Source organism: Onychomys torridus, chromosome 9, assembly GCF_903995425.1.
Source record: "Onychomys torridus chromosome 9, mOncTor1.1, whole genome shotgun sequence".
NCBI classification, from domain to species: Eukaryota; Metazoa; Chordata; class Mammalia; order Rodentia; family Cricetidae; genus Onychomys; species Onychomys torridus.
Genome location: NC_050451.1, coordinates 55313346 through 55554821, shown reverse-complemented (window position 1 = coordinate 55554821; position 241476 = coordinate 55313346). Strand labels below are relative to the sequence as shown.

At 46.7% G+C, this 241476-nt stretch overlaps 3 protein-coding genes and 1 non-coding gene across 5 annotated transcripts; 2 read left to right on the top strand and 2 right to left on the bottom strand.

Annotated features, from left to right (window-relative positions):
* The first annotated feature begins 5609 nt into the window (after positions 1–5609).
* Bnip3l (BCL2 interacting protein 3 like) lies at positions 5610–30081 on the top strand. The gene is made up of 6 exons (XM_036199520.1): positions 5610–5795; positions 15091–15274; positions 20678–20750; positions 25727–25830; positions 25961–26110; positions 27481–30081. The coding sequence occupies exons 1-6, from the start codon at positions 5699–5701 to the stop codon at positions 27527–27529; spliced, it is 657 nt and encodes a 218-aa protein (XP_036055413.1). The 5' UTR covers positions 5610–5698; the 3' UTR covers positions 27530–30081.
* A 36310-nt stretch (positions 30082–66391) lies between these two features.
* LOC118591701 lies at positions 66392–66532 on the bottom strand. The gene has a single exon (XR_004945992.1). It is a non-coding gene; the product is annotated as a U4 spliceosomal RNA (small nuclear RNA).
* A 27061-nt stretch (positions 66533–93593) lies between these two features.
* Pnma2 (PNMA family member 2) lies at positions 93594–100335 on the bottom strand. The gene is made up of 3 exons (XM_036199612.1): positions 100221–100335; positions 95889–96016; positions 93594–95614 (listed from the first exon to the last, which is right to left on the bottom strand). Exon 3 carries the CDS (start codon positions 95228–95230, stop codon positions 94136–94138), a length of 1095 nt encoding a protein of 364 aa, XP_036055505.1. The 5' UTR covers positions 95231–95614; positions 95889–96016; positions 100221–100335; the 3' UTR covers positions 93594–94135.
* A 212-nt stretch (positions 100336–100547) lies between these two features.
* Positions 100548–198037, top strand: Dpysl2 (dihydropyrimidinase like 2). Of its 2 annotated transcripts, none has more exons than XM_036198878.1 (14): positions 100548–101053; positions 141261–141349; positions 143839–144023; positions 171549–171713; positions 175378–175439; positions 175921–176001; positions 176126–176194; positions 180727–180847; positions 189740–189896; positions 190236–190377; positions 191858–192028; positions 194626–194805; positions 195503–195668; positions 197508–198037. In XM_036198878.1, exons 1-14 carry the CDS (start codon positions 100712–100714, stop codon positions 197597–197599), a joined length of 2022 nt encoding a protein of 673 aa, XP_036054771.1. In that variant the 5' UTR covers positions 100548–100711; the 3' UTR covers positions 197600–198037. The 2 variants fall into 2 exon arrangements, with proteins under 2 accessions (XP_036054771.1, XP_036054772.1); XM_036198879.1 differs by lacking the exon at positions 100548–101053 and adding an exon at positions 137833–138180.
* The last annotated feature ends 43439 nt before the right edge of the window (positions 198038–241476 follow it).

Sequence of the window (241476 nt, the reverse complement as noted above, 5' to 3'; positions counted from 1 at the left end):
GTTTCTTACATAGCACTCTTAATCAACTCTTGGCAACTGCCCTACTTAATTTTATATCAGTGTATGTGAATAGAAACATGGCATCGAGTTGTTAGGTAAAGTGTCTAGTGACTCCATAGAGCCTGTCAGTGTTCTCACATGCTTAAGATACTGGGTAATTTTAGTTGCAGTGTTTCTTTTGGTGCTATTAGGCTGTGTGAGCCACTAAACTGGCATAAAAACTGGGACCAGCAGCAAGTTATTTGGGTAATTTCCCACTAGGGGGCAGAAGTTAAATCTTGACCAGTCTTTGTGGTATATTTTCGAAACTACATAAACATAAACTACATTAAAAAAAACTACATAAAAAGAGATTTAGGTTTCTGATCTAGGCGAGCCCCATTAAAACCCAAATCAGGCCATGTGGTGGCGCATGCCTTTAATCCCAGCACTTGTGAGGTAGAGGTAGGCGAAATCTCCGTGAGTTCGAGGCCTGCCTGGGCTTACAGAGTGAGTTCCAGGAAAGGTGCAAAGCTGTACAGAGAAACCCTGTCTTGAAAAATCAAGCGTGTGTGTGTGTGTGTGTGTGTGTGTGTGTGTGTGTGTGTGTACACACAAAAACCCAAATCAGATCAAACGAAGGACAATTCTGAAAGGGGTTTGTGTCCAGGTTAGTCCCCTAGTCAGTGCCACCCTGCAGTGAGTGAAGACCAGTGGTACTCTTGAGAGACAACCTAAAGCCATCCCGTGTTTGGAATGTATCAGCCTCTCTGGGAAAGAGCTTACTGTTTGACCCTTGCGAAGGCAGATTCTATGCACCCTGTTCCAAGGCCAGAAACTTCATGTACCTTTGTACTGAGTTAATGGTCATGTGTGTAAATTTGACTCTGCACAATTAAAAAGCACTTAAGCAGAGAGGGCCTTCACTCATATGTTCTTCAGCTTGTTTTTCTATAGGGTCTGGAATCATCCAATATAATCGTAATGTCTTCCTATTTCTCCACCTGACCTCCAGAGCAGATTCGCATATTGAGGGTTTTGTTTTGAAACAGGGTGGTCTTGAGCTCATGATATTGCTGCTTTGCCCTCTAAGTGCTGGGATTACTGGTGTGTGCCATCACACCTGACTTTGAATTTTCAAGTATTTTCTGGAAACAGAATTTTCCTGTCTGCATAGCCTCACTTGTATACATTGCTCTATGGCCAGTTCCTGTTGTTTTTATTTATGTTTTGATTTATGTTTTTATTTTGCAGGTAAAAAATATTGGAATAATAAGCATGCCAGTTTCAGTGTTTAAACTATTAGGATACTGTGCTAGAAACAGAATTAGTACCTTATAGGAAACAGCCATTTAAGATCTGGGACATGTTGGCAAAAATAATTTCCAAAATGTCAAAAACTTGGGTCATAATTATTATATCACTATGTTTTCATATCCATTAACTGCACAAACACCTGTGTTTTCACTTTTATCAACTTGAGAAAATAAAATAGTGACCTAAATTGGGTGTAGTGGTACACACCTGTAATCACAGCAGCCTTGGAAAGAGGAAGGATGGTCAGGAGTTCAAAGTCTTCCTCATTTTATGTAGGCTCCAGGCCAGCCTGGATTACTTGAGACACTATCAGAAAGAGGGGTGGGGGTGAGGGCTGGAGTGATGGCTTAGCTGTTAAGAGTATTTGTTGCTCTTCCAGAGGACTTGCTCCAGCTTCTGGCCGTCTGTGATCCCAGTTCCAGAGGATCCAATGCCCTCTTCTTGCCTTGGAGGGAGCAAAGCATACACACGCTATATATACATACATATAAGCAAAACACTCATCCACACAAAATCTTTTAAAAAAAGAAAGAAAGAAAATGATGTAACTCTGTGTGTTCCCAGTGTTTGCAGTCTGGACATAAGACCTTTATAGGATGTGCTTTGTAAAGTACATTCCCTCAGTATGAGGCTTGTTTCTGTTCATTCCTAATGGGGTCTTTTGAAGAGTGGGCTTTGCCAGGCAGTGGTGGCCCATGCCTTTAATTCCAGCACTTGGGAGGCAGAGGCAGGCGGATCTCTGCGAGTTCAAGGCCAGCCTGGTCTACAACGTGAGTTCCATGACAGCCAGGACTGTTACACAGAAAAACCCTATTTCAAAGAACAAAAACAGCCAGGTGGTGGTGTCACATGTCTTTAATAATCCAAGCACTCTGGAGGCAGAGGCAGGCAGATCTCTGTGAGTTCAAGGCCAGTCTGGGCTACAGAGTGAGTTCTAGGACAAGCTCCAAAGCTACACAGAGAAACCCTGTCATGAAAAACCAAAAGGAAAAAAAAGTAGCCCTTTATGTTAATTTTATTACATTTATTTATTTGAGGGAAGCGGCATGCCTATGGAGGTCAGAAAACAAGATGAGGGTGGCTGTGGCTGTTCTGAAATATATGCTAAGTAAGTCTTAGATGCATAAACATTTTAAACAAAATGAAATTATTCCACAATGAGAAAACCCAAAGGAATGTTTTTATACCTGAATTATTTTATATATAACACTATCTAGAAAAGAGACCTTGAAGTTGATTTTTATTACATTTTATTTGTGTGTGTATGTGTATCACAGTGGACATGTGGAGGTCTAAGGACATGCTCTGGGAGTGGGTTCTCTCCATTTACTATGTGGACCCTGGGGATTGAACTTGGTAGCAAGCATCTTTACCCTCCGAGCAGGTTTGTTTGTTTGTTCTTTAAATGCATATAAGTGTTTGCCTGCAAGTATGTCTGTGCACCATGTGTGTGTCTCATGCCCTCAGAGGCCAGAAGACAGCATTGAACCCCCTCTGAGCCATCATGTGGGTATTTTAAAACAAATCTGAGTCCTCTGCAAGAGCATCCATTGTGCTTAACTCCTGAGCTATCCCTCCAGGCCCTGAAAGTAGTTTTTAAATCTCATGGTTTATATGCATTTTTTCCTTATGGACTGTGTTTTTTGCTGTCTTTTAATTAAAATTTTTGCCTAATTCAAAGTGGCAAAGACTAATTTTTAGTACTTTTCAGGTTTTACATTTAGTTCTATGACTCATTTGAGGGTTTTTTGGGTTTTTTTTTTTTTTTTTTTGAGATGTATAAAACAAAAAGTTTGATGAGGAAAGTTGTAGAGAATCATTTTCTTCAGAATGTACTTGAAATTCAATTGACTATCTGCCTGTGAGTCTATTTCTGAACTATTCCATTAACATACAGGTCTATGCTTTCCCCAGCATTATATTGTCTTGATTACTATAGTAAATAAATCTGGAAATAAAATAGTATATTAGAATAATTTTTTCAAGTTGTTTTGCTAGTTTAGGCTCCCCTTTTTTTCTTTGCAGAGTTGGGGTTATTCATAGATTTTTTTTTTTTTCTCATGGAGGCTAGAGAGATGGTTCAGGAGTTAAGCATACTGGTTGCTCTTGTAGAGGACCCACGTTCAGTTCTCATCACCCAGGAGGGATGGCTTGCAACTGCCTGTAATTCCAGATCCAAAGGCACCTGCTGCCTTCTTGCTTCCATGGGGACTGCCCTCACATGCATAAACCCGTACTCAGACATGCATATATATTCATAATTTTTAAAAATAGTTTTCAGTAGATTTAGGCATAGACACCAAAGAGAGGCACTCAGAAAAGTATATATCCAACTGTGTAAGTTTCTTTATATACCTTTATATAGTTTTTGAAAATATATTAGCATTATTTTGAATTCTTTTCCACAATGCTGAGGAACAAACCTGGGGTTGTATGTTTGCCTTCATGCAAACATTTTTGTTTGCTTGTTTTGAGACAGGGTGTCCCTATGTATCTCTCAATTTCCTGGAACTCACTGTATTGATCAGGATGGCCTCAAACTCACAGACATCTACCCGCCTCTGCCTCCTGAGTTCTGCGTTTAAAGGCATGTGCCACCACACCTGGTGATATTTTGCTTTCTTATCTAGATTGAATTATTGTACACTAATTTACTTGGTAATGGAGTTATCTCAAATAGTGAGGAACTGAGTGAGTGGTTAGGGTAAGCTGGAATGTCTTATTTAGTTTTGTGTATCTAAGAGAGAGAAAAAATTCACACATAGGAGGCTGAGGGAAAGTTGCCCAGGCTGGCGATCAGACTGGACTTTGTGGTGCATTCCAGACCAGAGTGGGTTACAAAGTGAGACTCTGTCTCAAAAAGGCCAGTAAATAAAACAGATCAGTAGATACAGATCATTGGGTTGGTACAAAGTTGGAAAGAATCAAAGACAGTTTACAACATGAAAGTGAATTTCAGGAGAATTAAGGGAGCATCTAATGTGAAACTAAGCCTAAGAGAGAATTAGAGTTTTACAATAAATTAATAATCTTTAAAAAGTTATTATTAGTGGGCAGGAGAGATGGTTGAGCAGTTTAGAGCATGTGCTGCTCTTGCTAAGGACCTGAATTCGATTTGCACCCATTTCGGGTGCCTAACAACTTCCAGAAAGTCCAGCGCTAGCGCAATCTGATACCTCTGGCCTGTAAAGGCACCTTGGCCCTAACACACACACACACACACACACACACACACACACACACACACACCACATGCACGCTTAATTAAAAATAAATCTTTGTGTGTGTGTGTGTGTGTGTGTGTGTGAGAGAGAGAGAGATCTATAAGGGGAGGACGCATGCCACAGTGCATATGTGGACAACTTTGTGGTGTTAACTTTTCATCGACCCTGAGCTCTGGGAACGAACTCAGTCACCAGGGTGCACAGCGAGCACTCTTACCAGCTGAGTCAGCCATCTCACTGGCTGGTCCTAGAATAATGGCTCTGTGTGTGGACACTCCCAGACCACATGAAAGAAAAAGGACAATTACATGAACATTTTCAGCTTCTGCAGACTGAAACAAAAGACAAGTACCGTATTGAGAGAAACTTTTCTTATACAAAACCAGGTTAAGGAAACTTGGCAAAGATACGATGTAGGAGTATTTAGGAACATTAAGTAACAGTCAGAAGCACACAAGAGGTAGGTCATTTCAAGAGAAAGATAAGTGTCAAGGTTTGGGTAAATCATTTTTTTTTGTTTTGTTTTGTTTTAAAATTTGTCTTTGAAGGCAAAGGCTTGCTCTATAGCCTAGGATGCTGGGAACTCATTATCCTCCTGCGGGAGAGCTGGGATGACAGGTGTGCGCCACACCCAGCCATTTCTGATTCTTCTTCGCTGGGATTGCATGCCACCTTTGCAATCAAAATTTCAGAAATTCCGACAAGGTGATTAGCTCCAAGGTACCTCACACGGTGTCCTCACACGGATGGATGTTTCACCAAGGGGAGGAACTGGAGTTTTCTGCTTCTTTAAGGCCAGGGTTTAGTTCTTACGTGTACGCTGCAGGCGTGGGAGGGGCTCCATTCACGCCCCGCGCTTCAGGGCTGCACTCTGGCTAGTGCGATCGACTCTCAGGAATTCGTTCCTGGCGCCCGAGTCAGGGCTACTCTGACACCCGCACATCCGGACCAGCCCTCGAATGCCCCGCCCCAGCTCAGCCTGGGCACGCCCCCTCCCCGTACAGACCCCACCCCCTGCCGCCTGTGTTGTCATCACGTGGTTCGGGAGGGCCCTGATGTCACGCGGGGAGGGACTGCGCAGGCGCAGAAAAGGGGGCGGGGGGACTCGACTTGTTGTGTTGCTGCCCGAGAGCCGGATACTGTCGTGCCGCGGCCGCGCCGCTCCCAGTCTCCCGACCATGTCTCACTTAGTTGAGCCGCCGCCACCCCTGCACAACAACAACAACAACTGCGAGGAAGGAGAGCAGTCCCTGCCGCCGCCCGCCGGCCTCAACAGTGAGCGCGGGGCCGCCGGGCTCGGCGGAGGGATGGGGGGAGGAGGAGCCGTTCGGTCGCCGCCGCCGCCACCGTGCGGGGGGCGGGAGCAGACGGCTGCCCATTGGTCGGAGCCGAGGCTGCGCGTGTGACTGACAGCGGCGCGCTCCGGTCAGGAGCAGGCGCTCGGCGCTGGCTCGCGGCCTGCGCTCTGGGCGCTGAGGCTTAGGGTCGCGGCGGGCGTCGGAAGCCGGCGGCGCGCGCAGCTGGGGGCGGCGGGCTGGAGCTGGCGGGCGGAGCGGGGCAGGGGACGTGCGGCGGGGACGCCGGCAGATGGACGCGGCCGGCCGGGCGTGGCGGGTGGACGTGCGGCAGCGCAGGTGTGCGGGGCTCGCCTGCTACCGCACGCCAGTGCCAGTCCAGGGTCACTGGAGTTTTGTGCTGGGTGCTTGTTCCGCTCCTGGCATTTACCTATTTTTCTGAAAAATTCCCAAGTTCCTTAAGCGAGTTTTTTTTTTTTTTTTAATTGTTGGTGTTAACCTCGAATTATTTTATTGTGCTACTTTTTCCGTTTTGAGACAGTCTCGTGTAGCCCCCGCTGGCCTCGAACTTAGCTGATGATGCTCTGAACTCCTGATCCTCCTACCTTCCACCTCCCAAGTTCTGGGATGACAGGCCACCATACCCGGGGCTTTTCAAGTGCTGTTTCTTGTGTTAAATGGATGGAGTGCCCAGCACATCCCTCACGTCACACCCACCATCCAGTCTAGGCAGTAAACAACACAGCAGATCCAGGGCACAGGCACTGGAAGTTGGAAGTTGATGGTCAGGTTAGAGTTGCAGTCAAATGTAGAGTGCGCTTCTAAGAGACATCGTGTCCCCACAGTTTCCCCTGTTGTGAGATCGACCGACCTTCTTGCCCAACCTTTCTCTATGTACTTCGTGTCTTATGAAAGAGAGGTAGTGGGAGCAGTTGGCATATGGCGAGTCGAAGTTCTTTGAAGGCCATTTGGATGCTTTCAGGTCAGGCGGTGTCTTTCAGAACGGGGGTGGGGGGTTTGGTGCTTCAAGCGTGGCCAGAACAGTTTGGTGAAGCGCTGTTGCCGAGCCTCCAGGATGGGAAGGGCATTTGGGTATTTTAGCCCGTTGTGGTGGCACATACCTGTCATTTCCCAGCACTGTCGAAGTAGAGGCCAGCCTGGGCCGACACCTGTCATCCCAGAACTTGGGAGGTGGAAGGTAGGAAGATCAGGAGTTCAGAGCATCATCAGCTAAGTTCGAGGCCAGCATGGGCTACACAAGACTGACTCAGAAAACAACAAAACCAAAAAACAAGTAAAGAAAAAGAATTCAGATATTTTAAGATGCTCTGCCTCTGCCCTATCTTTTGATAAGCCACGTTTCTAGATGCTGGCTTTTAAAAAGATTTGGTCAATATGTCCTTAAATGTTACTCATATCACATAATATGGGATTAAGTTTTTTTTTACTCATCTTTAGCATACACTTTTAGAAATGATTAGACTAAAGAGATGCCTGTTCTGTGTTATTTCTAGAAGCAGTGGTTCTGCTTCGAGTCCCCATGGTGCTTTCAGGAGCCTTCTCTTGTAGTGGGCATGCTTATTTATGTGTGTACTTTCTGCCTGGTCCCTTCTGAGTCAATTGTGTTCAGAGCCTTCTTAATACTTAAATGTCTGATCAGTGTGGGTATGTGGTTTCACAGAATACAAAGGGATTTTCACATTCCTTGGACTCTGTCCCAAAGTCTGACAGATCTTTGAGGTGTTTGTCATGGGCCAATCAACTTCTGCTTCATTTTTAGTGGCTCTTACAGAAGCAGACAAACCTTGGGCCTACATGTGATACCAGATGTTGCTTTGGGACGTCTGCTAGATAGAAAGCATTGTGCTTGGCCTAGGCTGCACTGTGAAAAGTCACCAAAAAGCTGTTAGGTGATGATGCCAGGTTTAACTACTGAGCTTGCCTCTTACTTTGTTTGCTTTCTAAAGCTCTTCACACAGCCCTGAGTTGAACAAAACAAGCCTTATTGATTGCTCCAAGTGATTTTTTTTTCTTTGCACTGAGCAAAACAACTTACTCAGGCATCTAATACTATCCGAATTCCTGATAAGTCCAAGTACTTTGCTGGCTGCAGTTCCACTGACTGGAAAACAGAAGCTGAAAATGAATGCGTATTATCTTGGGCTTGAGATTTTTGTCTTTAGTTCAAGGATCATGGCAGAGGGGTTTTTGTAGGTGTGTGCCTGCATGTGTGTATATGCACTGTGTTCTTGCCTAGTGCCCACCGGGGCCAGTTCCGTTTGGAACTGGAGTTGTAGGTGATTGTGAGCATCTGTGTCATGGTGGAATCAAACCCAGGGCCTCTGGAAGAGCAGACTCTGTGCTTAACTGTTGAGCCATCTCTCCAGCCCCACACCAGAGTTTTAATAGCAAATTTCTTAAAGATTATTAAATTACATATCTGTGTATCAGAATGTCCACTTGAGTGCAGATACCCATAGAGGCCAGAAGAGGGCATTAGGTCCTTGAGAGCTGGAATACAAGCAGATAAGGGGGCTGGGAATCGAACTCTTGTCCTCTGTAAGAGCAGTGCATGCTCTTAACAGCTGAACCATCTTTCCAGCCCAAATTATTGATATATTGGAAACTGTGAAGCCTTTTTCTGATTCCGTGGTTTACCACTGTAGAGGGACTGTTCAGTTCTATTACAAATTGGAGGACAAATACTCAAACTTTTCCCCAAGTTAAAAGGATGTTTCCAGTTGTTACTTTTATAAGTAAGGAAACTGTCAAATTTCTTAGGAGATGAGTAAGAAACATAGGAGACTGCAGAAATGGCATAAGGAGAGTATCGTAATTCTTGTGTAATTGGAGTTACTGCCTTTCCTTTTGACAACTCTTCACAGACTGGTCTGTCCCTATTGTTAAGCGGTTCTGGCTGTGGCACATGAACTACCACTGTCTCAGAATCACTAGTGTGTTGTGACCACTGTGCAGAAGAGTTCGAAGGTCTGTTGCAGGGTGGCCTGGGGTCCCAGCATCACCCACAACTACATCCAGTACCTGAAACAAGCAGACAGAAAGGCTCTGAGGATGAGGTGGGAGGAAATAAGAAATGTTTCCTGTGATCTGTAAGAGGATTTCATTGTCGGTGGAAGCTTAGGGTCTGAAAGCTGCAGACAGAAGTTTGATCAGTTACGGGCCAGAACTTGGATGCCCATTCCTGCCATTCCAGAAGACTACAACCAGAAGATAAGTCACCGTGGCTTTGTACAAACCAGCACAAAGGAACAACTTCCCACATGTAAACAGTCCTGACAGCAATAGCTTCTGCTCATTCTTTAAAGCTTGCTTGTTAGGAAGAGAACGGACTTGGAGGTGGTTCTCCATGTATTTCTGGTATGACATGAAATCTTTGCCTAGTTTCCTTTCCAAGTCAGAGGGGACTTTGTGAGGACGGCAGAGTTAGCACATTAAGAGGACCCGAGACTGCAAATGAGTGATTTAGGTGAAGCATTTGTTAAGTCATAATTCTAGCACTGGGAAGGCTGAGGCAAGATGGTGGCCTAAGGTAACCTCGATGGCATTATGAGTGAGCTCCAGAGCAGCCTAGGCTTGTAGTCATACTCAGAAGATAAAGTTCATGTTTTAAAAGTTTCTATTTCTCTTATCAACACCAGATTATTTAGTTTTGCTGTAAGACTTGGTGTCTTTGTGCAGCGCAGGATGACCTTGGGCTTGTAGCAGCCTTCCTGCCTCAAGATTCCCATGGCCAAGATTACAGGTGTGAGTTACCACACCTGTCTAGTGGGTTTCCTTGTAGGGATTGTGTGCCTAGCTTTCCCTGAGGCACTGCATGCTTCCCTAGAGAATATTTCTGGGGTCGGGGAGATGGCGCCATCTTTAAAGTGCCTGCAAGCATGAGGATTTGAGTTTCCTGGAGTCTAGGAAAAGCCAGGCACCATGGTCTACATTGGAATCCTGGCACTGGGGAGGCAGAGATGGGAGATCCCTAGGGCTCGCTGGCTAGTCACCATCATCTAATTACCAACTTCCAGGCCAGTGAAAGATCCTGTCTCAGAAAATGAGGATGGCTCTTGAGGAACTACCTGAGGGTGACCTCTGACCTCCATACACACAGTTACACAGATACATATGTACACATACTTAGATTATCTCTAAAAGACAGTTGCTGAGTTAAGGTTAATCTAACTTTTTTTTCCCCCAAGACAGGGTTTCTCCATGTAGTTTTGGTGCCTGTTCTGGAGCTTGCTCCGTAGCCCAGGCTGGCCTAGAACTCACAGAGATCTGCCTGTCTCTGTCTCCTGAGTGCTGGGATTAAAGACGTGGCTACCACTGCCTGGCAACAATCTAACTTTTAAAGGCTCTTGTTATATATTGCCAGATAACCTTTCAGAATGTTTACTGAAGCCCTCAGTGTAATAAAATATTGGGAATATAGTCTGGGTAATTGCTAACCATTGTCATTGGATAATGGTTAAAGTGTGCTGTGTCCTTATAGAAAGGGAGATTTCAGGTAGCTGGAGTGAGTACTCAATGATTAAGAGCATTGGCTGTTCTTAAAAGGTCTCAGGTTTTATTCCTAGCACCCACATGGTGGCTCATAACTGATAACTCCAGTTCTAGGGCTTCTGACCCTCTCTTCTGGCCTTCACAGGCATTGGGCATCCATGCACAGACATTATGTAGGCCAAACACCCATATGCATGAAATTGAAAAAAGAATTTTAAAAGTGAGATTCAGGGAATTCAAAAGAAAGCACATACCAGCATTGAAAGACAAATCAGAGTTTTAGTTGAAAATCAGTATTAGACCAGTGGTTCTCAACCTTCCTAATGTTGTGACCCTTTAACACAGTTCCTCATGGTGTGCTGACCCAGCCATAAAATTACTTCCTTGCTACTCCATAACTGTAATTTCGCTACTATTATGAATCATAATGCAAATATCTGATATGTGACCCCAATGGGGTACAACCACAGGTTGAGAATCATGACTTAAAGGAACATACACGGTTCAACTCCATTTGTTTATTTAAACATTTGTCTTTCAGCTGGGCAATAGTGGCACATTCATTTAATCCCAGCACTCAGGAAGCAGAGGCAGATGTAACACAAATTCTAAAAGACCTTTTGATTAAAAAAAAACAAAAAAACAAAAAAAAAAAACCACCAAACAAACTCAGGACCAGCTATTGGGGTAAATGCTGAAAGATCAGAGAGACAAAGGAGCAAACCACTGCCATGTCTCACCTCTCCCAACTCCTCAACTTGAAAAAGCTTCTAGTTCCTGTCTCCTCATGCCTTATATACCTTTCTTGGTGAGATTAAAGGTGTGATTCCCAAAAACTGGGGTTAAAGGTGTGTGCCACCACTGCCTGACTCTGTTTCTCTTCTAGACTGAGTCAGTCTCATATAGTCCAGGGTTGCTTTGAACTCACAGAGATCCAGATCTCTGTCCCGAGTGCTAGGATTAATGGTGTGTGCCACCACTGCCTGGCTTCTATGTTTAATCTAGTGGCTTGTTCTGTTCTCTGATCTTCAGGACAATTTTACTAGGGTACACAATATATTATTACCACAGGCAGGTGCATCTCTATGAGTTCCAGGCCAGCTTGATCTACAAATCGAGTTACAGGATAGCCAGGACTGTTACACAGAGAAATCCTGTCTCGGGAAAAAAAATTTTTTTTTTCTTTTGAGGCCAGCCTGGTCTATAGAGTGAGTTCTAGGGCAGCCAGGGGTACACAGAGAAGCCCTGTAAAAAAACAAAAAAAAACAAAAACAAAAAAAAAAACAACTAGAAGTAAATAAGTAAAATAAATATTTTTTCTTTATTTTTATTTTATGTACATTGGTGTTCTGCTTGCATGTATGTATGTGAAAGGGTGTGGATCCCCTGGAACTGGGATTACCGATGGCTATGAGCTGCCATGTGGGTGCTGGGAATTGAACCCAGATCCTCTGAAAGAGCAGCCAGTGCTCTTAACCATTCTCTAGCTCTGGAAAAAAAAAACAACAAACCTTTCATAAGAAAAACAATAAACTTGCAGAAATTTCCATGTGAAACCATTTAAAGTGATTTCCTCTGGAAGTAGAAATGGGAGCCAGGTGTAGTGGTGTGCATTCCTATAATCCTAGCACATAAAATGTTAGATTCTGAGAAATACCTGGGCTATAATGAAACAGTTCCCCGAAAATAAAAATCAAAGCTTTGGTTATATACAGAGGCAGAGCACCTGTTTACTAGGTCTGTTGTACCCGTGTTCAGTCCTCAGTACCCCCCCCCCCCAAAAAAAATAACAAAACTAGGCACTAGGAGTGGGAAGACTAACAAAGTATTAAGATTTTGTTTTTGTTTTTGTTTTGTTTGGAGCTGAGGATCGAACCCAGGGCCTTGTGCTTGCTAGGCAAGCGCTCTACCACTGAGCTAAATCCCTAACCCCTTTGTTTTTAAGATTAAAAAAGAAAATTAAATGTGTGAGTGTTTTGCTTGCATGTGCGTAGTGTCCAAGGATTTCAGAAAGGAAGTAGGGGATCCTTTGGAACTGAAGTAATAGATGGCTGTAAGCCACCATGTGGGTGCTGGGAATTAAACTCTGTCTTCTGCAAGAGCAGCCAGTGCTTTTAACTCCTGAGCCATTTCTCTAGTCCTGATTCTTAGTTTTATGTACTGACATTTCTGTATTCAAGGAACATACTTTTGCAACCCAGTGATTTTGAAGACATATAAAATATACTTATCATAGTGACTGACCTGTATATGGCATTTCTCTGTAATTTTCTGTGTGTTTTATTTTTGCCCTCCTAATAATAGATATGGCTGTTATTCCTGTTTACAGATAAGGAAACTGAGACACAGAGGTTAAGGCACCTGTCCTGGTATAAGCTGTAAGGGTATGGTTTCAGTCTGTGCTGTTAACTGTGGTGCTGGTATATGCCACACGAATACCTTCTGCCTTAAAGTGGGAATGGGGGCAGTGTGCTCCAGTCTGTTGAGGCCACAGCAGGGTTCATTTTTAAGCTTTTCTAAATGTGTCTTCTCAAGTTCCTGATGTTAGGCCGTGTATGTTTAATGCAGAAAGTAGAGTTGACTGGTGGCTTAGAAGTCCTTCAGTAAAGTGAAGAGCAGAAACCCAGGTTCTGTGGGCATTCTTTGATTAAATTCTCTAAGCACATGGTGAGCCTGCCAGAGCAGCCCCGGGCTTTGTTTAAAGCCTTTGTTTACTTTGCACATTGGGCTGTCTACAAGAACCAATCCCATTGGTCTTAATAGATGTTTGAAACCCCTACAAGCAGTGGGAATAGGGGAAGGTGTTCTCTTCGTCCTCCCTCTGGAATAGTTTGCAGAGATCTAAATTTAAACGTGCTCTGGCACATTTGTCCCCACTCCACGGCACTCTGAATAGTTAAACTAGATCTCTCGTAGTGATACTGGTTTTATTTGCTGCTCCTCCTCCTGGGTTCTCATCCATGCCCATCTTCACGGAGATGTAGAACGAGACCAGGTACTGTTCTGTTCCTGTTGTGTTCCTGTCGTGTTTGGGATTCATTGGTGATTTCAGGACTGCTGGGGGATGGGCTGCCTGTGATTGAGAGGACAGGCCAAGTCTTTAGTAATAGATGCAAACTCCTTAGTGTGGAAGTGAGTGGCTGCTGTTTGCTGGTGGTTGATGTCGCTGGTTAGTTCTGGCAGCTCTGGGAAGTAGGTCCCTCTGTCACCAGCTTTGTTGCCTGGTGAGATGGAGGACAGAAGGGGTTAGGAGTCCCATTCCTAGGCAGAGAGCTTCTCCTTCGGGGAGCTCACCCCTGCTGGGTCTGGTGGCATTACCTCATTTGGAGTGCATTTTAGGGCGATTTGGATTGATGTGCTAAAAATTCAGAGATTTGGCTCTGCTGGCCTGCTTAGTTACATTTTGGAGGTTGTGGGGTTTTAGTTTGGGGGAATTTTGTTTGTTTTTCCATTTTCTTTTGAGATAGGGCTTTACTCTATAAGGCTCAGACTCACTCTTGTTTTGTTTTGTTTTGTTTTTGTTTTTCGAGACAGGGTTTCTCTGTGTAGCTTTGCACCTTTCTTGGATCTCACTCTGTAGACCAGGCTGGCCTCGAACTCACAAAGATCCACCTGGCTCTGCCTCCCGAGTGCTGGGACTAAAGGTGTGCGCCACCACCGCCCAGCTCCGACTCACTCTTGATCATCACTCATCCTGTGATGATCCTGCCTCAGACTCAGCACTGTGTCTGGCTGTTGGTCCCATTTCCTAAGCGAAGCAGAAGGGAATGTAGAGCACTTCTTTTTTGTGAAGTTGAATGATTGTCCACTGTTATTGATTTCTATTAAAATTTAAGCACCTTAGTCATTCAGCTTATTGGGCCAATAAGAATTTTCAAGAACATGCAGATTACGAAGGCCAATCCCCTTTTCCTGTGGCCCCACCCCCTTCAACTATTTATCCCAAACTTCTCTGCCTGTAGCCCATCTGCAGTGGCTTCTCCCTCCTGCACACAATCAGGACTTAATGAAAACCCTGGAAAGTAGAGGTCTTGGGAGAGAAAAGGGAAGGAACCACCTGATAAGGTACGTTCAGTGTGGAAGAGAAAGACTTGAAAGAGTGTGGCAGGAAGGAAAGGAGACACACATCGGTGGAATGGAGCCGATGCTCCCCACAACCCCGTTTTTAATTTCATTTTGTTTATTAAGGACCAGCTGCATTAATGCATGCTCTGGGTTTGGGAACAAATTGAGAGCTTTGTGATTACATTCAGATTTCTACTCCAGGAGCTTTTCAGTTGTGTTAGTTAGCAGACAACTGTCACCCTGTTAAGATGAGCTGTGTGCTGTCGCTAAGTCCTGTGTTGGTTTAATTTGGTGCAGATCCCGTGGTACCCATGGCAAGTATGTTTGTGTGTACTGAAACGTTAAAGGTAATGGCCTGTCTAGTAGAGGAAGAGGCATACAGTTTTTGAAGAACAGCCTGAGTTTTCACCAAAGTGTTGATTGGACATCAATTAAGATTTAATCAGAAAGAAAAGTGGCTGGAAAGCATGTCTTCTTTAGTTTTAGGTTTCTACCTTCTGAGTAGATTTAATGCATGAGTTCCTTTGGGAGCAGAACACCATGGATTCTGACTGTGTGTGTTTTTTCTTCAGAATACTTTGGCTTCAGTTTGAGTCAAGTCAGAATTCTTATCTGAACTCAGCATATGGCCATCTGTATGCACAGGAGGGATTTCAGCCCCACTATGGTTCTGACTTGTTATCTGACCCGTCCAACAGGTTCCTGGGTGGAGCTCCCCATGAACAGCAGCAATGGCAATGAGAATGGCAACGGGAAGAATGGGGGGCTGGAACATGTCCCTTCCTCATCCTCCATCCACAACGGAGACATGGAGAAGATCCTTCTGGATGCACAGCATGAGTCAGGCCAGAGCAGCTCAAGAGGTAGCTCTCACTGTGACAGGTATGCGAAGGCCCTGTGTGGTGTAAGTCAGGAGTTGAATAGTTAAAGGTGACTCTCGTTAGGAGAAGGCTCGTTTGCTTAAATAGTCATTAAGAGAATAGGCCTCCAGATTTATTGTAGCATACATGTTTAAACTAGACAGCTAGGCCAGGTATGGTGATGCACTCCTTTAATCTCAGCACTTGGGAGGCAGAAACAGCCTGTGAGTTTGAGGCCAGCCTGGTCTATATCTCGAGTTCCAGGCTAGTTGTGGCTTAATGGTGAGATCGTGTCTCAAGAAAAATGAAAACTGAATAGCTAGTGGATAGGCACCAGAGTGCTCGCTGTTGCCCCTCCCATTGTCATTTTTATTCTCAGACTGAATTATTTTCAGATGTTTCAAATGAAGTAGCAGGCCAGCAAGCTGGTCAAGCTGATGAAGGCACTTGCTGCTAAGCTTTGTTGACCTGCATTTCATCCTGGGTCCCACATGGTGGAAGGAGAGAACTGATGTCCTCAAGTTGTCCTCTGGCCTCCACATGCACAGCCACACGTGTACAGGTGTCTACACACACAAACTAAATGCAGTTTTAATAGGGAAATAAAATTTAGCACCATTAATGTAAACTTAAAGAGTTAATGTGAGTTTCCCATTTTCTTTTGTTTTTTAGCCTGTTATGAGTCACAGTAACATTCTGTCTCTCTTTCTGGGCAGCCAGAGGCAGGGACTATGTGGCCTTTTTGCACCCTTCACAGTAACAGGCCAGCACACATGAGGCATTCGGTAAATGCTCTGCTCACAGCGCCTGCAAGTTGATGGAGGTTCCAGCCATGTCTGTGTGGCACTCAATAAACAGTGTGCTGAAGGCCATGGATTCTTTTTCTCAGAGGAATGGTTACTTCCATCTCACTGCTTCCTTTTGGAGAGCTGATTCCAATCATTGTGGACTGTTATGGTGAGGAGTAAATATACAGAAAGATGCAGGAAGGAGAGGAAAACATTACTTAATTTTCATCTGAGCCTTTTTTCTCCTTTCCTTCCTGAGAGAGAGGTATTAAATAACATCAACAGTTGTAAGCTGGATATAGGTAAGACGTACCTATGGTTTCGTCACTCAAGAGGCTGAGCAGGAGTATTGCCATAAGTTGAAGGTCTGCCTGGGCTACGTAACAGTGATAACCCATCTCCAAAAGTGGTGAAAAGTTCCGAGCAGGATGTTAGCCTCATAGACTACTGGATGCCTCGATGATCTGCTTCATTTGCAGCTAGCTGATGATTCACCGCATTGAAGATGCGTGTGTGCAGGAAGGAGATTGAGGGACATGTAAAAATGGAAGCAGCAGGGTAGTTATGTCTGGAGGAGGAAATTTGTCTCAAGCACATGGTTAATATTTGAGAAAAAGAGAAAGTTAAACTGCAGCTGACCTTCCTGCATGTTTTATGACCCAGTTCTGTCTCCAAGGCAGGGAGGACAGGTTCGTTGGCTGTTTGGCACAGTGAGCACCCTGCCACCTCTGTGTTATCTCTTGTCTCCTGTCACAAGCAGAAGTGAGCACATGGTTCTTTCTCAACAGTTGCCATCAGTTCTGGAAGCTGCAGAACTGTCTTTCAGTGTTTTTGTTTGTTTTTGTGACAGGGTCTCTACATATCCCTGGCTGTCCTAGAACTCTATGTAGACCAGGCTGCCCTTGAATTTACAGAGTTCTTGAGTGCTGGGATTAAAGGTGTGTGCCACCGTGCCTGGCCAGAATATAAAGTTTTATATCCAGGGACCTGCTGAAGGATTTCTAGAGCTTTCTATTTGGGTTTCTGATGGTTTTTGTACTCTGTAGCCTACTTTTTTTATATGTGCATGCATGAGCCTGATCGTTGATACCATGTGTCCGCAATCCCATTGTTCACAGGGTGTAAAGAAGTCACTAGCTTGTTGGGCATCCTGTTTAGCTTATGATGGCAGTGATGTGTGTGATGGACTGTGAACTCATCTTCCTGGGGTCCACTTAGTTCAGGATCCTGAGTGAAGAAGAACGGCAAAGGGGCTCCCTGGCCATCTAGTCTCACTGAGACAGTGGGTTCCAGGTTCAGTTAGACACTGCCTCACAGTAAGATAGAGAACCACAGAGGGCAGTAGTGAGAGTCACTTTGAGCTGCCACAGGACATACATTTGTACCTGCACACACGTGTACAGCAAACATGCACAGCACTGCACTGCAACAGAAAAGGTGCCTTCAAGGTTCCTGTCATTTGACTTGCAGTTGAAGGTATCAGGAAGTGTTTTCTTGTAGGTGGAGGGGTTCTTAGGATTGTTAAATAGTAATCTCAGCTGATGTACATTTTCCTCCTCTTCTCTTCCCTTTCTTGTCTCCCCGAACCTCTACTTTCTTGTCTTGGTACTGAGGACTGAACCCAGTGCCTCTGGCATGCTGGGCAAGAGCTGCTCTGCATCCCTAGCCCTCTTGTGACTCTGGTTTTGGAACTGTCCTGCTGAGTGGCACAGGCTGGGATTAAACTTGCTCTGTAGCCTGGGCAAGCAGACAGAGGCAGATGTATCTTTGAGTCCGAGGACAGACACTGCAGTGGTGGTTAGAAGATGTCCCAGCATGCCTGCCTTATGCTCTGTTCTGCCATCCCAGGCAGTTTCTAAAAGTCCAGTGTGGACCTGTCCCTGGAGCTCCTCCCTTGGTTATCAGTGCAGGACAAGTGCATCACAGTGGTTTACAGGCTCCCCAGCTGAGCCTGAAGGAGCTGGGCTCCCAGCTGAGTCGCCGGGTGTAGACCGTCTACTAGTGAAGGAGGGGGCATTTCTCTAACAATATTGCTGTCAGCCCACAGAGTGCAGAGGGAAAGCGGCACTCTGCGGGCTGATGGACCTGTCACTTTGACTGGCGGGCCCTTGATGCCATAGGGTTACCAGCACAAAGACAGTCAACTGATGACAGGAATTCCTGTCCTGTGAGTTTTCTCTGCTACAGCTTCTGAAGCTCGACGTGCTTGTTCAAGATAAAAATTTTCTAAGTGTATATAATGCTTATTTGATGTGAACCTTTTTCTGTCTCCACTTAAGACTCCTTTTGAAAAAAATTAATTGATTAGATATATGCATATGCTTTTTTCAAGCATACGTGCCACAGTGTATTGTGTGTAGGTCAGAGGGCAACTTCTTGAATTTGGTTCTCTCCCTATACCTTTACATAAGTTCTAGGAATCAAGCTCAGATTGCTAGGCAAGAAGTACCTTTCCCCTTGGATCCATACGTAATTCTTTCTCCCATACATAATTCTTTCGTCATGAAAAATAACTGTTTCCTATAACAAAATATTGATTTGTTTTGTTTTGGGGGTTTTTGTTTGCTTGTTTATTTGAGATGGGGTTTTCGTAATATTGGCTATCCTGGAGCATTGATGTAGACCAGGCTGGGCTCACACATACACAGATCTACCTGCCTCTGCCTCCCAGATGCTGGGATTAAAGCTGTGTGTCACCGTGCTCAGCTCCATCACCAAAAATGTTATGAATAATAGCAGTTGTTTTACAATTTTGCAGACCTCTTTAATTGCTGGCTCAACAAGACATCTATATTCTCATCTACTTTTGTGTTCAATCTGGCGATGTCACATACTGTCTTAAGGTTTCTGTGCTTTGATGAATACCATGACCCAGAACAATTTGAGGAAAGGGTTTGTTTCATCTTACAGCTTATAGTCCATCCTCTAGGAAAGTCAGGGCAAGAACTCTAGGCATGGACCGAAGCCGAGGCCAGGCGGTGCTGCTTGCTGGCTTGCTCCTCCAGGCTTGTTCAGCCTGTTTTCTTATGCACCCAGGACCAGCAGCCTAGGGATGGCCCTGCTCACAGTGAGCTGGGCCCTCCCACATTAATCATTAATCAGGGAAATTCACTATAGGCTTGTCCACAGGCTCCTCTTCCAAAATGACTCTTGCTGTGTCAGGTGACATGAAACTAGCCAACACATGTGTCTGTAGCCTTTAAAAGCTGTAGTGTAGCTCTCTGCATGTATTACCTCTGTCCTCTGCGGGGTTCCCCCCCCTCCCCCTCTCCCCCTGTCCCCCTCTCCCTTCCTCCCTTCCTCTCTTCTTCTCTCTCCTGATAAAGCTCTAGAAAGGTTTTTTTTTTTTTTTTTTTTTAAAGCTGTAGTGTATACTCACAAAAGGGTGGCAATAAAAAAGACAGATCTTGACAGGACCATGAAAGCAGGTCATGCCTTACAGAATTCTCTAATTCAGTGGTTTTCAACTTTCCTAATGCTACAACCCTTTAACACAGTTCTTTGTGTTGTGGTGACCCTCGACCATAAAATTGTTTTTATTCCACTTCATAACTGTAATTTTGCTGTTATGATTTTCAATATAAATATCTGATATGCAGGCTATTTGATATGCGACCCCTGTGAAAGGGGTTGCAACCTACCAGATGTGGACTGCTGCTCTAAAGAGATTGAGAAATGTTGCAGAGTTGTGTATGCACAACAGTGTTGAGAGAAAGTGTTGTGAGTGAGTTCCATCAGAGAACACATAAAGACACTCTTAAAGCCAAGTAGGAAGCTTGTATTGCCAGCCAGCGGCTGCACAGGGAGCTAGCCTAAATCATGCATCCCCGAGTTTCACCATTTGCCTTTTATGCACAAAGCCCACATCCTGGTTGGCACACTTCAGTTAGCAAGAAGTGAAACTGCAGGAGCCAAAAAGCAAAGTTAGTACATTTAGGGGCTTTCTTGGATCCTGGAATTATGGTTTGGGTTTTTGATGGATTGGGTCTTTGTTCCTGCTTCAGCAGGTGTTGGGGCCTGTGTGCTGGCTTTTAAGGCCAGAATGGTGCCTCCTGCATGAAGTCAGTTGTGCGAAGGTCTGGGGGCTGTTTAGATTTCGAAGGTGAATTCACCATTATTGGACAGCGGCACAACAAGAAAGCATGGTGCTTCTGCATCTTCAGGCCATGTATTGTGGCTTGTCACTGTGAAGACAGTCATTGCCCCTGACAAGGTCTGAGCTCTCTGCAAGATTACCCCAGTACATTTGCCACTTCCTCTCAACAGATGATTTGCTTCTTTGCTGTTAGATAGACTCTAAATTTGCTCCTGTTTCAAAGCTATCTTGCTGTGACTGTCATTTTCCTCTTTTTTCAGTAAAGTCTTAAGATATGACAGAACAAGAATTAAAACTCCTGAATGAGGCTAGCCAGATGGCTCAGTTGATAAAGGCAATTGTTGCCAAGCCCAATGACCTGAGTTCTAGTTCCAGGAGCCTGCATGTGGGAGGGGAGAATAGACTCCCAATCGTTGTCCACTGACTTTCATATGTGCACCAGGACATATTTACAGCCACACACAGAGACATATATGTCCAGAAAAATAAGTAAAGTGTAAAAAACAAATACAAACTAATGACTGAGTGCTCTCTCTCCTAGCCCTTCACCACAAGAAGATGGACAGATAATGTTTGATGTTGAGATGCACACCAGCAGGGACCATAGCTCTCAGGTGGGTGTGTGTTCTACTTGGATTTGGAAAGCACACAAGAGTCTCTAAAGTTTGTTGGCTGAAATATAGAACTGGGCTCCAAGCCTGATTGCATTCTGAAGCCTCTGCAGTGTTTCTCTACCAAGATTGGTGCTTCTAGCCAGAGGACAGAGGGAAACAGCCCCTCAGTGAGCTCATGGACCTGTTGCTTTGACTGTTGGGCCTGGTCCCAGTTGTATAAGGCTGGTCCCTAGTGCTACAGCAAGCATAAAGACAATAAACTGAGGAAAGGAATTCCTTATTTCTGGAATTTTCTGTTGTGCTCTGGTGGAATCTGAGGGAGGCCTGTAGATGTCTTATTTGTGGTGTTCTCTCACTGCACAAGCACAGGCCCCTGTGGTAGAGCTGTGTGCCTAGTGCCATGGTTCTAGTCTTCTGCCAGAAGACTGCATGGCTTTCCACACCTCACTGCTCTGCCTTTGGCTATTTCTGAAGCTGGAAAATCCATGCACTCAACAGTGGCTTACTTAAGCTCCCTTTAGCTGCTCACATGTGAAACTTGCAACACCAGTTTACTCTGTGATGTACTTTGTTGTGTAAAGAAGCTTGGTAGTCATTGGCTGAAATGTTTAACTCTCTTTTGGCCATATGCAGGATGCTGTAACTGGTGTGGAAAGAGCACATGAAGTTCATGGCAAACACTTGGTACTCTGCTACAGATGTTCTTCAGTCTGATAGCTTTTGCTTAGACATTTTCCAAAAAGTGTCTTCAAGAGTAGTCCTCTGTGGGGAAACTCCATAAACCCACTGGAAGTCAAATAAGTGGCAGGCCTGTGTCCTTGCCCCATGAGTTGTCCTGTGAGGCTGTGTGGAGCCCAGAGAAAGACAGACAGACACCAGCTGAAGCCAAGTCTTTCCCAAGCTCAATTTCCTCTGTCGTCACACCCCTCCACTCCCCACCCCCCACCCCCGGGCATTTCTGCTAACTCAGTGAAACACTGATGTGTACAGCCCTGACTCACATGTGGCCGCTGAGTTTAACTTCGATTTTAGAACTGAATGCAGCCATCATAAAATTGGAAAGAAATCTGTGTGTGTGTGTGTGTGTGTGTGTGTGTGTGTGTGTGTGTGTGTGAGAGAGAGAGAGAGAGAGAGAGAGAGAGAGAGAGAGAGCTTGTAAGATTCTGATAGGTTGTCAGTGAGATTGACCTTAAGCAGGGGATAAGGGGAGATAAGCCATGCTGGTGGACTGGCCAGCGAGGACAAGCATGGGTTTTGGCAAGGTAGTGTAATGCTATAAAGGCAGTGTTGGGTCTGTGGAGTAAGAATTTTAAAATAGGGGAGCTATATTAGTAGATGCTTTATATTGCATATAAAGCATTTATAGTTTTAAGATTAAAGAAATAATTGAAAAATTAGTCACCAGGGATTAGGCAAATGATATTTCATGAATGTGAAAGTTTTTTTGTTGGAGAGTTAAGAACAGTTGACTAAGGCTGTTTGTTTTCTTACGTGTGCCTGCGAGGACTAAATGAGATGTCATGTTCTAGCTTTACCCAGAGAATGAGGAAAGACACCAGTGTTCTGGGTGCTAAGATTCTCAGTCCAGTTGGGGGTTAGAGGGTAATGTTATTCTACTGGGGAAATGGGAGAGAGACATTTTGTCTTCATGTGGTTATCATCTAAGATGACAAAGCAAGTCAGTGTTAGAGCCAGGACTGAAAGCAAATCTAAGCCTGTGATCCAGTCCTTCCATTGAAACTAACCTCTGAAGGGAGTCAGTCCCAGGAGACTAGGCATACAAATGAGCTGAGGTCTGTAGGACCCCATGTGGGGATTCCTAAGCCGGTACAGCCAGGGCAAAGTGTTCCTCCTCTTACTGAAAGGATGATGGTATTCATGAGACTCCATTGTGTAGCAGGAAATCTACTCAGTCTCATGTAGACTCCCAGTCTCGTGAAGACATCGTGTTGTTTTTTAGGATGGGTCCAGCATGGGGTTGCCGTCTTTGGAAATAGCCTCCTTTTTGGTCTTGTGAGACTGGTTTATCTATACGTGGATACAGGCATGAAGTTTAATATCCTTGTTTAGAGCTCTTAAGAGAGAGCTGGAGGTGGGCCAGAGAATGCAGAACTAAATGGGTATGAAATAAGGACCAACCCTCTCACCTCCCAGGAAGGTTTGAGGGGATGAGCCAAGAGCAAAGTCCTGTGTGGTTAGATGAGGTGCCCTTTTGCCATATTCTGTAATTACAGGAAGATGATTCAAAACCTCAAAATGGACCAAACATGATGTTAAGATCTGTATTGTAGTTTCTGAATTCAGAGCTGGGAATTATGAGGTCTGAATTCCAGCCAAGGCTATAAGTAAGTTTGAGGCCAGCCTTGAGTGTGGTGTCTCACCCTCCCTCTCCCTGGACCCTGGGACTGGCAAGTTTAAGATTAATAAAGGAAATGCAGAGCTGTAGTAAACATTAAAGTAAGTTGAGAAATATGTCTATGGATTAAAACAACTGTGTGAGTCCAAAAGTAACTTTGTTTTGTTCCCCATGGAGAAAATCCCATTATCTTGAAAAATTCAGAGCATGGCTCTCACTTGTTTTCTCGGAAAATGATGAAGGACGAATGTTCAAAAACTCCTAAGCTAAACCAGCAAGCAGTTAGAATCCTGGGAGGCTGAGGAGGAGCTGAGCAGAGCAAACTGCTGTAAGGCTGGGAAGCAGTTACTGAGGTAAAGCCCTTGTAGCATGCTGGAGGCCCTAGGCTGATTCTCCAGCATTGCTGAAATCAAACCAGAATAAGAAGAGGGCCAGCGAGATGGCCTGACCCTCAGTCCCACCCTCATGTTGGAACTCCAGCCCCCACGTGGTGGAAGGAGGAAAGCAGCCTCTATAGGTGTGCTCTAGCACAGGCACCACCCTCGTAACTAAAGAGCTACATAAAAGTAAAATCAGAATAAGCCAAAGACTCAGAAATGGTGCACACAGACTGCTCAGTGTTGCAGTGTGACTGCTGATTTGTTTCTGCCTGAGATGACTTCAGGGTTACTCCAGAGAGCCAGCTCGTGATTCCGAGTAATCTCAGTGCCTGCTGGAAAAAGCTCCATCCTAAATGCTGCATTGTGTTACTCAGTGGAATTTGCCAACTTCAGCAGAACTAGATAAGGACAGAGCTGACAAAGGGGTGCGAACATCCCCTGCACTTTGGCCTGGATTTGGTGGTCAGTTGGTGTTATGTGTAGAGCCAGGCTTAAGCTCCTTTCCCAGACTGCTGAGTCACTAGGAGCTGGAGCTGTGGACAGTGAGTGTGAGTGGACCAGGTGGACAGTGAGTGTGAGTGCACCAGGTGGACAGTGAGTGTGAGTGCACCAGGTGGACAGTGTGAGTGCACCAGGTGGACAGTGAGTGTGAGTGGACCAGGTGGACTGTGGACAGTGAGTGTGAGTGGACCAGGTGGACAGTGAGTGTGAGTGCACCAGGTGGACAGTGAGTGTGAGTGCACCAGGTGGGCTGTGGACAGTGAGTGTGAGTGCACCAGGTGGGACAGTGAGTGTGAGTGCACCAGGTGGACAGTGAGTGTGAGTGCACCAGGTGGACAGTGAGTGTGAGTGCACCAGGTGGACAGTGAGTGTGAGTGCACCAGGTGGACAGTGAGTGTGAGTGCACCAGGTGGACAGTGAGTGTGAGTGCACCAGGTGGACAGTGAGTGTGAGTGGACCAGGTGGACAGTGAGTGTGAGTGCACCAGGTGGACAGTGAGTGTGAGTGGACCAGGTGGACTGTGGACAGTGAGTGTGAGTGCACCAGGTGGACAGTGAGTGTGAGTGGACCAGGTGGACAGTGAGTGTGAGTGGACCAGGTGGACAGTGAGTGTGAGTGCACCAGGTGGACAGTGAGTGTGAGTGGACCAGGTGGGCTGTGGACAGTGAGTGTGAGTGCACCAGGTGGACAGTGAGTGTGAGTGGACCAGGTGGACTGTGGACAGTGAGTGTGAGTGCACCAGGTGGACAGTGATGTGGACAGGTGGACAGTGAGTGTGAGTGCACCAGGTGGACAGTGAGTGTGAGTGCACCAGGTGGACAGTGAGTGTGAGTGCACCAGGTGGACAGTGAGTGTGAGTGCACCAGGTGCTTTCACCCGTTAGTGGAAACCAGAGTGTCGGTAGTTTTCAGACCGCACTCTGCACTCGCAGCCTCTCCTTCCTTAAACTGAGTAAACACAGCTAATGTATCATTTGTAGGAATTTCTCATCCCCTTAGTTTCTGTTAAAGGAGAGCTTTCCAGGTATGGTAGGTAGCTCAAGTCTATAATCCCAGCACTTGGGAGCTTAAAGGCCACCCTGGGCTACATAATGAATTACAGGTCAGCCTAGGCCACAGAACAAGATACTGTCTCAAAGAAATGAAAACAAGGAAAAGCTTGTGGAAATGCAAACTTTTTTTTTTTTCCACACAAGCCCTGCCCTCCTCAGTAGAATGGAGTGCACAATTTCTGTTTGGGGATTGACCAAGGTCAAGATTAGTGCATTCGAGCAGCTTAAGTAGATGTTGCTCTCTCTCAGATGTTTGGCAGCATGGTGATTTACCACATCTCTGTCAACTTTCTCGTTGATTTATTTTGTTTCCACATTTTTTTTTTTGGTGTGTTCTCTTTATTTTTTCTAGTTCTGAAAAATTTAAATGCAGTTGAAAATAAGATATAGTGAACTCTACGTGTGCATCGTTAGGTTCAACAGCACCAGCTCCAGCAGGGCGTCGTCACCTCCCTAGTGAGGGCTTTTGCAAGGTCACAGTCTGTCCTTCAGGGAAGCCTCTGTCAGGCTCTCTTGCTTTTCCTGGTATGCTGTGAGGTCAGTTTTGAGCCTTCTCTGAAAACAGGTTGTTCCTACATCACAATGATTAATGCATAACTTTTTAGTTTGTTTTTGTATTTAAAGGAATTGGTCTTCCTTTTCTGTTTTTCTCTTGTTCCTCTCCTCTCACTATGTGAATTCCTTTTAGTCAGAAGAAGAAGTTGTAGAAGGAGAGAAAGAAGTGGAGACTTTGAAGAAAAGTGCAGACTGGGTATCAGACTGGTCCAGTAGACCTGAAAACATCCCACCCAAGTAAGTCCTGCATGCGTCTTGGTGGTGTGTTTTATGTGCTTGTCTTCGGGGCTGGTGGAGTCCCCAGGATATCTGCATGCAGCCCTTGTTTGTGTTCTGAACCCAGTCTCTATCTCAACTTCTTCCCTAGAGAGTTCCATTTCAGACACCCTAAACGTGCTGTGTCTCTAAGCATGAGGAAGAGTGGAGCCATGAAGAAAGGGGGCATCTTCTCTGCCGAGTTCCTAAAGGTCTTCATCCCATCCCTCTTCCTCTCTCACGTGCTGGCTTTGGGGCTGGGGTAAGTACCCTGATGCCAATGCATTACTTAATTGTAATGGGCAGTAAAGTGCTCAGAACAGAAGAAGATCCGACTGCACTCCTTCCTTCCCTGGGTAGTACTGCCCAAGGGGGGTTCTTCCATGATGACTCTTCTTTTTTGAGTTATTTAAAATTTAGTTGATTGTGAGTAATTTATGTTATTCAATATAAATGTAGGAGTAAATGCAAAATGGTTTCCCCCCCAGATGGTAAAATACACCATTGTGGAGGATGATTCTTGAATACACTGGTAGACTGCTGTAGGTACTATCTTTTTCTTTTAACTTTGTGGCATTTATTAAAAAGTCAGCCTCATGTTTACCTTAATTCATTAACTCGTGGCATGTTTTTACAATTAATGGCTTTTTCGCTTGATTTGAATATTTAAGAAAATATACTTCTGAAGGATTTTAACTTGTAAGCATTTAGCTTAATTTTCCAAGACCTACCTGCTGCACTATGAGTAAGCATGCACAGTGAGTCATTTTCTGTATTTGATGCATGGAAAGTGGATCATCCCTGATCTTGCTGTGAGTGGCTCAGCATAGCAGAGGGAAGTGCCTGCTCTGGAGCATGGACACATGTGTATCTTTTACTGTCTCCTCGGTCGAGGATCTGCTGGCAAAGACAGGAGGTGTTTACAGACAGTGGAGTAGGAGGCACTTGTGAAGGAAGCAGGGTAGGAGCACTGTGGAGCTTGGGAGGACTCTTATTAATACCTGCTTAATACCACCTGTTCGTTTCCATAAAAAGCTGGTTTTGAGGCCTTGCAGTATTTCTGGCTTTCCTGTATCTGTAAGCTGTTTTTGTTGCTTTGATTAAGTTTTACTCTTGCTACAGGTGAATGTTTTTAAGGGTCTTAAAAATTGCTATTACTACGTTGAGGATTGTGCCGCTTGTTTTCCTTGGCACTCTGCTGTTGCTGTGGAAGAGGTCGTTTTCTTGCTTGGTGTTGGAAACTCATGTTAGGTCCCGTCTTAAAAACAGTCTCTATGACCATCTCTCTAGATCTGAAATAGCAATAGAACATTTATCCAAACAGAAACACTTGAGGGCTCGAGAAGACTGTTTCGGGGGGTCTCTCTTTTTTTCCTAGCTTGACCTGGGCCTAGCATCACTGCCCTTGTAATTTCTAGTCCTGACTTAATGAGTAGATGGAACCCTATAAAACCATCTGGGCTGAGCTAGTCAGTGGGATGTAACTCAGTGGGAGCATGCTTGATTAACAGATAGAAGGAAGAAGAGGAGTCTGGGAAGTGTTTGCTGAGGCCTACAATAGAGATGACCTATGGGCCAGGCTGGTGGAATTGTGGGAATGGACGGGCCATGATATGCTCTGCTTCCTTTCAGCATCTATATTGGAAAACGACTGAGCACACCTTCTGCCAGCACCTACTGAGGAAAACGAAAAGCCTCTGGAAATTCGCGTGGCCTGTGAAGTGGTTTATTGTAGTTTGAATTTGAGACCTATTGTAAGCATGATCCCCAACCTACAACCCCATTTTTATATACCCAATTCCAGTAACTCTCAAATCCAGTATTTTCCTCAGGCTCTGTGAGGCATTTTACTAACCTTGTTCCCTTTTTGGCCTGTAAGACACTTTAGAGATTCCTAACAGAGTTTACTGTCGTTTAGAAATTTGCAAGGGCTTTTTCCAGCAATGCCACCAGCAGATGATAACCTTGTCAACAATGCCATCGTCTCCTCTTAGTACCACCAGAGTCACACCTGCATCATCCATGCTAGAAGCTGGATTCTAGCCATGCAACTGCATCTCTTTCTAAATGAGGTCAGGTTTGCAAACAATACTATAAAAGCTTTGTTTAGTTTTTGTTTCCAGGACAAAAACAAGCTTCCCTAAAGCTTGATTTTATAGTTGTTAAAAACAAAAGAAAACAAAACCAAAAAAAAAAAAAAAAAAAAAGCAAGACACAAGGAAAAAAATCCTGGGCAATAAAAATTACTTTCAACCAGCTTTGGAGCCGCTGTTTTCCTAAGCCTCCTGTCCACCTGTAGGAGTGACAGATAGGAAGTAGAAGGCTAGAACATACTGGCAGATTCTAACATTAGTATGTTGCAATGCTATCTTTTCTATGATAGAGAATCTTTATTTTTAAGGAATGCCTCAGGCCTAGACATACATGAAATTGCTTTTGAGATTTTTGTGCGTTTGGTATTTTCATGTGTTTTCTGCATGTGAATTTCTCATGACTTTCTTGACTTGTTTTTTTAGTTTCTTTTCTCTCTCTTTCTTTCTTTTTTTTCTAAGAAGAGACTTGGAATGAGTCTGATTTGTGGTGTTACTAGAGGCTTCTTGTCTTAGGAAGCTTTGCTTACACCCTGAAGCCTTTACACTCTGGAGAATAACTTCAGAGTTACTCCAAGCACTTGTGTAACTTCAGAAAGCAACCTGGATTTTGGGAACAGCTGACAAAGTTCTGGAAAGATGCCATTCATTCTCTGTGGTCCCTTACTTCCTGTTGTTGGCTGCGGTCTTCTCACTGTGTCCCTAGGATCTCCCAGGCCCTGGTGACTTTCTCACATAGTTGTCTTTTCAGTTCTGTCAAACTCCTGATGTTCTGCAATACTCAGAAAATTCTTTGAATGGCAGACTTTCTTTTGTCTGTTTCTAAAATGTGAAGCTTTAGGACCAAATTGTTAGCCAGTATCAGGATTGCAGATGATCTCAAGTAGATGTTGTTGGATTTCAGAACATAGCATGACTCTAAAGGATTCTGTTTTATATATAATTAATTACTGTTTATGATGTAGACTTGCTATAGTTGCAGAACCATTATGAATTTCAAAGCTAGCAACCTACATGGTGCACCAGGTTGACTTGAATAAATACGGCAACCAGGTTTGCTAGCATGTAGAAACTAACTCTTCTCTCACATAAAGGGTTATAAAATTGGTGTGTTATATGGAAATGGAAAGTAACCCAGCTAGGAAGACATTTCTGTTGTTTTTCAAGGACATAGCTGTTTATCTTTAAGAAAGATAATATATCCAAAATAGTTTTTGCGAGTTATTTTCTTCCTGGCATTTAATGTCTAAATGATTGTGGGCATCTTTTGCTCTTTTCCTGTCTTGCTCTTAAACCTGGTGACGCTTGATTTGCCTTCTCGTCTATTTATTTCAAGTGTTTGTATTTGAAGTTCTTTAGGAAGAAAGTAAGTCCAATGGCCTATTTGTTTGTTTGTTTTTGAAAAGCCTGAACCAGATTGGCAAGGCTGCTGAAGCTAAACTACAGCACAGTTTGCAGTGCTTATGTGTGAGCGAGCGGAGCAGTCGCTCATTAAGTGATCTCACAGGCAGACGTCACCTTCTTCATAAATTCAGTAGCAGTTTATCAGCAGTGCCATCGAACTGCGGGGACAGTGATGATTTTGTTTCAGCATTACAGCTAAGTTTAGTTTTACCATTTGTGAAAGTATCAGTAAGATCATGGAACACGTCACAGTACAACGGTCCACCAGTGAGCTTGTGTGGTGTTGATTTGCAGCCCTGACATACAGGATGTTTATGTTCCTACACAGATTCTCATTGAGTGAAAACAGATTGTTCAGTTGCAAAGCAGAATTCAACCAGGAGTTGAAATTTAAGATAATGTTTAAAAAGCTTTATTCCTGTTTACAATTTGGAATGAAAAGCAGGCTTCGTTTTAAGTTTGATGAAAACTGGCTCAGATGTTTGTAAGTCAAGAGGAAAGCGGCCCAGAGAACAGCGCGACAGAGTCACTCGATTACAGGAAGACAGAAATGGAGACTCAGCCCGTGAGACGAATCTCACAGTGAACCAGTTGTTGGAACTCCTGGCATTAACTGAGCCAGAGTGATAAGCATCCTTCGTCTGTCTTGTCAGCACTCGCCTCATTCCTTACAGTTTACAGGACACGTGTAACTTGTAGCTATAAACATTTTGTGCCATTAAAGCTCTCACAAAACCTGCCTGTTGGTAGATCATTTTGACATTACTCTTATTACCTGAAATGCCTTTCTGTGTGAAATTTCTACATGAAACCCTTCCCATGGAGAACTCACTAGGACCAGAGTACCTGACTATGCAAGGGGTGGTGTTGTCCAAGCCTTGCAGTGAGTGGTAGCAAGCCAAATGGTAGTGGGTGATCATGGGTTTTTTGTAATCTGATTGGGGCTGGCCCGACATTAAACATGGGACTGTGGAACCGGAGATGTAGATCATTGGGAGAGCGTTTGCCTGTCCTGTAAAGTCCTGGATTCAGCCCCCAGCACTCCCTCACCCCCACATAAGCATGGGACTGTGGTTAAAACTTTAACCTACAATGTGGAGTTGCACAGAATTCAGTGTACAATCCGGGGTAGGAAGACTCAGACTTTGTGTTGGTCAGTGTCCCTGCACTGCCTTCCAAGAGAAACCTGCCTGCTGGGGAACTCTGCTCCTGAGCATTGGGGCAGCTATTAATTAGTAACAGTGATGGTGTGGCTTCACAGCTGAAGGAACTGGGCCAGGACGGGGTTCATTAACTCATGATCACCAGTGGCAGGATTGTAGAGGAGGGTCTCACTTCCTGGCGGACAGGAAGGGACTGGGGATCATGCTTCAGAGGCAGTCTCCAAGGGACCTGCTTCATCAGCCCAAGCTTCCCAGTGCAAGAGCAGTGCTGCCAGCTGGGGACCAGGCAGTCACCCCATGAGTCAAACTGTCGGACCCCTGTCCCACCCATCAGAGTTGAGATGGCAGCTGAAAGCAGAAGTGCTTGGTGGGCACCAGCCTCTTGAGAGCATTCATGCTTGGGAGACTCGCGCTCAACTGAATGTGACATCTGTAATGCATGGTCTATAAAGTACACGCTGGCAGCCCTGAGGGCGTTGGGTTCACGGGCAGAGTCTGTTGGCTGTTCATGACAACTCTTGGCAACAGGACCGCTTTCCCTGCCACCGTGCTCAGAGACTCCTGCTGTAAGCCCTGCCCCTAGAGACCTCTGGCCACCAGGTCCACCCCAGACTACTCTGGTGGCCAGGCCTGACCCCACAAGGTGAGCAGCCCTGCCCTACAGACTTCTCTGATGGTCGATCCTAGCCCCCAGTTGCCCTGAGGTGGGAGAGTGACCAGGCCCTGCCCTACAGAAAAGAAATCCCACCAATCTCTGAACTTGCCCCAAGATTAGGCCACATAATCCCTCCAATTTCAGGCCACCCTGGAAAGTACTCCCCCATTCCCAGAAACCCTATATAAACGCTGTCTTCTGCTCAGTCCTCTGCTGCTTCTCATTCAAGCAGACCCAGCCACCCTCCTGGGTTTTTTCCCAGCCACTCTCAGTACAGTAAATCTCTTAAGTGAGGTTTGCTCTGCCGGGGTGACTTTGTGGTATTCCTTGGCTCCCAGCTGCCAGGATACCTTTCCCTTTCGAGCTGCAACACTTATATTGCTGCTGTGACCTGGATGGGCTCTCCTGGTGTTTGTATGCCCCCTTGGGGTCTGAGCTGCACTGGGACCTTGTCCCTCATCTCCGGTAGCCCACTGCAACAGAATTGGCTCACCAAATCACTCACACCCCACTCACCAGTGGCAATTAGGTAAGTTTCCCCTTTGGTCAGTGTAAACATTTCGGAGTCCAAGGAGGTGACCATTGAGCATACAGTATCCCTCTGGTACTCTTGGTGGCAGATTAAGGCATTACTTGGCTGGCCCTCTTCACCTGACCCCATCCCCCACCCTTGGAGCTGCAATCCCAGTTTCCTTAGGCCTAACTGAGCTATTGTTCCCCTTCCTGCCCTTTTTTGCCTTCCCTTCAGAGCTGCCACAATCCCTCAGCTCCTCTAGACCCTTAAGGCTTTTGCGACTCCATTCCCCAACCCTTTCCTGTGAATGGTGCACACACACCCTCCTAGAGCTGGGTTTTTGCCCCGGCCTTCTGTCCTCTACAGAGCCCTGGTCCCAGGTCCCGAGTCTCCTCTGGCTTAGCCAGCCTAAGCTCCTGACCCCTGTCTAGTGTTGATGACCCATGCACAACTTGGCTCTCATTCAGTCCTGGGGAGAGCTGTGACTGACTACAGACCGCAGTGACTTTCTTTCCCCTTCTCATCCATGGGAACGGTGTTTTCCATACCCTCTCATTCCCCCTTGGGATGTCTTTAGAAAACTTTCAGCCTCTTCACGTAGCACCCGATCTGAAGGGCCCTAAATTTGCTGGTCTTTCCAATCAAACTTGGCCTCAGTAACCCTTAGACAATCAATCCAAATGGCCACCTAATGGCATGCTAGATCCTAGTATTATTTGGGACCTTTACAAATAACTGAACAATTGGGGAAATGCAAAGAGTCCCCATTCCCTGTGTTTCCAGCTTCCTCTTAACCCTGCTTCGAGTCCTCTCTCTGTTCTTCCTGTTCCCCATCTAACTTCCTAGCTTCGAAGCCCAAACCACTGTGGATCCAGCCTCCGTGCTGTTGGGGTCAACCCACAGCTCTTTCTCCTCTGGCCCCTCCCTTTTCAGACAGGCCACCCTAATAAATCTCCCTGGCTCCCACCTTCAGCCCACTGGCAGCCCTTAGTCCTCCCACCATGGGACCCCTCCCTCCTTACCCCCCCCCCAGTCTAATCTGGCCCTTTGTGGTGGTGGGATGGACGACTTGGTCAGGGTACATATTCCTTTCTTATTAAGCAATCTCTCTCCGATCACTGTTACTAAAGAATTCAAGTGTGTCTCCCAATCTGTGATTCTCACCAGTAATCTCCCGGAGGAGTGTGAGCGAGTCTGGGACCAGGCTAGGGCACACGTAGATGAGATCCACCAAACTAACGCTGCTGAGGTGGCCCTGACCCAGGATCAGGAATGGCACTACAATACCACTGAGGGCATTCAAGCTGCAGACCAATTTATAATTTGCCTCCTGGCCAGTCTCCACAAGGCCACCCTTAATGTGCGGATTATGAAAAAAATCTAAGAGGTCATCCAGGACAAACACGAAAAACCGATCCAATTCCTAGACCGCCTTATGAAGGCCCTCTTAATATGTATCAAACTGGATCTCAAGACCCCAGATGGAAAGGAACTTCTCATGACCTACTACTTCCAGCGTTTCCCTGAGATTAGGGCAAACCTAAATGTCTAAAGGAAGGATCCCTGACTCCACAGGCAGAAGTCTCAGCAGTGGCCTTTAAAGTGTACCATGAGGAAGATGAAAAAGCCCCCAAACAAAAATACCTGATGCTGGCGAAGGCCTCTCGACAGACCATAGCAACTGCCCAGGCTTCCTGGCCTCCCCAAACCTGAGAACCTCTGGGTCCCTGTTTCAAATGCAGTCAGAAGTTTCACAGATCCCAGGCCTGTCCAAAGCCCTGTAAACCACCTGAACCATGTCCACAGTGCCATCAAGACAGGCACTGGGGTGTTGACTGCCTCCATGTCCCTTCTGGTGTGAGGACATCAAGCCCAGATAGCCCTTTCGCCAACTTCCTAGGTCTGGATGACAGGGGGCCTGGGCCCAACCACAGACATCTCTGACAGGAAACTTCAGATAAATTCCACAGTATCAGAGCAACCATCTCCTTCCTTTTGGACCCTGGGGCCACCTGCTGGTCCTGACTGTTGTAGGGAGGCACCTCTCCTACTTGTTCCTCTCTCGTCAGGTTAGGGGGCAGCTTATCAACCGCACCAAATCCTACCGCTTAGTTTTGTATCTTTAGGGATCAGCACCTTAGCCGCTGCTTCCTAGTAGTGCCGACCTGCCCTGTCCCCTTGCTCGAAAGGGATCCCTTAGCCCAAATAGGAGCTTCTGTTTTCTTTTACTCCCCAATTCCACCGGACCCCAGGCTTGCTGATCCTTGCCCTCCTCTTTCTCCAAATCACACAATCCAATACACCTTTTCCCTTGCTGGTCTCCCAGGTGCATCCCTGAGTATGTGACACCCCAACCCCCCAATGTAGACAAACAAAATCCTCATCATCCAACTACAAAATCTTTTCACTCCCATCCAGTGCAAAAGCAGACGCCACCCACCCACTTGATCCTGGTTGTTCGGAAAGCTTTTTTCTGTCTGTCTGTGTGTGCAAATGAATCTGTGTTTTCTGGTGTCCGTAAGTCTTGTGACAGATATGGGAGCAGAGAGGGAAATGGGTCAGGCTCCGCTGAATGTATGAGTGATCGTGGCCACTGCATGGTTCGCTTCTGACTGGTCTCCTGTGAGTGTGCGAGCTTTCTATCTTCTGTATTTATTGTTTTGTTTTGTTTTGCTTTGCTTTCTCTGATGCTGCTAGCTGCCAGCCATCACTGCTAATGCCACTTGAGGGCAAGGGCTTAGAATTTACTTCCGGGCTTTCTGGCCACTAGATTCAGTTTCGCAGGAATTCAAATGTCTTTTGAGTGTGGACGACATTAAAATTGTTCTGCTTTATTGGAAAGCTAGCTCTGGAGTTGGGTTGTGGCTCCCTCTCCTCTAGCCCAAGCATGTTTGTGTCAAGGTTTGCTGCACAATCTCTATCCCGTGTCAGGTGGGCCACCAGACTGTGACAGAAAGAGGAGAGGAGAACAGAAGGATCTGAAGGAACTCGCTTTGCCATGACTGTTCTCGGTGATAACTACTCATGTCTGTGGTAAATGGTTGGATGGAGAATGTGAAAGCGGAAATAAACTCTGGGGGTCTAAGAAGGGGTTATAAAGGTCTGGGAATGTGAACACTGAAGTAAGCGATGGGAGACTACGCAAGTGTCTGAGGATGGGAAAACTAGTATTTTAAGGTATGTACACTGTAACGGTATAAGAAAGTGGTCTAAGTTAGTGAAAAGTGTTTCAGATTTCTTCACCCTCTATGGTATTGTTATATTAAAATTTTATAGGTTTAGGAAATCTGTATTTAATGGTTCAACCAGACCACTTGCGTGGTGGGATCTGGAGACTGCTCACCAGCAGGTTGCCCAAAGGAGATGCTTGTCCATGTAACATCGACATCAACTTCTAAAGCACCTGTCCCGTATGCTTCCTTTCTCTCTGGTCAAACTGGAGATTACTGTCACCATTGGCAGAGACTTGTGGAGGCTATTCTTACTGGTCCTGGAGGAGACATGACGCATATTCAGGAAGGTATTCTACCATTTATGCAAGTGAGGGATCTTTTATATCCTAATTAAGAACCCATGGCACCCCGGCTGGGAGATGGGGGTCATTGGTAAACTTTACTATAGCATTTATCACGGCCTCCCATCAGGCACCATCAAAATACAGATGATACACGCCCCACTCTCAACCCCTGGGTATAGACACGGTAGAAGAAGTAGTCCAAAGCTCCTCAATGGTCCTTAACTCCCTCATAGTACCCCTCTTAGACGATATTGATACTGCCTACCTATCACACCATCTCTTGTTTCAGCCCTTAACCTCCAAGCATTACCTATTGAGTAACACTCTGCCTGGTCACTTTGGAGAATGTTGGTTGTGTATCCATCCAGGTCAAACTCATGACCACCGTTTGTGGCCTTGCCCATTGTTTAGTAGACTCTCACCTCGGCACTTCATAATTGCTCTAAGCCAAGTAGCACTACCATCCCTTATCTCTCCCACACCCTCTCTTTGTTATCACAGACTGTTTTAATTCTTCAGGAACACACTTCCAGGGCACACTGGATTCTACAGACTGCAATAATACCATAACCCTTAGTGCTACCACCCAGCCCAAATTCTCTATGACACTCAATTGACCACTACCTACCCCCTGGGTGGTCTGGGACTTGTGCCCTGGTGTTCCCTTTTCCAAAACTAGGGGTGGTACCTCGGTACTAGGTGAAGAACCCTTGCTGATTCCCATCACAGAGTTTATAGCAGTGTGGTGTGACAGATGAGCTGTTCAGGTCATACCCTTTCTAGCAGTCCTGGATAGAACCGCCGGTGTCAGCACTGGAACAGCAGGATGACTAGTTCCCTAGCCATACTGTTGATTTACTTCTCAGTTCGTCCAGGTTCTCCAATGCGTTGCTCAGACCATCCTTACCTTCCAGGGCCAAGTAGACTCACTGGCCGTAGAGCTACAAAGTCGTTGAGGATTGAATTCACTAACAACAGAGAGAGGTGGTCTCTTCCTCAGGGAGGGATGTTGCTTCTGTGTTAACCAGTCAGGTATAGTAAAAGACAAGATCTGACATCTCCAGATGAATCTCCAAAAACATAAGGAACAGCTTGATGCCTCTGGCCAGTGACTTGTTGGCAGTCCAGTATGGAATTGGATAGACCCTTCTTAAACCCCCTTCTCCTTTTCTTAATCCTGCTAGTCTCACCCTGCCTCATAAACTTCCTGAAATCTAGATGTCTTCAATAGCATATCCAAAAGATTTCTCTTTTCTTTCTTTCTTTTTTGGGGGTGAGGGGTTGTTTTGTTTTAACAGCCTCGGCTGTCCTAGAAGCTTTGTAGACCAGGCTGGGCAGACTTTTAAACACTTGCTATTACAGGAGCCAGAGGCCTGCAACTCACAGTGATACCCTGATGGTGAAGATCAAGCTTGCCCCAAGGACTTCGACGCCCCCATTCAACAAGAGGTAGTCTAATGATAACATTCCCCCTTTTTCTGACCCCTGGCTGTTCATCAACAATAAACAAAAAAGGGGGGAATGTTGGCTGTTCATGGGTGGCTTTCCCTGCTGGTGGCCAGGCCTGACCCCTCAAAGCATATGAGCGGTCATCCCCACTCCCCACCCCCATGCCTGTGTTTTTGGATGCTTCCTCAAGCAGTTTCACATCTCACAGAAAGGTCTTGGGTCCAGTTTAAAGTAATATTTGTGCGCTGTGAGAGATGCAGATTTAGTTTCATTGTTTCTCGGGTGAATACCCAGCCTCCCTAGCGCCATTTGTGGAAGAGCCCCCCCCCGCCCTTTGTTTTTGACTCTTTGCTAAAGGTTAAGTAACTAAAGCTAGGTGAGGTTGTGTGCTTGCTGAAACTTACATTGTGGTCTGTTTTAGAATGTTCTGTAGGCAGTTAGAGAATAGATATCCCATATCTGTTAGATGGGACATCTTGTGGATCTGTTAGTCCATGTGACCTATGGTGACCTAATTTAACTCTGAGGTCTTTGTTGATTTTTACTTTGGATGACCTGCCCAGTAGGTGGACCTTGCTTTTCAATCCAGTCAGTGTCTGTGTCTCTTGGCAAGTTGAGCTGTTTACACTTAAGGTTATTATTGAGAAATGTTTACCAGTTGCTTTAATTTTCTTGTTTTCCTGGTTGTTTGGGTTTAGTTAGTTAGTTTGTTTTTCTTTCTCCCTGTTAGTATTACGGGTTTGCTGATTTACTGTATTAGCCGTGATGGATTCCTTATGTGGTGCTCCTCTGTGTATATTGTTCCTTTATGTATCCTCTGAAGTGAGACCTAGTGGCCATGAGCTGCCGTAGTTTGTGCTTGCCTTGACATGTCCTTATTTTTCTGTCAGATAAAAGATAATTGCCCGGGCTGGAGAGATGGCTCAGTTGTTAAGATCACTGGCCGCTCTTCCAGAGGTCTTGAGTTCAATTTCCGGCAACCACATAGTGGCTCACAACCATCTATAATGAGATCTGGTACCCTCTTCTGTTGTGTAGACAGAACACTGTATACGTAATAAATAAATAAATAAATTTTTTTTAAAGAAAACATTAAAAAGTAAAGATATTTTTAAAAGATAATTGCCCTTTGGGCACAGTAAGCAGAGCGTCAGTCTCATGTCATTATAAGCAGTAGCTTTGCTGGACAGTCAGCCATGGCTGATAGGTACTGACTTTCAGAGAGTGAACCACTGCTTTGTGCTTTCCTGATTTATATTATTGCTGATTAGAAATCTGAGGTTATATTCTCTTTTGTCAGCGACTTGGTGTTTTTCTCTTGCAGCTTTTTATATTGTTGGAGCAGGTTTCTGGACCCTTGAAAATGGAAGACTGCCAGTTAGATGCGCAGGGAGGGGCAGGAAGTTGTGTGGACTCTTGCCTTTGCAAGGTTTGTGGTGGTGCTGAGCCTGCACTGGACCAGCGTCTGATGGCTGCTAGAGCCATCTTCACTTAGGTAGCCTCCCTTCTCATCAGTCTGTAGGAAACTCTCGATCCTACCTGCTGGGTTCTTGGTGTCGCAGCTGAAGGACTCTTTCAAGTTTTTTAGAGTGGGGGAAGTAGCTAGAATGTTGTAATGTGTACACATGGAGCACCTGACTTCCTATATCCAAACCTCCTAAACCTCCTGCTGGAGGGGTCAGCTGCAGGAGCTTCCAAGTGGTCAGGCCCCACAGGTTGATCCTGTTGGCCTCTGGCTCAGGCTGTTAGACCTCAGGGCTCTTCTCAGTTGATGGAGTCTGCTCCCAGGCCCTGAGATTGAGGCCACCTTTCCCTCTTTCTGGCCTGAGCTGAACTGCCTGCCACGGGCACTTGTTGGCTTGTAGCTCAGGTTCGATTCCATCTCTCTGGCCTCTGGTGGTTCCTTGTTCCAGGCCCCGGGGTCCTCAGTTTTAAATAGTAGGCTGCCTCTCAAGGTGGCCCCAGGCTATAGAGTGGGATTCCTTTTCACTTGCGGATCCATTGGCCAGAGGAATTACCGTCTCACCAAAACTCACAATAGGCCCTGAGGTTTGTGGGGCTGGCTGTCCTGAGGGTGAACTGCCAGCCTCTTCATCTGGGCTGCCTGGCTTTCCTCCTGGATGAGGCTTCTGCTTCTCCCCTGCCAGGGAGCTGTGTCTGGAGTTGTGCTTGGCTTGCTCACTGCCCTGTGGTTCGCCCATCTTTTTCTTTGTACTTCTCAGCTGTTCAGGCACTACCTTTGTGGTTTTTCCAGACTTCCCCCTCTTTTTGGAATAGTCTGTTTTTACTCATTGTGACTTTTCGCTGGGTCCTATGGAGGCAGCTTCCAGTATGCTTCAAGTTTTTATTATTTCATCTATCTGTGGAGTGTGTGTGTGTGTGTGTGTGTGTGTGTGTGTGTGTGTGAGAGTGTGTGTGTGTGTGTGTGTGTGTGTGCGCGCGCGCGCGCGCGCTGTGCGCGCATGTGGAGGTAAGAGTCCTACCATGTGGGTTTCAGGTAGAACTCAGATTGTCAGGCTTGGCGGCAAGTGTCTGTTCCTGCTGAGCCATTGCACTGGCCCATGTGTGGGGTTTCTAGTCCAGACTGAAGATGCTCCATCAGTGAAATCCCTAAAATTCTTCCCAAATCCCAAGCACCCTTGCATATGAGACGTTCTTTGTCGCAGGCACTCTGGATGAAGGGTAATGAACACTTTATCTGGTAGGACTGCAGTGCCCTCTCAGGGGTTGCCACCCACAATGTTGCAGAGACTGGCGAGGCTGAGGTAGCTGTTTCTGAGTATCTACTCAGACACTGAGTGTCCTCTCAGGTATGGCATTCCTGGGTCCTGGCTCCTATGGTGATTCTGCTTCACTTTCTCCTTACTGTTTTCCATGGTAGGTCCACTGTTTTACTTTTCCCTAGTAGTGCCCAGTGTTCAGCTTCTGGTTATCCTCATTATCCTCACTGGTGTGTGTGTGTGTGTGTGTGTGTGTGTGTGTGTGTGTGTGTGTGTACAACTTGAGGGAGTCAGTTCGTTCCTTCTAACCACATGGGTTCTGGGAATTGAACTTGGGTCAGCAGGCCTGGTAGCAGGAACCTTTACCTGCTGAGCCATCTCACCAGCCAGGATAATAAAAAAAAAGGGGAAATGTAAATGTTTCTAGTAACTACACAGCAGGAGCCCCAAAGGGAGGTTAAATGAAATGTTGTGGTTTGATTGTTAGGTATGTTCCCAGTGTCCATAGTGTTCTTTTTCTCTGTCTCTCTCCCTGACTCCCTCCTTCCTTCCCTCATCCTGTTTCTTTTTTACCTCCTTTCCGGAGTGACCCGATGTCTTCTAGCAAGGGTGAGTATGACAGGCTAGAGATGCGGCTCAGGATAGTGCTCACCTAGCATGCTCGAGGCGAGATTTGATCCCCAATCCCACCGGGGCTGGGAGAAAAGAGCAGATTAGGATGGAAGAGAAGGATTAAAGATATTTACTGGAAGGGAAGGAATAGGAGAAAATGCGCAATGAGAGTAAATGCTGATTCCTCAGTACGAGCCTTAGAAAGATTCAGCAGGTGCATACACACACACACACACACACACACACACACACACACACACACACATGACTTGTAGGACGCAAGGGGAGTTGGGCTCTGCATGCCTCTAGGCACTTCAGGTCCTAAACTGCTCTTCACAGCTGCTGCCTGAATTCCTGCTGCTGCTGTTGCTGGAACTGAGCAGTGAAGATGGATGGATGGGGTGGTGTCCTGGGTGATGGGATGAGAAAGCCAAGTAGTCAGATGTCCGAGTCTGAGTAGGGCTTGGCCCCAGTACCTAGGGTTGAGAATCTGGCCTTTTCAGGCTGGACCTACAGTGAGACTGGAAGTTTCAACCAGGTGATACCTCAGATTTACTTTTTTCTTTTTTAAAGAGTATTCTGGATTGAAGCTAGGGCCTCCTACATGCTTGGCAAACACTCACTTGTAACTCTACAGAGCCCTGTTAGGGATGCTTCACCATAAAAAAGGTACTTAATAGTTGTAACAAAATGGACAGACTCCCTTGGTGCTGTGTCTCTCAGAGAAATAAAACCACAGAATCCACAAACTTGTGGATTAGCAAGTCCTTTGCATACAGGAGTTGTCTGTCTGTCTGTCTTTTGATCATCTATCTATCTGCCTCTATGTGTGTGTATGGGTTGCCTCTCAGTGTGTCCAGAGGATTTAACATCCCAGGCAAAATCATATCCCTTGCTTTTTTTTTGTTTGTTCATTTTAATACAGGATCTCTCTATATATCTCAGGCTAGCCTTGAACTTGATATGTAGCCCTGGCTTGCCTGAGCTCCAGATCCTCTTGCCTAAACCTGAATACTGTAATTACAGGCCTGAGCTACCACACTTAGCTAGGATTCCAGCGTTATTGACCTCATGATGCTGGGCTGCATTCCTGTAGGACCACAGCGGGAAGTGTTGGCTCTGGCTAAGCCCCATAACTGTGCACACAGTAGGGCCTGAAGGCATAAAGTTGTCTGTTGGGTTTGGTGGCATGTTGCCCTCACTGAGTCACTGGAGTGTTGAGGATGCCTTAATAAGTCAGTGCCTTGACTCAGCCTTTCCACATGTAAATAAGGACATTGGCTGTTGATCTTTCCTTGGGGCAGGTGCAGCCTGAAATAGCCCCTCAAGATTGGAAGAGTTGGCGGGTGGGAGCGTTCTTTATTTCTGTGTAGTGTAATGGGTGCACACCCCCACCATGCCCCTGGGCACTGAAATGACAGGAAGAACCAAGCAACAGCCTGTCAGGGAACGAGGCCCCCTCAAAGGAGTGGGAAAGGAGCACTGGGGAAATGTAGCTTCCCAGAAAAGTTTCTGACATGGATCTTCCCTAAGAGCAGAGTGTCTCTGTGAACTGGCAAAAACATTGGCCAAGAGACGCCTCCTGTGGGGCTGAGCATGGAGCTGTGCGCAGAAGCCGGTTCGTGGCCTGCCTGATGGAGCTGTCAGGATGGAGCCACCAGTGTGGCGGTGTTTGCTTTCTCCTAAACCAAGTATCAGCAAAGCCCTTCTAGACCAGGCCTCACCTTGATTCCTGCTCCTCCTGGGCCCTGCTCTGGTGACGGACACATTTCCCTCAAGGTCATGTGTTTCCCCTTGAGCTTTATCCAGTGCAGTGCCAAGCAGGCCTTGCTAGGGTTAGATCTGAGGGCATTGACCATCCCCAGGAATCAGGCAGCGTTAGGCGAAATAAACGGCAGTGGAGTGATCCCACCCTGTCCCCCGCTTTGTGCCAAGGCTGATGTCTTGTACTTCTTTGACCTCTCCGTGACCACACTAAGGGACTCCCCCCACCCTAACGAGTCCTTTCCATCTTCAGGGTCCTGCTCCAGGCCCACTCCCACCTCAGTCCTTCTCTAACACCCCCAGGCATATCTGTGAGCTATGGAGCATCCACTCAACCCATATATTTGCATAGGATCTTGAGTGAGCCGTCATTATTCCAGGGTTATGAAATCGTATCTGGAGACTCTGTTTCCTGGTGGCAGAGGTACCAAGCACCATCTTTCTACTCCTGAAATTCCCCGAATGATGCTAAGTAGGTCTGGCTCCCACCCAGAACTTAGGGCTATAATGATGGTGAGTGAGATTCATTTTCTTCTGTCACCTCTCCAAGGATCACAGGTCATTGTACGAGGCAGAAAGGGATTCCAGGTAGAGGATATTAATAACTCATCAGAGCTGGGTAGACAGAAGGTTAGTCTTAACAAGCATTCTTCTTATCTTCAATCTGCTAAGCTCCTCCCCCAAGTCTTGATGACTCAGCCCCCCTTTTGGTCACATATCTGGGGCCTGGGACCTTCGGCTGCTACTCTGTCAGATGGGAGCTCTGCTGGGGAAGACAAGTCCCGAAGCCGCAGCACTCATCCACAGGGCCTCCCAGTCCTCCTTAGATGCCATCAGCCACTCAGCATGGCGGCGTAAAGCCAGACACCAAGAGGCCTCTTGTTGCCAGGGATTTGGAGTCACACAAGGTTCTGACTCCTGCGGCCACTAAGTCAGTAGTTCTCAAACTCTGGGTCCCGACCCCCTTGGGGGTGTTGAAGGACCCTTTCACAGGAGTCATCTAAGACCATCAGAAAACAGATGTTTGCATTACCATTCATTACGGCAGCAAAATTACAGTCACAAAATAGCAATAAAAATCATTTTACGGTTGGGGGTCATCCCAACATGAGGAACTGTATTAAAGGGTTGCAGCGTTATCAAGGTTGAGAACCACTGCCCTAAGCTGAGCAAGCCACAGGGCCCCCCAAGACTTTATCCCGATGATGTCTAGGCGTGGCGGAAGTCTTTGTGAAAGAAGGTGTGCAGGTGGGAGGGGCTGCTGAGGTTGACGGTGAACCCAAACTACCTCATTAAGAAACATTCTGGTTAGGAATGTCCGTGTGGGGCCGAGGATGCAACATGGCGGTAGAACTTGCCTAGCGTGGAGGAAGCCATGGGCTCCATCCTCAGCACTGGGGGTGGTGGTGGTGGTGGTGATGTGGGTAATGCTGGTGATTTTTGCCCTGTTCACAGAGCCTTTGCAGAAGAGCTGTGCTTAAAGTTGTAGAGGAAATGTCCTGTTTCTCTCTGACCGGTGTCAGCTGCTGTCTGTGGTTTATTTCTGATGCCCTTTGGGGTGGTTTTCCCCACAGTGACACATTCTCCAGTGCCAGGTGGCCAACTCGTGATTGAAATCGGCTCTGTACTACCCCGACTTGACACGGATCCCAGCAGTCTACCCCTAGCTTCACGGCTGCCTCAGTTTCACCTCCTGACTGACTGGCTACAAATCAGAGGTTCCCAGAACCCCCTCAGAGAACTCAGAGAATCCTCCCTCCCTCCCTCTCTCTCTCTCTCTCTCTCTCTCTCTCTCTCTCTCTCTCTCTCTCTCTCTCTCTCTCCGCCCCCTCCCTCAGGCTCTGTGTCTGTGTCTGTCTCTCTCTCTCTGCCCCTCTGCCTCTCTTTCTCATACCCCAGGTTGGGGAGGGGCAGTGGTGAGGTGGCTTATCAGGAAAGGTACCTGCTGACCAAGCTGAGTTTGGTCCTGGGACCCATATGATTGAAGGGGAGCCCCAGCTCCCACAAGTTGTCCTCTGACTGCCACATAGTGTGCACGCAATGGAAAATCGTTTTTTTTCAGAAAGGTCTGGGAATTGCCATTTCAGCAATAAGATGATTGCTTAGCAGTTGAGGGGCATATAGCTCTTCCTCTCCTCTGGGGATCCACCCTGCCAGCACCCCATGTGTTCATCTCTGTGGAAGCTGAACCCCTCCTTTGGGGAGACGTAGTCCCTGGGCATGAGTCATGAGCTTCTTGGCCCCTGGAAGTTGACACAGACTGCCTGCCTCCACCTCCCTAGTCATGGGTGGGGCTGGACCTTCCAGTCTTCTGGTCACACTTTGTTTCCCAGGACCCAGCTCCATATCCCTAAGAGTCACCTCATTAGCATACACTGGGGTTGAAGGGGTTTATTATGAACAATTTAGAGAATTCCAAGCATCTTATGAGCGCTGTACTGGGAATGGGGTGGTGTATGTGTCATTATAAATCACAATATCACAAAGTGGTTACTCAAGGTGCTCAGGAAGAAAAGAAAATAGTAGCTGTCATTGTGAGGCTTACTCCCGGACCCTGTCACTGCTGCAGACTCAGTCCTTGCTCTGTTTGTGTTCCGATCTTGGGGATCCTCACACTGCCCCCACACTTGGCCTGGGGTCTGACTCTTTAGAGGTAGCCATGCCTTCTGTCTCCACGCAAACATACTTTTTACCCTGTTGGGGTAAGGAGCTTCTGGATTCCTACTTCTTTAGGACTTGGCAAGTGGCTTGGATAGAGACACTCAGGTCGGGACAAAGAAGACTCGCGTCACATGATGGCTCCCTGAAGGACAGTGGCTATGAGGACCGCACAAGTAATGTATGAAGTGTTTCCTCAGCGCCCCCACGGCCACCATGAGTGGCATTCATTCTTGAGATCGGGAGTATAGGAAAGACAGGGATGTGGGTCAGGGCTGCTGACAGGTCAGAGCCTCAGTCTTCTTTTTGTCTTGTTTTTTTTTTTTTTTTTGAGAAAGGTCTCATGTAGCCCAGGTAGGCCTGGAACTCATCGTCCTCTTCCCGTAGCCTCCCAAGAACTAGAATGAATTACAGTGTGTACCACACCTCTCCCCTCTCCTCCTCCTCCTCCTCCTCTTCTTCCTCCTCCTCTTCCTCCTCCTCCTCTTCCTCCTTCTCGTCCTCCTCTTCCTCCTTCTTTTTGTTCTTTTTGGGACAGAGTCTTACTATATAGCTCAGGCTAGCCTAGAATTTATGATCCTCCCGCCTCAGCTTCTGGAGTGTTGGGGTCATGTGTCCGTGAAGGCTCTTTCTTAAGGAAGCTGCCATCTGGCCTGCTGATGGTGGTGTACACCTTTAGTCCCAGCACTCAAAGCAGGCAGATCTCTGGTTTGAGGCCAGCCTGGTCTACAGAGTGAGTTCCAGGATGGCCAGGGCTGTTACGCAGAGAAACCCTGTCTCCAACAAACAAACACAGAAACCAGCCGCCTGTCACCGTACCAAGTTAGATACATAAAGATGGAGCAGCAACTGATGGGAACATTCCGTTGTTTCTGGTAGCTTGGCTCTTTTGCTGGGATTGTGTGATGTGAAAAGTTTATGCTGGGTAGGCAGGGTCACCCACTGTCATCTCAGCATCGAGGAGGCTGAAGGGGAGTCCAGAGTTTGAGTCTGTCTGGGCTACACAGTGAAACCTCCCTAAAAGCAGAAGCTCCAAAGCAGCAGCCACGTCCCAGCGCTCCTCAGGGGTCACCTGGCAGAGTCAGCAGATGGTGGCATTGCTGCAGGGCGGTCTGGCATGCAGTGAGTGGGCCTCACGTGTCCCTGAGGAAGGAATTCCTCAGCTACACCTCCCCGGGTTACTGTTTGGTTACTCACCCAAGAATGGCAGGGCCTGGCCTCCAGTGATACAGCAGGCTGAGGTAAAGGTGACACACCCAAGTAGGGGAGTGTCTGATTTCCTCAGGTCCAGACAGGTCAGGCTCTTCTTCCCTGACACATCAGCCTGACGTAGGAGCCTAGCCTCTGGAAGACAGGTGTAGAGCCGTCTAGGTCGTGCCCAGGTGTAGGTTTGTCCTTCATTCACACACTCTAGACTACCAGTTTCACATGCCTTTTTTTTTTTTTTTTTTTTAATTAAGTGCCTAATGTGCCAGGTGCTGCTGTATGCACCGGATGTAATCACTAAAAGACCATTAGTCAAAGCACTGATGCAGCAGGGTATGGCAGCCCTTCCCTGTCTTCTTACCAGACACAAGCAGAATATGATGTAATAGAATAGTGCTGGACATAGGGAAGGAGAAACCTCTGCTGTTCCAAGTTGGCATGCATGCAGCTCAAGGTGGGTGGGGTTGCTTATAGGTTGCTAGGTCAGAGTGGGGTATGTGCCTGACCGAAACCAAGGAGTCCCATGCCATTGTACTATTCTGTATGCTTTCCTGACTTCCATTCAAGCCTGATTTTCTTCTTTTAAGATTATTTTTATATGTGTGTGTGGGGGGGGGTGCGCAGGCACACATGCATGTGCACATACATATGAATGCAGTGCCAGTTGAGGCCAGGAGAGGGCGTTGTGTCCCCTAGAGTTGGAGTTGTAGGCAGTTGTGAGCTGCCCGGTGGGTCCTCTGAGCTGTGTCTCAGTCCCAAGAAGGTGAGCCTCTAAGCTACCTCTTCATGATTAGCTCCTTCGCTGGGCTCCTCCCTGTGTGCATGAGGGGTACACCTTCTTAAGCTTCTGTTTGCTTTACTCTCAGTTATTAAAAGAACTGTGAAAGGTAGAGCAAAAGCTGTTTCCCCCTCTACAGTTCTTAATGCCTCTGAATTGTAAACTTAAACATGCTTGAAATGGTAGACCGAATGCCATGCGTATCTCACTACCAGTTTCTGTTTTTTATTAGTGTACATTAAATGTACAAAATAATGAGTTCCATGTGACAGACTTGGATGGTCTGCCTCTCCTTGTCTGCCCCTCCCTTCCCATTCTTCTCCCTCCTAGGATCCATTCTGATGTGTGAAGAAAAGCATGACACTTTATTTTTCTCTTTTATCTTGAGACAGGTTCTCACTATATAATTCTGGCTGGCCTGGAATTCACTATGTAAACTATGCTGGCCTCAGATTCACAGAGATCCACCTGCCTCTGCCTTCTGAATACTGGGATGAAAAGGGTGTGTGCTGTGGATATCACTCTGTATAAATAAAATGCTGATTGGCTAGTAGCCAGGCAAGAAGTATAGGTGGGACAAACAGAGAAGAGAATTCTGGGAAGTGGAAGGCAGAAGGGAGACACTGCCAGCCGCTGCCATGACAAGCAACATGTAAAGACACCGGTAAGCCACAAGCCATGTGGCAAAGTATAGACTAACAGAAATGGGTTAATTTAAGATAGAAGAAGTAGATAACAAGAAGCTTGCCACGGCCATACAGTTTGTAAACAATGTAAGTTTCTGTGTGTTTACTTGGTTGGTTCTGAGCGTCTATGGGCCTGGCGGGTGAGAGAGATTTGTCCTGACTGTGGGCCAGGTGTGCCCCTATGCCTGGCAACACCTTTCTTTCTGAATCTGGTTAATCTTGTTTAACATGATGATTTCCAGGTCCATCCATTTTTTTCCTGCATAATACATAATTTCATTCTTTAGGGATGAATAATATTCGTGTGTGTGTGTGTGTGTGTGTGTGTGTGTGTGTGTGTGTGTGTGAGTGAGAGAGAGAGAGAGAGAGAGAGAGAGAGAGAGAGAGAGAGAGATTGATTGATTGATTGATTGGTTTTCTTTTGTTTTTTTTCGAGACAGGGTTTCTCTGTGTAGTTTTGGTGTTTTGGTGCCTGTCCTGGATCTCACGCTGTAGACCAGGCTGGCCTGGAACTCACAGAGATCTTCCTGGCTCTGCCTCCTGAGTGCTGGGATTAAAGGCGTGTGCCACCACTGGCTGGCTGTTATTTGTTTTTATCTATAAGGTTTACTGCACAGTTGTTGGGGAGGTAGAGCAAAGTCAGCAACAAATTTAATGGCAAAACTTTTGTCACTGAGATCATTCCAGGCACTAGCAGATGAGCACAGGGCCAGGCCATAGCTTCTGAGTGTGTAAGACAGCAGTGTGTAATGTTCGCTCTTTTCCTACTGTACAAAAGGCAGCTTTTTACATTTTACTATCTGAACCTTTTTCCCAAGAAGATAAATGTGAAGAACATGACATCTGGCCAAGGAAACACGTCCTGGCCTCGTGTCAGTTCAGCAGATCTTCTTTTTCCAGTTGGCTAAAACTTGTGAGCATCCTTTCCCATGTATTTACTGGTCATTTTATGTGTCTTCTGAAAAGTGGTCGGACCGTTGTCCATTTGTGGGTTATGTTAACTGTTCTTTTCCTGTCTCTTTTTTTTTTAACACTAAAAACTGATAATGGGGGTAGGAAGAGGGTTCAGTGGTTAAGAGCACTGGCTACTTTTGCAGAGCAGCCAGGTTGGATTCCGGTCACCCAAGTGGTGGTTCATGACCAGCTGTAATTCCAGTGTACATTTATCTTTTTTTTCTTTTTTTGTTCCAGTCCTGGAGATTTAACTTTAGGGTATCATGGATGTAAGGCTGGCACTCCACCAGAGAGCTGCAGCCCCAGCCTAAACTGTACATTTAATATGTAGTTTAGTGTTTGCCTATTATACACTGATAAAGCCAAAATTAAAAATAAAATCTGAAGATATGTGCACACAAACCTGCACATAACAAAGAAATGAAGACTGCTGAGTTATGTGGGGGCATAAAGGAGGGCTGTGCGTACACCTGGCATAGTCAGACAATGTTTTAAGAGGTGGCATGTAGGCATTACAGCCAGGGAAGGCTGGGTGTGGATGATTCTTATGGAGGAAGGGATGTGTGCACAAGTTAGCAGGCTGGAGAAAGCCTAGGATGGGCCCTCCTGGGGCTGGAACAGAGCGTCCAGGAAGTAGTGCCCTGGGTGGACTTTCGAAGGAGTATCCTGTCCTCTTCCTTACTGTCCCCTCTGCTTCCTGAGGTGAGCAGTTTTCCCCCACCATGATGTTTCTGTCTTGCCACAGGCCTGAATGCAGTAGAGCCAGACAGCCGTGGTTTATCCAGCTCAGAATTCTCCAATAGATTGACTCATTGATGAAGTTACAGCCCTTATAACCTAATCATCCCTCAAAAGACACCGGTTGGCAACATCCCTTAACACATGAGACTTTGGGGACAACTTTTTGTACTCAAATAGTAACAGTCCCTCTGATGGTTAATCTTGGTTGTCAACTTATTGGGATTTTGAATCACCTAGGGGAGAGATTGCTGAGTGTGTCTGTAAGAGAGTTTCTAGACTGAGTTAACTGAGGTGGGAACACCTACCCTAAGAGTAGGAGGTACAGATCCCTAGACTGCCCTCCCCCTACCTGTGAGCCAAAGCAAACCATTTATTTTTTTAAAATGTATTTATTTTTATTTTATGTGCATTGATGTTTTGCCTTGTGTATGTCTGTGTGAAGGTGTCAGGTCCCCTGAAACTGGAGTTACAGACAGCTGTGAGCTGCCATGTGGGTGCTGGGAATTGAACCCAGGTCCTCTAGAAGAGCAGTCAGTGCTCTTAACTGCTGAGCCATCTTTCCAGCCCCAGCAAACCATTTCTTAAGTTGATTTGTATCAGGTACCTTGTCCCAGCAATGAGAAAAGTAACTAATACAGCACCCCATAAACTTTATTAGCCAATGAGGTCTATTCCTTTTGCATTCTATCTAGAAAGATACTTGGATTGCAGGTTGGGAAATGAATCGGGGAAGAAGTAGAATCCACCGGAGTGTGGGTGCCTGGGAAAAACAGGGCAGAGATGATGGTGGGTGTGGCTGTAGGTGCCTGAGATGAGGGCTCTTCCTGTGCCGTTTCCTCTTCTCATTTCAACATCTTGATGGGTTAGGAAATGTGCCATCAGCTCACAGGGAAGAAAGAGCCACTCAGAGCGGTTACGTCATCTGCTTATGGGCACACAGCTGCGGAAGGGTTCTGAGTTCCAAGTCCGTGCCCACAGGCTCCCTCTAGTCCAAACAAAGTCACCTGGACATGCCACCCCTCACTGGAATGGCTCAGCCTCACTGATGTTTGTTCCTTGACTGTCTTCCCTGGGGAGGAGGCTGCCCTGGACAGTCAGGTGTGGGTGGAGCCCTGTTAGGGTACATGGAAATCTTCCCTCTTTCCTTTGAAGGTCTGCAGGGAATAATTGGGGAAGCAGTTGAGGAGGAGAAAAGACATGCATGTTTATGAATGTCCCCAGGGGAAAGCTACAAGGCCCTGGTCCACAGCACCACAGACAGAACGAAACAGACAAGGGTCATTGAGCAGAGGAAGTTCAGAGCGGTGTACTGCAACCCCTAACCCAGCAGGCTCAGAAGCTCACACCAGCCTTTTCTGTGGAAGAAGGAGAGCGCAGGTCCAGGCAATAGTCATGGTGTTAGGAGGACTCTGTATCTGGAGTCACAGTATCTGGAGAACTCACATGGTAAGTGGTTCTCTAAGGGGCCAAAACGCAGGACAGTGAGAGTAAGAAGAGATGGAGTCTGTCCTCCCTGGTTGAGATCCCAGTGAGGAAACTGAAGGCCTTGCTGTGGCAGATCTAGTCTGGGAGAAATGGAGCACAGAGGAACCACGATTTGAAGGAAGCTTTGCATGTAGTCTAGGCCAGCCTTGAACTCACTCTGTAGCTGAGGATGGCCTTGAATTCCTGATCCTCATGCCTCAGCCTCCCCTGTGCTGTGTGTACAGTGTACCACTCACCCAAAGCTCTCGGTAGTGTATAACCTGTGAGGCTTTCAAGGAATCAACCTGGGGTGTGGGGGTAGGGTGTCCACCTCAGCAACCCTGATGAATGTGAAGGAAGAGGAAGAGCTAGGAGAGGGGAGGAGGGCATGAGACCCCAGGAAGCCAGCAGGTGTGGGGCCTGAGCTTCAGAGTCACTGACCTGAGACACAGTGGCCAGAGGTTGACACCAGGGCTTCCTCGGGGAGATGGCTTAGAGAGGAGAATGTGTGGGCAGGAGATGAGGGCAGTGACTGTTGCTTTGATGATGAGGTCCTGCCTGCCAGGCATGCAGCTGCCTGTTGCGGTTACCATGGAAACATGAGACTGCAGACCCAGAAGGCCCAAGTCCATCCAAAGGCCAACACACAACCTGAAAAAAAAAAATCTTCCTTTTGTAAGGTTGTAATAGAACACATATAATAACATAATATTTCACATTTACTTTTTTATTTTGTTTTATTTTATTTTTTTGTTTTGTTTTTTGAGACAAGGTTTCTTTGTAGTTTTGGAGCCTGTCCTGGAATAGCTCTGTAGACCAGGCTGGCCTCGAACTCACAGAGATCTGCCTGCCTCTGCCTCCCTATTACAGGCGTGCGCCGCCACCACCACCCGGCTCCTTTCTTTCTTTCTTTCTTTCTTTCTTTCTTTCTTTCTTTCTTTCTTTCTTTCTTTCTTTCTTTCTCTCTCTCTCTCTCTCTCTCTCTCTCTCTCTCTCTCTCTCTCTTTTCTTTTCTTTTCTTTTCTTTTCTTTTTCTTTTTTGGTTTTTTTGAGACAGGGTTTCTCTGTGTAGCTTTGCGCCTTTCCTGGAACTCACTTTGTAACCCAGGCTGGCCTCGAACTCACAGAGACCCACCTGGCTCTGCCTCCCAAGTGCTGGGATTAAAGGCGTGCACCACTACTGCCTGGCCACACTTACTTTTTACTGTTTTTTCTTTAGTATTTTTGTTTTGTTTTTAGATAGAATCTTGTGGGCTGGCTACATAGACCAACAGGTAAAGGCACTTGCTGCCCAAACTCATGACCTGAGTTCCATCCTTGAGACCCTCCAACACATGCATTAAACAAATAAATGCAACAACAACGACAAAATCTAAAGGTGGGATGTTATTGTATACCCCAGGCTAGGATCACAGATGAGACCACACTCAGCCATTTTAACCATTTTTTCAGTCACCCTCACATTGCTGTGTGGGCATCCCTGCCATCCCTTTCCATCATTCAAAGCTGAGACTTGACACCATTAAATAACTCCCGTCCAGGTCCAGCACACCCCCACTCTACATTCTGCTTAGGAGTCTGACTCATCAGGAGCCTAGGGAGGTGGAATTCTTCAGCATCTGCCCATTTGTGGATGGCTCCTTTCATTTAGCATACGGTCTTCAAGGTTCACTTACATAGTGGCAGCAAGTGACTCCATTCCTGGCTAAGGCTGGAGAACATGGGGAACGATATTTTCCTTACCCATTCAGTGGTGTGGCTGTGAACTCGCGTGCTGGAAATGACCTCCACAGACACCATTTGTTAGTGCCTAGGGAAGGGTGAAGAGTGTTGCTGATAACCTCTAAGTTATTTATTTTTATGTCTCTACACATCTGTCTAAGTATGCGCGTGGAAGGAAGCCAGAGGACAACTGCCCCAAGTCAGTTCTCTCCTGCCCCCTTGTGGGATCCAAGGACAGGACTCAGGCTGTCAGGTCCCTGCAAGCACACTTCACCAGCTAAGTCATCTCTTGGGTGGAGGGAGAAGGATGCAGCCTTTGTGCCCAGGGCTTTCAGGACTAACCTGGTCTGGGGCCACTGTTTGGGTCCCTCTGCTGTCTTCTGAGGGGGCTGCTAAGACAGCCTGTGTTTCCAGTTGGCTTAGGCTCAGAGGGCAGAGCAGATCCATGGCTGAGTGTATCACTTTTCTTACCTGAGAGGAAGCAACTTGAGGGAGGGAGGGTTTGCTTGGCTCACGGTTTAAGAAGGGATCCCGTCCACCATGGCAGAGGAGGTGGTGGCGGAAGTGGGAGGCCGCTGGTCACAGCAGAGAGGGAACAGGAGGGTTTAAGACCTCAAGGCTTGCCCCAGCCCAGTGACCCCAAGTTCCAAAGTTTCCACAACCTGGGGACACAGCAGTGAGGCATTTGGTGCTTCTCCTGAGCTGGAACCACTGCCCAAAGGACACCCGCTCAGTTGTCCATTTATGGGAACCGGGCCCCATGATGGTTCCATGTTGCTAGGAATGTCCACCTCTGTTAAGTAGTGGGTACTGCCTGCCACCCAGAGAGAAAATAGTTAGGAACAAGGCAGCTGTTCACTGAGTAGAATGTCATGTGGCCCAAGACAGTTTTCATGCCAGGTGAAGAAGAAGCCAGCCTGAGGTAGTGAACTTCTCATCTCCTCGCTGGGCTTTCCAGGTTGCCCCAGCCCGTGCCTCTGTGACCTGACATTGTTCTCTCACTCTGTATGTGTGCCCAGCACCCTTGCCCCTTGGTCTTTGCCAGCTGCTGCCTCAAGCCTCAGCATCAGCCTCACCCCACCCTTGTTTCTGTAGACACCCTGTATACATCCTCTGCTTCCTGGCCTGCCTCAGATGCCACCTGTTCTTTCGGTACCGAACAGGACGCCGCTTACTGCGCATCCTGCTGGAGGGGGTGTTTGTTTGCATTCCTTCCTGGGATCCCCACTGGCCTGAGGGTGGAGACAGGGTGTCTTGTTTCTATTCCTGAGGCCATCCGCAGCCCAGTCCAAGAATCAGTAAGCCATGGCTGCTTTGGGATGGGGCATGGGAGCTCTGCTCTTTCCCTCTGGGACTCATCCCTCTACATCGGGTCTTGTGAGTGATCTTATTGAAGGACAAAGCCTGGGGTTTATTGTTTGTATGTCACCGGGTACCTTGCCCCATGCTGGCCATGGGCGTGGCATGCAGTGATGGTTAGAAAATGGCTCAGAACAACAGCCACTGGCTTCTCCTTGCCTCCTCTGAGTGTAACCACCTTGGCGGGAATGAAGAAATTCTAAAGAGACCCTGGTGCCCCTCCTCTTTACCTATCAGATGGTTGAACAATGGATCCCAAGAGATTAAAATTTCCCTTAAAATCTCCTGTGGGGAGGGGATGCTAGCCAGAGGGGAACTTGTCTCTTGAAAGGGGGGTCCACACAGTTCTGGCAGCTTGCCAGAGCACCTGCAGGAAGGCCTAGGGCTGCATGGTGTGATGATAGATGGAACCAAACCTTGACCAGGATTGCTTAATTGTGCACACCCATTGCCTTCTATTTAAACCTAAGCCTCATGTCAGGGTCCCAAAGATGGCCTTTCTGTGGCGAGTCCTGAACCTTTGTTCCTTTTGTTGATTTAAAAAAAAGATGTATTTTTATCCATGTATGCGTGTGTCTCTGTGAGTGTATGCTGTGTGTGTGTGTGTGTGTATGTGTGTGTGTGTGTGTGTACACTCACTTGAGGAAGCCAGAGGAGGAATTTGGGTCCACTGAGCTGGAGTTAAGGTGCTGGGAAACTGAACTCCCCTGGAAGAGCAGCAGGCACTCTTGATCACTGAGCCGTCTCTCCAGCCACCGCCTCTTGCTGACTCGGTCATGTTGAATTCTCCTCATTTCTCTGCTTTTCACTGTTAACTGTGTCTTTAATTGACCCGTTGATGACAGATGGCAGAGCCTAGCCTGTTAGAGCCACCAGGCCCAGGCTCTATCCGTCATACCTGGCAACATGACGGGAAGCCCAGAGGCATGGATGCCACCCTCCTTGTTCCCGCCCTCTGTGAGTCCCCGCCATCCCAGGCTTCAGAGTGTCTTCGCACTGCAGCAAAATACAGCTGCCCAGAGGGAGGGACGGCGCTGCCTCGGGCACTGCAGAGATGCCACTTGTTGTTTTCAGTGAGGTCAGACGCTGGCTCTCAACAGCCTTGGCTTCCTGTCACCGGGAACTCTGTTTAATGTCTCAGCTGGACTTGGCTGAGGGGGAGGCTGCAAGGGCCATGTTCTCTGCTGACCTGTGTGCGTCCCTTCTGCTGCCTGGCAGCCTCTCCTCTGCTTCTTCTGGAAGCTCTCAGCAGGGGGAGCTGGCACCATCAACCAGAATGGGAAGCAGGCGCGAGCACATGGAGGAGCAGCCCTCCTGGGCTGGGCTTTTCTGAACTAGCTCAGATCTTTTTATTTTGTTCATCAAAATGGAGATGGGCTGCTGAGTGTAACTGGTGTGTTAGAAGTTGCCTATCTTTGAGAGGTTTTCCATGTAAATTCACTAATTCAGAATACCTTTTGCAGACATTTGTCCTTGTATTACTATTACACATGACTTGGAAGCAGAGAGGCAAGGCGTTAATACTGGGGATAAAGTTCTGGACAAAAGATAGCAGAGGGCAAGTTTGGGCCTTTGTGGGCTCTTGTGTGTGAGTGATGGATCTATGTTTGTGTTAGTGCCTGTCTACATGTGTGCGCTCAGATATGGAGGCCAGAGGTCAGCCTCAGGGATCATTCCTCAGAACTTACCCATTTTGGATTTTGACAAGGTCTTTCACTGGCCTGAGGCTCACTGATTAGCCCAGGTTGGCTAGCCATTGACCCCAGGGATCCAGTTGTTTTTTCGTCTCTGGAGCTGGGATCACACACCACCACCACCTATGTTTTGTTTTCATGTGGGTTCTATGGAAACTCGGGTTCTCATGCTTGTGGGGCACATTACCAATGGAGCCGTCCCCCAGCCCTGTAGGCTGCCCTTTAATGTTGCCGGAAGATCCTTTCAGAGAATAAGCTGGTTCCCACCACAGCCAGCTTTGACGCTCCACGTCGCCTCCAGTTTACTTGCTTCTGTCTCTCAGTCACCCTGCTCACTCCGATGGGACTTTTATATTAATCGTGCCTTTTTATTTCTAGATGGTGTCACACCTGGGGTCCTGGTGACCCAGGAAGTTGTTCTGCTGAGGACCAGCAGGTCCCTAGAGACAGTCCACGACAGTTAGCTTCACGTTCAAGCCAAAGTCCTATCACCTAGTGCTCACTGGCAGTTACCTAGCTCTGCCCCCATCATCCCTAGGCCAGGTACCAGGCAACAATGGACAACCCTGGGGCCCGGAGCCCATGAAGCTACTCAGGCTTGCCAGTCCTCAGCTTGCACTGGGTTTTCTCACATGGCCATAGTAAAGCCCCCTGCCCTCATCTCCCTCTGCCTCCTGAGCCACCTGGCATTTCACCACACGGCCTTGGGTGGCATGGCTGCTGCAGATGCAGACACCTTTCTGACAGTTGTTTTCCTCTCTCCCATACTTCCCATGCCAGATTAAAACAAGCCCTGGGTACAGCTGCCAACAGCTTATGGATGGCCCATCTTCAGTTCAAATCTTGGTAATTCCTGTAGCCTCCTTCCTGGTGGTTCTTGACTCCTGGCCACCACGACCCCACTTGTTAGCCAGAAGGCAAATGCTGTGGGATGGTCTTTCTATACACTGTGAATACGTGTTGTCAACATTGGTTAATAAAGAAGCTGCTTTGGCCAATGGCAAGACAGGTTAGAGCCAGGCAGGAAATCCAAGCAAAGACACAGGGAGAAGGAAGGCGGAGTCGAAAAAGACACTGTGGGCTGCCGTGTAGAGCAAAATGTAATGGAACGCAGGTAAAGCATCAAAACACTTCATAGATTAATAGAAATGGGTCAATTTAAGATACAAGAGCTAGTTAGTAATAAGCCTGAGCCGTAGACCAAACAGTTCATATTTAATATAAGCCTGTGTGTGTTTATTTGGAACTGAGCAGCTGCAGGACACAGGAAAACTTCTGGCTACAGGCAAACCCGATCTCTCACTCCTGGGGCTTTCTTTTCTTATTTTTCCAGCTGTCAACCCAGACACAAGCAGAATCTCTGAGGTGTTGGTTACCTTTACGGAGTAATCTGAATCTTTAGAACAGTCCAAGCCCCCAGGCCTGCACTGCAACATTTGGCATCACCAAACCAGCCCTTTCTCTGAAGATGACGCTTTTCTCCTGTATTTCTGCTTTGAGCTTTCTCAGCTGTTTCCCCTCATAGTAGGAGGGTGGATCAGGCACAGCATCTAATTTTCCTCCCAGAGACAACAGAACACATCTTCGCCCAGGAGGCTCGTTTCCCTGTGGTCCACAGGCAGAGCACCCGGGAGGATGGGCTCAGTTTGACCAGCACTAGATGTTGATTTCAAAACCACACCAAACCAAAAACTTGAGCACAAAACTAGAGCCATAACACAGAATGTCCGGGTCTTTAGAAGGAAACTGTAATCTAACAAAAGTCAGAAAGTAGAGGGGAAAGTGCAGTAGATGTGAAACATACAAGGAAATTGAGAATGTGCTAACCACACCAGTAACCGTAAACAGCGGAAATGCGTTTCAGTGCTTTCCTAATGTCTCTCTGAAATCCAAGGACATGCAGCTATAGAAGGCATTTTCACTGCTATGGGAATTCTAGATAACACATGAGAAGATACTTCAGAGTGTCATGCATGAAATGTAACATGGTGCCCCGTAAGTATGTACCATACAGTTTATATTGGTCAGTTTATATTAGCTGGTGGAAGCTAAGTGTGTAGCTAAGAGGTAGAGTACTTGCCTACATATGAACAGCTTTGGGTTGAATCTCCAGCACGGCAAAAAAAAAAATTAAAATCCATGAAAAATGTATTTTAAGGAAATCTTAATAAACATGTAGATTCTCATTTATACCAGGCAGAAATGGAATTCAAGGTGAAAATTATAAGATTTTTGTTGTTGTTGTTTTTTGATTTTCACGATAGGGTTTCTCCTGTTCTAGAACTCACTTTGTAGACCAGGCTGGCCTTGAACTCACAGAGATCTGCCTGCCTCTGCCTCCTAAATGCTCGGATTAAAGATGTGTGTCACCAAGCCCGATAAAGATTTATTTTTTTTTTAGAAGTTATATAAAAAGCTACACATTTGGGACTGTAGATTGCTTAGTGGTTAGGAGCACAGGTTGCTCTTCCAGACGACCAGGATTATATTCCCAGCACCCACATGGTGGCTATCTTCTGTAACTCCAGTTCCAGGGGAGTTGATGACCTCTTCTGGCCTCAGGCACCCTGCCACATGGACGCTGTTTGTGGGGCTGTTTTGGGGAAGGCCTTTGAGTTATACTGAGACGGAAGTAAATTGATTCATCATAGAAAGTATCAAACAGACTCTGTCAGGTTAGACCTCTGTCCATGGACAAGGAGCCACACCCACAGCTCCCCTAGAGCAAGGTGTTCATAGGTGCAGTGTCCAGAATCATAGAGCACTGGAAGCCGTCTCTGTGGGAGCTGGGTAAGGGGAGGAGTCGGCCAGGGGAAGAATAAATGCTCTTCTAGCTGGGGGAGGTGCAATCTGAAGACTTGAGTTCAGGCCCCAGCACACACATACCATAGCGCACTTTCAAGATCCAAAGCAAGATGGGAAGCTGCGAAAGAGAATCCCTGGAAATGTGAAGGGCAGCTAGTCAGCAGCAAGCGAGCATTGTGTCTCATACAATGTGGAATGTGTGAACCCACCCCTGCACTGTTCTCTGACCTTCACAATGCACTGTGGCACATACATACACACCCACACATGAACATGCATGCACACACAGAGAGAAATAAAAAATTATACTCCATTCAAAGGGAGGACAAGAAAGAGCTTTGGGAATCATCGTAGGTAGTAACAGTAGCAGGGGAGTGCTGGGGGAAATATGGAAGGTGTACAAAAAAGAAGAGTGGGGTAACATGCTGAATAGAAGTGAGGCAGAGAACCTGGGGCAGGGGGCACAAAGAAGAGCTCATCAAACGGTGGTCATGGGCTGAGAAAACCGGAGTTCGACAACCCTGAGCCAGAGGTTAGCAGGTGGGTCAAGCTCTGGAGCTCCCTTGTGCAACGTAATACCGCTGACCTCGCCCCTGAGAGATTATAAACTGTGAAGACAGGATCTCTGCTTGAACACACCTCAGCACGGCCGCTGCTGTCTCACCACAGTGTACTTGGGAGACCCCCTGCACAGCTAGAACGTTAGCCACCCCGGGGGCGGCAATCCAGGGAGTCTGGGAACACAGGCGGCCTGCACAGCTCACACACTGCAAAGCTAAGTGTGGCCAGCAGAGGCCCCCAGTGTACAAAGAAGGGAAGCCATTCGGAGGAGACAGCTGGAGGAGCTGTCAGCTGCTGGAGAGAGCCTCAGTAGAAGCGTGGATTCTAGGAAGGACAGACAGACAGACACACAGTTCGGCCAATACTCCTCACTCTTTTCTTCCTGTTCTCCCATTTTATTTTTGCTCCTTGTAGTAGTAGACTCACTTTCCTGTGTTAAAAACAATTAAAGGCTTTTATGTTTTTATTCTTTATGCCCTCTTACAGCTTGATTTTGTTCATGCATTTTTCTCCTCTTTCAAATTGAAAAGATCCTTTTGATTTTATGTGTATGGGTGTTTTGCTTGTATGTCTGTCTGTGTACCACACCCATGCCTCCATGACTGTGGAGGTCAGAGAGGACGTCGGAGTCCCTGGAACTGGAGTTACAGACAGTGTGGGCTGCCATGTTGGTGCTGGGAATCAATCCCAAGTCCCCTGGAAGAGCAGCAAATGGTCTTAACTACTGAGCTGTCTATCTAGCCCTCCTGCATTTTTCTTGTTATTGGGCAATTTTTTTTCCTACCTCCTCAATTATTTCTCAAATAAACAAGTTTATTTGGCTCTCTTGCTGTGACATCTGCAGCTAGTTTCTCCCTCTTACACCGTCACCACTTCTAAGACCACGTGCATTTGGGCCCTTTGACCCCTCAGCATCTAACTAATGTATATTCTGTAGGTCATCGAGGCCTCACTACGCTCCTCTTGGACAGAACAGTCAAACCCAAGCCAACTCAAATGTGGTTCACATTTTAGACCTAGGCTGCTAGGATGAGAAGTATGGTACAGCTCAGAGCCTGGGCCTTCAAGGGAGGAAGCCTGTATGGATAGTGCAGCAGGTCAGTGGTCAGGTAACAGTAGCCATACCTGTGATACCCAAGGCCCAAGATTGTATCTGCAGCTGCCCAGACCAGCCACGGGGCACAAGCCGGCCCTTGTTCTTCCGGATCTCACTTGGGCTGTGGCTGGCCATTCGAAGGCCACACTATGAGCAGCCTCAGTCACACCTCTTCCTGATGTCTTCTCTCCTACCTCCTGGTGAGTATGTGCAGGGCTCAGCTGGGTGGTGGTGGCTTGTACCTTTAGGAGGCAGAGGAAGGTGAGTCCCCGAGTTCAAGGCCAGCCTAGTCTACAAAATATGTGCAGGCCTTCGAATGGCTTAGGCCAGCCAACAGCTACCAGGGGTGTCAAGCTACTGATCAGTCAGGTGCTCACAGGGCGGGACACTGAGGACACTGCCACCCACCATCACACAGCAGCCACACCTATAGTGCCGCTAAAGACAGTGCTTTGTTCAAACATTTTGTCCTTTGTTCTCCCCCCTACCCCCCCTTTCAAAAGTTTGCTTACCTTTGTTGTGTGGGTGTGTGTGTTGCTGCACAAGTATGGAGGTCAGAGGACTACCTTGAGAAGACAAGCTCCCCTTCTATCTGGTGGGTCCCAGGGATTGAACTGAGATCATCAGGCTTGGTGGCAAGCCCCCCTCCCTGCTGAGCCACCCAAGTGGCCCTCCCTTTTACTCTACTTTTTCTGCTGTTTTGACTTACCTTATTGGTTGTTTTTTTTGGAGCTGAGGATCGAACCCAGGGCCTTGTTCTTGCTAGGCAAGCGCTCTACCACTGAGCTAAATCCCCAACCCCCCCTTATTAGTTTTAATTAAAAAAAAAAGCCTTGGCATTTTTATTTTTTTTATTCCCCTTCTTGTATCAATGCAATTTTGTTTTTTAAACTTTCTAGTTCCTGGGAAATCTTTTGTTGGTGTTTTCTTTTTCTAATCACTTGCTCCATTTTTCTTCCTCGCCATCACATTTTTCTCTATTCCTTCCCCCCTTCCTCCTTTAACTCGACTCTCCTGTTGTCCCCACTTCCTTCCTTCTGTGTCTTCTCGTTTACTGTCTTCACATTTATTCTGAATTTCTAACTTGCTTACTTCTAAATTCCTAAGATTTCACATTCCGCATTAGTTTGGACATTTCCTGGCTTAGGTCTGTGTTAGCATGGGCGTGGCTTTAACTGATTTCCAGTCGCTTGTGTGTGTTGTAGGCGTTTGGTTGTTGTTGCTACAATAGTTTGCTTTCTTCTCTCTGAGCAGGGTTGGGGATTGAGCCCTTTAGACTAGACTGCTCACAGGAAGAGCCTCCCTTGCCAAAAAAACCTGGAGGAGAGGTCCCACTAACAAATGCATAAAGCACAGCACTGAAATGTGGCAGAGCCAGGCAGTACAACCCTTTCCAAGAGCTTCACTCACTGGACAGTGGTGGCGCAGGCCTTTAATTCCAGCACTTGGCAGAGACAGGCGGATCTCTCAATTAGAGGCCATTCTGGTCTACAGAGCAAGTTCCAGGAAAAAAAAAAAAGAGCCTAACTCCCCAGCCACTGAATTTGGAGGCACCAAGGTAGGCAAGGTACAGAAGGACTTAGAAGTTTAGTAAAACTGACCAGTGACTCCAGAGAATACAGTAACAGATGGATTTAATCGAGGACCCAGAGAAGATGGTCAGCCACACAGAGGAAAATGTCAGCCAAATGGATGAGAAAGTCACCAGCATGGGTACAAATGTCAACAGTGTGGCAGGAAAATCCAACAAGGCACTTGTGATTTTGAAAACAAAATAGAGATGTTGGAAATGAACAACCAAAAATAAAATAAAATAAAGCCAAAACTAAAACAACCAAAAAACAAGCAAGCTCACTCATGGTAGGAAACCTGTCCAACACACTGAACCAAGCAGAAGAAAAAATATCAGGAACAGAAGATGAAGTTGAAGAAATAGGGAGATCAAGTGTTGACTCAGAAAAGAACTTGAGACGTGATGAAGAGACCAAAGAAAGAAATTGGCTGGAAGGAACTGTGCCTGAGGTCAGAATCTGTTCTGGAAAGTTAGAGCAAGTAACTTTCCAAACCAGACAGAGTGGATGCCTAAACACAGGCATTTAGAACCCAGATCTCACCAGAGAGCCTCTCCAGGACACACCAGAGTCCAGATGCCAAAGTGCAAAGCAAAGACACAATGTGCAGAGCTCCAAAGGAAAATACCAACTCACCCTGTAAATGCCTGCAAGGCAGCCCCAGGAGATGCTCAACCGGCAAACCCTTGCTGGACCCAAGTTCAATCCCTAGTACCCACGGTAAGAGAGACCTGATATTGGAAAGTTATCCTCTGACCACCTTGGATGTGCCGTGGCATGGGTGTGCACACCGAACACACACACACACACACACACACACACACACACACACACACACACAAACACAATGAGAACAAATCCTCTTGTTTGCGGGTTCTAGAGATCAACTGAGGTCATCAGGCATGGTGGCAAGCACATTTACCTGCTGAGCCATCTTGCCAGACTTTATTATTGTTAACACAGCAGAATCTCACTGTGCTTCCAAGGCTGGACTTGAACTCCTGAGCACCACTGATCTTCCTGACTCCTCAGAGACTGGGAATCTGGGTGAATGTCCCTATGCCTAGCCTTTTACTAACAACTTGCATAATGTACCTTATTTTCCATTTATGGGCCAATATGAACACACTATTATTTGAAGTTCATAGTTTACATTAGATTCATGCTGTGTTATGCAAGTTCTCTGGATTTTGACAAATGTCACCATTATAGCATCATACAGACTTGTTTCACTGCCCTAAAAATCCCCCTCAGTGCACTTGGCATGTCGACCTCCCCACCTCAAGGCTCTGCCAAGCACTGGTAATTTGTTGCTCCATTATTGTGCCTTTCTGGAATGTCCTATCATAAGATGTGCACAATGTGGGGTTTATCCATCCGCTTCCCACTTTGGTGGATTACAAACCTCTGTAAAGAGCTGTGTGAAGCTTTTCGTGTGGACATAGGTTTCCAGAAAATGTATCCGAGGGCAACCCCCGAGTCATGTGGTCAGGCTCTGTTCAGCTTTGCATAGGACTGCCAAGCTGTCTTTGGCCATCCTTCATCCCTGGCCAGCAGTGAATGGGAGCTCCTGCTGCTCCCTCCTCATTTGTGACCGTCAGATTCTTGGACGTCAGCCATTCTAAGAGGTGTGCCATGGTCCCTGTGGTGGCTTCCATCTGTGGCTCCCTAGTGACACACGATGTCTCACATCTGCTCCTGCACACGTTTGCCATCTGCCACTCTTCATAAAATGTGTAGCCCAGGTGACAGCTGGGGCTTCTGGTCCCTCAAAAGTCAGATAAGATTCATTAAGTTCCTTATTCCAAGCTTGTGAACGTGCTAATGCCTCCTTGAGATAAAGGGAGGCAAGATTAGACTAGGAGAAGCTTCTAGAAGTGGAGGCATCTAGCACACTTATTTCCACATGGAACATGGGTGCCTTCCCAGGCCCTCTCGTGATCTGGGCAAGGGCCACTCTCCAGTGGGTGGGATAGGTGCTATTTACTTTTATTACTTGAGAAGTGAAAAGTGTGGAGATAAGTTGTTACAGCTTACACACTCGGAGGTGGGGGTGTGAGACATGAGCTCCGGCCACTCATAATCAGCCCCAAGGGTCTTGTGGTGGCAGAATTGGCCTGTTGCTGAAGACTGGTGAAGCTGCTAAGTGTCCTAACCACCCTTTGTTTTCTTTATTAAACATTTACTTACTTGTTCCTTTATTTTGTGTGGGGGTGGGAATTGTGAGCGCTTGTGGAGACCAGAGGACAATTTTTGGGAGTTAGTACCATCCTTTCATGTGGGTTCTGGGGCCCAAACCCAGGTGATCAGCCCCGGTGGCAGCTGCCCTTACCTGCTGACCATTTCATCCTCCCACAGATCTTGCTGTGTGGCCCAGGTTCTCCTTAAACTCCCCAGCCTCCTGCCTCAGCCTCCTGCTTGGGTCACTACCTCTGGCTTGTGTCATGAAGGCCTTTAACATGTCTATGTCCAGACAGTCAGGAAGTGGAAGCGGAGATTCACTGAATCTAAGAGCTTGGTCTCAGGTGGAGCTGGAGTCTGGGGGCTCCCCAGTCTCTCCTGGCGGGGCTCTGGAAACAGGCAGCTTGCCAGCAGTTATGGAAGGCCTGGCATCCCTTGCAAGCCATGTGAGGTTGTCAGTCACTGAACCAGTGTATAAAGCAGATTTTAAAACTTTGGATGCTTTGACAACTTGCTTGGGTCCTTGATGCCCTCTGTGTGCTGGCCAGCTGCCATCAGATGCTAAAGAACTCCCTTAGGAGAGTGCCCTTCACATGTGCACCAGCCACACCTGCCTTTTCCTTTATGTGACTCTTACACCTGAGGCTGCTATTTTCCCAGCCTGCCACCCACAAGCAAGTGCCAAGCATGCCTAGGCCAGCAGGGCACATGCCTGTCAGTCTGCTTCTCCATGTCTGTCTTCTGTCTCCTGATTTACCTCATGGCTACTTTGTATGGCTCTGCATGGCAGTGAGATGCACATTCCTGCTGGGGACTGCAAGTAGCAGCGAGATCTTGGTCACCTCTTCACTCTTCCTCCTCCTCCTCCTCCTCCTCCTCCTCCTCCTCCTCCTCCTCTTCTTCTTCTTCTTCTTCTTCTTCTTCTTCTTCTTCTTTTTTAAATCTCATGTAGCCAAGGTTAGCTTCAAACTTGTGGTGTAGCAGAGGATGACTTTGAACCTCTGATCCTTCTGCTTCCACCTCCAAGTGCTGGGATTGTGTGCATGTAATGCCATGCCTGTTTTATATGGTGCTGGGACTCAAACTCAGGGCCTTGTATGCTAGGCAGTACTCTACCACTGAGCTATATCCTAGCCCAAGTCAATGGGTTTTAAAACAGTGAGTGTAATGTATTGAACTCTTACCCAGGTGGGCAGTTCCCAGAAATATGGCAGTGTGGCCCTTCCTGGAGGCTGAAACCTGGAGCATGCCCTGACCATTGTGCTGAGAGGCAGAATGTGGGGAGAAGATGATCAGCATCCTGCAAGACCATTTTGAGTGTCTACAAGACATCCTTTTTCTGCTTCTGAAATTCCATAAGGAATTCATACCACCTTGTGTAGTCCTTGGCAGACGTATATGCAACTGACCTAAATTCTGAACCAAAACTGCCTCTGGAGCTACAGGAGAATCTAGGGAGGGGAATCAAGACCCAAAGACACCATGGTCTGCATGGTGTGAGGACTTGAGAGTGCTTAGTTCCCCTGGCCCTGAGGGAAAGCAGCAGGGCCATCCTCCAATGGCCATGGGTTGGCCATGGGGTGTGGATAGAGAATGGCTAAGTTTAGCTTGAACTCCACAGTGGAATTCATTGTTGATAATGTAACCCTCTCTCACCAAGCTTTCTTCCAACTAAGATCTCCAAGGCCAGAATGTGGTACTCTCTCTCGAGAGTGTGTGTGTGTGTGTGTGTGTGTGTGTGTGTGTGTGTGTGAGTGAGAGAGAGAGAGAGAGACAGAGACAGAGACAGAGACAGAGACAGAGAGACAGACAGAGAGAGAGACAGAGAGAGAGACAGAGAGACAGAGAGAGAAAGGAGACAGAGACAGAGTTTTCTTTAATAAATCTGTGGTCCTTCATTACCCATTCATGCTTCTCACCCTTACTGGTGCTCTTACATCTGGCCTGCTTAATGCTGCAAATGTAACTGTGTTGAGTCTCCTGGCAGTACTAATACCACAGTCCAGGTGGGTTCCCGTCTCTATAGCAACAATCCAGCTCTTCTGCTCCAGCAAACTCTACTGTGGACAACACATCTACACCAAGCAGCCCTGGTCCAATAAAACTTTATTATAAGGTGCTGGATGTCATTAGCACCACAAAATAAGCAAACAAAGCTTTGCTTATGGACATCGAAAGCCAATTTCATAAAATTTCCATAGACCACAAAATGTTATTTTAGTTATGTTTTAGCAATTCAAAAACATGGGAAGCATCCTTAGCTCATGGAATGGACAAGATGGGCAGCAAGCTGGATTGGATCCCTGAGCTGTCTTGGACTGGACATTGACCCCTGGATTTTCTGCCAACTCTGTGGTTTTTTCTTCCTTCTCCTTTGCTCCCTTCTCCCCTCCCCTGCCCTTCAAGAGCTAATCTAGCTGAGGAGAGAGATACAAGCAACTCAATAAGCCAGTGCTACCAGGTGGTGAGTGTAGCATGAATCTTAAAGAGTCTTGTTAATAAAAACAAACTTGGAGCCAGGTATTGGGGTGACTTCTGGAAGATTAGAGAAGCAGAACAAGCCACAGCTTCCTCACCTTGCCAATTCCCCAGCTGATCTTGTTTCCTCAGACTGGAAGCTTTTGAGTTATCATCCAAATGGATCTCAGCTGAACTGCTACTCAAAAGCCCAAAAGCTTAACCAGCTCTAGTTCCTGGTCCTCACGCCTTATATACCTTTCTGCTTTTTGCCATCACTTCCTGGGATTAAAGGTGTGAGTCACCATGCCTGGCTCTTTCCAGTGTGGCTTTAAACTCACAGAGATCTGGATGGATCTCTGCCTCCCAAGTGATAGGATTAAAGGTGTGTGTGCCATCATTTTCTGGCCTCTATATCTAGTGACTGTTCTGTTCTCTGACCCCAGATAAGTTTATTAGGGTCCACAATATTTTGGGGAACACAATACCACCTAAGGTGAGAGCTGCAGGTTCAACGAAGCCCAGTAGAACAAGACCTGAAATATAGGCTAGGAAGGGACAGGTCCACATCCCACAGTGGTGGTAGGTGTCCTAGGTGTTCACATGGCTGAGCTAGAGGAACCTGCAGATCTTCATTTGCTCTGTTTTCCTTCCTAGGACCAGGTCTTTACTTCCTGACTCATTTCTCTGGAAGTACTTTTTTTTTTTTTTTTAATTTTAATTCTCTATAGAGACTGTCAAAAATTGCCAATGCCAACTATATTGCAAGTCATCACGGTGGGGTATTGGGAAAAGTTTTCAATTAGCAATAATTGTGCCTCAGATAAACCTCATTGGCTATGATACTGCCACTGCGCAAAGCTGGAAGTACTTTATAATAAACCACTTAAAAAACATCCTTTGCCTCATGGTCTCTGGTTTGAATGTGCAGTATCCCCTATAGACTCCTGTGTGTGGACATTTGATCCTTGGCTGGTTTTGGAAGGTTGTGGAACCTCACTACAGGAAGTGGGGCAGTGGTGGGGGCCTGCATGTTTTATAGCTGGAGCTCACTTCCTGTCCTATTTTCTGATGATGACAAAATGTGACCAGTTGTCTCATACTCTTGCTGCCATGCCCTCCAGTGTGTCCCTGTTTAATTTTTGAGCCAAGGTGCTGGAGAAATGACTCAGTAGTCATGAGCATGTACTGCTCTTGCAGAGGACCCAAGTTGCTGTGGAATATTCCTTTTGTACATTGTGAAGATTTGTTGCTGTGATTGGTCAAATGAAGAAGCTGACTGACCAATAACTGAACAAGATAAAGTTAGGTGAGAAAGCCAAACTAAGAAAGGTTGGGAAGAAGAAGGGTAGAGTTGGGAGTCACCAACAGAGACAGAGGAAGCAAGATGGGCATGCCTTATTGAGAAAAGGTACTGAGTCATGTGGCAAAGTGTAGATAAGAAATATGAGTTAATTTAAGTTGTAAGAGCTATTTAGTAATAAGCGTGAGCTGTTGGCCAAGCATTTATAATTTATATTAAGTCTCTTGTGGTTATTTGGGAGTGACTGCCGGACATAAAAAAAGAAAAACTCCATCTACAAATGGAGCCCACCATGGGGAAACTATGTCCACATAAAACCTGAGAGAGTTTGGGAAAGGATTCTAGATACAGAGAAACAGAGCCAAGAGTGGCTTCCTACTTGTGTGTCTCTCATGCTAGCCATGGTACAGGGACACATTCCCTGGCTGCTGCCTTTGTGAGGGAGCCAACTGCAAACTGCCCTGTGCTATGGCCTGTACTAAGCTGAGCAAAGCTGGTAGCTGACATAGCAGTTTAAGACTCAGCTCAGTCTATCAAAAAACAAAACAGATGCTTGGTAAAAACAGATCCAGACAGGAAAACAAAAAACAAAAAAAACCAAAAAACTCAAAACAGGTTACAGTATGTTTAAAAATATACATAGGCTTGGGAGAGAGAAGACAAAGAGTATATACAGTCATAGATTTTAAAATGTAGTTTTAAGACAATAAAGCAAATTTCTTAAAAAGGAAGTAATGTAATATAAAAGAAACAAACTACATAAAGATGAAAATTACAGAGTCTGGATCTTGTATGTTATTGTGTTGTCTTTGAATTGTTTGGCTGCTAAGAGACACTGAATTATGAAAATTTCTAGATTCAGCCAACCTATATGTTTTAAAAATGCCTCGACTTCAAAATTTAAGTCAAAAGATGTGTTACTTTGGGGGAGAGGTTATGCTTTTATTTCTACAGGAAATGAGAAGCTGTGGATTTATTCTGGGTTAAAGAAAATCAGGTTTGATCAGGGAAGACCCCTAAAATCCTGACTACAGACATTAAAAAAATAAGCATAAAAGAACTACAAGACACATGATGTATATTTTACCTGCTCAAACACATAACAAAAAAAAAAAATCTTTGGCTGACTTGTGTACAATGCACAATCTATACTTGTGTTGATACAAATATGTATGTTACCTTCAAAAGTTTATGTATTTTCAGAGCAAGGGGACCAGACACCAATAAAAATGGATGCCCCAGGTGATCCAGCATCCAAAACAGTTTCAAGGCTACTGACTGAGATGATCCAACCTCACAGACTTAACCAATATCCTAAATTTTCTCATGGTTCCAAAGATTACAAGTGCTCCCAAACAACAGAATTTCCCAAAGGATTGGTTATGAATGTTTGTCATCATTTAAGGAAGATTGATTGCAAATAGTTATTGGTCTTATTCAGAAAAAAAGCTAAACAAAGGAGTTAAATTCAAGGATCTCTTTCTAAAGGAAAGGGGATAAGATATAGAAACAATAAGGATAAAAGGGTAGATTATTGAATCTGCTTTAATCCAAAAAACAGCTATTAATCTCAAAATATTTTACATTGATATAGATTTTAGTTTATTGATACAAATTTAAAGTTATTTCCATTATACTGTATGTATATTTCTACTCGTTTGGGATATTGTGCTCATGCAGCTCACTTACAAATGTAATGAATAATTGAGAAAGACAGTTAATAATTACTCATCTATAATAATTAAACTTATAGTCATGTTAGATATGTTTTCAAGGTCATACACAGATATATTTAGCTAGATAGATGGTCTTCAAACCCTTCAAACACCTACAGAATATGGCATTTAATATGTTGAATAACCTAAGGCTTTTCATGACAGTGAGACACATCTGCACCTGGCAGCACTGATCTACTTCAATGAAGATGATGGTCATCTTTTTGGAAAAGCTAATCATATAGGCAAAGAAACTACCCTTGCCTCAATTGCTGACAGCTACTATCCAAACTGGTCCAGCAGATACAAAAAAAAGTGACTGCTAAACTTTGCCAAGATAAGGTAGAATAGTCCTTCAAAATTTTCTGCTTCTCAAAAATGCCTGTCAGATGTTCTAGACCTGTAGGCCAGGAATGGATGCCCCAACAGTACAGAAGAACCTAGGGTGACTATCCAGGCAGCCAGATGTCCCTATTAGTTAACATTTCACCCTTCTGGGGTCTTTGATGGAGTGGAAGACTAGATAGTCATAGTTAAAGTTTTCCTTAGTTTTGATAAAAGGTAAGTGAAGTATAAAACTTTAGACTCACAATGATAAATAATAAAATATTTTCTCTAATTTTTTCAAATACAAATGGACTGGATATTATAACTATAATTCTTATTTAATAATTGTTTTGTTGTTTTTGTAATCATACTATGTTAAAGTTAAAACTTTTTTTAATTAGACAAAAAGGGGGAAATGCTATGGAATAATCTTGTACACTGTGAAGATTTGTTGTTGTTATTGGTTTAATAAAGAAGCTGACTGGCCAATAGCTGATAAGGATAAAGTTAGGCTGGAAAGCCAAACAGAATGTTGGGAGGAAGAAGGGCCGAGTCAGAGCAGTCGTTAGCAGATGCAGAGAGAAGCAAGATGGGCATATTGTATTGAGAAAAGGTACCAAGCCATGTGGCAAAGTATAGGTAAGAAATTTGGGTTGATTCAAGTTATAAAGAGCTATTTAGTAATATGCCTGAGCTATTGGCCGAGCATTTATACTTTATATTAAGTCTCTTGTGGTTATTTGGGAGGGACTTCCAGGACAAAGAAAAACTCCACCAATACCAAGTTCAGTTCCCAGCATCTACATTTAGCAGCTCACAGCTGCCTGTAGCTCTAGCTCCAGGGGGATCTGACACCTCTAGCCTTTATGCATTTGTGTGCACACATACATGAGTAAAAATAAATCTATAAAAATAGTTAAAATAAATCTTGAAATAGTAAACCAAAATACCCCTCTTTTAAAGTTTTTGTCACAGCAACAAGAAAGGGAACCAATATAGTCTCCTTGTGGGGGCATCTAACATGAAACAGATTTGTAGAAGTGAGCCTGTTTCTACAGTGTAACAGTTACAGTGTCCTGCTGGCAATGAAGCATCCCTAGTTCCTGATGGGGTGAAACACTAGGACTTCAAGTTAGGATGGTTGAGCAGTCTAAGGCACTGCATTCAGGAAGAAGATGTGGACCTGTGGAGAGAGACAGAAAGGGAGCAGCCAATGCAAAGGTGCTGGACTAGTCAGGGTCCTTCAGATCCAACAGAGTATATGCACATGACGTAAAAGGTAATTTATTAGATTGTTTTATGGCATCAGCAGTCCCTATCTGATCCTGGATTCCTTGAAGTTCCTAGAGAGCTGGTGCTATGAATGTAGCACTGTAGAAATGCCAAAGAAACAGGAGGCCAGTGTTGACTACAGCAGTCGTCCTTGTACTATGTGGACACTGCCCTCCTCCCCCTTCCTCAGGATGCCAGCCTGCTGAGGGACACCACTCACAATTGGGAAGGGGGCTTTTCTTCCAGTTACTGTCCCACGTGTCGGTTCTCTCTAGAAACACCCCTATAGTCATACAGAGGTGAATGTCCATAGTTGTAGATATTTCTTAATTCAGTCAGGTTGGCAAACAAGACTATCACAAGCCTCCAGGGAACATGAGGGACAGAGAGAGGATGGGGAAGAAGCAGTGATCCCAAAGGCTCTGTCAGCAATCCCCAGGCATTTTGGTCTCTGGGTGACGTGGGAGCCCCAGATCAGAGGAGTATGAAACTGGCTGGTGGTATGAAAGGCTTTCTTGACTATGCTAATGGGAATAAACATTGAGCAGAGGTAGAGGCAGGAAAGAAACTGTCTAGATGGATACTGCAACAATATATGTGAAAGGTGATGCTACTGAGATTGATGTGCCTCAGTAAAGGGAATGGGAGATGGCCAGATTGTGCACAGATAGAGAAGACAGGCTACTTACTGGAAGACTGGATATGGAATGTGAAGAAAGAGGAATCATGGGTGACAACTAGAAAATGTCATAGTAAATGGCATGTGTGATGATGGTTTATTTTATGTATAGATCTGACTGGGCTCTAAGACACCCAGGTAACTGGTCAGACATTGTTTCTGGGAGCATCTGTGAAGTTCCCTCTGGAAGAGGTTAGCATTTAAATCAGTAGACAAGATTTATGTTACCTGTGGAGGGCCATCATCCAACAAGCTGAGGGACCTAAGAAGACACAGAGGCAGGGGAGGGGTGGATTTACTCTGGCTGGAGCTGAAATACCCATTTCCTCTTGCCCTCTGACTTCTGGGGACTGACTTATGCCATTCCCTGAAATATTGTGCACCCCAATAAACTTCTCTGGGGTCAGAGACAGAACAACCACAATATTAAACATGAGGATAGGCAGTGGTAGCACACACCTTTAATCATAGCATTCCAGAGGCAGAAATCCATCTGTTCAAGGATACAGCCAAGCTTGGTGACTCACACCTTTAATCCCAGAAAGTGAGCCTTTAATCCCAGGGAGTGATGGTAGAAAGCAGAAAGGTATACAAGGCATGAGGACCAGAAACTACAAGATTTGGCTGGTTAAGCATTCAGGCTTTCCAGCAGCAGTTCAGCTGAGAGCCATTGGGATGAGGACACAGAAGCTTCCAGTCTGAGGAAACAAGATCAGCTGGGGAATTGGCAAAGTGAGGAGGCTGTGGCTTGTTCCAGCATTCACCCTACTACCTGGCTCCAGGTTTGATTATATTAATAAGAACTGTCGAGATTCCTGCTACAATTGGATCTTCTGGTTCTGTCTTACAGGAGTCCTTTATGCCCTTTTGGACTGTAGGGCCTTTCCTCAGAGTTGACATATTTATTACAGCTTCTATATAAAGTATCCCTAAAATAGCTCATGCTGAAGGCCTAGCTCCCCAGTGATGGTGCCACTGACAGGTGGTTGGATCATGAAGAGCTAACTTCATAAGTTAATCCATTGATAAATTCAGAGCAAAATGGGCTCTTGGAAGTTGTGGTTTGAAAGAAAATGACCCCAAAGGGAGTGGACTATTCAGAGGTGTGGCCTTGTGGAGTGGGTGTGGTCTTGTTGAAAGAAGTGTGTCTCTCTAGAAGCAGGCTTTGAGGTTTCATATATGCTCAAGATACTGCCCAATGTCTCAGACCTTTCTCTTGCCCACAAATGTAGGACTCATAGCTACTTCTCCAGCACCATATCACCCTGCACACCTCCATGTCCCACCATGATGATAATGGACTGAACCTCTGAATTATAAATGAGCCATCCCAATGAAATGTTTTCCTTTATAAGAGTTGCTGATGAATTCACAGACTTTTGTATCTGATTCAGTTACTAGTTCACTTCTGCAGCACCACTGAACCATTACAAGAGTAGGAAGCCAAAGGGAAAGACATGAAACACAAGTTTCATTCACACTGTGTTGAAAATATTTTGTTATAATTTTAGAAAATGAAATATAGTTTTAGCCTACGGTGGGACACCTTGCTCAGCCTTGAAGGCGCGGGGATGGGGTGGGGTGGGAGTGGGGGGTGTTGGCTCTGCCTCAACTAAATGTACCAGGCTTTGCTGACTTCCTATAGGAGCCCTTACCCTTTTGGAGAAGGAGATGGGGGGGTGGGCCAGGGGGTGGGGGGAAAGCTGGGGGGGGGAGTGGGAGGAGGAGTGAGGGGAATCTGTGGTTGGTATATAAAATGAATAAAAAGAATTTCTTAAATAAAAAGGAAAAAAATATATAGTTTTAGTTCCAAAAAAAGTTGTAGCCATGATGTCTCCTCACACCTTACCTTCTGTCTTAGTCAATGTTCTATTGCTGAGAAGAGATACCACGGCCATGGCCACTCTTACAAAGGAAAACATTTAACTGGGGCTGGCTTACAGTTTCAGAGGTTTAGTCCATTATCGGAAGCATGGTGGCATGCAGGCAGACACACTGTTGCAGAGGAACCTGAGAGTTCTACATCTGCATCAGTGGGCAGCAGGAAGAGAGAGTGACACTGGGCCTGGCTTGAGCATCTGAGACCTCAAAGCTGGTTCCCCGAGACACACTTCCTCCAACAAGGCCACACCTACTTCAACAAGGCCACACCTCCTACTAGTGCCCTTCCCTATGAGCCTATGGGGGCCATTGTCTTTCATTCACTGCAGTCTGTTTGGAGGGAGTGACTTACTGAGGCCATGCCTTTAAGGCTGTGTCTGGTTCCTGGAGCCTTCCCTGGCAGTCCCCTGCCCCTGGCATCGGTGACAGGAACAGCTCCACTCCACCACTCCTCCTGCCTGATGCTCCACCTCACCAAGGCCTGGAAACAAGGAAGCCAGATGACCTTGAACTGAAACCATGAGTCAAAACAATTTCTCCTTTAAATCATTTTTCCAAGGATTTTGGCAAGAGAAAACCAGGACAATGCTCCAAACCAATGCCATGCCTTTAACCCATTCCCGGTCCTCATTAACCACCAGCAGGACAAGTGAGAACCTTTGAGGCTGCCCTTCACTCTCCCGTCCCTCAGCCCTGAACCCTCCTTACCCATGTCCTGTCAGTGGCAGTTCCCAAGTATCTCCCCAGTTCGTTTGTACCTCCCTCTGGCCACCATCCACCAAGACAGCAATCATCTACGGTCCTCTGACCTGAACTACTCACAACAAGTGGAACTTCATCATGCCAATCTGTTACCTCTTTCTTTCAGCACAGATAACACCGCATCTGGTTTCCATACCACCATCACTGTGCTCCACTTACATTGACTTGTCTGGTCCCCATGCTTTTCATATCCCTTAGGTCATGTACCCCAGATCTTCCTGCTACATTCTTGTCCTTGTCTCCACTCTCAGGAAGCTCAGGCTTCATACCCAGAGCCCAACATGGCTTAGCAAGGAGGTTGGCTCTGGCTGAGAGAAAGCTCTCTAGCACAGCTCTCCCTCTTGTGGAGCACATGTCGGAATCAGAATCATAGTGTCCTATGTCTTGTGCTATTTGCTCAGTGCCCATGTCCATGTTAACCATTTACCTGCATCTGCCCAGTACACCATACACTGTCGGACTTCTCCTAGGCACTCAAATCTGTATTAGATGAGTGACTGACTACCTGAATCACTTCCTGGAAGGACTTTCACACAGGCTGACCCTCCTACTACCTTCTTAGACTGGCAAAAAGATGTGGATGATAAGCTGTGTGAAAACATAAGTAATCTTCAGTCAGATGAACCCTACTCAACCCTGTTGCAGAGGATGGCTTTTGACTATGTGGGAAAGGGTCCAGGATAATGAAAACGTGCTTGACTCTCCAGCATGCAGCTATGTCTGCAGCAAGGTGTGTATTGTACGTTTTCCGGGGAAATCCTTGGGTCTTCCATATGCCACAGCCTGGATACCTTCAGAGTTTGAATTTCATGCATCCGCATGACTGGCAGGATGCCCTGAATTTGGCTCTGCCAGCCTTTCTTCACGTGTGTCTGATGTGGGCATTTCACAGCTCAGATGGGAGTCTGGGTCTTCTAGGAACTGGCAGCTATCTCCTCCAGGACAGGGGAAGGTCTTGACCTTGGATGCTGAGTGGTCTCCCCAAAGACTTTGGAACAAGTACATTGAGGTGAATAGGGAACTAAGAAGGTAGCTTGGGTGCTCCTGGTCCATGGCCTTGTCTCTGGGAATCCCAATTGTTGAGGAAGGGTCTTGTATTGGCACCATCTCCTTCAGAGCTCACTAGCCAGGGACAACTCACTAGATATGACTACACAAGGTGATTGTCTCAGAACCGGGTTTGCCACGGAGACTATTCTAGTTCCTATTGGACATGTCAGTCTGGAGGTCAGGCGGAGCGAGGGCTGGCCCGACTGTGGCTTCTGGATGCACAGAGAGGCATAACAAGCTAACATGCCGCAGGAGACAGGCTACAGAACAGAAGACAGGAGGCCATGTAGCCCCTGTCTCCTTCCAGGAGATTCTGACGTGTCCCTAATCATGTTCCTTCTGCAGAGGCAGAGGTGGGGTGGGGAGGAGGAGTACAATGAGAGACAGTTCCAAGTGAAAAACATACATCAGGCCTCCCCACTGGCTGGAAGTCAGTGAATCGGGAGGAAGAAAGCCTGTGACTGGCTGGGTATTTATTCTTGCCCCTTGCTAGAAACTGCCTGCGAACCATCTCTTCTTCGGATGGAAAGAACCTTATCCAGCAGATTTTATCACCTTTATCCATTAGGTAGGGAAACAGGCCCAGAGAGGTACTGCATCCCTGACAGGTAGGTGCTACAGAAGTGGGTGCAGGGACAGCTGTGGGAGCACAGCTGGTGACTACGCTGCCTCCTGCCTTCACATCTACCTGCAGACAATAGGTGAGCTATGGCCATGATTGCCATTGTCTCCCTGGCCAAGAAAGCAGCAGCAGCATGTGTTCCGCCCGATCCAAGCCTGTTTACCATGTGTCCACACTGCAAAATGCATCAAGACTGTCACTCCTGTGGAAGATCCCTTCTGTGCCTTCAGTCCTGTCTAATTTCCTCCTGTGACATGACAGGGTGAAATTAACATTGTAACCTTCCAAGGTAGATGTCTATCTCACCCATCACTGAGGCCAGGGAAGTCTCTGCTCAGGGTCACAGTGGGGCTGGCACATTTCCCAGGAAGGGGATGTGGCAGGCTAATGGAGTGCAGGGAGAAGGAAGGTGTATTTTCTGGCTCTGAGGCAGCAGCTGTTCTGTGTCCCTGCCTTTTCCTTATTTGCAGGCTCCTACTTTGGGTACCACATTGTCTCAGGAGCCACGGCTGGCGGATGGTACTAGAAGCTGCCCTTCTGTATGCATAGCACACACATGGTTTCCATGGGAACATCTCAGAAGAAGGATGCTACATTCCCAGCCTTTGGTGGCCTTGGATAAACAATGGTGTTGGATGTTGCTGAGAAGTTCAGAACCTTCCTTCCTTCTGCCTCCTGCCTCCTCTAATGCTCTCTCTAAGCAACCCCTCAACCATGCAAAAATCAGCTGAAATGAAAAATTGGGTCCATTAAGCTTTTACTATGCAGGATGAAACTTCATGTTTATTTAATAAGCTCTCTCTCTCTCTCTCTCTCTCTCTCTCTCTCTCTCTGTGTGTGTGTGTGTGTGTGTGTGTGTGTGTGTGTGTGTGTGTGTGTAGACCATATCCATCAAGCTGGCGTAGAAGTACAAAGGATCTGGGGAGAACATTCTGGTGAGGGGCTGTGAGGTTTCTCTGGGTATTTGGGGGTCTCTTGCTTCTCTCTGACATGCCATCTCTGCAGGTGCTGCAGCACTGTCCTGTATTCTTGAGGCACACCTATTCTGTGCTCGGTGCTTCACCACACCTGGGTCCACAGAGGACACACGTGGACACGTTATGTCTGCCCTGTTGTTGGATGCGGTCAGCCCAGGACAGGCAGCTGAAGCATGGGTGAAGGATGTGGGGGTTGAAGCGGGAGAAGGCGAGGCTGTGAGTACAGGACGGAATAGATCCTAATGCTGGCAAACTATTTAGAGACCATGTTGATGTTTGACCCTTAGGAGCCTAAGGCCCGGGAGGGTGGCCGTGCTTCACGGAAGCAGTTCACAAAGGACATGGGGCCAGTGCATGGCTTGCTTTCCTTACTGGGGCAAAGTTTGAGGGGACATAGTCCATCATAGAGGAGACATTGTGACAGTGGGCCTGGGGCAGCTGGTCACATTGTATCCACAGAGGAAGCAGACAGATGACTGTTCAGCCTGCTTTCTCCTCTTTATTAAGTGGGGGCCCCAGCCCATGCCGCAGTGTAGCCTGTATTTAGAGAGGGTCTTCCAACCCCACTTAACTGAATTAGAGACTTTCCATGTCATGACTGTGTGGATAATAGTGCAGTGAGCACGGACCACAGTGACCTCTTTGGCATGTCACTTTCCTTTCAGTAGTGGGGCTGCTGGATGGATTGTGTGCTTATTTATTTTGATATTAGGGGTAGAACCCAGACCTTAAGCATGCTGGGCAAGTACTCAACCAGTGAGCCAGGTCCCCAGCACGGTAGTTCTATTGTTAATGGTTTGAGGCCCCTCCAGTCTGCAGACCATGATGGCCATAGAAGTTTACATTCCCACCACAGTGTTCTGTTAGAACAGGCCATGCGTTTTCTCCACGGTCTTACCCTCATTAGCTTTTGGACAATAGCTATCCTAACAGCTATAAGGCAATGGTTCATTGTGGTTTCTTTTAGATTTATTTTTATTTTTAACTATGTGCCCATGTGAGTGCAGGAGCTTTTGGAGTTTGAAGAGGTCATCAGATCCCTTGGGGCTGGAGTTACCAGTGGTTGTGAGCTGCCCAGCATGGGTGTGGGAAGTGGACAAGGGTCCTCTGGAAGAGCATCTCTCCAGCCCCTTCGTTTCCCTGATGATGAATGACCCTGGACACATTTCATCTGTTGGTTCACCATTGCCTGTTGTTTAAGGAACATCTGCTCTCACCTTTTCCCCATTCAAAATCACGTCTATTTTCCAATTTTTCTTTGCATTCTTTGTATTTTAATTAACAGTATATGACCCTTATATTTTTATTACCAACCCTGGACCAGCCCTTTCTCAAAGGGATATGGGAAGGATGAGTCCCCACATCTGCCATCCTAACCTGGTCCCAGGTAAAGTCCTAGACCCTCCCTGATGACCGTCTATTGTCTCAGAGCCTGTCCATTTAGAACACATGCACACACCAAAGCGAGCCTCTGTATGGGGCATAGCCAACACTGCACGCTGGCTTCCGTGGTCTCTCATCTCCTGAGTATTTAGCCCCACTCCCCCAGTCAGCTTGCTGGCCTTCCAAAGCTTCAGACTTCCTCTGACTTGAGCATAGCAACAGCCTAGTGTGGGGCTGAGAACGGAGGCGGGCCTTGGGAGCAGTTTCTGATTTGACTAAGGGATTTCTCTCTGCCCTCTCATCCTGTGCGCCCTGTGTCCCCCCCACAAGCCCCTGAGCGCAGCAGTTGGAAGCCACGCACTCACTCTCGGGGTGAACATCCCGCAGATGAGAGCTTGCCTCCCTTCCCCCATCACCAGTCCCTGCTCATGTCACAAACTGAAGACAAAGCCACGTTTAGCAAATCCTGCAGTCCCACTCTAGACACCTCCCGCACAGAAAAGCATCTGACAACTGGTTCCTATGGCAACGGGCTTTCTTTGAAATAATTTCTTGTTCGCCCTGCCAGCCCCCCACCTTGCTCTTCTTGAGAGTAAATGGCCAGCGTTGAAAAAGAGACAAGGAAAGAATATTCCGCCAGCAAAGCCAGTGGCAGGGGTGGGGGCGGGGGTGGGGGGGAGATTCTGACTGGCCTAGAGAGAGAGAGTTCATGCGGGCTACTGTCCTCAGAGCTATGCTGATGCTCAGCCATGGGTTAAAGTATACCGAAAGTGAAGTCTCCAGAAAGCTGACAGCAGCACTAACAGGCGCTATTTAGAGCAATGTGGAAGTGTGGTGCGCTCTAATTTTGGAAAAGAGCCATCTTCGCACATTCTGAGCAACAGTGTCCTGGAAGCTGCTGGCTCCCTCTTCCTGTTGCTTGTGAGCCTGGGCACACTGGCAAGGGTCTTTTCTTCAGAGGGGAGCTGACTTTGCCCCTCATCTTGGTCCCCCATGGTGTCAAGCAGTAGAAGACCAAGTCTTCATTCTGCTGTGGACTGAACAGAGTTAACACCAAATTCCTGTGTTCAAACCCTGGCCACAGTACAAGTGCATATGACTGTGTATGGAGACGGTGAGTTTGAAGAGGTGACTAAGGTACACTGAGACTAGGGGTGAGCCCTAGTCTAATGTGACTGGGGACCTCAGAGGAAATGATCAGAACATACAGAGACACTGGGGATATGTGTGCACAGAGAACACACAGGAAGACAGTTGTAGAGATGGTGTAACAAAGTGTTTCAGGCAGAGTTGTAGCTCAGGTGGTAGAGTGCTCTTCTAGCGTGCCCAAAGCAGGTGTGGGTGCGTGTGCCAGTAATCTCAGCACGTGGAAGATACAGGCAGGAGGACCAGGGGTTCAAGGTCATCCTAGGCTATATAGCAAGTTTGAGGCTAGCGTGGGCTGCATGAGACACTGTCTAAAAATGTTTTTGTTTTGTTTCGAGTTAGATAGTCATAAGCAAGACAGTCACAAACCACAGACATTAATTTCTCAAACTTTTACAGACTGCAAAGTCCAAGGTCAAGGTGCTGGCTGATTCAGGGCTCAGTGAAGATGCACTTTTTGGTTCACAGATGGTGTCTCCCCACTGTGTCCCCAGATGGCAGAAGAGCCACGGTGCTCTCTGGGGCTTCTTTTATAAAGGACACTAATCCGATTCGTGATGGCTTTACCTTCATGATTTTATCATCACCCAAGGTCCCCAAATTCAAACAAATGCCATCATACTGAAAGGTTGAATGAATGAATGAATGAATTGCTTCCTCCTTCTCTCCCTCCTCCACCTCTTCTTTTGAGACATGCTCTCAAGTAGCCTAGGCTAGCCTTAAACTTGCTAGATACCCGTAGGCTCGTCTTGAATTCCTTCCCGATCCTTCTTCCTCCATCTCCCATTATTGAGATTACAGGCGTGTGCCAACATACCGACCTTTAGAATTTCAACATGGGAGTCTAGGGACAGAGTCAAACATTTAGTCTGCAGTAGTACAAGGTGAGGAGAGCAGAGGCCAGCCCTGCTGACATCTTGGGCTTCCAGCCTCCGGAACTGTGGGAAATAAATGTCTGATGTAGAAGCCCCTCTGCTGCAGCATTTCGTTACATCTGTCCAAAAGAATCAATACAACTTTTCCAGGAGCTGCAGTTTCCATTTGTCAGACCAGCGCTCAGGACTGTATCATCTGTGGTCATTCTAATTTGAGTCCTTCAAGGAATAGACAGTCTCCACCAGGCACCGGAAAACCCATGGACTTTGCCTTCTGATGGGTGATGTTCTGTGGCTTGGCATACCCAGAGGTCTTGACTCACGGGTGCTCATAGTATCCAATGAAGCCATTGGCAGACACCCAGCCAGCTGCCGATTACAACCACATGATACCTCTGAGTGACATGGGACCATGTACTTGAGCTCTTTCTATCAGCTTACCTGCACCATGTTGTTAGTATTATCCCATGATGGGGTCCCCTGAGGCTGAGAGCCATCTTGGTTTTCTTTGTGTCTCAGCCACTGGCCAGATGCTGAATAAATATTTCTGACTAAATCAACGTATTTCAAGCAAGGTTCAGGGGACTTCTCCATTCAAAGAGAAGCTAGCTGGTCTTTTGTTCCTGAGGAGACAAAAGCTTGTCAAGGGTGGGTGACTTGCCCAAGGCCCAGAGAGGTAAAGCTGGGATGGGAACCAGGCTCTCCACCTGTCAGCAAATGAACACACAGGCTGGTGTGTGTGAACCCACGCTAGGAGAAAAGTGCTCGTACCCACCTCTCATTTAGGCACATTCCCTGTGGACAGAAACTAAAGGTGAGTTTTTTTTTAATTGTGTTTCAGAGGATGACACATCACACAGCTCACATGCAAGCATTTGCCCCTTCCATCCCTTTATTCTCTTGACTAGAAATTCCTGTGGGCTCCAGTGTCTGAGTTTTGAGCTCCGAGTCTACATATTATCAGCATTCAGCACATTTTTAGAAATGAATTAATGAATACATGAAAGCAGAAACCATTCTTAATTCCTATTTCTGGCACCCAAAGCCTTCCACAATCTGGTCCCTTCATCGAGAGCACTCTGAGATATAACCCTTCACTGCTCATCTCTAATGTGCTTGCAAGGAAATGCGTAGCTTGGCACTCAGCTCGGGCTCACATGGGGTTGTTCTCTCCCTATTATGTGCTGACGATGAAGCCACTGAGCTCCACTCCAGTCCATTTTCTCCCATATTGTCCATCATTTTTGAGCCCAACCAAGCCTTCCTTCCCTCTTTTGAGGCTGAGAGCAGTAGGTGACAGAAGAGAGCAGACAAGGCCTCCTGGAACAGGCTTCGAGTTAGGAAGAAAACCTGGAGGGACAGAAGAGAGGTGCAGCCTTCGCCAAGGTGGCTGTGACTTCTGACAAACCCTGTGGCTGAAATCCCTTCAGTTTTGTACTGGGGGTTAGAGTGGGTGTGAGTTGCCCTCAGACCTTATTAACACCGAACGTAGATCAGCTCAAAGTCTGCTGTCAATCTGTGTAGAGCACTCAATCCCTCTGTGTTCCTTCTGGTGCAGGGAAAAGGAGATCTTCCTGCCAAAGACGACATGTGCTCAGAACCACAGACCTCCCTTTCACACGCTCTGCTCTTGCTCACTAACGCTTCTTACCACCAGCTTTTAATGTGCTTATCTATTTATTTAGAGAGAAGGTCTCGTGTATCCCAGGCTGACCTTAAATTCACTGTGTAGCTCACGCCTTTAATCCCAGCACTCAAGGCAGAGGCAGGCTGATCTCTGCAAGTTCAAGGCCAGCCTGGTCTACAGAGCAAGTTCCAGGACAGCCAAGGCTATACAAAGAAACCCTGTCTTGAAAAAACAAAATCAAACAAACAAAAACCCCCAACCTCAAAAGGTTAAAACTGTTTCACCAATAATTGTTTTTTGGTTTTTCGAGACAAGGTTTCTCCCTGTAATTTTGGTACCTGTCCTAGATCTCACTCTGTAGACCAGGCTGGCCTCAAACTCACAGAGATCTGCCTGCCTGTGCCTCATGAGTGCTGGGACTAAAGGTGTGTGCCACCGCCGCCCGGCTTCCCCAATAATTTGATTGCCTGCTAGAACCAACTTAAACACTCTTTAAAGGAAGAAAACAAGGGGGCTAGAGAGATGGTTAAGAGCACTGGCTGTTCTTCCAGAGGTCTCTAGTTCAATTCCCAGCAACCACATGATGGTTTACACCCATCTACAATGAGATCTGGTGCCCTCTTCTGGCGTGTAGGCATACATGCCAGAATACTATTATACATAATAAATAAATCTTAAAAAGGAGGAGGGGGGGGGACAAAATCCAGACACTCAGTAACCTAACATTTACAACAACCAGTGCCACTTCCAGCCAGGCAGGGTTCAAACATACAAGTACATGTAAAACGAGAATTGGCTTTTGTAAACTCAAAAAGTTCCTTAAAGTTGAAATCTGTAGGGCAAATGGTCATGAATAGGTCATGAGTGTGCGGCATAAAGAGAAGTGAGAAGGAATTTCAGGTGTGTCTGCCCTTTGGAGTCTGAGCTCTTGAAAGGTCTGATTTCTCTTTTCTTTCTTTGTTTTTTGTTTGTTTGTTTGTTTGTTTGGTTTTTTGAGACAAGGTCTCAGTGAGTATCCCTGGCTGGCCCTGAACTCACAGATGTCCCTGCCTCCCAAGTGCCCAGATCCTCTTTTAAAGACTTTCAACTAGGGCTGAATAGTAAGCCAAACGGTTAAGGGTGTGTACTGCTCTTCTGAAGGCCCCCAGTTCAGTTCCTAGTGCCCATATTGGGCACCTCACAACAGCCTGTCACTCCAGCTCCAGAGATCTGCTGCCCTCTCCTGGCCCCTGAGGTCATTGCACTCATGTGTACATACTCATATACACCTCATTAAAAGTAAAAAAGTAAAATCTTTGGAAAGACTGCCAGCTGATTAAGTCGGGCATACTTTAAATAAACTTCATTTCAGTAACTTGAAAACTGACATGTGTGAGGTTCTGGATTTGATCCCAGCACTGCAAAAACAATCAAACTAAAATGAACTTAACTGAGAACAATGAAATATGGACTTGAATTACATTGAAAAAGCTCTCCAAATCAGCTCATCAGCTTGCATTTGTTCGGTGTTCGGAAGAATGCAGAATGGCTTCTACCTCCCTCCTGTAGCTAACTCTCAGAGAGAAACAGACTAGAAAGGCAATTCTGGGCTATGGTGGAGCTCAGTGGCACAGCAATTGCCTGAGCATGCCTGAGGTCCTGGGTCTGACCCTGAGATTGCAGGGACAACATAGAAAAGGAACACTAGGCCCACGGTTTGTACATGTGACACATCACCAAGTCAGCCCATCTCATATCCCATATAAGAACATGGTTGGACATGCAGTAGAGCTGGAAAATAGGGCCAGACTTTAGAGAGACAACTGGATTAACAGGGAGGGACTTTAAAAGGCTATCAGAGTATGTTCTAGAAATCAGAGGAAAATGTGGAGATAATGAGATGATAAATGGGAGCACAAAGAGGAACCCAAGGGGATGTTCAAACTGAAACAAAATATCTGGACCAAAAAATTCACTGAGAGGCTTAACTGCAGATTAGGTCTGACAGCATAACAACACCAACACCACAGTCGGTGAGGTTGAAGACCCAGTAATACAGCTCCCCAAGGCAACACATGGAGAAAAGGAAAGAACCTTGCCCCGAGGGAATATTAGATCAGCAGCAGCAAGCTGCAGGAAATATGCACGACTGGAGTCTCCCAAAGGCCGTGGCACCTGGCAGTTATTTGAAGAAGAAAACATTTTCCAGATTTGATTAAAACTGTCATCTTGATATTCAAGAAGCCAGTGAACACCAAGCAGGATTTTAAAAATCATGTCAACACATATCTAACATGTTGAAAACAAGTTAGAAAAAGAAATTCTAAAAAAAAATTTTTTCAACTAGACAAAGACACATGGTGTACAAAGGACAAGAATTAGAACCGTAAATATTTCTCAGAAGTAGTGCAAGCAAGAGGATAAAGCAATCTTTGATGTCCAGATTTTTTTTAATTAATTTATTTTTATTTTATGCACATTGGTGTTTTGCCATGGCTGCCGGCTTCCCTGGAACTGGAGTTACAGACAGTTGTGAGCTGCCATGTGGGTGCTGGGAATTGAACCCAGGTCCTCTGGAAGAGTAGCCAGTGCTCTTAACCACTGAGCCATCTCTCCAGCTCCGATGTCCAGAATTTTTAAAACTTTAAATTTTATTTAGTTCTTTATTTCGTTGGAAGAGGCACGTGTTTGCCTTAGTATGTGTGTGGAGGTCAGAAGATCACTTGCAGGAGTCGCTTCTGTCATGTGCATTCTGGGGACAAACTCTGGTCACCAGGCTTGGCAGCAATCGCCCTCACTTGCTGAGCCATCTCGCCAGCTCATATGCAGAACGTTCCAAAAGCCAACCTATAACTCTCTATTTAAGGGAAATAGCCTTCGACAATGCAGAGAACGTCAACGCATGTTCCACACAAGCAGGCTGTGGTCATTCCTTGCCACAGTCTGTGAAATGTTATTGAAAGAGTTTCCTGGCTGAGAGAACTAGAAAAAAGTAAGAATAAACACGAAGCACATTAGCTCTCATTTTCTAGTCTCTTGGTGGAAATAAAAAGATGAAGCCAGAGACTTCATTTCCAGCTTAAATGGAGTATGATGAATTGGGTTTGCAGACACACATATGGCTGTGCCTTAGTTAGGGTTTCTCTTGCTGAAAAGAGACACCATGACCATGGCAACTCCTATAAAGGGAAATATTTAATTGGGGTGGCTAGCTTACAGTTTCAGAGGTTCAGTCCATTGTCATCATGGTGGGGAGCATGATGACATGCAGGCAGTCATGGTGCTGGCTACATCTTGATCAGAAGGCAACAGGAAGTGTCTGTCTCGCTGGGCGTGGCTTGAGCATTTATGAACCTGCAAAGCCCACCTCCACAGTGACACACTTCCTCCAACAAAGCCACATCTCCTCATAGTGCCATTCCCTTTGGGGGCATTTTCTTTCAACCACCACAGGGCGAGTATATTACAAGTATTTTAAATAACAATTTGAAGATATTAAATAATAAGCAACAAGAGTAGGCAATTAAGTCAAGTGTCCTCCCCAATTACTCTGGATCACAGTGCAGGGGTGTTGGTGCCTGTCAGTAATCCCAGCACTTGGAAGGTTGAGACAGGATAAAAAGTAAGTGTGTAGAAGACAGAGATGATTTTCCAAAGCACATAAGGCATTTATAAAAATGAAGCACCAAAACATTAAAAATATTCCCACTTGCCAGATCCTGTCTCAAATAAATAAATGCATCCATTAATTACATTGCAATTACTTACAAATATCTTTAAAATGCTGGGTGGTGGTGGCAGCAGCAGCAGCAGCAGCAGCAGCAGCACACACCTTTAATTCCAGCACTGGGAAGGCAGAGGCAGGTGGATCTCTGTGAGTTCGAGGCCAGCCTGGTCTACAGACCAAGATCCAGGACAGGCACTAAAACTCTACAGAGAAGTACCCTCCCCCCCAAAAAAAAAAATCTTAAAGTGAAAAGATGGTGGTGCTCCTTTGTCCCTCCATTGACCAAATTCTTGAACAAAAAAGACTATAAAATATTTAGTGGGCTAGAGAGATGGCTTAGCAGTCAAGAGAGTTTGCAACTCTTGCAGAAGATTCAACTTCAGTTACCAGCACTCACATTGAGTGGCTCACAACCACCTGTAGCTCCACCTTCAGGGTATCTGATGCCCTCTTTTGGTCTCCGCAGGCACTGCACTCATGTGCCTATGCCTGTCCACATAGACACACACAAATAAAAACAAGAACTTGAAAATACATACAAGTATATATGTATATCTGATGTATACATATATATTAACAAACACATATATACAATAGAGAAGCTGGTGATGTAGCTCAGTGATACAGTGCTTGCCTAGCATGTGTGTTGTTCTAGGTTTAATCCCTAGTATTGCCAAAAAAAAGGTGAGATACAAAAACCAATACTTGGACATACATTTCTATGCTTCTATATATTTGTGAACGACACATAACAAAGTCCAGGGCTGGGAGATAGCTCAGTGATATGAAACCCTAGGTCTTACACCCAGTGTTAGAAAAAATAAAGAGACAAGGAGTCATCTTAGATGAGAGGAAAGACAGAGTAAACCTAAGGATAGAAATTAATTCAATGAAGATGGAGATGGTAAGATGGTAAGAGCTGATTCTCCACAAAATATCAACAAAATAGCTGAAGTTATGGAAAATTATGAACACACATAGACAGACCGACAGACAGATTGGTAGATAATAATTAGATAAGTGGTAGATAGATAGACTGGTGATAGATTGATTGAGAGTGGAAATGAAGCCATAACCACAAAGTATTAATAATTCAAAACAAGAAAGGGAGATCGACAAACTTGTGTCTTTCATGTGAAAACCTATAAAAACAGAAAATCAGAATGATTGCAATTGACCCCAGAGGAAATTAGAAATCCTGAATGGTTCAATAGCCATTAAGGAAACCCATTCTGCAAGCAGGCGTCCTCTCAGTGCCCAGGTCCCGCCCCTGGCAAGCACCTCCATGTCGCTCACAGCCTCAGATGACACCGAGGGCAGTTTGTCCTGAATCCTGCTGAGCTAATAGTCCTCCGTATCCAGTGGCACAACAGTGTCTTGTCTTTTGCCTGCACATTTTCTCATGTCCTATCAGCAGCTATTTCTCTCATTGCTCCCCTATGTAAATATCATTTCCTTCTAGCTGCTTCCAGGCTTCTTTATTTGCATATGTGGGTGGATGGGTGAGTGCCACAGCATGCATGTGAGGGCATCAGAGGGCAGCGTGCAGGAGAAGTAAGCTCTCTCCCTTTACCATGTGTGTTCTGGGGATCGGACTCAGGTAGTCTGGCTTGTTGGCAAGCACCCTTCCTTGCTGAACCATCTCACAATCCCATGTTTACATTTTATTCTCATCTATTTCTAAATCTGTCTTTTGTTTCTGATGTCAATAAAAAAATGACAGGGGTACTTTATGGGTTGGGGCAGGTGGTGGATGTGGTCCCTGCCTTCCTTTCTTTTAATTTTTTTTTATTTGTTATTATTGTGTGTGCATGATGTGGGGGGGGGGCACTCATGTCACAGTGCATGTATGTTCAGAGAACAACTTTGTGGAGTCAGTTCTCTTCATCATGAGATCTAGGGACCGAGCTCAGCTTGTCAGGGGTGTAAGGTAGTCACTTTATCCACTGAGACATCTCAACAGCCCTGGTCCTGGGTGCTTTTTCCACCTCAAGTTGCCCAGCCTAGGGGCTGGAGAGAGGGCTCAGAGGTTAAGAGCACCGACTGCTTTTCCAGAGGTCCTGAGTTCAATTCCCAACAACCACATGGTGGCTCACAACCATCTGTAATGAGATCTGGCACCCTCCTCTGTATACATAATAAATAAATAAGTAAGTAAGTAAATAAATAAATAAATCTTAAAAAAAAAAAAAAAAGGTGCCCAGCCTAGGTACATACAACCTACCCACTCCTGTCCTGATGTTGAGAAAGCAGCTGTGCCAACCTTCCTCCTGGAACAGAAATGTCTAAATTGAGCCAAGATATGTCCAATGGCATACATTTTCTTTTCTTTTGAAACATTTATTTGTTCCTCTTTTATGTGTATGGGAACTTTGCCTGCATGTTTGTATGAGTACCAGGTGTGTGCAGTGACTTCCAAGGCCAGAAGAGGGCATCAGATCCCCTGGAATTGACGTTATAGATGGTTGTGAGCCACCACGTGGGTGTTGGGAATCAAAACTGAGTCCTTTGTAAGTCTAGCCCGTTCTCCTAACTGCTGAGCCATGTCCCCAGACCCTGGAATACATTTTAGATCATGCCACCAGTAACTTCGAAGTATAAAGGACTTGTGGACAGGCCCAGACTCCATGGTCCATCAATTTGGTTTATATTGTCTTTTGCTCAAATAACAATATAAACTCGACTTCTGTGACAACAATTTGCTCAGGAAAGCTTTTATTTTGGTAATAAGTTTGTTGGGAAGGACCTCTGGAGACTGGGAGAGACCTGCACAGGGCAGACTGAGTGGAGGAGGGACAGGTCTGGGCAGGACAGAGTCGGGGAACATCTTCCCTTTCTGTGGAGCCTTTCACAGTGGCTCCCAGCATGGTGCACTGCACAGTTCTTAGCAACTGCCACCCCTCCCCCTTGGTAAGGGGAGGTGGGATAGCTGAGAAAGCCTCAGCTGGTGTTGAAAAAAAAAAAAAAAAAAAAAAACCCTGACAACTAATGGGCAGTCCCAGCTGGTATCTGGAAAGCAAGAGGGAAACCCTACACCTTTCCTGACAGGCACATTGATTTGGGTTTGTGCTCCTGGAGTTTCAGTCATCTTCATGAGGATGTCCATCTGGGATGTCAAGGAGCACGTGGGCATAAAGAAGAGCAGTGTCATGGAGGTCTGGTCCAGGGCAAGTTCCTGCTTTGGTCCCTTGGGAAGGCTAGGTTGATAAGTGAGATGTCTGCCTTGGCCTTAGTGTGCTCTCTCTCTCTCTCTCTCTCTCTCTCTCTCTCTCTCTCTCTCTCTCTCTCTCTCTCTGTCTCTCTGTGTGTGTGTGTGTGTGTGTGTGTGTGTGTGTGTGATGTTTGTATGTGTGCATGCTCACATGCATGTGCCTGCCATGTCATACATATGGAGGTCAGAGGACAACTTGCAGGGGTAGGGTTTTTCCTGCCACCATGTGCATTCTGGGGATTGAACTCAGGTCATCAGGCTTGTTGGCAAATGCCTTTAGCTATCTCTCCAGGCCCTTGTTCTAGGTATTTAGAGCACCAAAAACTCTGCTGGTGCAGCCCTGTTAGATCCTCTTTCTTCACTCTGTTTCTTGGACACAGATTGCAATCATTATTATTTTCTTATCTATATATTGCTTTGGATAACACCCATCTGGATCAGTGGACAATGGGTGGTGGGTCAGAGGGATGAACACACACCAGAAAGAAATGAATATCTTCTTGAGTAGAGCCTAGGTGATGCAGAGCCTGCAGGAATGCTACTACCATCTCCTAGTCTTCCTTGGGGTGGAGGGGACAGAACAGCTTTGTACTGAGGGGTTTCTAAGGGCTGCAGAACCCTGGGAGCAAGAGTAGGGTTCAGTGAAGGATATGGATGGCTGCTGTGGAACAATCTTTCTGTATGTTGTGAATCTATGTTGCTACCACTGGTTAATGAAGAAGCTGCTTTGACCTATGGCAAGACAGGAGACAGCCAGGTGGGAAATCCCAGAGAGATAGAGGGAGAAGAAAGGCAGGGTCAGGGAGATACTGTGAGCCACAAGGGTGGGGTTGGAGGGAGAGCAAGATGTAGTAGAACAGATAAATCCACAAGACATGTGGCAATACATAGATTAATATAAATGGGCTAATTTAAGATCTAATAGCTAGCTATCAATAAGCCTGAGCCATAGACCAAACAATTTGTATAATATTAAGCCTCTGAGTGATTATTTTATAAAAATGGCTGCTGCCCAGGTGAGACCAGGCAGGACCGAGAAACTTGAGTTTACAGATGACAGGCATTCAGTCAAGACTGTAGCATGGTTTTTCCTTGAGCTGCCAGCTCACAAAAACAACTTATTATGGAGACTTATTATTATGAAAGCTTGGTCTATAGCTTAGGCTTGTCCCATTAACTTTTTTTTTTTTCCGAGACAGGGCTTCTCTGTGTGGCTTTGTGCCTTTTCCTGGAACTTACTTTGTAGCCCAGGCTGGCCTCAAACTCACAGAGATCCGCCTGGCTCTGCCTCCAGAGTGCTGGGATTAAAGGCGTGCGCCACCACCGCCTGGCTTCCATTAACTTTTATAACCAAAATTAACCCATTTATGTTAATCTACGTTTGCTTTGTGGCTTTTTACCTCTCTTCCATCTTGCACATCCTGTTTCCTCTCCATGTCCTCTAGCGATTCCCTGCTTCTTCCCAGAGCTCTCTCTGTCCAGAGGTCCTGCCTATACCTACTGCCTAGCGATAGGCTGCTTAGCCTTTTATTAACCCAATCACAGTGACACATCTTCACACAGTGTAAAGGAATATTCCACAACCCAAGACTCGGCTGGTCTTGGCCATTTGTGTAGCAAACCATGGGATGTCCGGAAGATCTGCTGAACACCACGGACATTTGATAAAACTGATGACAACCTTGCATTTAGTTTGGGAAGCAGAAGGTAGCAGGATGCACAAGCCTGAGTGGACGATGCAGCTGTGGACATCAGATGACATCAATGTCCTGAAACCTGCAGGAAGCTGATGGCGTGGCCTGCAGTTTCCACCAGGGACACCCACTGAAAAGGAAAGTGATCTTCAGCAATGGTTCAGGGATCTTGGATTTTTTCCATCCTTGAGGGTTAGGAATGGAGATGGGACATGAGATGAGAGCCTTTCCTGGGAAGATTTTGTTCTCATGATGGAGATGCGGAGCAGGGCATCCCTTGGGGCACTCACTCCTAGTGGATTGGTCTCAGTGTGTAGCACAATATGAAATGCTCTTCCAATGCACTCCAGAGACATGACACAACTTCAAGGCCTCCAGAGGCAAGAAGCAATCCCTCTGTACAGATCTACACAGGAGCACTGGCTTCAGCCCTGAACGCAGAGTCTGCCTATAGGTCCTCTTACCCTTGGCACAACAAAGGCTGGAGAACCAATCTGGGCTTTTACTTTCCTGAGCAAGTGAGTTGGTTATCTGCATCTGGGCCCGTGCATTTCACAGGGAACTTAATGATGGGTGGGCCAAGCTCTGTCTTGCCCCTGGAGACACCATGCAAGTAGTTACTGTAGTCCTCTGTCACAGGATTTCTTGCCTAGAAAAGGTTCAAGGCCTTTGGCTTTAGTTTAACTTTCTTTTTCTTGAATATTTTTTTAATTACTTTTATGTGTGTGTGTGTGTGTGTGTGTGTGTGTGTGTGTGTGTGTGTGTGTTTGAATATCATGTGTGTGTTGGTACTCTCAGAGGCCAGACGAGAGTGTTAGATCCCCTGGAGCTGGAGTTACAGGTACCTATGAGCCATCAGATGTGGGTGCTGGGAACCAAACTCAGGTCCTCTGGAAGATCAGGAAGGGCTCTTAACCATTGAGCCATCTCTCCAGTCCCTTTAGTTTGATTTTGTTTTGTTTTTAGTAATGAAACACCTTCAGACGTTCACTCGGACACGTTATATAGGAAGTAGAGGATAACTCAGGATTTCACCCAGTCTAATTTATTTCATAACTGCACAGGGGTAACATTTAATTTTTCAGCCTGTTGATAAGTGACAATGGTGAGGCCATTCTCAGGAACACAAAGCCACACGAAGTCAGGGTATAATGGTCAACAATGACAATCACTGTGGTTAGGCGGTGTTGACAAATACACTTCAGAAAGAGAAATCATCGCAGATGATGATTTTTAAAAAACACTTCTCTTGCAACTTCATATTCTTCAATTAAACCAACTCACAATCCAGAAGAGCACGTTATCATTTCAAAATCAAGTCAACTAGGTCACCAACCACTTCTGGAACACTTACCACAGATGTGCAAGACAGCCAGTGCAAAAGAGCTAAACTGCTTCCCGGTGGGAGCATCACGCCTGGCAGCCTGTTACATCTTTACTTGTTACCACACAACCGGAACAGTCAGGAGAGCATGCATTGAGCTGACAACAACTATCACGAAAACACCAAGACCCTCAGTGTGCCGAGGGGTTTCTAACTTCCAAAACGTTACTTGAAGTGCTTACAGGGCATTGTGCCATTTGATCCTAATGGCAGCCCATTTTCAGATGAGGAAACTGATGTTTGGAGAAGCTATGCCACTCATTCACAGCACACAAGGACCTACCGCATGGCTGTACATGAACTGTGCCAGAGCGCTGCCTGGCATGCAAATGTTGTTTGTTCATGGTGCTCTAGTGCACTCGAACCTGGTGCCCATACACAAGACACTACAGTTTTCAAGTCTACATACAATTACAGAAGGCTTGAAACATGTTACACCAATGCCAGCAGGGGACTTGGTTTTGCCGCCAATGGGTCAGTCTGGAAACGAAAGCAAACTTGGTGAACACAGATAGGCTGAGACTTGGTCATCAGCACACTTTAAACTACCTGCTGTGTGTTTGAGATTTAAAGAGTTTAAAATACAATTTGCTTAAGATCAGTCTTCTACTGAACTAAGAAAAGCACGTGTGAGTGATACAGAGCTAGTGGAGGGTGGGTTCCCAAAGTCCCTTCCGGGCTTCTGTCCAGGTATCACTTCTGAGCATTGAACCCATTTGACTTTTGCTTATTTCTCTTTATAAAGAGCGACACAGCAGCCCCCCTCTGTGACACACACTCCACGAGCGTGTGCACCACTCTACAAAGAGTAGCTTGACGCACAAGTGAAGTGGGGTTTATGTGAAAGACATTGCACGTTGAAGCCCTCAGCAGGTGGTGAGGTCCTTTTCTCTGCTTTGCTCACTGCAGCCAGTTAAAGTCTTTGTGGTTAAACAGACCAGAGTGACAGTCACGCCACTCCGAGCATGTCCAGTTCTGTGCATGTCTCTAACGTCCATCTTTTTCTCAAAGACATCTCTCTATGGCTGTGTACCTCTTGGTAACAGACCAGGTGAACCGTCCATGGGTCGAGAGACTGACATTGCAGCTCCTTCTGGAACCATCTACATGAAGTAGAAGAAAGATGTGTGTGGAGGGGGACACTCTGTAGGTGACATTAGAAACCCAAAGGCATGATGGTCCTAATTCATCCGGTAGAGGAAGGCCTGCCTCCCAGCTCCCTAGATCCCTAGTACAAGGCCTGTGACTGCTTAGGTATAGATGACTGCTGGAGGAAGTTTCCAGAGCCTAACAGAATTTGCTGATTTGAGACAGGAAATGTCCTGACAAGCCACTCCATCTCATCTTTCAAACTTATTGCAAAAGCTGTTTATTTTTTTTTTAAATAAGGACAATTCATTCTTCTATGGTATGAGTCAACACTGGTCTTCTTGATGTGGTTTAAAACATTACATGTATTTGTGTGTGTGTGTGTGTGTGTGTGTGTGTGTGTGTGTGTGTGTGTGTGAAGACAGCTTGCAGGAGTTGGTTCTCTCCTTTCACCATGGGGACCAAACCTTCCTCCAGAGGGACATAGAGGAGGAAGAGAGAAAGCCATGCTTTATTTTGTGGTGGCTCTGTAGAGACTATAGAGATAGCAGAGATCCTGGGGAGAAAGAGTACGTGATCTCGTTAAGGGGATTAGGTGAATCTGCCTACCTAATGGGCAATCCATCAGCCAGGTGATGGACCTGCCCAACTGGATTAACTCTTTCTTATGTTTTGGTTAGTTGGGAATGGTAGGTCTCCACGTAGGCAAGTGGTAGATTCCATTCTTCTGACCAGAAGGCAATGGTTTTCTCTTAATGAGAGTCAGTAAAGCCCTGATCAAGGCCACTATAAAATTCCCTCCTCTGAAGAGGTAACCCTAAAATCATTTAGGAGATGGGCTGAAATTGGGGAATAGATATAAGCCATTTTTATCATGAAAATCTAGAGATCTACTTCTAAAACTATTTACAAAGGGATTAGTGTCTGGCTGAGGTCCCTGTCCCACCTTAAAGAGTAACTTCTATGAAGGTGACAAGAAAAAATCATAGCTCCTTTGTGGCACTCCTGGGTCAGAGAACCCACTCTTGAAATGCTCCGAAACTGCCTTCTTTTTTTCTAAAGATCTATTTAGTTTTATTTTATGTGTGTGCTCTGCATGTGTGTGTGCATACCACATGTGTGCAGTGCCCAAAGGCACCGGAAGAAGGTGTTGGATCCTCTGAAACTGGAGTTATGGATGGTTGTGAACCACCATGTGGGTGCTTGTTTCTGAACTCCTCTGGAAGAGTAGCAGTGCACTTAACCACTGAGCCATCTCTCCAGCTCCTTCCTAGCCAACTTCTATTTCCTGCTGTTCACATCATTACCCCCTCTGAAGAGGTTAGCAAGCAACATTACCAACCCAGCTGTCTGGCTGACCCTTGGTGTGCTTAAAGGAAACTAACATACAGGAGTTTTAGGTATTTTAGGAACTTGGTCTTGTATTTCCTAACAATCTACTTTAGAGTCCACCAAACCAATCTACTTAGAGCCCAGGCATTTTTTTTCCTCAGAAAGAAAAATTGAGATGGGACACTAGTGGTGGTACATTCCTCTAGTTCCAGAACTCAAATTGGGAGGCCTAATGCAGGAAGAGAAAAACTCAAGGCCAGCCTGGGTTATAAGGTGAGACCCTGTCAAAACAAAAGAAAAAAAAGGGAAAGACTTGGTCTAACGCTTGTCTTCAATCCTGTGTATTAGAGGAAAAACCCTCAGTAACAAGATCAGCCTTGTCAGGCACTATCCCTATGCCCACCAAGATGTGAAAGGAGTGGGGGTATCTCTCAGTTGCTCCTTGCATTGTCCCAGCGGCTATAACCCTCTCTTTCCCCTGACTCCTCCCTGCTCTCATGTTCAAAGTAGGCCTCTTCTTCTTCTTCCTCCCGTATCACCTTCATCAGCTCCAAAAAGGTGGGTAGTGGGCCCTGATCCTTCAGCTCCCGGAGCCGGCACCATAGAACATTGTTAAGGTTGGCCCCAGCCATGACCTGCTCCAGGCGTACCTGGTCAGCAATGTTTCGGGGAATAGCCCGTTTTTCCACAGCTCTTCGAAGCAGAGTTTCCAGCCGGAGCACGTAGGCTGAGATTTTCTCCCCGTCTTGCTGATAGGTCTTTAGGTATCTTACCTGCGAGGACCTACGGCTCTCCAGGCTCCCAAACACCTGCTTAAAGGCCTCCAGACACTCTTCCACACTGGCAGAAGGGTTGTCCGACTGGACGATGTGCATGAGGTCCAGGGCAGGGCCACGGAGGCTCTCCATCATCCACTTTTTCTTTTCTGCCTCAGGGATGGGCCACTCTTTGGCTATCTCAGTGGCCTGTTCGAACCAGACCTCAAAGGACTCCTCCTCTGGGGCAGGTACTGTGCTCCCAGAGAACACTCGCAACTTACAGTACCTCACAGGCAGCAGAGACCTGGGGGTTTGAGCCATTGCCTGCCCCACCAAGTGGGCCAGTAACTCAGAGGATGTGCAGGTCGTGGTAGCTGGGGCCATTCCCTCCTGCTTAAGAGCTCGGAACATCCCTGCAACTGTCTGCCCTTCTTTTTCTAGAAAGAGGTTCAGTCTTTGGAGAAACTCAGTGTCCTGGTTAGCGGTCTTAAAGATCACTTTCCAGACACCCCCTTTTCCCTGAACCTCACTGGGGACCACAGACATATCTGTGTCCTCCAGGAGTTCTAGTAAAACAGCATTGGTGTTGTCTTGCTTCTGGAATATCTTGCCTAGCAGTTGGTAGTTGCCCACACACTTCAGCGCCTCCTGAAGGACCTCCTGGATCTCAGGCTCACCACAGTCCGCGGGTATGCCAATCACCATCAGTGACTTCCGGTCATCCACACTCATGATCTGACACCACTCCTCCAACAGTGCCACTGCCATTGTCCCAGGATATGCCTTTGCACTTAGTCCTGGCCTGGCTCACGCCAAGCAGCTCAAAGCTTTGTGGATGGCTTTGTCCTTTTACTTAGTATCAAGAACCAGACACTTCTGGTGTGTCTTCAGACACACGGCAAAGTTGATGGATACTACAGGGTAGATGGGGTGGGCTGCAGTTATCAGCCCTGTGGCTCTGCAGTGGGTTCGATGCTGTTTCTGAGAGCCGTAGGCAGCCGGGTGGTGCTGACTCTTGTCACTGTGAGGCACCCGGAACAACTGCTTTTCCCATCATCTGCTTCCTGTCACCTCTTTCTAGTCAGTGGGGAGGCAGCGTCCACTCTAGCACCCGAAGCTCTGGGGAGTCACACAGCAAAATGGCAAGGAGTCCTAGGGAAACAGGTTCATTTTTACTATACAGACCTCTACTTCCCAGGGCACACCCACATTCCGGTTTGAAATGGGCCTAGGGGAGGACCAAGGGCCATGACTCCCACTGCACCTGTGTCTACCCCACTCTGGTGAGCTCCCTTCTTTACTTAGTGTACTTTTTGCCTAGGGGGACCAGCTTAAATCCCATCTCTCCACCCTGAAGCCCCACCAGTGGGCAGGATTCGAGACCTTCACCATTCAAAAGATGAGATTAGGAGACACGGTTAAATACCTGTTTATGTGTTCCGGAATGTTCCCAAAGAACCAAGGGGCCATGTATTCAGCTTCCAGCTCAGGAAGATGTCTCCCACCACTATACAATAGTGTGTATGCGTTTAACTTCAGCCAAATCAAGCTATCCTGTTACAAACAAGAATAATGTGTTTTCAGGCTGAAAAATCTAGTGATAAAGATTAATGCACTTATTAAAAGCATCACAGTTCAGGAAAGGATTAAAAAAAAAAGTGAGTCCTGCACAATTTAATGGGACATCCTAAACAAGATAGTTGTACACTTCTTTGAAGAAAAAGCCCACCTAGTTCTGGGGACACTCTTCAGTCTGCAGAGTGCTCGCCTGGCACACATGCAGGAAGCCTGGAGTTCAATTTCCAGCACCATATAAACTGGGCATGGTGGTCCATGCCTGTAACCCCAGCACTTGGGAAGAGAGGGCAAGTGGGTCAGGAACTGAAGACCATTCTTGACCGCATAGGGAGTTTGAGGCCAGCCTGGGCTACATGAGAACCATCTTTAAAAATAAATCCAACTGCACTGTGTGTGGTGGCACTCCCAACATTTGTGAAGATAAGGCAGGAGGATTGTAAGTTTGAAGTCAATCTGGGCTACACAGAGAAATCTTGTCTCCAAAGAAGAAAAAGATATAAACAAAACTAAACAGAATCATTCAAACATTTAAAAATTATTTCAGTGGGTATAACAGAGAAAAATGGAACCTCAGAAAAATAAGTGTGCTTTGGCGTTATGAATCAACCCTCTTTGGTTGTGTCTAGCATGGCTTCTCCAATGTTACATGTGGTAAGTTACCAACCCAACTCTTCCTGTGGTGCTTTCAATGAGAATGGGCCCCATAGCTCATGTATTCAAATGCTTGGCCCTTAGTTGGTGGAACTGTCTGGGAAGGATTCTGGGGGTGTGTCACTGGGGGTGGGCTTTGAGATTTCAAAAGCCCACACCATTCCCATTGTCAATCTCGGTGCCCTATGCTTGTGGATCAGAAAGCTCTTAGTTCCTGCTCCAGACAGTGCCTGCCTACCTGCTGCCATATTCCCAGCCATAGTGATCATGAACTCACCCTTTGAAGCTGTATAAATGCTTTCTCTTCTAAGTTGCCTTGGTCATGATCCTTTGCCACAGAGGCAGAAGCGTAACTAAGACACTTCCTGTCATTTAAATTTGACTGGGCCATTGAGAGAAAGGCAAAGAGCAGAAAACATGCCCACACCAGATTGAAGTATCCATGAAGCAGCTTGCTCTGCAGGGAAAGGGAGCCTAAGAATGTAAAAGGGAGTGGTCCTGTGACAGCGTGGTCACTTAGCCATGGGGATGCCTTCAGAGAGGCACCTTAGGTGGCTTCCTAATTGGCTGAACATCACAGAGTGCACTTAGGTAAACTAAGATATCCGTAACATCACTAGATCAAGCATTCTTATGGAGTCACTGTGGTATACCAACTGAAATGTTGATGGTGCCTTCCAGAGACCTTTGTAGAGTGTATGTTAGGATGCTACAACCATTTCTACCCTTAGCCTGAACAGTTCCCATCAGTCTGAGGGAGGCCATATGCCACAGATGCTGGCCAGAACTAAAGCAGTGGCTGCCTCAGGAGCAGCTTCCATCTTCCTGGGAAATGCTAAAGGCTGTTCCAATGTGCCAGAACCAGGGGGGCAAGATGCTGTCTCACCCTGTGCCTGGGAGCATGGGGACCTGGGACTTCAGACCAATCCAGGCCTGAAATTTCCTTGTAAAATATGGGAGTGAATTTCCTTCTCTTGGAGTATTTGGAGGAATCAGAAATGTAAAGAGCACTGGAGGGGCTAAGAATGAAGCTCAAGTTGGTGGCGTGCTTGCCACCATGCAGGAAGTCAGACCCCCAGCAATGCATAAGCCTATAGTGGCAACGCCCATTACCCCAACACTTAAGAGGTGAAGGCAGACGGATCAGACATTCAAGAGCATCCTTGGCTACATAAGGAGTTTGAGGTTAACCTGGGGTTACATACAGGACCTTGTCTCAATAACAACAAAAACAACCAAACAAAAGGCTTTGAATGCCCAGATCCACAGAAAAACTGTCATATTAAAATTGGTTGGCTTGTGAGGCCTTTCCCCTGAAGGTAATCCTGCCTACAAGGGATGGCCTTAAAAAGAAAGAAAGAAAGAAAGAAAGAAAGAAAGAAAGAAAGAAAGAAAGAAAGAAAGAAAGGAAGGAAGGAAGGAAGGAAGGAAGGAAGAAAGAAGAAAGAAAGAAAGAAAGAAAGAAGCCCAAATGTCTGGAGAGATTGCTCAGTGGTTAACAGCACTCATGTGGTGACTCATAACTATCTATAACTTCAGTTCCAAGGGATCTGACACCTTTTCAAGGGCCCCAGGCATGCATGTGGTGCTTGTACGTGCATTCAGGCAAAACACCCATATATATATACTGAAAATTAACACACACCGGGCGGTGGTGGCGCCCGCCTTTAATCCCAGCCCTCAGGAGGCAGAGCAAGGTGGTTCTCTGTGAGTTTGAGGCCAGCCTGGTCTACAGAGTGAGATCCAGGACAGGCACCAAAGCTACACAGAGAAACCTTGTCTCAAAAAAAAAAAAAAAAAAAAAATTAACACCCCCCCCCCCAATTTAAGTCCCCAAGTGAAACACCCTTGATGTACAAAAGGGTCATGAAAAAATGTTTGGATATGAGAGAACGCAAGGGTTTCGTATTTTTTTCTCACATAAAGGGGGCCCACAGGATAACCTGTAAAAGGAACCAGGCTATGAGGTCAAAGACCCCACTTGAATTACCAAACTAGAAACATGACATTCATAAACCCCTCCTAAACTCGTGTCCTAACCTGGAAGACTGGAGCGATGAAAGCCCTCATTTCACAGGGCCTTGGTGAAGCATTGGCAAGTCTAGTGGAAGCTTTTAATAAAAGGCCAAGCACATCTGATGCTGATGTCCAAAGGCCCTACTCACGTGGGGTCCTCTCAGCTCCTACATAAGCTTGGGGTGGAGTGTGTGTGTGTGTGTGTGTGTGTGTGTGTGTGTGTGTAAACTGTGACTCCATCCATCAAACTATCTCCGGCAACTGGGTATCCGCATACAATCCTTCCCTAAGCAAAGGCTGACAATGGGCCTGATTTCTTGGTCACACCGCGCTGGGAGAACACGCTGCAGTAAACTGTCTCTCATAGACCAAACCCATTCTCCTTAGTGAGCATGCTCAGATCTCCCTCGGCGGGGGGGGGGGGGGGGGGGCTAAAGGATAGGCAATGCTTCTGCAGGTTTCAGCCACTCTGGAAAAACAAGGGGGGCTTAAATCCACCAGAAGCAGAACCAGGGGTTGAGATTAAGCGAGGAAGGGCCCAAGATTAGAGTGCTGGTTGGAAAAGCCTCCAACCTGGCGACCGTGGCTGGACCGCGCGCACGCGCCCCCCAACGCACACACCCTCAAATCCTCACACACTTTGGCTGCGCATAATTCACAGCATGTCATCCTCCCCTAACCCTCGATGGCGCTCTACCCTTAGCTCAAAGCGCTGCCGCCCTAGAGAAGTGGCATCTGGTAACCGCGGGGCTCTGGCGCAGTGTGCAACAGGGCGGGGGAGCTAGGCGGGGCGCCCTGAAAACAAGATGTGCTGGAGTGAGCTTCAGTCTGCTTAGTCCTTAACCATTTTGGGTGAGAGTGGTGGTAACCAGGTGTGTGTGTGTGTGTGTGTGTGTGTGTGTGTGTGTGTGTGTGTGTGTGTAGTGGTGGTGGTGGGAGATACCAAATCCGACCCCTGGGCCTTTCCTGGGGCAGTAGCCTACCTGCAGGGCATGAGACTTTCAGATAATGTTGAGGGTCCTCAATCTATGTTGAGACGCAGTGCCTGCATTCTCCTCTACGCCCCCATGCACCACAGGCCTGCATCTTTCTTCAGGTCATTCCTCCCTTTCGCTACGCCCCTCTGCCTTTTTCCGTCCCCGCCATGTTGTGAGCCCCACCTCCCAACCACCGCAGCTGCAAGCAGCGAGATTATTCTCCTTTTTCTCTGCTCCCTGAAGTCCTCCCCCTACCCAACCCCCGGGTCGTGGGTAAACTGAAGCTTTGGTGTCGGGCACTTGGATGTCTGAGACCAGCCCTTGGCTGTTTCCAGGATCACCCCTCCCCAGCGACATAGCATCCCAACGCCTGCAGGCTTGACCCTTGGCTCCCCCAACCCTCCGCCCTCAACCGGGGACAGGGGAGCTCCAGAGCCACCTCGCCAAGCAGCGAGGCAGGTGGAGGAGAGGGGCTCAGTCAGGCCCAGGATCTGCGCCCTCGGGTCCTCGCCCAGCTGTAGCTGTCCAACACTCACCCTGGCGCCGAGAGCTGTCTGCTGGGCGGCCGCTGCGCATCCATTAGCGGGTGGAGTGGCCGCTTCACTTCCGGAGCGCGGGCTCCGGGTGCCCCCCACCCCCTTGTACCCTCCCTTCTCCGTCCCCTCCCTCTCTGTCCCTCCCTCCTGATCGCGCGTTCAGCCCGCCCCGCCCCGCCCCGCGTTGCCGGGAACTGGCATCCTCTGCCGCAGCGACCGCCCGCCCAGATCCAACTTTGCCGCTCGCTCGGAGGTGGCGCGGCGGCGCCGGGGGGCGTGGGCAGGGAGGGAGAAAGCAGGGTCAGGAGGAGGGACCGTGAGGGGTGGGTCGCCGGCTCGCCAGCCCTCCATCCTTTCTGTGCACCTTGCGGTAGGCAGGGAGCGGCAGCCGCGGCGGCAGCTAGGGGCTAGTGCACACCCAGCCAGGGAGACTTAGGGAACCACAGAAAGACGGACGGACGGAGAAAATCCTCCCCAGCGTCCCCCGAGCCATGGCCGAGAGAAAGCAATCTGGGAAGGCGGCAGAGGACGAAGAGGTCCCTGCCTTTTTTAAAAACCTGGGCTCGGGCAGTCCCAAGCCCCGGCAGAAATTCTGCGGCATGTTCTGCCCGGTGGAAGGGTCCTCGGAGAACAAGACCATCGATTTCGATTCGCTTTCGGTGGGCCGGGGCTCAGGGCAGGTGGTGGCTCAGCAGCGAGATGTCGCCCACTTGGGCCCGGACCCGCACCGGCAGAGCCGGCGTGCCAGCGGGGAGCCATCTGTTGAATCGGGCCGGAAGGTGGAGATCCGGCGGGCCTCGGGCAAGGAAGCCCTGCAGAACATCTACGATCAGGTTGGTATGGGGGGTGGGGACGGAGAGCGGGGCTGAACCCTGGCATCTCGCGGAGGACCGAGCATCCCCGCGTGGCGGCCGGCACGCGGCGCTTGGAGCTCTGCCTCCCGCATCTGCACGCGCACCGCGCCCTGCCCGCCCCTTCACCGCGCAGGGTGCGGCGAGGCACGGGTTCGACGGTGGGCGTCTGAGCGCCCACAAAGGCTGCCCTCGCCTCCTTGTGCCTGGGAGGTGGGGAACCCGCGTCAGGGACCAGCTGATCCCTGGGCTGGAGGGAGGCAACGAGTGGCGATTGGGATGGACCACTGTGCTGTTCTTAAATCCTCCCGGGCGGCATCCGATTGCAGCTGTGGCTCAGTGCCCCACCCTTTTTTGATGCAGCTCAAGGAGCGCAGTGGTGGGCTGCAGTCAAGGCCAGAGGACTTTCCTGGGGTCGAGGGGGGAAGGGGCTCACATGGCTCCTCAGAGTGGCAAGGTCCTCCGCCTTGGGAGCGCTCGGCACTACGGTCCTGAGCTCTGAGGTCAGGACCACGGCCAGCGCCCTGAGCCTGTCACCAGTGCCCAGACTCGGTTCACAACCAGTTAAGAGTCAGGGAGACCGTGATGTCACCGAGAAAAGCTAGATAGCCCATGTGGAGAACAAAGTTCTGCTAAGTGTCTCGGCAAGGGCTTCCCAGAGCGCTTCCCCAGAGCTGTTTGGGAGGCACTTTGGGAATGGGGAGAGACTACGTGGATGATATTCAAAGAGCCAAAAAGGAAAGGAAAAAAAAAGGATGGGAGGGGAAGAAGGCTTGCATTTGGAGACAAGACTCCCTGATTAGAGACAAAGAAGGCTAGCTTGGTTATCCATGGTCATAGAAAATGTTTGACATGGTCCAGTAAATCACAGCAGTGTGCATTTCAAATGGTCTTTTCACACACATGTCCCTCTGTTTTAGGGTGACGTTTATACTTGTGTATTTTTTCACAGCTTTAATGTCTCAACTGATCATTTATAGTGCACAGTGCCTTATAATGCTCGATTGCTGCTTCTCTTCCATGCCCGTGGTGAAGATAAGAAACCAATCTATGAATGACTTTATATTGCATCTCCATGTGCCTTCCCTTCTAGGGCAGGAGGAAGATTAATCCTAAAAGTGCTTCCTTTCAGACAGCCACTGGAGAAGTTGGGGGCAGTTTGCACATGCTCACTGCGGGGCTTGCCCAGAGAATGCTACAGAGAAAGCCTCAGAGAGCAGCTCTGGGGCAATGATTGGGACACCGCTTCCCTGCTTCCTAACACGGCAGAGGGATTTAGCTTTTGACTTTCTTAGGACCACTTCTAGAAAAAAAAAAATCACTTAATTTACACCCACCCACCCATCCTCTGATTTTTAAATTTATATTTCACTAAGAGGTGACTGGAATCTAAATCCAAAAAGCTTGTTTTGTTCCAAGTGAACAATTGAAGTAAAAAGTTTCTTCTTTCTTTTTTCCTTCTATCTTTCTTCTTTTCTTTCTTTCCTTTTCCTTTCTTTTTTTTCATTCTTTTTTTGAGACAGAATCTCATTCTGGACTTGAACTCATGACAATCCCAGTGCCTCCTGGGTGCTGGGATTGCAGATGTGACCCACATGACCACTAGCTCCATCTGTGTGTCTGTCTGTCTGTCTATCTATCTATCTATCTATCTATCTATCTATCTATCTATCTATCTATCTTTTTTTTCTTTTGTGGTGCTGGGGCCTGAACCCAGGGACTAGTGTGTGCTTAAACAGGCATTCTATCACTGAGTACATCCCTAACCCAGATGTTTCAATATTGTACCTTGTAGTAAAACTGGGGTAAGTATAAAATGAGTCCTCATGGGAGCACGTTGGTGAAAGTCAAGACCACATCACACCGAGGTTGACTGAGCACTCTCAGGTCAGACATGGTGTAGGGTCACTCCAACAATCTGCAGGAAACAGAACCACCCCTGGAGAATCTGTAAGAGGACACATGAAAGTGGGAGACGAGGGGACCTCTGCATGACAATGGAAGAGTCCCTGGCTGGGTGACAGGAGTGATTGTTGGAACACACCCTACATTTAACATAAACTCTAAGTTGCAAATCTAGGGAACACAGAGGGGGCAATTTGAAGACAAAAGCACCAGATCAAATCCTGAGTTTTAACCCCTGCAAATCCATCTCTGCCTCAGCTTCCTGGTCATTAGCTCTAGAGGTCAGTTCTGGTGCAACCTTTCTGAAGCCCTCTCTGGTTCATTTATCACAAAAGGGGTGTTCCTGTGGGACTTTGTCATTCATAACTAGCAGCATTTACCCAGTTTGGTGCTTACGATGTATGAATTTTTCATGTTTCGCAAGAGGGTGTGCATATATGTATAATGATGGTGACTTCAGAAAGCACCATTGGCTCACTGTTTTGACAGAATCAGTGGTCATTACTTAGATTTAGCTCATCAGCAGGGTGTCTTCAGGCTTTCAAGGAATTCTAGAAGCCCTGGCACAGAGGAGGGTAGATGGAGTGGGCCATGTTCCCTTCTCCTCCCTTGAATCTGTTGGTAAGGAGTCAGAGTTGCTAGGCATGATGGCACACACCTTTAATCCAGCACTGTGGAGGCAGAGGTAGGTGGCCTGGGTTACACAGTGAGTTCTAGGCCCACCAGAGCGACTTGGCAACATCCTGTTTAGAAAGAAAGAAAGAAAGAAAGAAAGAAAGAAAGAAAGAAAGAAAGAAGAAAGGAAGGAAGAAAAAAGGAAAAGAAAAAAAAAAGTATTTTGCTCACCTATGACACCTAGAATCCTTCTGTTGTAGAAAGGTCAAGAAAGGTCAGAGCAGGCTCCTTAGCCATGTAGCTCTTGGGGCATGAGAGGGGCTAGTGGATACATTTCCAGGGACTAGCAACACATGATGCACAGAGTCAGCAAGCCATGGCCACAAACCCCTAGGAGTGGCTTGCCCCAGGCTTCCAGGTTTGGGGGAAGGGAAAAAGCCAGTAGAGGGGTTAGGAACAAGGAGAGTGTCCATCTTCTTGCTTCTCTTTCCCTTGTGTGTGGCCAGAGGCCGGTTAGGGCTGCAATGAAACCATATTGATCCCTGAGCCTCTTGGGATAGAGAACAGATGGACAGCTGTTCCATTATATTTGTCAACCTCACATCACTATAAGAAAACACCAGGAGTGGGATACTTATGAAATAAATAAAGCTAGATCTGCTTGGGCTCATGGTTCTTGAAGTTCAGGGCCAAGATTAGGTTGCCTTATGGGATGGGAAATGAGGGCATAACATGGAGTAGGGGCAAGGAGGGAGGAAGGGAGGGAGGGACAGAGAGAGACAGAGAGAGACACACACACAGAGAGAGAGAGAGAGAGAGAGAGAGAGAGAGAGAGAGAGAGAGAGACAGAGACAGAGAGAGACAGAGAGAGACAGAGAGACAGAGAGACAGAGACAGAGAGACAGAGACAGAGAGAGAGACAGAGAGACAGAGAGACAGAGACAGAGAGACAGAGAGAAGAGAGCACATAAGCCCCTTTGAGGGTGCACCCACAATAACATTGGGAGTTCCTATCAAACCATACATCTTAAAGGTCTGTAATAGCACCTCCCTGAGGATCCAGATTTCACCTACAAACCTTTGGAGGACACTCAGTGCTTAACTATGGTAGTTGTCCTGCTTGCCAGTGAACGTGGGTCTTTGAGCCCCACCCTTTCTCCTGGGATCCTTCTCTTCTAGTGGAAATATGGTTAGGTCAGAAACTTCCTCTCATCCTGGGATACTGGATGCTGAACCCCTTTCAAAGAACTTCCAGGCCCATTTAACCATGAACAACCTGTGTAGACTACAGAGGTGGGGAAGAAACTGTCCTCTGGTCCAGGGCAAATGCCAGTGAGTGGGCCCTATAGAACTGCTGAGCTTGGCAGCCTCTTGCTGTGGCTCAAACATATCCCCAAGACCTTTGCTGGAAACTTAATTTCTTGTGTAGCGCCATGTTGGGAAGCAAGGCCAGTGGGAACACCGTGTCCTTATGCTGTCAACACTGATGATACAAGAACCTGAGACTCTGGGGTTGTGTTGCTTTTCCTCCTTGGCCAATGTGGTGCTTTCTCCCAGGTCACATGGCAATCATGAAGGCTCATGGTGTGTAACCTCAGTCTTAGATTTCCTAGCCTCTAGACTCAAGCACCATTGTAATTCTTGTCTAGGGCTGGGGAAAGGGCTCAGTCAGTAAAACACTTGCTGCCATAAGCATGAGGACCTGAGTTGATCACCAGTGCTAACATAAAAAACTGGGTGTGGGCTGGGCATGGTGGTGCACACCTCGAATCCCAGCCCTTGGGAGGCAGAGGCAGGCAAACCTCTGTGAGTTCAAGGCATCCTGGTCTATGTAATATATTCCAGATCTGCCTTGGGTACACAGTGAGATGTTGTCTCAAAATGAAGCTGTGGATTGTGGTGGTGTGTGTTTGTAATTTCAGAGCTGGGGAGACTCAGCTGGGGAAATCCCTGTGGCTCATAGTCAGCCACCCTAGTCAAAGCAGCAAGCTAGAGGGCTTAGTAGTCTCAAAATACAAAGATGGATGCCTCCTGGAAGGATACCTGAGGTCAACTTCTGGCTTCCTCACAGTGTGCATACAGGTACAGTCACAATATATGATCATGATGTGTATCTGCACACTTGCATATAAATAAATACATAATAGAATAAAATGAAGATCAAGGAAAATGTCTTTGTTATAAGTTACCCAACTTGGGTATTCCGTTACAGTAGCACATAAAATGAATCAAGACAGTCACTACACCTATACAATGCCTAAGGCCTAAGATGACTGAAAGCCTGCCAGCTAAGCAGCTGTAGGCATCGCTCCACCATAGCTCAAGAGGAAGGTAATTGTTACTCCCCCCCACCACCAGCAAGCTCTGTACAGATTCCATGCCATAGATGTTAAGGCTGGGCTGAGCCATTGCTGTGGCCCTGGCAGCAGCAGGCAGCTTTTCTCAGGCATCATTTGATACAAGAGTCCCTTTCTACTTCCTTGAGAAGGGAGAGAAAGTCCAAATTGACCATTGTTTGAACGTCACCTGTGTTGTGTCTTTACCTTGGATGTCAGAGCTCAAATGAGGCTTAGTCATTGGAGCAGTGAAGAAAGCCGTCACCCCTGGACCTCAGGGGGCAGTCCTGTGACTAGAGTGGAGGTCTCTTTGTTTCACCCTAGCCCCAGCCTTGTTACTAGCCGGATAATAGTGGCACATGCCTGCAATCTCAGTGCTTGGGAAGTGGAGGCAGGAGAATGAGGGGTTCATGGTCAGCCTTGGCCATGTCTAACCTGGAATTATGAGACCTTGTTCCCAACTGGCAAAATGTCTCACTGGGTAAAGGCACTTGCAATCAAAGCTGACAACCTGAGTTCAATCCCTAGAACCCACATGGTGGAAGGAGAGGACCAACTCCTGCCAAGTTGTCCTCTGACTTCCATGTTTGCTATGGCTTACACACCTGCTCATACACACAGTAAATGAATGTAATTAAAAAGTTTTCAAAGACATCGCTGCATTTCAAAACTAGGAATGTGCTCCAAATAGGGAAATGTATAAATTCTTAAAGAAAAATAAACAAGCAAACAAACCAAGCAAAAAATTCAACCCATCACTTACAGCCCATCACATCCTGACTCTCAACCGTGACTTTTCACACTTGTGTCTCCATCGCAGGGTGTACAGCCACATCCCTTTGAGACCTTCCATTTGATAGCTGTGCTGTCACTGTCCTGGAACTAAGGAAGGGGAGATGCACTGCTGTTTACTGCCCTGACTGCTTAGGCCTTGATAACCCTGGAAGTGTGTGGACAGGGCTTCGAAAGGAGCTGTCCTAATCTGCCCTGTGTTCCTCCCAACTTGTTCTGCAGCCGGGGTCCATGGCTTATCGTAAACTTCAAGTGTGGTTTACTTCTACTGGCCGAGTACCTTATATCCCATTGAATGTCATAGCTTTCTGGGGCAGACCTGGAAGCAATGCTTGTGTGTTCTATTATTCCTGCACTGACTTTATGAAGCATGTGCCACTGTGACCCTTATCTTGCAATGGAAGTATGCAATGTCCTAATGAAGTGCAAAGGGTGGGTCTGAACTCAGAACTAGGCACCTGAGAACTTCTTAATCACTAAGATGTACTGAGTTGTTCCCTGCCCTTGCTTATTTGACATAGGATCTCATTATGTAGCTCTGGCTGGCCTGGAACTCACTGTGTAGACTAGGATACTCTTGAACTTTTAGCAATCCTCCTGCCTCTGCATCCTAAGTGCTAGGAGGAAAGCTGTATACCTTCATGCTTGGCGCTGAATCACGTTTTAAATTTTTATTTATTAAGAAATTTTCTACTCACTCTACATACCACCCACAAATCCCACCTCCTCCCTCCTCCCACCTCCCAGCCCTCTCTCCCAAGCCACGCCACATCCCCACATCTCCCAAATCAAGGTTTCCCATGGGTAGTCAGCAGAGCCTGGCACACTGAGCCTAGGCAGGTCCAAGCCCCTTCCCACTGCACCAAGGCTGCGCAAGGCGCCACATCACAGGCACCGGTCTGAATCACTTTTTATATTCATCATTTCCTACCCATCTCCGAAAGAACAATTATTGCAAACATGTTCTGAGTGACCACACTTTTTTTTAACTATGCATTCTTCAGTGTCATTTATGAAGTGGACCATTGATTTGTCTTTATGAATGCGCTCATAACGCACGGTATTCCATCCACTTATTTTTAAACACAAGAAGTATCTTCAGCTACCCCCGGGACACAGGCCAAGTCTCAACAGTATGAATGACACCCCTTTCTAAGATTAGAGCTCTGTGATGACAGTGTACCTTTTCCAGTTGCTGTCGATCATTGTCTAAGGCAGCTGGAACTGCTGTAGCCGATTACTACAGACCAGGCTTCTGGAACGCCAGGCATTCTTTCTCACAGCTGTGCACTCTTGAAGTCCAAGATCAAGAAGCTTGCAGATCCCCTATCTGGGGAGAGAGGCTTCATACTCCTTATGTGGTGGAGCAGGCTCTCTGTTATGAGGATATTAATCTCACCGGACATTTCCACCTTTATGATCTAACATCTTCCAGAAGCCTCACTTTGTGTTGCAATCTTAGGGATTAGGGTTTAACATGTGGATAGTTGGGGGACACATACATGGAATCCTCAACAGTCATGGCCGATACATGAACAGTGAGCGAGTTCTTGTAAAAGCAGTGGCAGGTGGATTGTCAGACACCTGAGTTGTTTGCAGCAACAAGAAGCTTGGTCAACAGCCACACACAAGTGGTACCTTGCCAGGGTCAGAGCCTCCCAGTTGAAGGAGAGAACCTGGCCTCGAAGGGCCAGAGCATGGCCTTGAGGGGAGAAAGCCTCGCCTTGAAGAGCCAAAACCTGGCCTTGAGGAGAGAACTTTGCCTTGAAGGTACTTCTGGGTTTGCGTGGCATATGTGGGCTGGGATTCCTGGAGAACCGTCTAGAAGTGAGAAGGCTATGTGAGGAGATAGGAAGCCCATTGTTAATCTGGCTCTGCCACCACAGGGCTAGGTAGCCTACATGGTCTTATGACCTTGAGCTGCCTCTGAGTGGGTCTATGTCTCCACGGCTTCTTTATCCATTTCCACTAAAGGATAAAAAAGAAATCCATGCTGTTCCTAGCTGTTTTTTATAGCATAAAAGTTGCATTTTTTACAATCCAGTGCATGACACCATAACTATCTAATTCCAAACACTTTCATCACCTTCAAACTAAACCTTGTGCCCAGAAAGTAGACACTTCCATCAGACCCTCTGCCAATCATGTATCTGTTCTTATGTCTCTGTGCGTGGATTTGCCTTTACTGAACGTTTTGTGTCCACAGAGTCAAACAGTATGTGACCTTTTGTTTCTTCATTAATGAGTGCAGTACTGTTGAGGTTCACATTGTAGTGTGTGTGTGTGTGTGTGTGTGTGTGTATGTGTGTGTGTGTGTGTGTGTGTGTGTGCGCGCGCGTGCGCGCGCGCGCGTGCGCACGCACGTGCATTTGCCTTTTCTGAATATTTCATGTCCACAGAGGCAAACGATATGTGACCATTTGTTTCTTCCTTATCTTACTGAGCACAGTATTGTCGAGGTTCACATTGTAGTTTGTATGTGTGTGGTGGTGGAGGGGGAACTTTCTTCCTTTTACTGGCTGAATAATAAGCCTCATTTTTGTGCTTTTCCATCTGTCCCTTAATGGGAAGTGGGGCCATTTTCACCTTTTGGCATTTCTGAATAACTTGATGACTCACAGTCTTCTCAAAGTAGAACCATATTCTCCACTTTCTTGGACTCTACCTTAGGAGTGGAATTCCTGGGCTCTACGGTAAGTAATTCTAGGTTCATCTATTTTTGGAACAAGCCCACTCCTTTACATTTTATGTCCTCAAGAGTGTGTCTGAAGTCTTTCCAGCACTGGTCATTTCTCTTTCTGGGAGTTTGTGGGATCTCCAGGTGGTTTCGTTCTCATCCCCAGTAACACACTGTCCTGCTCTCAGGGTGTTCACGTGTCTGTCTAAAAACACCTCTGTTCTTAAGTTTGATTCCTTGTCTTGTTGAGTGATAATAATTCTTTACATATTCTGGATCCTGCCTCTTTATTGGATAGATCATGGTTGTCTAGTGCTAATTCTGGGTAGCAAACCTAGGACTTTGCACATGACAGCCAAGCTCTTTATCCTTCAGCTGTCCCTACAGCCATGGTATATGGTTTCTGATAACATGTTCTCCCTTTTCAGGTTATGTTTTACTTTTTCAAAGATTGATTTTGTTTTTGTTTTTTATTTATGAGCACATGTGTGTCTATGTCTCTCTGTGTGCGCATCTTGTGTGCAGGTGACCTCAGAGGTCAGGAGAGGGTGCCGGATCTCCTGAAATGGGAACTACAACTGGTGGTTGTGAGATGCCCTCATGGCTGCTGAGAACCAAACCTCAGTCGCCTGGAAGAGCATTGAGCTATCTTAACTTCTGAGCCATCTCTCCAGCCCTGCTTTTTTTTTTTTTTTTTTTTTTAACTTTTTACAATAGTGTTCTTGGAGGAACAAAAGTTTTTTTATTTTAATTTAGTCAACTTCTCTCTCTCTCTCTCTCTCTCTCTCTCTCTCTCTCTCTCTCTCTCTCTCTCCCCTCTCTCTTTTTGCTTCTGTTTTTGCTGCATTATCCCTTGCTGTGCTCAGAACTCCAGACATGCCTGGAATCTCTCCTGGAGCTTGGGACATCCTTCCCACAATCACTGTCACATCACTGAGTCCTCAGGGAGCCTTGAAATTCATTTACAATAGCTGGGTGTCCCCCAGAGGTTTTTTGGCTCTGAATAATGATCCTTCTATCTTCTGGTCCTGCTCCTATAAAAAGGCTTCCTTCTTTATTCCTGTGCATATGCACATCTAATTATATAACTATGATATTTAATATATACAATAGATTAATAAAATTATGTGTACATAACTGTATACTTAATAATATGGAAAAATTGCTTCCCAAGCAAACAGCTTTGGAATGCAGGGGTGGCACTGAGGAACAGTGGCCAACAAGTGGAACTTAAAACTATTAAATTTGGAAAGCTCTGTTCACTGATTTTTTTTTCCTATTGGAGTAAAACATATATAATGCAAAATTCACCATCTTAATGATTTAAGGGTACAGTTCAGTGATAAATGCAAACATATGTTTGCTCATTCATCAGAATTCTTTGCAGTGTGCAGATCTGAAGCTTTGTCCTCACTGCACCACTGTTCTTCAGCACACACACACACACACACACACACACACACACACACACACACAAGAACTTGGCAGCCCTGGTGTATTCTGGTCTCTAAACTCTCAGCACTGAAGGTATGCCCTATCTGGAAGCTGCACTGTTACATCCCTGTAACTGGCTGCTTTCACTCACCCTGACAACCTGTATATATACGTGTTGCAACGTGGACAGAACTGCCTTCTTTAGATTGAATGCTATCTCATTGCTAAGACCACATTTTTTTTTTTTCTCACTGTGCTGGGATCAAAGCCAGGACCTTGCATATGGTAGGTAAGCACCTTCCACCAAGCTACACTCCCCAGCCAAAAACCACATTCTGTTTATCCACTCACTCACCTGTGGACATGCTGAATCATTTTGTTATAAGTGTGGTGTTGAAAATGTCTCTTTGAGTTCTTGATTTCAGTTCTTCTGAGCATCTCCCCAGAGGTGGAGTTGCTGGATCATTTGATAACACTGCTTTACTTACAATTTTTATTTCTTGTCAGACAGGGTATCTTATAGTCCATAGTGAGCTTTGAACTCATTATGTCACGGAAGGTGACCTTGGACTTCGGGATCCTCCTGCCTCTGCATCCTGAGTGCTGAAATTACAGGCATGTGCCACCACATCCAATGTATGCAGCTGGAGATGGAACCCAAGACTTCCTTTGGAAGAGCAGTCAATGCTCTTCATGGCTGAACCCTCTCCAGGCCTTTCTTTTTTAAGTGTATATTTGTGTGTGTCTTTGTGTGTGTGCATGTGCATGTGAGTGCATTGCCTGAAGAGACCAGAGGCAAGGGATCCCCCTAGAACTTGAGTTTCAGGTGGAGCAGTTCAATGTGAGTGCTAGGAACAGAATTTAGGTCCTCTGCAAGAACAGTGCATGCAATTAACTACTGGGCCATCTAGCTTGCCTGTGTCTAGTTTTCTTGAGAGGCCACAAAATGTTTCCACAGTAGGTATGCTGTTTTATCAGTAGAGCAAAGGGCTCCTATTTTCCCACTTCTTAGCCTTTTAAAATCTTCTCTCTCCCTCCTCCCCTCCCTCGTCTTCTCCCTCCCTTCTCTTCCTCCTCCTCATTTGAAATGGCATCTCACTGTGTTGTCAACTCTGGTCCCCAACTCTTGGGCCCAATCAGTCCTCCTGCCTCAGCTTCCCAAGCAGCTGGGAGTACAGGTGTGTACCACTATACTTAGCTGTTGTTTTTGTTTTGATAGTAGCCACCCCAGTGGGTGTGAACTGGTATCCCATGGTGGGTGTGATCTGCATTTCCCGAATGACTTGACTACAGGTGTCATAATGCTTTCAGCTGCTTCCTGCCCATTTGCACATGTCCTCTGGAGAAATACCTGTTCACTCCCTTGACCGGTTTTTTGAGTCGGATCGAACAGTTACTGTGTTACAGAAATGTGCCCGTGTACTATTAGTAACTATTTCACAGACATACGATGTGCAAATACTTCCACCCCATCTCTATATATAGCTTTCTTTTCACTGTATTGATTATGTACAGGGACGTTTTAAGGTCAGTTTTGATTTTGGCAGCTACACAACAAGATGACCTTAGATGGCGCCGATAGATGTGATGGTTGGAGTTGAAAGTGAACTTCCCACAGCCTAGAATCTCCCGGAAAGAGTCTTCATGAAGAATCGTTTAGATGAGGTTGGCTTGTGAGCATGTCTGTGGGGGAGTGTCTTGATTTTTCACTGGTGTTAGAAGATCCAGTCCATTAGGAGGCGCCATTCCCGTCAAAGAGGGGTTCCCATCCTCCTTTGCTCTCCCTCTCCCTCCAAGGCCTCAAACAACCCAGCAGGCCTTGAACCAACCAGCTATGTAGCTGGAGATGATCCTGAACTCCTGATCTCACTACTTCCACCTCTCAGGTGCATCACCAGGCCCTGACTTGTAGTTTTCGTCTTAATGGAGTGTAAAAATCAAGATTGGTGTGATGGGTTCTATTCCCTAGTGTTTTATCTGTTTCTGTTTTAGAATAGTCTTTGTCTTATCAGTCACAGTCCATCCCTGTCCACCCCTCCTCATCTCATGCCCCATCTCCCTTCAAGGCTCCAATGAGATTTCCAGGCAGGATCTGCTTTACCTCCTGACCTTGAGCTCATCCATCAGCAGAGACCTCCACCATCATTCCACAGTCTCCACCACTGAGGATTAATTGCAGCGCATCAGCAAAGATATCTTTATAATGGCATTTCTTACAATGACCTCTAAGTGGCCTGTGGTATTTTTAGTTGTGTCCTCATTGGGTATTGTCTGAAGTTATCATGGAACATTCAATAATTAATCACTGAATGGAATTATCCAGGTTTAGATAGAATCTTCTAGAGTAATATGGAAACATTATAAAGCTTCTTATAAATAGGGTTTCTATTGCTGCGATGAAACACTATAACCAAAAAGCAAGTTGTGGAGGAAAGGGTTTATTGGGCTTACATTTCAACATTGTGATCTATCACTGAAGGAAGGCAGGGCAGGAACCTGGAGGCAGGAGCTGATGTAGGGGCCACGGAAGAGTACTGCTTACTGGCTTTCTCCACGTGGCTTGCTCAGCCTGCTTTCTTATAGAACCCAGGACCACCTGCCTAGGGGTGGCACCACACACAATGGTCTGGGCCTTCCTCCGTCAATCATTAATTAAGAAAATGCTCTGAAGGCTAGCCCACAGCCCAACCTCTTGAAGGCATTTTTTCAATCAAGGTTCCCTTCTCTCAGATAACTGTAGTGTGTGTCAAGTTTACATAAATCTAGCCAGCACACAGGCCAAATAAGTCTCTGGGCACCCCCTCCCCAATGTTTTAAACTCAGTCTTTAAGCTAGTGGGTTCCATCATGACATTGTCATTCATATGTACCATTGGACCTTGCTTATGTTTCTATTTCCTCCCCCTTTTTGGGTTTCTGGATGTTTTTAGGTTAGTTAAGATGTAAAATCAATGGTAAAACTCACAAATGTGCAAGTCCCTGATATAAATGATATATTTGGATAGAACCTGCACACAGCATCCCGTCTACCTCACATCAGCTGTAAATGACCTACAATGCCTGCTGCAATATATATTGCTATAAGGTACCACTTGGGGGGTATGAGAAGAGGGCAAGCCCATAGGTGTTCTATGCTGACTTGGCTATCTTAGCCCTAACTACGTGGTATGCATCAGTAATAATATAACATTGTTTTTTTTGTCTAAGTTGGTAGAATCCGTAGGGTGGAACCTGCAGAGTCAGAGCCATGCTCTGGGTCCCAGGATAAGGACATTCAACATTATTATAGGTATTGTCAGGTGGCTCTCACATGTGACTGTGCATTTAAAACTTTGTAAAGTTAGACTTCTATTTATTTATTCACCATGTGAGCCCACACGTGTGGTCACCTGTGCTAAGGCATATGGGTATGGAAGTCAGAAGCCAACTTGCTGGAGTTGGATATCTCCTCTCACTATGTGGGTCCTGGGGATTGAACTCGGGTGGTTAGAATTGATTTAGGTCACTTTGAGCCTGCTGAGCCATCTCACTGGCCCTGGGACTCTTTATTTTAGACTCCCATCAGCCGTTCCTGAGGAGCAGACCCATCTCCCATGATGTTACCATCACTTGATCGTAAACTACTTACCAATAATGTGGGTTATTGAACTATTGTAATTTTCTTTTCCTTTTTAAAGAAAGACCCATTTTAATGGTGTGTGTGTGTGTGTGTGTGTGTGTGTGTGTGTGTGTCCACAGAGATCCCTCGGAGCTGGAGTTACAGGTTTTTGTGAGATGGGACTGCTGGGCTCTGAACTCAGATCCTCTAATAGAGCAGCAAGCACTCTTAACTGCTGAGCCATTGCTCCAGAATCCCTTGTAATTTTTGTTTGCCTTTCCCCTGGTGCTTGTGAGCTGAGCATCTTTTCATATGGTGCCTGGTTATTCATGCATGGCCTTTCTCTCGTGAACTGAGTATTCATAATCTGTTTCCATTTTTCTGTGAAGAGGATAATTGTCTTTTTAGTTTGTGAGCATTGCATATATATTTTGGATACCACTGCTCACTCTTCAGCCCACTCCAACGCAGCTTGTGTCTCGAACCCAAACTTGTCAGGTTTGGTAAATTCAGCAGCCCTGCCCCACCATTGCCTCAGTGGATAGCCCAGTGTTGTGTAATCAGCTGTTCATGTTCTCTTTGTGGCCACAAAATCCCCGACAAAGCCACTCAAGGAAGGAGGGGCTTGTTGTGGCCTCCAGTTTGTGGGTGCAGTCCATCATGGCGACGCTGGCAGGACGGCGAGGCTGGCAGGGCGGCGCGGCAGCAGGAGCTGCGGCTGGAGCTTGTGGTAACATTGTATCCACAGTCAGTAAGCAAAAAGAGTCTCCCTTTTACTGTCAGGGATCCCAGTGCATGGAAGATGGCACTCGCATTCAGGATGGGCTTTCCTTTCCCAGCTAAACCTTCGGGGAAATGCCCCCATAGACAGAGCTCCTCTGTCTCGGGGCTAAGAAACAAAGAAATATCACCGCGACGTAACAGCAGCAATGGTGGGCTTTCTTTGGAGGGCATTTTGAGAAAATGCTTGAGACAGGAAGTTTTTCCGAGCTAGAGACCAGACAGAGAGAACGGTGGGCCATCAGCCCATAGAGGATGGGGTACCACATCTGGGGTGGGATGAGGACACATGTCCAAGTGAATTTCTGAGTCAAGTTTTTTTTGTTTTTGTTTTTGTTTTTGTTTTTCAAGACAGGGTTACGCCTTTCCTGGAACTCACTTGGTAGCCCAGGCTGTCCTCGAACTCACAGAGATCCTCCTGGCTCTGCCTCCCCAGTGCTGGGATTAAAGGTGTGTGCCACCACCGCCCAGCAAAATAAATAAATCTTTTTTTCCCCTCCCCCCGGAGATGAGGACCAAACCCAGGGTGTACTTGCTAGGCAAGCGCTCTACCACTGAGCTAAATCCCCAACCCTAACAAGTTTTGATCAATGACGGCAGCAGGGGCCTTCTATGGTGACTCAGCTCATTTTGGAAGGTGACAGCAGCAGAGGCCTTTTATGGTGGCTCTGCTCATCCATTGCTTGGCTCCAGCTGACAAATGCTGGGTGTTGGCTAACAGACGCTGGGTGTCGTTTTGTAGAGGGAGACTCAAGACTTGGGACAGTTGAAGGTGCTTATTGAGGTAATGTAAGATGATTGGGTATGTAAAGTTTTGAGTTTGGTGCTGGCAAGCTTGCCAACAGTTCCAGTCTGTGTGAAGAAGAGGACATAGGGACAGTGCTCAGGTTCATCTTCACCTATTTTATACCTTTAAGAAACATGGCCTGACTTCCACCAACCCATACACTTTGTCCTCTGCCAGCTCTCTCTCTTCGGTTGGCTTGACTGTTAGCCTCTCATACCTTCAGGTCTCAGGGTTCTGTTATGTCTTTAAAATTGCCGACAGCTTTTATCTGTGTGGGCTCATATCCACACTTCACGTTAGAAAATAAGGCTGGGAACTAAGAAAGCATACTTATTCATTCACTAAAAACAATCATAGCCCCAATAAAAAGAATAAACCCATTAAAATAAATAATAAACCCAATAATAAACTGAATTATTTAAATAACAATAATACAAACACTATTTGAAAAATGAAAATAAGCTGGGCGGTGGTGGCGCACACCTTTGATCCCAGCACTTGGGAGGCAGAGGCAGGCGGATCTCTGTGAGTTCGAGGCCAGCCTGGTCTACAAAACAAGTTCCAGGACTGCCAGAGCTACTCAGAGAAATCCTGTCTTGAAAAACAAAACAAAACAAATAAAAACAAAACAAACAAAAAGAAAAGAAACAAAACCATCCGTAATTCCTATCATCCTGCTGATTTAATCTTCTCCATCATCTTTAGATGTAGAGCATGCAGGTGTTTAAAGACAGGTTGTTGTAGTCATCACGGAAAAGAGATCGGAGGGTCCTCAGAACATTGACAATAGAACTAGCAGTGGGAATGGGGCGTGGCTTGGGAGGCTCCCTCATTGACAAGGTCTGAGCTGAATAAAGACTTGAAGAAGTTGGCTAGAAGGCTCTGGAGAGAAGTTCCAGGAAGAAGAAAGACAATCCCAAGGAAGCACTGTCTGGAACCCTTGAGCTGCAGAGGGTCTGTGTGTCTGCAGGACTGAGCCAAGGAGAATGAGCGACTGGGATTGGCATGGTGTCGGCAGGGTTTTGTCCACCATCCTGAAAATGCTGTCTTTGGAACTTCTGGAAGTGGAGAGTCAGTGCAGGGGAGTGGCATGATAGATCTGAGGTTCTCAATGGACCCCTGTGGATAACAGTGGAGCCCAGAGCTGCAGGAGGCTCTGTAAGGAGCCACATAGGAGACGGCAGTGACCTGGGCCTGTGGGAGGGAGGGGATGGGCTCCAGATTCAGGAGCTGGTGGGAGGCTGTAAGGATGAGTGGGTGTGGCAGTCTCTCTGTTCCTCTTTTGGATAAAGTGAGATTCAGAGCCACAGGGAGCAGGATGGGGCGGGGGTGGAAGAGAGCAGACGACTCTGCTATAGACATTTTGACTGGGAGGCACCTGAGGGACATTTATGTGGGTGTCGCATACTGGCTTCGAGTGAGGGAAGGTGATTTCAAAGCCAAAGATAGCTCCAGAATGTGAGCAGGCAGATATCAAATTCAATGTGTGTGTCAAGAAATGAAGAAAAAGAAGTGTCTGAGCACAGAAATTAAAATGCCAAGGCTGAGCATAAGTAAAGGGGCCTTCAGAACCGGCTTCCAGGCCTGTCTAAGTCTGTATGTTGCTATAACCAAATAACTGAGGCTGTGTAGCCTATTTTTAATTTGTCTGTTTGCTGGCTTGTTTCTTTAGTTGGCTAAGGCTGTCCTTGAATTCGCTGTGTACCAGAGGTCTGCCTTATCTTCTGAGCTCTTCCCCCACCTCCCAAGTGGTAGGATCAGAGGCATGTGCAACCACATCTGGCTTGAGGAGTCCATAAAAGAACACCTTTCTCTTAGCTTGGGAAGCTGGGCGTCCAAGAGCTAGGTGTCAGCATCCGAAGGGCACTCCTGCTCTGTCCCCACAGAATGGCAAAGCAGCAGTGACCTCTACATAGTTACCCCTGGCTAACAAAGCAGATAACAAAACGGTCTCAGTGCAATCAATCCATTCATGAATGTGGGGCTCTTGTGACCCAAACACATCCCCCACCTCCCAGTACTGCTGCATTGGGGTTAATTCACATCTACTTTGGGGGACACATTTAGGCCACAACAGTGACAGGAAGCAAAAAGGAAAAGGCAGAGGGAGTCGTGGAAGCAGGCGATGGGGACTTAGTGAGAACATAGCGATGGTCCAGTGTAGTAGAAAAGGTACTCAAGGGCTTATAGATGCTTTTGAAGGGTCCTGATGCAACTCTTTCAGGCAGTGCATGGACTGCCTTCTGATCTGCCACAACCTGCAGGAAATAATCCAAGAAGCCGTCTGGAGACTGAGGATGGAGATGGGGTGCCATTGGTATGGAGGGGCTACTAGAAGCTCTGGATAGAAAAGACCACCCAGAGATAACAAGGGCTGCATGACTAGAGCCAGCAGGACTGTGGGAAATGTGCCATCCCTAGTGGGAGGGTCAGGTAGACAGACAGTCCTGAAGACATGCAGGAGAATGGCCAGAAGACCCAAAGTACATGGAGTGATCAAATGGTTGAAAGAGCAGAGGTGCAGGGTGGATGACAGTGTCAGCGACAGCAAGATGGAGGAGGAGGAGACCACAAAAGGCCCCGCCGTCTGGGTTCCCATCTATCCACTGTTCCATGTAGGTCTTTTTTTTTACATTAATTATATTGATTTATTACATTCGTGATATTATGTCCTGATACTACTGTCAATTTGTGGGGTCTTTCCATCATACAAAACAGAGATTCTGTCCTTAGGAAATCATTGCTCTATATCCCTTTCTTCTCCATCTTGAGATAACATCTAATCTTTCTGTCTCTATGAATTTGTATATTCTATATATTTCATGTAGGTCTTAGTGTGGACTGTCTCCATAGAGCAGTGTGGGTGGTGGTAACTGTCACGTGCTCTGAGGTGGGAGGAATCAGGAGGGGAGAGTAGGGGCAGGTTGGGACTTTCAGGGGCACTCAGGAAAGGCAGGTGGGTTGTTAGGGAAGGTCCCATGCATCCATACATTCCTCTGTTTGGGAACAGATGGAATCTTTGCTCACATTGTATAGTAAGGGGAGGTCCCAGTGATGGTCAAAACAATGGAGGTTAGGATGTAGCTCTCTGACGAGGAGGAGTCTGGCTTCCAATGTGGAGGCAGGCATGGCTTGAGGATGGGGAAGGCACGGGGCTGGCATCGGAGGGCAGAACACTCAAGTTACACATTTTTGGTGCCATCTATATAGAGAGGAGGAGGGTAGGGTCTTCTCCAAGGGCAAGTTGGGGCAGAATAACTTCTGGAGATAGCTGAGTTCTGATAGAAGCATATTTTGATTGAGATATAATCCACATGTCTTAAAATTATCTTGGAGGGCTAGCTTTTTTAAGTACATGGTTATTTATTGAATATGTAATTTTCCCCTTAAAATTTATCTATCTATCTATCTATCTATCTATCTATCTATCTATCTATCTATCATCTATCTATCTATCTGTCCGTCCATCCATTTATCCATTTATCTGTCTGTTGAGACAGGGTCTCTCTATGTAGTCCTAGCTGTCCTGGATCTCTCTCTGTAGAACAGGCTGGCCTCAAACTCACAGAGATCACCTGTCTCTGCCTCTTGAGTGCTGGGATTAAAGGCGTGCACCACTATGCCTGGTCTTCCTTTTAAAAGTTTGAATTAGCACACAAGGTGTTAGTTATCATTAGGACATTTTCAAACAAAGTACATCTTAGTGATTCTGCTCCCCTGTCTCTGACCCCTGTCCTCCCACCCCCTTCATGTCCTCCCCACTCTACCTCCTCCACGTCCCACATGTTCTTTTCCACCCCCTATTCCTCCTCATTGCCTGTTTTCATCTTCTCTTCGTTTCCTTCCTCATTTTCTTAGTCTTCACCTGTGTTTACACCCTTTTGTGCATTATGCGCTAGCAATTATCTATGACATGTGATTTTGCTTTTTTTGGGTTGGATCACCTCATTTAATATTATCCTTTCAAGTTCATTCATTTTCTGTCAAGTTTTGTGACTTTATTTTCTTTCCAGCTGACTACAGTTTCATTGTGTCTGTGACTATGTTTTCAGCTCCATGCACCGGTGGATGGGCATCTAGGCAGTGTCCATTCTCTTGTGTCACAGAGCAGCAATGAACACAGATGTGCGAGTATCAGGTATGGAGTCCTTTGGATATAACACTCTCCTCTTTAGTGAGTGCAGCTCAGTAGCTTTAACTATTTTCCTAAGTTGTACACCACCGCCAAATATTTACTAAGTGTTTTCATCAGCCCCCACCCTGACCAAGAGGCCCTTTAGAAAGTCCCCATTTCCTCCACTGGTGCCTCTGCCAGTTTCTAATTTCCCCTCTGCCACTATGGATTTGTTCATTCTTGAGATTTTACTTATATGAAAAAACAAAAACAAAAACAACAAACCATAATGTAGCTTCTCTCCCTGTGCACCATATTTCAAGGGCAGCCCATGCAGCATGTGTCAGGCATCTATTCCTTCCTTCAGGGCTGAACAGTGTTACATTGTGTTGATATACACAGTTGTATACAACATGACAGAGTGCAGTCTGAAAACTATGTTGCTGAGTGGGTGGTAGTTTGAATGTGAATGGCCCCCAGAGGCTAATATAGTTGAATGCTTAGTCACCAGGAAGTGGCACCGTTTGAAAGGATTAGAAGGATTAGCAGGTGTGGCCTTGTTGGAGTAGGTGTGGTTTTGCTGGAGGAAGTGTGTCACTGGGGGTGGGCTTCGAAGTGTCAAAAGCCCTTGTCCAGCCCAGTTTCTCTCTCTGCCTGATGCCTGCAGACCAGGATGTAGCTCTCAGCTTCTGCTCCGCGGCCGTGTGTTCCACCATGCTCACCACCATGAGGATAATGGACTCAGCCTCTGGGACTGTAAGCAAGCTCCCGATTAAAGCTTTCTTTGATAAGCTTTGGCTTGCCTCTAGTGTCTCTCTACAGCAATAGAACAGTGTTCAAGATACCACGTGACTTCGTTGTTGTAGGAATATTGTAGAGCAGTATTTCTGAGAACAACTTTTCCTCATTCCTTGGGATAAGAACAGTGTGTGAGATGCCCTGATTCGGGCTGGTAGAACCAGTTACCACAGACTCATAGCTTAAACACTGAATATTTAGTTCTCAGGGCTGTGTATTCTGGATGTCTGAGACCAGATGCCATCCTGACTGGGCTCTTCCTGTTCACAAGCAGTCAACTTCTTGTATCCTGACATGACAGTTAGAGTACATGCTAGCTCTATATTGTTTTTTAAATGAGGTCACTAATTCCATTCATGAGGGCTCCATCCTCATGAAATAATGACCTACCAAACATTCCCTCTAAATATCATCACACAGGGTCAAATTTCAACAAAATAGGAATCTGAGGGATAAACATTAAGTCCATAATGTTAAGGTTGTTTTGGGGGTTAAATTATAATTGAAGTTTTTGAGTAAGGAGCTGAAATATAGTAAAAACTCCTATAGTCCCAGCATGCGGGAGGCTGAGGCAGGAGGATTATGAGTTTGAGGCCATCCTGGTTGACATTGTGAGTGCTTGTGTCAGAAAAGAAAACAACAATAAGAAAAAGTTAACGTTCACACCTTAAGGTTCTATTCATTCATTTATTATGTGTGTATATGTGTATCTGTGTATGGGTACAGGATTGCCACTGTTGTGGAGGTCAGAGGTCAGCTTGTGGGAATCAGTTTTATCCTTGATCCATATTGAATACTGGGGATCGAACTGACATCACCAGGCTTGGTGGTAAGTGCCTTTACCTGCTGACCCCTCTCATTAGCCCCTATACTATGGTTTTAGTCTGCTTATGCAAAACAGAATATGAGATTTGGATTTTCGTTATAGTGTAGAGACACACAGATCATTTTATGAATTTGGATATGCAGCATTGATACATGGTCATCGTGATTTCTCCCTCTCTGAATTACACATGCTCTATATTGTAAAAAGGTAAATTTTTAGGTGGTTGGGCACAAACGGTGGATTTAGGAAAGGGGGAAAATCATGTTTGAACAAAGAGGAATTTGAAATTGAGCCCAGTAGGAGTAGTAGGGCAGACAAACCGTGTTTACATGTAATAGAGGGAAGCCATGGCTGTGAGCCTGACGTAGGCGTGCGGATGAACAAGGTGGAAGATGAAAGCTAGAAAGATGCGGTTGCCTCTTGACCTGGGTCCCACAGGGACTGTGAGGATTGGTGGAACATGTCTGGTGAACTCGACTTCCTTCACAGGCGAATGTATGAAGGCTAGGATCGGTGATGAAGCTGGTTTTCACTGGGTCTCTTTCTTTTTCTTGTTCTCTTTCTTTCTTTTTTTCTTTTCTTCCTTCTTTTGAGACAGGGTTTCTCTGTGTAGCCCTGGCTGTCCTGGAGCTCACTGTGCGGATCAGGATGGCCTCGAATTCAGAGATCCATCTGTCTCTGACTCCTGAGTGCTGGGACTAAAGGCATGCGCCACCATGCCCAGCTGGTTCTCTTTTTCTTACAATCTTTTTGTCACAGCTATCACCAACCTTAGTGTTGAGATTACACGTATGTACCATCGTGCCTGAGATTACACATACCATAATGTCTGCTTACAAAGATTTTGTGGAGGCTGGAACTGGGGTGATACCTCAGCATGTAAAATGCTTGCCCTGTACTCATGAGGACCTAAGTTTGATTTTTTTTAAAAACCCAGGCATAGCAGATCATGCTTGTAATCCCAAGATAGGTGGATCCCCGGGCTCCCTGGATAGGCAGGCTAGCCTGTTTTGTGGGCTCAAGGCCAGTGAGAGATCCAAGATGGACAGTTCCTGAAAAATGACAGCCAAGGTTGTCTTCTGGCCTCTACACACATGTGCACACACATGCCCACGTACATACATGCATCCCTTCCTTCCTTCCTTCCTTCCTTCCTTCCTTCCTTCCTTCCTTTTTTCCTTCCTTCCTTCCTTTTGACAAGTATTATTATTGGTTTTCCCCCAGCTCTGTGGGCTAGTCTCAGGTTCTTGGTCACCCTAGCAGTGTCAGGCATGAGTTCCATCTCCTGGAATTGGCCTTCAGTCAGATCAGTTATTGGTTGGTGACTCCCCAAGCTTTGTGCCACTATTTCCCTAGCATGTCTTGCAGGTAGAACACCATTGTGAGGGCTTATGGCTGGCTTGGTGTTTACATTTCTCTTTTGATAGCGTGCTGAGTATCTTTCTGAACCAAAGATACTGGAACACAGTGGTGTAGGTTCTGTGTAGACACTGTTCGACATCTCCATGTTCAATGGGTTGTAGGTGCTGTCTTCAGCAACACAGCCTTGGTTTCAGTTTGTGGACAGCAATCTATACTTTTGGCAACAGCCTGGGTTGTTTGGGGGATTCTCACAGAGCCTGTGGAAAGCTTTCTTTAAAGTTGATTTTCTTTTCTTTCTTTTTTTTTTTTAAGATTGATTGATTGATTGATTGATTTATTATATATACAGTGTTCTGCCCACGTGCATGCTTGCAGGCCAGAAGAGGGCACCAGATCTCATTACAGATGATTGTGAGCCACCATGTGGTTGCTGGGAATTGAATTTAGGACCTCTGGAAGAACAGCCAGTACTCTTAACCGCTGAGCCATCTCTCCAACCCCTTAAGTTGATTTTCTAATTAGTGACTTAAATAATTATGTTCATAGCTAAATTAAGGGCTATAGACATCTCAGATAATTCCTCTTGGTCTCCTTATTGGTGTGTAAATATTTAGATAATTTGGGGCAAGTCTCTAGGTCTGGGGGAAGCACCTTTACCTACTCACTGACCCATCTTGATGGTCCATATACTAAGTTTTTGGTCTGTTTATACAAAAGGGAATGTGATATTTGGACTTTTGTCTTTGTGTGGAGACACATAAAATCAGTTTTATAAGTCATGGTCTTGGATCTTGACTTTCCCTTGTGGCAGAGCCAGGTCTGGGCCAGCTGCCCCAGAGGCTTCAAGGTCAAGACAAATTCAGAGTCTCAGGAAGAGGCAGCAAGGGGCCCCAATACCAGCATTTGTGAGAGTTGTTTTTTGCGGGGGGAGGATTTTTTGGTCATATTTATAAATAACTTTTTTCTTTTTTATTATTAAGAATTTTTTATTCATTTTATAGGGTGCCTCTCTCCTCCTTCTTTGCACCCTCCAGCCTTCCCCCCACCCTACATCTTCTAAGACAAGAACTCTCATGGGGAGTCAGCAGAGCCTGGTACATTCAATTGAGGCAGATCCAAGACCCTCTCCCTGAACCAGGGCTGTGTAAGATGTCCCACCATAGGCACTGGGCTCCAAAAAGCCTGCTCATACAGCAGGCATGGATTCTTGTAAATAACTTTTAATATTATTAATACAAAATTTTATAAAATGAATCTGGACTTTAACAGTGTTTTAAATAAGTTTGCCTTTTGAAGTCATGTCATGTTTAGAGAATTTTGGAGGTCATGCATGGTAATGAACAGGTGTGAGTGTTTGGGAGCAGAAGCAGAGGATTAATGCAAGTTCAAGGCCATCAGAATCTACACAGTGAGTTCCAAGTCAGCTGGGGAAACACAGTAAGGAAAACAGCGAGAAAGAGAATTTGGGTATGCTACATTTTTCACTTAGCTTCCTTAATTGCTGACATTTTACTATAGTCTCTCTCTGTGTCCTTCTGCTTTCCCTAACTATATGTTTTTCCTACATCACTTGAGAATAAGCTGTCAATTGGTTGCTCCATCATTGCTTAACACTCTAGTGTTCATTTCCTGAAAATACAAGCAAATTCTCCTCATGACCAAAGTGAATCATCAAATCAGATAGTCACAATTGACATGGTACCACTTTCTATTCCCCCAGAAAGTGTTTCCCTGCTTTTTGATTTAGGGGCAAGTTTAAGAAAGCCTCAACTCTTTGAGTTGAGATGTTCACCATGGCACGTTAGACATTAGAGTCCTTGTTATCGCCTTTCTGACAGTGTGACAAAGTCATGGTCAACAAGACCCCTTTAGGTTTAGTTAATAGCCACACTCACTACCCTGGTAATGCCAATGTCCAGGGCACAGGGACGCGCAGAGCAGCCACAAAGCTCGAGTGTGTCAGGAGGAGATAGCACCAGCTTGCTACACTTTTCCCTGCAGTTATCCTCAGCTTGTGTGTGCCTGTCAGGTTTTGGTTCCTTCGTTCATATTATACTGTTATTTATTGCTGTACTTTGGTGGCTCCACTGTCCAAAACAATGTCTGCATTTAGTTCTCATGTTTGCCTGCGATTTTCAATCTGGAATAACTAATCTTTGCCTGGCCTTTTGGCTCTAGCACCTAATGGAGATTACAGGTCACTTATTTGTAGCCTGTCCCTCAATTTAAATATATCTGTCAAGTCTTTGTAATCTGTGTGCTTTCTGCAGGCTTATCTTCAAAGTGATTCCAGGTCTCCTCCAAGACCTACCCACATCATGGGGTACAAGATGTCAGTCTGTTCCATGACTAGTCAGGTTAGCTTTGATCACTGGCTATGGTGAGACGCAGCTGTAAAATCAACTAGTAAACATACTATGCTCATTGAGGAAGTGTGTCACCAGCAACACTAGGATGTCCCAGTGATCAGCACCCCAACACAAAAACAACACGCAGACAACTGTGTACAGGAGCTCTGCGAGAGTTCTGGGCACAATGGAGGAACCAAAACCTGATAGGCACACACAAGCTGAGGAAAATTGCAGAGAAAAGTGTGGCAAGCTGGTGCTATCTCCTCCTGACACAATGGAACTTTGGGGCTGCTCTGAGTGTCCCTGTGCCCTGGACATTGGCATTACCAGGGTAGTAAGTGTGGCTATTAACTAAACCTAGAGGGGTCTTGTTGACCATGACTTTGTCACACTGGCAGAAAGGCGATCACAAGGACTCTAATGTCTCGCTGCCATGGTGAACATTTCACTCAAAGAGTTGAGGCCTTCTTAAACTTGCCCCTAAATCAAAAAGCAGGAGACACTTTCCAGTTCATGTCATGAATCAGGACAATTTGCCTGGAGTTCAAAATCAGGTGAAGACACTACTAGGAAAAAAAAAAGCCACAGGCCAGGATTCCTGATGAACACAGATACTTATAAACACTCCCAACCAAATTCAGTCTCACATGGTTGTACAGCATGACAGGGTGGGATTTGCTGGGGAATAAAGGGTTGTTTTAACACAGGCAAACTAACCTACAACATGAAGACAAGATAGAAGGAAAACCCTACAAAGCCACCTGGAGAAATGTAAAACAGCTTTTCACAGAGACTAACAGTTGTTGGTTAATAAAAGTCTCAATCAAGACTTTTATAGAAGATGCCTTAGTCACTGTTCTATCTGTTCAAAGTGACACCATGGCCAAGGCAACTCTTACAAAAGAAAGCATTTAACTGTTGCTTACGTACAGTTTCAGAGGGTTAGTCCATTATCATCATGGAGGGAAGTGGACAGGCATGGTACTGGAGCAGTAGCTGAAAGCTTTACATAATGAACCAACAGGTAGCAGGCAGAGAGGGAGGGGGGAGGGAGGGAGAGAGAGGGAGGGAGGAGAGAGAGAGAGAGAGAGAGAGAGAGAGAGAGAGAGAGAGAGAGAGAGAGAGAAACAAAGAAACAAACAAAGAAACAGAAAACTGGACCCTGGCATGGGCTTTTGAAACCTCAAAGCTTACTCCCATTGACATACTTTCTCCAATGAGGCCGCTCCTCCTAATCCTTCCCAAACAGTTCCACCAAATGGTGACTAAACATTCAAACACATAAGTCTATGGGGGCCATTCTCATTTAAACCACCACAGAAGGATCCCATGTCACCACAGTGAAGGCCATTCTTGTACACTCACAGTTGGGGCAAAGAGATGGTTGAATGGGTACAGAACACTTGCTATGAAAGCATGAGGACCTGAGTATGAACCACTAGCACCCATATTACAAAACCCAGCCAGGCATGGCCAAGTGTCTAACCCCAGCATTGTGAGGAGTAGCCACAAGAGGATTGGTGTGGTGTGCTGGCAGCCAGCCTAGCTCTAGATTCAGTGAGACTCAAGGGAATAAGATGGAAAATGATCAAGCAGGAAACCTGGCTTTCTCCTCCAGCTTTCTTCTACTTACACACATGTATGTTTATGTCACAGTGAGTGGAATCAGGGTAATCCCAAAGCTGGTCCCATAACCAATGGGGAAATTCAAAAATTCTCCTCTCAGTTTGGGGCAAAGTAAGGATGGCCATGTCTTTTGAAGAGAATTAGACAAGGAAAAGAAGGAAAAGCTGCCTGTATTAGTCACTGTTCTCTAGAGGAACAGAACCAGTGGATAAATTATCTATCTATCTATCTATCTATCTATCATCTATCTATCTATCTATCTATCTATCTATCTATCTACCTATCATCTATCTACCTACCTACCTATCAATTATGTATCTATCTATCTATCTATCTATCTATCTACCTATCAATTATGTATCTACCTACCTATCTATCTATCTATCTATCTATCTATCTATCTACATATCTGCCTATCATTCATCAATTATCTACCATCTATCTATCAATCAGTCACCTGTCTGTCTTTTTATCCATATATGTGTATATATATATATATATATATATATATATATATATATATATCTGTATAAAATCTATAGCTATATGAGTTTACCCATTGAGCCCCCTTATGGCCTCTTTCCCCTCACCTCTTGATTTCCCCCCTTACCTCATCTTGATTTTAAAAAGTTATTTGTTATTTTGAGACAAAGTCTTCCTATGTAGTCTAAGCTAGTCTCAAACTTGTGATTCTCCTGCCTCCGCCTCTCTAGTACTGGCATTACTAGCAGGGATCACATGCCTGACTTCCATCTTGCGTTGGTATACTATAAACTATCCTAAAAAGGAAATTTAGAAAACAGTTCCATTCACGTGAGCAAGAGAACAATAAAATATGTGGGAATAAATGTAACCAAGGAAGTGAAAGGCGAGTACATTGCAGTGTACTGAAAAGTATAAACTATTCATAAAGGAATTAAGGAAGGGAAAGACAAATGGAAAGAATCCCATGTTCATTTTTAGAATTAATATGTTTTTAAATAGTCACTGGCTGGGGAGATGACTTAGTGGTTCAAGTGCTTGACCCTCAGAAGTGTGAGGACTGGAGTTCAGATCCCCAGAAACCCAGATAAATGCTGGGTGAGTGTGGTGGCCATCCTGTAATTCCAGCCTCAGAAGGTAAAAATAGGATCTCCAGGGCAAGCTGGCTATCAGGACACATCAGTGAGCTCTGGGTTTGATTGAGAGACCCTGCCTCAATAAATAAAGTAGGAGAGCAAGAGAAGATGAGTCCAGCACCCTTGGGCTGTCACAAGCTCGTGCACACACGTGGACTCACACAAATGTAAAAGCATGTACACATGCATGAAAACTGGAAAAAGAAAAACAAACTGTCCCCATCACCTACATGAGTGACAGGCTTGATGTGTTTCCTTCAGAGCCTGTTGGCACTTTTTACAGAAATAGAAATCAGTCTTAACTAATTGCAGATCCACCAAGGAACATGACTAATCTGATCATTTTTGAGCAAGAACATATCTGGAAGCATCAAAGTTTCTGACTTGAAAATATATGGAAAGCTATGGTGATAAATACAGGATAGTAATGGCATAAAGACAGGCACAGACCAATGCAACCAGATAGGATGCCCAGAAGTCAAGTGACATCTCATGGAGATGAAGACCAGTGGTGGAGCCCTTGCCTGGCAGCATGAGGGGCTGTGTTCAGTCCCAGCATTGTGAACAAACAAACAGATCTCCCAAACCGACCACCAACACCAGCAACAACCTTTACTTTAAAAAAGACAATAGCTGGGAGGTGGTGGTGCACACCTTTAGTCTTAGCACTTGTGAGGAGGAGGCAGGTGGATCTCTGAGTTCCAGGACAGCCAGGGCTATACAGAGAAACCCTGTCTCAAAAACAAAACAAGCAACAACAAACTAAAACAAAGAGAAGAAAAGAAAAGAAAAGAAAAGAAAAGAAAAGAAAAGAAAGAAAGAAACAAAAAGCCCCTCCCATCCCAGGTGATCAGCCAATCCCTGATGAAGGTGCTAAGAACTCACATTGAAGGGAAGCCATATGCCAATGTGATGCAAAATAGCAGCATCTCATGTATTCTAAGGCAAGAATGAAAAGCAGAACAACCATGTTGGGAGACAGCTGAGCAATTTCTTACAAAAGGGAATATGCTCTTGCTAGGTGATCAAGTGACCCTACACTTTGATGTGATGAAGCATGTGTCCAGACAAAACTCTGTATGGAAATGTTTACAGCAGGGTGATCATAATTTGCAAAACCTTGGAGGCCACCAAGTTGTCTTTCTTTTTTAAAGATCTATTGTTTTTAAGCTTTCTTAATGTGTATGTGTTTGCTTGTACAAGTTTATTCGTATGCAGTACGCCATGTGTATGCAGTGTCTGAGTACAGAAGAGGCCATCAGATCCCCTGGAGTGAGCCACCATGTGGATGCTGGGAACTGAACCTGGGTTCTCTGCAAGAGTAGTTTAGTGCTCTTAATTGCTGAGTTCTCTCCAACCCCCAAGATGGATATTTTTCAATTAGTGAAGCAAAACAAACAAACAAACAAACAAACAAAAACCAGTTTATTCACCTGATAGAATAGTAAGTGTTAAAAATAAATAAGCTACCAATCTATGAAAAGACATATCAATAACCATGTATTGATAAATGTAAGAAGCTAATTTTGAAAGGCTACATGATATATGACTCCAACAATATGATGTTCTTGAGGAAACAAAACATCGGAGTCAGCAAGAAGACTGGTGTTTGCCAAGTGTGTGTGTGTGTGTGTGTGTGTGTGTGTGTGTGTGTGTGTGTGTGTGTGTCTGTGTGCGATAATCTGTAGAGTGCAGAGGACTTTTTAGAGCAACAAAACAATTCTGTATGTTACTGTAATGGTAGATACATGTCATTGGCTTTCATAGCCCATAGACTGTACATTCAAGAGAAAACTTGTTGGGCATGGTAGTGCATGCCTGTAATGCCTCCCAGCACTTGAGAGGTGGAAGGCAGAAGGATCAAGAGTTCAAATACATCCTCAGCTACATAATGAATTGGAGCTCAAGCTTTGCTATACAACATCCTGTCTAAATAATTTAAAAAAAAAAAAAAGCAAACCACAGCAACACAGAGTGAACTCTAATGTGATCTATGTTTTTTAATTAATAATGTGTCAAAGTTGGATATACCTGTAATCCTAGAACTTGGAGAGTGGAGGTAGGAAGATCACCATGAGTTTGAGGTCAGCTTGAGTTACAGAACAAAGCCCAGCACTCGGGAGGCAGAGGCAGGCAGAGCTCTGTGAGTTTGAGGCCATCCTGGTCTACAGAGTGAGTTCCAGGACAGCCAGGACTGTTCCACAGAGAAACCCTGTCTTGAAAAAAAATATGAAAGAGTTACAGAGTAAATTCTTGGTCACCTGGCTCTAGAATGAGACCTTTCCTCTCATATATATTATGCTCACTTGTGGCAATAAATTTATTTCAGGATGTAAGATGCTAATGTGTTTGTTTTTTTTTTGAGCCGAGGATCGAACCCAGGGCCTTGCTCTTGCTAGGCAAGTGCTCTACTACTGAGCTAAATCCCCAACCCGCTAATGTGTTAATAATAAAGAGAAACTGTATGTTTGTTGTGGAGGACATATGGAACTCTTTTTACTTTCTGCCCATTTTTTCCCTGTGAACTTAAATACTCTAAAATCAAGTTTATTGATTATTTTGAATGGGGTCATATTATATAAAATAATATACTATAACTTACTTTTATTCATTTAGTAATATGTTGTGGACACTAAACAGATAATAGTTGTTGAAAGAAAACAGGTAGAGACAACAGTTAAATGTCACAGCCAGGTCCCCTAGGATAAAGTCTACAAAGGGGTCCTGAGGTTGACCAGTTGCCAACTCTGTGTTCGATCTCTTTCAACAGCAGGGGAAGAAGCCTGTAGACGTGGCTTGAGAAGCTAATGGGAAAGGAAGCTGAGGAAGTGAAGACCATGAGAACAGACCACAGTTTGCCAGAGTGAGCTGTAGAAGAAGGATAATGGCAGGGCAGTAGCTGATGAGGACACAGAGCCCTGGGGTGAAAAGGCTGGAGCATTTCCCCAAGCTCAAGGAAGTAAAGAGTAGAGACATTGATAGCAGTCAGTCTAGAAAGAACATTGCTGCTGTAACAAACAGACCTCAGGTTGTATGACTTGAGCACAGGAGTGAGTGATCTGAAAGAGCCTCAGGTGTGTATTTACATGAAAATCAATGTAATATTGTTGAAATAAACCTAAAAAAAAATCCTTCAGTCACCCTAGCTATATGACAGGGCACCACAGCCTCATGGGGCAAGAGGTATCTTGGCTGGACACGGCAAGTACAGCATGTCTCCCTCACTGGAAGATGTTCATTAGTGGAAACATCGCTGCCTGAATAGAAGGGGTGTGAGAGACAGCCTGTATCATGCTAGGAGAGGTTTTCTCTCAGACATGGACACATTGCCACATTCTGTCAGTGTTGTGTTACGAAATGTTGCTGTGGTGAGAGTCTGGTAAGACTGGAGGTCAGAGCAGATGACTCTTGGCAGAGGCTCTATTCTCTTGCATGTGAGTATGGACCAGTCTTTCTGGGCTGTAATTCTGGTGAGTAGTCAAGATTTACCTGTGTTGGGCCAGGGGGGATTTCTCCATCCTACCCTGACTTGTCCATTTTGCTCTGACTGTGCAAACAGATACACTGTGCATCTAGATCTCCACATGCCTTTGAGGTAAACCTTATTCTTCCAGTGGGATGAACCATTAAGCATTTTCATTTAATTTTTGGTGTCTTTCTTTGCTGGTTCTCATGACAGGAAGTCCAGGGATGCTCATAGAAGCTACAGTCTCTCTCTCTCTCTCTCTCTCTCTCTCTCTCTCTCTCTCTCTCTCTCTGTCTCTGTCTCTGTCTCTCTCTCTGTGTGTGTGTGTGTGTGTGTGTGTGTGTGTGTGTGTGTGTGTGTGTATGGAGGGGGGTAAGGCAAGAAAGGGATGGATTTGGGGGATAGGTAAGAGGAAGTGCTTTAGGAATGGGGGTCAGGGATAGAAATGGGTGAAGACAGATGGTAGATCACCCATGCCTTCCTCTTGCACAAGGCAGGGCCTGGGTTCTAAATCAAGTTCTTTATTATGGAGAGAACATACCTGCTGAACTATGGGGCTCTTGGATTTGAATATTTCTCTCACTCCAGTGGGAAGCTGTGTACCTTACTCTATCTGTAAGATAGGATACAAAGATACACTTGGTAGGGCTTGGGGGGAAAGATGTGTATTGTTTTTAAAAATGTATTTAATTTGAACTTTGGCAGTGTTGGGGATCAAAGCCAGAGAAAAACTCAACCACTGAGGCATACCTGCGCCTGGAGTAGGTGTTTAAGCTCTAGTCTCATGACTGAATCAGTCTGTGCTCTGTTTCCTACCTTTCTAGCTACAGAGTAACATTGTAGCAGATTGGATTGTTAGTGGACACCAGACAAGTTGAAAGCTAGCGGGACTATTATACTATTTTGTAGAAAGAACAGGCCACATTGTGTTTTGGGAAGTAGAGGGAGCTCTGAGTAGGGGTAAAGCCTTCCTTTGAGCTCATGGTAGCTCATATATTTTTTCTTTTGTCTTTTTTTTCTTCTTCTTCCTCCTCCTCCTCCTCCTTTTTTTTTTTTTGTTTTTTGTTTTTTGTTTCCTCCTTTAGAAATAGAAGGTCTGGGTCCACGGCTCAGTTCCCAGAGGAGAATAATCTTCCTGAACCCGGCTTTGGGAGACTCTGGTCCTGAGGGTGGAGCCAGGGTCAGATGATTCTGATGGGCAGACAGGCTGAGGACACTAGGACCAGTAACCCAAAGGCTCCCTCCCAGTGTGCAGCCCACTACTCCAGGACAAAGGAGCGAGCTATATGCATACTCCTCATTGGCCACCAGAGGGAAGACCTGAGACAGGAAGGCCAGAGCTAGGTGCCTTGTGTCTCTAGCAGGGACAGAGACCCCAAGGACATCTGTATTCACACATATTGGGGTGCAAGGTGTGTAATGTGGGGTCCTTTGGGTGGTATCTGTGCTAACTGGAGACTTGAAGAGAAAGCTTGATTCTGTTCATTCCTGTGGAGGGCACGCTTCCATCTGCGCCCTAAGACTCCTCTCAGCCTCTTGTAGCCAGGGGATCTTCAGGACCTTTTCAGAGCCCAAAAGGGGCTGTTCGTACCTGCCCAGTTCTGGTAAAAGCAGCGTATGGCTGCCCTAATGGTCCTCATTGATCACTACCCAAAAGATGTACTCACTGAAGGTAGTAGTGGGCTGGCCTCACGTGTGGCTGCTTAGCTGTTCTTTGCCAATCTGTCCTTTGGGGTTCCATAAAGCAGTCATCATTGCTCGTGTCCATCACAGAAGAGCACTTTAGCCAAAGCTCTTTGATTTAGGCAATGCTCCTACCACTGTGTCATCCTAACCTCTGCAGAGCACATTGGAGGTTGCAGCCCTGGGCAGCTGGCTGCCGTGGCATAGGGGTTTGTGGCTTTTTCTTCCTGGCCACATCTGGGTTCCGCTTTTCCTGTCAGCATTTTGTTTCCAAGTGTCTCTTTTCTGTGACATTCTCAGCACTGTGCTTCCACAGTGCCCCTCGGGTGCTGCAGAAGCAGAAATGGTTACTCCAGCTTCCCACACAGATGAAACTGAGAGCCTTGGTAGGTTGGGCCTGGACAGAATTCATACTGGGTAGACTCCGAGGAACTGAGAGCAGCCAGTCACCCCAGAGCGTCAGAATGACAGTCCTCAGCTCACCACTCCATTTTCTGGTAGAAAGATCTTATAAACCTCTGGTGGGTGTTATCTCTACTCCATCCATATGCGTAGCCATCTTTCCAAAGCCTGGAGTCCTCCTGCTGCATTCTTTATAAGGGTGAGCAATCACTAAGACTTTGTAACCGGTTCTTAGCTCTGTGAGTTCAAACACAATTACCCTCTCCCAGGCTCGGTGCTGGGGTGTGCCATATGGTATAGGTGGCATGACAGGACAAATATCATACAAGCACAAGACGGAATGATGGAGTGGAGGAAGGAGCCGCTTCAGAGGACTAGGGTGTGGCTTCATAATGGGAGTGCTTGCCTAGCAAGCATAAGGCCCCGGGTTAGAACCCTTCTTCCCCAATTATCTCCAAAATACAACTTTAGAAATCAGTTATGGTGACGTTTTCCTAGGGACACCTTGTATGATTCTGAGGTTTCTTTTAAGATTAATGACGCTCTCTGACATCAGGCTTAGTCGAACTTGGCAGTTTTGTTAGAGGAAACATAGCATAAAAACATAGGCAGCTTTCCCCTCTCCCCCAAGAATGAGCTTTCCAAGCAGAATCCTGGTGTGGTTCCAGGGGAAGAGGGACCGTGTGGACAGAAAAGCAAGACCCAGCACAGTAACAGTGTCCAAAGAAAGACTGAGTTTGGGGTGGGTTTTTTAATTTTTTTTTTTTTTTGCATGGTGGTAATGTGAAGAGCCTTTTTGGTTTTACCTTAACAATTAAAGTGACAAAGCCTATTTATGTATGTACCAATCATTAATGCCCGCTCTGGGTCTGACAGCTTGCTGGACTGACTGCATCTTATATGGTATGAAAAAATAAACAAGAACCAGACGTGAAAGAAAAGAAAGCACAAAGTTTGCTTTCTCACCTCTTTTGTTTTAAGATACAGTCTTGATAAGTTGGCCAGGCTGGCACTGAACTTGTGTTCCTCCTGCCTTAGCTTCCTGAGGAGCTGCAGTTCCAAGTTGGTGCTACTGAGCCCAGCTAAACGCAACTGAGCTCTGGGCATGCCAGGCAAGCATGCTACTACTGGGTTGTAGCTCTCTCTCTCTCTCTCTCTCTCTCTCTCTCCCTCTCTCTCTCTCTCTTTCTGCAAGGAGAGGTTTGCTCTGAAGCTCCTTGTATCTGCTAAGCCTTGTGACAGGGTATGAGTGGGGGGGGGTGAGGGGGGGCGCGGCGGCGGAGGGCCCGCGACTGCAGTGGAGGCTGACGTCAGTCTCTGACTGGGCACCTCCAACTCTCCTCTCAGCTCATTGCCCCACACGGCACCAGATGCCTGGGGTAATACCATTGTAAGGGCTGTCTCAGTAGACACCGCTGCTTGCCCTCTTCTGGTGCTGGGTGAGGAACGGCAGGGAGACTGGCTCTGGAAGAGACTGGGAATTCAGAATAGACAGGTTCATCCTTGTTGCTGGGCATTTAATTTTTAAATACCCAGAAGTCAGGCTGGAGACTGATAATGATTTCCTAGGAATTTTCCATTGAGTGTCTTTAAAGAGAGCTAACAAATACAGTTCGGATTAACCCTTCTGTCAGTGTGAAGGCTTCTTCCCCAACCCCTTTTTATCTTCCTGTATTGGAGTGAGCAGTAAGTTTGCTAAGATATGCAAACTACAATTATTTTCCTTCATTAATTAAAGGTGTGTTTTCTTCAGGGCCTTCTCTATATGCCAGATATTCTCTTAAGCTCCAGTCAGAACAGATAAAATCAATTTTAACCTTATGTCTCTGGGCATTTATAGGGAGAAATGTCAATTATCATGGGTTAAGAACCTTGTGTTTATGGCTGTGAGGAGATTGGCACTAATAAGATGGATGGATGCAACAAAACAAAATATTCCATAGCAAATTGGGAAATAACAAGATGTCTTTAAACCCATTAAGATCAAGAGCAGGAAAGTGCAGCAAAAACAAACAATGTAACTAGAGGCTATTTTGTTTAAATTAATTTGAATCTCATTAGCCTTGCCTGACAAGTAGTTATTTTTTTTCCTGTGATTTAATAGGACCCTCCTTCCCCTGCAGATTTCTAGCTGAACCTTATTGTTGGCTTTCCCAAGGGGAAGCATATTTTTGCTCTATCTATCTATCTATCTATCTATCTATCTTCTATCTATCTATCTATTTTCCAGTCTATATTGCCCAGGTGGGTCTGGCTTTCCTAAAAAGGAAAGCATATGTTTTCTTTCTTTCTTTCTTCCTTCCTTCCTTCCTTGAGCTCTCTTCTTCTTCTTCTTCTTCTTCTTCTTCTTCTTCTTCTTCTTCTTCTTCTTCTTCTTTTCTCTCTCTCTCTCTCTCTCTCTCTCTCTCTCTCTCTCTCTCCTCCCTCCCGCCCTCTCTTTCTTTCCTTCCTTATTTTTCAGTCCATAATATTGCCCAGGTGGATCTTGATCCTCTTGTCTCAGCATCCTGAGTGCTGGGATTATAGGATCCACCTGCTGAGCTTTCTGAGCCTGAAGTCTGTAGCCATTACCAGCTGACACCAGTACTTAGGATCTCAAGCTCGCCCTGCTAGTGCACGTCATACAGTTGGAACAGGAAGCAGGGACTGGCTTCTGTTTTCTTCTCAAGATGTACAGCTTAAATCTAACTTGAACTTGAATGAACTGGCCAGAAGCCTCATAGTCCCTCGGGGACTGGAGATTTTAATGCAGGAATTGAAAGGGTGGATTTTACACCTCCTTTGAGTCTGGAAAGACAGAAGACCCCTACAGTGGCCAGGTGCAGAAAAACAAAACAAAACAAACCAAAACGGGGAAACAGAGCCCCCAGGATAATTCTGTCTTTATCTGGCTAATCGTTGCTGAGCAGGTGTGAGCCAATTAAACAGATACCCCCCCTCCCCGAAAGGCTGCCCAGTGACCTAGATTAAGCACTAATCACAGGCATTCTTTGATCTCAAGGTGAGAAGGTCAAAGCTGTGCCTTGGCAGAAGTTCTGTCATCTGCCCGGGGACCCTTCCCTGGGGGCCACTGCACCAGCTCTTCCCCTGGTATTGTTACAACCTCACAGCCTGGTTTGACAGTCAAAGGCGCACAGGCCTATTATTGCACCACTAGCACCATGAAGAGAGGCCAGGAATGCTCTTAGTGACTAGAGGTTGAGTTTCTCCATTACTCAGTTTCTCCTTTCTGTGGGATGTAACCTCTCCGATCTCTTGTTCTTGCTCCTTATAACCTATCACGTTGCTTCTGGCTGTGGGGGCCTAAGGACTGACTCCCTGCAGCTAGATTCGCAGCAGCTTTTCCTCCCCAGATCTGAAGGCGCCGCAACCACACAAAAGGAGTCAGTCTTGGTGTGCCAGCTCAAAGGGCGACCAGGGCGCAAGACTGGGCCCTTTTTGCCTGATAGGCGTCGGCCTCCATCTCTTGTTCTTGGTAGCCTGCAGTCACAAAAAACCGTTCTGGGGCGGGGCGTCCGGTGCCCAGCAGCCCACGACCTTCCCGGATGCTGTTCGCGTTCTTCCAGCCGTCAGTCCCCTGTCGCAGCAGCCGCTGCAGGGCGGAGGCCGCTCTGGCGAGCAGGGCGGGGGAGGCCGCGGTGCAGTCGCGCGCTCGCCGCCAGCGAGGCCATTGGCTCAGCGCAGTCACCCCACGCGGGGCTGCAGCGGCGGCCTCCGCGGATTGGCGCGCGGGCGGGCGTGTGCGTGCCGCCCGGGCCGTACTGAAGCCCCTCCGTCGTGGGTTTGCGCCCCCTCCTCACCCTCTCGGGACGACCACCCCTCCATTGTGCCCTGAATTGCAGATGCAGCATCTGGGGTCGCTGCCAGCCGCAGTGCCCGACCGCCCGCCCAGGATCAGAGAAAGGGCGCGAAAGGCGCGCTCCCTTCTCGGGCGCACGCACCGCGCCCTGCGCGCACTGCAGCAGTCGCAGCCCGGGCGCTGCGCCTTGCCCCGCCCCTCTCATTTGCATATCCCACGACCCTGGCCAATCAGTGAGCGTCTCTCGCGAAGCGGATGGCTTTAGCCTGGGAGGAAAGGGAGTGGCTGGCGGCGCATGCGCGGTGGCGGCCGACGGGAACCAAGGCTTTTATTGCTGTAGTTTATTTCCACCCCCTTCCCTCCTGTTCTCTCTCCCTCTCTTTCTTTTTTTCCGCCCTAGCTGGATCTGTGTTGGAGGAGAGGAGACGAGACAGAGGATTGCATTTGTCTAATAGTTTTGAAATCTCCTAACAGCAAGGCCAGCTAAGGGATTGTACCTTTTTCCTACAAAAAAATACATATATTTTAAACCAAATCTTTTTCCCGGCTATCTTTGCTTTAAAGCTGTCCTCTTGAAATTACCCCCCCCACCCCCAGGAGAGATGTCTTATCAGGGGAAGAAAAATATTCCACGCATCACGGTAAGTTTGGCACTCCAGAAAGGCGAACAACCTTTTGTGACATAGAATAGCTAAAGAATGTATTTTAAAGGTGGAGGAGAGGAGACTCAACTTTTCCTTCTTGTTGCCAACGGAGGCGATGGTGGCGATGGTGGTGAAGGTGGGGGTGGGAGTGGGGGTTGGGAGAGGTAATAACAGTTAGAAGGCACGCAATTTGCAAGGCATTGAAATAGGCGCAGGAGTGTATGGAGGTAGCGCGCCAGATCCTCTGTATCCTTCATTGTCAGCACGAGATGCTGCAGCGCTGCCCGCGGGGTGCAAGCAAATGGATGCCAGATTGAATATGCATGGTCGACGCTCGGATATTGTTCTCCGGCTGCGTGCCGCGAGGCTGGGCTCCGGGAGTCCGGTGGTGGGGAGCTTGGAAAACAGACCCTCCCGTGTCTCCCGCCCCCTCCAGAAAGAGCTTTCTGGAGCCTTCTTCCTGCAAGAAGGAGCGAGTTCCAGCCCGGAGGCGTTCATGACAGCGAAGAGATGCTGGAAAGGGCAGGGTGTACCGGGGTGATGCAGAGGGAAGGGAGGATCGGGACTCAATGATGAGCAGAGAAGGGCGGGAGCTTTTTGTGGATGAAGAGGACCTGGGGAGCCCTCTGGTTTGGGGCTGGGGTCTTGGCAGGGCTCCCGGCTCGCTTTCTCCGTCTTTCCTGCCCCTTCCGCCACCAGGGAGGCGGTTGTGGTGGCGCATACAAAGCGGACTGGGCGGGTGGGCGCTGGGGACAGCAGCTAGCAGGCTCGCGGAGGTAATGGCGCTGGCTGCGACTCGCGCAGATGGCCGGGCCTGCCCTAGACAATGATCACCGGGGCCGAGGTGCTGGCCTCGTTCAAGGCCTGCATCCCTGCCAAGCATCTCTGCGAAGAATTCGCGATGCAAAGGGGATGCAGAGGGTTTGCCCCCGCGCTCCCCCCCCCCCCCCCGCCCTTGAGTCTTTTACTGAAAAAAAAAAAAAAAATCACTAGTCCAGTTTTCTGCATCCTCGAAGGAAATCCCGGCAGGGAGAATCGCCAAGGAAATTGATTGTTATATAATGCTGTGTGTTTGCACTGGCCAGCGTGTGGCCGGCTAGGTAGGACCCAGGGACAAGAAGATTTGAAGGCATCTTCCAAATAGTGAAGATGGGTTTTAATGCGGGATTTGATTTGATGGTGAGCTTTTTCCCTGCCTGTCTCTGGGGCCCTGGGACCCGGGCCTTCTTTCCTTGGTGCACAAGGACACACCCATTTGCAGGAGTGGTATAAGAACAGTTGCCCAGAGGAGGGGGCGTGTGCCGGGGGTTTCTAGCTTGGCCTGGGTGGTTCTCAGATGAGAGTGGGTACTAGCCTTTTTTCAAGGCACCCCACACCCCATCCTCGGTACCAGATCCCAAAGTACTGACACACAGGATACAACATAAAATGTTCACTGTTCTGAAGGACCGCATCTGGGGAACTGGGCAGTGGGGGTGGGGAGATTTCCTGCAAACCTCTTGTGATTTGCTGTCTTCTTGCACGAATAAGACAATTTCATTTTGACAGTATGAGGAGGGGGAAAATAGGCAACCCACTAGACCACTTTTTAAAAGAGCGCCCCCTCTATCCTTTAAAAAAAATCTAGTCTTATGCCCTAGGACCTATTGGTTCTCTCCCTCTGTCTCTGTGGCCTGCCTCTTATGTAAGACTCTGACTGCTTGGGATGAAGAGCAGGACTAGTGAAGATTTTTTGTTTACCCTCTCCATGTTGACCATTCTCAAGGTTTGCTGTGCTTACGTCTGGGCAGAAGATCCTACAGTGCAAAACTGAACTGATCTTGTTTTTCAATGTAACAGAAACAATAAATATTTTCTAAGCCCAAGAGTGTTTGCATTGATGTGCAACAGTATTTTGTTTTCTTTGTTCTATAGCACCATGTGTATATTTAAGGAAATTATTCCTTTTCTTGGTAGTTGCAAAAGGCAAGTAGTACTTGCTGAGATTTTATTTTGGCCTAGACTTCTGGGTTGACTGTTACCAAGATGAATGCTGTTCTTTGAAAGGTGTAGCATAATCAAAGGGGATGGCTCTGCTTGGAAGGCTTATATCTACTCTGCAATAAATAATAAACCTGTGCATCCACCCAGACCAGGAGGATGAATGGCGTCACAGACATCCCGTCCACAGTCTTTTGGATAGCTGTGAGTCAGAACACAGCATTTCTTTTACACACTCTTGGCTCTTTCAGTTGGACTAATCTTTATTATTATTATTATTATTATTATTATTATTATTATTATTTACACTAAAGTGGGTCAACCATCTGTTGTGGTATTAGACTTAAAAATAACCCCCATGTCTCTGATTTATCATAAAGTTCTGTTTCTTACCTGCTAAATGGGTGTTATACCCCTCCCTCGGCCATGTGCTTGTTGTGATTTACCCCAAAGATATAAATGCACACAGAATGGACACACTAAGCTTCTGACATCTTGTTATGGCTGAAGTCTCTGTGTTTGTGTAGCATATGCTATGACAACAGACTTTTGGTCAGTTTTCCCGGACAAAACCTTTGCCAAGACGTGATTTTCCTACATGTGGGTGGAACTTTTTTTTTTTTTTTTTTAAAGGATGAGGTTTAGCCAAAAATCATTTCAAAAGCATTGTCTTCTTTAGCTGGAATGTCCTATAATGGCCTTTTTTGATTTCAGGTCTAAGGTGTTCTTGAAAAGATGGTTTGTTTGTCTAGGGTTAGCTTTGCCAGTGTGTTCTGACTCCTCATAAAGTCAGTGGGCTTAAGCCTGCAGGGATCCCTCCTTCTCTCCCCTGAGAGGAATGTCTGTAGTCTGGGAGGCAGTAAGTCCTGCCCTTCACTACCTCCCCTTACAGAAGTTCCTGTAGGAACCATCATTGAGAATCCTCCAGACAACGGATTAAGGCACCTTGGTTAAGGTACCTCCCCAAATTCCCTGGCTTTGAGCATCACTATCGCAAGATGAAAATGTGCTCCTAGCCCCCCCTCTCCCCTGGGGATTGATGCTTCTCTTCTCCTAGGTCAGTTATGTGTTATGACCTTGTCCCCTCTTTGTTATAGAGTGATCGCCTTCTGATCAAAGGTGGCAAGATTGTGAATGATGACCAGTCCTTTTATGCGGACATATATATGGAAGATGGATTGATCAAGTAAGTACGATTCATTGCTATGTAGAGGTATATATGTGTACACACACACACACACACACACACACACACATCCCGTGTTCCTAAGCTTTAGTTCCTTTCATGTAAATCGTCTCAGGCTTTAATGACTAAGAGTTGGTAAGCTTGGGCTGGGAATGTTGTAACATTGGTAGAATGTGCATCTGGCATTAGTCAGGCACTGCCAAAAACCAAAAGTGACCAGCTTAGCATATTCTAAGCTCATTTTTATTGGTGGTAATTAATGAGTTTGGGCATTCAGATTCAGGGAACTGGAAGTCACAGCACACACGAACACCCATGTATTATGTAATTGACTATTTTTAACAGAGGTGACACAACACCCTTTTGTCACCAGCTCACATACTTGGTTTGTGATAGGCTGCGTGTACTTCAGTTTTCCTGGACTCTCCTTGTTTGGGGTAGACTACTCAGTCATAGGATGTAAATGTGGAATGCAGCCTGGCCTATTAAGATGTGTATCTGCTTGCTTAATCAGGAAGGGCCACAGGACATTGAGTTAATTACCAGGAACTCAGATAAATGACTGCCTAGTGCTGGAGGGATTTTAGGTTTCATTCCTTTTTAAATTTTTTTTTCAGCCGGGCAGTGGTGGCACATGCCTTTAACCCCAGCACTCGGGAGGCAGAGTCAGGCGGATCTCTGTGAGTTCGAGGCCAGCCTGGTCTACACAGAGAGATCCAGGACAGGCTCCAAAGCTACACAGAGAAACCTTGTCTCAAAAAAGCAAAAAAAATTTTTTTTTTCCTTTTTTCTTTTAGATTTATTTTATGTATGTGAGTATTTTGCCTCCATGTATGTATATATACCACATCTGTACCCTTGAAAAAAGGGCATTGGATCCCCTGAAACTGGAACTATGGATGGTTGTGAGCCATCTTGTGGATGCTGGGAATTGAACCTGCATCCTCTGGAAGAGCAGCCAGTGCTCTTAACCCCTGAGCCATCTCGCCAACCCTAAGTTTCATTCTTGAACTGGTTCCTAGAATAAATAAGGCCGCTCCATGCTGCTTGTGTATTATGTTCTAGGTTTGGGTATTCTAGGACTCTGGAGGGTTAATTGAGTGGAGTGTAGCAATATCTTTATGCCTTTCCTCTGGGGATGGCCCATGGGCTCTGGAGAGAGAGAGCACATCTGTTGAAAGGCAAACATCCCAGCGAACGGCATCTTTTAAATAGGCACTGCTCATCAAACTCTAGCAGCAAGTGAGTCTGGAGAGGGGTGAGCTGGACTGGTTGTGACTGCTTGGAAGCTCTCACCCTGACTGATGAAGCCAGAATGGGTCTTAATGTTTCCACAGTTAATGCTTTCTCCATGTGTGTTTGTCTGGGACAGTCTCAGCTCTGGCAGTCACAGGCTACAACTTTCTTATTCCTTTTGCATCCCCAATCATAGGAGATCGTGATGGTTCTAGCTGAAGGTCGCTGGCCCAGAATGGAGCAGCCCAATGCTATTTTTAGTCATCTTTTATTTGTCTTACAAATTTAACTCCTCCTTGATTATTTTTTCCTTTTAAAAATTGGTAGAAAGATGTAGTAAAATTTAAAAAACAATTCACTGGATGATGAAATCTTGACTGAAAAATGAAACCCTACAGCTGTGTGTGGTGGCATACACCTTTAACCCTAGCACTTTGAGTTTGACGTCTACTTGCACTACATGGTGAGTTGCAGGATAGCTAGGGCTTTGTAGAGAGGCACTGTCTCAAACAAAACAAACAAACAAACAAACAAAAAACACTGCCACAACACACCCTCCCCCAATGAATAGGATGCATGTCCCAAACAGCATGGATATTTGTTTTTCTGCCTTTATCTGGATCCATGAGCACCTGCTTCTATGTTCTACAATTGTTGGAATTATAGTGTTTGCTTTTTACTTTCCTTCTTTCCCTTTGTTTAGCTCTCTCTGCACTTTTCCACCTCTGTTTTCCCTGCATTGAAAAGGAAAAGGGTGGGAAAAAAAAAGTTGGGTAATAGAGTCAGGTCTAGAGAGAACTGTTCTGGAAAACTAGCTGGCTGGTGTGTCAGAAGGCAGTGGAGTGAACAACATAGAAGTGTTTTGGGGCCTCGTTCGTATTCAGGCTTAGGTGTTTCTGGTAACTAGTCATTGGATGAGGAGTTCGCTGCCTTGTGTATAAGTTATGTTTGGAGTCAGGAACTCACCCTGTGGCCAAGGCTGCAGAACTTGAACTAGAGGTAATTCTTGTGTCAGCCTCCCCAAATCCTGCTGGGATTATGTGAGCTGCTATGCCTAGTTCCCTAGCTCATTCCACATCTGCTCATGTGTGGGGCTGAGGGGTGGGTGGTGCTCCCATGCAAGATTATAGCAACAACCCCAAAAGCGCTCATCAAATAGTGAGGGTCTGTTTATAGCTTCGTTAAACAGATGTCAGATCCGATTTGATTCCACATATCATTGGCATTCTCTCTCACTAACTCTGCTCTCTTAGGCAAATAGGAGAAAACCTGATTGTGCCAGGAGGAGTGAAGACCATTGAAGCCCATTCCAGAATGGTGATCCCAGGAGGCATTGACGTGCACACCCGCTTCCAGATGCCTGACCAGGGAATGACGTCAGCTGATGACTTCTTCCAGGGAACCAAGGCAGCCCTGGCTGGGGGAACCACCATGATCAGTAAGGCTTGGGCCTTAGTAGGGATCCAGGGCCAGTGGGAAGATGAGTCTGGGTTGCTAGACCCTAACGTTGGCGAGCCGAGCAGAGCTCTGAGTGAGAGAGTAAACTGTCTTATTCCCTTGGCCTCATTTTCTGCTAAGCTTTGCTCTTACAGTTGAATTCGAGGATGAGCTCCTGGGGAGTTATGTAGGATAAGAGGAGGGCTTGCTGCTCAATCTGATCCGGCGCTTTTGTCCTCCTTGACCTCCAAATGTGACTGGGTTCTGAAAGTAAGGCATTGAAGTCATCCATGTTAGATCATGAACATTCCAAGGATAGTTCTGAGAATGAAGATAGGATAAACCAAGTGTTTCCTGTTCGTTTGTTTTTCAGACAGGGTCCTCTGTCGCCCAGACTGGTCTCAGTCCCTCTGTATAGCTGAGATTAGTTACTGATCTTTGTATCCTTGCCTCCCAAATACTTGGATGATGGGCATATGCCACCACACTCGGTGCAGTTGGAGTGTTAGCCTGAAGCCTCCACTCCAACGATACGAAGCTCAGTCGAGGGAGTACTTTTCTAACCCGGGCTGGACACTGGATGACTTGACTACTATGCTTTGGAACAAGACCTACCGATAGTAGCTGTTTGTTAACTAGGAAAGCCACAGGCTCCCACAATGGTGTCCTTTCATGAATCCCCCTCAGGGATTGTGTCTTGGTTCAATTGAATCTAAAGCATATTCACTGGACCCAGCAGCTGTGTTCAGAGTTTGCTTGTGTGTGGTTTGATTCCAGCATGCCTTCTGACAAGTGGCTGGGGAGGTGGGGAAGCCGCGTAGTGGCCTATCAGAGTCCTGTGTTAGAAGAGGGATTTTATCCACGAGCAAAAGGCAGGGTACTGTGTCACGGAGGAAGAGTTAACAGTGGGGCTGGGAAGAGGGTTCGGGTCAACACCCAAAGAATCTTGGTTTGTGCTTTTTGAAGCCTGACTTCCTGGGTGTGTTTTGGTGATGACCATGGCTTTGGGGTCTGTCTAGAAGGTTCCCATCTGTCTTCCTGAAGTGAGAGGAGCAATGTCCTGTATCTCCTGCATTTTGAATCACACCTGACTCCCTGGTGTTCCCATCATCCTGGTCTTCGATCTGAAGCACTAGGGACAGCACTCTGTTCCCTTGTCACACCCGTGAGACAGCCCCTCCAGGAGTGTTTTTTGCTGCTCTGCCTTGCTCCAGCCTTGTGGGTGCCATTCTCAGAAGAGCCCTCCATGCAAACCCCACTTTAACTTACTGCTCTCTTGGCTGCTTGGGATTCCCTTGGCTGAATGGGCACTTCCTGACCCCCTTTTTTTTTTCTGAGTAGCACCTGTAGACCTCCTTCCCTAGGTGGAGGCATCTCAGTATGTCTTGTGCTGATCCAGGAGACCTCAGATGGTTACTAGAGAGCCCCAGGAGATTTCCAGGGAAGGGGAGAGGGCATGTTGGCCAGCTCTGTCTGTTGGGATGGTATGTGATGGTGTTAGTGCGGGTTCAAGATGCAGTCAGTTTGGCTCTATAGTAAGAGGGTTCAATGAAAGATCTCATAGAACAGAAGGGTGGAGCCTATCTCTCAGCAGTAGAGCTCACGTATGGGAGGTCCTGAGTTTGAACCACAGCATTGTAGAAGGTGGAAAGAGAAAGACTGTGTGGGTAAACTGTGTGCTCAGGGTTGTCACTCTCTACTTCCATTGCTTTGGTAGTTTGTGAAAAATACTAACGACTCTTGCTAAAACCATGGTTGCTGATGCGGGCAGGATTCCCAGCAACCCCACTGCCTTCCTCCTGGAGAGGGGCTCTAATGATGCAGGTGAGGAATCAGGATTTTTTTTTTTTCTGTCTTCTGCTTGCTGGGCGCACATATATTCTGCTTGGCTTAAGTGTGTGGCTGAAGCTTGCTCTGCGGGGCAAGGATATAGCTTCATGTCACTCATGCCTGCTTCCTTAAAGAGAGGCCCCTGACTTCCCGAATACATGTTGATGCCAGAAAGAAAGGCATTGGGTGTTTTCAAGTGCAAACTTGAAGGGCTTCTGGCTGTTGTAGAAATAAGCAGTTGGGTAAATTGGTACAAAGACTGCCCACATCTTCTCCTCCTGTTCCTCTCAGCTCTTCTAATCCCTGTTACCTGCACCGGGGGTGAATCTTTACCTCTTTTCTTGCTGGCTGTGGTTTCCCTGGCCCTGGAGGCTCTATTTGTGTGTGGCAAGGCTCTGCCTGCTGAAGAAAATGCCGCCGAATGTTCCAGTGTAAGGAAGGTGGCACATCACCAGCAGAACATATTATTATCACCCCGCCAAGCTGCTGTTGATCATTACACAATGGGATCTTTGTGAGGTGACCCAGTGTAGGGTGGTAGGATGCCCTTTGCCCTTTCCATCTAGGGATGGGCGGGCAGAGACACCAGACATAGAGCATCCAGACTGGTCCCGGAGTCATGGTGGTGGCTGGAGGTGGGTTGTGGGGGTGGCTGGAATTCTACATGGGGGAAATGGGGGTTAGTTCTAGGACTCCCCACAAGGATAACAAAATTTGAGTGTGCTAAAGTCTCTTATGTAAGACTAGCATAGTATTTACATGTCTTCTCCACACACCTTCCTGGAGACTTTGAATAACCTCTAGATTATTCATAACACCTAATGCAATGTAAATGTTGGCGGAAATTGTTGTCATGCTGTATTATTTCAGGGCGTGTTCTACTTTGCTTTTCTGTGGCTCTGATAAACATCACAACCAAAAGCAGTTTGTGGAGGAAAGGGTTTTTTGTCAACTTACACTTTCAGGTCCAGTCCATCATTGAGAAGTCAGGCTAGGAGCTCAAGCAGAAGCTTCAGAGGAATGCTGCATACTGTTCACTTGGCTTGTGCTTAGCTAGCTTTCTTACAAGGCCTTTTGCCTAGGGGTGGTGCTGCCCACAGTGGACCGGACCCTCTCACATCAGTCATTGGCCACAGGACAATCTGATGGAGCAGTTCTTTAGTTGAGGTTTTTTCTTCCCAGGTGACTCTAGGTTGTCAAGTTTACAGCAGAAACTAACCAGCACAGGACTTAATGATGACAAAAGTCTGCACATGTTCAGGAAGATGCCATAAAAACCAAACCCATGGATCTGGAGTTAGTTGAATTACCAGATGTAAAGTGTGTTACCACAGGGCACCGTGCATCTCTCTGAAGCATGTGCTGGCTGTACAGGCCAGATCTCCAAAGACTGAAGTTACTGCTGCTGACCTGAGTCCAAGGTTTTTCCTAGAGGTGTGGAACCTGGGCACAGTGAACCTGAGTGGCTCCTCTGCTGTGTTTCCAGTGCCCAGTTCCAAAGCATTGCCTCACAGTCCCACTGGCTTGATTCCCAGAGCCTCCCTGGATCCTCACTCATTCTTAGTGTGTTTTGCCTCTGTGTCCAGCCAGTTCCACCTTTGCTTTCTGCCCCGATAATGTGGCCTCAGCTTTCTGTGACTGCACTCTTTCTTCCCAAGCTTTGCTTATGTTGTTTCCTTCCTCCGACTCCTTCCGGGCTTCCCTCCTGCTCACAGAACGCAACCCAAGCTGTCTGCAATGTGCTGCAAACCTGCTAGCCAGCCTCGGCTCCCGTCGCCTCCTTGATTGCCCTTCCTTCTGCCTGTGAGAATCCTCACCTGCTTGAGGCTCAGCGTAGGTGCCCCCTCCTTGTGGCCCATACTTTCTCTGTACCTTGGCAAAAGATGGATTTTTTTTTTTTTTTTTTTTCTCGAGACAGGGTTTCTCTGTATAGCTTTGCACCTTTCCTGGAACTCACTCTGTAGACCAGGCTGGCCTCGAACTCACGGAGATCCGCCTGCCTCTGCCTCCTGAGTGCTGGGATTAAAGGCGTGTGCCACCACCGCCCGGCCTAAAAGGTAGATTTTTAATCTCATACTTTGTGACATGTCGTTTCATGTCACGTGTCCATTGAAGTCCTCTGTTTTGTTTTCAAGTTTCCCACCCAAGCAGTGTCAGTGCTCGGAGGGATGGATGGATGGAGGGAGGGATGGATGGATGGATGGATGATAGACGGATGGATACATAAAACTCCAAGGACACTTGATTTGAGTGATGCTGCATGACTGAGTCAGGTGGCTTTGAGAAGTCTGTGTCTTGTGCTGACTATGATGGCAGTGGCTGCTCACTCCCTTAGTGCTCCAGCCACCCCACTAACACCAATGCTGTGATCAACTCTGCCAGCAGCTGGGGAGAGCCCGGAGCCCAGACGTGTCAGCCTGTGGTTATGAACGAGGCAGGCTCTCCCCCTGAGTTGTCCTTGCGTAAATGCTGGGGCTGGAGACTCAGTGGTTTGCGGAGCATAGAGAGCTTGCTGTCTGGACAGTAGCTGTAGGAGAAGTCATGTGTCCCTGGAGACCTTGGTGGACTCAGAAGCCTTTCCCAGGACTCTTTGTACTTGTCCCAGTTCTCTCTGTGGGCGGAGGAAGATGGAGGGGACGTGGCTCAGGAGTGCCACTGTGGTACATCCATTGCTTGTCATTTGTTCATCCATGTGGTGTTTGGGTTAGCTCCCTGCCCGGGGCAGGCCTACGTGTGAACACACAGTGTGAGCTGGATGTGTCTGTAATGGATACTTTGATTATTTCCTCTGCAGTGCTCATTTGAATTTGGTTAGAAAGTGTTTACCAAATACCCGACCACATCACACTGAAGTTTCCAAGTCCAGTACCAAAGTTGTCACCACAAAATCTGCCTGTGGTGGTGCTTAGAAAGCCACGTTATCCAGTGTACTGACTGTGTGGATGTTCCCCACTGCCTTTCAGCTTCTTATCTCCCAAGCCCTATATGGATGAAGTCACATAATTTGCCTAAGGACGTGAAGGCCTTTTCTGGGCTTGCTCAGGTGTCACTGGCTAGCTGGCTGGATTGGAAGGTTTTGTCTGTGACTGGACCAATTACTTGATACCTGTTGCCAAGGAGAATAAGGAGGAGCATCCTGGAGGACAGTAGAGCACCTCCCAAAGGTTTAGCCCTTATGTCTTAATTCAGGGATTTAACAAGGCAACTCCACGTAGTTTCTCTGGTAGTTAAAAGGAGGTTTATTTTAGGGTAACTTACACCCAGTAAAGGGGTTAGTTACAGGATCTGGGAGAGGTGAGGTGCAGTCCAACATGGTTCTCTGGAGAACTCTGACTTGGTCTGTAATCTAGCATCCAGGATCATGAGGAGCCAAGTGGGTGGCATATATGGATCTTGGGTCTTAAGGGCTCCTATCTTGGCCATGCCCCAGGGCAGGTCATAGGTAGGCATAGCAGTTACCAGCTGCCTCACTGGGGCGGTGCTTCAAGGTCAAAGCTGAACAGCCACCCATTACGATGTCTCACAGAGATTTTCTCTTGAAGGAGCCTGAAGTTAGTCTTGTTCTGCCTGCTGCATACAATATTGCAGTTCATTCAGTTATAGCCTGCAGAAGGACTTAACTGTGTGCCTTGCTAGATCCATTTCAGGGGCACTGTGGGAGATATCACAACCCACCAGGGTTTCTCTCTTGTATCCTGGTTCTGAGAGTTGCCAGTCACAGCCTTAGAGATCAAACCAGCTTAGGAAGGGAGGGCCTGGAGTCTTCATCTCCTGAGACATCCCCCTCCTCCTGGATCGAAGTCTCTCCTCTGCTGGTGGGTTTTGCACATGGATCTGGGTACGTCTCAGTCCTTGGATGCTTCCAGAGCCTTGTCTCCAGTTTTCCCTAGATGTGTAGGCTGTTAGGAACTTTCCATCAGTCCGATTAGTGAGGATGATGAGTGGGGCCAGGAGGAGTGATGGGGCTGCAGGGACTATATTGGGGCTACAGCCACGTCTCCCCAACCTTCAAAGGTGAATGAGTGACAGCCTTCCTTGACTCAGTGTCCCAGTCTCAGGGTTTCTGTTGGTAGATAGGATTCCATGATCCAAAGATGCCCTGTTCTATACCCCAGCTGAGTAAAGGGCAGAGACTTCTGGAGGGCAGGGCTGGAGCTCTGGCCATGTCTGAATGCCCATGGCTTTCTGGGAGCTGGCTACGCTGGCTGCTTGGCAGTTACTTTATGGTGGCCCTGGACAGTCCTTAGCCCCCCACCTGACAGAACACTGATGAGGGCGCATCTAGTGAGGTGGTGGTTGTTGGTGGGCTGTGGAAGACATGGGTCCTTGTCCCCATTTTCTCTTGCCTGCCTCCTGCTGGTAACTGCCCCGCCCCATCAGATTTTGGAGCATCCTAGAATTTGGGGAAGGGCAGTGTGGTGATGCTGCAGCTGTCCCTGGCCAGCTTGCGTATGGAGTCATTGGGTAGAAGGGGTTTAGAAAACAGAGCCAGCATGCTCAGTCACTTCAGAAACTTCATGCTGCTTAGCGGTCAGCGAGCACCCCTCCTATGCTCACACAGGAGCTGGGGAAGGACGCCCCTGTAATCACTAAAGGGTTTCCCATGCAAGCTTGAGGATCTGAGTTCATTTCCCCCATCCCATGCACCAAAAGCTGGGTGTGGTAGGGAGGTTTGTACTTATCATCTCAGCACTGAGGAGACTGGACAATTCCTGGGGCTTCCTGGACAGTCAGCTTAACCTGCTTGGTCTGTCCTGGGCCAGTCGGAGACCCCATGTCAAACAAAATGAAACACACACACACACACACACACACACACACACACACACACACACACACGGTGGAAAGCACCGTAGAAACAACATTAGAGGTTTCCTCTGACTTCTCTATTGGTTACCTTTCTGTTGCTAAAATAAAATACCGTGACCAAGGTAACTTAAAGGAGAAAGGGCTTATTTTGTTTTATTGGTCCAGAGAGTTAAGAGTCCATCATGGCTGTGAGGCAGGGCAGCAGGCAGGCATGGTGGTTGGAATAAGGAGTTGTTCCTCAACCATCCGCACGTAGCAGAGAGAGCAAACTGGAAGTGCTTGGAGGATTTAAGTTCTGAAAGTCTGACCCCTGTGAAGTACTTCCTCCAGCAAGGTTCTGCTGCCGAAACCTACCCAAACAGCGCCACCAACAGGGGACCAAATGTTCAAATACCCACGACTGTGGGGGAACATTTCTCATTCAGATCATAGGAGCTTGTACCTGTTCATGTAGAATAAACACACACACACACACACACACACACACACACACATCTGCTCATGCAGAATACATCAGTAGGTACACAGACAATAAATGGTGTGCAATGATTAAAAACAAAACTAGTTGGCCAAGAGACAGGTTGTTGGGTTGTGGTGGATGTCGTCGATAGCTCTGGTCCTAAGTTATTCCCTTAAGGCTCTTTTTGTGCCATCCTTTTCCTCTTTCAGTGGCCATCTTTTTTTCCATTTCTTCCCAAGCAATGATCCCTTATTTCTCTGGGTTTTGAGGGCTGTGCCTCAGACTTGTGGCCATTGTTGGCTGAAGCCATTTATTCACGTTCTTTGTCGTTTGTTAGCCCTATTGCTGTGGTTAATGGTAAAGGGGGTTACACTGAGTAGAAATTAGAGTTCTTTCTGGCTAGCCCATTCGGGAGGCAGCCCCTTTAGAATGTGACTGAACGTTCCCCTAATGATAGAGCAGATACTGCTTGAAGTTGGGTCATGGTGGCTCAGGCCCCTCTCCAGTAGAGAGAATTTTGTAGTGATCTCTGGCCAACATTAAAAAGTATAACTGCACATTTGCCACCCCCTGGGGGGGGTGAGTTTTTAACAAACCCCAGGCTCAGAAACTTCTATTTCTAGATGGGTTTTGCATTGCTAGTTTGGAAGCTTCCAACATCTAAGATCTTGTTTCGACAGTTGGACTTCTGGTGAATGGAATGGAATGAATGGATGTTCATGGAGGTCTGTAGAAGCTAGAGGTGCTCTCTGGGCTGTTCCCTGCTCTGCCCTCTCCTCTTTGGGGAGTCACCTGGTTGGGGGTGTGGCTTCCAAAGCCGCTTTTCCTCAAGAATCTTAGGAAAGCAGTGGGACTGAGCCTCCTGATTCCGTTGCTGTTGCTGTCCTTGGTGTCTGGAAGGTTTCTCTTGGTTCCTTCCCCAACACTGGTTAGGACTTGGAGTGAGTAAGAGAGGCAGTGAGCAGAAGAGGCTGGAGCTGAGATGAGAGGGAGTCCGGGCAGAAGTACATCAGGCAGGGGTGGCTGCCTTCCCTGGCCCACGGGCCACCCGCTGTGCTGTGTTTCTGCCAGAAGCCTGCCTACCGTCTTAGGTTGACTCAGTAGTGTTTATGACCTAGTATCCCTCTAATGATAGGTCAGGACTGGAGTCCGTCCTTGTGGGGAGCCTGTATGCAAGGAATCAAAAGATCTTGGTAATAACATAGAATCAGGGTATTCCGGGCAACCATTCAGATCTTCTATCCCAGCTCCGCTCTTGAGGCTAGGTGAAACTCACTGGACCACTCCAGAGGATAAGCTTTGTGTGACAGGAGAGCACCAGGAATCAGACCTGAGCTGGTTTTCCCTTATAGTGCTTGCTGTTTGGAAGCCACCGTCCCAGTGGCTTCTAGGTAGCAATTTCACATCTGTGAGAATGACAAGACTGTTATTTCTTATGGTTATATACAGAATAAGGGAGATTTGTGGATATTTTTTGTACCATGATATTTGTGGAATGGTTATTCTGATATGTATGGGGCGTGTGTGAAACTCACGTAGCTTATCCGTCTTCATCTGTTAGTCTAGTTGGTATGGCTCATCTATGTATTTGTGTATGTATTTATCTGCCTACCTATCATCTGTCTATATTTATCACCTATCTTTTTCTCTATCATCTATAAGTTGTCTGTCATATATCTATATCTGCCACCTATCTCATCCATCCATCTATCTATCTATCTATCTATCTATCTATCTATCTATCTATCATCTACCTAATCTATAGATAAGATCCATCTATCTACCCACTTACCTACTTACTACCCTAGGGCTACTATGACAAAATACCATATGATGGCTGTTTATAAACCACAGAAATGTTTTTCTCACAGCTGGGAAGTCTGAGATCAAGATGCTAGCAGATTTGGTGTCTGTGAGGGCCCGCCTTATGAGTCATGGACGCATGTTTTCTCACTGTCTTTACATGGCGGAAATGATTGGGGGGTTCTCTTGGACCTCTTTAGTGAGCATAATAAGTCCATTCATGGGGTTACCGCCTCCTAAAGCCCCACCTCCTAATGCTATCTTCCTGGGGGTTGGGATTTCACTTTCCAAATTTTGGGGGGATGCTACCATTCTTTAGGACATTGCTGAATGACCCACCCATCTACATCTGTCTCTCTGTCTGTCATCCATTCATCTTTTTTATTTAATCTGTCACATGTGCATCAATCTAATGTATATATCAGCCTCTGTCTAGCTCATCTATTGCAAGATTAAATATATCTGTGCCTTTCTATAATCTATTGAGTTGCCTACCTGTGTGTTGTCTGTCACTCATGTAATCTGTCTGTCCCATCAGTCATCTGTCTGTTTCTGTCACCTACCACCTCACTGTGTGTGTTATTTCACAGTACTTGATGGAACCAGGAAGAGAGTTTAAAGTTTGCTTTATGATCAAGTCTGCGTAAAGCAGTCCTTCCTTTGACTTTTTTTTTTTTTTTTTTTAAAGAGCTGAGGATCGAATCCAGGGCCTTGTGCTTGCTAGGCAAGCGCTCTAACCACTGAGCTAAATCCCCAACCCCAGTCCTTCCTTTGAATACAGCAAGAAAAACACTGACAAACTAAAGTCAAAATTGTGACTTTTCCTTTCCTTTCCTCTGGGGTCTGGATTTTCTTGGCAGCACATCTGGTCCTGTAGATGTAAAGTTGGCCCCTAGGACACTCTTCTTATTGGATCTCCGTTCTCAGCTGTCTTTGGAATTCAAATGAGGCCAGTGCTGCGCCTCTTCAGAACTGCTGTGCACACTGAGCTCTGTGGTTTTCATGGTGGACCTGCTATCCAGTCTGTATGCTGTGTCCATTCCTCGCTGAGTTGGTACCCATATCCCCTGCTCCACAGTCTTGTCCTGTAGCTTGTTGAGGATCCCAGGCCACAACCCTGGGTCTTTCCTCTTCCAGCCTCGGTGACAAAACCTTTCCAATGGGTATTTTGGCTAAGGAACCATTTAGTCATATAGTGCCTGTGACTCAGGGAAGTGGGCTTGGGAAAGCCTGCCAGGAAGCAGAGCTCCTTCCCCTCTGGGTGGGCACTGTGAGCTCTGTATTCCTGTTTCATAGCAGCCCACCAAAGGCTCCAATATCAAAGTACTGGTCTCTGTACCATGAGTGGCTGATTCAGGAGGAGACATATGGCAGATTCCTCTCCTGCTTCCCTTTAGCTGGTAGTCGTTATTTTGTGCTCTAGTTCTTTATCAGCACAAATCATGATAGATAAAAGCCAGGCTGAAAAGAGCCACAATTAAACCCTGGAGAGAGTATAAGTAGGAGACCCTGTCCCGGAAGACCCGACAAGTATTCAGAGTTACCCTGAAGCCCACTGTGCAGGGGCAGTGGTTGTGGGCATTTAATATTTTGGAGGAAAAGAAACTTTTGCTTCAGAGTGGGAAGTGGGGAGTGACAGGAAGTCACAGCTTGAGTAGTTGTGGTTGTGTGATGGGTCATTTTGTGCAACTGTGTGGAACTTCTGAGGACAAACATTTAAGGTCCTGGCCAGTGGATGCACTTCAGTCTACATCCTATTAATGTGACTGACATTGGGACTGTCTCAACAGCCAGACTGATCCAAGCAAAGGCAGACACATGTTGCTGGACCACTAAGGCGCTCTTCTGTTTTGTTCCCTTGTCCTCCGATGAACTCTGATGAGAACTGACCTCATAGAGGCCCTCTGAACTCCTCTACAGACCAGCAGGAGTCACGGACAGGATTCTGTCCTTGTCATAAGACCTGAGAAGAAAGTTCATTTTCAAGTGCAGATAATTGATTCAGTGCACTGGGAATCGGCAAACCCTGGGCCCCCATTTCCGGTCCTCCCTTTGACCTTGAAAGTCAAGAGCCGATTATCAGGCTAGAACTGAAGGAATGGGAAAAAGCCCAGAGAAGCCATGGGACTTGCTTTGTTACTCTGAGCATAGATAAGGACCTTAGATCAGAGCCAGAGAACTTGGCTGCATGCATGTGTGCGTGCTTGTGCGTGCACATGCATGTTTACGTTATTTAGGCACCATCTAACTTTTTTTTTTGAAACCAGCTAAAGGTCTCTCACTGACCTGTAACTTGCCAAGGAAGCTGGGCCAGCCAGTTGGGGAGCTCCATTATCTCCATTTCTCCAGTATTGGGGTTATAAGCAAATACCCCCATGTTCAAGTTTTTTATGTGGACTCTGGGGATTGAACCCAAGTCTTCATGCTTGTAAGGCAAGTACCAAGCTCTTAACCAACTAAGCTGTTTCCTCAGCCCAAAGCATTCATGATTATTCACTCACTCATTCATTCATTCATTCATTCATTTATTAGAATGTCTGTGGCTGCCACTGAAATCCTGGGCACAGCCCCTACCATGAGTTTGCCTGCAGGATTAGGCTCTGTCCAATCTCCCAGCAGCAGGAAGATTCTGGTATTCAGGCTTTATCCTGCATTCCCAACCAACCATCACTTCAAAGTGCCTTTCCTTTTTCTGTAATATAGGAGGGAGAAAATGATCAGTTACTGTCCATCTCCCACTCAGAGGGCGGCTACACCCGGGAGGAGAGGCTTGCCACCATGGTGGTCTACCAAGTGTCTCTGACCTCCCCACAGAAGCCCTGCCTCCATGAGCTAGATTTCCTCTGCATCCCAGAGGGCTATTTGGACAGCAGCCCCCAGTAGTGACTGGCGCCCTGAATCCACCGGTCTAACTTAATCCCATTTGTGAGCAGCCCCAAGCCCTGTTCATTGTAGGGCTTGAGCCGATTGTCCCCAGGCAGGCTGCCCGCAAAGGCCTCTTGACGTTATCTGGGGCTCCTCTTTCTCATGTCTTTGTGAGGTTCATCAGTTCGGCCCTCCTTATTTCTGACTGCGAGACACCCCAGGAATGAGGTGTTTTCTAAAGTTGGGGGAGTCCGGGGATAGGGGGGAGCATCAGCCAAGTCTGGGGTTGGGATCCATTCTCAGCATTGTTTCCTTTGTGTAGCTATCCCAGGGATTCACTCAGGAAGCATGAGGTGCAGTGGAAAGAATGTGAGGCCTCACTTTCTCAAGGACACATCGAGGAGGGAATCCGGAGACCTTAGTTCTGGGATAGACTGCTGCTTTTTAGCTCCAGCAAGTAGCTCCGTGTCTGCCTGGCCTTCCTTGCCTGTCCGAGGCCTCTCTTGCCTCCTAGCATTTCAGGGAGCGTTCGGGGTGTTGTAGATTAGACAGAGCTGGGGTGAGTTACAGAGGTCAGGGGGAGGTGGCTCACTAGTTTCCCTTCTGACAGCCCAACTGGTTTTTTTAGGACTATCTGACTCCTGGGAGATTTGGAGGCTAGATTTGTTTTGCGAAGTGACTTCGGCATTGGCCATTGTCTTATCGTCCATCTGTCATGCTGCTGTCCTCTCCTTAAAGGGCTCTCGCTCTGAAGTGGTTTTCGCTCTGTTCCGGAGGTGTGTTCTTATTGTTACCTGATTTCTCTGTCTCTCATTGAGAGCGTTCAGCTGGGGCCGCTGGAGACTTCCTGTCTTCGGCTGCTTTCTATTCTCTACCACCACAGGTTGTGGCATTTATAAAGCACAGAGGGTTTGGGGTTCATTGATGGGAGTCTAGAAGTCCAAGAACATGGGTGGTGGCTTTGGGAGAGGGGCAGTGGGGCTGGGGCAAAGCGACAGGGCGGGGGAGGTGCTCCATGGTGAGACCTGGCCAGACGTGGCCTCTTTTCCTCTTGTAAAATCATCGGTGCCATCAGGGGGGCCCCATCCCTATGACCTCCTCCAGCCCTAATCACCTCCTAAATCCCTGCCTCTGACATAAGAACTTAGAGGTGACATTTTAAGCACATTAACTTTGGGGAACGCTGTGAACTTTGGGGACACACTCAAATCACAGCAGTTCTCCCCGTCTAGAGAAACATTTTTTCTTGCCTTCCTTTTGAAGATGAGGACTTGCTTTACTGAGCCCTGTACCTCACTCACAGGGGAGGGCGGCCCTCGGGCCACCTCCTTCACCACCTTGGTGGGACATCTCTCCTGCCGGGCACGGCCTCCAGCTCTGGAAAGAGTCAGGTATCCTAGATCATGGGAAAAAGCCCTTATAAGTCCTGGCTGTAACTACCCATGTCTGTCTGTCCTTTGAGGGAGTGGTGGAGCTGGACACCCTGGACTTAGATCTTCTTTGTTATTGTAATTTCTTGGGTGGTACACTGAAGGGGGTTTGGCCTTGGGGCAGGGTTGAGGTCACCTGTGTCTTCTCCTTTTTCCACACTCATGAAAACCGTGAGTCTATATTCTGTCTGTATGGATTTTCTTATTTTGGACAGTTCATGTAAGTAGAATCATAAGCTGTGTGCTTTTATACTTGACTTTTCTTCTTTCGGCATCTTGTTCTCAGGGTTCCCCTGAGCTGTGCCGTGTATCAGTGCCCCCGTACTCTCCCCCAACCTCCCAGTGCTAGGATTATAGACATGTACGTGCTCAGTTTTTAACCTGTTTTGCTAATCTTGATATAACAAGTTCAAGGTCATACGTAGAAAACAGGCAGATTTTGGATGTCAGGGTCACCACAGGAAAGTGGAACTCAAAACTGCTGCCTACATGGACAAAGCAAATAAAATTATTGCAATATGTTTTTTGATGAATTTTTTAACTATTCAAAGGGACTGATGGAAGAAAATATTTGCTATTTTTTTTTTTTATAGAGGAGTTCTGTTTCCAGCACCTGCATTTTGTTCTCAGCTGCACGCAGCTCCAGCTCCAGGGATCCAGCACTTTCCTTGTTCTCCTGCACTCCTGTGCATGTGAATGTGTGTGTGTGTGTGTGTGTGTGTGTGTGTGTGTGTGTGTGTGTGTCTACTTCACAACATGCACATGGAGGCTGGAGGAGAAGTTGGGGGACTTGGAACTCCCCTTCTACTGTGTAGATCTGGGGATTGAACAGCCGTTAGGCTTGGCCATCGGTACCATAACTAGTTCGTTTTTATTTTATTTTTTATTTATTTATTTTTTGCTATACGGTCTCTTTGTTGCCTAGAATGTTCTTAAACTCTTAGGCTCGAGAGATCTTCCTGTCTCACCCTCTGAATTCTGGAACAATAGGCAAATAGCATTGTTCCAGAATGGACTCCTCCTCCCCCCCTTTTTTTTTTTATTTTTTTGAGCTGAGGATAGAACCCAGGGTCTTGCGCTTGCTAGGCAAGCGCTCTACCACTGAGCTAAATCCCCAACCCTTCCCCTTTTTATTTTAAAGAGAGCATTTTAGTGATGAATAATTTATGTACTATACTATTTTAATGCTGTACTTAAAATACATCTGTGTGTATAGATAGACAGAAGAATGGTCCAGATATTCACGAAAACAAGTGACTATTGAGTATTTTCTTTGGCTGATTGGATGAATTGCATTACGGTTCGCCAGGTTTTCAGCTTTCATGCTGTTTTTGCATTTGGAGCTGTGCTGGGCCACCTGGGTTGCCCTCCCTTAGCCCTGCTGTCCCTGAGTACAGGGAGAGACTATTGTGAGCCTGTGTTATTGCGGGCACATGCTGGTGTTTATGTGTGGTGGGGTGCTGGTGGGTGTCACCTGGGTGCTAAGCACAGGTCACTTATCAGGTTTCACCAGCACTATCAGGCACTGTCCAGATTGGCTCTGTTCAGTCTTTCTAATTAACCAGGGACAAAACAGACCCTTTGAGCCATCATCCCCAGTGGAAAAGGGAGGCATGGCCAGTGTCGTGGCTGTGTCAGGCTCCAGTGAGGCCGGGATATGGTTTGTGCTATGCTTTTGAATTCAGTCCAGGTTCCTAGGAGGGAAACACCCATCACTTTTTTTTTTTTTCTTTTTTGCTTTAAATTGAACCCAGTCAACAAATGACCTCACCGAGTCTTCCTTCCCCGTGGGACTTCATTTGGAGGGGATGGAAGAGGCATTGTGCAATGTTGGAACAAACAGTGGAGGGGGCCAGTTCCTTTGTTTTTGTTTCTTAGTTTAGCTCCAAGCCGAGAAAGCTGATCTATTCCTGACTGCACAGGGAGCCGTCCTGGCAACTTTTGTACAAGGGGGGAATGTCTGTCCGTGTACGAATGGGGTCCTATAGCCTCTGTGGGTAGTATCTGAACCCGGTGCTCCTTTCGTTATGCTAATCACGTGTTATCTGTAAACTGTGTGTGAGCACTGTCGTGTTTGTTTCAATCTGTGTTTTCACAGAAGGTCATTATCATCGGGCTGTGGTATTTCTAGGTGGACATCGGGAGAAATGCAAACACGACCCCTCTCATGGATTGGCACAGCGTCCTTTCCTGTTATTGTCTGTAGCCTTTGGGCTTTTGGGAGTATACTAACATAGCTTTGCACAAGCAAATGTGTGTGTTGCTGTTAGTCCCTGCTAACGGGAAGACTAAGTCCTCAAGTGTGTCCTTGGGTTGTCTTCTGAACAAGGAACCTTCTGGAATGAAAACTAAGTTAATTGCATTTTTGCATATGGGAGCCTTGTGGTATATGGCCTTTCTTAAATTCTCTCTCTCTCTCTCTCTCTGTCTCTCTCTCTCTCTCTCTGTCTCTTTCTCTCTCTCTCCTTTTCTTTCTTTCCTTCCTTCTTTCTTTCTCTTTTGATGTTCCACCCTGCCCCAAATCTCTTATTTTTGGCAAGCTGGCACCAAATCTGTGGTCCTGTAGCCCAGGGCAACTGAAAGCTGATACAAACAGAGGAAGTGTCATGAATGACATATTTCTCCAGCCACCTCATCTGGCTAGCCTGGCCAGTGTCGAGGTGGTGCTCACAGAGCCCAGCCTGGCCAGTGTCAAGGTGGTGCTCACAGAGCCCAGCCTGGCCGGCGAGGGTTGACCTAGCCTCATGTGGAAAATCTTTAGTTTATCCTCCACGGTCCCCCAGGCTCATCACATCTCTTTATTCTTTCTGCAATTTGCTCATCGTCTGGAGTTTATTTCTGGCAGACTGTGGTGAAAATTGGGAAGTGTCTCTTCTATTTCCCTTAAATGGCCCAAAGGCCTCAAGAAGTAGGGTAGGGGAGCTTGCCTCCACCCCACCTCCTCCTTGTCACTCACACAGAGGCCTCCATGCGTGTATGACCTTCCATATGCATGCATGTACACCCACCCATGTGCACATGAACACACACACACACACACACACACACACACACACACACACACACACACGTGTGCATATATATATACACATGGGAAAGGAAAAGAGCCAGGCATCCAGCCTGGGCTTCCTGTGTCCCTAGGGTTTTGAAAGTAAGCTTTGCTCTTGCACTTTCAAAGCCTGCTGTGGATGGGCCTGATGTTTGGGGAGATCTCTAGGAACCTGTAGGATCAGGTTGCTTTGTTTTTTATTGGAATGACAGAGAGCTCTGCTAATGAGGCCAGTTTGTTATCTGCCCTGATTGGCAGCTTTCCCCACATTTGAGTCCTCTTAACATTGGGAAGCAAATTTACCTGCTCCTAACACTTTCCAGATAGGAAGATTTGTTTTGTTTTGTTTTGTATCCTGGTGTCCTGGCCTGGGGAGTGGTGGGGGTTATTGCAGGGAATTTCCCCAGGAACTGAGATGTCTCCTCAGAGGCTCTCTGCCATTTACCCACTTGTCCGGTAAATAGGACAGCTTCGCCTTGTTCCTTGGGTTTTGGTCGGTTTCTGAAGAAGCCTGTTCCTCTGCAGGGATGACTCATAGTTCCAAGCCTTTCTTGTGGTGCTGTGGCCTTGGCCTTCTCTCTGCAGAGTCTTTATCCAGTCCCCACCCCCCACCCCTGTTCTTCCTTGCTGGAACATCCTGCTTGACGCCACCCTCCATCCTCATTCCCCTTCCCCTGCTGCTGGGTCATGTGGCTGGTCTCCCCAAGAGAAGCTTCAGCCTTTAGGGACCACAGCACTGGCCGGGTATTGCAGAAACAGCTTTGACCTGTGTTACTTAGCCATTTGACACAGGCTTAATAGGATGTCTGTTGTAAGGCCTTGTCAACTGCTGTGCCACAGCAGGTGTTAGAATAATGTCCATTTTACAGATAAGAAAACTGAGGTCCAGAGAGGGTCAAGAACCTTGAAGTTCTACAAGTAGTGAGAGCGGTACCCAGGTGCAAACCCGACACTGTGGTTGCAGTTTCCCAATACTGTGGGGTAGCCATGTGGCTATACCTCTTTTGCAGCTGGGGAAAATGAGGCACTGAGGAGTTATTAACTTGCTCAGCTTCCTGGGCCTCATCAGTGGTAGTGCCTGGAGTCAAGGCCAGACCTGCAGCTTGTCATGTCCTCATTTCCTGAAAGCTTGGAGTGGACAGTTAGGGCCCTGGGGCCTGTTCTCACGTAATATGGATTTTCCTGGTGCTCTGACATGTCTTTGAATGAGCAAGTATTTCATTCTGTCTTTTCAGATGAGTGAGTCCCCCTGGTCTGCACTGAGCATGTGAGAGCTGGTGAGCTTGGGAGCTTGCAGTGTTTCCGAGGGCAGGGTACTGGCAGGGCTGGGCACCTTCCCTCTCAAGATGTCAGAGCTAGAGGAATTCCAGGCATGACACACCCATCAGAATCAGAGTGTGTTTCTCTCTCTGGTGAGGGGACATAAGCTGCTGTCAGTGAGGTGTTTGTTCAGAGCCTGACCCAGAGTGCCTGTCTAGTGACAGGAAACAGGAACCCCACCCCTCCCTCAGCCAATGACTTCAACATTTCTTGGAGAAATGCTGAGCAGCCCGGAGCCTGCAGCCTTTGGGTAGGGTGTTCACCTTTTCTTCTCCTCGCTTCCTTCCCCAGGCGACAGTGGTGTCATTCTGCTGCAGGGATGGTATTGTCTATGAATTGTCTGTGCCGGGAGATGAACACGAAGGAGGGATGGGCCATGGCTTTCTCAGTGCTAGGAACTAGGGCCTGGACTGTCCTCCTAACCCTGTCTCCATTGTGCGTGCCTAACGGGGTCAGCGTTAGCTGGGAATTGTCCTGGATGCAGGTTGATAGCTGAAGAAGGCCTGAACAAGCGTTAGAGCTAAAATGGCCCAAGTGGCCACTGGACCAGGCTCTCATGAGACTGTGAGTCACTCTGCACAGCTGGCCTACTGAATCCTTCCTGTCTTCCTCGGTCCTCCTAGATGGAGCTTGGAAAGTGGCCAGTTTTCTAAAACAAAGGCAGCCAAGAAGAGTGAAGGGGGTGTTGTGTTCGCCCTTTGAAATAGCAAACACGTAAAGCGGGCACCAGTATTATCTGGAGTGACGTCCCCATGCATTGCTTGGGGCGGAGTGAAACCATTCTACTTTGGTCACGTGAATTGAGAGCCATGGTCCACCCCAGCATCCTCTCCAGGGAAGACTTTGAAGTAGGGGACCGGTTAGGAACATGAGTGTGTTCGTAAGAACATTGTGCACCATTGGGGATGTAGGAAAAAACCATAGGTTGTTCCTCAGGGAAATGGTGAAATTGATGGACACCCCTGAGGATAACTCTTATTAGAAGATGGATCAAGAAGATGGTAACACAACATGCTCCTAAGATAAAATAAAGTTCCACACAACTAAAAGGAACATGGCCTGTGATTATACCCCATTAAATATATATATCTATATGACAGATCTGGGGAATAATATGGATGATGAATAGTTATTAATAAGGTGGTGGGATTATGGGTAACATTTTCTTCTATTATAGTGAAAAGGAAAAAAAACCCAGAGATTTAGGATTCAGACCTGAGTTAAATTCCAAAGCTGTTCCATCTGATTATGCATCTTTAAAAAAATATTTTTTAATAACTAATATATTTATTTAGTGTGTGGGGCATGTTCATGCATGGTGGGGGAGTGCATGGGGTAGAGGCTTGAGGACAACTTCCAGGAGTCAGTTCTCTTCTACAATGTGGGTTCTGGACATCAAACATCAGGTCACCAGGCCTGGCGGAAGGTACTTCCACCCACTGAGCCGGCTTGACAGCCCAGATTATGTCATGTTCAGAACTTGCCCAGAACCTGAATTCTTTGTCAGGAAAGTGGTAGGTGGTCCCAGCAAACCTTTGGCATCCTGATTTCAGTTGCAAAATCTCTCCAGGTAGAGGCTGCCCAGCTAGCTTATGTCAGTTGGCTTTGCGGCCATTTGGTAACAGCCGGTGTACAAAGCCCTCTGAGGGCTTCTGCAGATCAGTTGTTAGGTCTCAAGGTTTCTGGTGTGTGTGTGTGTGTGTGTGTGTGTGTGTGTGTGTGTGTGTGTGTGTAGGTGTGTGTGTATTTGCCTGTGTATGTACATGTCTTCCCCCATTTCTCTCTTCCTTGTTTTATGAAGTGGTCTCTCACTGAACATGGAACTCACAGTGTTCGCTAGACTAGCTGGTCAGCAAGTCCCAGGGGACATGCTTATTGCTGTCCCCTGCACTGGGGTTCCGGGTGCATGCTTGCCTTTTCTGTGGATGCTGAGATCTAAACTGCAGTCCTCATGCTTGCACAGCAAGCCTCTTGACCACTTTGCCCACTGAACCATCTCTCCAGCCATGTGACTTGTCTTAGTTCTGTTGCTGAGAAGAGAAACCATGACCAAGGCAGCTTATAAAAGGAAGCATTTAATTGAGGGCTTGCTTACAGTTTCAGAGGGTTAGTCTTTCATCATCATGGCAGGGAGCGTGGCTTCAGGCAGGCAAGCAAGCATGGCACTGGAGCAGTAGCTGAGAACTTACATCTGATCCACAACCATGAGAGAAGGGAAGGAGCGAGTGGGAGGGGGGATCTCAAGCACTAACTGGGGATGGTGTGGGCATTCCCCCCCCCCCACACCCAGTGACATACTTCCTCCAACAGGCAACACTTCCTAATCCTTCCCAAACAGTTCTACCAACTGCAGATCAGGCATTCAAATATATGAGCCTATACGGGCCATTTTTATTCAAACCACCACATGGCTCATGGTTTGATAAAACTTTCAAATAATGCCCAAACAGTGTACAACCTTTATGAATGAATGAGCTCAAACCATCAAGTCCTAGAACGCAAGTAAAGCTGTTTGTGGTGGAGAGGGTCATTCTGAGCCTTCTCTTCCTGTGCCTGACCCATGTCCAGTTGAGTCTGGTGGACCTGCTCTTGATATCTTGACCTCCTGCTGACTGCAGATGGCCTGAGGGCTCTCACCCCCTCCATGTTTTTTCTTACCCCCTCTGCATCTGCTTTTGACGAGTCAGGGAATTACTCCTCATCATCTGACTCATCACTCTCCGAGGGATTTGTATGTTATAAATGGCCCTTCATCACAACACACAGATTTCATTAGCCTGGCCTTTGATCTGGGTTGCCAGGAGTGCATGTGTGAGCTGCGTGGAGGAAAGGGTTTTATGAGGTGCTGACATGTTGACAAGCTCTTAACCCCATGCCCTGAATCTATATTCTCCCACACAGTGGGGTATTTGTCTTTTGACCCTGGGGTTCCCTTTAGAACTGCCTGCTTCAGGGGACCAGCCTGTGTTTGGAAGGCAGACAAGGGTGTGGTAATGGGTAACCACTCTAGCACAATGCCTGGAAGATGGTTGTCGCTGGAGGCTGGGGGCAAGGGCAACTGCTTCACACCCCCAGTTTGGACGCATTACTTCTCTGTTGCCGTGATAAAACCCCATGACCAAAGCAGCTTAGGGGAGAAAGGATTTATTTTGGCTTACAGTTCAGAAACAGAGTCCATAATGGCGGGAAGGCATGACAGCAGGCTGGTGGAACAAGAAGCAGAGAGAGAAATCACATCTCCACCCACATGCAGGAAGCAGGGAGGGTGAAATAGAAATGGGTCAAGGCAAAGGACTATCAAAGTGATCCACTTCCTTCAGCTAGGCCACTCCCCCTAAACCATCCAAACCTCCTTAAGCAGTGCCACCAACTGAGGACCAAGTTAACAAATACCTGAGCTTCTAGAGGGGCATTTCTCATTCAAATTACTATAGCAGATAAACCACAGGGCCTGCGTGTCCCCCAGCTGTGACTGGAGGGTCATACGCCCAGCCCACCATGTCCACCTACACCACCCACCCACATGGAGTATCAATGAAAGGAAGGTACATGACATCACTTTGGGATGATCTCAGCCAGGTTGCCCTTGTGAGTTGACAGGATTGCTGTGAAATAATACAGGCTGGGGTGTGACTCTGTAACAGCTTCATTGCCCCCTCCTCACCACTGATGATTGCTGGAGAGGAGGAGAGCTGCTGTTTCTTGAACTGGGTGCTGTGAACACGCAGGCTCCTCTGGGATAGGAGTCAAGACTGGAGATGCTGTTCAAAGGGCTTCTTGATGTGTGGAAGTGCCAGAGGTGACCCCAAAGACCCCACAGTGGACACTTCTGTTTCCTGTGAAGTGATAGGGATCAGATTAGCGGTTGCTTTGGGCTGGGGCTAGTGGGAAGGAAGGGATGAGGAGGGATGGCTGATGGGTGTCGGACTTCTCTGGGGGTTGTGTTTTAAAATTAGATGGGATGATGCTTGTATGGAAATGTGAATATACTAAAAATACAGAGTTGTGCCCTTAACTGGATGAAGTTTGTCTTATGTGCAGTCAAGCTCTTAAAAAGAGGGTAGGATCCCTTGACAGGTTTTGTAGAAATAGTACAGGCGATAATACAGGTCCAGTGTCCCTCATCTGAAGTGTCTGGGATGAGAGGAGCTTCAGATTTCAGAGTAAGACATTTGCATATACATAAAGAGTTATTTTGAGATGGGGCTCAGGTCTAAATGTGAAATTCCTAAGAAAGGTTTTTTACTGACCTTATGTAATGGCTGGGGCCTTTTTTTTTTTTTTTTTTTTTTTGAGACAGTCTCATGTATATCAGACTGACCTCCATCTTACTTTGATCTGTCAGCCTCCTCCACCTCCTGAACGCTGAGATTACAGACCTGATTTTTCTCAGTGCTGGAGACCGAGACACAGGCATGCTAGGAAAGCCTTCTTCCAACCAAGCTCCTCCCCTGACCCCTGAAAGCAATTCTGTACAACTGGGTAGCATGCCTGCAATTTGGCTGGCACTTGTCATATGAGATCAGTGTGGAACGTCCCACGGGTGTCACGATATTTCAGGTTTTGGAGCATTTTGGAATTCAGAGCTTTCCGAATTAAGACAGTTTGTAGTCAGACACTCTCTGGAAATTCTGGGATTTTTCATTGAGCGCACGTCCAGGCCGTCCTTCCAGGGCATGCCCTTGGCTCATCATACAGCAGGAGGACTGGTGTCTGTGGACTCTATGGAGATGCTCTGAGGAGGGAATGAGGGCCATCATGTGGAAGTCATTTCACAGATACTTTTCCCTGTGCCTCGTGTTACCCTCCTCTGCTGTATATGGTTATGGATGAGTCTGGGAAATCTCAGTAAACACCCACAAGGAAGGCCACCACAGGCAGCAGACCCAGGTTTGGGGGTACTTCGACCCTGTTGTTCACCTCCTTGTCATTGTTGGCTGCTGGCCGGTGGCTGTGCCTTTCTCACAGGGACCCAGGAAAGAGAAGTTTTCTGCTTTGCATCCTCATCAGGGACCCCTGCTCCCTCCGGAAATGGTTATGACCCTCTGCCCTGTTCCTGAGAAACAGCTCTTCCCAGGAGACCTTATGGGGAACGGTGGGAAAGTTCACGCAGGCGTTTCAGGGACATGTTTGCAAGTGTCATTAGCTTAGAGGAAATAGGCCTGTTTCTCTCAAGTGCTGGGTATCCCACAGCTCACTAATCAGATACTGGCTTTGGCTATGGAGGGAGGGCCTCGCCTGGTAACTAGGGAACTGGTTCTGTTTTGAAAGTGGCATTGCCATTGTGTAGTGGACAGGCCCTCAAAGGCCTAGTGGGTGGAAATGGAAGGAGAGGTGAATGGAAAAACAGTCTGTCCTCAGCCAGAATCAGAATGGCTGCTTATCAGAAACTCACTTCCTCAGGTTCCCATCTGGACCCGTGGTCCCAGAACAGAGGCAAGAGGTGAGGGCATGACCCAGGGTTTACACTCAAGACACTTCTTGTGTTCCTTGAAGATGGAGAAGCGTGGCGTCACAGTGTCTGAGTCTCTTTCTGGGTCTTGTTACTGATCTGAAGGTGTCCCTGGCCACTGTCCCTACGTAAGCTTTGTGGAAGGGTGAGCCACAGAAGGCTCCTTGCTTGAGATGTCATTGGAGCAGGCATCCTGCATGGAGCACCCTCCATGGAGCTCTCTCGGGTTCCTTAGGTGCGGAAGGAAGCAGACAGATCTTACAGAAAGAAGTGGGCTGTTGGAAGAAACTTTTTCTCTCATAAAAGTCAGAGGGCTGACAGTGTAGCTCAGTTATTCAGAAATGGCCTTGCCTGCCGTGCACAAGACACTAGGTTTGATGCCCAGCCCTGGGGGAACATGAACATGTATGCTTTTAATGGTAAGGAGCTCACATAGGATCTTAAAGGGTATCATGGAGGCTGGAGAGACGGCTCTTCCAGAGGACCCAGGTTTGGTTCCCAGCACCCACAAGGTGACACAACCACCTTGTAACTCCAGTTCCAGGGGTTTCTGGTGCCCTTTTCTGGCCTCTATAGGCACCAGGGATACACACGGTGCACAAACTTCCATGGCAGGCAAAATACCCCTACACATTAAATGAAAATATGAAATCTTAAGAGTATCTCAAAGCAATCATGATTATTACTGACAGGATAAATAGAATGAAAGAGAGCCAGTCTAGGGACAGAACTTTGAGAATTTGGTCTTTATTCTTTGGAATGGGCAAATCAAAGCATTCACCGTGTAGCTGTAAACCATTTTATCCAATCAAATATTAAGATATTTAAAATGGCCATTATACTCAGTGGGTTGAGCATTATTCCCAGACTGAGCGTGCTGTTCTCAGTGTCCTCTTGAGCAATGGTTCCCAGGAAGAGATCTGCTTGATGTCAGACTTCCTGGCCTGAGAGCCTAACTTGAAGTCTTGCAGATGTGTGAAGCTTGCAAAATGTTGTTCATCTACTGAATCGTACACACTTAGATGCAAACATGCATGCATGCATGTATGCCTCTGCATAGGTGGAAACATGCATAGGCACTAACAAAGCATTTATACAGGTCTGCACACATATATACACAAATATGCATGAATATTTTATGTACATCTTCACACACACCCATAAACATACAACATACAACTTTGTTCTTGATATCTTTTAATGTCCCCCATTTCCCCCTTCCTTCTTGTCATCTATTTTTCCTGAGTGTCTCTGGCTGACTTATTCACTGTGTAGCCCAGGCTGGCCTCAAACTTGTCAAGCTCCTCCTGCCTCAAACACCTGCATTCTGGTGTGTCAGCCAGGACTAGCTTGGGTATCTTGTTAAAGCCACTTTAAAGGGAAGGAGATAGATTAGAGATAAGGAAATAGAATAAAATACAGCATGCAGAAAAAAAGATGTAGAGAAAATGTACCAAGTTGAGTTGGTTGGTTTGACAGAAGGTGCTGGCGATCAAGTAGATGTAATATTAACTTTGCCTGAAATCACCTCTATTTTAGAAAAATCAGCTTTGAGGAAGGCCGTTTTCCTTCCATGTCTGGTAGAAGGAATATTCCTCGTCCAGCAGGGTCGGGCAGGAGGGTCTCCAGGTTTCATAGCAGCCCTATGGGGTGGATGGGAAAGCTGACCCTGTTACCAGGAGAGCACAGTTGACCCATCAGATCCAAAGATTCTGCATCTGTGGATTCAATTAATTCTGGGTTCAGCCAAACCGCAAATAAGAAACATTTGGAAAAATTTTCTGGAAAGTTACAAAATGCAAATTTGAAATTTGCCTCAGTGCAAGCACCAGGTCCACACAGTGCTATGTGGTATTACATCAGGTCCTGCAAGCAAGCAATATAGAGAGGCTATAAGGTGTATGGAGGGGGTCTGGAGTGGAGCCCAACCGTAGCATGCTGGGATCCCGGGATCAATCCTCAGCCTCCCTGCAAAAGTATACAGATGGATGTAGCAGGCTGGGTGCACATACTAATGCAAGGAATTTGGGTGTCTGTGGGGTTTTGGCACCCTAGGGGTGTCCTAGAATGTTGCTCACAGATACTCACAGGGTACAAACTTGAACCCCATTTACTTTTCAACTGACTGAAAGGCAAGATGTGCGTGCCGAGAAGTGATTACATAGGGCATTCAATGAGCTTCTCCTGTCTCTGAACATGGTCCTTGCTCTGAGGAGCTTATGCTTTGTACTGTATGTGTGTTTGTGTGTGTTTGTGTGTGTGTGTGTGTGTGTGTGTGTGTGTGTGTGTGTGTGTGTGTGTGTGTGTGTGTGTATATGTCTGTGACTGAGGATATGTATGTGTGTCTGTGTGTGTGTAAGTGTGGATATGTCTGTGACTGAGGATATGTGTGTGTGTCTTTGTGTATTTGTGAGTGAGTGTATATGCAAGTAAATTGTGTGTGTGTGTGTGTGTGTGTGTGTGTGTGTGTGTGAGTATATGTGTGTATGTGTCGCTCAGAAGCTATGGCAGGTGGTAGTGCAACTCGACATGGTGGCACTGTCGTGAGCCTGATGGGAGGTGCTGTCTGAGAAGGCACCGAGGGAGAGGATTTCAGCGAGGGCCACTGCCTGAGTGAGGAGCATGGCGTGGGCAGGACCAGGGTGAGTCAAAGGAGTAAGAGACCCACAGGATGGCCATGGATGGCGACCATGTCAGGGACAGAGGGTGTGATGGGGACTGGAGATGTCTGCTAGGCTCAGATCTAGCCGGGCTCTGAGGAGATGCTTGAGTCTGCCCTTCCTGGCAGATGTGCATGGGGATTGCAGCTGCAGATAAAGGGTATTCTGAGGTCTGCCTGGCTTCCTGGGAGCGTGGGATGGAGGAGAGGGAGGGGTGAGGCAGGCTTTAGCCACAGACAGTCCAGAAGACTTGCTGCTAGCAAAGTGGTATTTTTGTTGGTGCTGGGGGTAGTGGAGTGGAGTAGAGAACACAGATTAGGGAGAAAAATTGGAATTGTCTTGTTGGAGTTTCTAGGGTAGCATTTTGCCAAAGACCTCATCAGTTGACACTGTGTTCTAGATACTAGGTAGCTGTGGAGCTCTGTCATTACATAGACTGGTTCTTTGAGCTGGTACCTGAGAAGTCCCCAGTGAGCAAGTGTGAAAAAAGAAAAGAAAGAAGTATGACAAAAGAATTTAGAAGTGTGTTTTAAAATACATCTATTTTAATCGCCATCTAGTGATGATATTGGCTTATGAGGTTCAATGTGACATTCAGTACATGTATGCATAATGACCAGGCAGGGGTAACTGCTGTAACTGCTGGTATGTATGAAGCCAAGTTAAGCCAGTCACAATGTAGTTACATCTGAAAATTTTGGTCCTGGGCATAGGAAATCTAATATTCCGTTTTGGAAGAATAGTTCACTGCTTTAGGAGCCCAGAGTCCTGAGCCTTTTCCTTATTGTTGCATGAATTTGATTGAACCTTGGACAACTAATTTCAGTTGGAATCTTAGTGCTTTGTTGTGTGTGTGTGCACAAGATGGGCAATAATAGTTCTAGAAAACCTCATGTCATCAAGGAAGCTGGGGCAAGAGCTTCAGGGAACCTGTGAGAGATAATAGCATGTGCAAAGGCCCTGGGGTGAGAGGAAGCAGCCCGATGTAGCAAAACTGAAAGATGGCCTGTTCAGCTGGAGATAGAGGACAAGACAGAGACGTCTCAGGGTCCTGCTGTGGGGGTCAGCCAGGCTCTTGAAGGTCTTTAAACTGTATTTGCAGTGCAAAGCAAGGCACCGGAGGATTTAAATCAAGGAGCCTTGTAAGGCTGATAGACATTCTGTCTCTGTGTGATCTTCATAACAAAGTCTGCAGGTAATACAATTCCCTTTAAAAGCAGCACCGAGACTTGGGACAGCAGAGTGGTGTACCCAGGGGCACCTGCGGGCAACCAGTGGAGCCAGGGGACAAACATCAACCTGCCTTAGTAATAATATTACAGCAAGCTCAGCTTCAAAATGTTTTAAACTCTTAAGATGAAAGATTGTCCTTAAATTACAGAGTGGAATTACACTGCAGAAACCTGAGTGGCTAGGAGTGAGCGGGGCTGCTGGCCGTTTTGGAGAGGCCCATTGTACATGGCCCCGCTCCAGCTTCTCTGAGGCCTGGCTGTCTACTGGGGCGTCTCACAGCAGCTGGGAGCACAAAGAAGGGCTTGGCTCCTCTAACTGGCCCTCTGACACTACCATTGTCCATGCAGACTCATTGTCCTCGGAATGTGCCGCAGGTCTCAGGCACTCGGACTTGATAAATCGGATCTGAGTAGTTCACGCGCGGTTTCACGTGTCTGCTGTCCAATGCGAAGTTTGTCCCCATTGAGCCCTCAGCTGGCTTAAGTGCATTCCTAGACATTGTTGGAGAGATCGCTGTCTCCAGTGGGAACCCAGGAGGCTCAGTGCAGGGTTCAAGTGGGTGAATACCTGCTCATGCGTTTCCCGTGATGACGACCACTGTCTGTTCCTTCCTAGTTGACCATGTTGTTCCTGAGCCCGGGACAAGCCTCCTGGCTGCTTTTGATCAATGGAGGGAGTGGGCTGACAGCAAGTCCTGCTGTGACTATTCTCTGCACGTGGACATCACAGAGTGGCACAAGGGCATCCAGGAGGAGATGGAAGCTCTGGTGAAGGACCACGGTAGGTCTTGCGGCTCCACTGGAGATGCTTTGTTCTGACTCAAAGCCTCCCTCGAGCAAGCGGTGGGGGCTTTAGGCTGCAGCTTATGCTGACTACAGGGGCCCTACCCCAGTGTGGGAGCAGAAGCCTATTTGAGTAAGACAGTGTGGCTCTGCCCTGGGGTGTCTTCTTGTGTAACAGCTTCCGACTGATCACTGGCTTGAGGGATCTGGTCTCTAGGAGTGATTGGCCCTCCAAGGCCCAGTGAGGCACTAGGTTTGTCTTTGGAAGTTTGGGGGCAAGCATGTCATACAAACCTGTAAGAATGAGGCTCGCTGAGGAGGTTATGAGACTCTTCAAACCTGGGACAACCTGAAGGGCCTTTTCTGCTTCAGAGAATTCCAGGGATTGGGGAGGAAGGTTCTCAGGGAGGCCAGAGGTGTCTTCACTTACCTCTAGGTGCCCTAGGACTCCTGCCCACAGGAGACTTGAGGGGCTCAGGTAGTGGAGCTGAACCACATGGTTTTCCTGGGCCCCCTTCAGCTTGGCTGTGGAATAGGAGTCACTCTTTGGTATCACGGGGCCTTGATTTGTGGGGAAGTACTACTAATTTTTTTGTTCTTAGCAGTTCCAAGTCAGAAACAGTAGGTGCTGTGAGTGAAAAGGTGGAGGCAAATATCTAGGCGTTTCCCCACTGATGGTATAAAAGATACCCACAGACCCGGTATAAAAGGCTCTACACTGGGAAGCCAGCTTGTCCACAGACAAGCTGTGTGACGTGGGGCAGTTCATGAAACGCTTGAATCTCAATAATTTGAAAATCTGCCCTGTGAATATTGGACTAAGATGTTCTTTAAGTTTCTTCCTAGCATGGAGGTAACCATCCCTCTCCCCCAACCCCGCAAATGCTTACTTTTTCTTTTTTTGACACTCAAGAACCATTTTAATGGAGTTTAAAAGAAAAAAAAACAAACAAGCTAGGTGAGTTGCCTGGAGGGCGGAGGAAGCGAGAAAGAGAAGAGGTCATGCTGTTTGGGTTAAACTGGCATCATGGCAGCCACATGGCAGCCAGGCAGCCATGGAGGGATGTGGGGGGGAAGCTGAAGAAGCAGGAAATCTCAGAGTATTAGAGAGAGCACGCTTTGAAAACAGATAGAAAGAGGAAGTGGAAAAGTGAACGTTTTTCTGAGGAATTCCGAAAATCGAGCGGATATGTGAAACCTCATGGCTGTGGTCTTGAAACCTACTGCAGGAGGGAGCTGGAACTCTAGGATGGGAAGTTCATGCCCTCACCTAAAGGATAAGTATTCCTTCCATCTTCTTAGCGTGGCTTAAAGTGAACCTGCCTTCCAGGGGGCGGTGGTCCCTTAACCACGTGATTCCCTCTTAGGAGAGGAGACAGGGATTCATCTCCATCCAGAAGTACATCTCTCTCTCTCTCTCTTTTTTTTAATTAAGCTAGGAGGCAACAGCTTTCCTTAATGGCCATTCAGTGCTACTGTAACTTCTTCCCCACCTCTGGAGAGGTAACCCTAAAATCATTTTGGAACCAGACCATGGCCCAGAGCCTCCAAACACACTTCTGACATTTCTGGCTTCTACTTAGAACCACTCTCGCATCTTGAGAATATCCAGATGCTGTTGGATTTTAACTTCCAGTTCTTAGGGTCAGTCTATCCCAAATCAGTCTAGGCAGGTTACCATGGCAACTGCTGCCTGGCATGGAATGAAAAGCTGGGATGCCCAGAGGCCTTTAGCTCAGGCAGCCTCCAGCATCCCCAGGTGGCTTGAATTAAGCTCTGAGGCTCTGAGGTTGTCAAGACAATTGTTTAGAATTGTGATGGTTCTTGGACAGGGATATTTGGTCTGGTGCCTCGGGAGGCAAGAACTCCAAGATGCTAGGATGGACAGATAGCTGCTTGCCAAACTAATGGACGTTTTTCTCATTAAAAAAAAAAAAAATGCTTCTTAAAACCAGCATGGCTTGCCAAAGAAAATACCATTTTCATAGTCAGAAGTTTGTAATTCATCTTCTTGTCAAAGTCAGAATAAATACTTATTTATTTTGAGAAAGGTTTTAAAAAAAGTGATAAATGATATATATAGCATTAGAATATTTTTCTAGAAAATTATTCATTTATTTTATGTGTATGAGTGTTTTGCTTGCACATGTGTCTCTGCACTATGTGGGTGCCTGGTGCATGCAGAAGCCAGAAGAGGCTATTAGGTCCACTGGGACTGGAGTTACAGACAGCTATGAGCCGCCAGGTGGGTGCTGGGAACCAAACCTGCATCCTTTGGAAAAGCAGCCAGTGCTCTGAACCTCTGAGCTATCTCCAGCCCAAGGTGCACAATTTGAATCACTTCTAAGTGTGCAGTTGAGTGGATTTGCTCAACTTTCACCTTGGTTTGAATCCTCTGAGAAGGGGCAACAGGTGAAGGCACTTGGCGCCAAGCTTGATGACCTGAATTTGATTCCCAGTGCACACATGGTGTAAGGAGAGAACTGACTCCCACAAGTTGTCTTCTGACCTCTGTGTGCATGCTGTTGCATAAGAGTGTGCGCATGTGCGCGCGTACACACACACACACACACACACACACACACACACACACACTCAATAAAAACTTCCCAAACCATCACCACTATCCACCTCCAGAATGCGTCATCTTGCTAAAATGAAAATCTGCCTCTGTAATTCCCCTTCCCCTTCCTCTAGCCCAGGTAACCCCATTCTGCCCTCTGTGACACTGATGGCTCTGTGTCCCTCCTGCACTGGGGTGTTGCCTCTCCGTGACACTGACTGCTCTGTCCCTTCCTCCTGCACATGGGGTGTTGCAGCACCTACCTTTTGTAACTGGGGTATTTCATTCAGTAGGGTGGCTTCTGTGCTGGTCCCCATTGTCCCATGCAGCCACATTTCATTTGTAAGGCTGAATGGTGTTCCAGCTTACACAGAGACCTCATTTTGTGTGTCTGTTCATCCACTGATGTTCTCTGGGCATGGGGCGGGGTGGGGTGGTGGGGTGGGGCGGGGTGGTGGGGTGGGGTGGGGTGGGTCGTTCCACCTTCTGATTGTTGTGAGTTATGTTGCTATGGGAGTGCATTCACACCGCAGCCTTTAATTTTGCCAGACTTTCAAAGTCCCCAAACAGGAAAATCATAAGAACCCCCAAAACAATTTCTAGAAATCCTGTTCCCAGCTTCCCGTTGGCTTTGTCATTCTGTCTGTCTGTCTGTCTCTGTCGTGCTTTTCTCCTGTTTCACTCTGTGATGCTGAGGATTAAACCCAGGGCTTCATCTCTGCTAGTCCAGCCGTCTACCACCGAGCTGTATGCCCAGCCCTTTGTAGTTTTGGCTTTTTGAGACAGGGTCTCTCTAAGCTTCCAACGCTGCTTTGAACTCACTCTGAAGCTCAGGGAGGTCTTGAAAGTGTGATCCGCCTGTTTCAGCTTTCCAAGTAGCTGGGATGACACACGTGTGGCTGCACAGCTGGTTCTTGTTCCTATGGTATCTCCACCTCTTTTTCTCTTCTTCTGCTTCCTCTACACCTCCCCCCCCCCCCCCCCAGATATGCACGGGCTCATGCCCATGTGTGAACAGCACCGTCACTGCCTTCTGGATTGTTTAGTTTAGGTGTGTCTATTACAACTCATGTGTCTACTTCTCTTTGTGTGTCACTAGGTGTAAACTCCTTCCTCGTGTACATGGCTTTCAAAGATCGATTCCAGCTGACGGACTCCCAGGTAAGAAAGTCAGCCTTTCTGAGAAGGCTCCTGATGTTCTGTTTGGTCTGGTCACCACTGCCATCGGAGGAAACATTCTTTCATGTGTGTATATATAGCCCACCCATAGATTAATGGGCCATGGGACTGGCAGATTTGGTTTCTGATGGAGTTGGCCTTTGATGGGGTCATGCTCTGCCAGACTCTGGAATCCAACCCTGTCACCTCTACTCAGGATACCGTGTGGCCTGGAGGTGGTACTGAGGGCCCCTCATCACACCTGTGCAGAGCTGTCCTCCTCTGCTTCTCACACCTCACTCCTGTCCTTTTGGTTGGGCTGCCTCTGTGAGTGGCAGAGTGGCCTGACATAGTCCCCTTGAGAGTATTGCTAAGCCCGGCATACCAGAGAACAGCCTGGATGCCATTTCTCCCCCACCAAGGGGGTTTCCTTTGACCTAGAAGACTCAGGTTCTGGTTCTGAGCTTACCCTCTTCTTCCTCAGATCTATGAAGTGCTGAGCGTCATCCGGGATATTGGTGCCATAGCTCAAGTCCATGCAGAGAATGGTGACATCATTGCAGAGGTATGGGACTCTTCTTCTCACATTTTTTTTCCCTCCATCTTGCAGAAAGCAAGCCCAGGTCTCTAGCTGTCAGCCACCTGAAACCCACCTCCTCTGACCACTTGGCTTTTTCTGCACATTACAGGAACAGCAGAGAATCCTGGATCTGGGCATCACGGGCCCTGAGGGACACGTGCTGAGCCGACCAGAGGAGGTGAACATCTGGGAGTGGGATGTGTGACTTGGTGTCTCTTTGGACTCTGTGCAGAGCACAGGAATCCCCCCCCACCACCACCACCAAGTACCCATTAAAAGTGGGGCTATTTGGATGCACACTGGTCTTTCAAAGAAATATGTGCATGTGTGCACATGGGCATACCCACCAGCAATACCACCAGGCCCCCAAACATAAGATGGAATCACAGAGCCCTTTTATATCTCTGAAACACACATGAGGAGCCCTCATCCAGCACGCTCAGTGGGGCCTAGTGGTCAGAACCATTGAAAACTGTGAGCAGGATTAGCCCAGGCTATGAAGCACAGTTACCACACCAGACCATGGAGTCTGTAAGTCAGAGGCTGTAGGTATCATGTTGTGGGAGATGGAGTTTTTAATCACTAGAGTTTTAACCCTACACTACTTTACAGAGTGTCGTAGTTAGGGTCCTTATTGCTGTGAAGAGACACAATGATGAGCAAGGCAACTTCTTATAAAGAAAGCATTTGATTGGGGCTGGCTTACTTACAGTTTCACAGGTTCAGTCCATTATCATCATGACAGGGAGCATGGCAGTGTGCAGGAAGTTGACTGAAAGTCACACTGAGAAGCTTGAGCAAAGGAGACCTCAAAGCCTACCCCCCACAGTGACACACCTCCTCCAGCAAGGCCACACCTCCTAATAGTGCCACTCCCTTTGGGGGCCATTGTCTTTCAAGCCACCATTCAGAGACTGGTACTTCATTAAGGGTGAAGGTCAATCTAATAGCCATCTGACAGCGCTGAGGGAAGAGGATGATGGGAACGTTATGCAAGGAACATTCTAGACTGTAAAGATGTGTTAGAGGTTAAGAAGAGACCCTCAGGGGCCTGGAGGGATGGAGGCTCAACATTGAAGGTGTCCAGAAACAGACCAGACCAGAGGAGGATGTTTGGTAAGTGGTCTGTGAAGGAGCTGGGGCCACCAGATCCCAGAGCTTGCCAGTACAAAGCACGGAAACAGGAAGGATGCCCGTGGGTCTCCATGAAGGAGATAGCTGTCAGGGAGCCAGTGTTGCGACTGAGCCTTTAAACAGAAAACTTCAGTCCATTCCTGTGTGGCTCCGCATAGGGGGCTTCTCCTTGGCCATTGTCACACAGAATTGCAAAATACCCCGGGGCCAGTTACAGACATCCCCACCCCCGCCCTCGAGGGCCAGCTGGTCTAGGAGCATGGCATGGTGGGAGGAGGCTTTTCAGCTGATTTGGAGGTGCCCAATTTATGCCAGGCTCTGAGCCTGATGATGCCCTGAATAATTTCACCCCATGACAGCCCTGTGAGGTGAGGTCAGATGGAGGGACTTTAGAGATAGGGATGACACGGAGTGGTTGTCAGAATAGTTAGGACTCCGGGCCCTTCACTCTTGCTGTTCCTTCAATGAGTGTTCAGTTTGCCAAGCTGAGTCTGTTGTGTTAAACTCTGAGGGGGCGGCAGGGAGAATCAAACGTGGAGCCATTCTGAGTGGACTTGCAGTACCGCCCACTTAGGAAGAGACCGCCAGCAGCACACAGGCCACAACGTTAAATAACGATTTAACCTTTGTGCGGTGTCAGATCTCTTCCATGATGAGTGCCCTGAGGGCCAGCTTGCATGTGAGCTTTGCAGAACACCTTCCTGCCACCATATGCTTCTCTTTGCAGCCTACCAGGTGGCCAGCTCAGTGGGCTCTCCCCTGGTTTTTAGCTAAGAAGATGGAAAAAGGGAGACTTTTTAAGAATGCAGGACTCCAGGGATCGCAGGCAGGCAGGAAGTGTATATGTAGGCTAGAATGTGACTAGCTACCACCAAGGGACAGCTGTCAGAGCCTGGGGCCTGTGAAGAAAGTGGCCACTCAGATGTGTACAGTGAAGCATCACTTTCCCTGCTAGGCCTGAGTTGTGCAGGTTGCCAAGGTGGGAGGGGCTGTCCAGAGACGGCGGTATCTGGACTCTGCTATGGGTCCCTGGATAGGTCTTTTCCCTGTGGTGTTTGTGCTGGTCCATCTACAACATCACACAGATAACCTCCCAGATGTCTGAGATCCCTAGAATGAGAAGAGGTTTTATTTTTAAGCTGTTATATCCTTTCCACAAGATGTAAAGAGACTTCTGTCAGGGCCCAGTGCACATACAGCGAGCGGTATCTGCTGCAGCTCAGGGGCTGGAGTGTTTTGATGGGATGGTGGAGAGCGAGGTTTAAATACCCTCTTCTTCCAGAGAGCTAGCATTTTAGTTTGGCCTCTGTCCAATTTCAGGCCACTCTGTGGGGCCAGATGGAGTCTGAATTCCATTCACAGTGTGTATGCAAATCCAGACAGACCCCTGGGACCCGGATTTTTCTTCCCTAGTTTTAGTGGAAGCCGGTCCTATTTGGCCTCTTAATTAGAGACATTGCACACCCCACTTTACTGAGGGCAGGCCTGTAGACCCAGTCATTATTTATAGTGTCTGTCCCTTTGTGAAGGGTCTGTGCTGGGACATCAATAGGGCTGTTTCTGGCATCCCTGCAAAGTGCTGAGCATCTTGGAGTCCCTTTCATTCACACTTCCCACTAGAGACATCTGAGCTGGCAGCCCAGCAGGGAGGCTCCAGGGAGGGGAAGGAGGCCAGGGAGGCAGAGGGAGGCTCCCTTCAGCCATCCCCGGAATGGGAAACATTTGAGTGTTGGGTGAGTGTTTTTGAAGCCGTATGCTTTCCTGTGGATTTGTAGACTCTCTTCACATAGTTTCATGTCCAGAAGCTGAGTGTGAATGAGGCCGGGTCTCTCTCACTGGAATGAGCCCTTAGAGCTGCGACAGACCCCAGCCCTGCCATGCCCCAGTGGAAACAGGATTAGCCAAGTCAACTCAGGACTGCTGTGAGAAGTGACAGCCTGGCCTTTAAAGTTACATTAATAAGATGAAACCATTTATTTGTGCAGCAAACGAGTTTTGAGCGTCTAGTGGGTACCCGCTCTGCTTTGAGGATGTTAGGAGTGGGGCATGATGGGTAGAGAAAGAATAAGACCACTCCCACTTCTCACCTGCCAGAGTTTACACCACAATGTCTCCTTAGGATTTGGCAGTGGTCTTTTGGGATCTGCTTTGAATAGGTTTCATCGGTCACAGTGAACACACATTGTTGTGCATAACGTGTACCTCCATACAAGGCGGCTTTCCTGGTTGGCATTCAGCAGACATGACATGGGATCTGAAATTCCATTCCCTGAGGATCAGATGTAAAGAGCCAGATGGTTGACTTGGGTGGCTCTTCGTCTGTGATGAAGGTCGTACCAGGCTGTGGCTGACCAGTCACGCTCTTGGAGAGCAGGCTGCTGCCTACTTCATTCCCGAGCCCTGTGAAGCTTGTTTTGTTTTGTGGGTGATGCTGGCTGGGCTCACAAGTTATCTGGCAGGACTCGGCTCCAGAGTCACAAACATTAAATGTCCTCACTCAGGACCGGGAGAGCAGAGTGAATAGCCACATTGAGATCAGCTAGGGGCTGTGAATGTATGGTGCCTCTCCAATGTGAGCAAGTGAAATTGTTACCAGAGTTAGGGGCCGGCAGCCCTAACAAGCTTGGCTTGACCATCATCTCAGTAGGTGAGTTAGAGAAATAAGCTGTTGGTGGGAAGCAGAGAAAGGAAGCGGTTCAGTGTAGTCACACTTGGAAGAGGAACAGAGAGACCCGTAAGCTGATCTTCAGAGGCCTGACAAAATTTCAGTTTAAGCAGTAGGCTGCTGGTCATGGTGGTATACTTGGTGGGCTATGATGAAGAGATGAGGAGGCAGAATCAGGAGTTCCTGGCCAGCCTAGAACTTTAGTGGCGATACAGCTCAGCAGCTAAGAATGCACCCGCTTCTTGCAAGGGACCTGAATTTGGGTCTCAGCACCCACGTCAGGCAGCTCACGACTGCCTGTACTTTGGGTAGATCCAAAGCCTCCGGCCTCCACAGGCATCAGAACTCATGTACACAGACCTACACACAGATGGACACATAGTTAAAAAAAAATAACAGCTTTTAAGTAGAAGACAAGAAGTATGCATAGCCAGGCAGTCCAGATCGGGTCGTGGTCCCTCCCAACCATTGTTGTCTTGGCTGCCGTGTCCTGGAAGGTGTTTTGTCAAGTCAGAACTGTGTGAACTGTCTTCCCTGGGCACAAGTTCCTCTTCTGGCAGGCTCCCAGCTTCAGCTTTTTCTTTCTCCTGTCATTAAATTTCTCAGGAAATTCTAATTTCTTAGGGACCATTGTTTCAGTAGTTTGAAAACCAAAGGGAGTGACCCAAGTATCTCTTCAGAATGTCTTGTTTCCTGCCAATAATCCTGCAGGGTGGTTACAGCCCACATGGCTAGGTTCTATTCCAGGGTTACTAGTGTGAGTCTAGGTGGGCCCTGAGGATCTTGGTCCTGGGTACTACTTGGGAAAGAACCTTGGGGGACGCACCTGTCTCTGTTGGTGACTGAGGACAAAGATGGGCCTGAGGGTGGGCTGGCTGGGTTTTCATGCTTGTCTGTCTGTCCTCCCGTAGGTCGAGGCTGAAGCTGTTAACCGCTCCGTCACCATTGCCAATCAGACCAACTGCCCCCTGTATGTCACTAAAGTGATGAGCAAGAGCGCGGCTGACGTCATCGCCCAGGCACGGAAGAAGGGTGAGCGTGTGGGCCTTTCGGGCATACTGTGGACAGGTGGAAGGAAGGAACCTGCTCACTGAGGAGTCTCTTTTTTCCGACTCTCGTGCCAACTGGGGCACTTTGATCACGTCCCAACACTAACCTAATTAATTGTAGCCCAGCAGAGCGGGGAGCTCTGGTTTCCTCTCTTTGTTCCACATCCCTCGCCTTGTTTGTATCTAGTTAAAGCCGAGGCCACGTGGGCAGGGAGCCCCCTCTCCATAAGGTGATTTTTCAGCATGATGCTGTGTAAAAAGACTTGTTACACACGTTAAAGCGGCAGCTAGCGAGGCACGTAGTTTATCCAAGAGTCAGAAGAGGTTTATTTTTGGGGCATCTTACAACCAGCAAAGGGACTGGTTACAGAATCCAGGAGAGGTGAGGTGCAGTCCAAGGCAGCTCTCCGGAGAACTCTGACTTGGTCTGCGATCCAGCATCCAGGATCACGAGGTAGCCAAGAGAGCGAGCATGTACACATCTCAGGTCTTAAGGGGTCCCCGTCTCAGCCACGCCCCAGGTGGGGGCAGGTACCTAGCAGTGACCTGCTGCCTACTAGGGGCGGGCCTTCAGGGGTGAAGCACAGACAACCACCCCCACAATACATAGGTTACATCACTTTTCACTGGCTACAGATCCCCTCTGGGAAATGCTATTGTGCAAAATGTGTCTTCCCTCCATCTTGGGTGGGGGTTCTCCTGGGGACAGTCGGGAGTCTTGTGCGGGACACATATGTTTAGCTACCTCAAGTTACTCCCTGCCAGTATGCTGTGGATGCCTTCTGAGTGAAGCTGAGGCAAGCCCTGGAAACTAATCCACTAAGTGTAGCTTCTGGCACTTTCCCTCTGGGATGTTCCGTGGAGCACCTTGTGCATTATGAATAAGCAGCTCCCTTGTCAGCTGCTGAGTTTGGCTAGCTACCCACACTGCATGCTTTCTGCTTAGGCGTTAGCCCAGCGTGTAGAGCCGGCAAGCAGGGCACGGACTGATGGGGAACCTTAGCCTGATCCGAAGTGAACATTGCCGGAGGGATTCCTATCTCCCTTCTTGTGTATCTTTCCAGCTTGGTCTGTACAGCTATTCCCACTTCACTGTGTGATGCACATGCATCAGTAGGGGCTGTGGGATGTTTTCAGAGGTGGGTGACTGGGTACAAGATTCAGAAGGGCCTGCTCAATGGCTACCCAGCCTGTCCCAAAGATGGCCTGCAGACATGCCCTGTGATTTCTGGCCCCTGCTCTTCAGAGCTTTCTGGGGTTCCATTTGACCAGTTGCTAGGCTATTCATTTTTGTGAGCTTGCCCTCTTGTGGCTGTTTGGAGAAATTGCCTTTTATTTAGTAGTAGTAGTAGTAGTAGTAGTAGTAGTATTAGTAGTAGTAATATCATTTTGGTATTTTCAGACATGTAGTCCAGGCTGGCCTGGAATTCACTGTGTAGCTTTAGATGACCATGAGTTTCCGACCCTCCTGCTTCCCCATCCTGAGTGCTGGGATCATAGGTGTGCACCACTATTCCCTGTTGAAATACGCATCTAGAATTTGGTCAGCATTGGCCTTGAGTTATTTTTTGAGGAGACCCTGTAGGTGGTGACTGAACTCGTGGTCCTTTGTTACCCAGGCACACTTGTGAGGTGGCTGGGCGTTCAGCTTCAACACCGAACATCTTTCCTGGTGTCACTGCTTCCATGTAGCATGGACACAGTGGGTACAGTTCCTGGAAAGGGGGGACATGGTAGACAGCTAATTTTGTGTATTTTACTGGTCATTCTGCACCCATATGCTAATAAGGAGTCAGGTAAGGTAAACATTTACATGACTTTGTATTGTGGCCTTCCTGTCCAAAGTGGAAAACATCATAGACTCACCTTGGCAGAGGGAGGGGACAGCCTTTTGACTGACCACAGCTGGAGTGGAGTCACGAGCCAGCTCTCCCACAAGCCAGCTCTCCGACAGCACCGAAGTCTCTATTCCTTCTTAAACCTCTGGTCATCCCCGAAGGGTGAGGCCAATGCGTGCTCATGAAGTGTACAGCTTCACTCCAGCATTCTGCTTTGGGGACCAGAGCAGAATGTTGTTTTTGTTAATCTTTGAGCCTGGCCAAAAGAGGAAGCCATTCAGTTAGTTCTGTTCTAGAACCTTCTATGCATGAATCCAGCCATGCCCATACCATCCTCCTCAGGGTGGCCTTGGCATTCAAGCTGTTGCTCTGCCATCCTTCCTTCAAAAACCTTGAAGTCAGACAGACCCATGTCACTGGGGCGTTCCACTGTCTTCAGGTGCTAACAAGAAAGAGCAGCAGAAAATTAGTGCTCTAGAGGGCTGAGAAGGCTCTTGCCACCCTGTTGGAATTTCTTACCTCCTCGGGAGGCAGCCTGGGCAGCAACATCCATCTTTTCTTTTATTTGGAGCTTGGGAAGAGCAGAGCTGAGCTTGGTGATTGGGCCTCTAACTTCAGGCTCCACGTCTCCACGTTAATGTTTGGCCAACTCACCTTTCCCCTTGAGGGTTGTTTCAGTAGAGGAAATTTTTGTGGTCTGTGTGGGTTGGGGCTTAGTTCAGGCAGGAGCCGAAGATTGGCTCTCAGCACAGGCCTGGGTAATAAGAAACACATATTCTTGAACACCAAGGAAACAGTAGCAGACTGTATTAGGGTTTGTTCCTTGGGATTAATAACACTGTTCAGGATCAGACCCTACTTTATGGTGCTTTGGTCACGTGACTCATCATCTCAAGGTCTGTTTCTCACTTGCAAAGGGATGGCCGTGGTCGTGACTCTTCTCACAGAGGGATGCTTGTGTTTAAAGGAGATAATGAGAGTAGAGATGTGTCCAGTAACCAGTCATTCTTGCCATTGAGGGATGAAATGATGGTGTAATCTGGAGTGTGCTCAACAAACCAAGATGGAGTTGTTTGTGTGCTTTCCCTGTGTGATATTGTAGGCCTCAGTGCCAGGAGTAAAAAGTGATCTTGACCCCAAGCATCCCTCTGAGGGAGGGTGAGGCAGGAGCAGAAAGTCATGAGGAAATTGATCTGTGCTGTGGTGACCAGACAGGACTAGAGTATGGGATAGAGAGCCTGTGAGGTTCAGGCTGTGGGAAGGACTCAGAACAATAGTTACAATTTTAGTAAATGTTGACAGGCCCTTCTTTGTATCTGCCATAAACTTTCCTTCCATGGACTCCCTGGTCCTATGTTCAAGGTGGGAGACCTTAGGGCTAATGGGGAAATGAGATGAACATGAGACTATGGGATGAAATGCCCCCGAGGGCTATAGCTGCATGCCAGCTGGACTCAGCACAATGGCAGCCTGCCTCTTCTGAGTGACCCCGTGGCCACTATTAATCTGTGCCATGCATCAGGCCACCCCTTTACCAACCTCATTGTGCAGAGAGGGAAATTAAATACACCAGGACTGGAATACATTGCCCAGCTTTTAATTTTTTCATGTCTTTTTTACTTTCTGTTTAATTTTTATGAATTCCTGGGATTTGAATCCACAACCTTGCACGTCAGACAAGTTAGACAAGTGTTCTTTCTCTGAACTCTAGCCTGGCACCTCATCTTACTTTGTATTTTGGGGCAAGGTCTCACTATGTTGCTCAGGCTGGACTTGAACTTGTAATTCTCCTGCTTCAGCCTCCTGAGTAGCTGGGGTTATAGGCCTGTATCAAGTCCTGGCTTGGGTTTTAGTCTTAAGAAGAATTTAGAGAGTGGTTGATTTAATAAGCTCATGTCACAGGAGAGAAATTGAAATGCAGAAACTGAACATGTTGTTCCCAATCATCCAGCCAGTGAGAAGTAACAGCCATGATTCCAGATACCTGCCGTCTGTTTGTCCTGAGTGTCCAGGGTGGAGACTTCTCCCTCAGGCTGACTTTTGTTCATGTGAGGAGTCTTGGGTGGCTGTAATACCTTCCTGAGGGAGTGATAACCTGTGGGCAGTACCTGCTGATGTCACCCCATGGGCATCCTTCTTGTCCCTCCTTACTCACCCTTAGAACCAAAGAGCAGCCACATTCAAACAGTCGTGGCTGCTGACAGACACTAAACCCAAATCCAAGACAAGACTTCTCTTGACCTACAGGCCAATAGGGAGGGATGCTGGACATCATGAATTCCTGTGGTCATGTTATCAATGAAGAGTATTTCACCTTGGGGGTGAGTCCTTAGGGAGTAATCTTGAACAAGATTTGAGATTGAAGGTGGCAGCTGGGTTGCATTGTGAATGTCACAGACTCATAGCAGAGTCCCTTAGTCAGAGAAACAGCCCACTGGAGGATGGGGAGAGGACAAGAAGAAGACAGAGTGGATTTATTTCAAGGCATTGGTTCATACAGTAATGGAGCCAGAGTGTGAAATCTTCAGAGAAGGCCAGCAGGCTGGGGATGTAGGTGATAGATGGTGGTGGCGCTCACATCTGAAGGCTGTGTGGAGACTGAAGCATTCCCTAGTCAGTGCCCCATCTGAAGAGCATGTGCCCCGGAGGCTGGGAATTTGGATTGCAGTGTAATTCAGTCAGATAGGTTAAGATCCTGGGTTGGACTTTCAGCCGCCTGAGTAAGATATACGTGGGCTCTTTCAGGGCAGACAGAAGAGCGGCTCCTGACCTGGGAATTTGAATCCATAAATTCATTCTTTTCTTTCCAACCATTTTGTCCAGCACCCGTAGAGGCAACCAATCAGTGTCATTCTGTCCATTAATTTTAAAAAATGATCTATGGCATCAAATAGAACAACCACAGCTTTGCCTCATAGAATTATTTGACTCAGGGTCCCCAGGGGTGTTTGTGCATTTCATCACACCATTGTGGTGTGGACTACATGTGTTTTCTTTACTGTAAGAATAATCATTAGTGTCCCCGAATCACGTCAGATTAGAGATCAGTTATAGGGACTTCTGAAAACTTATCCTGAATATATTGTTTATTATCCAAAGCGATGGTATTTGCCTATGATCCCAGCACAGGGATAGGGACTCATATCATGAGAAGTCTGTGATCATGAAACTGTGAGGGATCATCCTTAGGACTAAGCTAAAAGAGGCGTAAGCAGGATTGCTAGTTTAAGGTCAGCCTGGGCTATATATTAGCATGATACTGTCCCAATAAACCAAAAACAGGGCTGAGGAGATAGAGTTGGCAAGCGAGCACAGGACCTGAATTTGTCTCCCAGAATCTGTATAAAGAAAATGGGTGGTGCATGTCTGTAATTTAAGTGTTGGGGAGCCAGATCTCTGGGGCTCATTGGCTAGCCTGGCTGGCTTACTTAGAGAACTCCAGGCTAATGAGATACACTATCTTCTGTATGTACAACTCCCCATCCCATCCATGTGCATCACACACACACACACACACCACACACGCACACACACAATTTGTTGCTTTAGAACTGAACCATCCTTGCTATCAACATCTCACTGCATAGTACACAGACATTTGTGGCTGTGGCCCGAGCACTCCAAGAGAAAGGTGGAGTGATGTGGGTCTGTCTGTCTCTCCACTGAGTCTGATTTCCCCGGGGCTTCTGTGGCAGTTTTCCATTGTTCTTGCTTTGGATTTATCCTGCTCCTCGTTCATGGGTAGTGACAAACTTTTGGAACCCGGAACTGTCAAACATTCTCAAAGCCCAGCTAGCAGTTGTTCTTCATGAATGTGCTCAGCCTGGGGCTGGTGTGAATAAACATCACCCGCCCGGCCGGCCGGCCCCTGCATTCCTGGCCTGACTAGAGCGTCTGCCAGAGTCTGGCTTGGGGTCACATCCTTCAGTTTAGACTTTCCCTGAAGAAGAGAATCATGAAACTACAACAGCCACCAAGAAAGAATTAGTGATGTATTTAGAGACGCATAAAAAAGGGCCAATTAAGCTGTTCGTGGTTTATTATTATTAGTGGTAATGATTGCTGGCACACAGCAGCTCACTGGTGTCTGTGGTCTGACTGAGCTCTGGAAGCCCGCCCATGGCTTCCTCCAGCACAGGCTTTATAGGGCAGGGAGAGGAGCTGATGGCAAACTTCTGGACCACTGAGATGGGGCTGTGGAGGGGGCGGGGGAGTGGGGGGGGAGGTAGAGCTCAGTGTGTGAACCACAATCCCCTGAGGGTGGAGGTCTTGGATATGATGGGTCCTATCTTAATTTGTGGAGCTAAAAACTGGGAATAAAGACTGGTAAGGACCTCAGACTCCCTCGGGAGGTTTGACTGGACAAAGCAGGATCTGGAGACATGGGCCATCAGTTAAGAATTCTTGCTTTTGCAGAAGACCACACAGTTCAGTTCCCAGCTCCCACACTGGACTCCTCACAGCCACTTGTAACTCCACCTTATGGGGGGAATCTAAGGCTCTCTTCTAGCCTCTGCTGGTGCGCGTGCGCACGCGCACACACACACACACACACACACACACACACTCGCATCTGCATATACATACACAAGCACACACACGTACACATAAATAAAAAATTAAAAAAAATTCTGTGACTCCCTCGCTCCAGGTCTCTGCATGGCTATATTTTGGGTTGGCCAGGAGTCCTCGCTTTGTGATGGTCTAAGGAAGAAATTATGTGTCCCCAGTGATCTTGGAAGCTCTGACTCATCCTGGGGTTTCCAGGGGCTGAAGGCTGAGTTCACTGTCCTATAAGGCTTATTATGCTAGAGTAACAGAGGGCAGGGGACCCAGCCCCTCATCAAGCAGCGCCACTCCCTCCCCAGTCTCGGATGAAGCCCATCTGTTCCTCGTACCTGCTTCCCCTAGTCAGATGGGGGTGCAGACTCAGTGACAGGACAGAGGATGACAAATTCCAGGGCATTCTGGGAATGTAGAGCTGCTGGTTTTTCCTCCGAGGACCATTGCTGCTCTGATGTTTTTATGGTGACCAAACCTGTATGCCCTGAGGGCTATGAGTCCTTTGTGTGGAGGTGGGCAGTGGACGGCATGGCTGGCAGACCTGGGTGGATTGGGGGTTAGATTTCATCAGATCTGTTGAAGTTTCTACAAGAACCACTGCTGCCCCTGCTCGGCCATGGTATGTCATGGGGCACTGAGGAATAGCTAACAGCTGGCCTTGGCTCTGTGAGGTCTTTTTTCATTCCGGGGTGCGGGCTCAGTGTGCTTGTACGGGCTTCTATTGGGAGAGCATCCTGTAGGTCAGGAATGCTGGGTTCCTCTCCTGGCTCTTCCAGGGGTCTCCTCCCTCAGTTCTAGAAGCCTCCCTCCTGCCTGGAGACTGTTAGGAGGGTGGCTGGGAGGCAGCGGTGCCTGTGACCTCCCGACACCCTCTCACTGAACAGGCACTTCTTTGTGACATTCCTGAGGCAGGAGGGGGCAGCTCCCTGGAGCCAGTTTTGAGTGTCTGGGCCAAGAGGGTGTTGTGGAATAGTATCCAGTGATAAGCCTCTGCAAGGACTGTGGAGAGGAAGGGAGACGCATTCCTGACTGAGAAGGGTTTGGTCCTGTGTTTGGAGAAGAGAAGTCGGGTGGGCGATGGGAGGAGAGGAAAATGGATTGGGTAACCTGAGAGTGAGTTCTGGCTTTCTGGCCTTGACTTAGGTAAACAGTAGGCCACTGAGTTGGCTGGACACACATTTGTTAGGTCCCTACTGTGTGCAGGCAGAAAAATGATCATCAGGTGTCACCGTCAAGAGTCCAAAAGTTTGAAAGTGGGTGATCATTTGAGTGTAGGATGAAGTGCTTAGTGGGTGGTGGTGCCTGAGCCATGAAAGGGGAAGCTGAAAAGCCTGGCGTGGTGGCACACCTCTATAACCTCAGCTCTCCAGAGGCCCGGCAGGAGGGTAAGAAGTTCAAGATCATCCTCTGCTACATAAGTAGTGGGTTCAAGGCCAGACTCAGCTAGGTAAAGAAGAAGAGCTTGGCTCTGAATCATGAGGGACATAGGTGAAGTTTGGGGAGAAGGTAGTTTTTTTGTTGTTTAAACAAGGGAGACATGACATAAAAGGTTCTTAGAGGGATTGTGTGGAAGAGAATAGTATTTGGAGAGTGTTCTGTGAAGATGGAGTGTCTGCACACTCCATGAGTATCACAGTGTCACAGAGCATGGATGGAGCTGAGGAAGCATGCACAAACCTAAGATCTGCTGGAATGATCTAGGAAAAGGGATGAGGCCTGGTCAAGGGAAGAAGGTATTTAAGACACACAAGGGTGGACATTAGGCAGTGTAAGTGGCCCCATTTGTCTGGCTTCCTCTGAAGGGACAGAGAAGTTACTATTTGGACATCAAGGGAGCTGACATTCTTTCTTGGACATCGTATGAAGTTAGGCTGGCCTTCTGGAGACTCTGAAACTCCAGTGGCCTAACCGTAGTCTCTGATGAAGTCAGCTGTGGCTCTGATGGCTGTCATTGGTGGTGCCCCTCTCGTGCCCACATAAGCATCCAGGCATCTCTAGAAGATTCTGGCACGATTTGCTCTTTGATCCCTCAGCCTTGTGATCTCTGCTCTATAGCTAGAACTAGACATGGTAAAGAGGGTGGGGGAGATGGCTGTTAGGTATGAGCAAGGAGGCCGGCTTCTGCATAGTAAGGTTAAATCCACTCATCTTCTGAAAAAGAACATTCTAGATGGTTCTGAGGCCTGGGTGTTGGAAACCATTTGAGTTGGAGATCAGTGGTATGTAACATGTATAAGGTTTAGGATTGCCTCAAGACAGAGGGTTGAGTCCATAGAGCAGGACATCTTGGTGTGTGCTAACTGGGTAGCCTTGGCTGCCTAGGGTCCTGGCATGGTGTCATCACCTGTGAGATGAGGTTGTATTCCTGTGGAGGGAGCACTGAGCATTCTCCAGTGTGAGCATGTAGTAACGTCTGCCGAGAGTGGTCTCTTGTTCTTGGGGTATCCAACTGAACCACCTGCTCTGTTTCTTAGGAACCGTGGTGTATGGCGAGCCCATCACGGCCAGCTTGGGGACAGATGGCTCTCATTACTGGAGTAAGAACTGGGCCAAGGCGGCTGCATTTGTCACCTCCCCCCCTTTGAGCCCCGACCCAACCACTCCAGACTTTCTCAACTCCTTGCTGTCCTGGTGAGTACTAGGGACTTGTTCACATCTGCACCCTAGATCTCCTCGGACCAAAATGACCCAGTAGGTGGCAACATGGTAGCTGGGAACGGGCTTAAAAATAGACCCTTGTTGACCAGAGTTGGGGTTCGTAAGTGAGAACAAGGAGTTACTCTGTCACCGTCTTGGGTGGGAATTCCTGATAGCAGCCTGGGTCATCCTGACAGCCAACTGAAGGTTCTGAAGGGAAGGATCAGAAGGATGCCAGCGTGGCTGGTGGGCCATCACTTACGAAATATCTCACCAGACAGACCGGGGTACCTTGCGCGGTAAGGAAGCCTCATGTCATGTGTCTCCTAACAGTGGAGATCTCCAGGTCACGGGCAGCGCCCACTGTACCTTCAACACCGCTCAGAAGGCTGTGGGCAAGGACAACTTCACCCTGATTCCTGAGGGCACCAATGGCACAGAGGAGCGGATGTCTGTTATCTGGGATAAAGCTGTGGTAAGGACTGATGACTTCCCTCACCAGTCAGGCATGCCCCTGTCTCCGAGGGTGTGGGGCTCGTGTTGGCCAGTTGAGAACATTCTAGAAACTTGAACTTGTGAGATGATATTTCTCCAAGGCAGTTCCTGATAGCTCATGTCCTTCTGAATATCACATATAAGTCTGTGTCAATGAGGAAATAGCTTCCTGGTGACCTTCCCGGTCACCAATCTTCAACTCCATTTCTCCCAGAGTTCAGTGATTGTACCCACCACAGTCTTCTGTTTGACCTGTTTGGGGCAGATACTGACCTTGGGAATTTCAAAGTTTTTTTTCACTTCAGTTTTTTAAATATAGTAACAGGTTTTCTGATTCTTAGTGAATTCTTTAGATTATGTGAGTAAAAAAAAAAAATCATCTTGTGTCAGAGGTAATCAACAGTGACCATTTTGGGGAATGTCTTCAATTTTTTTTAGCACATGTATGCACAGGATGTGTCGGTATTCAGGGAACATGAGCATCACACACACTGCCTCATAGCCCATTAAAAAGATCCATGATACCTCATGAAGCTGTCATCATTCTTAAATTCACATGAGAATCAAGACACTTTTTAATCTTCTTGTTTCCCTGAGACAAGGTCTCTCACTGTGTGACCTTGGTTGGCCTGAAACTAACTATGTAGACCAGGCTAGCTTCCACCTCACAGAGATCCACCTTCTTCTGCCTCCCCAGTGCTGAGATGAAAGGCGTGGCCACCACACCCAGTGAAAAGCTTGGCTTTTGAGAGTAGATGGTTCTCTTTTCTACTAACACTGGTCATTTTTCTATAATTCTTTCACTAAACTGTGTTTGTGTTGTTTCTATTTTTTTTTAACCTAGGTGGGTATCCATGCAGACATATCCTTGGGTACATCTTTAATTATGTTTGCATGAGAAGTTTCTAGCAGTAACATTGCTAGGTCAAAGAGAGTCTGTTAAAGACTGTACATACATATTGTTAAAATTCCTTCTGCAAAAATTATGACCCTTGACGTGGTGTATGACACACCTCAGTGGGTTTTAAAGAGCAGAAGCCCAAAACACAACTAATTTGGTAAATTTTGTCTTTCTTAGTTGATATTCACTTTCTCTGCTGGTTGGAATGAATTTTTTAATATGCCTTTTGGCCATTTAAAATTTTATCTTCCTCTTAATGCACACTCATTTTCTTGTTCTCCTGTGTTTAGAGCAGGTTTGGAAGGGGAGGACTTCAGGGAGTGATTGGCCCTTACTATGTATCTCGGAAAGCCAGGCTGGCCTTAGACTCATTGACTAGAGGCTCAGCTCTCTGCCTGCCTTTGTTGAAGGGGAAATTCCCGAGTGCATTGCATGTCAACATGTGTTCCTTTATTGCTGAACCTGTTCCACCTTCAACTTTCTGACTACTCGCCCTACCGTGTGTGTGTGTGTGTGTGTGTGTGTGTGTGTGTGTGTGTGTGTGTGCTGTGCCCCACAGGTCACTGGGAAGATGGATGAGAACCAGTTTGTGGCTGTGACCAGCACCAACGCAGCCAAAGTCTTCAACCTTTACCCTCGGAAAGGTCGCATCGCAGTGGGATCTGACGCAGACTTGGTCATCTGGGACCCTGACAGTGTGAAGACCATCTCTGCCAAGACACACAACAGTGTAAGGCTTGCCCATCTTGCATAGACACGTGTGCTACAGGCACTGAGAGACGGGGCCAATCCAGGGATTCGGGAAGGACCTCGGTTGGATAGGAGTGAAGTTTCCCAGGGATCTGCTGTAACGGTAGCCTTCCAAGGGCCAGACTGACATTCTCACTTTCTTTATTGAGGTCCACTAGACTGCAACTCTTGGCCATGTTTTAGACACAATGGCCTCTGTCCTTAGACTTTCGGAGACCCTAGAGTGACATTTGACGTCAGAACCTCAGAAGATTCTAGAAGTCAGGCACCAATCCATTGCCATGGTTTGAACAGTACCTCTTGTGGTGGGCTTATAGAAAGGGACCTAGCTAGAGCAGTCAAATGTCCACTCCTGAGGTGGCCACTGGGAACTTCCATTTTGTGTCAGCCTTCTCTCAGGCCAAAGGTCTGATTGGTAGCTAAGCTAACTGCTTAGATTTGGATAACCTGTCAGGAAGGCAGTTCCTGAAGAAAAACGACCCTCCCTCCCACAGCTGTCACTGAAAGCTCTTTGTGGGGCTTTGTGAGCCTTTCCTTCATCCAGGTTGGCCCCTCCAGTAGAGTAGTGTGGTCTTGGACAGACAACCTTATTGTTGTGAGTTCATGGCTGCAATCTTTCTGTCAGAAAATACTATCTCACAGCATCCCCCCTGGTCCTGTGGCTCTTACACTCTGTTCCCTCTTCCATGCATTCCCCGAGAACCTTGGGTGTAGGGTTGTGTCATGGCGCCCTATTTGGAGCCAGGCATGGACGTGAGCGGAGCGGATCTCTGGGTGAAGTTCTAAGTGACCTGCAGGTGCCACAAGGAGCACAGTTGCCGAGGCTCCTCTCAGTGGGCCAGAAACTCTAAGAACGCTCGGGCCCAAGTGCCACAGCTGCATAGGGCAGGTCCAGGCATTTCCGGGATGGTCTCGGGCCTTCTGCTAGTCTGAATCCTCTCTGTTGAGCAGAAGGGTTTGGGTGGGGCATGCTAGCCTCAGTGCCAGCTTCTTTGGCCCTTGTGGGTACCGAGACGGTGGGCGCCTCATGGGGAGGCTGCTGGACTCCATGTTTATGGCTGGTCTTGCCTAGCTGCTTTAGTATAGCCTAAGTGCCAAGCCCGATTAAACTTGTATCATCCATCTTGGGCTCCTCAGTGACGTCCTCATGCTGACCCTGTATGCATATGTGTATCATTTCATATTTCCACTCTTTTCATTTGACTGTCTCACCAAAAGGTCTGGTGTGATTATCCCAAGTGGGAAGATAAATAAACTCGAGGTGCAGAGAGCTTCACGACCAGTCTAACGTTACATAGTGATCTTGCGGTGCAGCCCGAGTTAGAAGCCCTAATTTTCCAGCATTCTTCCCCCACCAGCCTGCGCATGTGTGTGCAGCATCAGAGCAGGGTGGGGTGGAGAGTGCAATCCCTCTTTTGTGGAGTCCCCTCTCCAGAGGCAATACAAACTGCTGCCAGGGCCATTAAAGACATAGGTGACTGTGTGAGCTGGCACTGGGACTTCTCTGCCCAGACAGACAGAGGACAGGAAGGAGTGAAGGTTTGGGAAGACATTTGCTGCTGACTGACATTTCTATCTACACCTGTCTTGGGCAGTATCTGTGCTCTGACTGATGTTCTCAAAGAAATGTGAGCCTCTCGGACACACACCTCATTGCCTTCTGCTTTAGGGGCTGGTGTTAAGCACGCCTGTGTGGCATTGCTCATCCAGTGAAGCATAAACAAGAGACTCCAGGTCTGGCTTCAGTGTGGAAACTAACTTATCCAGAACCCTATTGTTAAGTTAATCCATTAGGATTTTCCCAGATTCCAACTTGCTCTGTAATTTTTTTTTTTTTTTTTTTTTTAGCAATCATGTGAAGTTAAAAATGTCCATGCTTAGTGGTGACACAGCCTTCTGTCTCAGAGAGGGGTAGGCAGGAGGTCTGGAATGCCAGCTTTAAGTCACAGGTTCTCAACCTGTGGGTTGTGATCCCACTGGGGGTCAAATGATCCTTTCGCACAGGGTCACCTGAGACCATTGGAAAACACAGATATTTACATTATAGTTCATAACAGTAGTAAAATTACAGTTATGAAGTAGCAATAAAAAATAATTTTATGGTTGGGATCACCACAACATGAGGAATTGTATTAAAAGGTCACAGTATTAGGAAGGCTGAAAACCATTGACTTATAGTCATGGTCCTGCTTCCCTCTGTATTTTAAAGTGGCAGATTACTTCCAAAGCCTTCGCATCAGCTCCTCCCTAGGCCACTAGCCCCAGTGTGTATGTTGTCCATGGCCTTGGGTCCCAGGGACCTGTGCTTGGGGAGACAGAGTGCAGGACTCAGCCAACAGTGGATAGGACCCTGAATGCTCGTGTATCTCTTATCCTTTCATAGGTTAGGTATGTTAGAAAGTATCTAAGGACACTTAACTGATGAGTCCATATTTAGACAGAAAGTGAGTGTCCTCGGGGTGACCAGTAGGGACAGGCTCCATCTCTGGGGTTTAACAGTAAGCTTCATTAGACTGATTCAGTCCAGTCCAGAAACAGGGGATTGCTCTGGTAGTGACTGTCCTTCCCCACCCTCAGGCTCTTGAGTACAACATCTTTGAAGGCATGGAGTGTCGTGGCTCCCCACTGGTTGTCATCAGCCAGGGCAAGATTGTCTTGGAGGATGGCACGCTTCATGTCACTGAAGGCTCAGGACGCTACATCCCCCGGAAGCCTTTCCCTGACTTTGTGTACAAGCGCATCAAGGCAAGGAGCAGGGTGAGTGATTTTGTTAACTTTTAAACATGCATGGAGTTGAATTCCACAGACATCACTTAAGTACGGTGAGTCAGAATCCTGGGACGGCGGACAGAAAGGTAAAGACAACTTGACATTGGAGGAGTCAAGGATGATCAGAGCTTTGATGATGAGTGAGGGGAAAGGACCCAGAGGAGGGAACCACTGCTGCAGAGTCATGGAGGGAGATGTTATGGAAGAATACGTTTGGGTTTTGAAGTTTAAGAATTTCTCAAGCCAAAGGAAGGAGATTGAGACACTAGGAAGACAGAATGTGTTAGGTGGAAATCATAGAGTGTGTTCAGGGCATGGTGAAGAGCCCATGGATGGTGCTCAGAAACTGAGAATTAAGAGAAGAGTGATATTAGAAAGACAGTTTGATTTTGAGAATGACACCAGACCCTTTTCACGGCATGATCAGGGCCTTCTTGGAGAGTTCAAAGATGATGTGACCTGGTGGGGGAAAATTGTAAGAAACCTGTAGAGTAACCAGTTGTTGGGGACCCAACTTGGGAGAGCTTGGGCCTGGAGCTTTGGGGGCTCTCCCTATTGTACCTGTCCATAAGGGGGGACCCTAATCCCTAGATGTCGCTGGCCTGTCTTGGCTGCTGTTCCCAGTGTGCAGGAAAGATGTCCTCTGTGAATGTGACATGGGTTACAGGGTGATTGTATGTTTCAGCTGGCCGAGCTGAGAGGGGTCCCCCGTGGCCTGTATGATGGACCCGTGTGCGAGGTGTCTGTGACACCCAAGACAGTCACTCCAGCCTCATCAGCTAAGACATCCCCTGCCAAGCAGCAGGCGCCACCGGTTCGGAACCTGCACCAGTCTGGATTCAGCTTGTCTGGTACGGTCAGGGCTGGGTGGTTCTGGGGATGTTCAGGCTCTGTAGAGCCAGCCTGAGGCTTTCGGCTCCGCTACTGCAGAAAATGAAAGATAACAATAGTCTCCTTCTTTCCCCAATGGGGAACACTCCAACCACCAGACGTGAATCTGTCTGATGATAAACATGGTGAACTGGGTTTCAGAATCTGCAGATCAGTTTTTGTGCCATGTGATGCTGAGACGCCCACCCTGTGAGGGACGCCTTATATATAGACTGAGGGAACATTTTCTGATCTGTCACGTCCATTGTTAAAGAGGGACTGTGGCAGATGAGTAGGGAGCCTGGGCTCTCAGCAGCCTCACCTTGCTCAGGCCTTCTGCACTTTAGTTCTGAGCTGTGGCTCCCTGTGGGGTTGTGGTGACATTCAGAGTTATCTTTCATGTTCGTTGCCTAAGACAAAGCCACTGGACACCTATGAGCCATCTGCAGGGGTAAAACCTATGACCTCCTCTCGGTGACAGAAAAGTAGACTTTCTGTCTTGGAAATTTCCTTTTCCTCTTCTTTCTGGCCCACAAGAGGGCCCTTCCATTCTCCCAGCTTCCTAAGGTTAGACAGACATCCAAAGTCCTGTGGCCTGTCACCAGCACAATGCATGATACAGACTTCGTTTTCTTGTCATGTCTGCTTGCTGGGTTTTAGAAAGTACCTTTTGTGCCCATGATGGATCAGGACACCTCAAGGTGTTTTGGTGTGGGAGACAGTTGTTTTGTTTTGTTTTGTTTTTTTGTTTTTTTGGTTTTTCAAGATAGAGTTTCTCTGTGTAGCTTTGCAGCTTTCCTGGAACTCACTTTATAGACCAGGCTGGCCTCGAACTCACAGAGATCCGCCTGCCTCTGCCTCCTGAGTGCTGGGATTAAAGGCGTGTACCACTAACGCCTGGCTGAGACAGGTTCTTAAACCCTAGTTCTCTCCCTACAGAATGAGATCAGTCACAATGTGTCTCCCCATATTATTCATGTAGATGGATGGCACAGGTTGCCAGTCCCTTTTGTGAAAGAGATGCTTGGGACTGGAAGCTAGTTTGTGTTTTTAAAATAGGAAAAATATCATGTAGATAAAGAAATATTTTGTGACTAAGACCCAAGTCCAAACAGGACAGGTGGCTCAGCAGTTAGGAGTGAACGCTGGTCTTGTGAGGGACCCAAGTTTGTTCCTAGCGACCATGTCAGGTGGCTTGCAAGCACTTGTAACTCCAGCTCCAGGAGATCCAGTGCCCTCTTCTGGCCTCCTCAGGCACTGCACTTATGTGCACGACTCCCACCCCCTTCACATACATATATATATATATACACATACACACACACACATACATACACACACACATACACATAAATACATATATATTAAATAAAAACAAAATCTTAAAAAGCAAACACACAATGCATCTGTGTTTCATACACATGTGACATGAAGTCTTGAAGGGGATTTCATACAGTATTTTTAGTATGCCAAGTTTGACCACAGTTAGTCATAGCAGGTCAGGTGTGGAATTTACCACGTGCCAACTCTCAAGTAGCTTTAGAGTTTAGAGCATTTTGGGTTTGGGAGCTTCAGGTCCAGGAGGCTATACCTGGACCGTCGACCTCCTCTTGAGTGAGAGGTGGGTCCTCAGAAGAGCCCGCTGTGGCATGCAGGGAGGTCCACAGTACTAACGGCAGTGTGAGCCTTTAGTGAGGTTTGGGGAAGGGGAAGGGCTGTGTTTATTTGGTCCAGCCTCTCCCCAAGAGTGTACCAGAGCATACTGTAGGAGTCTGATTTTATTTCCCAAGAGTCTCACCCTTGTTTTATCTTTTCTCTAGGAGCTCAGATCGACGACAACATTCCCCGCCGCACCACCCAGCGCATTGTGGCGCCCCCTGGTGGCCGTGCCAACATCACCAGCCTGGGCTAAAGCCCCTAGGCCTGTAGGCCACATGGGGATGGGGGATGGGACACCTGAGGACATTCTGAGACTTCCTTCCATTTTTTTTTTTTTTTTTTTTTTTTTTTTAAAGAGCCTGTGATAGTTGCTGTGGGCAGCCAGTTCCTGGGGCTTCCTCTTGGGCTCCCCCCCACACTTGGTTTCCCCTTGGAGTTTCTGAATTTGCTCACCCAAGTCCCTACACAGTTTGAAAACCACACCCAAGCCTAGCCACCCACCACCCCACACGGAGCTGCATCTAACACGCAGACATACGCCACCAAGCAGATCCCAGCGAGGGTGCCCCATCACACCCTCGGCTGCGCAGTCAGCGCCTTCCTGTCCCAGGGAAGATATAGTGAATTGCCCTGAGCTGCCTTCTTTGCTTTTTAAAAATTTTTAAAAAGGGGTTTTCTTTGTGGGGCTGGGGAGGGGTGGGGGTGGGGTAGGAGAGGTTTGTTTTTTGTTTTTGTTTAAATACTAAATTGAAAGCCTGATTCAATATTAATCCACGGGTCTTGAACTGGACATCCTAATGATGCAATTATGTAACCATTAAGCTGATCTGAGGCTGGCAGGCTGCTGCTGCCCCTCTGGAGAGGCTCCCCGCATTTACACCGCTCTCCCTTATTCTTCCGGGTCAGCTGTTGAGAAGAGGCAGGTTTTCTTCATTGGCCTAGATTTTGCAGCAGATTAGACCTTTTGAAGGTTCTCTTCACCATTTCCCCGAATCTTCTGTCTGTTCTGGCTTTTTCTCCTGCACTCATGGAGAGAGATTTTTTTTTTTTTTTTTTTAATTGGTTTCTTGCTTCGTGTTTCCTGGACAATGTTCTTTTTTCCTCATCCAGTAGTTTGCTCTTAAAGCCAGGCATCTTGATTTGGCCTCCGGCTGTGCCTGAGAGGACTCTAGTTTTGCACCCACGAACATAGTTTTGTGCTATCCTGGTTTTTGTTGATATTGGTGCTATCCGATGCCCATGACTAGATATCTGAGTTTGAGGCTTGCCGGACACAGGGATGGCCCGGATTATGTCACCAATATTGTCACTTGTGGGCCTAGAATAGAGTCACGTGTGCTGGAAGGACGGGGAAGAATTAGGCTGTGGAAGTGACAGAGTTTCTGGTCAAATGTGTAAAGTCCCCAAGCTCACATGAGCCCACCAAGATGGGACCAGTCTCCCTGTGCAGAGCCAACCAAGATGGGGCCAGTGTCTCTGTGGAGAAGCCCTTCTGGAACACTGTGACTTCTCAGTGTGTGTGGAGGGGGAAACATTTTTTTTTTTTCCTGTCCAGTTATTTCAAAAGGTCTAACACGATGTGGGAAGTCCTCATAAGGGTAGAGATCTTGGGGCTCATTAGACTTCAAGCCAGTTTTACAAGAGGAAAAACCCCATCTTAGGAAACAATATCTCATGGAAAGAAAACTGTATAAATTGAATGCATGGCCCACTTAGAGATCATGTCACCTCTTAGAGACCATGTCACCTCATATCTGTCACCTTTCCTCTGCCTGTCGTAGTGACAGTTTTTTTTACTAGGTGGCTTCTTTCTGTATTTGTTTCTTTCCTGTTTCTTTCCAGATGTGTTTACAGGTTCATGTAAGCAGTGTTAGGTTAACAGGCCCTTTTGAATCCAATCTGCTTGTGTAAAGCAGGGCCTCAAAAAAAAAATACAGTGATACTTTTAGTGTCCATGCATTTTGCCTTTGGGGTTAATGGTTGGGGTTTTGGTTTGTTGTTACTTTTTGTTATTTTAAAGGTAAATTGCACTTTTAAAAAATTGGTTGACTTAATATATTTGCTTTTTTTTTTCCTTACCTGCACTTAGAGAGGAAATTTGAACAAGTTGGAAAACACATTTTTCGTTGGTTTGTTTGGATTCTGAGAAACACTCGCAGCTCTCCAGTGGTTACTTGTCTCCCTCCTGTGTCTTGTACAGGGCCCTGGGCCTTTGGTTGTTTTAGATCATTTTCTTAAAAACCAAACCAAACCAAACAGTTTCAAAACCTGAAGATTTCTGCAGTCCGTGTAAGCATGTTTACCTGTCGGCTCGCTCTCTGTCTGTTAAATGAATGTCATATGTAAATGCTAAAATAAGTCAACAGTGTCTCAGAACTGATTAACTGCAGTGACTTGATGCTCTAAATCAACGTAGGATTTACTGCTAGATGGTTTTAACCCTTGAACTTGTGATTGTGACCCATGACCGGGGGACCTTTCAGTGCTAAAGCTGATCATGTGTGTAGCCAGGAAGGTACTTTTGTTGTTGTTGTTTTTTTTTTTTTTTTTAAACTTTTTGTTTTATTTTTCGTAACCACTGTCTTAATGGCAAAATAATTATGGTAAAATACAAGTCTCGTGTTTATTATTCCTTAAGAAGAAGTCTGTGTTATATTACCACTGAACACCCAATAAAGCAGAATGTGGTTGTTTCAGAGCCGTTGTCTATATTGAGATCCTCTCAGTGCATCGGTTTCCCCTCTGGAGTTAGTCATGGGGAAGCCCTGGGCTTGGCTTAGATTCAGGCTGTGGACCAGCTCAGGAGTGCTTGCCCCCCTCCCCCGCCACAGGTTGCTATGGATACCCTGGCTACAGGATGAGTTGTCAGCCCCTACACCTGGGGGATGAGAGCCATGGAGGCTGAGGCTCAGTGTCTAAAACCCCATCCTGGAGAGGCAGTAAGCCTCCAGGACTGCCAAGCCAAATGGACTGCCAAATCCCCCTGGGGTCCGAGCGGGACCACACGAGGTGAGGTGGGTCTTCATTGTAGGTGCTAGAGTTCCTTCTAATGCATTTACCCTGGGAAATCTTCCAATTACTTGAGCGCAGGAGAGAAAAGAGACTGCCTAGAGGGTCCTGACACCTCATCAGAGGTGCTGTCAAAACCAAACGCAAGGCCCAGGCTCAGCGAGAGCCATGCTGGGCTTCACAGTTCCCTGCTTAAGGTGATATTGGCCCTGACTGAAGAAGGTATGTGCTTTGGGCACCCTGAGGCTATCATCTGGTAGGCCTTGTTTACCCTCACCCCTACTCCATATCATCATCATCATCATCATCATCATCTGGATATGAGGAAAAATGCAGAATTATACAAGCCTGGTGGTTCACAGGGGTAAATGTCAATCACTGAGGATGTTGAGGCAGGACTGGGTGACATCATGAGGTCCTCCCTTAGAAAAATATCAATGAGAAGAAAAAGACAATGTCATCATTATAAGCAAAGAGATGGGAGAGTAAGGCCCCAAGTGACTGAGAACAAGATGCCCGCTTGGATCCTTTAAACGCTGGCACTGACCTGCTACGACCACTCACAACCCTGGCTGTGGTTAAGGGCGTGAAGAATTTGGTCTTTAAAAGAGACGCTGGATCCAGAGTGAAAGGCCTGGGTTCTCCTGGGAGCCACAGTGAGGAGTGCGTGGGGCTGGCTCTGTGACCAAGGGAGTCAAACAAATGTGGGGAAGGGGAGCATGGGGTCTTCAGACAATGAGGATCCTGTGTGGGGATAATGAAGACCCCAAATCCATCCCATCGTCTCCCAGACTCCACCCACACCAAGAAGGGCCTGTGGACTAGCTCACAAGTCCACACACTGCTCAACTCCTCAGAAGACTGCTCTTTGCAGGATAGACCCCACAGAGGCCCCTCCAGGCACTAGGAGGTGTGGGTCTACTTGCACAGGGACTCAGGGTGACCCAGGTACCCGAGCTTGAAGTCCAGGGTGGGGGTGGTAGCGTCTCATCAACTGTCACCCACTCCTCTTGCATGGCAAGGGCTGGGCTGGAGGAGGCAGAGTCTAAAGATGGACAGGGTAGCTAGTGGCATGGTCAAGTCCAGCCGCCTGTGTTGCTGTTGGTATATTTTATTCTAGACCAGTGGTTCTCAACTTCTCTGATGCTGCAGCCCTTTAACACAGTTCTTCATGTTGTGCTGACCCCCAGCCATACAGTTATTTTGTCACTACATCTTGATACTGTTACAAAATGTACTGTAAATATCTGATATGCAACCCCCATGGGGTTGTGACCCACGGGTTGAGAACCACTGTTCTAGACACATGCATAAAAGCTGAAGGAGGCCAGGAGAAAGTATGAGGCACAAGCTAGGAAGTCTGTAGCATGCCTATCCCTGAGCATGTGCTTAAGCCTCAGACTGTTCTGAGCAGAAGGTCCCATCCTTAGACAAGGTCCTGTAGCATGTGTTCTGTTAGGAGAGGTGGAGTGGGCTCTTCTCCCATCAGCTGTGATGGAGATCAGCCCCCATGATGCTTCTGAGCAGGAGTGATATAGGAAATCTAGCTCTCAGTATAGGACCTGGGAGTTGTCACCCTGCCTCAGTCCTCAGCTTTCCCTGCCCTTTGGTGAATGACAGGCCAGGAATGGCATATGAGTGGGGTAGAGAAGTGCTAAAGGACACCAGGAAACTTCCAGAAACAGCGTCCTCTATGTCTCTTCTAAGATCTAAACACCAAGAAATGATTGATAATCACCAAAGGTCTTTCTTTGGTGACTGCAGAGACGAGTGGAGATGGTGGAGATGGTGGAGATGTTCCCCATTGTTTCCAAGCAATCTGTTGGTTAAAGTCACATGGCTGACAACTAGCATTCATTATGACACACGAGGCACTGTTCCATGAGCTTTCTGCCTGTTAACAGAGATCATCTTTGCAAAAAGTCATGAAGAAGGTGCCATTGTGCTGGCAAGGGATGAGGAGACGTGGCACGGGGAGTCAAGGCGGTTTTTCAGAAGCAGCTTGGGACCAGTATACATGGAAGGGTGTGTGTGTGTGTGTGTGTGTGTGTGTGTGTGTGTGTGTGTGTGTGTGTGCGTGTGTGTGTGTGCGTGTGTGTGCGCGTGTGTGTGTGTGTTTTCAAGGGAGAATTTAAAATATTAAAGGTTATTATATTTTATATATTTAATGTAATATTATTACTTAATATAATATTAAAATATTACTATTAAATATAAAAGGCCCAAGGAGGCCAGAAGAAGGTATCAGATGCCCTGGAACTGAAGTTACAGATGATTAGGAGCCACCATGCAGGAGGTACTGGGAACTGAACCTGGGTCCTTTGAAACAGCAGCAAGTACTCTTAACCACGGAGCCATTTCTCCACCCCTCAAATATATTTGCTTTTTGGGAGACAACGTTTCCTTAGGTATCTTAGGCTGGCCTTGAACCTGTGACTCTTCTGCCTTAGTTTCCTGAATGCTGAAATTACAGGCACATGCCACTCCACCCAGCTCAGAAAATATGTGGAGAAAAGAAAAACAGAAAGGCAAACTGGGTTTCCTAGAAGTAAAGCCATTATAAATGAATAATTAAGAGGGTGATAGTAATATAAATAAAGGCAATGGAGAGGAAATAAGAATCTAGAATCCAGCCGGGCAGTGGTGGCGCACACCTTTAATCCCAGCACTCGGGAGGCAGAGCCAGGAGGATCTCTGTGAGTTCGAGGCCAGCCTGGGCTACCAAGTGAGTTCCAGGAAAGGCTCCAAAACTACACAGAGAAACTCTGTCTCAGAAAAACAACAACAACAACGAAAATCTAGAATCCTCCATAAGAGATACAGGAAACACATTTCCGTCCCTGGCTAGCTGGCTGACAACCAACCACTTCTGGCGGAAAGACTGAGACCCTGCATGGGAGGGTGGGGGTGAGAGGAGCGGAGATCGAACTAGGGAAGTAAACCGCAGGCTGTCAAGCGTGGGGGAATGCTGTCAAGCGTGGGGGAATGCAGGCAAGCCAGCTTCACAAACCAGAGTGTGTAGAATGGCCACACACTGCAAATTCGGAAATATGTAGACTTCAGTCAAGAGACCAGTCAGTGTATACCACAGATGAAAACCCAGGGGAATGGTGGGTGTCCTAGCAGATGATGGGGGGTGTCAGGAAACTACTATTTTGAAGCTATTCCATTTTATGGAGAAAGTTTTGGGGAAGTGTGTTGAAATAGTAGAAAACGACCAATGTGTGTGTATACATCGCAACATGCAATTAATTCTCACAAAGAACTTGGGCTGTAAGTAAAATAATGTCTATGAGAATCCTTTGCAAAAGCAGTCATTTGAAAAAGGCATCGTGACCTAGACACTAAATGCATTGTTACTTGATTAAGCTCTAGCATCAGGAGAGGGATGCTGTCCACAAGGGGTGACAGACAAGGGGACCCCTGAGCAAGGGTTCTGCTGACTCTGGAAGAAGCCCAGCTTTAGTTCAAGGCTATACTTAGCCTGAGGGCTCATGAGAGGAACACAGAGAGGACTGGAGAAGACCATGCATCAGGGCTTATAAAGTCTTATGATTAAATAATACATGACAGAGTCATGTGATAAACTTTGACAACTAAGCCTCATGGGTGTTAAGGTTACAGGAATGACCTTTGTCATAACAAACATATTGTTCTATGCAAGACCACAGCCATCTTGGCTTGTTCAATAGGAAGAGATGGAGGGCAGAGAAGACATCTATATATTCTTCAGTCATGACCTTGTCTGGGCCTGAGGATTTTAGTTATATCTTCTTTATTCCTAGATCATGTGTGGGCATGCGTGTGTATTCGTGCGTGCATGCGTGTGCGAAAGAGAGAGAGAGAGAGAGAGAGAGAGAGAGAGAGAGAGAGAGAATATCTATTTGAACATGCTCTGAATGCACTCAAAATCTTTCCCTTTTACACTTTTCTAAGCATGGACCCAGATGCAGTCTCTCTCTCTCTCTCTCTCTCTCTCTCTCTCTCTCTCTCTCTCTCTTCTCTTTTCCTTCTCCTCCTCCTCCTCCTTCTTCTTTCTCTCTCTCACACTTTTTCTAAGCATGGACCCAGATGCAGTCTCTCTCTCTCTCTCTCTCTCTCTCTCTCTCTCTCTCTCTCTCTCTCTCTCTGCAGAAACCAGATGCCACCCTCAGGTATCATCCCTCAGGATGTCATCTACTTTTTTTTCTCTCCCCCTTTGAGACAGGGTTTTCCATTGGTTTGGAGCCTGCTGATTGGTCTGTTTGCTGGTTGACCAGCAAGCCCCGAGGATCCTCCTGTGTCTCTCCTCAGCACCGAAATCACAAAGCTTTTTACATGGGTTCTGGGCACTGAACTCAAGCCCTCATGCTTACACAACAAACCCTTTAGTGACTGAGCCATCTGCCAAGCTTCCCTGTTGTTGATGGTCATCTTGCTTGGGTCTCCCCCTCATTCCAAGGATGCCTTTCTCAGGCATCTGCAGATGTCTAGGGGAGAAAGCGCTGCTCTCTCCCACTTCTCTATGATGTTGTGCGCCCTCTGCTGGGAGGAGATGCATCCTTCCTCTCCTGTACTTAAGCAGTACCGAGAAAGCTGGCAGTGTAGTCCTAAATGGCTGCATCAGAAGAGAGAACAGGGAAGAGGAGGTGAAGCCCTCCACCGAGCATAGTGCTCCATCTCAATGGAGGAAAGGAAGATGGACCCAGAGCCTTCTCTCTCCCACCTGTTTTCTCACTCCCTTCTTCCTACTCATACTTTCTGCCCTGTGATCTCCAGATGTATTAGCCCCCTCCCCTATAGCTTCCCCTCTGTACCCCCAGGATCAAGTGGTAGGCACTTTAACTTTCTGTACAGGTTTCATAATTTCCTCCAACCTATGCCTCCCACTTGGACCTGAAGAACAGCCCCAACTATAGTATCCCTGCCAACCAGCAGCCCCTGTACCACAGTCTGATCCCAGAGGCCAACTCCACAGGAGGCAGCTGACCTGTCTGTGGTCTGATTGTCCTCTGATTGTCTGTGCTAGTGCCAGACCCTAAAGATGGAGTGGGAATCATGGCCCAGCCATGGCTGCCTAGCTTCTTTTCAGGTAATATACTGTGAAGGTGCTGTGGAAACCCAGTGGGCCATGCTATTTTCCTCTCCTATCCATTTGAATCCACACCTCCCTCCGGGCATCTGTCTTCCTCTGCTTTTTCTCAAGTGGACCTCTCATCTCCAACTCTGCAAATGTGTTCACGATCATCTCATTATCCAATAAGCCTCTTTCTCCACTGCACAGTACTTCCTTTCTCCAGGAAGGTCCCTCCTCATCTCGGTCTGCACACTCTTTAGGATGGCAGCAGGTTGATTGTTGCCTAAGTCTCAGAACTTCTTCCTTCTTTCAGGTAATAGTCAGCATTGCAATACTGCGACCATATGTGGTGGTATTGTGTTCCCCAAAATATTGTGCACCCTAATAAACTTATCTGGGGTCAGAGAACAGAACAACCGCTAGATATAGAGGCCAGAAAATGGTGGCACTCACACCTTTAATCCTAGCATTCCAGAGGCAGAAACCCATCCAGATCTCTGTGATTCAAGGCCACACTGGAAACAGCCAGGCATGGTGACTGACACCTTTAATCCCAGGAAGTGATGGCAGAAAGCAGAAAGGTATATAAGGCTCGAGGACCTTCTAGAAACTAGAAGCTTTTGGCTGGTTAAGCTTTCAGGCTTTTGAGCAACAGTTCAACTGAGATTCATTTGGATGAGGACTCAGAGGCTTCCAGTCTGAGGAAACAGGATCAGCTGAGGAACTGGCGAGGTGAGGTAGCTGTGGCTTGTTCTGTTTCCCTGATCTTCCAGTGTTCACCTCAATACCTGGCTCCAGGTTTGATTTTATTAATAAGACTCTTTAAGATTCATGCTACAACCAAACACCAGTGGCAGATAACTTATTAAGAGAAAAGGTCTATTTACATGATAGATTTGAAGATTTAAAGTTCACAGTCCAGTGGCTATGTTTGTTTAATTTCTGATGAGGCTGGTGGATAGCAATGCTCCACAGCATGAGTGTGTGTGAGCTCATGGTCTAATCTCAAGCTGAAAGGGGTGTGTGTGTGTGTGTGTGTGTGTGTGTGTGTGTGTGTGTGTGTGTATGCATGCACGTGTGCTAGATCTTGCCTTCAGGGACCTACAGACCTTCTAACAGGTCACATGATGGCTAATTTTCATTGTCAACCTGACAGGATTAGGAATCACTTGGGAGACACACCTCTGGGACTCTCTTTGCAGGTACTTCTCCAGAGATCTATCTGAAGTGAGATGATCCATGCTCAACATGAGTGACACAATCCCATGAACTGGGGGTCCAGACTAGGGGGAGAAAAGGGGAAAAAAGGTGAGGAAGGCAGCTGGGCCCTAGAATTCATTGCTCTCTGTTTTCTGCCAAGCACCTCATGCTCTGCCACCATGCCCTCCCTGTCACCACATACTTGTACCTTCAAACCTCAAGCCCAAACAAAGCCTTCTTTCCTTAAGTTGATTTCACCAGATGACCCAACACAGTAACAAGAAACATTGCTGATAAAGGCTCCTCCCAACACTGCCGCCTTTGTTACTGCTGCAACACAGTCACCTCTCCATTCAAGCAACTGTGACACTCTGTTACATTGCTCTCACAGAATGAGCTCCCTGCTGCTAAATACAGGGGTTGTTTCCATCTTTCTCTCCACTGACTTCCCTCTGTGCTTGATTTTCATGCCACTTGCCTTGTTTTCTTATGGTGTTTTCTCTGCTATTCAGTATTCCTCAGCAGCCTTCTCCAGATTTTGACATTCAGAACCCACAGAGGATCTGTCATATGGGCCTTTTATGTCACCCCACTCCACCCTGTGACCCTAGGAAAGCTCCTCCATATTTACTTCCTGTGTGCTACATACACTCAAGAAGGCATTATCTGAAACAACAACAACAACAACAACAAACAAACAAACAAACAAAAAACACTGCAAGGTCAAATTTGAGTCTCTAACATCCCTTAAACTTCACTTCATAGTTTATGGTCACCACAAATACTACTCTTCCTCCCTTTCACATAACTGTCCCAGCTTTCAGTGTCTCATAACCCTGAACCCATAGGGCCCTTAGTTATTGCAACCCAGGAATCTGGTGGTCACCACCTCCTAGCTGCCCTTCACCCACTCTGCATGAACACTCTCTCCTGTCCTGTTAGTTCTGCTATACAGGTAGCTCTCAACTCTGCAGCGTTCTCTCCACCCCACGGGTGGAGAACCCCTCCCTCTTTGTCTTTTGTCCCAAGCACCATCACCCCCTCCTTACATGTTGTTCGCAATGACTCACTTCCTTCAGGGAGACTCCACTTCCTAAAGGTGCTCTGCTTCCTGGCTGGGAGCATGAGTGACCAGCTGCCATACACTCCTGTCACTGGGCCTCTCCCACCATGATGGACTATAACCTCAACCTGTGAGCAAAAACATAACCTTCACCCACAAGTTGCTCATTGTTGTGCAATGAGAAAAGCTACTAAAACAAGGGTACCCCCACCCCTTTCCTCTAACTTAAACCCAAACAGTTCCTCTTAGGTCTTCCCATACACTAACCAACCTCAGCATGGTGTTCATACCTAAAAAAAAACAGACTGTGGCAACTGGCTACATGGTTTCATCCAAACGTTCTTTCATAGGACCCACATAGCCAGCTTCTCTGGAGAAAACCAGTCAAAGTGGAAATGAAGTTCAGGGAAAGGAGTATGAAAAAAGATGCAAAAGAAACAGGACAAGAGAGGACTAACTGTCCATTGTCTGCCCTTCTCCTCCCCAGTCTCTAAGCCTACATCTTGCCAATTCTTACAAGAGGTAGCTGCAAGAAGATATTTATCTTGAATAAAGTGGCATTTATCTCAACTGAGCCCGGAAAACTTTTGAGGCTGTTTTTGATATCAGATGAAGAATATAACAAAGAAGATACGGTTGCCAAGAGTTTAGTAAGAAGTAGATAAAGATTTGGATACAAACATCTCACAATGATTTCATGTAACCCCTGGTTGCACCATAGGCCATTTTTTCCTCATTGCATGAATACCATATTCCCCCAGGCCCCACTCCAATGGGCGCAGTTGGTTTGTTTTTTTATCTTTGGGGGCCCACCACCCAGCTCCCAAATAAATACACAGAGACTTATTCTTACTTGTTTCTAGCCAGCTTTTCTAACTTAAATGATCCCATTTCTCTTTAACTACATTTTGCCCTTGACATTTTTACCTTTCTTTATATTCTTTCTTCTCTTCTTACCCTATGTCTGAGTGGCTGGCCCCTGGTGTCCTCCTTTCCTTCTCCTTTTCTCACTCCTAGCTCTTCCCATTCTTCTCTTCTCCTTCCTCAAGCCTAGACTTCTCCCATTTGTTCTCTGCTGCCGGCCCCGCCCATCCCTCTCCTGCCTCGCTATTGGCCGTCCAGCTCTTTATTAGACCGATCAGGTGTTTTAGACAGGCCAAGTAACACGGCTTCACAGAGTTACACAAATGCAACACATCTTTGCATCATTAAACGATTATTTCTCAGCATAAAAAAGTAACACATCTTAACCTAATATTCCACAACAAGTGGGCTTTATTAGGACTGTTTACAGGAACATGGAGTGGCTAGACCACTGAAGAAAACATGTCATGGTTGGCAAGATGGCTCAGGAGTTAAAGGCACTTGCACAAGCCAGGCAACATGAGTCTCATCACCTGAGCACACACAGAAAGAGAGAACCGACTCCACAAAGTTGTCCTCTGACCTACACACTCGTGTCTTGTAGCCCTTTCCTCCATCCTCCAAATAAATAAAATAATTAAAGAAAAAGAAAGCTCCTTTCCTTACCCAGGTAACCACTAATTGCCCATAGACCCTCAGGGAAGTGTGGGAACCGCTCCCCTTTCCATAACGGAATGTTACCAGCCCAATCTTGGGCAGGTTTTGTGCAGATAACCACAGCCGCTGGGCATTCAAGAGTGCAAAAGCTGTGTTATGTCTGGTGGACAGAATCTCACAGCTCTGCCCCCTCTCATACTCTTTCTGTCCTGGCTTCCACAGTTTTGCCGAGCCATGGAACAGGGGATCTTGGCGTTCCATTTGTTGTTGAGTAGTCAACAGTCTACTTACTTTTAGTACTTTGACCAGTTATGGGTCTCTGCAAGAGCCATGCCCCCTACAGAAGCAGACAGCAGCACTCATCTATGGGTTTGAACATAAATATTTAGGAGGTAATTTGACAGGGACATTGTGTCCATTTAGCAATAAGCGGCAATAGTTTCCCCATTAAGGTCAGTATTCTTCCTAGTTACAGGCTTTTGACCAAGTTTATAGTACCGCAAACGAATTCCTGTGGATGGAGCACAATCCAGTTATAACATAACTGCTTACTCTCCAAACAGCCATGCTGCTCTTGTACCAATAGGCGCATCTTGCCGGGCAGGCCGAAGGTATAGCATCCCAAATCCAAGGTTGAGAAAGATTGTTAATGACAGTTCTCTCACAGCGGTCTCCATAGAACCTTTTGGTAGCTTTGAAAGTAGCTGGTTCACCTATGTAATGTCCTATAACCAAAGAGTGCCCTTCGCTTGCTTTGTTCCATCCCATCTGTGACACTTCATGTTGATTATCAACTCCACAGAAGATAGAATTATCTGTAGATTCTGGTCTCTGGCCATGCCTACAAAGGATTATCTTTGTTATGTTAATTGATGTGGGAAGACCCAGCCTAAATAGAGGCACCAGCAATCCCTGGACTTGGAATCCTATATATAACAAAAAGAGACATCCTAGCTGAGATGAGCACCGGCTTTCCAGCTCTTGCTTTCCCGTTGTGGACACAATGTATCCAGTTGTGGAAACAGTAGATCCAGTTGTGGACACAATGTATCCAGTTGTAGACACAATGTATCCAGTTGTGGACACAGTGTATCCAGCTGCTTCACGTTTCTGCTACCTTGATTCCATACCTGGATGGATTGTGCCTTAAACCATGTGTCTAAATGTCTAAACGTAAAAATCCACTTTTCCTCAATTGCTTTTGTCAGGGTATTTGTCATAGACAAGGAAGCTAAGACACCATCTTCTGCCTAGGTAAAGTCCGACTCTTGGCAGATTAATGCTTTGGTTCATTCCATGAGAAGTGACTCACCCAGGAGATGATATATGTAGTCTCTCTCTTTTTGTAACTGAAGACTAGAGAGGTCCGTCTCAAATGATGGGCAAAGGTTGTGTTCCATGTGCTTTGCTAGCTCAAGCAAACAGAGCTTGGCAGAGTGAAGTCAGTCAGTGCCCTGGAGTCAGAAGGTAGAAAGTCGGGGGGGGGGGGGGGTGGGGGGAGGAGCCTCGGGTCAGGGACTTCAGGAGAAAAATAGGAAACACACCTGAGAAAGCCATCAAGAAACATCTGTGCCAGGTGAATTAGCATTGGCTGACTTGGGAAGGAGTTCCTCCTTGTAGTGGGATGAGAGTTCCGAGAGCTTTGGGGACTAGTTACACATCTCGGTGTATTTCTACCCTTGAGTGTTGGCTTGAAATGCTCGCATCTACTCTTCTGTTTGTCTCAGTAGCTAATGAATCATTCTAGTAGTAGTAATATCAGCACTGCGAAGAAAGGTAGATAGCGTGAGCTCTAATTAGAGATTGGGAAACAGGCTAGGAGAACCAAACAATAGCATCGGGTCTTTCAAAAATGATTTTCTTTTACTTACTTTGATTTTATGTATTTGTGTGAGTGCCTGTCTGTATGTCTGTACACTCTATGGGTGTCAGTGCCCAGAGAGGTCAGAGGATGGTCTCAGAATTGGAGCTACAAGTGGATATAAGCTATCCAATGTGAGTGCTGGGAGCAGAACCCAGGTCCTCTGCAAGGGCAGTGAATGCTATTAGCTGCTGAGCTATCTCTCCAACTCAAGTCTTAAGCTCCCAGTAAATGACAAAGTCCAGTCTTGGACTATTTTTGATAGTCATGAGAAGATAAAGAAGCCAGTGCAGATGAGTGTGGGCTCTGTGGCCATGCACAGATGTGTATCTGCATTAGGACAAAAGCTGTGTCTCAGCACAGTCAAGAAGCTAGGCTGGACCATCTGCTGTAATACACCAATGAAAGAGATGTGTAATGGAGGAATCTGGGGAGGGAGGTCTATTCCTATGGCCATTATGGGAAGAGGAACACAGACAGGAGTTCAGTGTCACCCCAAGTCTCTCCTCAAGGTTCCTGCATGAAGTTAGTCTTAAGTAGAAGAAGTGGGCCTGGGGGCAAGAGGCATGTGTAGTTAGACAGTCCCTGTGAAGGCATGATCTACCTGACCACAATTCAGGTTTCTGCAGAATGTCTGGAGGAAGTCCTGGTATTTATCATCACTTAGGGGACAAATCTGATGCTCAGAAGACACTTATTCCAGGATGTGACCTCATCATCATAGATGGCTGTCCTCTGGGAAGTCATAAAGGGGAAGCTTGTGTTGAAAGATTCAAGGTGACTGAAAGTTTAGGACAGTAACTTTTCTCTGTTTTCAAACTTGAAGGGGATTGAAAGGGGGCTCAGCAGACACTCCTTGAGTGACTCATACATCTGTGTGCAGAGCAAAGCAGGTGGCCCAAAGGAAAGGAAGCAGGCACAAGCTGAAGACAGAGTCCCTGGCTTGCATCCTGCATTTGGTTACCTGGTGGGCCCAAGTGGGGAGTCCGTGCTTTGTAGCAAAAGCAGGTATAAGTGTGTGCTCCCAGCATGCCTAATTCTGAGCTGAGTGTGAAGGCTGTTTGTGGAAGCTCTCAGTTTCCCCCTTTGAAGAATGGTCATGTGAAGTTCAGATGAGTTGGTGTGTAAAAAATGTACAAGGATCCATGCTAGGAACCCCTCCCCCCAAATTTCCAGGGGGTACCATTAGCCTTTGATTTCCAGGTCTCATGGGTGTCAGCAGTAGCATAAGTCTATTTTATTTTATATGCGATTATCCTTAAGGATGGAGTCATGTTTTATTCAGTGCTCGTGGCACTAACAATTTCTTCCACAAACAGGGTGCTAAGTGTTCGTGGGTCTGCCTAATAAAACAGCGTACTATCAAAAAAAGTAACACTGGCGCTTCTAGCATTTCCAGGATGAGTGTCCTAGCCCTCAGGGTCACTATGGGAAGAGTAGTCCTTTGCCTTGTGGCCTTAACTTCACTTTTACAGAGACCTGGTGGACAGAAGTGAGAGAGACCTGGTCATCCGGGAATTCAGAATGAATGGTCCTTGCTTGTGCAGTGAGCACAGTGTGCCGCTAGATGGCGGCAGCGCACAAGCACTGAGAAAAGGACAACACGAGCTCTCAGACGTGAGCTTTTCCTTGCTCTGGAGCCAGTGCCCCAGTGATGTGGGATCAAAACTCCACCCGAGTTCAGGGACCATGTACTATCCAGAAGTGGGTTGTACAGCTAGAAAGTTACTAAGTCGAGCCATTGGGCCAAGAGTTTCAGATGGTCTTCGGGTGACAGCCCGTTCTTTAACAGTGTGCCTGCGATGTAACTAAGAATTAAATGTAGGCGGGTGGGGGGAATCCAGAAGGGAAAGGCAGGGAAAAACATGGTCAAAATATATGAAAAACTTAAATAAAAAGTTACTAAATGTCTAAAAAACAAACAAACAAAAAACCAAACAAACCCAACCCAACCCAACCAAACCCAAACCAGCCAAACAAACCCCCAAACGTGTTAAGAACTGGTGATGTTCTGTAGTCAGATACTCTCTCTCCCACCTTCTTCTTGCCCTCCCTCCTTAGTCTTCTCCTCCCCTCCCCCCTTTTTTTCTCTCCCCTTCCAGTATTTTTCCAGTTCTGTGGATCTGAACTGGGTCCTCATGCATAGCAAATATTATCCAATGAAACCGTCTCTTCAGCCATAATGGTCTTCACTTGTTTATCTTGGTCACCTAGTTGAGAAAGTGTTTTCAGATTTTTTTTTTTTTAATAAAATTACTGTTCCTCATTTCTTTGAACAACATGCTTTGCAAAATGAGGCTTTATGTCTTTGAGGTTAGCGCATATACATTTTAATGCACTGATACTGTTTTCAGATTTATCCATGTTTCCTATTTTAATGCTATCCTAAATGGTGTTGTATATCTAATCTTATGGCTTAGTGCTTAGAACACAGTGGTACTTAATTTTTAATTGTGTTTGCATTTTATTTTTTAAAATTTATTTTATTTTTTGGTGTATGAATGTTTTGCTGGCATTATGTATGTGTAACACGTGCGTTCGTGACTGTGGAGGGCAGGAGAGGGAGTCGGTCCCCCTGGACTGATGTTGAAGCAGCTCTGAGGGGCTGTTTGGGTGCTGGAAACTAAGTCCAGCTCCTCTGCAAGAGAAGCAAATGTTCTTAACCATTGGGCTACCTCCTCGGCACCTTTATTTATTTGTTTGTTTTGTGTGTGTATGGGTGTGCACGTGTGGAGGTCAGAGGCCAACCCTCAAAGGTGGTTCTCTCTTCCGCCCATAGTTTCGGGAATGGAATTCAGGTCCTCAGGAATTCCTGATGGCAGCGCCCTTACCTGCTGAGCCACCTCTCCAGCCCTACAAATCATCACTGTATACTGATCTCACAGCCCTGCTAATCTTCCGTTAGCTTTTTACAAGCCCTCATGGATTTGCATGTAGACAGTCAGGTTATCGGCAAATGAAGACGTTTTTCCTTCTTTCTTTCCAATGAAGGTGCCATTTCCATACCTTATCACACTGACCACATTCCCCAGAACTGTGTTGCTCAGAAATGGACTGAGAGCCTCCCTGAAAAGCACCCAGGCCCCCAGCAGCGCAGTGTGTATGGTCCATAGTATCTTTTGTAGGCAATTCTTCACAAAGATGAGAGTTTCTACTTATTATTTTCTAAGAATATTTTTTAAAGAAATTGGTAATAGACTTCGAATTTTATCCAATATTTTTTACGTCTCTATTGAGATGGCTTTTTAATTAAAATTTGATAATAGTGACTACACAGACTGATTTTCAAATCCTAAACCAACTTTGCATGACTAGGTGAACCAATCTTAGTCATGGTGTATTATTCTTCTGTCACATTATTTGGTTCAATTGCTGGGCTTATTTTTAGAATTTTTTTTGCACCTGTTCACAAGGAGCATAGATTTCAGTTGTGATGTCTTTGGCTTTGTGTCCATGTAGTGTTCACCTCACTGCATATTTGGGTATCAACTTTTCCTTCCCATTGTCTGAGAGAGTGTATGCAGGGCTGGTGTGCAGGGTTGATGTGTATGTGTATATGTATGTGTGTATCTATATATGTGAGTATACATGTATGTGTGTATCTAATGATTGTGTATGTATGTATGTGTGTATGTATATATGTGAGTATGTATGTATTTGTGTATGTGTGTATGTACGCATGTGTGACTGTGAGTGTAGTTGTACTTTTCCTAACAGACTCTGTGATATTTTTCTTATCTATAGATAGCATTTTATGCTGTAAAGCTCACCCTGGTTTCTTCCTGTTTTCTTCACTCCAAGGCTGTAGGAAGTGTGCTTCTCAGCTCCTAATGAGGAGAAGGTACAGACCTTTCTGGGATGGGCTTCCAATGAGATTTCTATAGTTAGAGAGCCTGCTTTCTATGACTGAAACCCCCATTTATTGAGACTTGTTTTGTGGCCTAAAGATGGTCCATCCTGGATTGAGTTCCCAGTGCTCCTGAGAAGAGATGTCTGTCTTGGTGGATGGAATGTTGTATGTGTGATGGTCGGTCAAGCTTTCAGTAAGTCCAGCCTCCTAAGGTCCACAGTGACCACCTGATTATGTCAAGCTATTCGACTATGATAGCTGAGAACTATTCAGTCTGAAATGTTGGGACCATATCATAAAGGGAGCAGTGGCAATTTTCTCTTTTTCTGCCTTTGTCTGTCACTATAACATTTCCTAAAGTGGATTTCAATAAAGTGCTTTCTGGAGAGTCATTTTATGGAACGTTGTCATGTAGCTTCAGGTGGACCATGAACACATGGGAGTTACAAGGTACAATGGTGCCTATAGTCATTTCATTTGCTTAACTAATCATGTCTCATATTTATTCAAAATTTAAGAGTTTGTTCCTTACATGGTCCCTACTCATAGAATCCAGAAATGAACTAGTTGGAATATGTTTTTAGAAACACAAAGTGGATGTAACACTGGTTCTTACATTCACAAAGATATTCTTAATCGTTTTAAGACAATATAATTTAGACTGTTGAGATGGCCCAGTGGAGAGCGTCACTTGCTGACAACCTGAGTTTGATCCCCACAGTCCATACGGTGGAAGGGGAGAAACAGCTTGCAAATGCTGTCCTCTGACCTCCACACATGCTGCGGTGCGCATGCCCAGCCCAAAGAAACATAAGAAGAAAATGTAAAGATGTTAGACAACATAAAAATCTTAGCAAGCATTTTTTAGAGAGAAGAGCTGCTTAGTGTTTACAAATCTTATTGGAACATCTATCTGCTCTTCCATCTGTGAAGGGGACAAACTGTCTCACTGCATTGCTGCTTGGTCGTTGTGAACCTGGCACACATGCAGTCCCCTGGGAAGAGGGACCCTCCGTTGAGGAATTGTCTACATCAAATTGGCCTATAGGCAAGTCTGGGGGTGTCTTTTCTTAATTAATGATTGCTGTGGAAGGGCCCAGCTCATGGTAGGCAGTGCCACCCCTGGGGAAGTGGTCCTGGGTTGAACAAGAAAGGCAAACTGAGCAAGCCGTGGGCAGCAAGCCAGTGATCAGTGTTCCCCATATCTCTGCTTAGGTTCCTGCTTGGCTTTCCTGAACGATGGGCTAGAAGCCATATGCCAAATCAACCTCTTCCTCTTCGACCTTTGTTTTGGTTGGTGCTGATTACAGTAACAGAGAAGCAAACTGGATCACTGGCATCACTATTAGTTTCAGACACAATGCTGACACCATACCTTGTTTGGATTTTTATTTAGATCAGTGTTTACACCTGGGCTAGCGCTAAGCATCTTCTGATGTATATGTCAGTATTTTGTCTATACAGCAGCCTGCTAAATCAGTTGGGGCTGTTTCCGTACACTCTGTGCTGTGGAATGATTTACTTACACAGCGGAAGAATTGTCTTACTGAATGGTTAAATGGATTCTCTCATAAAACTGTCAGAATCTGGAGCTGTTATCATGTATAAATATGTGCAATTAAAGGAACATTTGGTCTATTTCCTATACGAAGAATAGAAGAAGAGTTAAAAGTTGGGCATGTTGAGGAGGTCTCCTTAAGACAACAAAGCCCCTTGCCAATTATAAGAAATCATTGACTTCCTTTGTTCTCAGACTTGGGGTTGCCCTTCACAGCACGCACCCCCCCCCCCCCCCCCCCCCGCGCGCGCTGGAGCTACGTGAGCACGGCTTATTTGGGGGGAATGGATACTGGAATTGGTTGCACAAAATCGAGAATGCACTGAATGCCACTGGACTGTACACTTGGAAATGGTTAAAATGGAAACTCTCAGAATGTGAAGAGCAGCCAGAGTGAAACACGAACACATCCACAAAAGGTAATAAGAGGACCGGTGTTGGCCAGTGGCTGGGGAGGAGGGAGGGATGGAGAGCTGGAGCAAAGGGACTCTAAGGTGGTAAAGTGACGCTGTCATGGGGGATAGATGACATCCTACCTTTGGGAAAAACTCATAGAGCTATACAAACCGGAGTGAAGTCTGACTGACATGGTAGACTTTAGTGACAATAAGACATTAATACTGATTCATCCACTGCAACAATGCACCACACTAATGCAAGATGTGGGTAATGGGAACAGGGAAGGTGCGAGAAGATGCTCCCTGCACTCTTGGCTCTTTTTTCCCCCTGAAAACTTAAAACTGCTTGAAAGGAAAGTCTACTCGTTTTATAAAAATTCGGCCAGATGAAGAAATATGAGCAAAGAACATGTAAGAATTTGGGTAGACTTTAAGTTAGGAGCAGGGTAAGACGGAGGACAGTGGAAGAAGGAAAAATTCTAGGTAGAGATTTTTTTGTTTGTTTGTTTTGGTTTTTCAGACAAGGTTTCTCTGTGTAGCTTTGCACCTTTCCTGGAACTCACTCTGTAGACCAGGCTGGCCTCAAACTCACAGAGATCCGCCTGCCTCTGCCTCCTAAGTGCTGGGATTAAAGGCGTGCGCCACCACCGCCCGACTTATTTTTTTAAAAATAAAAATAATTCCTTGGCCAACATTTTCAGGGTTTTCTTTTTGTTTGCTCATCATGGCTTGAGTGCCTATAGTCTGTCACAGTGAGGGGTGAGTGGGCAGAAGAGTGGAATTGCTCACCCTACCCACACAAGCAAGGTGAGAAGTGGATTATCAACCCCCTCCCTTGCTCCTAGCAAGTGACCCACCTCCTCCAGCAACATCCTATCTGTAAAAGTTCTTTGGCCTCTCAAAACAGAACCACCAGCTGGAGACGGAGTAGTCAAACACATGAGCCTGCAGTACGCATTTCACACTCGGACCGGAACCCAATCTCCAGGCTCTTCCTTCCTCCGATGAGGACACTAGTTTCGTGCAGAGGGTTCCAGCGTCACGGAAGTCTAATACCCCAATGCCATCATTCTGGGGGGATGACTTCAACATTGGCTGCTGGGGGACACAGACTTCTGGTTCCTTGCAATTCTTTCACATAGAAGGTGTTGGAAAAATGTAGTGGGAACAGATTATGCATGATTATTTGTTTGTGGTAGGACAGAAGGTCTATTTTCTTTGGCCTTCTTCTATTTTGTTTTCAAAGGAAACTTTACTTTGATGTCCAAGAACACATGCCACCAAACAAAAGCAGCTCATGGAGCTGAATAATTACTTCCAAATGTGCGTTCTGTAGTGAGGTATGAAATGATCCCGGTGAATTCCAGGACAAAGCATTTACCAAACACAGCATCCTTTAAAGTAGATGAAGAGATGTTGGCATTTAAAGGCACTGTGGAGCGCTGCCTCTGGCCTTTGTGGGAATTGGGAACCAGCTGAGCTTAGCTTTCAATGCAGGCCGGGGGAGCTTCCTTCACACATGCAGAATGTAATTATCAAACGGCCAGGCCATCCATCACCCTGAGTTCATTCTAGGTCAAAGCATAGATCTTCTCTCCCACTAAAGGACGAGCAAAAGAGGCCACTGGGAATTAACAATTAAGAGAAGCATGAACCAAATCCTTGCTCCGACAGTCTCTCTGTTTCTCTTCTTTGCTTTTTCTTGATTCTATCATTTTTAAAAATTAAATTCAGTTCTGGGGTGATACTTTACCCTTCATTTATAAATGTAATAAATTTAAATAAAAGCTATAGAATAACTGGATGTGGCACAAAGCATCCATAATCCTAGTGCTTGGGAGGTTGAGGCATGCTGTGAGTTTAAGGCCAGTTTGAGTGACATTGTATTCAAATACAGCCTGGGAATTAGTGATAGCTTATCTAAAAAAAGCAGAAGTTAAAACAAATTCTACAGAGTTAGGGAAGTTGCCTAAAGAAAAAGAAGCAACTGGGGAATTTGTATGAAGAATAGTACGGAACAATGACCCCTCTAGGGGTCAGCATATTCCCTGTGGGCTGGCGATTTCTGGGCTGTGATTGGCATTGCCACAGAGGTTATAAATTTCCCTAGACACTAAACACATGAACTCAGCACAGAAAGTGACAGTCTAACTTATTAGTGGTCAAAGATAAAGATGTAAATCACCAGATGATATAACTGAGCTCTGTGGACCAAACTGATTCTAAACATTGCTGGGGACTCCGCCTTTTACATGCTATGTTAAAGAAGGAATTCTGTGTCAGAACTTGGCTCCCATGCTTTCTGGATGGGAATCAAAGGCATTTCCTAAGAGGATCATTCACATGTCATGGCAGATAGTGAAGACCTCGATGACAGCTGAGTTTCTCTCTGGCTAGAACACCAAAGACAGTGGAAGTCTGAGTTTATTCTTTAGTCAGCAGCTTGGATGTAGCTGTAAGTTTTCTCAGGTCCTGCCCGGCCCCACGGTCCTGTGTTCCTCCAGTCCTGCTCAGCCCCCATGGTCCCTCAGCTGCTTATAAAATAATCATTCAGAGTCTTAATATTAATTATCAATCGTATGGCCTATGGCTTGAGTTTCTTGCTAGCTTGCTCTATCATCTTAAATTAACCCATTTCTATTAACCAGTGTTTTGCCACATGGCTGTGACATTACCAATCTGCTGACATGTTGTTCCCTGGGCAGCGGGCTGGCATCTCTCCTGTCTCTGCCTTACTTCTTCCTGCCTCTCTCTTAGATTTCCTGCCTAGCTATAACCTGACTTGCCATAGGCCAGAGCAGCTTCTTTATTAACCCATCATAGCAACACCCATTCACAGCAGACAGAAAGACCATCCCACAGCACTTGTGTATGGTTCTGTGTGGAACTTGATTTCTAGACATGAAAAGTCTGACCCCAGAAGAACTGGAGATCACAGCACCCCCTTTCTGGAAGTGGGTCTTATACAAAGGATCAGGAGACACTCACGGGCTCCTGTGTGTTGCAGAAGCTGGGTCCACTCATCTTTTTCTTTATTCAGCTAACCTGGCTCTTTTCCCCTGCTCTGGAGCTATATCCACGGTTCTATGATCCCTTCTCTCCACATCCTCCATACTCTAAGCTGTGAAGAGAATGCTTGTCCAGAGGCCTTCCTAAGAACATTCTCCTCTGCTTCAGAGTCTTAAGACGTGTCTCATTTTCCCCTCGATGGTGTCTGTTCAGTCACTGTGATTTAGTCTTGAGCATGCCCATTTTATCTTGAACCATGACAGGTCACAGTTAGAGGATCATTCTTCAGGAAGCTATCCTCTCTGCTTAACTGGCTTATTACTAAGAAATCCTCACTAAGCTCCATCTGGTGGTTGAGTGCTCAAAGGTGGATGCACAGATGAAAGAGATATATCCTCCCCTCAGGGGGAGCTTAGGGCCTAACTGAGGGCATGAGAAAGTAAACCAAGTCATCAATAAAGAGATGAAGGTGTCCACAAGGAGCCAAGCTTCTAGAGAGTGGGGGAGCCAGTGATGAATCACTGGAAAGAGATGAGACAGAATGACATTTTGACATTTGGGTGTTTTGTCAGGACCTCCCAGGGGTCCAGTTCAAGACACCTCATTTGAATTTTATTTGTGAATGTCTTGGGGCTAGTTAGAAACTAGTCATCTTGTAATGAATATAATATGCATAGCGATTAGTGCACACAACCTAAATTATAGTTGGATGAAGTTATGTACTATCTAACTCCCACTGAGGACAAGCAATTGACCAAATGCCCTTCTAAATTGTACTGGAGTACTCTATAGAAAGACAGTCTATGGGACACCCCCTGACCTTCACATATGAGAGTAAAGGAGGGAGAGAGGGAGGGAGGGAGAGAGAGGGAGAGAATGAGATTGAGAGATAGATAGATAGATAGATAGATAGATAGATAGGGACTCCACTTCCTCTTTTCACAATGGTATCCAAGCCATCATGGTTTCCAGTAATGGCTTATCTTAAGTTCATTTTTGTGGCTTATTGTCTGTGAACTTTGACCTGTACTAATGAATATAATGAGCAACTTGTGTTACTGTAGCTTAACTGCTTTGCTGGAGGCAGAGAAGTCCATAGCTACCGTAGCTGAGCTCATGTCTCTTCCCAAGAGTGGAGTCTGACCCCATAGGCTACATATTAAGGGCCTATCACTTTCAGGCTAGTTTCACACATGTCTCTGTGAGCGGTCTGCACAACAGTCAATGTTACTCAGCACTCAAGATCACCTGACTTTTCCAGACTTTCTTCCTGCCTGATACAAAATGACAGTTTATGGTAATCTGGCTTTACATGTCCCTGAACACGATGGCATTGAGTGTCACCCCATGTTCATCGGGGTTCTGGGGATGCTCATCTCTCTACAGAAGAGAACTCAGAGAGGTCAGTTACCTTGTCAGCGGTCATGTGAACACCACATGGTATCCTGGGCTTCAGTCTCAGGTCTGCTTGAACATCAAATATGTCTGCTCTCTCTACCACAGGATCCTTCTTCCTGGGGTTCCAGCCTTAAAGGGAACTAAACATACTGGGAATCCCTGACTCAGTCATGCACTTCGTTGAGAGGATTCATTTGGGATATTTCTTTATTCTAAAACTGGAGTCTTTTTTGAACAACTGCAGTTGCCCCTCACAGTTACTTAGCGTTTTCAAGCCTCATTCTTGCCTGTCCTGGAACTCGCTTTGGAGACCAGGCTGGCCTCGAACTCACAGAGATCCACCTGCCTCTGCCTCTCCAGTGCTGGGACTAAAGGCGTGCGCCACCACCGCCCGGCTCAAGTCTCATTCTTTTAACAAAAAAATAGGCATATTCAATTTTCCCACTTTGTTTTCGGGGTTCTAAATGCAAATCCTGGATTGTTCACTCACTTTAGAAATCAGACGTATTCTGAGAGATAATAGCATGTTTCCAGAAACCAACCAAACCCACTCCCAAAGTCTTAATATTTATCAACACTGAAATGTTGAAAGCAGAGTGAGCCGTGGGCTCCTGTGGGCTGTGCCCTAGGTTCTGTGATGGGATTTGACAGTCCCCAGGAGGAGCTGAGTGCCCCATTGAAACTACACCTTCTGTATTGGGCTTGTGCGCCGTATTTATTTTGTAGGAAACAGTTGCTAAAAGTCAATTTGTAAGACGCTTCCCTAGGTCACTCAGCCTCCTGGGGCACTTTCCATCCTCTCTGCCTCCTCTATGACTCTTCTTCGTTTTTACACATAATGCTTCATTGCTACAGCTTCTCATGAACTCTCTACCTGGGAGCATAGGGGAACTTTATTACAGACTCACCCTGAGGAGACACACACAGAGCAGGTGTTTCAGCGGTTCTCAATGAAGACTCCGCAGCACTGAGCAGCCAAGAAGGTAGCAGGCTCTGTGCTGTGGCAAGGGCCGATCTGGCTTCTCCTGTCACCCGTGTCTGGCTTCCATCTCTGTCCACGGATCAATAGAGAAGAGGGAAGGAGTTGGCCAGGGCACACTTCATGGGGAGCCATTTAACCCATCTCTGCCACGGATGTCCTAAATTATGCACTCTCTGTGAGGGCTCAGAGACCTAACAGTGCACATTTTGTGGATTGGATTTTGTGTGTGTTTCATTTATTCCAAGCAGCAGAGCGCCAGGTCCTGGAAATAAAAATTGATTTCACTTTAGCGTCACAGATTCACATCAGACAAAGGCTTTCTAGACATGGAAATCGATCCTGTTGCCGAATCCACCAGCTCCTCCTCCCTAGCTGCAAGTTAGGAACAGAAATTCAGCCAGCACCTTAGCAGAGAGTATTCAGGGCCAAGGACAATCAACACACCTTGAATTTCAGTAAACAAGGAGTCTAGATAGGTATCTCCTCTTTATTGAACCAGTCAACAGAAACAGTTTCTCTCTGGGACTTAGGCAGTCCCATCCCATTAAAGGTGACAGGCAACCCCAGCAGAGGTTCAGCTGGAGGACACTGCAGTCCAAGGTGTGTGTGTGTGTGTGTGTGTGTGTGTGTGTGTGTGTGTGTGTGTGCATGCGCGCGCACACCCGCTCGCTTGTACCAGAAGGGCAAAGAAGGGGTCATTTGCATAGAGTTGCCTTTTCAGTTGCAGAGGGGTAGGAGATTACTAGGAGTTGTGTTGCAACAAGGGAAGAGGATGGGATGCAAATTAAAGAAGCATTACTACAAAGCAGTTACAGATGCAGCAGCTTCAAAGAGAAAAGGACCATGGGAGGGAGGGAGGGATCCTAAGAGGGGAAGGAGGGCAATAAAAGATGTGTGATTTGAAAGCAGAAAGGGCGAAACTAGGGGGCCAGAGGGGACCAGCAAGAGAGTGACAGGAGAAGCCAGGAAGGTTGAGAGGGAAGAGAAGGAACAAAGTACATTGATACATATGTACAAAATAGACTTCCTGTTTAAGGGGCTAAAGTTGCAAAGTAGTTGAAGAAACAGGGTGGACCCTGCAGGAGTGACTGCTGGGTGGGAAGGAGAACCCAGAGTCTGAACCCAGAAGAGGTGGGTCAACCCAGGAGAGGGAGGAGAGCCCGGCACACTTTCCCATAGACTCAAGCAGGGCTGCACAACGGAAATGGAGCCATGGTGAAGCTGATTGAACGGAGGAGCTCCCAAGTCTGTTCTAGGGAGGGTGTGATCATGGAGTTCTAGTAAAATGGCAGGGAAGTTTCCTTCCCCTTCCTGAGGGCTCTTGGGTGGGGGTGGGGGTGAGGGAATGGCTGCTAGGAAGAAAGGTGTGTCTTGGAGCAGAAGTACATGTCAGGAAGGGCTGTGAGCCTAACCACAGTCTTTCTAGTTCTAGAAAGGCCCAGGAAGGCGGCTTTTGTTATTTTTTAAATGGTATAACTTAGTGGTAAAAAGAAGGCTCTTGTATGATGTCATTTATGCAAATTTTGAAATGGCCAAATTATAGAAATGGAGGAAATACAACCAGGAGTTAAGGAAGAGGCAGGGAGAGAGGAAAGTAGTTGTGATGGAGTTTTCCTGGATCAATATTAATATTCTGCCTGTAGTATTGTATCAGTTTCTCCAGACTTTACTGAAACTGAGGGAAGAACACAGAGAGCGCTGTGGGATGTCCTTCTGTACACTGTGCACATGTGCTGCTAACATTGGTTAATAAAGAAGCTGCTACGGCCAATGGCCAGGAAGAGTAGAGCCAGGTGGGGAATCCAAGCCAAGAGGGGAGAAGAAGGCGGAGTCAGAGCAGATGCTGGGAGCTGCAGACCTGGGAAGCAAGATGTAATGGGACACATGTAAAGCCACAGAACATGTGGCGATACATAAATGAAAAGAAATGGGTTAAGTTGTAAGAGCTAGTTAATAATGAGCCTGAACCATAGACCAAGCAGTTTGTAATTAATATTAAGCCTCTGAATGATTATCTTATTAAAAAAAATGGCTACTGCATGGGGAAGGACCGGGTGGGACTGAAAAACTTCCCCTACAGAAGAACTAGATGACACTTGCCACCAAGGCTGATGACTTGAACCAATTCCTGCAAGTTGTTACATGAATGTCATGGTGCACACATACAAACACACATATACATACACACATACACACACATACATATACACACATACATACACATACCATACACACATATACATACACACATACACTCACATATATATACACATACATATACACACATACACACATACATATACACACATACACATACATACACATATATATATACACATACATATACATACATACACACATACATATACACACATACACATACATACACACATACACACACATACATACATGCATACACACACATATATACACACACATACATATACACACATACTCACACATACATTATAATTTTTTTTTTCAAAAAAGAAAGAAATATGTATTAGTCAGAACTCACCAAAGAAATGGGGGTGGGGGAGAGTTTATTTTCTTCAGGGAATTAGTTCAAGCAACTCCCTGAAGGCTGAGGATCCCACGATCTGCATGGTAAGTTTGCAAGCCTTTGTAGATCTGGTCACACAAGTTCTAGCTGAAGGCTGCAGCCCCTAGACCCCTGAAGCGGATGGCTGGTTCGAGGCCACAGACAAGAAAAAGCCAAGGTTTCAGTTTCAAGTCACACAGGCAGGAGAAGTGTCTGGTCAGCGGGTGTTCAGTCTGGGTCTTCAGCTGGTGGAATGAGACCCACTCTTAGGACCCCCCTGCCCAAACACCTTCACCCAAAGTGATGCGTAGGCCCTGTGGGCAGGACAAATTGACACATAAAATTGTCATTTATCCTTGCTCGTCATGAACATCTGTGCCTTTCTTCTGTTTTTAAGGATAGGCTTGTGAAACAGCTCAGCCTGTCTCCAAACTCACGGCAGTCTCCCATCTCAGCCTCAGCCTGAGTGTTATGATTAAAATCATGGGCCACCAGACCAGAAAGGCTCCCCGTGCTTTTAAAACAATGCATTTCTATTTATTTTTTAAACACCTGTGGTGACTGGGGTGGGGGTGGAGGGACAGTGAATTTGGAAATGTAGGGTCCTAGCTCATGCTGTGTCTCATGGGACTACTCCTGGGTTCCCGACTGGGGCCTCAGTGACAGAAACCACAGTCTTTAAGGAAATCATGTGGAGAAGCCAATCACAAAGCACAAGCTGGGGCAGGTGCATCCTGACTGACAGAATTTGCCTCCAGGAAATGGACACTGAGCTGCTGACAGAACAGCTTTTCATGTAAAACAAACATTACTCACAGTTGTGCTCTTGACCTTGACTGCACTCTGGGAACCTCTGGGAACTTGGAGAAAACACAGATACCTGGTGTCTACCCAGAAATTATGAACTGATGAGTTTAGATATGTCTTGGACTCTGGGATTTAAAGTAAAATATATCTTGATACATCTCCTCCATTTTTTACATGCATGTTGTTGTCTTTTGCTCCTCTCTGCCCTGCCCCTGTTACTCTTCCTGCTTCCTTTCCTGCTGATCTTTTCTTCCCCCACAATTAATACCCCCTCTATTTTCGTCCCGTCCCATGCCATGCCACTCTGTTCCACTCCATAGCATTACCATACCATGTCAACCATGTTACACACACACACACACACACACACACACACACACACACACACACACCCCAAAACAAAACAAAAAAGCCTGGATTCCACCTAAGACAAACCATGTGAGATCTGCTTTTCTCCCTCACCATTTCTCTCTCTCTCTCTCTCTCTCTCTCTCTCTCTCTCTCTCTCTCTCTCTCCTCCTCCTCCTCCTCCTCCTCCCTTTAGACTCATGCAAAACCCATCACAGACAAGATGCATAATAGCTCCCGCACCCCAAAGACTTCCTTGGAGCTGACCTTGGAGTCATCGGAGTTCGTGCCTGAGGCATGAGGACTGCTGCCTTCTTAACTAAATGAGAAGGGACATTGGAGACCAACACAAGGGCGTTGCAACAGGAGATCCCGAGGCACCCAATGTAGAAAGAGAATGATAAATCATCTTTTGGAAAAGCATGTGTTGCAAATCGTTGAAAAGCCATTCCGGATAGAAGATACCCTAAAATGGGATTGTTCTAAGAGCTTAAAAACAAGGAACAAGACTTTCTTGGCAAAACACAACATCCGATGACACACGAGAGCCTCCTTCTAATGGCCATACTTGAGGCTTTGTGCTAAGGGAGGAAATAAGACACCATTCACTTCGTGCAATGAGGGAAATGATTATTGCCAGATGTCCCCAGGCAGGAAGAGGACTGCAGGCAGGGGAGAAGCCTCTTGTGTTGTGAGGTCATTGCTGAACTCGGACTATCTCAATGGTGAGGTGCAGAGTAAGGCACCATCAACACGGAGCCAGTCCACCATGAGAGAACCTCAGAAAGCCCCATGACAAACATTGAGGGTCTTTACAGAATTCCTCAGTGTCAAGGAATTTGGGAAGATTTCTCTGGAAAGTGATAGCCTTATCCTCTTTTGTCAGCTGCTTTTGAAGGCAGGATTGCCATCCTGTGCTCATATGTTCTCTCTTCATCTTCTTAGTGGACTTCCCTCTTTCTGTCCTGCCCCTTCCACCAAGAAGAGCACTGAAACTCATAGGCATAACTGTGTGTGCTGCAGGTTCCAGAATGCACCCAGTCCACACGGCTACGCAATGAGCTGTGGGGATGGAGGACAGAGGGCCCAGAATGCATCCACATCTACAAGGCCATGGATGCAGATGTGGGGATAGAGGACAGAGGACCCAGAATGCATCCACATCTACAAGGCCATGGATGCAGATGTGGGGATGGAGGACAGAGGACCCAGAATGCATCCACCATGGATAGGCCATGAATGCAGGTGTGGAGATGGAGGCCCCAGAATGCATCCATGTCCACGGGGCCATGGACAGAGTTGTGGAGGTGGAGGTCTAGAATGCATCCACATCCACAGGGCCACGAAAGGAGCTGTGGAGATGAACATCACAGTGGGTGCTTTTTGATAGAAGCAGGAGCTTTCACAGGTAATGGCACGGGGCCAGAAATGAGAAAGCCAAGCTCCAGTACTTAACTGTCTCTTTCCACTTTGTTGGCTGCATCTGGGAATTTAGGGATGCTACAGTTCCAGGCTCACTTAAAAATAACCTGACTGAAGACCTGGGGCCACAGAAGTGTCCTTCCTGCCCTGGGGATGCAAGTTTATGAATGGGAGTAGAGACTGTCCCACTGAAAATTTGGGAGTAATATTTTGGTTTCTAGGACTCTGGAATGGTCCTGACTTTCTTTCCTGAGACTCTGCATTTGGGGTCAAAGTGAGTTGCTTCACTAAGAAATCAAATTTCTTTCTTTTGTCCTTCCTTCCTTCCTTCCTTCCTTCATTCATTCCTTCTTTCCTCCCTCCCTCCTTCCTCCCTCCCTCCCTTCCTTTTTTTCCCTGTGTCTCTTCTGAACAGAAGCTCAGGCTCCATGATTTTTAATTTATTTACTTTACTTTCTAGTTTTCATCATAGAAAAGCACTGGACACTGGCTTGACAATCAGAATCTGGAATCAACTGGATTGGCTTTGCAGGGGCCAGGCCCATGCTCCAGCCAAGCCAGAGACCTTCTCCCAGAGACCTCCGTTATTCAGCTCCCAACTATCCCAGCACAGAACTGGCCAGTTGCTGGCTCAGTTTGGCAGCCTGCCCTTGGTGTTGCTCATGTTCTCTGAGGTCTGATCCTACACATATGAAGAAGCAGGAGCTGTTGTAGCCATGCATGACCATGGGTAGCAGTGGCTGAGGACTGAGAAAAGACCAGAGCAGGAGGGAATAGATCCAGTGTTCTGGACAGGATTTGGAATGTATTAGTGCAGTCTCTCTCTCTCTCTCTCTCTCTCTCTCTCTCTCTCTCTCTCTCTCTCTCTCTCACACACACACACACACACACACACACACACACACACACACGCAGATGCATGTGCATCCATGTTTATTCATTTGTGTGGAGCCCAGAGGCTACCCTCAGGCATTATTCCTTCCGAGTTTGCTGAGTTCCTTGTCTGGATGACCAGCTAGCCCCAGGATCTTTCCTTCTCTCCTTCCCTAGAGCTGGGATTACAAACATGCACTGCCACGCTTGTTTCTTCATTTGTTTGCTTTTTGTTTTGGTTTTTCCCTGGTGAGGTGCTATGGATTGAACTCAGGTCCTCATATTTGATCATGTCCAGTTAATGAGTGCATTCCTGAGCCTGCTCAGTTTATGGTCATGGAGCACGTGTTGAAGACATGAAAGTGATGGACTGGATAACTCTGGGCATGCTCAGTCTGCACCCATGAGGTTTGAGTTGAAGACAAAAGGAAGGAAACTTCTTTGAAGGTGCGATGACATGGATTTGGCCCTGGAGTCGCTTTCCTTCCTCAGTGGCTAGTGAAACCTCCTCCTTAGTGACCATCTCAGACTAACAGTTCCTTATTTTGTAGTTTGTTCAATATTTTCACCTAAGGACTAGGTTAGCATTGTTTTTTCTTTTTTTAACTTTCTTTTTATTTATTCTTTGTGTCTTTCACATCATGCATCTCTATCCCACACATCTCCCAGCCCTTTCCCCTTGCAACCCCACCAAATAAAATAAAATTCAAGAGAAAATAAAGGGAAAAAAAAATCTCATCACGGAAGCTGCAGTGTGACACAGTGAGTCACACAGTAAACCCTTTGTCCATATATCTTTATGTTCAGGTGTTCATTGCAAAGAGTCCTTGGTCTGGATCGAGGCCTCTCATTTCTGTGACGCTATTGATGCTGGGTCCTCACTGGGACTCCTCTTGGATATCCTGTTGTTGTCCTGCGTCATGGAGATCCTGCAGTTTTGGGTCTGCAGGTCTGGCCCCTTCACCTGCTGCCCCAGTTCCTTGATGAGGTGAATATTGGGGTGGGCTAACTCATAGCCCTGGTTCTGGGCTTGGGTGATAGCTGGGATGGTCAGCCTGCCAGCTTTCCCTCATCACCTCCACCACAGTGAGCTCTCCAGCATTGCCCTGGCTAGTTCACCTCTTGCATCAATGAGCAAGGGGCAGGACCAGTTCTCCTGCTTTCACACCCTCAGGGCTGACTCACCCACACCAACACCTTCAGGCCAGCTCTACTGTGTTGCCCAGGTGAGGTGTAGAGGCTACTTTCCTGAGCGCTGCAGCTGGTGCAGGGCAGGGGGCAGCTCTCCCATGCTTAGGACCTCAGAGCCAGCTCTTCCACTTGCCTCAGGCATAGAGGGGAAGGGGAGGGCATCTCCTCCCACCCCAAGCATGCCACTCTCACACTCACATTCTCCGGGTGACTCACCTGTGCTTCCTCCCCACAGAGTCAGCTCCATTGTGCTGCCCAGACAGGGTGTAGGGCCTGTTGTTTTCCGAGTGTTGCAGCTGGTAAAGGAGAGAGTCATCTCCTTTGGCAGCTGGAGGTGGTAGGGGTAAGCGGGGAGAGGACTAGGTTATAATTCTTTAAAAAAAAAAAAAGTTTTTTTAAAAAATATATGAGGGTGTATGTGCATACATGCTTACAAATGTGTGTGTGTGCAGTGCCCACAGAGGCCAGAAGAGAACATCAGGACTCTTCCCCACAAAGCTGGAGTTATAGGTAGTCTGCCTGATGTGGGTGCTAAGGATGGAACTTAGGTTCTCTGGGTGAGCAGCAAGTGCTCTTAACAACTGAGTCATCTCTCCAACCTGGTAATTCTTTTTGTTGTTATGTGTGCTGGAGCTAAATTGCTTTAGAGAAGGATTCATATCATGCTTTAAACAAATTCTTCTTTACGGTGACTGTTGTATTGTACTACCCAGTAACTGAGTCAATTCCCTTCTTATTTTGGGGAAGACTCCTTTAGATGAGTGTTGGCAGAAGACAAGACCTCACTAAAGGAAGAGAAAGATTCAGGACTCAGTCTCCTTGTCTTCAAGCCTGGCAGGTAGCTGCAGTTCACAACCTAAGCTTAGTCATGCCGGAACACCGAATTTACAGAGTGAGCCAGCACACTGCTCAGGGCAATGGGTGTTCAGATCTAGACATGGTGTCCTCATTTGATGGCCGTGGTGTCAGCTGTGTCCCTTTCCAGGTCTGCCGACAGACCCTTTACTCGCTTGCCAGTTCTCTGAGCTTGCAGATGGACTCTTAATACATTTCAAGTTAGCAAGGTGTGGCTACGGTTGCTTCAAGTAAAAAATAAAATAAAACAAAAACTCCATCAGCTGCATTTCACTTTGTCTAGCACATGCTGAGCTCAATTAAGACACATCGACTGTCCTTGGACCTGCAGTAAATGATCAGCTCACTGCTCCGATCTTGAGCAAGCGGCCAGACTACATCGTCTCAACCAGGACACAGCAATCACATCAACAGTGAAGACCAAACCAACCACTCGAGGTTTCTGTACATTTGACGTGTTGTTCTTCTGAGGTTGATAACAAGCCTGTACCTGTTCAGGTGTATGCTGTGTATGAGTTTCAGTGCTGGGCTCCTCATTATGAGAGAACTAGGTGATGGGAGATCAGGAGGTTGCTGGGTCTTTATTTTTAGAAGTTTTCATTGCTTGTCTATCTAAAGATCATATTTGGAGGGCTGGGGGTGACCTGGAGCTTTGGGCTGTCCAAGATCAAGTGTAGGATTTGATTTATACCCTCTGTAAGCTAAGAAGTTGGTCTGTGACTATTTCAATGGAATCTAGTGTTCAATGTTTTGTGGCATGCATGTCTCATGGAATTTGGCAGAAAGACGTAGGAATCCTGAGTTAGAGACTGTCCTGAACAGCTTGGCTGTCAGCTCCACACAGCCTCAAGTCATCTGAAAGGGGAGCCTCAGCTGAGAAGTTGTTCAGATAAAATTGGCATGTCTGTGAGAGATTATACTGATTGTCAATTGAAATAGGAGAGTCCAGCCTACCATGGGCAGTGCCAACCCTAGGCAGGTGGGCCTGAAGTATATGAGAAAGTTGGCTGAGTGTCAGAGCCTACAAGCCAGCCAGAGAGCAGCATCCTCTATGGCTCCTGCTGTCCTTCTCAGCTGTGAGGTGAGCTCCTTGGTTGAGTGTAACAGTGTATGGAACAGCAAGCCGGGTTGCCTTCAGTTCCTGCTTCGAGTTCCTGGCCTGATGTCCCCCAGTGGGGGTGGGGTGGGCACAGCACATAACCTGGAGTTCTAAGCTGAGCGAACTCTTTCCTCTTCTCTGTTGCTTTTGGTCAGATTTATTGATTGACTGACTGATTGATTGATTGATTTAAGAATCACCACCACTGAAATGAAATTAGATCAGAAGTAAAGGATTCTATGACACTTGGTACATACTTTAATGACGAATTTGTTTATCTGGAATCAGAAGGCTGCTGTGCATTTTGTAAGTTAATTTACTAAATCTGGAACATCCCTGCACTGTATCCTGCAGGAGCTTTAACATATTTGTGTTAGTTTTCAGTCAGGGCCTTGTGTGACGTCATCTTGAGGAGATTTCAACTGCCTGTAGAAGCAAACCCCTGGGCACATGTGAGTGCAAGTTTTTAGACTTGGTTGAGATGGGAAGACCTACCCCAAATTCGGGTGTCACCATGCCATGGACTGGAGTCTTGGAGTGAGTCAAAAATAGGAAAACTGTTCCTCAAATAGAAGGTACAAGATATTTATTCTTCATCCAGATATCATCAAGGAAGCCTTTTTGGAGAAGCTGAGATTTAATTACTATCACAAAAGATGAGCCAGAGAGAAAATATTGTAAAGGGAAAATATGGAGAGAAGCTTGCCATGCTGTGGTGGCAGGGCGTTGGATATTCTAGCAGGGATAGTCTAGCACATTGACTCATGTGTGGGAAGGAAGTAAGGCCTGGAGCTTAAACTGTGGCTGAGGTCAGATTGTGAGGGACACATAAAAAACAGGGCTAAAGAGCCTGCAAAGATTCTCAGAGGCTGTGTGTCAGATGTGGGGCACGCCCAGCTTCTGCAGGTGTTTCCAAGTCTCATCAAGATGACTTCTCACAAGACTCCGACTAAATACCAGTTCGAACATGGTGAAGCTCCCGGAGAATGCAGTGCAGGAATTTTCCAGAGGTAGCAAATGGGGAGCTGCTTTCCAAATACTGGGGAAAACTTAATTAGGTGTGTATTAGGGTTTGCCTGTCAAGTGTCACCCATATTGAACAGTTGACCCCCAACTGGTGATACTGCTTGGGGAGGGAATGGGATCTCACTGGCAGAGGTGTCACTGGAGGAGGTGCTTTTGGGGTACAGCCTGTCCCCACTTTCAGTCTTGCCTCTATTTCCCGACCCCCCAAGACATAAGGAGCCCCTCACCCTTCTCACAGTGTGGTGGACTGAAGCGGTGACCAGGGTCCATTCTCTGCCATCAGGTTGCTTTTCCCTTCTATTTTATCACAGGGAAGAGAAGGATAAGTCAACAGGGAGTAGAGAGGGCTCATGGGTACTCCCCCTCAGAGATATGTCCATTCAGCGCTTCAGAATATGACCATATTTGGAAGACAAGCCTTTGTGATGGTGAAGATCCTGAGTGGGGTTTATCCTAAATTAGAATGGGCCCTGAGCCCTTGTAGGAAAAATGAAATAAGACACAAACAGAAATGGAGACTGGTACGATGCAGCCGCAAGCCAAGGAATGCAGCAGGGATTGCTGTCAGGAGGCAGAATAGAGCAGGGGACACAGAAGGGACTTCCCCTCGGGGCCCCTCCCCCGGCCGTCATGAAATGTCGACAGCTCAGTCTCACTTTGGTGGTATTCAGGCTATCATGGCTGCTTTGAGTTTGCAAGGCAGCTCTGCTCACACCTTGATCTCTGACATCAGGTCTTCAAAACCATCACAGCCCACATGTCCATTGATTCAGGCTGTCAAATGTGTGGGATTTTCTCATAGAAAGAAGTCTTAGGAAGCTAACGAAGCTAACGTATTGGGACATGTAGGCAGATTATTTAGGGCAGTGAGTCTAGATGTGGGCAGCTAGTTCATTGTGGGATGTTTTGACTGTCCAAGTTATTTTCCCCCTCCCATTAGTTCCCTGAATTCTAAGTGTTCTATTTTATCTAGCAGGGAGTGTATCATTTCCCTGTGTTGATTGCTCATAAGCTCCATCTACATCAGGGGTTGTCAACCTGTGGTCCGAGACCCCTTTGTGGGTCAAGTGACCCTTTCACAGGGGTCACCTAAGACCATTGAAAACACATTTATTTACATGATTCGTAACAGTAGCAAAATCACAGTTAGGAAGCAGAAATGAAATAATTTTATAGTTGCCAGTCACCACAGCATGAGGAACTGTACTAAAGGGTCGCAGTGTGAGGAAGGTTGTGAACCACAGGTCTACATGATCTAGATGCTGCTATTGTTTCAACACCCCACCAAAACTTACCTTGAAGTTTAATTCCCATTGTGAGATATCAGTGAGACATCTATATCATCTACTCCTTCCCATGCTCAAGGAAAATGACAAGAGAGAGGGTGGAGGAACCAAAATGTAAGAGTGAGGGGCTAGGAGGAGTGTGTGCTGCCTTCTAGCCAAGGCATGGCCATTTCGCTCACAAGCTCACAGCACCTGTGGTTATCTGCACAAGACCCAGCACCATCGAGTCGCAGGTGGGGAGGGGCTCATGAGGCCCCACCCCTAGCTAAGGAAGGGACCACCTTCTGGGGAGAGGTGTTTTTCCCTCAAGGCTGTAGCCACTGGTGAGTTGCTCATGCTCAAGGAAAGAACACCCACCCATGGACTTGCAAATGATCCTAATTAAACTCTCTGAGTCATAAAACAGACATAAAAACAGGGAAAGGGAGCAGGTATTGGGACAAAGAAAGGTTTGGGGTGGGGGAAGTGGGACAGTGAATGTGGTCCATGTACACTATTTACCTGTATATTCTATGTACCTATATGAAATTCTCAAAGAATAAATAAAAGATTATTTAAGAAAAGAAGTGAGACCTTTAGAGGTAATTAGCTCATGAGACAGAGCCCTTATTAATAAGTTAGCCCCTTCCTAGATGGATGGATTAATGAGTTAATGCGTTGTCTGGAGAGTACATCTGTTATAAAAGCCAGTTTGATTCTGTCACTTGTTTTTATCCCTCTTAGCACCTGATCCCTTATGTCACCAGCAAAAAAGCTACCACCAGGGGCAGCCTCTTGACCTGGGATTTCCCAACCTGTTGCACTATGAGTTGAATAAACCTTAATTCTTCATAAATCACCCAGTCTCTGGTATCTGGATATAGCGACAGAAAATGGACTATGATGAACATTACTGGTTGAAGAAAAAAAAAATTAAATTCATCAGGATTTTAGGCACCATGAATTTTAAGTCCCAGTGGGAAAGTTTAAACAAAATATTTAAAACTTGTTTTTAAGCAAGTTTAAAAAACAAATAACCTGACCTTTGTAAATTTTTGAATCTAATCAAATTCAGTGAGGCTACTTCCTTCTTGAATGAGTCCTTAAGGACCTGCCCTACACACTGGATATTTTCATGTGACCTGACCTCTTTATCATTTTGGAAGAATTGACTAGGCTCCTGATGAGTTGGGAAGGATACTTTGTGGAATGGGACAGGGAATCTGACCCTACAATTGACAGTGATCCAGGCCAATGATGATGTTGATGACATCCACAATAAAGGAATTTTGAAGGCCTGGGGATTTTAAAGTCATAAGTATCACTTTATTTTATCCCCAATGACTGTGTGAAGTATATTGTCACCCATGTATCCATAGTACAGAGAGAAACACCTAAGCTTTGGGAGATTAAGAAACTGTGTGGGGTCCTACAGTTGGTAAAGGGACTCCCAGAATAGGAATCCAAGTTGGACTCTCTATCCTTAGCTAAATATTGATGCTACTTCATCCTGTCTCCCTACCATGGACAACCAGGTAGCCAGAATTGTGGAGTGTAATGTCAGAAGTCCACCCCCAGTTTGGGGGAGCTTGATTGCACACAAGCCCATGCAGTGTGGTCATAACTGCATCCAGAGTACATCAACAAAGGCTTGCTCTAACACCTTCATTGTACAAAGGAAAAGATGGGCCAGTGCAGGGAGTGTAAGAGCTTTCATTTCTGTTTCAAGAGCAAAGAGTTTTCTAGGAAAAAAGAGCATTTCAAAGGTTGAGGCTAACGGCTCCAGGGAAGACAGGGAGAGCTTGGTTTGTGGGGAGAGGTCCATAGGTACTGTAGTACCTGATTGACAACGAGGAGCTGAAGTAATGAGGCTTGTTTGATGTACTCAGTGTCTGTTTGTGTGAGCCCTGGCCAGGCGTGGCTGAAGAGCATTAAGTCACTTAGGAAGAATGAGTCCGACATTTACAAGAAGAACAGAAAAACACAACGCCAAGGTGGGCGGGGAAATTGTGAGGGTTTTTTGGGTATTATTACACCCCACTCAACTTATTTACACAATCAATAGATATTTTTGAGCTCTTGCTATGGACTAGGCGTTGTATTACATGAGAAGTCAAACAGAATTCCTAACAGACACAATTCCCACTGGACCAAATGAAGCTCACGTTTTATCTAGACATATTAGCTAAATTCAGCCAGCCCTCAAAATCCACGGGTCCTGCACATGTGGTTCTGACCAACTGTGGATCAGATATATTTGGAGAAGGGCTGGGGAGATGGCTCAGTAGGTAAATGCTTGCTGCTCAAGCATCGGGACCTGAATTCAGATCCCCAGTACCTATGTAAAAGCCGGAGGCTGTGGTACGTGTCTGCAACCTCAGTGCTGGTAGGTCAGAGACAGGTAAATCTCAGGGGCTTGATAGCAAGTCAACATAGCCAAAGTGGTGAACTCCAGGTTCAGTGGGGGACCCTGTCTAAACAAATAAAGTAGAGAGTGCTAGGAGAAGACACCCAGCATGTACTACTGGTCTCTACAGGCACACATATTGGTGAGCACACTACACACACACACACACACACACACACACACACAAAAAAAAAATAAATAAATAAATAAATAAATAAATGGGGAAACATCAGTACTGGTATTATCGGTATTATCATTTGCTGGGCTTTAAACAATAGGGCATAACTGTGGTGGTATTGTGTTCCCCAAAATATTGTGCACCCTAATAAATTTATCTTGGGTCAGAGAACAGACAGCCACTAGATACAGAGGCTAGAAAATGTGGCACTCACGCCTTTAATCCTAGCATTCCAGAGACAGAAATCCCTCTGGATCTCTGTGAGTTCAAGGCCACACTGGAAACAGCCAGGTATGGTGACACATGCCTTTAATCCCCAGGGAGTGATAGCAGAAAGCAGAAAGGTATATAACTCGTGAGAACCAGAAACTATAGGCATTTGGCTGGTTAAGCTTTCAGGCTTTGGAGCAGCACAGTTCAGCTGAGACCCATTCTGGATGAGGACTCAGAGGCTTCCAGTCTGAGGAAACAGGATCAGCTGAGGAACTGACGAGGTGAGGAAGCTGTGGCTTGTTCTGCTTCTCTGATCTTCAAGCATTCACCCCAATAACTGGCCTCAGGTTTGATTTTATTAATAAGACCATTTAAGATTCCTGCTACACATAACAATGATTTATGTTACACTGCATCATACTTGGTGTTGTAAGTAATGCAAAGATGACTTCATGTATGTGAGAAGATGAGCATAACTAATACATAAATACTATGCTATTTTAGGGAACAGACTTGTACACCCATGGGTTTTGGTATATCCAGGGTGAGAGAGTCATGGAGTCAATACCTCATAGACACAGAGATATATTTACAGATCACGTCTTTCCTTACAATATTGTAAGTGCTATGGGGAAGCTGTAGGAGATGCTATCAGAATGCCTATATAGAAGAGTTGACCTGGTCATGGCATCTGGGAGGGTCTGGTGATGTTTCAGATAAGACCTAAGGATGAGTATAGAGAGGTTGGAGAGATGGAGGAACTTTCCTGGCAGGTAAGAGGCTCAGTTCAAGAAGCAGAGGCAGAGGTTGGAGAGGGCAGAGAGAGTCCAGCCAGGGGCTTGGTGAGGATGGGATCATATGCAGAGAACACAGAGAAGTCACTACAGAGTTTTAAGCAGTGAGGAACATGATGGTCTCTACATAAGATCAGGGAGCATTTGGGGCCAGTCCTCATTTGTAAGGCTTGTTTGTCACTTGCTTAGTTTTGTCCTTTTTGTTTAAATGGCTTAGAGACCCAGAAGGGACATCTGTGGACAAAATAGAATGTGGTTTCTAGATGCTGACCAGGCTTTTTGTCTTGAAGCACAGTTGACATCCATGCTGCTGAATGTAGGTGATACCTACCCAGGGATCCACAACCTGTGACCCAGAGTTCCTCTAGTCCCCACCAACAAGTCACTGAATTCTTTGGTGTTTGGCAACTTCACATCAGAAGAGAGTAGATACTTGAGGTAGAAGATGTTCTTAAGGAAAGATCAGCTACCATTGGAGAGGAGCCATCAACTTGAGGGCCTAAGCAGTGTCAGTCAGACAAATGGCTTATCTGTATGCATTCTTCCCAGAGAAGCAGACAGAGTTGGTTCCAAATAGAAGAGAAATCCAATTCAAGGCCCCACTGGACATGGCTCAACTCAAGAGCCCTGTAGCATTTATCACTGTCTCTTTATTCCCTTTTAATTTCATTCCTTAACCCATCTGACAGATGGTGCTCCAGAAGTATAGGTTTAAGGGATACGATGGTTTATCTTGAATGTCAACTTGATTGAATTGAGAGATGCCTTAGGAGATTTGTGAAGCACACTCCTGGGTGTGCCTGGGAGGGCTTTCTAAAAGTGTTATATCATAAAGGAGCTCACATAACTTACATTTAATTCACTGATGGCTAAAATGTCTGAGCAGACTATTGGTAGGTGGTAAACTGTGCAAAGTAGTTGGAGGAAAAGTGTGACTGGGTGTGTGTGCATCTTTAAAGGGTGGATCTTGGTCCTCACTCCATCTGCTATTTCTTTCTGCTTGGTTGCTATGAAGCAAGCAGCCTCTGCCACATGCTCTGATCACCATGATATTCTACCTCACCCCAGGCTGGAAGCAACAGATCCAGCTGATTGTAGACCAAAGCTATGAGCCAAAATAGGTGTCTATTCTTTAACTTACATTCTCAGGTAATTGTCACGATGGTGAAGAGTCTCACACATGTGGGCATGGCTGTGATAGGGAAACCAAAAGCCACCCACAGATGCTTCCTGTTTCCACCATGTTCATGGAGGTAGAGGACAAGGGTCAGGAGTGGCTTCCCTCTTTTCACTGTGCTTCTGAGATAGAACTCAGGTCATCTGCTGATGGGGCAAGTGCCATGACCCACAGAGCTACTTCTCCAGCCTTGCCGAATGCTTCTTAGGATTGGCACACAGAGTTTGTGTCATTAAAATATATTCTAGAGGTGACTTTGAGGTACCAGTGACACAGGGGTCAAGAGGAAGATAAAGATTGAAATTGGGGTTTTAATGGCTTTTCATATTTGGAAGAGATAAAGTAAGGCATGCTCACAAATAGCCCACAGATTTGGAGGAACAAATCTTAAGTGGTTTTGACTTTTTTAAAAAGTGTCTCCTTATGAGAGAAGTATTAATTTCCCTAGCTGATAGATAGGACAGTGGTTCTCAACCTGTGGGTCACAACCCCTTTGGAGCTTGCATATCAGATACCCTGAATATCAGATATTTACATTACAATTCATAACAGTAGAAAATTACTGTTAGGAAGTAGCAATGAGATAATCTCATAGTTGGGGGTCACAACATGAGGACCTGTATTAAAGGGCTGCAGAACCACTGATGTAGGGAGCAAGTGAAGTTTGGAAGGAATATGTATTGTTTGACATGAGCTGGCCATGTCAAAGACCAAGGCTTCAGATCCATGAGAAATAGGCAAAGCCTTTCCTTCAGGTCAGGCTTAGAAAGGCAAAAACCATCCTTTGGTCCAAGTGTGAGTGTTTACAAATGACTGACCAGTGTGCCCGAAAACTAGCGAGTGCAGCGTCCTCCTCAGGATGTGTACAGTCTAAGACAGCTCTCCCACAGAGACTTCTAATCCCTCCTAGCAGGACTAGCTATCCCCTCCCCCACCTCGCATAGTAAATGCTCTAAGGTTCCAGGCTGTTACCCTGCGGCTACCACTCCATCAAGGTGCACACAAGCCACCTTACCCCAGCTGTTCTGCATGTGTGCCTGTCCTTTCTTTATTCTCTGTCACCCCTAGTCAGAATTCTAGAACCAAACCATGAATGGAAGATCTCCTAACTCTTCCCATTCCCCACCCCAACCCAACATTGGTACAGATTAATCCTTTTCCTCCCAACTCATCCTCACCCCTGACTTAATTCCTTCCTGCCTTCTTAAAATCTATTCTTTATTGGGGAATATCGCCAGTGAATTTTAACTCACAGCAGCATCTTGCTTGGCTTTGCTGACAACCTTGGAAGAGGCAGCCAGAAATTATTTCCCTCCATTTCCTCTCCACCTTCTGTCTACCTCCTTCCCAGAGAAACACTTCAGGGTGCTGAGCATAGGGCATGTATAGTCTGGAATGCCCCTTAGTCAGGACACTCCAGCCAGGTAAAAGAGTGTGCAATTGTTTTGGAAGCTGTTGAAGATACCACATCTCCTCCTTAAATTGCCTTTGTTTGCAAAACTCTGAGGCTGGAGGCAGTGTGGAAGTTTGGAAAAATATGGCTTGTGGGTAGCTAGAGCTAGTAGGGTCTTAGTGTATAACAGCTTGGCTCTGGAGAAAGCAGGCTTCAGACCCAGGCATCTGGATTGTCCTTTGTAGGGTGGGACAGTGCCACATCAAGGGATTTAGAGACATTGGGACCCATGTATTAGTTAGTTTTATATTGCTGGGATAAAACACCATAACCCAGGCAACTTATACAAAGGAAGGTTTATTTTAGGGTTATGGTTCCAGAAGGCTAAGAGTCCATCACCACTATTGTAGGAGGCATGGAGGTCCTTGTGCTCACTGATAAACTCTGGGCACCTGGAATGTTAAACACAGGGTTGTTCCTTCAAAGGAAGGGCTGTATAACCTGTTACCAACCCAGAAGCCTAGGAGCTGATTGCTTAATAGCCTGGTGTCCTTTGTGCTATTTGTGTGATCAAGACCACACAGACCAGGTCTTCCCCAGACCCTTATCATGAGCTTGACTGTAGAATCTATTTTTATGGAGGGTGTCACTTGTATTGGACAAAGAGTTTTGATGTAGTCACATCAGATCCTTATTTAGCCTACTTTGTTCCTCAAAGAGATTATGTATGCTTTATTGTGCACAAGGGATTGAGTTAATTATCACCAGGAAAGTTTTCAACAAATTGTGCTGTGCTTAAATATGCCTAAAATAAATTTAGAGCCAGAATCCCGGAGTTTGAGCCAACACTGGCTACATAGTCGTGTTGAACCGATGTACCTTCTTGCCACCTATGGATCCTTACTCTGCTGGCCATGGTGGCTGTGGGGGGCCTGGCAGCAAATGGGTATGTCGACAGGGACAGCAGAGAGCTTACATCCAACCACAGCAGGGAGAGGGTGGGGGGAGAGACACACACACACAGAGAAAGGGGGACAGAGATAGAGACAGACAGACAGAGACAAAGAGACAGACTTGAGAATAGCACATGGGTTTTGAAACATCAAAGCCTGTCCTCAATTACATACTTCCTTTAACAAGGTCATAACTCCTAACTCCAAGCCTCACCAGACAGCACCACCAACTGGGAACCAAGTGCTGAAATGCCTGAAAATGGGCATGCCATTCAAACCACCATGAGGTATGACTTGTATTAGGCTGTCTGGAGTATAGTTTTGTAGACCTCATTTTCCCCATGAGACTAGAGCCCAGCATTGTTGGAAAGGTGAGTTTAAGACACGAAATTTGGGGACAGAACAGGGAGGCTTAGTGGATAGAGTGTCTGCTATGCAAGCATGAGGACCTGAGTTCAGATCCTCAGCCTCCATGTAAAAGCTGGCATGGTGAAGCAACCCAGGACAAGGGGGTAGAGACAGGCAGATCCTAGAAGCTTGCTAGTCACTCACCCAGTCTAGCTCAGATGATGAGTTCCAGGATCAGTGAGGGTCTCTGTCTTGAAAAACAAAGCAGAAAAATAGTGGAGGAAGACACAGCCACCTCCAGCCTCTTCATGTACACGGATCAGGAACATCCTTA

What these genes read in the sequence shown, in the direction of transcription:
- Bnip3l (XM_036199520.1), top strand. Translation starts at nt 5,699, where the DNA reads ATGTCTCACTTAGTTGAGCCGCCGCCACCCCTGCACAACAACAACAAC. An exon ending in GCAGGGACCATAGCTCTCAG is followed by an intron (nt 20,751 to 25,726) that starts GTGGGTGTGTGT and finishes AATTCCTTTTAG; the next exon opens with TCAGAAGAAGAAGTTGTAGA. An exon ending in CCTGAAAACATCCCACCCAA is followed by an intron (nt 25,831 to 25,960) that starts GTAAGTCCTGCA and finishes CTTCTTCCCTAG; the next exon opens with AGAGTTCCATTTCAGACACC.
- Pnma2 (XM_036199612.1), bottom strand. Translation starts at nt 95,230, where the DNA reads ATGGCAGTGGCACTGTTGGAGGAGTGGTGTCAGATCATGAGTGTGGAT.
- Dpysl2 (XM_036198878.1), top strand. Translation starts at nt 100,712, where the DNA reads ATGGCCGAGAGAAAGCAATCTGGGAAGGCGGCAGAGGACGAAGAGGTC. An exon ending in TGGGGGAACCACCATGATCA is followed by an intron (nt 144,024 to 171,548) that starts GTAAGGCTTGGG and finishes GTTCCTTCCTAG; the next exon opens with TTGACCATGTTGTTCCTGAG. An exon ending in GTCTGGATTCAGCTTGTCTG is followed by an intron (nt 195,669 to 197,507) that starts GTACGGTCAGGG and finishes TCTTTTCTCTAG; the next exon opens with GAGCTCAGATCGACGACAAC.